The following is a 226,752-nucleotide window of genomic DNA, read 5'->3' on the forward strand; positions in this document are numbered from 1 at the left end:
TCTCACAGGGCCGTGAAAATGATTTCTTTTGAGAAACTATCATTTTCCATCGGGAACAAATCGCCGTAGGGTATACAATAAATACAAGGCTACCTCGAAAGTATGAATGGTTCTAGGGTTAACATCTCGCGAGGTATTTTTCTCACACGAGAAATGACTTTCCTCGTACCTCACAAGACGTGTCTTAGGCAAGGATTCGTTAGTCATCGGTCTGAAAAAGGATGAAAAGTGAAAGAACACTTGCAGATGCAAATACCATACGCTTCTCAACAATTATCTAATTAAAGGGATACAGTCGTCGGAACTGCGCTCAAAGGTCGTATGGGACCCATACAACCAATGGCAACACTGTATCCAAGGCACAATGGTGATTGATGAAAGTTAAAACATGTCCGTCGTAATCAACATATTATAATTTAAATGTTGCAGCTATGATGATGAGGTGCATCTTGATATCGTGCACGTAATACATTGTTTGTATACGTAAACAAGAAACTCGCACAGGCGCAGTCCTGACGACTGTTTCCCTCTAATATCTGCTTAGTTTGCTGAAAATTTCGCTCCGTGCTTATACCATGCTGTTAGATGCAAACTTACTCAGAGAAAATACATGTACACTTTAACCCTTCACAACAACTGAGTTTGATAATCACGTTGTAAATTTGTGCTCTTAGCATCCTCGCGAATGTTACAGGGGAAAATTACAAAATACAAATAATTTGACTCTTTATTTTGAAATACTGCCACTGTTAAGGTGGTAACCCTTTCACGATTTTATAGGCAAATAAAATGGCAGACAATGAATTTTAATCGAATTTGGACATAGCGTACATCGGCAGACGAAGGTGATCAAGCTGATAAAGAACGACAAAACGATTATGATCATCGACAAGAGACTAGATGGGCCAGAAGATCAATTAACAACAATGATTATAGTTTATTCTATCATTAGTTTCTTTCTGAAATGAGTTTGCGAGATCATGATTAACTCAATGGGCAAAACCTCATGCTACAGCGATGAATAATTAATTTTGATATGTAAATAGCTCCCATGATTACTTCAAGGGCTGCATCGATATTCAAGTTTATGATTTGCTTATTCCTTTCAACTTTCAATCCTATGCAGTATCGCTCGATCTCTCTTCCTTTGCACCAATTAACCCCGATACATGAACCATGGGAGCGCCTAGGACTTTGTCATAAGCATATCGTCTGTAGTAGGTAGGGTAGCATTGCCACTCGGAATTGGCGTAGGTAAACTTTAGACCACAGACAAGAAGAAATATGTGTAAAGACAGACCAGAATGTACACGCTACATACCATGCACATGATCTACGCAAGACAAGCAGTATCCCCGAGTGATGGATAACAATATTTGCCGTTCTCAAGTTAAAACCATAGACACCAACCCATCTATTTTGTCCGGTTTTATTGTTACGTCACCAAGGTCAAAACTGTGTTATGTAAAGAATAACTATCTGTGACACATATATAGTGTTGAGGAAGAAGGCGGAAATCTTTGATAGCTCATTTCAGTGGCCTGACAAAAAATTGCACGAAAATAGCTGCAAAAATACACAATTGAAGATTTCATCATAACTTAAAGATATCACACTAAGATCTTGCCTAAGAACATGTCAAGCAAAGCAATTAGAATATTTATAATAGAGAAATTCATTTTTGACCAAAAATAGCAAACGCACCCCCCCCCCGAAAAAAAATGCAGATTTCATCATAATTTCAATATATTTCTATATAACCTTTATAGGAAGCTGTATACCAAATATCAAAGCTATCAGACGAGCAGTTTTTGAGAAACATATTTTTCACCAAAATGGCAAAAATTGCCCCCAAAATACAAAATTGCAGATTCCACCACTATGTCAATACATCATAAATAAGATAACTCCTAGAAACCTGTATACTAAATGTCAAAGATATCAGACGAGCAGTTTTTGAGAAACAAAGTATTTAACCAAAAATTGAAAAAGTTGTCCCCAAAATACAAAATTGTAGGTTTCATCATAATTTGAATATATCACATTTTCATCATCCCTATTAATCTATATACCAAATATCAAAGCTATCAAACAAGCGGTTTGGTGTAATCAATTTCAAAATACAAATTTGCATATTTCTGCACAATTTGGACTACTCTGAAATAGATCATCCCTAGGGACTTACATCCCAAATATCAAAACTATCTGACCTGCAATTTCAAAGAAGAGAATTTTAAAGATTTTTTGACTAAAAATAACAAAAATTTCCTTAAAATACAGATATACGAATTTCACCACAATTTGAACACGCCTGAGGTCACCTCAAGTGAACTGCATATCAAATTTCAAAGCAATCAGACATGCAGATTTCAAGAAAAAGACTGTTTGACCAAATACAGCAAAAATGCCCCAAAATAAAAATATGCCAATTCGACCACAATTTGAACAAACGTATTAAGCCACCCCAAGTGAGCTGCAGATCAAATTTCGAGGCAATCGTACTTGCCGTTTTCAGAGGAGGAGACAACTGTTGACGGACGACGGACGACGACGACGGAAATCAGCGCCTATTTGATAAGCTCGGCTTCGCTGACTGCGGAGCTAAAATTATACTTTCCTGTTCAAGGGAATATTATATTAGTTCATCAAAAAATTACTCGCTAAACCAACATGAACGGGTGACTTTTCACCTGACACATTGTCATGAGTTATAAACAAAACTTGATCTTGAAATAAACATCCATGAAACACGATATAGAGATTAATGTTCAATAAAGTTCGACAGTGCCCACCGCCTGCAACCCTCTGTAGATAAATATCGCCCCTGGTAAGATTTCCGTCGTCGATCTCAAATGAACCTCTTGAGGTAAAACTGTTATACTTCTACAATCTCTTAGTTCCTCTGCATTATATGGATAACTTAGATTTCCGTCTCCAGTCTTTCTGCAAACATTAACAACAACTTTCTAAAAGACATTTGTATTGAAATTTGTATTCAACCATGATCACGCAGTCCATGGGATTTCTCAAATTAACAAAAGATGGGTTTTTTTTACACACTGGCGGAAATGTATCTTCATTTTTCATTCAAAAGATGCTCTATTCCCGCACATTTGCGTAATCTGTAAAATGACAATGTGGTTTTGTCAGTAAGTTTTACTCCAGGAATATCAGTGATCTATTTTAGGTCTCCTCCACAGGGAAGTCAATGATCAATTATTACTAAAATACACCAATGAAGGGGTTCCTGTTGCTTTTGATACAAAATAAATCACTATGGTCTGTTACTTGCCATTTATCACCACATCAGTATTGAAACTGTGAGACATGGCCACACACTGTATCTTAAGCTTATATCAATCTAGACTCTCTCAAAGCGTTCGTCGGCAACTCAATACGGCCCTCTCTTCAACCCTGATATTAAGGTAGCTGTTTCGGAGGTCATCCACTCTGATGTCCCGTTGGCAAAGTATCTAGACTTTTCACTTTTCGCGATTTGCCAACATGTCTAGAACTCCCAAGACAACACCATAAAAAGGCCATAAAATGGAAATAATATTGACATAACAGTGTAAGAGGGTCTGATCATGTATGATGGCCACATGCAAAGTGGACGACATGACGAGTTAGCATTCATTTGTGTGTAAACAACCACTGTATGGATTCCATATAGGAGGTGTCTTTACGATCACCAGCAAAGAAGAAGGGACATCTTGAAAGAAGGAACTATCTAGCAATATGTAACATCCATTTATAATAAATAAACGGTGTTATCTTTGAAGACTTGGAGTCTCTACGCTGTTTCTGTATCCCGACATCCTCTCGCATGGTGATTCCCCGACGGAAGATAATTGTCGATGGTAATATAGCAAGCGCCTCTGAAGTGAAAGACTTAAAGTATTGCTCAAACTTTCCACAGTGAAACTTTCAACGATTCTCTTATGAAATCAAAAATCAAAAATCAGGGGTTACGCTGAAAGGTTTGGAAATAGAGAAAAAAATTACCTAACATTTGCCAACATTTAAAATTCAAAATGGCCGCCATCCCTGTCACGAAAAGTAAAATTTTCGATTTCAAAAATGTAAAACGGTGAAATTTCCTCCGAGAGCTTTAGAATTAGCACCCAAAAGCGGTACACCAGAAAAGTATTGGAAAAATTTGAGAGTCCGAATATCTGTTCCCGAGGCGCATACTACCTAATTAAAGCTAGCCCACTTAAAGATGGCGTTGACGGCAAGCAAGGCAGTGACCTTTGGGTAGGCTTGGCCAGACCTTAAATGGCACATCAGACTGGGTCGAAGACTATGGGCTATGTAGCTATAGCCAGATGCTGTGTAAGAGTCTAATATCGATCGGACAATTTCGGTTAAGCAATAAGACAGAACCCGGACTTTTCGGTATCAAATTCAATGGCAGTAGGAGTGTTTCGTTACAAAAGGCTATCTATCGTCTTCCATGTGTCGTAAACCAAAGAATGACGCTTGAATGGACAAAGCTGATGCAAAACTTCAAGGAGATGTGGATATTTAAATGTATAAATCATGATTTATTTCCGGTGCATAAGGTTTTCACAGCGAAAATGAATAATTATGACCTTCGGGAGCCAGTTAAAAGAGATAGAAAGTTGTATCATTTCCATGGAGGAATGTTGTTTGGCAGTAGATACATGAAGGGGGCAAATATTTAAATAGCTTTTATGCAATGTTGTGCAATTTTGTAGATTAGTGTTGATCAAAAACACAGTCGACGTCCTCTGTCCTATTCTGTATGTATATTTAATGTAAACGAGTCTATTTTGTCTGCAAAGTTTTAACAAAATTAAACACAATTTATTTGTGGTGGGACAGACTTAGCTCGATTGACTTCTATTCTATGGTTTATGAAAAATGCTCAAAACAGGAAACCATGGAAACCAAGGATAATCATCCCTAGACTTGACTCTTCAATTGGCAGACGCGGTTACTTGAGCCGTTGCTGCCAAAGATTTTCTCAAGGAGTTGGTGCGACAGTTTTAGGCAGCAGTGCTGAATGCAACCTCGTTTGCAGGAGGTCCAACTGATGCTTGCTCGACCATTCTCGGGTTCTGGTGCAGACAGACAAAGGCATGCGCATTACAGAGCTTTAGCATGATTTAAGGTATAGAACGCACCTCGGGGACAGACATTCGGACTCTCAAACTTTTACAATTCTCTTCTGATATACCACATGTGGGGATTCATTTTAAAGCTCTTGGTGAAGGAAAACTTTTCACCGGCTTAGTTTTTCGATATTCGAAACAGAGAGTTAACACATAGGCCCTAGATGGCGGCCATTTTGAATTTCTAATATCGGTAAATCTTGGGTTATTTGTTTCTCTATTACCAAAATTTGCACGGTGACCCCCTATTTTTATTCTTGATTTTGAAAGAGAATGATTGAAAGATCCCTTGAGGAAAGTTAGAGCAAAAGTTTAAGTCTTTCACTTTCGAGGTGCATACTACCTTAACGAAGACACTGAAGATACCGAAAATTATTTATGATAAGGGAAAACGGACAGCAAAGTATTCACAAGAAGGGATTACACCTGACAAATCCTGACCTTCATGTGGACAGTCATAAATTAGAGTTTAAATACAAACCCAAATTTACAGATTATCGTTCCTCACTTCCACTCTTTTATAGCCAGTGGACTTGCAATGGGCTAAATTGTGATTTTCTGAATATTAATTTTTAACTTTACCATGCGGCACTTTCAGTGAAAGAATTCTACCAAAGTGTCTGGAAAAAGCCTAGCAACATTTCTTGTACAAGGTAAGCTCTTATAATTACCGGAGCAAAGCAAAAGGCTCAGAGAAGAATAACAAGTGCGGTAGCTACCATACGCAAGCAACAGCGAGAGACGACAGTTACAGTTACAGAAAAGGAAAATATAAACATCTGATGTTTGCGCAGAAAAACATAAACATGTAAGCTTATTGGGCAGTTCTGCGCGAAGATGTTTGACACTACCTTTTTATGACGTATACGGTATGTACGAGTATTCTGTAGTCGTTGTAGAAATGTTATCAGATATTTATTTAGCTCTGCGTGGCAGGGCTGTGTGCGGTATAACGCCGGTAACAAACAGTCCTGCCACGCAGACCTACAGTTTACTGAGCTGTCTTCCTAATGCAAGTTCTTAATTAAATTGAAGCACCAGTGGATTTTGGATATATTAGTCTAAGCCGACTTGAGTTAATCCAAATCTGGCCAGGTCAATGGTAACCATTGAAGAGCACCCTAAGGACAATCATGAGAGAGCATGCATTTTGCAAAGTAGTGAAAAACTGAGCATGGTGACCGAACCCCCCCCCCCCCCAATTTTTTAAGGTACATGACCTAGATGCTACTTATAAAAGTTTTACAAAATTGACAATATACTGGAAGATTGTAATGTTCCATCAAATAAAACTTTCAATTCTTGAAATTGTGGGTGTTGTAAATCCGTGACATTTTGCGATATGACGATATAGGCAGATTTAATGTTTCAAATCGTTTGGCCGTGAAATATCACGGATTGAATCAGGCCCCTTATGGTAAATTTTGTACTAAAAAGTAAATAATTCCTTTTATTCACACATTTTTTCATCAAATTATGAATCTTTAGTGTTCAATTTTTGTTATTGTACGATGAGAATGTGAACATTTCATTCAATGCATGAACTTATATAGTTAAATATAAGTCTTATTGATTTTAAGTGGCTTTCGCGTAAAAACCGCACGTGACTTTTCATCGTCAGTTTTTTTAGAAAACCAAGCATGGTGACCACATCTTTATCTTTAATTTTTAATTGTTCTAATAAACCGGAACTCATGCAAAAATATTCTCTATTCTTTGCAAAATGACAAACACAGGTAGCGATATAGGAATAGAAGTAAACTGTACAAACATGCAAGAAAATGCACTTTTTTGTGTACCAAAGTCACACTATTATTTGTGAACATTGATATACAAATTTTCCCCTGTGTCCAATAAGTTTATATATTTATTGATAACTCCTGGTCTTCCAAATGTTGCTCACCGGCCTGATCTTGTGCATAAGTATAGTTCAATGTTATGTGCAATGATCCACACTTAGATTTCTTTAACTGCATCTGAGTCAGAGCTATCTCTGGCACTGCGCATTGCTAGTGACAGTAACTGAAGTGACGACATACTAAACAATACAATCTGAAAATGAAAAAATAATGGGGAATCGAAATATTTTATGTTGTGATATGTTGTATCGCAAACGAAATATATCGATGCTTTTTCATCTATTTTTAGTTTTTCCGGTTAATCTAGTAGTTTCATAACTGTATCGCTTGCAAATCTTGCTCAAAGTAAAAAGTACTGAAGCTCGTGACGTAATGTCGCAATCACAAGAATCATGGGATTGCAATGGCGGCGACCTGGCGGATGAGATGTGTCCTTCGCGACCTTCAGAGGTCAAAATGAACGAAAAACTACTGAGAGCAGCTCAACAAGGAGATGCTGAAACTGTAACGAACATCTTAGACAGCAGTGTATCTGTTAAAGAATGTTTAACAAGCTTTCATAAAAAGTCCGGAGATACAGCTGCTCATTTAGCTGCAAGACATGGCCATGTCAGTATCTTGACAGTTCTGAACTCTTTCGGCGCTTCTTTTGAAATGGAGAACCTCGACGGCAAACGGGCGCTGCACGAAGCTGCGATTTCAGGACAAGACGATTGCGTAAAGTACCTGCTTTCTGTTAAAGCCAATGTAGATCCATTGAAACGGGCAGATTGGTATGCATTCTATTATAAATCACACATACGATAGCACAGCACTCCACTGTCAACAGCTACAGTGGACAAGCCTTGCGTACGATGGTGTGTGTTCACGGCGCTGTACGGCCTCGCACCACATATAAGGCCTTGAACACACAGCATCGTAAGCAGGGCTACCAGTGGACACCACATTCAAACATCAGTAAAAATATGTGTTGATCGTCCTAAAAACTTGGCCAAAGCAAGTTCTGGGAAAATACAATGAGATGTTATGAAAAGGGGCTCTCGAAAGGCAAGCCAAAAATTAAAAGGTGACTATTGGTTTGTTATTGTTTTTCTCCATGTTTGTTTGCCATCTTTATTACCTGATGTGAGGTAAATCCCCCATCTTCCAAAGTGGTGGGTAGCATACCTGAGCTAAGCATCCACAGCATGGCCAGGATAAACATGATGAGGGAAAGATAGAGAGAGATCGAGACAGCATTTGCAGTCCAAATTCGGACTGCCGTTCTACTGTATTTGCAATGTTTACGTATTTAATTTTCTAAATTGAAGTGCTTATCTCATGTTTTGCTCTTTGCACGCCTACCACACAGGACCCCATTGATGTTGGCATGTACGAAAAGCAACCTGCGTGTCATTCAAGAACTTGTTAACCATGGTGCTGATCTAAGATTACGGAACAAAGATGGATGGAACTGCTTCCATATTGCTGCAAGGTGAGTAGCATTTTCAGAATCTGATATGATGGACCTAGTTATGAACCTTGGACCATGCAAACTGATACCTGTACCATGTACATTCTGTACATAGGGGAGGGGTCAGAGGTCAATCTATTATTAGTGTATCAAACTCACAATGAGAAATAGACATCATCATCAAGTCAACTTCATGATGGATCACGTTTGGATGGAGTCCACACCAAAATGAAGGCATTATATCATAGTACATGGCTCTTTTTACAGTCAACCCCCTCCCCCATGTGAAATCAACTATATCAGCAATGTTTTCATAGCTTCAGTGGTATGTGTGAAAACTGTCAAAGTAACTACATGTATTCACGGGTTACTACTGCAGATCAAGTTGATGTGTGTTTATATAATGTTAAAGGATACAAAATGTTTACTATGAGTGTCTGATTCACATGTACTTGAACAAGACCTAGCCTGAGTTAAAAACAAATGCGCAAAAATGATACTAACGGTGCTGTTTGTATTTTATTTGCACTTACACTTACAGGGAAGGACATACAGACATTTTAAAGTATATACTTGATTGCAATAACGACATCTGGGATACTGTCAGCAAAAATGGAAGAACCCCTCTCCATACTGCTGGTGAGATAACATTTGTCCTCTGTGTACGTAGTTGCCAAATATAGACTGATGGATTTCAAGTCGTGAATAGAATTGTATCCACATGTTTTGGATTGTACATCATAAGAGCTTTCCGAGGTTGGCATTTTATGGAAGTCTGAATATGTCTAATTCAAATCAATTAACATCTTGATTATTGGAAAACTTGAATCTCCATGGTAGGAATGGACCACTGACTCATGTCACTTTCCAGTGTCTTACATTAGCAAAATATGTTCAAAATAATTCTCTTCATGTTTTCAAGTATACAACTTGACATTGATTTATATGTGACATTTTGACTTCACTGAAGTTCATCACCAGCCAGAATAGTGCCCATCATCATCTGAAAGTAGGTAACGGTAATCACTGTGTGATTATCAACTTTTCTGTAACAAAACTTTGACTCACATTTCCTAAACGTACATATATTAAATTCAACATCCCTGCACTCTTGAAATAAGTTTCAATGCGTGAAGACACACCTTTAACCATGGCTTGCTGAGTGAATGTTGACATCATACAATTAGCCTCCTTTTTGTAGACTCATTTTACTGTTGCTACAACTTCATTCAGGTGCGCCGTATTGTGTCATTTGACATGTTTTTCCACATACAGCCCTACATGGTAATTTGGAAGCTGTCAAGCTGTTTCTTCAGCAGTGTACCTACAAGGTTGACAGTGTGGATAGCTGTGGTACAACTCCATTGATGGACGCCATCAGAACCGGTTTTATAGACACCGCTGATGCACTCATAGACATACACAAGGTATGACCAGTTGTGCTTGGTTATGTCATCAACTTGGTGAATTTACTTGCAACATCCATGTGTCAAGTGGCAAGGTTTTATCTTTCATTCATAAATATTCATTGAAAGTTTATTGAAAAATACTATGAACAGATGATCAGGTTTTGATGAAATATCAGTCTCTTCCTTACCTCGTGGTGTAGTTGTTGTGAGCTATACATTTCATAATTTTATTCCCTGTTTAAATTGTCTTATCATGACACTGATTCACTCCACGCCTTTAGCCTGCATTTGACAGTATGTAAGAGTTACTGTACTAGAGGGTGGTATTAAAACACTTAAAGAAACTGGTTCAGGCTAAAGCTTCTCAGAGACAATCCTGTTAAACGTATTCTTTCAATAAACCATCAATCACATCATTCAGTGAGAACTTTAAAGCATTATGTACCGCGAATAGTCGCTGAGGTTCAATAGCTTGTGTGGCTATGAGATGCTATGACATGTAAACCGTCTCCTTCAATACGTGAATGTATTCATACACATCATTTCTTGCAGGACATACATGCACTGGTCAACTTTTCTTCCATGATATACGCTAGTATTTACGTAAGATGGGTGATTTGCTGCTTGTACCCATTCACATCTCATGCCATCTGCATGTCCCCCTCTCATCTTGCCGTGTGTAAGTCCACTGACTCTATAGAAAACATTGGGCCATGCCAAAATCTGATAGGTGAAAGGTTAAGAACTTATGTTGTTCATTTTCTACTAGGCAGATCACATGAAGAGTGATACACTTGGAAGACAAGCTCTTCATCTTGCTGCTCAAGCTGGTTGTGAAGTTTCCATTCACTTCCTGATAGAGAAATGTGGAGCACCAGTGAATTCAGTCACTGCCATTGGTGGATTGTCACCCTTACACTTAGCTGCCAAGGTCAGAGGTCATAACCTTTAAAATCCTCTATGACCCCATGAGTATCAGAGCTGATTTGCATTTGTTCAGTAGCTCTGACGCTTTTTTGGGACAAAAAATTTGTGAAATTAACTCTGTCTTTTCTGCTCATAAATTTGATCTTGCACGTAACCATTTTGTAACTTGTAGTATGGGGCTGTAGCTACCATGACAACCCATTCGGCTTCAGTATCCATGCTAGCATATAATATTGCCAAAGCATGATTCCTTCAAACTTACGATGCCTCAATAACTTATCAGGTTACCAGTGAGGCCAGGAATAGAGATAGTATGACAGGGAAGAGGTGGCAAGGCCAAGATGATAATTTTCAGAAAAAAGTTGTTGTATCTGCTGTAGTTATAGTTTTCAATGGATTTTTCTAGCAAGTCATGAGGAAATACATTTACTGTGCCCAGTCAGAATGAAGTTGTCTTTTCGAACTCAGAACTGACGACATCTCTCATGATTTATGTCATTTCTTACAGGAGGGCCAGTGTGGTGCAATACAGTGTCTTCTAGGTCTTTCGGCAGATATTAATATCACAGACTTTAAAGGCAGAACAGGTATGTTTACCCCCAAAATAGGTGGAATACATGTGCACATGCCACATTTATCAACATACAGAATATTTTTCATTTGCTGGAGTGATAACATAGTGAATTCAGATTCCGATGCATGGAGATTAGATCTTACAAATGCATGACTCAATCCTGAAACACTGGCTTGTTGGTAATATTACTTTGTTTACAGTTAATACAGCCACAAGGGCACAGACCTTTTAGGGTTTCTGTCCGACCAATACCATACTGTAGATTTAGTATAGTGAGCTACATACTGTATATCTATATGTTGTCCAGTTTCTTTGATGTTCACGCCAACTTGACTGCGATGTCAAACTCTACAGATTAGTACAAACTATGAAAGTGTTTCACACATACGTGTAGGTTAAGTTATTTTTTTTATTTTTTTTCTTCAATGAAAGCTTTACACATGGCTGTTGGAGGGCACCATTTGGAATGCGTTCGATGCTTGTTAGCAAATGGAGCCATAGATTTTGAAGATAAAAGTGGTACAAAGGCCAGTCAGCTGACTGAAAAACAGGATATTCGTAGACTGTTTGAAGAAATGGCACAATGATTTGTACTGATTTGATGCTACCTGTGTACGATTCAGCTTAATAACAAACTGTTCCATTGGAAGCCCCAATACTGCAATTTTGTGTTCCATCACCAGTTGTGGGGGTTCTTTGCCTGGAGTTTGAGGATGCATCATTACTGTAAAGGTTGCGGTTGACATTACAGGGCTCGAACTTAAAGGTTGCCCGCTTGCGCGGGGCAAGTAAAACCTGACATCGGGCAAGTGAAAATAAATTGCACTTTCCCGTTCCGGCAAGTGACAGATTTTGATCAAATTTACATGTTTTGGAAATAACAGACTCAAAAAATTTTGTTGAACAATGCTCACTCTTATCGAGTTTCAAGTCACTGAAGCGGGGATTACACTGACAAGCTCACGACTAATCTGCGAGATGTCAACATTCAGCAATTCACAGTGATATCCAGCTGTTGTTTTTATCCTCTCTTGGGAAATGTAACCTCATTAACGTAAAAGTTGCACTTGTCACAACTGACTCCAAAGATACTAGATATGCTTATGTAAATAGAGAGGTTCGGCTACACGTTTTACGTGAACGTGAACGCGTAGAATCCACGTTGGCGTTGGCGTACACGTTCGCGTGCAAAAGTCCGTTTGGCTACGCATTACGCCAACCGTTCTTCTGGCACGCGCAAGAAATGATTCGGCCCGGCTTGGGTCCGCGTAGTCTGTTACAGGGATAGCTCAATGGTTTGCCCGTATGCCGCAAATCGACGAAGAAATTGCACATAAATAACAAAAATACATGAATATCTTTGAGGATGTCACTATCATATATCCAACTAACAACTGCATGAATGATTCACAGTTTTTACCATGTTTTGACACCTAAAGATGAGATAAATTACACGTTTACAAATTACGTGAAAACAGCTGTCTCCACGTAAATACGCGACGCCGGCTCCGTGTACGTGAAGAACGTACGCACAAGTCGATGACATCATCGCAGAAATTCGTGACGTTATGCGTTCACGTTCACGTAAAACGTGTAGCCGAACCTCTCTAATATCTATTTATAGACCTCCCCTTCACCTCTGTGACCCCAACCCTACACTGGAATATTGGTGGATGAGTGGGCAGAGATCACTGAGACCCACACTTATGGATTGTGACAATTGACATGAACATCAATACAAACAAAACAAAAAATGTAAACAGACAAAAAAATTTGGGACAAGCAGGTTTACTCATTGGGCAAGTAAAATTTCTAGATACTTGCTGGTAAGTGGGTAAAAAAGTTAAGTTCGCGGCCCGGCTGTGATGTAAATATTGAAAATATTAACAGACATTATTAGACCCCAGCATCCAGTCTGCAAAGTTGTCTCAAATCTTAGTGAAGAAGTAATGGATTTAGCTTTGCTAAAGAAATGGCAGAGAGTCTAGCAAAACTGATTATAATGCATCATTTGCGAATATGTAGTCATTCACACGAAAAGAGAAAATATTATCAGGCCATATTTATTGCATGTTTTCAAACCCATGTACAGTTTGTGGATGCTTTACATTGCAAAAAAGTATTGTCAATTTTTGTAAAAATGTTTCTTTATCTTGGATTTTATTGAAGCTTTGTCGATACCAGAGAATTTTTTGTGACATCATTTCCCCAGATTATTATTGACAGTGTATCCAATTATCCAACATTGTGGCCCCAGAGCGAGCATAACAATACAAGGATTACTTTTTTGTAAATGAATAAAAGAGACAGCATTTGAAAAAAGAGGAAATTATGGGGTAATACGTTAAACAATAAATCTTGATAATGGTGCACAATATGGCTAAGAATACCTTTCTCAACAATTTGTCAACATTTTTTAGTCCTCTTGGATGCATTTTCTCTCTCAGCAGTCCTGTTCGATTCTCTAAAGTGTGCACTACCACATTGTTTTCAACATGGCTGGCTTCATTGAAGTAGACAAAACAGAACTCAGTATGCTTGAAAATGCTAAAAAACGAAAGGAAGACATTTCCTTAAAAAGTAGTCTGTTTCAAATTTCCAAATGGGATCATGAATGTACAATGTACTGCTCATTTTGTGTGTGTTGTACATGCATATGCAGTGCAGCATGGAATATGTATATATACAGATTCAGGGCCAATCATTCCGGATGACGTTCATTGGCTTAAAACTCAGTTTATATTTTCTTTTCTACAGCTACAAATTCATAAGCATTGCCAAAACTGTTAAAAAATCGAAATAATGTACCCCCTCCCGGTCCATAATGGACTCAAGCAAACTTTACACTCAATACTAATAAAGTTTGCTTTTGGCCATTGTGGGCCTCGGGGGTTACATTATTTGCTCAGTTTAAAAAGATGTAATTTTTTACATTTTACAGGAAATATTTCTTAAGTTAAATCATGTGCCACTTCCTGAAAAGCAACACAGGCAACTTAGTGTCCATCATTGCATTAAAGTTTTCATCGAATAGAAACCTCCAAGAAGTACGACAATGTAGTGATAGTAATAAGCAATTCTGTGTTAGAATATACACCAGCAGTAGTATTGTAGGTGTGTTTATCTCTTTAATCATTCAGTCACTTGGAGTAAGAATCAATAGAGTGAATAAAATGCGTTGTGACAATTACCAGTAAGCCATTTTGGGCAAGAGTTTCTATCGTACCGGTACGTAGAGCATACAATGCCACAAATGTATGGCAAAAAGTATATTACCCTCCAGTCACTGCCACATACTCCATCCATGCATCTGCAGTCCTCTCATAACACAATTGTATAATTTTACTGCAATGTGCAAACTAGTGTTGTGGTTTTCTGTGTCCATATCTGTGTGACAAAATGCACTTCTCTTCGTTTATCTATGATCTGTGTCGTTGATCAGTACACTGAGAAAAGATGAATTTCTGAGAGAAAAACTAGCAATAAATTGTGGCCTTTGTCGTAACCTGCGATGAAAAAGCTGAAAAGATTGAAGGAATTCAATTTTAACTGCCCTTTATGGCAATTAAAACAGGAAAGTCTCACTGGGGTTAACAGTTTTTGTTTCATGACCGCTCACAAGGAAAGACAAATAGCAAAGTGAATGAAAACAAATATTATTTCAAAGTTGACCACAGGGGGCATGGCAACATGCCCACTGCTCCATGCTTTGAAGTTTAATACATATGTAAGCCAAGAAGACATCAGCTGTGACTTGACAGATGAATGGCCGACACATTGAAACTATACTTGTGACAAGGAAACCTGGCTTTCCTACAACAATAAAAAAACTGTGAAGTGAAATTGATGTAGTGGGCAGTTCTAATGCAGAACTTTGAAAAAGTTGATATTTTACACCTAATTGATGGTAATAGCCAGATGAAAAATATTATTTTTATTTGCATGTTTGAAAACCAAAGGTCACTTTTATTTATCATGTATCTCTTGTCCCTCAATGAAAGTAGTAAGTACATACCAAATTGTTTGAATGTGTATGTGTGTATGTACTACTTTGTTTGACAGGGATGTAATTATGACTGCACTATCTTAATTTGTACACAACTAGGGAATTTCACCCTTGTTGCACCACTTTAATTACTGATAAAGATCAGTTAAAGCAAACTTAACTTGCTACAGAAACTGTCAACAGCCATATGACTGTCTACATCATGAGATATCAATGTACACAAACCATCAATTACAACCTTGTCGCCCTACAGTAACTCGATGCAGCCACACTGTGAATATCAGAATAGACTTTCTACCCTCAATGATGTAAAGGGGTCACATAATTTCCTAGTGTCAACATGTTTAAGTTAAACCCAATAAGTATATCTGGAATTATCCATGAAATTAAGAGGAACTTGAAGGATGTATGAAGATGGGTACTTGCACAAAGCATCAATAATGCTCAGGATTTTGCCTTTTTTAATATGAAAATTGTCACCAATTTTGATAAGTTTCCCTCAAAGCAGGTTTCTTTTAAGGTTATGTCAGTGTTTACTCCATGGACAAAGCTATTGATTTAAGCACTCCCCCTTCACTTAAAGCACACCCCCTTGCACCATAGTACGTATTAGACGTTGCAGACCAGATAATTTAACAGGCAACAACCCTCTTCACATCACAGTAGAAGAAGCAATCATTGCCGACTGATACCTTCAGATGCGAGAGTGAAACTTCACATTCATCCACACAACGTCAACGGCATCAGGTAAAGTAGAGATGCTATTCGGATTTCTCGTGTAACTATTTGCTTGTGAAATTTTATTGTGATAGTCTACTCAAAACTCAATCCCCGCAAAACCTTGAACATATGAATTTCTCTGACTCGCTTAACAGCCTGAAGGTTTACATCAGTTTATGAAGCATTGTATTGATACATAGAGAACAATTATCATCATCACCATCAATTAAACTGCAGATTTTTTGTCTGCTGGCATTTCTTTGCTGGTGAGATTTCTCTAATATCCATTCAAGCTTTTACTTGGAATGTAATCTGTCATTGAAAGGAAAAGCAAAAATGCTACTAATTAAGCAATAAAGATACTAATAAAACCATTGGATATAATTGTCTGATAACAAATATGTTTCTATAAGTTTACTTGGTGTTTCAGCAGATTGTAGTACTGGATTGTAACTAGAGATATTATGAGTCTATCTCACTTGAACCTTCCGGGTGACTACTCTCCATTTCATGACCATATATAGAGATGTCTGTGAAGACTGCAGTATTCTGTCATACAACTGATCAGAAGAGATAGGAGATATGTAAAATAATTGGATTGTTTACCACAGAGAGTGTGATCATGGTGAATCTATGAATTACACTCTCAAAATATTTGTCTGATTTTTTCTAGAATGGATGGGAGAACAGAAAATCTAGTTTTGACTTTAATTCTGATGTTTCTTCAAATCACTACTGCACAAGTCACTGATGAAGGCCAGTGTCTAAGTATCTGTGCAGAGTCTTGGCCTGATACAAAGGGTCCTATTGGACCTCCCGGACCACCTGGTGCACCTGGCATTTCTGGACCGGTAGGAAGACAAGGTAATGCTGCCCTCTATCAGGCTTTAATACTTGAACATGGATATACATGTGATGTATTCAAAATTACGTTACTGAAAAGTTGTTACATGCCTCAGATAGTTTTGACATGGTGACCACATAATGCATGTGTAAATATTGAATCTTTTAGTTTCATTGCGAATGACAAGAGCAAGATTTAATCATACAAAACACATTATTCAAATACACCAACAGCATAATTTCCACAGGCCGACATTGTTTATGATGCAGCTGTCAGACTCATTTTATTCTGATGCATAACAGTGAGGTAATGAATTAATTAAATATCCATTTACCCTCTTTTCCGGCGTAAAACAGTAACATAGGCAAATAGTATATTACTGATAGTTTATTCTCTAGTCCTTATTTCCAGTTTGTCATAGCAGCATTCATGTCAAATTGGTATTTAACATCGACACATTCTCTCTATACATTAAATCTGCAATAGTTTTGTTCCTTCCCAACTGTAGTCCAGCGTGCATCATGAAAAAAAAAGTATCTGTTAAATTACCCTATGTTGTTTTATAAATTCTTGAACATAGATCGATCACTACCTCAGAGTAACTAACACTTTGGTCAGCATTTGCTTCCATGTACCATGAAAATCGAGTATGCCAAGCATAATATATATGCAAAGTGTATTGATAAGCATTGTTTCAGTAAGCAATCAAGTCAATGTCAATGAAGGATATTTATTCACCTCAGATTATGCACAAACCCTTTTCAAATGAGAGCAGCGGTAATAAGTTTCCTTTATTCTTCCTTTTGCATGTCGTTGCCACCGAATTTTCTGTTAATTTGCAGTTTATCTTTGTTTTTAAGTATTGTTATCAGAAAAGGCAGGAAGGTATTTGATACTACAAAACTAGTGATTTACATGTTTCCATTTCCAAATTTGTAGGTCAGCCCGGTGTGATTGGTCCAATATGGACTCAAGGCATCAAAGGTGAACCAGGTGAAAAGGGGGTCAAGGGAGATGTTGGAAGCAATGGAGAACAAGGTAAATATTAATTAGGATAGGAGTAACACAATTTTTATGCAAATTCTGTAAAATTTGTCTGTATAGTGAGAACAGTGTGAGCCCATTGGGCCAGATAATCAAAATATTGTTCCTCGCATATTTTCTGCCAAGCTACCAAGGGAATGAACAAAATCAACAAACTTGCAAACCAGCAAAAGGGGTCCTGAATATTTTGATATGTGCTATATAAAGTAGTTCATTATTTTGTCAGTTAAGTAGCTATAGTTAGCTAGTTAGTTAGTTAGATATATAGATAAATAGATAGATAGATAAATAGATAGCTAGATAGATAGCTAGATAGATAGATAAATTGATAGAGAAATAGATAGATAGATAGATAGCTAGCTAGCTAGATAGATAGATAGATAGATAGATAGATAGATAGATAGATAGATAAATAAATATATAGATAAATAGATAGATAAAGAGATAGATAAATAGATAGATAATAGATAGCTAGATAGATAGCTAGATAGATAGATAAATTGATAGAGAAATAGATAGATAGATAGATAGATAGATAGATAGATAGATAGATAGATAGATAGATAGATAGATAGATAAATAGATAGATAGATAGATAGATAGATAGATAGATAAATAGATAGATAAATAGATAGATAGATAGATAGATAGATAGATAGATAGATAGATAGATAGATAGATAAAAGATAGATAGATAGATAGATAGATAGATAGATAGATAAATAGATAGATAGATAGATAGATAAATTGATAGAGAAATAGATAGATAGATAGATAGATAGATAGATAGATAGATAGATAGATAGATAGATAGATAGATAGATAAATAAATAGATAGATAAATAGATAGATAGATAGATAGATAGATAGATAGCTAGATAGATAGATAAATAGATAAATAGATAGCTAGATAGATAGCTAGATAGATAGATAAATATATAGATAAATAGATAGATAAATATATAGCTAGATAAATAGATAGCTAGATAGATAAATAGATAGATAAATAGATAGATAGATAGATAGATAGATAGATAGATAGATAGATAGATAGATAGATAGATAAATAGCTAGATAGTATTACTACTTATTAGGATACATCACACTTGTCTTCGACTGTGACTCATACATGTGCTGACTTGGTCCTTACTCATGACAATATAACCCAACCAAGCAGTGATAATGTGGGATATAACCTTATAATATCATACAAGCTTGCGAATTTTATTTCACGGTGAACAATTCAGTGTCACACGAACTAATTTCTGTATGGCAACATTTTCCAGTGGGTAAATGTCTGCCTTGTCAAACATTGTGTATATTTACATCAAAATCTTGTCAATTAGATTAATCTTGAATGTTACTCTTATATGTATTTTTGTCATTTATCTGCCAAAGTTTCATCATAAGGCTGATATTTATACTTGGTTAATGTGAAGACAATGTTATGAAATCAATACAATATGACTTCTGCACATGACCATACTTGAGTCTTCTTCAACCTTTTTCTATACATCCAATACCCTTTTGTTTGCAACAAAACACTTGAAATTATCAGATCTTTAAATGGTCCAAGCTGACTATGCCTTCAAAATAATGTAAAAGCTCATATTTCAAGTTTCCTTCTCTGAATTTTAAGGTGAGCATGGAGTCAAAGGTCAAGCTGGTCTTCCTGGAAAGGTTGGTCCACAGGGCTCAAAAGGTGACAGTGGTTACAATGGGACTGATGGTGTCAAGGGTGATACTGGAGAACCTGGGGTCAAAGGTCAAAAAGGTGAAGAGGGTGAAGTGCAGCAAGTCAAGGTGGCATTCACCGTATCAAGGAGATCTGGTATCACAGGGACCAGTGCAGAGCAAACAATCACCTACACTGATGTCATAGTAAATGAAGGTGCCAATATCGATGTCAACACAGGTGTGTTTACCTGTGAAGTTCCTGGCATCTATTATTTCTCATTCACGTTCCGTTCATATTCTGGGAAAAGTTTGTACATACGCTTAAAACAAAATGATAGTTACAAGTTTACAGTTTATCAGACTTCCCAATCAGTGCATAACACACACTCTCAGAGTGGTATGTTACACCTGAATCAAGGCGATCAAGTTAAATTGGTGATGCCTGCTGGTAATTATCAGGCTCATTATTGCACCCATTGTAACGTTTTCAATGGCTTTCTTGTCTATCCAGACTAATTCAAGAGCCTAGACTCTCATGTATGTGTTTTCAATGGTCATACAATGTACTGGTGAAAAGTTCAATTTTTAAACTGAATATGTTAAATTTGCATAATAATATATTTCTTCCAATATGGTTTAGTTTGTGGATATTGCATATTGTCAAATTGTAATGAAACTGTCCCTTTATCATTCAATTCTAAAGCTATATTTTAGAGTTTTTTTGTGAGACATTTCTAAAATTTATTCATGTACCAATTCTTGGAAAGTAAAGCCATAAAAAGAATTCTTGCTTGTTATTGTTTCTTTCCAAAATTTTGGTGACAATTTGCATTTTGTTTGTTATCACCTTTTGTCAGTAAGTCAGTCTGCTTTCCAAATATATATTTAGCAGATAACTTTCATGTGTTGAATTGAGTTCTGCTGATAGAAATTCTGCAGGAAGAGGTAGTTTGTATAGAGCGCACAAGCTTACAACTTTAACATGAGGGGATTGGCCGGCACAAACTACACCTGAGAGCGGAAAAATTCCGCATTACCGAATTAACGGCTTATGACTCCCCAGAGAGTGATAAAACCACGGTCCTTGTGGAGGGGACCGTGAATAAACTACCGATCAAATAGAACAAAAGATCACAATGTTTATGAATATGCCATCACCCGTGATATTTGCAGAGCAATCACCGATTGACAGTCAGTTCACACCTCAAGTAAGGTATCTTTTCATATGGAAATGATTTCGAACCTACAGCGTTTGTGCCGGGGAATCTTGGCATGAATTCTTCATTTTCTGCATTGCCAATCTCTGCTACTTGATGCAAAGGCTTTCAAGTAATGCAAACTGATCGGAAACAACTCTTTAATGCAATTAGCATCCGATTTCTCATTGAGTAGAATGTAAACTCAATTCCCAAGAATTACAGAAAATGAGAAATTATAATAACAATTGATTCTGAAGCAAAATATATTGTCAGTAGCAGTACATTTTGTATCTCTAAATTATTCATTTAATCACTTCATTAAAGGGGAAAAGTGGCTCTTTTTGAGCTTTTTTCATGAATTTTGTTTAATACGAGAAATAGTTTGCATTGTTTGACTTCTTAGAAGATGTTATTATACTGGTCCACTGTAAACAACCTCAACTCTGCTTACAGGCAGACATTCAGTGAAACATCTTACGGTCTGCATCAAACAATCAAGCTAGTGTACAACTGTCAACATGGCTGAACATATATATAAAGGGCACAACCTATTAAGATTTCATGACAAAAGCTTGCATGCAGCCCAAACATTATGTGACACTGTATGTTCAACCATGCATGGTGATACTTGTATAAAATTTACAAACCAACAGCTATGGCCTGCAAAGCCCTGATAAATACATCAAGACATGCATTTTCATGTTGTGAAATTTGGAGTCTATGTTCTATATGGTCTTACGTATGATAAAACATACTTTATTAGTAACCAACAACTTTAATGATAATCTTTGTGTGAGTAATTCATTGGATAACACTTCAGAGAAGTCGAGGCACAATCTTGCTATTACCATGTAAACATGTAAATGATAACATCATCAACTTTTTCATCCCGCAAATTCTACATTGATGGCGCAAAACACGTACGCACTCTGTAGATCTGGTTTAAAACCACACAATAAAGTAATTAAACGCTTAATTTGGGCACTTAAAGTTTACTGGTCTTTATGGATGGCAAAACACAGAAAATCATACCTGGTAGGACAGCCTAGGAGGAAACAAGATGTAACAAGTAGCAGAGTGAATGGAACAAACAGCAAAGTGAATAAAAACAAATGATATAAAAACGTAACGTTGAGGGCGGTGTTACGTGCCCTCCGCCACGTACTTTTGACCTATTTTTTGACCAATTCACAAAAAACTTTTGATCTATTTTATGTGTGCTTTCAAGACTCACTTTTTGACTACAAGACAAGAAGAGAAATGTATGATACCTGATGAAAGCTGCACAAAATGATAAGTAAACATGTCTTCACTTTCAACAGAAGAACAAACAAATTAGTGGAAAATTGGTTTAGTGACATGTCATTGCCTTCACATAGTACAAGGTTGATATACCGTAGTACTAACTATCATGGTCCCATAAAATAAGTACCAAATCAGTCGACATTTGATACAAGACGTGCTAATTTATAATCAAACGACTTCCTGTATGTTTCTCAACAAAGTTGCGGATCATTTCTAGGGCTTTTGAACAAGAAAGACTGTCTTTCGTTAAGAAACATTCGACAAAAATTGACCTGAAACGCCACCTAAAGCTAGAAAAACTCAAGGAGGGAGAAATAGATGATCAAAACTTGCACGTTCCAGGGGATATACAGAACAGATTACACAGCTTTAACAAACGAACAGGAAAGTCTGGATATTTGGGGAGAAAGACCTGTATTTTGAACCCATACGTTGAACAAGTAGTGGACATAACACACTCAGTGGCGAGTTCGGATTTATACCATAGGCATTCCTGTACGTTTACAGGCCAATACTCTGGGAAAAGAATTACTTTTTATCGTTTCAATGACCGTGATAATAATTATAATAATAAAACGCTAATGACAATATGGTCTCTAAACCACGTGACCCATAAAACACATTTCTGAAACTTGGAAGTACTAAAGCGAAGATGTACATAGATTGATGAATATTAGAAATGAAATATTCATTGCGAGGTTCACCGCCAATGGCGTGGGCCGTCTACATAAAGTAGAAATTATTAAAATTATCTATTAATCTTTACGGCCCTGATATGGCTTTTGCGGCCCGAGGTCGTACGGCGGAAGGGCCCGAGCGTGCGAGGGCCCGTACGCCGTACGACCAAGGGCCGCAAAAGCCGTATCAGGGCCGTAAAGGTTTTATCATATACCTTATGGAATGATAAATATGTAGTTTACATAATATTCAACATTGTTCAGGGGATAAAAATGCGTGCGATATCAAAAATTCATCGCCATTTGTGTCAGTTTTTCAGAAATACGATGGCCGCTTCCCGCCGCGGATTGACATACATAATGACGTCATTTGTTTACCTGCAGAATTCTAGAACGCGCAAAGCAACATCCGTACTGTACGTACGTGACCAACAGAGATCAAGGCTGAAATCGAGGTGTAAGAAGGACAAAAGCGTGATGTCAGTTTCTTGTAATTAATACTGAACAGGCACGCACTTAGGATACACAGGATTTCACTAGAATTTAGAAATAAAAGCCGATGTCACCTGCGCGGCTCCACTGTCGCCACGCGCAACTACGATCTGAGCGAGCAGACGTTTTCCTAATCTCGCGCTGGTTTTGTGTACGAATGGAACGTTTGCCGATAGCAACGCGCGTACGCGATTGCCCATATTTGGGCACCGGGCCGGGGCGTGATACGTAAAAAAAATGCACGGATCTGAGGGCGCTTTCTCCCGTAGCTTTACACAGGCACGTGAATGTAGGTATATGATAATTTCACTTGAGTTATATTAGCTTCACGTGTTCTGAAGAATTCTAAAAGTTAACAACCTTTCAATATCAAATTTTCGAACAACTTTGATTCATGGTGCTTCATAATGTAAAGCAGTACATCCGTGGTACGCACATGCTATGTTGTGTCACTCTGCACATCTTGTAAATAGTGGAGTGTTTGTCTATATCACAAGAATTGTATATTCCCATACATCAGGCAAACCAAAAAATCATTGAACACAAAATACACAACTCATATAAGCATACCAAAGTATGAGTTATTTCAGAGGTTTTTGACATGCACTGATGACAAGGATCGCCCCAATGACCATAAAAAGTTACTGAAAGACACAGTGTTCAGATGATACGTTTAAGATAATTTGTCGAGGTGTTATAAAGCAGCCTCAAGAACAACTAGTTTCTTGATCTCCTCGCTGGTAGTCAGATATTCAAGCTATTAGATATTATTAGCCAGCTATTAACTGACCGTAGTTAACCAGTGGTGACTTCTGGGAAAGCTTGGCTAGTCAGCTATTCAAGCTATTAGCCGTTTAAACTGGTTGTTATCTGGCTCCCAGCTAACCATTAGTGGTGACTTCTGAGAAGGCCTGACTAAATAACAGCTATTATCTGGCTCCCAGGTAAGCAAGGGGTACGTCTAAGAAGGCCTGCAGTCAACCACTTATAAGGAAAGTTACGAGCGTGACGTTTATTTGGTGTACACATAAGACGTCTTGTAACAGTACTGGATAAATATTGCAGAACCATTGAGGTGAAAACGCTATCTTTCTTACCTCCATGGTAGCAAAAAGAAGGTAGTATCTGGTCCAACAGGGGAATTTTTTTCAATGTACGACAACTTGTAGATTAAACACCACTGACGGGTTTTGCCTTTTCTTTTGTGGTGACCTACATATGCACGTCTGTCTGCGGCCGACGGAAAACCGTTTGTGTGCAAATAATTGAATTAAATAATGATCATGCAAAAGATGAGAATGATTGTAATAAAACTTGTACAGCAGAGAAAGAATGGCAAATTTAATAGGAAAAGAAAATTCCGCAGAAGCAATATGGCATATTCAATCAGGATTGTGAAATGAAAAAAGTGACAAAATTGGAGAATTAAAGGTTTAGAAAAAACTCTCAATGGTGAAAGAAATTTAAGAGACTGTGTTCCAAACGTCAAACCTCGGGAAGAAGAACAAGTTTTGAAACGGTCGTTTGCAAAGGTGATAGTAACATTACATGTAATAAACATCCTCTTTTTGCACGTATTTATTCACAGATCCCAGACAAGTTTGAACGTTTTTACTATTCACAGATTGTGTTGGTTTTTCTTTTTAAAATTTATGATTTTTAAGGATTACATTATTGCTTAATTTAAAAAGTTGTACTTCATACATTTAACAATACACGAAATATTTCTTTAATTTAATTATGTGCCACTTCCCCAAAAGCAACACTATCCATCCTTGCAGTGCATTTTTCAATGATTAGAATTATTGAGACGTTTCCAAAAACTATAGGAATTTAGTGATATTAACAAGCGATTCTATGTAAGAATATACACTAGCAGTGCAGTTTAGGTTCATGTATCTCTCTGTTAGTTCAGTCACTTGGAGTTTGAATCAATAGAAGAAACAAAATGTCTCGCGGCAATGAAGCCATTTCGGGGAGAGGGTTATTTCATACATACCGGTATACGTAGAGCATACTGGCACGTCTATGTGTTCGTGGTTATAGTTTTTGTCGGGTGTTTCACTCACTCGAAGTCTAAATAGCTGAGAGGTACTACGGGGAATCGTAATACCTTCAGTACCTGGAGCGCACATCAAGGTCAAAACATCATAAATTTAAGGTGTTACAATACACTGCCAACAAGTGTATGATAAAAAGCATATTTCCCTCTTGTCACTATCACATACTCCATCCATTCATCTACAGTCCTACAAAGTTGTGCAAGATTACTGCAATGTGTAAACCAGTGTCGTGGTTTTCTGTGTGCATATCTGTTGAACAAAATACACTTCTGTTCCTTTGTCTTCCTTTCCTGTTGCATGTTGGTGCACCACTATAATTCCTGATAAATATCAGTTTAAGTAAACTTACCTTTCTTGAGAAATTATCCACAGCCATGACTAGCTGCATGATGAGATATCCCCGAACATAAATCACGAATTACAATCTTATCACACCACAGCAACTCATGCAGCCACATTGTGAATATCAGAATAAACTTTCTATATTTATATCTTTGTATATGATGTAAGGGGTCAAATATTCCTAGTGTTGACGTATGTTGAATTTTAGCCCAATAAGCGCATCTGGAATTATCCAAAAAATTATGGGGACCTTGAAGGATGTATGAGGATGGTACTTTTGCAGCAAGCATTAATACCAGAGTGAAACTTCAACTTTGTTCACACAACAGCATCAGGTAGGGTAGAGATGCTATTTGGATTTCTCATGCTCAGGATTTTGCCTCTTTTCAACATGAAAATTGTTACCAATTTTGGTCCGTTTCCCTCAAAGCCGGTTTCTTTTAAATGTTATGTCAGTGTTTACTCCACAGAAAAAGCTCTTAATGAATGCACACCCCCTCCATTAATGGTAAATCCTATTGCACCATAGTATAAGACGTTGCAGACCTGATAATTTAACAGGCAACAACCCTCTTCACATCACGGTAGAAGAATCAATGCGTTGCTGACTAATACCAGAGTGAAACTTCAACTTTGTTCACACAACGGCATCAGGTAGGGTAGAGATGCTATTTGGATTTCTCATGCGACTTATTATTTGATTGTGAAATTATATTGCGATGGTCTATGCAAAACTCAAACTCTATGGAAACGCTTGAGTGTATCACAGAACAGCCTTAAAGTTTACATCAGTTCATGAAGTATTGCATTACATGATGATAATAATTGTTCCGTATATAATACATACGGAACAATTATTATCAGTTATTATCAGTTAAATTGCAGAACACTTGTCTGCTGGCATTTCCTTGATATTGACAATTCTCAATTGTCCCTTCAAATTGTTTATATGGAAACTGTCATCGAAAAGGATAACAAAACTCCCTCTAATTAAGTCAGCATTGAATTGGCCTTCATTAACTACTCTCCATTTCATGACCATATATAGAGATGTTTGTGAAGACTGGTGCGATATATAACTTCTGTCATACATCTGATGAGGAGAGATATGAAATATTTTTAAAATGCTTGGATTGTCCACCACAGACAGAAGCATCATGGTTAATCTATGAATTACACTCTCAAAATATCTGTCTGATTTTTTCTAGAATGGATGGGAGAACAGAAAATCTAGTTTTGACTTTAATTCTGTATACACTGCAAGATCCGAGGTGCACTTCGCTACACTTGTTCTCATTTGCATAGAACTTTACACCTCCAAAATTGCACTAGATGTAATTCTGATGTTTCTTCAAATCACTACTGCACAAGTCACTGATGAAGGCCAGTGTCTTAGTATCTGTGCAGAGTCTTGGCCTGATACAAAGGGTCCTATTGGACCTCCCGGACCACCTGGTGCACCTGGCATTTCTGGACCGGTAGGAAGACAAGGTAATACTACACTCTATCAGGCTTTAATACTTAAACATGGATAAACATGTGATGTATTCGAAATTAACTTAAAATTTGTGAGATTGTCTAAGATACTTTTGATATATTATTGACCGTATAATGATAATGTGTGTGTGTACATTATGAATCTTTTTAGTACCAATTGTGAATGATATAAGTTAGGAGATTTAATCATACAAAACACATTATTCAAATACACCAACAGAATAATGTCCATAGGCTGACACTGTTTATGATGCGCCAGCTGTCGGACTCATTTTATTACGATGCATAACATTAATGAGGGTAATAAATTGTCCTCTTTTCCAGCTTAGGACAGCAACAAGGGCAAATATCTTACCAGTATCCATCCCCTTGTCCATATTTCCCGGTTGTCATAGCAGCATTCACATCAAATCAGTATTTTACATCAACACATTCCCTCATATATAAAAGCTGCATTAGTTTTGTCTTTCATATATGGTACACTTTTGTTCTTGACCCCTTTGTAGCCTGGTGTGCGCCATGAAAAACAAAAAGTATCTGTAGGAATACCCTAGCAAACGTCATACAAGTTGTTCTATAGATTCTTGAGGATAGATCGGTAACTTTGTAACTAAAGTTCGGTCAGCATTTGCTTCATAGACCATGAAAATTGAATGTGTAAAACCAGACCAAGCGGCGGATTACCACACGTTTTTGACCAGTTCATAACACATATGGTCGAGTGAGTGCATATATGAAGTGAACTGGTCAAAATTGAGCGGTATATCTGTTGCTGAGCTGGTTTATTGCTTTTATATCATATTAAATATAAAATTGAGATTGTTGAGTGAAATGCCAAAAAGGGGATTTTTCTCTAGCTGAGAGCTCGTGCCTGTTCCAGCCGTGTTATATTACAAATAAAGCACTGTTATTTATCGACCAATGAGATCGCAGTATTTGCGCCATCTATATACTGATAAGATTTGTTTATGCAAAGTGTATGTATAAGTTTTGTTTGAGTATACAATCAAGTTAATATCAATGAAGTATGTCCATTCACCTCAGATTATGCACCAACCCTTTTCAAATCAAATTGTGCATATATGCAGACCGCAGCAAAGTTTCTGTTAATTTGCAGTTCATTTTTGTTTTTAGATACTGTTGTCAGAAAAGGCAGGAAAATATTTCTACATAATTTACACGGATACAATTGCTATTTCCAAATTTGTAGGTCAGCCCGGTGTATTAGGTCCAGTAGGGACTCAAGGAATCAAAGGTGAACCAGGTGAAAAGGGAATCAAGGGAGATGTTGGAGGCAAAGGAGAACAAGGTAAATATTAATTAGGATATGAATAATATACTTTCATGCAAATTCTGTAAAATTTGGCTGTATAGTATGGTACAATGTGGCCCATGGAGCAAGAGAAAAAAATATAGGTCTTTCGATATTTTCTGCAAAACTACAGAGGCGAAGAACAAAATCAACAAACTAGCAAACCAGCACGGGGTACCCTGTATGATTGGATATTTGGCGCTGTATAAATTAGTTAATTCATTAGGTAGTTAGTTCGTTAGTTAATAGTTAGTTAGCTAGTTAGTTAGTTACTTAGATAGATAGATAGATAGATAGATAGATTAGTCTTTGACTCATACATGTGACGCTGCCTGCATCCTTACTCATGACAATATAACCCAACCAAGCAGTGATAACGTGGGATAACCTCATAATATCATACTCGCTGGCGAATTGTACTTCAGGGTGCTCAATGCAGTGTCATTAATTTTATATAGCAAACTGTTGTCCCTTGGGTAATTGCCTGTCATATAACATGTCAAACATTGTACATGTTTACATCAAAATCTTCTCAATAAGATCAATCTTGAAGGTTTTTACTCTTACACAATGTAGGTATGTTTGTCACTTATCTGCCATTTATAAGGCTGATATATTCATTTATACTTGGTATTGTGTGAAGATAATGTGATATGATATCAATGCAATATTACTTCTGTACATAATTATACTAGTGTCTTTATTCAACTGTTTTCTATAAATCCAATACCCTCTTGTTTACAACAAAAAAATTGAAATTATTAAATGTTTAAATCGTCCAAGCTCACTGCCTTCAAAACAGAGTAAAAGCTCATATTTCAAGTTTCCTTCTCTGATATTTAAGGTGAGAGTCAAAGGTCAAGCTGGTCTTCCTGGAAAGGTTGGTCCACAGGGCTCAAAAGGTGACAGTGGTAACAATGGAACGAATGGTGTCAAGGGCGATACTGGAGAACCCGGGGTCAAAGGTCAAAAAGGTGAAGAGGGTGAAGTGCAGCAAGTTAAGGTGGCATTCACTGTAGCAAGGGAAACTGGTATCTCAGACACCAGTACAGAGCAAACAATCACTTATACTGATGTCATAGTAAATGAAGGTGCCAATATCGATGTCAACTCAGGTGTGTTTACTTGTGAAGTCCCTGGCATCTATTATTTCTCATTCACGTTCCGTTCATATTCTGGGAAATACTTGTACATACGCTTAAAACAAAATGATAGTTACAAGTTTACAGTTTATCAGACATCCCAACCAGTGTATAACACAGTGTCTCAGAGTGGTATGTTACACCTGAATCAAGGCGATCAAGTTAAATTGGTGATGCCTGCTGGTACTAGTTATTGGGCTCATTATTGCAACCATTGTAATGTTTTCAATGGCTTTCTTGTCTATCCAGACTAATTCAAGAGCCTAGACTTTCTTGTCTGGGTTTTCAATTGTCATGTACACTTTACTGTTACAGTTTATGGATGGTGCATATCTTCAAATTCTGATGAAAATGTCCTTTTCTCATTCAGCCCTAAAGCTATAGTTTAGAGGGTTTTTTTCTGGATACATTTCTAAAATTTAATAATGTACCACTTCCTGAAAATTAAGGCTATAAGTATAACAAGAATTCTTACTTGTCATGGTTTCTTTCCAAAATTTTGGTGACAATGAGCATTTTGCTTATTATCATTTTTTGCCGGCGAGTCCGACAGTCTGCTTTCCAAATGTATATTTGTTGTATTGAGTTGTGCATATAGAAATGCTTCAGAAAGCTTAAGAGGTAGTTTCTATAAAGTGCACATGTTTACAACTTTAATTTTTCATTTTCTCCATTGCCAATTTCTGCTACTTGACGCAACGGCTTTCAAGCAATGCAAAATGATCGGAAACAACTCTTTAATGCAATGGTATCCAATTTCTCATCGAGTAGAATGTATACTCGTTTTCCAAGAATTACAGAAAATGAGAAATAATAATAACAAATGTTTCTGTAGCAGAAGATACTGAAAGCAGCAGTATATTTGTGTATCTCTAAATTATTCCTTTAATCACTTCATTAAAGGCGAAAAGTGGCTCTTTTTGAGCTTTTTTCATGAATTTTGTTTGATACGAGAAAGTTTGCATTGTTTGACTTCTTAGAACACTTTGTAATACTGGTCCACTGTAAACAACCTCAACTCAGCTTACAAGCACATTCAGTGAAACATTTTATGGTCTGCATCAAAACACTTGGCTAGTGTACAACTGTCACCATGGCTGAACATATATATGAAGAGCACGACGAATTAAGATTTCATTAAAAAATCTTGCATGCAGTCCAAATATTATGTGACACTGTATGTTCGGCCATGCATGGTGACACTTGTACAGAATTTATAAAACAACAGCAATGGCCTTCAAAACCCTTATTAATACATCAAGACATGCATTTCCATATTCTGAAGCTTATGTTCTAAGCGTATGTTCCATATGGTCTTACATATGATAAAACATACTTTCTTATTAACCAATAAATTTAATGATAATCTTTGTGTGAGTGTGAGTAATTCATTGGATAAAACTTCACACAAGTCATAAAAGACACAATCTAGCTGTTACCACATATACGTGTAAATGATGACATCGTCCAGTTTTTCATCCAACAGCTTCTACATGGATGACGCAACAGATAATACGCACTCTGTAGATCTGGTTTAAAACCTTTGTAAAGTGATATTTTTCTGCTGATAATGTTCTTGAAGTGGAAATTAAGTATTTTACAAAGTATTATTTGAAAGGGTGAAACACTCAATTGATTAATTAAGCACTTAATTTAGGCATTCAATGTTTACTGGTCCTAAGGCAAAACACAGGAAAATCACACCTGGTGGGACTGCTCATTAGAAAACTGGATGTACCAAGTAGCAAAGTGAACGGAACGAACAGTAAAGTGAATAAAAACAAATGTTATTGCAAATTAAATGTTGAGGGCGATGTTACGTGCCCTCTACTGCATACTTTTGCCGTTTTAATGTGTGCTTTCAAGACTGTCTCACCTTTTTTTGTATACAAGACGAGAAGAGAGTTGTATGATAACTAATGATAGATGCATGACCAATGCATTGAAATCACACACTATCATAAGTAAACATGTCTTCACTTAAACAGAAGAACAAACAAATTGGTGACAAATTAATTTAGTGACATGTCATTGCCTTTAAAAGATTGTATATTCCCTACATGCGGCAAACCAAAAAAATCATACAACACAACATACGCAACTCATATAGGCATACCAAAGTATGAGTTATTTTAGAGGTTTTTGACATGCACTGATGACAAGCATCGAGCCTCAGGTGACCATAAAAGTTACTGTAAGATCTACACAGTGTTCAGATGATACGTTTAAGGCAATTTGTCGAGGTGTAATAAGCAGCAGCAACAACAACTAGTTTCTTGATCTCCTCGTTGGTAGTCAGATGTTCAAGCTATTAGATATTATTAGCCAGCTATTAGCTGACCGTAGTTAACCAGTGGTGACTTCTGGGCAGGCCTGGCTAGTCAGCTATTCAAGCTATTAGCCGTTTTAACTGATTATTATCTGGCTCCAAGCTAACCATTGGTGGTGACTTCTGAGAAGGCCTGACTAAATAACAGCTATTATCTGGCTCCCAAGTAAGCAACGGACACGTCTAAGAAGGCCTGCAGTCAACTACTTATAAGGAAAGTTACGAGCGTGACGTTTATCGGGTGTACACATAAGACGTCTTGTAGCAGTACTGGATAAATATTGCAGAACCATTGAGGTGAAAACGCTATCTTTTTCTACCTCCCTGGTAGAAAAAAGAAGGTAGTATCTGGTCCAACAGGGGACTTCTTTTCAATGTACGACGACTTGTCGATTAAACACCACTGACGGGTTTTGCCTTTTCTTTTGTGGAGAAGACCTACATATGCTCGTCTGTCTGCGGCCGACGGAAAACCGTTTGTGTGCAAATAATTGAATTAAATAATGATCATGCAAAAGATGAGAATGATTGTAATAAAACTTGTACAGCAGAGAAAGAAGGACAAATTTAATGGGAAATGAAAATTCCGTAGAAGCAATAATGGCATATTCAATGAAGATTGTGAAATGAAAAAACTGACAAAATCGGAGATTTAAAGGTTTACAAAAAACTCTCAATGGTGAAAGAAATGTAAGAGACTGTGTTCCAAACGTCAAACCTCGGGAAGAAGAACAAGTTTTGAAACGGTCGTTCGCAAAGGTGATAATAACATTACATGTAATAAACATCCCTCTTTTTGCACGTATTTATTCACAGATCCCAGACAAGTTTGAACGTTTTTACTATTCACAGATTGTGTTGGTTTTTCTTTTTTAAAAATTATAGGAAACCAAAGGATAACATTATTGGTTAATTTAAAAAGTTGTACTTCATACATTTAACAATACACGAAATATTTCTTTAATTTAATTATGTGCCACTTCCCCAAAAGCAACACTATCCATCCTTGCGGTGCATTTTTCAATGATTAGAATTATTGAGACGTTTCCAAGAACTATAGGAATTTAGTGATATCAACAAGCGATTCTATGTTAGAATATACACTAGCAGTGCAGTTTAAGTTCATGTATCTCTCTGTTAGTTCAGTCACTTGGAGTTTGAATCAATAGAAGAAACAAAATGTCTCGCGGCAATGAAGCCATTTCGGGGAGAGGAGAGGGTTATTTCACAGGGGCTCATAAGCGGTTATTGAAGTCAATATTACAGAGTTTTTCTTTCTTTTTAAATGTTACAAATAAACCACTGCAGCTGAAGAGCACAACATTTGTGTAGCTGTCTTTTGTGTAGCTTGTATTGGCATGTATAGTGCGTCCTCGTATGTTTCCCCCAGCAGCTGCAGGTAAAGACATAGACAACGTTTTATGCAATGTTTAGTTTTGTTCTTGCTATACTGCACTTTCCGAAGTGTGTTGTTATGCAATAAAGTGATTAAAGAAAGTAAATGTGACCTTTAGTTACGTGACCTCTAGCCATGTCTATTTCCTGCCCTGCCCTCGCTATGCTTACTGTAAATTAGTACAGTAAACACAGTGACGTCTGTACGCATGGCCAGTAGGCATGGCCAGAGGAATTGGCTAGAGGGGTCACGGAACTAAAGGTCGTATTTACATATGATCACACACCCCATTGAGGGCACACTATACATGCCAATACCACAGGCTACCCAGACAGTATTAGTAAGCTCATTATTGAGTTTTTCTCACTGTTTTCTCTATCAGTTCCTCTCCTTTTCTTCATCACAGTCCCTCTATGGATATAGGGACTGTGTCTTCATGCTCTGACTGATCGGAGTAAATAAAATAAACGGTTATATAATCTAACCTAGCCTCTTAACCCTTTATTCATTTTACATACATTACAAGGACGTTTATCTCTCATATACACATCTTGTAATGAATTAGTCAACACGACTAATTATGCTAATCCGTGGACTTATCAGGGATTTTACGGGTTGGTCAACATCGAGAAAGATAGGAATGGCTCCTTTTTCATTTACATCTCTATCTTTGCAATGTTGACCAACTCTTGATAAGTCCACGGATTAGCATAATTAGTTGTGTTGACTAATTAATTACAAGATGTGTATATGAGAGATAAACGTCCTTGTAATGGGTGTAAAATGACTAAAGGGTTTATAAGAGGCTACGTTAGATTATATAACCGTTTATTTTATTTACTCTGATCATTCAGAGCATGAAGACAGTCCCTATATCCATAGAGGGACTACGATGAAGAAAAGGAGAGGAACTGATAGAGAAAACTGTGAGAAAAAATTAATAATAAACTTATCCATTCTGTCTGGGTAGCCTGTGCTAATACAAGCTACACAAAAGACAGCTACACAAATGTTGTGCTCTTCAGCTGCAGTGGTCTATTTGTGACATTTAAGAAAGAAAAACTCTGTAAGATTGACTTCAATAACCACTTATGAGCCCCTGTGGCTATTTCATACATACCGGTATACGTAGAGCATACTGGCACGTCTATGTGTTCGTGGTTATAGTTGTTGTCGGGGTATTCACTCACTCGAAGTCTAAATAGCTGAGAGGTACTACGGGGAATCGTAATACCTTCAGTAACTGGAGCGCACACCAAGTAGTCAGTTGTATTCACAATCTCAGATCTTTATTACTAGTGAAGAGCTGCACTTAAGTCCGTACTCAAGTTACAATGACAGTCTGTACAGGATAGTGGAGAAAAGTATCGTCTGGTTTCTCGTTTCTTAAAATCGTTGGCGTTTATACATTTCTGTTCTAAAATTATAACACCGTTATAAAACTTATATTTGCTTTACACGTAACCTAGCTAACTGAGATGTGTTCATTTCACATGAGGTACGTTCATTCCACGTGAGATATATTCATTTCATGTAACATCCCTCGTTTCCATTCCACGTGATGAAGTTATAAAATGCTTGTTGTGGGTAAAAGGTCAAAATATCATAAGTTTAAGGTGTTACAATACACTGCCACAAATGTAAGGTAAAAATCATATTTCCCTCTAGTCATTATCACATACTACATCCATTCATCTACAGTCCTACAAAGTTATGCAATTTTACTGCAATGTGTAAACCAGTGTTGTGGTTTTCTGTATCAATATCTGTTAAACAAATACACTTCTGTTGCTTTGTCTGCTATGTAAGATTTCCTATTGCATGTTGGTGCACCACTATAATTCCTGATAAATATCAGTTTTAGTAAACTTAAATTTCTTGAGAAATTATCAACAGCCATAACTAGCTGCATGATGATATATTCCCGAACATAAATCATGAAATAATTAAATAATAACACATGAGAACGAGGGCAATATCACAATTTATTTCCTGCCCAAGGGATGGTGGTCATGATCGAAATATTGATGATGCCCTCGCCTACGGCTCGGGCATCATCAGTATTCCGATCATGACCACCAGCCCGAGGGCAGGCAAAAAATCGTGATATTGCCCTAGCTCTCATGTGTTATTATTTTTATTACACCGAACAAGCAAACATGCAAAGACACAAAAACACAAAGACTTCTTCGAGTGAAGTTCGCCTTTCTCAGGCTGAGTCCGGACCTAAGCGTAAAATGTTGTCAGTGCCGAGTCTAGGGTTGCCGCTGAAAGTTTGCCGATCTCCTCGATGGCGTATCCGAATTTGTTGCTTGCATAGTCGCTGAACACAGAAATTGCATTCCTTGTTGCCATTTTCGTTCGTTTGCTGTTTACTTGCATCCAAATATCGTCTAATTGTGCCGGTGACAGCTCTGCATGACGTTTCGCAGCCATACTTGCCGACTGAAGTACAAGCGAACGACAATTTGTTCTGCGCAGAAAGGATGCGCAGTAAGTAAAATGACGTCATCCATGTAATATCAAATGCAGAGGGCATCATCACGTTCGCAGAGGGCATCATCACGTTCTTTTACATGTCACGTGAGTCGTGTTTAACCAATGGCAGTGCACGCTGAATGAGTGAGGTGTAATAAAATCTTATCACACCACAGCAACTCATGCAGCCACATTGTGAATATCAGAATCAACTTTCTATATTTATATCTTTGTATATGATGTAAGGGGTCAAATATTCCTAGTGTTGACGTATGTTGAATTTTAGCCCAATAAGCGCATCTGGAATTATCCAAAAAATTATGGGGACCTTGAAGGATGTATGAGGATAGTACTTTTGCAGCAAGCATTGATGCTCAGGATTTTGCCTCTTTTCAACATGAAAATTGTCACCAATTTTGATCCGTTTCCCTCAAGGCAGGTTTCTTTTAAATGTAATGTCAGTGTTTACTCCACAGAAAAAGCTCTTAATAAATGCACACCCCTTCATTTAATGGTAAATCCTATTGCACCATAGTATAGGACGTTGCAGACCTGATAATTTAACAGGCAACAACCCTCTTCACATCATGGTAGAAGAATCAATGCGTTGCTGACTAATACCAGAGTGAAACGTTAACTTTGTTCACACAACGGCATCAGGTAGGGTAGAGATGCTATTTGGATTTCTCATGCGACTTATTATTTGATTGTGAAATTATATTGCGATGGTCTATGCAAAACTCAAACTCTATGGAAACGCTTGAGCGTATCACAGAACAGCCTTAAAGATTACATCTGTTCATGAAGTATTGCATTACATGATGATAATAATTGTTCCGTATATAATACATACGGAACAATTATTATCAGTTATTATCAGTTAAATTGCAGAACACTTGTCTGCTGGCATTTCCTTGATATTGACAATTCTCAATTGTCCCTTCAAATTGTTTATATGGAAACTGTCATCGAAAAGGATAACAAAACTCCCTCTAATTAAGTCAGCATTGAATTGGCCTTCATTAACTACTCTCCATTTCATGACCATATATAGAGATGTTTGTGAAGACTGGTGCGATATATAACTTCTGTCATACATCTGATGAGGAGAGATATGAAATATTTTTAAAATGCTTGGATTGTCCACCACAGACAGAAGCATCATGGTTAATCTATGAATTACACTCTCAAAATATCTGTCTGATTTTTTCTAGAATGGATGGGAGAACAGAAAATCTAGTTTTGACTTTAATTCTGATGTTTCTTCAAATCACTACTGCACAAGTCACTGATGAAGGCCAGTGTCTTAGTATCTGTGCAGAGTCTTGGCCTGATACAAAGGGTCCTATTGGACCTCCCGGACCACCTGGTGCACCTGGCATTTCTGGACCGGTAGGAAGACAAGGTAATACTACACTCTATCAGGCTTTAATACTTAAACATGGATAAACATGTGATGTATTCGAAATTAACTTAAAATTTGTGAGATTGTCTAAGATACTTTTGATATATTATTGACCGTATAATGATAATGTGTGTGTGTACATTATGAATCTTTTTAGTACCAATTGTGAATGATATAAGTTAGGAGATTTAATCATACAAAACACATTATTCAAATACACCAACAGAATAATGTCCATAGGCTGACACTGTTTATGATGCGCCAGCTGTCGTACTCATTTTATTACGATGCATAACATTAATGAGGGTAATAAATTGTCCTCTTTTCCAGCTTAGGACAGCAACAAGGGCAAATATCTTACCAGTATCCATCCCCTTGTCCATATTTCCCGGTTGTCATAGCAGCATTCACATCAAATCAGTATTTTACATCAACACATTCCCTACATATATAAAAGCTGCATTAGTTTTGTCTTTCATATATGGTACACTTTTGTTCTTGACCCCTTTGTAGCCTGGTGTGCGCCATGAAAAACAAAAAGTATCTGTAGGAATACCCTAGCAAACGTTATACAAGTTGTTCTATAGATTCTTGAGGATAGATCGGTAACTTTGTAACTAAAGTTCGGTCAGCATTTGCTTCATAGACCATGAAAATTGAATGTGTAAAACCAGACCAAGCGGCGGATTACCACACGTTTTTGACCAGTTCATAACACATATGGTCGAGTGAGTGCATATATGAAGTGAACTGGTCAAAATTGAGCGGTATATCTGTTGCTGAGCTGGTTTATTGCTTTTATATCATATTAAATATAAAATTGAGATTGTTGAGTGAAATGCCAAAAAGGGGATTTTTCTCTAGCTGAGAGCTCGTGCCTGTTCCAGCCGTGTTATATTACAAATAAAGCACTGTTATTTATCGACCAATAAGAACGCAGTATTTGCGCCATCTATATACTGATAAGATTTGTTTATGCAAAGTGTATGTATAAGTTTTGTTTGAGTATGCAATCAAGTTGATATCAATGAAGTATGTCCATTCACCTCAGATTATGCACCAACCCTTTTCAAATCAAATTGTGCATATATGCAGTCCGTGGCAAAGTTTCTGTTAATTTGCAGTTCATTTTTGTTTTTAGATACTGTTGTCAGAAAAGGCAGGAAAATATTTCTACATAATTTACACGGATATAATTGCTATTTCCAAATTTGTAGGTCAGCCCGGTGTATTAGGTCCAGTAGGGACTCAAGGCATCAAAGGTGAACCAGGTGAAAAGGGAATCAAAGGAGACGTTGGAGGCAAAGGAGAACAAGGTAAAAAATTAGGATATGAATAATATACTTTCATGCAAATTCTGTAAAATTTGGCTGTATAGTATGGTACAATGTGGCCCATGGAGCAAGAGAAAAAAATATAGGTCTTTCGATATTTTCTGCAAAACTACAGAGGCGAAGAACAAAATCAACAAACTAGCAAACCAGCACGGGGTACCCTGTATGATTGGATATTTGGCGCTGTATAAATTAGTTAATTCATTAGGTAGTTAGTTCGTTAGTTAATAGTTAGTTAGCTAGTTAGTTAGTTACTTAGATAGATAGATAGATAGATAGATAGATAGATAGATAGATAGATAGATAGATAGATAGATAGATAGATAGATAGATAGATAGATAGAGAGAGAGATAGATAGATAGATAGATAGATAGATCGATCGATCGATAGATAGATAGATAGATAGATAGATAGATAGATAGATAGATAGATAGATAGATAGATAGATAGATAGATAGATAGATAGATAGATAGATAGAGATGGATGGATAGATGGATAGAGAGATTGATAGAAAAACATACAGACAGACAAACAAACAGACAGACAGACAGACAGACAGATAGATAGATAGATAGATAGATAGATAGATAGATAGATAGATAGATAGATAGATAGATAGATAGATAGATAGATAGATAGATTAGTCTTTGACTCATACATGTGACGCTGCCTGCATCCTTACTCATGACAATATAACCCAACCAAGCAGTGATAACGTGGGATAACCTCATAATATCATACTCGCTGGCGAATTGTACTTCAGGGTGCTCAATGCAGTGTCATTAATTTTTATATAGCAAACTGTTGTCCTTTGGGTAATTGCCTGTCATATAACATGTCAAACATTGTACATGTTTACATCAAAATCTTCTCAATAAGATCAATCTTGAAGGTTTTTACTCTTACACAATGTAGGTATGTTTGTCACTTATCTGCCATTTATAAGGCTGATATATTCATTTATACTTGGTATTGTGTGAAGACAATGTGATATGATATCAATGCAATATTACTTCTGTACATAATTATACTAGTGTCTTTATTCAACTGTTTTCTATAAATCCAATACCCTCTTGTTTACAACAAAAAAATTGAAATTATTAAATGTTTAAATCGTCCAAGCTCACTGCCTTCAAAACAGAGTAAAAGCTCATATTTCAAGTTTCCTTCTCTGATATTTAAGGTGAGAATGGAGTCAAAGGTCAAGCTGGTCTTCCTGGAAAGGTTGGTCCACAGGGCTCAAAAGGTGACAGTGGTAACAATGGAACGAATGGTGTCAAGGGCGATACTGGAGAACCCGGGATCAAAGGTCAAAAAGGTGAAGAGGGTGAAGTGCAGCAAGTGAAGGTGGCATTCACTGTAACAAGGGAATCACGTATCATAGGAACCAGTGCAGAGCAAACAATCACCTACACGGATGTCATAGTAAATCAAGGTGCCAATATCGATGTCAACTCAGGTGTGTTTATCTGTGAAGTCCCTGGCATCTATTATTTCTCATTCACGTTCCGTTCATATTCTGGGAAATACTTGTACATACGATTAAAACAAAATGATAGTTACAAGTTTGCAGTTTATCAGACTTTCCAATCAGTGTATAACACACACTCTCAGAGTGGCATGTTACACCTGAATCAAGGCGATCAAGTTAAATTGGTGATGCCTGCTGGTACTAGTTATCAGGCTCATTATTGTACCCATTGTAACGTTTTCAATGGCTTTCTTGTCTATCCAGACTAATTCAAGAGCCTAGACTTTCGTGTCTGGGTTTTCAATTGTCATGTACACTTTACTGTTACAGTTAGTGGATGGTGCATATCTTCAAATTCTGATGAAAATGTCCTTTTCTCATTCAGCCCTAAAGCTATAGTTTAGAGGGTTTTTTTTCTGGAGACATTTCTAAAATTTAATCATGTACCACTTCCTGAAAAGTAAGGCTATAAGTATAACAAGAATTCTTACTTGTCATGGTTTCTTTCCAAAATTTTGGTGACAATGAGCATTTTGCTTATTATCAGTTTTTGCCGGTGAGTCAGTCTGCTTTCCAAATATATATTTGTTGTATTGAGTTGTGCATATAGAAATGCTTCAGAAAGCTTAAGAGATAGTTTCTATAAAGTGCACAAGTTTACAACTTTAATTTTTCATTTTCTCCATTGCCAATCTCTGCTACTTGATGCAACGGCTCTCAAGCAATGCAAACTGATCGGAAACAACTCTTTAATGCAATGGCATCCAATTTCTCATCGAGTAGAATGTATACTCGTTTTCCAAGAACTACAGAAAATGAGAAATAATAATAACTAATGATTCTGTAGCAGAAGATACTGACAGCAGCAGTATATTTGTGTATCTCTAAATTATTCAGTTAATCACTATACTGAAGGGACATAGTGGCTCTTTTTGAGCTTTTTTCATGAATTTTGTTTGATACGAGAAAGTTTGCATTGTTTGACTTCTTAGAACACTTTGTAATACTGGTCCACTGTAAACAACCTCAACTCAGCTTACAAGCACATTCAGTGAAACATTTTATAGTCTGCATCAAAACACTTGGCTAGTGTACAACTGTCACCATGGCTGAACATATATATGAAGAGCACGACGAATTGAGGTTTCATTTAAAAAGCTTGCATGCAGTCCAAACATTATGTGACACTGTATGTTCAGCCATGCATGACACTTGTATAAAATTTATAAAACAACAGCAATGGCCTGCAAACCCCTGATAAATACATCAAGACATGCATTTTCATATTCTGAAATTGGACTCTATGTTTCATATGGTCTTACGTATGATAAAACATACTTTCTTATTAACCAATAACTTCAATGATAATTTTTGTGTGAGTAATTCATTGGATTAAACTTCACACAACTCATAAAAGATACAATCTAGCTATAACCACATATACATGTAAATGATGACATCATTCAGTTTTTCAGCCCACAGTTGCTATGTGGATGATGCAACTTACACATACTAGTGGCGCGGCATAAGCAAAATTTTCATAATAATTGTGCATTTTATGATAAAAGCATGAAATTTGGTATGAATGTAGATTATCATAATATCAATCAATTTGGATACCGAGCCACCACAGATTAAGCCTCGTTCTGGTGTGGCGGCCATTTTTATATATGGCGACCATCAGTCACTATAAAATCCCCTACTTGCTGCTCTACGGATGATTCTGTGGGGAATAGTGGATGTATGTCCATCATCAGTGCCCATTAAGATTACTATTTGCATATTTTATAAGTATAGAGACTTGTTCTGGTGTAGCGGCCATTTGAAACATAGCAATCTTCAATTACTGTAAAATCCCATAGGTGCTGTTCTACGGATGATTCTGTGGTGAAGAGTGGAGGTATTGTCGTAATAAATGCATATTAAGATTACCATTTGCATTGTTTAATGTTTGATTATTTCATTTTCTATGAAAAGCGAGTTCTCTTAATAAAATTATTGACAATATGGCTGCCACAAGGCCAAAGTGGAAGATTCAAAATTGCCAAATTTAATGGTTTTTTTTACGATGAGCAGCTGTTAGCTGTCCTTTGTAAGTAGACTTTCAGAAGGTACCGTTAAGAGTTTTTTATTTTATTTTTATTTGTAATCGTTGATGCACATGTTTCAACCATTTTTTAGGGTTGTAGCTGTTGTGTGTGCATTACACGTACGGCACACTCACCAGATTTTGCAAACTATTGGCCTAGATCGGCCCACGGGTATGAAGAGTTTGAGTGTAAGAACAGCGTGTCCCATGTTCTGCCAATGGATGGGGGTTCTTGAGTAGAAACGTTGAATATGAGCAATATTTTGACACTCTAATTATCGTTTCTAAACTTTATAATTAGCCATTGACGAGTTTTGCAGGGCGTTCTTGCTCAAAAGGCCTAACATGGAAAATTGTGCGGGGAATTTAACCCAATCCTTCACTCTTGTTCATCTACATTCATACATAGGTCTACATACAAATACATAATAATATTTACTGTAAAACATTTTTTAAGTTTGAACGCTGAAAGCAATAACATTTTTGGGGAAAATCTCTTATATGTCACCATAATTGTCCTCTTAGAGATTTATCATGTAAACTACAATTAGTGGCGCCATTTAGAATTTGACCACGTGGAGAACACGATCATATTTTATGTTATTTTTGGCTATATATATATATTACGTTTTATACATTGACTTTTTATACATTGCTTTTCATAATTCATTTAAGAGACCGATCTTGTATAATTTGATATAAATTTCATGATTTATAAATTAGTTTAAGAGTTATTTCAACGTCACGTCAATGGTCTATTGCACGAATATAGATTCATGCCCATCATGACAGCCCTGCGCCCACACAGAACTTGACGGGGTGGAAACCGTCGATCTCGCCTGAAACGACGTTCTGCACCCCGTCTATTAGTTATGCATAGTTTACCTTTCTTCTTTAAAGGAAGGTACGCTTGGCACCTTTTGGTCGTCTTCGCAAACGAACGGCTGTTCCAATTATGCGGTTTCCACCCGACTAGAATTTACCAACAGCGCCACTGTCGTATGTTAAAAATGTGAAAGAGGCTCCCCACCTTACTTTCCAAAATGTTTAATTTGTGTCGAGTTTGTCTTAGATTCGTTTCGGATATGTGTTCCTACATAGCTCTACTGGTCATATTTTGAAGAGTACCGCAAAATCATAGTATTGCCAACTCTAATGCGTTTTCGTTAAACCTGTCTTCTTGTAGGTCATCTGCTGAGCTCGATTTGTAACATAACATGGCTAATAGGGTACATTGGAAAGTAATTGTATTCTTCTTTCAGATGACATATTGTAATTTGCAATATCTTCCACAGTTTTTATAAAATATGTCCAAAACTTACCCCATACCCAAACTTTACACTTCAAATTACTGGCACTGCTGATCTCAAATTCTACAAATTTGTACCTAGACATATTACAAACGGCAATGCTTTGCATGAAATATGTATTATTTGCTACAGGCATACGTCAAAATATGAAAGACTTTTAACAGCAAAACTATTGGGATGCAATGGCTGTTACAGTCATGTTTAAAGGGTACCTTAAAGTCAAAGTATTGCGAATATTTGTTAAGCGTGTCTCCTTGTAAGTCATCTGCTTAGCTTATATTTTAACATTACATGGTTTATGGGGTAACATTGGAAAGTAATTTTATTCTTCGTCAGATGACAAATTGTAATATGCAATATCTTCCAATGTTTTTATAAATATGACCAAAAATTAGCCATACTCCAAACTTTATTGAAAATTGATGTCACTGCTTATCTCAAATATACAACCCTTTTACCTAGACATATAATAATAGGCACTGCCTTGTATGAAATCTCTTTTATTTACTACCGGGACGCGTCATAAATATGAAATAGACTTTTAACAGAAAACATATTAGAATGCAATAGCTGTTATAGTCATGTTTTGAAGGGTATTGTAAAATCATGATTTTGAGACCGATTTTGAGACTCTTGTTAAACCAATCTTCTGCTGAGCCAAATCTCTGAGGTTTATGTTTCAATCTTGACTAGAGTGTCACTATTTGTATAAGAAGGAATACATCACATTTGATCAGATAATTGGCCACCCAACACTACCTTCCTTAGGTCTTGGGTGTACGTGTCAAGTGGATAACCAAAATATGATTGGCAATAGTCTAGGATTGTCGTTTAAACTTGTTGTCTCAGCCTATGTAAACACCATGGAGAGGAATAAAATATTCGCCGGTTGACGAGCCATGCAAAAGCAAGCACAGGTCCGGGGAATGCCAAACACGGACATCACTGACAAAAGTGCAGGATTGTGTTTAAGCTTTGCTTTCCCTACCTTTCATGTTTGTTAAAATAAAAGAAAATTGAGTAATACAATTTAATGACTATGGTACCGTGTTTTTGCATGTGAATAAAAAATTGTGTACTTTTAAGTTTAGGAGCAGAATACACGATGTATGAAATATGATCATTCCAGCACCGCGCCCACACAAAAATTGACCGGTTTGGGATTATGGCCCATGGACTAGTTTTATTGTTCCCAATGTTTTTCCTCAAATATTAAGTTAGTCTGATGTACTTGGCACTTTTCGGGAAAATTGTACCCGGTTGGTCTGAAGGGCTCTACCAATAATTTTGTATGGCCCGTGTACTTTTGAAGTGTTAAACTTCCTTTTGCCAGTAACAAAGTCTCAGCCACAAACAACATGAAATTCATCAGGAACCTATCATCGCTCAAACTAACAAACACCGAAATAATAGCAGTAGGCAAAGGCCTAAAATTCATTTCGACAGGATTTCAGTAAATATAGTCGTAAAATGAGACTACGCTACATCATGAGACACAAACAATCGCAACAACACCCATTCAAAGAAAAATAAAACTAGACTCCCTGAATAACAGAAAACACAAAACTTGAAGGTTAACTGGAAGCTACTTAACTTGCACTTCTAGAGATATCCTTTCAAACAAGGTACAAAACATTTCTCGTACCCAAAGAATCGATAAACAAGCTTGCAAGCAATAGACACATTACCATAAAACCCAGACACTTTAAGGTCGGGGCATTGTCATTAAAAGATTACAAAATATTACGTACGCGAATACGTAAGGCAATTCACTCAGCTTTATACACAACTATGTAGACAGTGACGACACAGAACAAATAGCAAACTAAGAAAAGAATCTACACTGCGAATGTTGAGAAACCATACGGGTTTCGAAACGCAAGCATCAAAGGGCCACTCAATCAACTTTGAAACACCAGAGGTCCGGTTGCGGCTCGCCATAATCTTTCTGTACACAAACAAAACATTACCGTACACACTAATCCAAACTTCCAAACATATATCCGAAGCGAAACAAACATTTTAGTTACACAAAAAATCGGATAAGAATAACATCCCAATCTTTTTTTCTGTCAAAAGTCTATTTCACATGATAAACATGTCCCTTTAGCAAATAAAACATATATCATACAAAGCAATGCCTTTTTGTATTATGCCGAGGTAAAACATTGGTATAATTTGACATTAGCTATAATTTGCATGGCAAACTTCGGGGTATCGGGTAAGTTTTGGTTCTACTCCATAAAAACATCTATGGTACATATTGCATATTACATATGTCATTTTTAAAGACGAATAAATTTCCATTCTAATGATACCCAAAAAGTCAGGTTATGTTAAAAAAAAGCTTAGCAGATGACTGACATGTAGTAGTACAACAAGACAAATGCACGTAGGTATGCGCAAATAGTGATTTTGCAGTACTCTTCAAAACAAAACCATGAAAGTTATTGCATCCGTTTTATCTGTTAAAATTTTATTTCGTATTCTACAGATCCTAAGACTTCTTTAAAAACAGTTTGATATCCTAGAGGTGCATGTACCCCTCTAGCCCATGGCCTAATATTTCTTGACTGCTGACATAGTGTCGTCCTTTGATAGTATCTAATATTGTACATTTTATGCATATGAATTGTGTTTTTGTCTGTATTTACCCGTTTAACAAGTCAGACGATTAAGAAAAGTTGAAAAAAATTGTAAATTACTCTTCCCATAATTTCTAATTGAAAATATTCAACCCAAAATTACTCAACGCGTTGTGCATTTGACATTTACTAGGTGAGAAATACCTTGTCTGGCGGCCATTTTGAAAAATGGCTGCCATGGCAACGCTTCAACAGATTTTCAGTGGCTCGGTATCTGAATTTGTTCAACTCATAATAAGACACATCTGAGCCAAATTTGGTGCTTTTATCAAAAAATGCACAATGGCTTTGCCATGCCGCACCACTATACGCACTCTGTAGATGTAGTGAAAAACCTTTGTAAAGTGATACTTTTCTGCTGATAGTGTTCTTGAAGTGGAAACTAAGTATTTTACTAAGTATTATTTGAAAGGGTGAAACACGCAATTAATTAATAAAACACTTAATTTAGGCATTCAATATTTACTGGTCTTTATGGCAAAACACAGGAAAATCACACCTGGTGGGACTGCTCATAAGGAAACAAGATGTAAAAAGTTGCTGAGTGAATGGAACAAGCAGCATAGTGAATAAAAAACAAATGCTATTACAAATTGAACGTCGAGGGCGATGTTACGTGCCCTCTACTTTCCTCCAAACCACGTGACCCATAAAAACACACATTTCCCAGACTTGCAAGTACTGCAGCGAAGATGAACATAGATTGAAGAATCCTAGAAATAGATTGGTGAATCGTAGAAATGAAATATTCATTTCCATGTTCACCGCCAATGATGTAGGCCGTCCAATTAAAATAGAAATTATCAACTCATCCATTTTTCACTTGAGTTATATTAGTTTCACCTGTTCTGAAGAATTCTAAAAAGTTAACAACTTTTCAATATCAAATTTTCATTCGTATTGTCTCATAATGTAAAGCAGTACAACCATGGTACGCACATGCTATATTGTGTCACTCTCTACATTTTGTAAATAGTGGAGTATTTGTCTATATCACAAGTTTGTATATTCCCATACATCAGGCAACCCAAAAAATCATAGAACACAAAATACGCAACTCATACAAATATACCAAAGTATGAGTTATTTAAGAGGTTTTTGACATGCACTGATGACAAGGATCGAGCGCCCCAGTGACCATAAAAGTTACTGTATTCAGATGATACGTTTAAGGCAATCTGTCGAGAAGCAGCGCGCTGCCGCAACAACAACTGGTTTGATCTTCTCCTCGGTAGTCACATATTCAAACTATAAGATACTGTTAGCCAGCTATTAACAGACCGTAGTTAACCAGTGGTGACTTCTGAGAAGGCCTGACTAAATAACAGCTATTATCTGGCTCCAAGTTAAGCAAGGGACACGTCTGAGAAGGCCTGCAGTCAACTACTCATATGGAAAGCTACGAGCGTGACGTATATTTTGTGTACACAGACGATGTCTCATAACTGTACTGGATAAATATTGCAGAACCATGGAGGCAGAAAACGCTATGATTTTTATCTCAATGGTAGAAAAAACAAGGTTGTATGAAATCCGACAGGGGAATTATTTTCATTGTGCAACTACTTGTAGATTAAATACTACTGATGGGTTAGTCTTTTCTTTCGTGGAGACCTCCATATTCATGTTTGTCTGCGGCCGACGAAAAACCGTTTGTGTGCAAAAGAATTAAATTATATAACGGTCATGCAAAAATATAAGCATGATTGTATTAAAGCTTTTACAGCGGAGAAAGAATGACAAATTTAATAGGAAATGAAAATTCCTCAGAAGCAATATGGCATTATCAATCAAGATTGTGAAATAAAAAACTGACAAAATAAGAGAATGAAAGTATACAAAAAGACTCTCAATGGTAAAACAAGTGTACAGGAGATTTAAACTTCGGGAAGAAGAACAAGTTTTGAAACGGTCGTTCGCAAAGGTGATCGTAATATTACATGGTAATAAACATCCCTGATTTTACACACATTTGTTCACAGATCCCAGACAAGTTCGAACGTTTTTACTATTCACAGATTGCGTCGGTTTTTCTTTTTAAAAATTATGACTTTAAAGGAAACCAAAGGATTACATTGTTGCTTAATTTAAAAAGTTGTACTTTATACATTTTACAATGCACGAAACATTTCTCAAATTTAATCATGTGCCACTTCCCAAAATGCAACACTATCCATCCTTGCAATAATTTTTTCAATGATTAGAATGATTGAGACTTTTCCAAGAACTATAGGAATTTAGTGATGTTTACTGCAATGTGCAAACTAGTTCTGTGTCCATATCTGTTTAACGAAATACACGTCTCTTCCTTTGTCTGTTATGCAAGACCTCTTGTTGCATGTTGTTGGTACACTGAGAAAAGGCAAATTTCATGGAGGAAAAATTAGCGATTGTAACATGTGTTTTAACCTAAGATTTAAGAACTGAAGAGGCGGAAGGAATTCAGTGATAACTATCCTGAATGACAATTAAAGCACAGTAAAGTCTGGGTTAAGCTTTTTATGTCTCATGACTGTTCACAAGGAAACAAGATGCTACAAGTGGCAAAGTGAATGAAAACAAATGTAATTTCAAAGTTGAACACTGGGGGCATGGCAACATGCCCACTGGTGTATGCATTAAAGTGAATAAGCAAAGAAGACAACTGCTGTGACTTGATAGATGAATGACCAACACATTGATAGTGTATGATGGGGAAACATGGCTTCCCTTCAACAGTAATAAAGCAGTGAATTGAACTTGATGTAGTGGGCAGTTCCATTGATGGTAATATCCAGTTGAAATCATTCATTTGTGTTGCATGTTTGAAAGTCAAAGGTCACTTTCATTTATCATGTATAACTTGTCCTTCGATGCAAGTAGTAAGTACCTACTAAATTGTGATTATGTACAAATTTGTTTGACAGGGATGTAATTGTTATTGTACTGTCTTAATTTGTACACAACTAAACAATTTCATCCTTGCTGCACCACTGTAATCCTTAATCATTTTAAGATAAACTTAACTTTCTTTAGAAACTATCCACAGCCATGACTAGCTGCATGTCGAAATATCACTGAACATAATTTATCAATTACAATCTTTTCACACGATAGTAACTTTTGCAGCCACATTGTGAATATCAGAATTACCTTTCTATATTGATATCTTTCTATATGATGTAAGGGGTCAAATATTCCTAGTGTTGAAGTATGTTGAATTTCAACCCAATAAGCTTATCTGGAATTACCCAAAAAATTAAGAGGAGCTTGAAGGATGTATGAGGATGGTACATTTGCAGCAAGCATTAAAGCTCAGGATTTTGCCCTTTTTTACATACAAATCGTCGCCAATTTTGATCCGTTTCCCTCAAAGGAGTTCCTTTTAAAGGTTATGTAAGTGTTTACTACACAGAAAAAAGGGATTAATTACTGCATACCCCCTTCATTGAATGATATGTCCTTTCTCACTGTAATATTAGACAATGCAGACCTGATAATTTAACAGGCAACAACCCTCTTCACATCACAATAGAAGAATCAATCGTTGCTGACTGATACTGGAGTGAAACTTAAACTCCGTTCATACAACGGCATCAGGTAAGGTAGAGATACTACTCGGATTTCTCGTGTGACTATTTGCTTGTGAAATTTTATTGTGATAGTCTATGCAAAACTCTCAACCTATGGAAATGTTTGAGTGTATTTTTGCACGTAACATTTATTAAATTTCATTGACTCACAGCACAGCCTTAGGGTTTACATCAGTTCATGAAGTATTGCATTAACACATACGGAACAATTATTATCATCGTCAGTTAAATTGCAGAACTCTTGTCTGCTGTCATTTCTTTGATATTGAGATTTCTCGAACATCCCTTCAAATTGTTAATACGGAAATTGTGATTGAAAAGTAAAACAAAAATCCCTCTACTTAAGCTATAAAGATACTAAAAGCATCTTCTTAGACATTGTCGATTCACGTTTATTTGTTAAATATATTTCTAAGTTGGTGCTTCAGCATATTGCAGCAGATTGTTGTACTAGATGGGCTCTTAAAAGATAATAGACATAAAGTTAGCATTTGAACATTCCTTCATTGACTACTCTCCATTTTGTGACCGTATATGGAGATGTTTGTGAAGACTGGTGCGATATATATCTTCTGTCAAACAACTGATGAGGAGAGATAGGAGATATTATTAAAATGCTTGGATTGTCCACAGACAGAAGGATCATGGTGAATCTATGAATTACACTCTCAAATTATTTGTATGATTTTTTCTAGAATGGATGGGAGAACAGAAAATCTAGTTTGCATTTTAATTATGATGTTTATTCAAATCACTACTGCATAAGTCACTGATGAAGGCCAGTGTCTAAGTATCTGTGCAGAGTCGTGGCCTGATACAAAGGGTCCTATTGGACCTCCCGGACCACCTGGTGCACCTGGCATTTCCGGACCGGTAGGAAGACAAGTTAATACTACACTCTATCAGGCTTTAATACTTGGACATGGATATACATGTGATGTATTCAAAATTACGTTAATTAGATGTTCTGAGATGCCTCAGATACTGTTGACATATTAATGTGTGTGTCTGTACATTATGAATCTATTAGTTTCAATTGTGAACGATAAAAACGTTCATTTAATCCTCCTAAACATATTTTTCAAAAAAAGCTAACAGAGTATTTGCCATAGGCTGACACTGTTTATTGCAGCTGTCAGAGTCATTTTATTCTGATGCATAACATAAATGATGTATATAATGAATCAGTTAAATACCTCTTTATTCTCTTTTACAACTTAGAACAGCTACAATGGCAAATAATAATATTGCTGATAGTTCATCCCGTATTCCGGCCTTATTTCCAGTTTGTCATAGCAGCATTCATATCAAATCAGTACTTTACATCAACAAATTCTCTCCACATATTAAAGCTGCGACAGTTTTGTGTTTCATGCGTGGTACAGTTTTGTTCGTCCCCATTGTAGTCTCTAGCATGCACCTTAAAAAACAAAAATATCTGTTGAAAATGTCCCAAGTTGTTTTTAAGATTCTTTAGGATAGATTGGTACCTCGGTAGCATCTGCTTCTATATACCATGAAAATCGAATGTGCCAAGTATGATATTTTTGCATGGTGTATTGATAAGTATTGATTCAGTAAGCAATCAAGTCAATATCAATGAAGGAAATCTATTCACCTCAGATCATACAATACCACAAATGTATCTTAGGAAGCATATTTACCCACAGTCATAAGCACATACTCCTTCAATTCGTCCGTAGTCATCTCATATCGTCAACTTTGCAAGTTTACTGCGATGTGTATATCCGGTGTAGTGGTTTTCTGTGTCCCTGTCTGTTTGACGAAATGCACTTCTCTTCCTTTGTCTATTGTGCAAGACCTCTGTATTGCATGTTGTTGATCAGTACACTGACAAAAGATGAATTTCTGAGCGAAAACGTAGTAGAAAATGTAAGCATGTGTTGTAACCTGCGATTAAAAAGCTGTAAAGACTGAAGGAATTCAATATTAACTGCCCTGTATGGCAATTAAAACAGGGTAAGTCACACCGGGGTTAACCTTTTTTATGTTTCATGACTGCTCACAACCAAACAGGAATGTATAGTAGCAAAGTGAATGAAAACAAACGTCAAAGTTGAAAACTGTGGCATGGCAAAATGTTCGTTGCTATGTGGTTTTGATGTGGAATAGCCAAGAAGACATCTGCCGTAACTTGATAGATGAATGGCCAACACACTAAAACCATACAAATGTGACGAGGAAACATGGCTTCCCCAGAACAACAAAAGCAGTGAAATAATGAACTTGATATAGTGGACAGTTCCACTGCAGAACTGTAAAACATTGGTATTTTACGCCCAGTGATTGTATTGATGGTAATGTCCACATGAAATGTTTTATTTGTATTGCATGATTGAAAATAAAAGGTCATTTTTATATTCCGTATATAACTTGCCCTACGTTGCAAGTAACTAGCTACCAAGTTTGTGTTTACATACTAATTTGAGAGATGTAATTGTAATTTCACAATCTTAATTCGTTCACAACTGAGTAACTTCACCCTTATTTGTTGTTCCACGGCAATTCTGATACATATCAGTTTAATGAATGCTCCTCGAAAGTGAAAGACTCAAACTTTTACTAAAACTTTCCTCGAGGAATCTTTTAAACGTTTTCTTTCAAAAATAAGAATAAAAATGTAGGGTCGCCACACAAATTTTGGAAATAGAGAAACAAATTACCCGAGGTTTACCAATACATGTATTTTACATTCAAAATGGCCGACATCCTTGTGTTTACTCTGTTGAGAAAAAGAAAAGTTTTGATTTTCGAAAAACTCAGATGATGAATTTTTTCTGACATCAAGAAGTGTAAACGAGCATCCACAAGTGGTAGATCTGCAAAGAATTGTAAAAGTTTGATCGTCAGAATATCTATCCCTGATGTTAGGGGTCAATTTATTCCTGGTTTCAACATATGTGAAATTTATACCCAATAAGCATATCTGGAATTATCCAAATAATTCAGAGGAGCTCGAAAGATGTATGAAGGTGGGTATTTGCATCAAGCAGTTAATGCTAAAAATTTTACCTTTCTTTAATATAAAAATTGTCACCAATTTTGATCCATTTCCCTCAGAGCAGGTTTCTTTAAAAGGTTATGTCAGTGTTTTACTCCCCAGAAAACGCCATTTATTACTGCACACCCCCTTCATTAAATGATATATCCTTAGTCGCCGTATTTTAGACATTGCAGACTATGCAACAGGCATTAACCCTATTCACATCACAGTTGAAGAATCAATTGTTGCTGACTGATACCTTTATAAGCTGGGGTTAAAATTCGTCCACACAAAAGCATTAGGTAATGCAGAGATGCTACTGGCAATTCTCAATCGACTTGGCTCTTGAAATCTTATAAACCTTTAAAATGTGTAAAAACTGCAAAAGTGCAATCGTGAAAGAGATAAAACTATGGTACCGTAAAAACAGCAGAAAAAACACTGCATGGGTGTCAGGAAACTAGAACTACAGCGGTATCGGGTTCGACCCTTCATCAGTGAAATGTCATTCACTGACGAAACCCGAACCGTATGTTGTTTTAATCTCCGGATACCCAATGTTTTTTCTGCTATTTTTCCGGTACCATAGTTTTATCTCTTGTGAAATCTAGTTTTGATAATCTATGCAGAATTCTCAATCCCTGCAAAGCTTGAACATATTTTTCTTCCATTCGTCTGCAGTCCTCTTATATCGTTAACTGTGCAAGTTTACTGCAATGTGCAAACCCGGTGTTGTTGTTTTCTGTGTCAATGCCTGTTGGACGAAATGCACTTCTCTTCCTCTGTAATGCAAGACCTCTGTGTTGCATGTTGTTGATCAGTACACTGACAAAAGATGAATTTCTGACAGAAAAAAGTAACAATTAATCGTAGCACGTGTTGTAACCTGCGATTAAAAAGCTGAAAAGACTGAAGGAATTCAATGTTAACTGCCCTGTATGGCAATTAAAACAGGGTAAGTCACACCGGGGTTAACCTTTTTTATGTTTCATGACTGCTCACAACCAAACAGGAATGTATAGTAGCAAAGTGAATGAAAACAAACGTCAAAGTTGAAAACTGTGGCATGGCAAAATGTTCGTTGCTATGTGGTTTTGATGTGGAATAGCCAAGAAGACATCTGCCGTAACTTGATAGATGAATGGCCAACACACTAAAACCATACAAATGTGACGAGGAAACATGGCTTCCCCAGAACAACAAAAGCAGTGAAGTGAACTTGGTATAGTGGACAGTTCCACGGCAGAACTGTTGAACATTGGTATTTTACACCCAGTGATTGTATTGATGGTAATATCCACATGAAATGTTTTATTTGTATTGCATGATTAAAAGTCAAAGGTCATTTTGTATATAACTTGCCTGTGTTGTAAGTAAATACCAAATTTGTGTTAACATACTAATTTGAGAGATGTAATTGTGATTTCACAATCTTACTTCGTATACAACTGAGCACCTGCACCCTTAATTAATGTTCCACTGTAGTCATGATACATATCAGTTTAAGGTATACTCCTCGAAAGTCAAAGACTTAAACTTTTACTAAAACTTTCCTCAAGGAATCTTTTAAACATTTTCTTTCAAAAATCAAAAGTAAAAATTTGGGGTCACCATACAAATTTTGGAAATACAGAAACAAATTGCCCATTTCAAGGTTTACCAATATTTGAAATTCAAAATTGCCGCTATCCCCGTGTTAACTCTATGAAGAAAAAGAAAAGTTCCGCTTTTCGAAAAACTGAGATGGTGAATGTTTTGCTGTAAATGAGCATCCACAAGGACAATTGGTAGATTAGGAAAGACTTGTAAAAGTTTGAGCGTTAGGATATCTGTCCCTGATGTTAGGGGTCAGTATATTCCTAGTTTCGACAATGTTAAATTTATACGTAATGAGCATAATTATCTGGAATTATCCACGAAACAAAGAGAAGCCTGAAGGATGTATGAAGATGGGTATTTGCATCATTCTACCTTAATTACGCAAACTTAACTTTTCAGAAAGTTTTCATAGCCCTGAATGGCTACATGATTAGTTATCAATGTATACAAATCATTAATAACAATCTTATCTCGCGACGGTAACTCATGCATTCACACTGTGAATATTAGAATGGACATTCTACTCTTTATGATGTTAGGGGTCAATATTCCTAGTTTCGACATATGTTAAATTTATACCAAATGAGCATATCTGGAATTGTCCACGAAATAAAGAAGAGCTTGAAGTATGTATGAAGATGGGTATTTGCATCAAGCAGTTAACGTTAAGAATTTTGCCTCTCTTTAACATAAATATCGATCCGTTTCCCTCAGAGCAGGTTTCTTTAAAAGGTTATGTCAGTGTTTTACTTCCCAGGAAAAGCCATTTATTACTACACGCCCCCTTCCTAAAATGATTTATCCTTTCTCACCATAATATTAGATTGCAGACCTGACAATTTAACAGGCAACAACCCTATTCACATAGGGTAGAAGAATCATTTGTAGAAGAATCATTTGTTGCGGACTGATACCTTCATAAGCCAGGGATAAAATTCGTCCACACAACGGCATTAGGTAAGTTAGAGATGCTACTCGCGTGTCTCATGTGACTTGGCTTGTGAAATCTTATAAACCTTGAAAAGGTGTAAAAACTGCACAAGTTAAAGCGTGAAAAGAAATGAAACTACGATACCGAAAAAACAGCAGGAAAAAACGCTCCATGGGTGTCAGGAAATTTGACCCTTCATCAGTGAAGTGTCATTCACTGACGTAACCCGAACCGTCTGTTGTTTTAATCTCCGGATACGCAATGTTTTTTCTCCTATTTTTCCGGTACCATAGTTTTATCTCTTGAGAAATCTAGTTTTGATAGTCTATGCAGAACTCTCAATTCCTGCAAAGCTCGAACATATTTTTTGTTTCATTCGTCTGCAGACCTCTGATATCGTTAACTGTGCAAGTTTACAGCAATGACTCCCCAATGTGCAAGCCCGGTGTTGTGGTTTTCTATGTCCATGTCTGTTTGACGAAATGCACTTCTCTTCCTTTGTCTGCTATGCTGAGAAAAGATGAATTTCTGAGAGAAAAAGTAGTAGAAAAAGTTAGCATGTGTTCTAACCTGCGATTAAAAAGCTGAAATTACTAAAGGAATTCAATGTTAACTACTTTGTATGGCAATCAAAACAGGAAAGTCACACCGAGGTTAACCTTTTTTATGTATCACGACTGCTCACAACCAAACATGAAGGTACAAGTAGCAAAATAAATGAAAATAACGTCAAAGTTGAACACTGGGGCATGGCAAAATGTCCGTTGCTATATGCTCTTGGTGTGAAATAGCCTAGGGGACATGTGCCGTGACTTGATAAATGAATGGCCAACACACTAAAACCATACAAATGTGACGAGAAAACATGGCTTCCCCAGAACAATAAAAACAGTGAAATAATGAACTTGATATAGTGGACAGTTCCACTGCAGAACTGTAAAACATTGGTATTTTACGCCCAGTGATTGTATTGATGGTAATGTCCACATGAAATGTTTTATTTGTATTGCATGATTGAAAGTCAAAGGTCATTTTTATATTCCGTATATAACTTGCCCCACGTTACAAGTAAATACCTGCCAAGTTTGTGTTTACATAGTAATTTGAGCGATGTAATTGTAATTTTACAATCTTCATTTATTCGCAACTGAGTAACTTTACCCATAATTTTTATTCCACTGTAATTCTGATATATGTCAGTTTAAGGTATGCTCCTCGAAAGTGAAAGGCTCAAACTTTTACTCAAACTGTACTCAAGGAATCTTTTAAACATTTTCTTTCAAAAATAAGAACAAAAATCTTGGTTGGCTATACAAATTTTGGAAATAGAGAAACAAATTACCCGAGGTTTACCAATACATATATTTGACATTCAAAATGGCCGCCATCCTTGCGTTTAATCTGTTGAGAAAAAAAAGTTTTGATTCTCGAAAAACTGAGATGGTGAATTTTTTCTGACATCAAGAGGTGTAAGCGAGTATCCACAAGTGGTAGATCTGCAAAGAATTGTAAAAGTTTGATCGTCAGAATATCTGTCCCTGATGTTAGTGGTCAATTTATTCCTGGTTTCAACATATGTGAAATTTATACCCAATAAGCATATCTGGAATTATCCAAAAAATTCAGAGGAGCTCGAAAGATGTATGGAGGTGGGTATTTGCATCAAGCAGTTAATGCTAAAATTTTTGCCTGTCTTTAACATAAAAATTGTCACCAATTTTGATCCGTTTCCCGCAGAGGAGGTTTCTTTAAAAGGTTATATCAGTGTTTTACTCCCCAGAAAACACCATTAATTACTGCATACTCCTTTCATTCAATGATATACCCATTGTCGCCGTATTATTAGACATTGCAGACTATGCAATTCAACAGGCATTAACCCTATTCACATCACAGTAGAAGAATCAATTGTTGCTGACTGATACCTTTATAAGCTGGGGTTAAAATTCGTCCACACAAAAGCATTAGGTAATGCAGAGATGCTACTGGCAATTCTCAATCGACTTGGCCCTTGAAATCTTATAAACCTTTAAAATGTGTAAAAAATGCAAAAGAGCAAGCGTGAAAGAGATAAAACTAAGGTACTGAAAAAAAAACTGCATGAGTGTCAGAAAATAAGTACTACAGTGGTATCGTGTTTGACCCTTCATCAGTGAAGTGTCATTCACTGACGAAACCCGAACCGTCTGTTGTTTTAATCTCCGGATACGCAATGTTTTTTCTCCTATTTTTCCGGTACCATAGTTTTATCTCTTGAGAAATCTAGTTTTGATAGTCTATGCAGAACTCTCAATTCCTGCAAAGCTCGAACATATTTTTTGTTTCATTCGTCTGCAGACCTCTGATATCGTTAACTGTGCAAGTTTACAGCAATGACTCCCCAATGTGCAAGCCCGGTGTTGCGGTTTTCTATGTCCATGTCTATTTGACGAAATGTACTTCTCTTCCTTTGTCTGCTATGCAAAACCTCTGTGTTGCACTTTGTTGATCAGTACACTGAGAAAAGATGAATTTCAGAGACAAAAAGTAGTAGAAAAAGTTAGCATGTGTTCTAACCTGCGATTAAAAAACTGAAAAGACTAAAGGAATTCAATGTTAACTACTTTGTATGGCAATCAAAACAGGAAAGTCACACCGAGGTTAACCTTTTTTATGTATCACGACTGCTCACAACCAAACATGAAGGTACAAGTAGCAAAATGAATAAAAATAACGTCAAAGTTGAACACTGGGGCATGGCAAAATGTCCGTTGCTATGTGCTTTTGATGTGAAATAGCCAAGAAGACATATGCCGTGACTTGATAGATGAATGACAAACACATTGAAACCTTACAAATGTGACGAGGAAACATGGCTTCCCAAGAACAATAAAAGCAGTGAAGTGAACTTGATATAGTTGAAAGTTCCACTGCAGAACTCTAAAACATTGGTATTTTACACCCAGTGATTGTATTGATGGTAATATCCACATGGAATGTTTTACTTGTATTGCCTGATTGAAAATCAAAGGTCATTTTATATTTCGTATATAACTTGTCCTACGTTGCAAGTAAATACCTACCAAATTTATGTTTACATACTAATTTGAGAGATGTCATTTCACAATCTCTATTCATTCACAACTGAGTAACTTTACCCTTAACTGTTGTTCCACGGTAATTCTGATACATATCAGTTTAAGGTATGCTCCTCGAAAGTGAAAGACTTCGACTTTTACTCAAACTTTCCTCAAGGAAACATTTTCTTTCAAAAATCAAGAATGAAAATCTGGGGTCACCATAAATATTTTTAAAATAGAGAAGAAAACTACCCGAGGTTTACCAATATTTGAAATTCAAATTGGCCGCTATCCCTGTGTTAACTCTGTGAACAAAAAGACAAGTTCTGCTTTTCGAAAAAATGAGATGGTGAATGTTTATCTTATTTATCTTATATCAAGAGCTGTAAACGTGCATCCACAAGCACAATTGGTAGATTAGGAAAGACTTGTAAAAGTTTGAGCGCAGAATATCTGTCCATGATGTTAGGGGTCAATATATTCCTAGTTCCGACATATGTTAAATTTCTACGTAATGAGTATATCTGAAATTATCCACGAAATAAAGAGAAGCCTGAAGGATGTATGAAGATGGGTATTTGCATCATTCTACCTTAATTACGCAAACTTAACTTTTTCAGAAACTATTCATAGCCATGACTGGCTACATGATTAGTTATCAATGTATACAAATCATTAATAACAATCTTATCACGCGACAGTAACTCATGCATTCACACTGTGAATATATTATATTAGAATGGACATTCTACTCTTTATGATGTCAATATTCCTAGTTTCGACATATGTTAAATTTATAGCCAATGAGCATATCTGGAATTGTCCACGAAATAAAGAAGAGCTTGAAGTATGTATGAAGATGGGTATTTGCATCAAGCAGTTAACGTTAAGAATTTTGCCTGTATTTAACATAAAAATCGATCCGTTTCCCTCACAGCAGGTTTCTTTAAAAGGTTATGTCAGTGTTTTACTCCCCAGGAAAAGCCATTTTTACTGCACACCCCCTTCTTTGAATGATTTATCCTTTCTCACCATAATATTAGATTGCAGACCTGACAATTTAATAGGCAATTCACATCACAGAAGAAGAATCATTTGTTGCTGACTGATACCTTCATAAGCCAGGGTTAAAATTCGTCCACACAACGACATTAGGTAAGGTAGAGATGCTACTCGCATTTCTCGTGAAATCTTATAAATCTTGAAAATGTGTAAAAACTGCACAAGTGCAAGCGTGAAAAGGAATGAAACTACGGTACCGAAAACACAGCAGGAAAAAAATGCTCCATGGGTTTCAGGAAATTTGACCCTACATCAGTGAAGTGTCATCCACTGACAAAGGGTCAAACCCAAACGCCTGTTGTTTTAATCTGATACACAGTGTTTTTTCTGCTGCTTTTCCGGTACCATAATTTTATCTCTTGTGAAATCTAATTTTGATAGTCTATGCAAAATTCTCAATCCCTGCAAAGCTTGAACACATTTTTGTGCAAATCATTTGTTGCCTTTCGGTGACTCACAGAAAAACCTAAAGGTTTGTATCAGTTTCAATGGAGTATTGCATTAATACATACAATTATTATATTATAAGTTAAATTGCAGAACTCTCATCTGCTGGCATTTCTTTCATATTGATATCCATTCAAAATATTTATATCGAAACTGTCATTGAAAAGGAAAACAAAATTGCCTCTAATTAAGCTATAAAGATACAAAAGAACCATCTTCTGAGACATCGTCAATTCAAGTCTGTCTGCCAAATATATTTCTACGTTGGTGGTTTCGGCAGATTGTAGCAGATTGTTGTACTAAATGGACTCTTAAAAAATTATGATATAACTTAGCATTTGAACCTTCCTACATTGACTACTCTACATTTTATGACCATATATAGAGATGTTTATGAAGACTGGTGCGATACATAGCTTCTGTTTTACAGCTGATAAGGAGAGATAGGAAATATTTTTAAAATGCTTGGATTGTCCACCACAGACAGAATGATCATGGTGAATCACTGAATTACACTCTCAAAATATTTGTATGATTTTTTCCAGAATGGATGGGAGAACAGAAAATCTAGTTTTTATTTTAATTCTGATGTTTCTTCAAATCACTACTGCACAAGTCACTGATGAAGGCCAGTGTCTAAGTATCTGTACAGAGTCTTGGCCTGATACAAAGGGTCCTATTGGACCTCCCGGACCACCTGGTGCACCTGGAATTTCTGGACCGGTAGGAAGACAAGGTAATACTGCCCTCTATCAGACTTTTAATACTTGAACATGGACATGTATGTGATGTATTCAAAATTAGCTTAAAATTTGTGATGACTTTTGACACGTTATTGACAGCATAACGGTAATGTGTGTGCTTACATAATGAATCTTTTAGTTTACATTGCGAAAGATAAAAGCCAGATTTAAACATGCAAAACATATTATTCAAATACGCCAACAGAACATGAATTTCCATAGGCTGACACTGTTTATGATGCAGCTGTTCAACTCATTTTATTCTGTTGCATAACATAAATGATGTATATAATGAATCAGTTAAATATCTCTTTACCACTTTTTTAGCTCAGAACAGCAACAAGGGCAAAAATATTACCAGTAGTTTATCCTCTTGTCCTTATTTCCCGGTTGTCATAGTAGCATTCATATCAAAACAACATTTCACATCGACACAATCTCTCCACACATTAAAGCTGCATCAGTTTTGTGTTTCATGCGTGCACGGTACAGTTTTGTTCTTTATCACATTGTAGTCAAGTATGCGCCATGGAAAAAAAAACAGATCTGTTGAAGTACCCTAGCAAATGGCCAGCATTTGCTTCCATACACCATGGAAATTGAATATACCAAGCATGATATTTGAGCGAAAAAACCATACCTAGCCACGGCATATTACTAGATTTTTACCAGTTCACGACAACATGTATGCATGAGCGATAGCGAGTGCATATGTGGAGTAAACTGGTCAAAGTCAAGAGGTATGCCCACTGCTGAGGTGGTTTATTGCTATTATATCACAATATTAAATTGAAATTCTGGCGTGAATTAAGGGAGTTGTTTGAGACAAATAGGACAAGGTAAATATCAACTACGATATGAGTAATATAATTTTGTTAGCAAATTCTGTACAATTTTGCTGTATAGTATAGTTCATTGTGGGCCTATTGGGCCAGACAAAAAATAACCAACTTCAACTAATCAACAAACTAGCTTATTGATTGATTGATTAATTTATACAGCGCCTAATATCCAAAAATTGAGGATACCCCTTCTGGTTTGCTGGATTCGTTCATCGCCTATGTAGCTTTACAAAAAATATCGGAGGAACAATATATTTTTTGTCTGGCCCGATAGGCCCACAATGTACTATACTATACAGAAAAATTGTACAGAATTTGCTAACAAAATTATATTACTCATATCGTAGTTGATATTTACCTTGTCCTCTTTTGTCTCCAACATCTCCCTTAATTCCCTTTTCACCTACTTCACATTTGGTGCCTTGAGTCCCTACTGCACTAATCACACCGGGCTGACCTACAAATTTGGAAATAGCAATAATATTCTTGTAAATCATTTATGTAGTATAAAATATTTTCTTGCCTTTATCTTACAGCAATATCTAAAATCAAAAGAATAGAGGAAACTTATAACATCTTCTCTGATTTGAAAAGGGTTAGTGCATAATCTGAGGTGAATGAATATCTTTCATTGACATTGATTTCATTGCATACTGAAACATTACACTCATCAATACACTATGTTTACTTATATCATATCATATCATATCATATCATATCATATCATATCATATCATATCAGTATATTGATGGCACAATTACTGCAATCTGATTGGTCGAGATATGAAAATAATAATGCTACATTTGTAATATAGCACGGTTGGAACAGGCGCGAGCTCTCAGCTAAAGAAAATATTCCCTTTTTGGCATTTCACGCCAGGATTTCAATTTAATATTGTGATATAATAGCAATAAACCACCTCAGCAACCTTCTCAGGAAAGTCAAATCGTCTAATGTAAGTCAAAATGTTTTACAAATGTGTACAGGTCCCTCATTGAGAGCGTTTTAACGTATGATATTATTTTGAGATATGGCAATTTGACTGTCAAAAACAGAGGTAAGCTTTCTCTTATTTTGAGGACAGCAGAAAATATTATTGGCTGTCGTCAAAATTCTCTTGTAAACCTTTACCATTTGAAAAGGAAAGAGAACAGCATTGTCAATGATTCTGATCACCCTCTTCGTGGTTACGGATGGACCATTCGATATCCTTGGGGGTGGGAGTCTGGAAGATTTAAGAGGTTGCATTTTTTTCGTACCTGATCTACTGTTCATTTTTTATTTTCACTCTCTGATTACAGGTAACTTTTTTCTCGCAAACCTCATTTGGATACTTTTTCCCCAACAACAAATGTACAGTCCTCTATACTGTGTGCAGAGTAAAATGTTGCACATTCAAACACAATACTTGTAGTACATATATTTACCATTTACCATTTGTCAGTTGGAGCCAATACTTTTACATATATTTACTATTAACATCTTATTAACACGTGGGAAAACAAAACCGCACTTTGGTTCCAAAATACCGGTAGGGAGCCGTCATTATTTACGGCCTGGGGGTCGGAGGAATTTCATCGGAAACTCCAAAGTTTCGAGTAACCTCCTCCCTGCCAACCATGATGAATTTGAGTTACCCCTCTCTAACTCAGAAATTTTGACTGGCCCCCACTTAGAAAATTTAAATACCAATACAGGTATAAACAAAGATACAGCACAAAGTGACAACAATATACAGATATAAAAGCTCACTCTATAACCAGTATCCAACCACATAGTATTGTTTAATTTGGATGTGAATCATGACAGGGTTTTCACTAAGATATCTGTTTGCATGGAAAATTTCGAGAAATTGATGTGTGCAATGCTGCAGTCAGGTGCAATCTGAGAGGTGTTTTTTAATTTGTTGGGTTTTTTTTTCAAAGTAGAACTGTTAAAACAGCCAGAGGGGGAGAGCACGAGAGGGGGATCCCCGCTCGTATTGAAAATTGATGTGTGTAATGGTGCAATCTGAGAGGTATTTCAATTTATTTTGCACTCGGTAAAATTGTCTGAAAATGACATTGAACACTGATATTTTCATTACATTTTTTGCATAATCAGTGTTTGAGTCAAAATATTCAACAACCAAACAATGACAATACATTTTGTAGAAAACAGTTCACAGTTTGCCAGAAATTGAAGACCAAAGAATATGCAGGAATGGAAAATCTATAACGGGCTTCTTGTGTTATTTCTCCAGCTACCAGCTTCTAATGAAAAGCCCGAATACGGTATGGTTGATGTGTGCAATGGTGCAGTCTGGTGCAATCTGGGAGGCGTTTTCAAATGTGTCTTTTACTAGTAAAACGGTTACAACACCCTAAGGGGAGAGCACGAGAGGGGAGTGCACCCCCCTCTCTCGCATCGAAAATTTTGAGAAATTAATATGTGTGTCACGTAGCGTGAGCAGTAGACGTATAAGAGACGGCACGATACACCGAAATATATTCTAAGTCGTAGTACTTTATTCAGCTGAGTAACTCTAGTTACACGGTAAACTTCTATGACCTACACTAGTCGTCAGGGTCACGGTTGAACGTCGTCTCGGGGCGTCGTCGGTAAAGTGCGTAGTAGACACGGTCCACCCAAGGAGGGACCGTGTCCCCAATGTTCTCCTAAAACGGTGTCTGATGTTCTCCCCCTAACACACTGAGATGCAAAGTTTATATTGAGTTTCAGAAACTGCAAAGTCATGGGTCTATAATTAACTAAAAACAATCGGGTCTCAGGATCTGCAAAGTCATGCTCTTGGTTAAGTACAATGTCAAACAGGGGTAAAGGTCGTCCAGGCATTGATGATAACTTCAGGAGTTGAAACAATAAAAGGTCACGAAAACGAACACGGGAGATAACGTGCAGGGTTACTGTCGGTCATTACAGTCAAATTCAAAGGTTAAATTCTAAGCATATATATGGCTACGTCACATGTGCAATGATCCAATCTGAGAGGTGTTTCAATTTATTTCGCACAAACAATTGAGTAGCACCCCCCCCTTCTTCCTCTCTACATTTTGAGTAAACCCCCCTTGAAGTTTCCAATATTTTGAGTGACCCCCTCACATTCCTCCGACCCCCAAAGGCCGTAAATAATGACGGCTCCCTTAAGGCGAATCACTCTAACATACAACCGGTTCTCACGGAGACCCAGATTAAATGACCAGTGTCAAAGCACTATCGATTCACCGATGTCTCGCCACGTTTCTCCATATCATAAAGCCACATTGATCGATTCAACATACCGCATCATTAACAAAGGGAATAACGATGTGTGAAGTTGCCCTCACTTTATATATAGGTTCAAAAAGCCAAAAGTTGCTACATATACTGACCACAATTTTACCCTTGGGATCGAGCTATATGAGGAAAATATTAAAATCTAAATATAGCACTCCCCAAATGTATTTTGCCTAAGAACCATTGTGTATCTGACACCACAGTCTTCAATTTGCGCCCGAAGGGCGCCCTGAAAATGAAAAAATGTGTTCCAGAAAGTAACTTTTGATGGATTTTTTCTTTCATCTTAGTGAGCCACCTTTTTTTCCTAAGCCCCCTCTGGTCGAATTTGTTTTTCGCTGGAAATTTTGTTTTTAAATCTTCCAGACCCCCAGGATATCAAATCGTTCACCCCTTACTTCCAGAAGCTCCCATCAGGGAGATGTGATGTTCGGGTCCCTCCTGCAAAGAGAAACATCTCCAAAAAGTGTTTCTTCCATCAGCAGTTTCAATTTTATACACAAACTCAATGTAGTTGTTTCAAACTTCCAGTCGGTTTTTAGTTGCTTCAGTTTGCAAGTGTTTCAATTTTTGTATCTATGTTGCTATTCTCCGTGTATTTTAAATCTACTGTATAATAGCGTCCCATTTTATAGAATTTGCAATTTGTACTATTTGAATCTGAATTTGATGATCCTAAAGGCAAATTTAAATATGTATTTGTGGACAACAAAGTAACATTTGAATTGAATTGAGTAGGTGGATGGGTGGGTGGGTAGGTAGGTATTACCACTGCATCACACTGGTCTTCGGCTAGTACGTGTGATGCTGCCTGCATTCTTACTCATGGCAGTACGACCCTACCAAACAGAGATAACATGGGATAACCTCATGATATCATACAAGATAGCGAATTGTATTTCAGGGTGATCAATTCAGTGTTACTAATTGCCGTGTGGCAAACTTTGTCCAATGGGTAAATATCTGTCATGTAACATACCAAACATAGTACATATTTACATCATAATCTGCTCAATTAGATTAATCTTGAACATTTTACTCTGTATATAGGTATGTTTGTCATTTATCTGCCCATCATAAGCGCTGATAGCTTCATTTATGCTTGATAAATGTGAAGACAATGTTATGATATCAATAAAATATGACTTCTGCACAGGACCATGCTTGAGTCTTTCTTCAACTGTTTTCTGTACATCCAATACCATTTTGTTTGCAACAAGGAACTTGAAATTGTTAGATGTTTAAATTGTCCTAGCTGACTGCCTTCAAAACAATTTAAAAACTCATATTTCAAGTGTTCTTCTCTGATTTTAAAGGTGAACATGGAGTCAAAGGTCAAGCTGGTCTTCCTGGAAAGGTTGGTCCACAGGGCTCAAAAGGTGACAGTGGTTACAATGGGACTGATGGTGTCAAGGGCGATACTGGAGAACCCGGGGTCAAAGGTCAGAAAGGTGAAGAGGGTGAAGTGCAGCAAGTCAAGGTGGCATTCACTGTAACAAGGAGATCCAGTATCACAGGGACCAGCGCAGAGCAAACAATAACCTACACTGATGTCATAGTAAATGAAGGTGCCAATATCGATGTCAACACAGGTGTGTTTACTTGTGAAGTCCCTGGCATCTATTATTTCTCATTCACATTCCTTTCATATACTGGGAAAACTTTGTACATACACTTAAAACAAAATGATAGTTACAAGTTTTCAGTTTATCAGACTTCCCAATCAGTGCAGAACACACACTCTCAGAGTGGTATGTTACACCTGAATCAAGGCGATCAAGTTAAATTAGTGATGCAAGCTGGTACTAATTATTCGGCTCATTATTGCACCTATTGTAACGTTTTCACTGGATTTCTTGTCTATCCAGACTAATCAAAGAGCCTAGACTCTCGTGTCTGTTTTTAATGGCCATATACACTGTACTAGTCTAGTGAAAAGCCCAATTTTTGGACTGAAAAAGTTAAATCTGCATACATTTTGATAGTGCATATTTTCAAATTCTGAAGAAAATGTCCCTTTATCATTCAATTCTAAAGCTATTGTTTAGAGTTTTTTTCTTGAGACATTTCTAAAATTTAATCATGTACCACTTCCTGAAAAGTAAGGCTATAACAAGAATCTTACTTGTCATTGTTTCTTTCCATAATTTTGGTGACAATGAGCATTTTTTTTCTGATTCTTTTCCGATGAGTCAGTCTGCTGTCCAAAATACACTTGTTATATTGCGTCGTGCTGATAGAAATGCTGCAGGAAGCTTGAGAGGTAGTTTCTATAAAGCGCACAAACTTACAACTTTAATTCTTCATTTTCTCAATTGCCAATCTCTGCTACTGGATGCAATGGCTTTCAAGCAATGCAAACTGATCGGAAACAACTCTTTAATACAATGGCATCCGATTTCTCATTGAGTAGAATGTATACTCGTTTTCCAAGAATTACAGAAAATGAGAAATAATAATAACAAATGATTCTGTAGCAGAAGATACTGACAGCAGCAGTATATTTGTGTATCTCTAAATTAGTCATTTAATCACTTCACTGAAGGAACATAGTGGCTCTTTTTGAGCTTTTTTCATGAATTTTGTTTGATACGAGAAATAGTTTGCATTGTTGACTTCTTAGAACACTTTGTAATACTGGTCCACTGTAAACAACCTCAACTCAGCTTACAAGCACATTCAGTGAAACATTTTATGGTCTGCATCAAAACACTCGGCTAGTGTACAACTGTCACCATGGCTGAACATATATATGAAGAGCACGACGAATTAAGATTTCATTAAAAATGCTTGCATGCAGTACAAACATTATGTGACACTGTATGTTATGCCATGCATGGTGATACTTGTATAAAATTTACAAAACAACAGCAATGGCCTGCAAACCCCTGATAAATACATCAAGACATGCATTTTCATATTCTGAAATTTGGATTCTAAGCTTAGGGCCTATGTTCTGTATGGTCTTACTTTTGATAAAACATACTTTCTTATTAACCAATAAATTTAATGATAATCTTTGTGTGAGTGTGAGTAATTCATTGGATAAAACTTAACACAAGTCATAAAAGACACAATCTAGCTATTACCATATCATACACGTAAATGATGACATCATCCAGTTTTTTATCTCACAGTAGCTATTTGGATGACGCAACAGACACATACACACTCTGTAGATGTGGTTTAAAACCTTTGTCAAGTGATACGTTTCTGCTTATAGTGTTCTTGAAGTGGAAATTAAGTGTTTAACTATGTATTATTTGAAAGGGCGAAACACGCAATTAATAAATTAAACACTTAATTTAGGCATTCAATGTTTACTGGTCTTTATGGCAAAACACACCATATATTATATTGCATATTATATTGCATATTGTATCCATTAATTTAGCAACCACTATACTGTATTCATTTTTACCACTTCTGTACGGCCACAAATAGCTTTTGTTATCTTTGTATTTACGCTTTGAATATGTTTCTTTCATTTGTTTAGTGCCCTGAAGGTGTGGGTTCGAAACGTCGGCTTTAGAAATAAAAGGAGTCAATGTACAATCAGAGACTGAGAGTGACTTGTTTATTTAACAAACTCGATTATGACCTATTCAAGTCCAAGTCTCCAGACCCGCTGGTGTTACTATACCCTGGTTGGACTGATACTGGTATTCCAAGCAAACTCATTATTTATATATATATATATATATATATATATATATATATATATATATAATATATATAATATATATATATATATATATATATATATAAAATTTATGTCCACCTTTTGTTTTACCTATGTCGGCGCCGGGGGGGGGGGTCACCCTGTTTTCGAAATTTGGAATAGGGGGTCACCCTGTTTCAAAATTTGGAATAGGGGGGTCAGCCCCTTTTTGACGTCGGCAAAAAAAATCCACCCCCCCCCCCCCCCCCCCCCCCCCGGGCCGTAGAAACTGACCAGTCCCTAAGCAAGGGACAGGTCTAGGAAGTTCTGCAGTCAACTACTTATATGGAAAGTTATGAGCGAGACGTTTATTTCTTGTTCACAGACGATGTCTCATGAACTGTATTGGATAAATATTGCGGAACCGTGGAGGTAGAAAACGCTATCTTTTTTATCTCCATGGTAGAAAAAAGAAGGTAGTATGTAATCCAAAAGGGGAAATCATAATTTTCAATATGCAACGACTTGTCGATTAAATACCACTGACGGGTTTTGCCTTTTCTTTTGTGGAGACCTTCATATGCACGTCTGTCTGCCGCCAACGGAAAACCGTTTGTATGCAGAAGAATTAAATTAAATAACGGTCATGCAAAATATAAGCATGATTGTAATAAAGCTTGTACAGCAGAGAAAGAATGACAAATTTAATAGGAAATGAAAATTCCGCAGAAGCAATATGGCATTATCAATCAAGATTGTGAAATGAAAAAAAATGACAAATTTGGAGAATGAAACGTTTACAAAAATACTCTCAATTGTGAAAAAAATGTAAGAGACTGTTCCGAACATCAAACTTCGGGAAAAAGAACAAGTTTTGAAACGGTCGTTTGCAAAGGTGATAGTAATATTACACGTAATTAACATTCTTGCTTTTACATATACTTATTCACAGATCCGAGACAAGTTCGAACGTTTTTACTATTCACAGATTGTGTTGGTTTTTCTTTTTAAAAATTATGACTTTAAAGGAAACTAAAGGATTACATTAATGCTTGACTTAAAAAGTTGTACTTTATACATTTTACAGTACACGAAACATTTCTTAAATTTAATCACGTGCCACTTCCCAAAAAGCAACACTATCCATCCTTGCGGTACATTTTTCAATGATCAGAATTATTGAGACTTTACCAAGAACGACTAGAATTTAGTGATAATAACAGGAGATTCTATGTTAGAATATACACTAGCAATGCAGGTAAGGTTTATGTGTCTTTCTATTGGTTCAGTCACTTCGAGCTTGAATCAAAGAAACAATTGTCTTGAGGCAATTAAGCCATTAAGGGTTCTTTCATGCATACCCGTACGTAGAGCATACAATGCCACACTGGTATGGTAAAAAGCATATTTCCCTCCAGTCACTACCACATACTCTATCCATGCATCTGCAGTCCTCTCATAACGCAATTGTGCAAGTTTACTGCAATGTGCAAACCAGTGTTGTGGTTTTCTCTATCTGTTTAACGAAATACACGTCTCTTCCTTTGTCTGTTATGCAAGACCTCTTGTTGCATGTTGTTGGTACACTGAAAAAAGGCAAATTTCATGGAGGAAAAAAATAGCGATTGTAACATGTGTTTTAACCTAAGATTTAAGAACTGAAGAGGCGGAAGGAATTCAGTGATAACTATCCTATATGGCAATTAAAACACAACAAAGTCTTGGTTAAGCTTTATATGTCTCATGACTGCTCACAAAGAAAGAAGATGCTACAAGTAGCAAAGTGAATGAAAAGAAATGTAATTTCAAAGTTGAACACTGGGGGCATGGCAATATGCCCATTGTGTATGCATTAAAGTGAATAAGCAAAGAAGACAACTGCTGTGACTTGATAGATGAATGACCAACACATTGACAGTGTATGATGGGGAAACATGGCTTCCCTTCAACAGTAATAAAGCAGTAAATTGAACTTGATGTAGTGGGCAGTTCCATTGATGGTAATATCCAGTTGAAATCATTCATTTGTGTTGCATGTTTGAAAGTCAAAGGTCACTTTCATTTATCGTGTATAGCTTGTCCTCCGATGCAAGTAAGTAAGTACCTACTAAATTGTGTTTATGTACAAATTTGTTTTGACAGGGATGTAATTGTGATTGTACTGTCTTAATTTGTGCACAACTAAGCAATTTCCCCCTTGCTGCACCACTGTAATCCTTAATCATTCTAAAGTATACTTAACTTTCTTTAGAAACTATCCACAGCCATGACTAGCTGTATGTTGAGATATCACTGAACATAATTTATCAATTACAATCTTTTCACACTATAGTAACTTTTGCAGCCACATTGTGAATATCAGAATAACCTTTCTATATTGATATCTTTCTATATGATGTAAGGGGTCAAATATTCCTAGTGTTGACGTATGTTGAATTTCAACCCAATAAGCTTATCTGGAATTATCCAAAAAATTAAGAGGAGCTTGAAGGATGTATGAGGATGGTACATTCGAAGCAAGCATTAAAGGTCAGGATTTTGCCCTTTTTGACATACAAATAGTCACTAATTTTGATCCGTTTCCCTCAAAGGACTTCCTTTTAAAGGTTATGTCAGTGTTTACTGCACAGAAAAAAACTATTGATTACTGCACACCCCTTCATTGAATGATATGTCCTTTCTCACTGTAATATTAGACATTGCAGACCTGATGATTTAACAGGCAACAACCCTCTTCTTATCACAGTAGAAGAATCAATCGTTGCTGACTGATACCGGAGTGAAACTTAAACTTGGTTCACACAAAGGCATCAGGTAAGGTAGAGATACTATTCGGATTTCTCGTGTGACTATTTGCTTGTGAAATTTTATTGCGATAGTCTATGCAAAACTCTCAACCTATGGAAATGTTTGAGTGTATTTTTGCACGTAACATTTATTAAATTTCATTGACTCACAGCACAGCCTTAGGGTTTACATCAGTTCATGAAGTATTGCATTAACACAAACGGAACAATTATTATCATCATCAGTTAAATTGCAGAACTCTTGTCTGCTGGCATTCCTTTGATATTGAGATTTCTCAAATATCCCTTCAAATTGTTAATATGGAAATTGTGATTGAAAAGGAAAACAAAACTCCCTCTAATTAAGCTATAAAGATACCAATAAAAAACATCTTCTGAGACATTGTCCATTGACGTTTATTTGTTAAATATATTTCTAAGTTGGTGTGTCAGCATATTGCAGCAGATTGTTGTACTAGATGGGCTCTTAAAAGAGAATAGATATAAAGTTAGCATTTGAACATTCCTTCATTGACTACTCTCCATTTTATGACCATATATGGAGATGTTTGTGAAGACTGGTGCGATATATATATCTTCTGTCAAACAACTGATGAGGAGAGATAGGAGATATTATTTTAATGCTTGGATTGTCCACCACAGACAGAAGGATCATGGTGAATCTATGACACTCTCCAATTACTTGTATTATTTTTTTCTAGAATGGATGGGAGAACAGTAAATCTAGTTTTTATTTTAATTCTGATGTTTCTTCAAATCACTACTGCACAAGTCACTGATGAAGGCCAGTGTCTGAGTATCTGTGCAGAGTCTTGGCCTGATACAAAGGGTCCTATTGGACCTCCCGGACCACCTGGTGCACCTGGCATTTCTGGACCGGTAGGAAGACAAGGTAATACTGCCCTCTATCGGGCTCTAATACTTGGACATGGATATACATGTAATGTACTCAAAATTACGTTAATTAGAAGTTGTGAGATGCCTCAGATACAGTTGCCATATTAATGTGTGTGTCTGTACATAATGAATCTATTAGTTTCAATTGTAAACGATAAAAGCGTTTATTTAATCCTGCAAAACATATTATTCAAAAAGCCAACAGAATAATTGCCATAGGCTGACACTGTTTATTGCAGCTGTCAGACCCATTTTATCCTGTTGCATAACATAAATGATGTATATAATGCATCAGTTAAATATCTCTTTATCCTCTTTTCCAGCTTAGAACAGCAACAAGGGCAAATAATTATATTGGTGATAGTTCATCCCCTATTCTGGCCTTATTTCCAGTTTGTCATAGCAGCATTCATATATCAAATCAGTATTTTACATCGACATATTCTCTCAACACACTAAAGCTGTGACAGTTTTGTGTTTCATGCATGGTACAGTTTTGTTCGTCCCAATTGTAGTCTCTAGCATGCACCATGAAAAACAAAAATATCTGTTGAAAATGCCCCAAGTTGTTTTTAAGATCCTTGAGGATAGCTTGGTACCTGGGTAGCATTTGCTTCTACATACCATGACAATCGAACGTGCCAAGTATGATATTTCTGCACAGTGAATTGATATGTATTGATTCAGTATACAATCAAGTCAATATCAATGAAGGATATCTATTAACCTCAGATTATGTACAAACCCTTTTCATATCAGAGTAGAGGTAGTACGTCTCTTATTCCTCCCTGTGCATATAGTAGCCACCAAAGTTTCTGTAAATTTGCAGTTTATTATTGTTTTTGAGTATTGTTATCAGAAATGGCAGGAAGATATTTGATACTACAAAAGTAAGTGATTTACATGTTCCATTTCCAAATTTGTAGGTCAGCCTGGTGTGATTGGTCCAGTTGGGACTCAAGGCACCAAAGGTGAACGAGGTGAAAACGGAATCAAGGGAGATGTTGGAGGCAAAGGAGAACAAGGTAAATATTAATTAGGATGGGAGAAATACAATTTTATGCAAATTCTGTGAAATTTGGCCGTATGGTACAGTACAGTGTGAGCCCATTGGGCCAGAAAATAATATTGTTCATTGCATATTTTCTGCAAATTAGCTACAGAGGCGATGAACAAAATCAACAAACTAACAAAGCAGCAAGGGGCATTCTGCATATTTGGATATTAGGTAGTTAGTTAATAGTTAGTTACTTAGTTAGCTAGCTAGTTAGTTAGATAGATAGATAGATAGATAGATAGATAGATAGATAGATAGATAGATGGGTACATTGAGTGATAGATTGATTTGATTGATAGATACCATAGATAGATAGATACCATAGATAGATAGATCAATCGATCGATCGATAGACAGTATTACTACTCAATAGCATGCATTTTTGCGCTCTGTCTTCGACTGTGTCTCATACGTGTGATGATGTCTGCATCCTTACTCATGGCAATACGGCAATCAAGCAGTTGTAACGTGGGATATCCTCATAATATCATACAAGCTTGCGAATTGTACTTCACATTGATCAATTCAGTGTCATTGATTTTTTATATAGCAAACTTTTGTCCCAGTGGGTAATTGCCTGTCATGTAACATGTCAAACATGTGCATATTTACATCAAATCTTCTCAATTAGATTAATCTTGAACATTTTTACTCTCGTGGGTTTGTTTGTCATTTTCTTTGCCCATTGATAAGTTTCATTATAAGGCTGATATCTTCATTTATAATCAGTTAATGTGAAGACAATTTTATAATATAAAACAATATCACTACAATCTGCACGCGACTGTACAAGTGTCTTTCTTCCACTGTTTTCTATAAATCCAGTACCCTTTTGTTTGCAACAAAAGACTTTAAATTATTAGATGTCCAAACTGACTGCCTACAAAACAAAGTAACACCTCATATTTCAACTTTCGTTCTCTGACATTTAAGGTGAGTATGGAGTCAAAGGTCAAGCTGGTCTTCCTGGAAAGGTTGGTCCACAGGGGTCAAAAGGTGAGAGTGGTAACAATGGAACCGATGGTGTCAAGGGCGATACTGGAGAACCTGGGGTCAAAGGTCAAAAAGGTGAAGAGGGTGAAGTGCAGCAAGTCAAGGTGGCATTCACTGTATCAAGGGGATCTGGTATCACAGGAACCAGTGCAGAGCAAACAATCACCTACACTGATGTCATAGTAAATGAAGGTGCCAATATTGATGTCAACACAGGTGTGTTTACTTGTGAAGTTCCTGGCATCTATTATTTCTCATTCACGTTCAAATCATATTTTGAGAAATACTTGTACATACGATTAAAACAAAATGATAGTTACAAGTTTGCAGTTTTTCAGACTTCCCAACCAATGTATAACACACACTCTCAGAGTGGTATGTTACACCTGAATCAAGGCGATCAAGTTAAATTGGTGATGCCAGCTGGTACTCATTGTCAGGCTCATTATTGCACCCATTGTAACGTTTTCAATGGCTTTCTTGTCTATCCAGACTAATTCAAGAGCCTAGACTTTCGTGTCTGGGTTTTCAATTGTCATGTACACTTTACTGTTACAGTTTATGGATGGTGCATATTTTAAAATTCCGATGAAAATGTCCCTTTATCATTCAGTTCTAAAGCTATAGTTTAGATTTTTTTCTGGAGACATTTCTAAAATTTAATCGTGTACCACTTCCTGAAAAGTAAGGCTATGACAAGAATTCTCACTTGTCACTGTTTCTTTCCATAATTTTGGTGACAATGAGCATTTTGTTTGTTATCACTTTTTTTTCCAGTGAGTCAGTCTGCTTTCCAAACATATATTTAGCTGATAACTTTCATGTATTTTATAGAGTTCTGCTTACTGAATGCTGCAGGAAGAGGTAGTTTGTATAAAGCACATCGATTTGTGACTTTAATACTTCATTTCCTCCATTGTCAATCTCTGCTACACAGAAACAGAAAAAAAAACTTTATCCAAAGACTTTCAAGCAATGCTTGCTGATCAGAAACAACACTTGAATGAATGCCATGATCGACATCAAATTTTTCATTGAATATAATGTAGACTCTTTGCCCAAGAATACTATTAGTGCAAGATGCTAGGTATAATGATATTCAAATATGCAGATAGACTTGGTTCAAGTCTGTGATTTGTGAATGTTTGAGTGGAGTGAACGCAATGATTTGTATTTTGCTCTCATCTGAAACGCGCGCGTGAGTGGACGCGATGAGTAGGGTGAACGCGATGAGTGGAGTGAACGCTATACAGCGGAGTAACTCACTACTGCGCAGACTCAAACGTGATGCATTCAATCGCTGGGAAAACCTGGCGTGAGCTGCCAAATTCCGGATAGGTTTGTACGAAATAGGAGAGACACAAGAGAAACTATTATAAATGATTTTATTTTTTTAAAATTCACCGACTTGAACCAATTCAAATATGCAGATTACATTAATGAGCATTGTTTCGGTATTAAAATTCTATGCTAATGACCCTTAATCAAAGTGGAATATTCATGTACCTCGGGATCTTGCATTGTATACAAGAATAACAGAAAATGATTAATAATAACAAATAATACTGCGTAGAAGATACTGACAGCAGCAGTGTATGCGTGTATCTCAAATTCTTTATTTAATCACTTTATAAAAGGACCACTGTACGTTGTGTAAACAATATATTCAAACACCTAGTTTACCTGTTTCCTCTCATGAAAACAGTTCACACACGTCACGTGTCAGACGAGGCAGGTATAGATTTTGTTTAATCTGTCAAACGGTTGGACATAAATTGGCAATTTTTACCATGATAACAACTCATTGTGTATAATAAGGGACGTATTGTGCCATCATTATCATTGCAATAGCAACTGTACTGCCCAATCTGAAAAAACAGTGCTCTGTCTAAAAACTGGCAATTTTTGCATATGACACAGAGGATGTTCTTCTCAATCCCAGCATTCTTCGTGTATGTCCCCATTCATATGCACTATTTTTCTCACTTTTTCTATTTTTAGGCTAAATTTTCTTTTGCAGGCATTTCTTAATTTTTACAGCAGGCATTTAATTTCTTAAATTGTACACAATTTTACTGAACATAACATGCAAATTCACCAGTCATTCTTTCTATTAGTGCAAGATGAGGGGTATAATGATATTCAAATATGCAGATTACACTAATGAGCATTGTTTCGGTATTAAAATTCTATGCTAATGACCCTTAATCAATGTGGAATATTCATGTACCTCGGGATCTGCATTGTAGTCATTCTTTGCCTTACATTCATTTAGCGCAGTGCTTTCTTGAAGTATTTCTGAAAATGAGTAATAATATTGAACACGTAGCAGAGGATCTATCTGGCAGTAGCATTTGATGTTAATGTATTTCTATCCTCAAATAATTGATACATTAGGGTATATAAAATGCCTCACCAAAGTATGAGCAGTGCCAAGAATGTGTTATGAACACCTCATCAACACTTACCCTTGCAACACAACAATGCACTTTCAAAGGCCACTACATTGGTATGTTTACTACAATGCCAAAACCAGTCTGTATTTAAACACTTTGGAGATTGCTTTCAAAAAAACACAAAACTTGGGAGCTACACAGAGACTCAAGTCTCTTTCGCTGAAACGGGAACTACTAAGTTGCATTCTTTCACATGATTTCCTTTTGTCCATTTGAAGAGATTATTGCACTATCACCATTTCAGGAGAAATGCGTCGTTATATCTTAAGTCTGTTTTTGGTTCAGGGAATTAGGATTCCATTTCACTTTAGTATTCAACAGTGAATTGGTTTTCAATAGACGGTTAATAAGGATCCTGAAATTTTATTTGCATGTGTGATCAAATGGCCAACAATGCAGCATGTTATAGAAATAATTTATTGATCATCGGAATAATTGTAGAATTTACAAAATGGTCTTGGTTTTACATCGCATACTCATCACTTTTTTCTTTGAAGTTATGACGTTTCAATCAAAGACACTTTGGTTCATCCCTGAAAATCTGCAAACTTTGTAGAAAAAACTAAAAACATGACCAGAAAATGGTTAAATACTGAAAGATTATCTCAACCACAATTATTGCATACACAAGCAAATGACATATTCATTGATATCAAATATGTCTTCTTTGGCTTTCAAACTTTCAATCATCACTGGGAAAAACCGCTGATATTGATGATGTAAAAAAAATAAAATGTTTAACGTCTACATGTTCTTTACATTCAAATAAACTGTGCCATAAATATGCAAACTTTCAATAGCGATACATGTCTGATGCCATTCAAAAGATTTTAAAGTTCCTGATGATGAACTCTAGTTTGTATTTGCTCTGTCTGAAATCCATGACAATTGGTTCGGTCAAAGTCTGTTTAAGAAAGAACTACATCACCGACAGACAACAGCAAACTAAGGATTTTGCGAGTATTTTATGAAAACTCTGTACATTCTTGATCCATTAAATGTCACATTTAGCTTGGTACTTCCCCAAATCATCATTTCCATCCCAAAGATTTCTGGTTTAAACAGCAAATATGACATTTACGAAACTCTATCAATCATCTCATTCCCTGAATTTCTCACGAAATTTGAAATTCACTCAAAATTACACAAATATACGACAGCAATGGCCTAATAATAAATACTCTATAATACAACTACATCACCGAGCATTGCACTGTTGGAGAAACTGACAGTTTTTCAACGGAATATGCTGAACAAATTGTGAAAATGACTGACAAGAAATGGCATGATGAAGTTTCTTTAACAACCCATCTGGTCACATCCAGGATATGGTAGATTTCTCGGCTGGGTGTTTCTCTGCGTTTTCCTGGCGCACCATTGGTTTCATGAGATGTGCGAGTCTTCTTGTTTTCCATAATGCAAGGCCTCTGCCTTGGCTCTGAGGCTGATGAATTCATGCTGAATGGCGTCCGTGATTGTCTTTCTTATTTCAACCTGTGGAATGAGAACCAACTATAATGAACAGGCTACTGCCACGGACAAAAGACTTTGAAGTACATCTGTGCAAGCCGTACAACTTAATTTATAACATGGTGTATCGCAATCAGTTGTGAAGGTGTAGCTATGGAAAACATGAGGTGACAAAATGATAGGAAAAGATTGGTACCATGACTTTTTAATCTTGTTTGTTCAAAGCCGGTAACATGTGACAACTGCTAGATGAAATTTAGTTTATAGTAACTCCAATAACCATGTGACCTGTGTTAAAGGCCCTTTTGGCGATCCCTGGGATCGCCTTTGTTCTTGTCTGTAAGAGGATTATGGAGGTGTGATAGCCTTTTGTTTTCCATCGAAATTGTAATCTAGTATTAAGTAAATTTTCTGATGAGACAATATGGTGCCAACACAGGCCTTTAACAACTTCCTCATAGAATCAGTGTGGTTTGACGTGTCATCCATTCAATATCAATGATTATTTTTCATATTTCTGGGAGCCTCTCAAGCTGAAAATTGTCCATTCATACACGATTTAACAGAGCTGGAGCAGATGAAATGACTGAAAATTATGAATCCACTGGAATGCAACTAAAAAGGGCAAGTTTCTCCTCCAATATGTTCGGAGACTTGTAGTTTTCTGTTTCAATAAACCACATTTATTCAGTTGTGCATATTCATTCTGTTAGGAGCCATGGATACTTAAAACACGTGCACGGTAAACGCAACTTCAGTGATAGGGGGTATGGCTGTATTTCAATTACCGTGTGCAAAAATCAAACTATATGTTTTCATATCATAACATCTCGCTACACGTTTTTATGTATCGTAAAATATTGCTATACTGTTTGGCGTGTACCAGGCCAGTACGGCAGCCCCTGCTACACCAGAATTCTTTTGACATACATTTGGTTCAGTGCATGAGTAAAATCATCTTGGATACACAGTTTCATCTTGTTTCATGCTATTGGTTGCATCATTGTTGAGTTGGCGCTGAACTAGCAGGGTGGGGCGGGGGCAGGGGTTACGTTAGCGTATGAGTGATTTCATAGCGACAGTATTACCGATTGTTGGTTATACTGAAACAGAATGAGGCTTGGTTGGATTTTCGCACTTCCAAACTTTCATTTAGGGGAGGGGGTTGAGGCCAAACTCAATTAGTTGCGTTTACTACGCATGTGTTTTAATTATCCACGGCCCCTTAGTACATGGAGTGCATTCAGATAAGTACCACAAAGTCAGCGGGATAGACAGACAAGTCTCATGTACAATATTTGTGATGAGCTTAGGTATCACAGCACCATTTTAGACTAACCAACTCATCCAGTAATTGCACTAGACCAGCATGGGACAACTCTGTCTGATAGATAGATGTACAGTCGATTGCACTTGATCTCCAATGTAGCTGTTTGAGTAACAACAGCTGAAAGTTGCAACACCACGCACTTTGCTGCACCGCACCGAACATTATAGAACAAGGTAAAAGTCCAAACACCTGAACATAGTTTTGATGATCATTTATTTTATGAACATGAGTAAAGTATTGCTTTAGCTGAGAACACAATCTTCAGACAGCCACACTGTATATCAAGTGCAATCAATTATAAGATCAATTTTCTGTCTAGACAGACTCACCCAAAACTGATTTACCATTATCAATAAATGAGTCGGTGACTTTGAAATGTGTTGTGATACCAAGCCAATGCTAAATTCTGTACATGCAACATGTCTGTCTCACACGCTGAGCTGTGGTACTAATCTGAAATGCACTGTATACTCACTGGCACTCTGTTTTCCAGTCTGAGCTGTCTCAGTAATTCCTGAAAATGTAACGGCTTGCCGACGAGGATGGTTACTTTCCTTCCAAGCTGAGGAATGTACGGTTCCCTGTTCGGCAACACCTCATCCATACCAACATGCCAGAATGGGATCACTAATGGATCGATTCTGCACTCGGCAATTATCCTGCCGACACCTGTGATCAGAAAATTTATCTGCAATGACCATTCATTCATGACAGATTGTGGGGAAAGGAGACATCATACGGCATCGCCTATTCTAAGGTTCGGACAGCATTTTTGCTCCAGACTTTTGGAAAAATGTAGCTCAAAAGATACAAAGTAATGTTTGCACTTGAGATTGCTGATGAAAATATTGTGCAGTTATTTTGAGAGATACTGGGCGATATTCTGTGCTTTCCAGCTCCAGTGCTAGCAGCTAAATCACCGTGCAGTTGTATGTGAGAAACAACTGATTGGGAGATGTACACATAGCTTAGGAGAGTAAGACAAATATCTTAAACACAATTATCAGAATATCTCAGTCAGTGCTTTTTTTTGAAACTGAATCCTCAGACTTGGACCTTTCTCTCAGGTCTTCTCACTTGTGTCTTATCAACAAGCCCAAAGCAGGTGTCTCGTAGATCTTGTTTATTTTAGTGAGTCAGTTAGTTAGTTAGATAGAAAGGTGTCCATTCAACAGTAGCACCCTACCGAAGCCTTTTACAAATAAAACACAGAAATAAATTGTGAATAATTATAAAGATGACGTCCTCTGAAAGCTTGCTAAAAACAAAGAAACTCACTGCTATTTGAAGATATGAACTTACCCCACTTCAATCTCATCACTTCATGGGTCATGTTTACTTTTCCTGAAAGAAATGCGGAAACGCCATTCCACCTTTGGTTATTCCGAATAACGCCATTTCTCTTTTACACACAGAGCCAAGCAATTACAGAAAAGCAAACAAAAAGGACTTACAAACAAGAGGTTACAAAGGTTACATGGCCATCAAAAGAGTAACACAGCTGAGCCCATTGGCATCTGGACATATTGTCTAAATTGAGGTGTTCAGTGCCAACGCTGTCAGGTGTAATTATCAGCTGAGCAGTAATTCCCGGTCAATCACAGAGAAATCAACTCTGCCAAAGTTGAAACATTGCCGTGCAGGAGGTCAGATGTAGTCAAAACAACTACACCTGAAAGCAAGTGATATGTCTTGGACAGTTAACAGGCATTGCATGGTGTTGTTTTCACTACATCTGACCTCCTGCTAGACAATGCTTAAACTTTCATAGGGTTAATTTCTTTGTAAGTAACTGACAAATATTACTGCTTAGCTGATAGTTACGCCTGACAGTGTTGGCAACACCTCAGTTTAGACAATATGTTTAGTTTGTCTATTGCCAATGGGTCGACGCAAACCACTGTAAGGAAGTGTGTACCTCAGAAATGAAAGACTTAAATTTTTGCTCAAACTTTGCTCAGTGAAACATTCAACCATTCTCTTACCATATCAAATATTATCAGGGGTCACCATGCAAAATGTGATACGAGAGAAACAAACTACTCAAAATTTATCAAAATTTTTGAAATGCAAATACCTGCCATCCCCAAGTCAACTCTATGGATAATAATAGAATTTTTGATTTAAATATTGAAAAATGGCAAAAAACAGCTTAAATATAAGCCCCAAAAAGTAGACCAGAAAAGAATTCTACAAATTCGAAAAATATCTGTCCTAGAGGCGCAGTCTACCTTAACACAGTTACTTCTGAATCTATCTCAAAATGTTCATCATCAAAATGTAAATGACATACCTTCTGGGAAGACATGGACCCATCCTCCGCTGTTTGCATAGTCAATGCAGTAATCGATCCCTCTCTGATAGACTCCATCACCTGTGTTGAAGGGGTGGATGGGGGAGGGGAAGAGGATATAAAAAGGACAGTCTCAGACAAATACTAACTCCTGGCAGTTCAATACAACAGCACCCCTACCTTGTTAATCCCTATGTGGACCTATAGTTAGACTTAACTGGCACACTCTGTGAGGTTGCGACAAACAAACTGTGCACATTTCCATACCTCATTTTTTACTTCACCAAACAATTTTTATGTCCATGATACAAAAATTTATGTCGTTGTAGTACAATTTTTCCCACTATTAGACACAACAGATGCACGCTTTGGCAAATCAGAATGGAAATTCAACAATCTCTGGGATACCTATTTGTTGAATTGTATCAGTAAATTTTGCTATTCGACTGGTGCAACATGAGGAATTATTTGTAGCAAGGTTGTACAAACCGCTTGATTTTCTCACGCAGAACAACTCAATGCAAAATGGAGCTGCCCACCATTGAAGAGAAAAGACAACTGGTATACATGTGGTAATTCTGCTCACCTCTGACAACTGGAACGCATTTTCCAAGACTGAAGAATATCGTGTGTGCTTTCTTTGTAAATACAATGTCATGGGCAGAAGGGGTCCTGTGGATGAAAAATAACAATAAACAATGATTGATAAAGAATAAAATTCGTCACTTCATTGCATCACCATACTGAGCAACACCAACATATGCCAAAGGCAGAAATCTGTGTCTCTGAAAATATCTTTTCAAGTTAAGCGACAGCAAAGAGAAGAAATATGTGAAAACAAAATTATTTCTTAAATAAGTAGGCATGCATGTTGAAATATTGTTATCTAAATTGTGCAGAGAATTTACCTACAAAATAGAAAGATAGCACAGGATGCGCCCTATAGTGTTCTACAGTGACTATTTGATGATGTAGCAGGCAACACTATCATCACTTTACTGAAACCGACCCAGAACTATTTTCAATGTGTTGAAAACTTCAAGATTAAGAATGATCAGTTTTCACACAATTTTTCACGGAAGATAGCAACTGCACAATGTCATCTGCCATTACTGATGGGTGGGAATCCGTGTGAAATAGTTACGAGAGAAAAATGATAAACCGCATAACACTGATTCAAATATATTTACACAGAAAAACCGTCAACTCACATTCTTATCCGTGTTCTGTTGAGAATAGTTCTCCACTTGAGACAACCTGGAAGAAAGAACAAAACATAAAAGGTCTATGATTTGCGATAATCTGTCTAGATATTCTTTGGTAACATCATAATTCTTTTTATTTATATTCCATACATGACATTTACATTCCATACATGACAAACTTTTCACTGCTTGTATTATGTGGCCTGTTACCCAATAGTAAAGTCAATCTGTTACAGTACGGTCATTTCAAAACTGCTGTCCATTATTGTACAGTATTTTCAGGTCATTTCAGGACACCACAGTCCCTTATTGTACAGTATTTTCAGATCATTTCAGGACACCACAGTCCCTTATTGTACAGTATTTTCAGGTCATTTCAGGACACCACAGTCAAATCTACAGCTAGAATTCAGTTTATTACTGTACTGCACAATAGTGGGACAGTACAGTTTGTTCATTACACTTGGGGATTGTTTAGCTGATCTGTGAAAGCAAGTCATTTTTGGACTGCACTGTCTGTTACAGTATTTAATATATTCAGGTCAGGACAGAACAGCGAGTCTGATGCGGGACAAAATTTGTTATCCAGTCCATCAGAGAACAGCCGCATCTGTCAGATTACCAGACCACTGTTTCTCTTACCCCACAACATAGGATCATCAAGACACGATACATGATTAGAAACTGTAATCAAAGGCTGTTCCTTTGGTCTCTTGGCAACGGCATTTTCAAGAATCTCAATATTGTGTCCGTGAAAGTTGTTCAGCCAGTCTGAAATCAGAGAGAGCAAAACAGCTTCAAAAGACTTATTTGACAAATTTTTTAGTAAAAAAGGCAGCCTATGAACATATATATTGAATAAAAATATCTCCGATTAACAATATCATCATGCACTGAAAAAGCCCATACACTGTTCAACATATAATTCATTATATTTCTGGTGGAAATGTGAAAACGGGAAAAATTCACCTGTAACTGTAAGAAACACCACTGCTATGGCATTACAAATTAATAAAAGTGTGGTCTTCACTTACCATTTGAAAGTTTTAACATGATGGTGAACTGTATAAAGTAAAAGTAAGTAATTTTTTGTTTGCATCCCCACACATATATTTAAACAGAAGACGAGCGTACGGTACCTGAACAGGACTTTCAACAGTGCTAATTTTGTAAATGTATTTGAAACGCCTGCATGCTTGCAGAATGTTACATTGTAGTGTGAATTTAATGGAGATGAAAGACAACTTTCTGTTTTGATTTTTGAATAAACACTTATATTACATGCCACGGATACAATCAAATCTGTAAAATTTGTGTGTATAACATTTTCTTTGTGTGGTTTTGACTGCCTACTTGTCAAAATTTTTGGGCAGATGCAAAAGGTAGAATTTCAGTAAATTCTCTGGCCTCCTGGAAAATAGATTTAATTATTCAATACACATTCTGCTTTTCATGTGGATAGTCATAATATAATGTGGGATTAGTTACATTTAGCGATCTATTGTACATTATATGTTTATCTCTTACTGATCCATCAAGTACAAATAATTGTTATTTCACATTTTCTCTGGGTGTCTCACATATTGCACAGACCATGAATTCAGTACCACTCTCTCAATGTGATTTTGTACCGCTATTTTAATTACCTGAATCCTATTACAAAATCATAAGGCAATTAAAACATACACCATGTCTCTTGCTGTTTGATTGTTTTTAATGGTTGATCTGTCCATGGATGTATCTATTTTTTACATCCATGATCTGTCTTTGTTTTGTATTTTTCTCCATTATTGTTCATATGAAAAGAAATAAGCCTAACATGAACAATACAGTCGGCTGCGCGCCGTAATGAACTTGGAAAGAATGGGAAAATGATCGTGCACATATTCCTGCTACTCAGCCCACAGTATCATACAGAGGAGTCCCGTTGCTTGGTTTCCTACACACTAGCTGCCTCCCAGTCCCTATACTAGCCTGGTAGGTACGCCATATCTGTGGAGTTTGTTTGTACCAGACACTGGGCAGGGATTAGGCATTTTGGCCTGTGACAGAAGTCTTGGATTGGATAATAAAATTCATGCACAATTTATCTATTTGCAAACCAGTAAAAATAACAATTACAAAACTGTGACAATTGGCAAAATGTCAGCAACTATATTATTCTGTGGCATACATGTATCACTTGCTTCCCTAGATCCCTGAGAAAGGAGAGTTTAAATTTAATGTGCACTGTCACGATTGTGCATGCATCAAAATTCATGAAAAATTTAATTTATGTGTTTCCAGGACATGTCTTGTCTGGAGGTCGAAGTTTTGGGGCTTACAAAATCTCGATTAAACCGCTTCATATCTGAATATATTATTTCATTTCTTTCTCCTCCTGGACATAGAAGTACACATATACACGTGCGGTTGCTGAACACTGCAATCATTTGGCAGTATCAAAGAGTACAAGCCAAGCGAGCGCCTGTGTATACTCATGTCAGTGAGCATCATTTTGACGGCTGCACATTTGCTACTCAATGATGACATGACACAGCAATATTTACTTACTCAGTCCAACTTGGGATAACGTGCCGACCAGACCGTTGGTAAGCCATCCACCAAAATTGAATAGTTTACTTGGCCCTTTCGGGAAAACCCACTGTCCTTTCTCGAGTGGCATCTCAAACCATAGACCCTAACCAACATGAGTATTCGTACTACCTTATCACCGGCTATAATACTTGATGATCATGTCCACTTGTGGAGGGACCGTGTCATGTCCAAGGGAAATCAAGTTTAATTCCGCTGAGTTGCGGATGACACTTGATATTTTGAGTTGTCTTCCGTGATCTTGACGCTTGGAACTTGGCCTGTCTGTCATCCGAACCAGTAACTTGTAGTTATGTGCACACACGCGACAACAACTGTGTTGTACGCTGTGGTTTGTTGCTCTCACCCTGTATGAATCACCTTCAGCGCTAGCGGTCAGGATAGGGTCATCATCTGGACCGGCCCGGACGCAGGGAGATCGTACATGCCCTCTATGTCAGTCTCACAAAATACTTTCGTTTTCTGTAATACTGCGCCATCTACTCAGCCATCGATCTTTGCAAAGTTGATTCACACACAGCGAACACTCCTGGGGGTGGGGGGGGGGGGCGAGGGAGACTCCCATAGAAAGTGTATGGTCAACTATGGCTGCACACGCCGCTTGGAAATATGGAGAGTACCCCAGGGGATGAAGCACCTCGATAAAATTTTTTTTGCAAGGTTCATTCGTAAACGCAATGGATTACAGAAAGTCAATCACAATGCTCAATACTTGGTTTATGGGGTGATGGGGTGGCATAAACTTAAGGTGACGCACAACCACAACCAACTTACTTCCTTCATTTTAGTTGAAAGCCCCTCCTCCTGAAAACATTTTTAAAATAATGACGGCACCTTTATGTCTTTTATTAACACACACAGCTCCCGGACTCTGCACAAGTCCTCCTAAGAAAATATTGAAACAGCGCCTTTAAAACTCGCGATGAATAAGTTAAAGCATAACTTTTCGAAGTGCGACATTAAGTTTAAGGATATGTAGACCGGGAGGTGTTCCAGTCCAAATAAGATTGTCTCTTTGGCCAAAAAAAAAAATTGATTTGTTTCTGGTCATTGACATGTGGCAAAATTATGCGGCAATGTGATTTTTTTTTAATTTTTTAAATTTTTGGTGGAATTTAACACATTTTCCCCTCTTTTCCATAGGGGCAAATGAAAAACGGGGAAAAAAGAGTTGACGCACACACTTTGAAGTGACGCAAGTGGTGACCAGAGAGAAATTTTTTTTGGTCTTTCCTCTCACAGGTCCTTGTTGGCCATTTGGTCTTTCATAATACGAGGCCTCTCAAAGGCCCTTGTTGGCTGTATGGTCTGTCATCATCTACTGACCTGATGTTTGCCTTGAGATTAAGTAAGTCAGACTATTGAGAGCACATCAGCATAGGTGGAGCAAACAAGGGGATGTGAGAGAATCTACTATGTTCCAAGTGTCCAATGTTGACATCTACAAGCTGCAAAAACTTTGCCAAAACTAAAAAGATGGCACAAGCCGTTGGCTATCTATAGCTCTGGAAAACCCACACAGACACCTTCATTACACTTGTCCACTCACACTGTGTTAATGCCACATACAAAGTAAAGCACAAAACTTCAGAATTTACAATTTTAAATCTAAAATATTGCATTTTATTTTTTTAATTTTTTTTTGTAGACAAATACACCAAATACATTACTACTCATGTATTTTTTGAAAAGCAAAGCTTAGCATATGAATAATGTTAGACTAGAAATACCATGTGCAATACTTGGTTTTTTATTTTGCATGTAACTACATTACAGCATGCTGCTGTGGTGACGACACTAAAAAAGTTAATTTTTACAAGGTAGGGTCATCTTTTTACCACTACTCTATTACTAATTTACATTGCACTTTATATGAGAGGTTTGGTCTGGTACACTTTTTTCTTTTCTTTCATGGAGACTGAATTTAACACATAGTAGTTTTCTTAAAAGACATCTGCTCGCTACAACGGCACAAAGGAGTCAAAATATCAGAAAGTGAAATTGTGCAGAGATTTGTGACATGCTGCAGAAAATGCTTTTTTTTTAAAAAGACTGCCAAAGTTTGTACACTTTGGAGTCTGCCTAACTACCTGATTGGCTGAACTCTGATTGACAGCTGTCTCTCAAAATGATTGACAATACCACTTTTTGTTTTTTGCAGAATGAAAACATAAATAAAAACAACAAAAGAGAATAAATAGTGATATATTTTCAATGGTTTGTTAAAAACAGTACGAGCACAGATCAGGTTGCGTTACAGCTGAGAGTAGGGAATTCTGCACGATATTGAAAACTTCATCAAGTGACAACAGCAAAAGGAGAAATCAACATATAAAAAAGTTTGTATATTTCATATAGAAGCTGTTACCATGATTACGGTTATTTCTACAGTTATCAGTTACCATGGTAATACGGTTCAGTACTGATTACACTAATTGATTGGTTATTCGTCTTGATTTGAAATCTTGTTTTTTTGGGGATCAGGCTAGAAAGTAAACTTAAACCATCATGGATAGACAGACCGATGATTTCCTATATTTTACATTTTCTTTTGTCAAGTGCAGTTATTTTCTTCTCAAACAACGATGACACCATACTATCATCAAATATCTTGAAATCGGGCAGTAACTCATCTGACATCAGTCAACTGCATTTTCATTTTACATCCTTCTAAGTGCTCATGAACCCCCACCCCCACCCCCAATTCCCCCTTCAAAGCAAGTGGTTGTTTCTCTGTATTGATAAAAACTAACTAGCAGTAAGAATCTTGTTTATTCTCAGGCAACGGTGATACAGCGAGATCACCCAACATGTTGTGAATGACCCAATTTTATGTCTCAGCGTGGATTAACATCCAATTTGGACTTTAAAAGGATGATAAGCCTGAGAATTCAAGGCTCCTTAGGTAACACTATTATATTTGCCCATCATAATTTATATCTATTGTTGCTCATGTTATCAGGGAAAATACGATTTTTCCTTAAAAGTTTGAATTTCAGAGGAAACTGGCAATTTTAGCATGATTTGTATTGAAAATGAAAAAGCACTAAATGATTTTTCTTCGTAGAGACCATACTTCCAGACTTTTCCGTCACCATTTCTATGCTGTCTTTCTCTTTTGGCTTCAGACTACGTAGGATCTGAACCGTGGGATTTGTAATTCGCATATAAACTGAGAAAACAGTGTGCAGAAATTTTTTTTTTCAAAAATTTGAAAGGAATTTAAAAAAAACGAGAAAAATACACTGACACATGCCTAACTGTAACCATTCTTATTCCCACTTTCCTGAATTTTGCATTTTTACATTCTAAGTGATTTCAGCTAGGATAGCAGGAAACTCTGCTTCATTTTTTCAGTTACAATATTTTGAGAGGTACCGGATAGCGACTGCGATTGCTTGTAACTCAAAAACAAAAAAATATTCTGTAAATGTTGAGGATAAATGAGAACTTTCTGAGAACACTTTTTTTGTACATATGGTAAGTAAGCTGGCAAAAAGGAGTGTTACATTGATGGTCCTTCAAAGCACACTGTCTGTGAGTTACCTATACTTGATACTTGTTCATCACGGAATTAATGTATTTTGAAGGAATTTGAAACTCCTTGATTGGAAAGGCAGCCTTTACTGAAGGAATCAGTGTATGATAAGCACTTGTTCTTGCATACACTAGTTCACCTGCAATGAATTGTCACCTTGACAAGTACACATAATTTATCGCAATTGGAGAAGTCTTTCACTAATCATTTTTGGTCCCTTCAGAAACCAACAAATACTCCCATTCATGTCATTTATTAAGCTTTTCACGCCTATTTCCCAATGCAGTGGTCCAACTATCCCACAGAAAGCAACAGGTCTATACCAAAATTCTGCGGTGAAAGGGGAAAGCCCATCAAAAGAATTTCCTTTTTAATGTTTTGACAGTACTTTCAAAACTTGAGAGACATCATTGCTACTCACTGCAGATTTTCCACAAGACTTTGTATCATATTAAAAGTCCTTTTAGCTGTATAGTGTTGCATTTTACTCACAAAAAAAACAATACCAACCAATCGTCGGAGAAGTGTTCTGATTTCCCCGTCATCAAGCCAAGCTATAGTGTCTTTGAAAATGTCACTATTTCAATCCTAGGGGATGGATTTGGTCGATGAGATTCAAATTCTTACACACATATTTCCAGTGGCCATATTTGAGTTGCAACTCAAAAATCATTTACTTGTTAAAATCCAAGATGTACAAACATCACCAATGTTTGAAAGCAATCTGCAGACACACTTCGGTAAGCATTTTTAAATAAGCTGCATTAGATTTCAAACCATCTGACCAAGAAATGCACAGAGATACAGCTAATGGGGCTGTAAAAGCCTGGGATACATTTATGAAAAGAGAAGTTTGAACATTTTACCATACAGCTGATCATTTGCCCTTGCAAAATGTCAAGTAGTGCGTAATGAAAGAATTTCAAATGCTTGATTCTTGTCTCCATCCTCATTCAAAGAAGACACAATTGTCTCCATCTCAAAGTATCCATGGAATGAGAAGTGGGAAATAATCCGGCTGGTACGGTTGTAGGACAAGGCTTGGAATCTATGGAAGCTTTACATAAAGGTGTATGAATGAGCTGGGGGAAAAAACAATCAGAATCTGACGACACAAAGCAATGGTAAGTTACTTATGACCCAAATGATGGTTGGTAAAGTGAATGCGTGCATGCACGTGTTGGTTTCGCTTATACTTTGCTGAGAATGAATAATAAAAGTATTTTAAGCTTGCAAATCATGAGACATATCCAGTCTGTGAGGTCAAATCACAAACTGAATACTTCGTACTGCTTGACTATGAACAAGCCTGTCATGATTTCTATGCTTTCCAAACGACTCGCATTGTAGTGCGTTGAAAAAAATTACACAGAAATTCTACAAATAAATACAATTAATTTTTTGAAGGAAATCTGGTTTATGTACACGAATCAGCAGGGTTTTTTGTACGTCAGAAGTAACATGCCATTTTCTTATTTGTAAAGTGTACGGAATAGTGAGCAACGCTGAATGCGTGTTTGGACTTTTGAATATTTCCCCTTGAGCTTCATTTTCCTGATTCGTATATTTTCTCACTCTTTTTCATGATTCCCACTGAATTTTTGACAATGCAACCTTCAAAACAAACTCTTGTTGACAATCTGAAATGAGAACAGTATGCTCGTCTTCAAACAAGATATGTCAAGGTAAACTCATGGAATCCAAATTATGTATCATAGTGACTTTTCAGATGTCAAAGTTCACAAATGTCAAAGTTCAATCTCTAAAGGTCAGGTCACTGATATTGTGATCTGGGTTTGTAGGTTCTCACAGGGAATTCATGATGAATTAATAGGAAATATCATTACAAAGTAAAAAATATGATAGCACGGCAGTTTCTTGGACAGGGAGTTTTCCATTGCACACATCATTCAGTCTTTCCTTCAGAGCAGGGAGGAAACTACCACTGTTCACTGAGGGGTTACTCCAGAATTTCTGTTTGTAAGCAAAGCATCTTCACTTCCATGCAAGAAATTAATGGTATATTCACTCTAACATAAGCAAGCCTGTCTTGTCAAAACCGATATGTAACATTAAAATTCAGTCAAAAAGAAAAATCAGTCTGCATGAGTAAATTTTAAGCTTTGTTTTTCGACAGGAAATGGTACTTAATTTGGCCTCGGAATGAACCAGCTAAAGTTTCATGTTGGAATAAATACAGCTCCAGCAGTTTAGAATGTATTAATCTGAAGTGATCTGCAAAATAATGGCGTTTCTTTTCAGGACAAGTGCAAATCTGGACAGAAAGGATTTAGCTTGTTAATACAGGAGCAATACTTATTTGAATGACACCTCTTCAAACGATGATGAACCCTTCCACATGACCTTTGCACTTTGACCTGATCTTTCTCATGATTCCACTTTTTCTGTTCGAGACAACCATTTGATGATTTAGAAAAAAATCTTCATTTTGGAGATATGGAGGCAACTTCATGCATTTCTGCATTATGTACTGACAAAGGTACGTAACTTAAAAAATCTCATTTTGACCAGTTTACATATAAGGGCAGGCATCACTCTCCTTGGATCCACATCAATACAGGGTCTTCCTTGTAAAAGTTCTGCTATGGACTAAAAAAAAATTACAAGGACTTTTTTTGAACTAGTGTAATGGATTGTTATTGGGTCTTGCAATGGTGACAGTATGGAGTCTTCTTGATCAGACGCTGTCTCTCTCCATGTTCCATTCAGAGTGTCCTTATATCCAATATCCTAATTTCTTACGTGGCAAGGTTTGATGTGATGCCCAGAGTTGTGCATTCCATTGGCGACCACTGAGGTTAAAACAGCATGCTTTGTCTTCTTCCACGACCTGAGACTGTAAAAAGACGGCGGAAAATCAAATTAATGTACATTTTCTTCCCTTCACACCTGCATGTTCCGAAATTTCTTTGTCAGAGCAGGACTGATAATGTTACATGATCAATATGGTGACAATTCACCTCAAAACCCTGAACATCGAACCACAGCGATGTTACACAAAGACAAGTCAGAGATTGATGACGCTGATAAAAATGAAGCTTTTTCTCATGGAGAATGAAAATGAGGCACACATCCTCCGAGATAAAAAAGTTACTCATCTCTTAAAATATGCATACATGTAGTGTTTGAATTTACAGTGGATTTAGGATTCATTTCTCATTCCACTGTTCTGGCAGTGAGGAATTTTATTTTTCTCTCCCCTGAAGTCTACAGAAAGGCTGGCCATCATTCTCAATTTTACACTTTTTGTTGTTGTTACCTAACAACTGACAAAGCAACCGCAGCCTTTGTCCGAGTGATTGCAGCATTTCCTTTGTCGCAAAGTTCTTTGGATAAAGTGGAATACAAGTTTGGGGTACGGGAAAATGTCATGTATGCATGGGATCTAACTGTCTGAAACACACTCAAACCAGTGAGGGCGCTCTAAGATGGTTTGCACCACTATCAGCTTGCCATATTGCAGTGACTTCAATACTACATTTTTGTATATATAATGGTTTGGTAAAACGTGTTTGACCTAAGATTTCAAACAATAAAGCAGATCGAGCTGATATCAAAATTGAAACATTCACAAGTCTTTGTTTATTCTAAATCACCTATGCTGGTGGTGGTGAGCCGAGTCAAAGCATCGTCACGGCAGGGAGTGTGAGGTTAATGGTGGGGCAGCCATGTTCTGACCTTTTGATAACCTGACATGACCTGACATGACCTGAAACGACATGACATACCTGAGTGTGGGAAGGACGATGACCTGTAACCCGGATCTTTGTTTAGCTGTATTTCATTGACATCGAAGATTGACTGAACTGTATTCGGAAAGCACAGAAGGAGAGAGAGGTAGAGAAAATCAGAAAACATCAGCTCTGAAATAATCAAATTCGCTCCTTACAAATCTGCTATGTAATTCAGCCAAGATGGAGTATATTGTGTCATCTGATTTTCATCAAAGAAAGGCAACACAAGGGAGCACAATGACTTGCAGTACATCGTTAGTGTAAGTATGAATGAATGACACAGACACCAAATATGCTTTCAGACTAGACTTGAGGATAAAAATTGGCAGATATACGGTAAATATGCGACAAAGCTGCTACACTCTTGGTAATGAGAGATACTATTTGAAAATGTTGTAATTTTATACCAGAAATCAAAACAAATACGCTAGACAAAATACAACAAGATGTCAGATATTAACTCAATCCTGCAGATTCTGTTTTGATTTAATTAAGTTGGAACTTGTGTGCCCTCTTAACTTTTGATCTCTTTTGAGTAAATTATGGAATTTCTTGAATTTTGTAAACATCAACTTTAAACCAGTACATGTACTGTAATATGTAAAATTTCCTTGCATCGAAAGAGAAATTTCTTAAGTCAGTAATGAACAAATTTAATTATACATAGAGGGCGCACTGTTCTGAATATTACCACAATCTATGTAACGGAGAGTTTCTGAACTCATACACGTGGTGTATGATGATCAGTAGATCCTAGTGAGAGACTCAAACTTGACTGTGAAACATAACATCAGTACAATGACTCACCATCAGAGAGCTCATGTACTTTGTTTCCTAGGCACTTGAAAAAAGGATGCTTCATGGCGTCTTGTGCAGCAATACGTTTCTTTCCTTCAAACTGTGGTGCAGATGAAAACAACACAGAGGGAAGGGAAGGTAAATGATGATAAATATAAAGAAGATACATGAAATGTGAATAAAATCAATCTTTGTCTATGCTCTAAAGTGAGTAGACATATTAACGGCTCAGACTACAAGCTGCTAAGCTGCAATAACATCCATGCATGCAGCACTGACAAAATCCGTCCACATTTCCAAATTTTCCAAATTTTATTTTACAGGACTTTAACCCTTTACCTGCCAGACAGTATCACTTCCCCACCTGCCAAGTCAGTAAAAAGTGGTATTGAGCCAAAACCATATGTATTTTCAACCATTTGGCTTGGTACGTTATAGCAGCTTTAGTCTGTAAAAATTATGTTTACAGTATCTCTGTCTTCAGGGACCTTCAAATCTTCAAGTCTTTGTTAAAATGCACCATATGGGACATGTTTTACTTTTACTAGTTTTAATGAACTTGACCTGATGGCGAAATATGTACTTGGCAGGTAAAGGGTTGAAGGAGCAAATGGGCCCTGCAAGTGACTTTGAGGCAGGTGCTGGGAAAGAGAGGTGTTAGCTTTGCACAGACACCGCACACAGCTGTTACACTATTTACCTGTAGGAGGCTACTCAGTAAATCGATACCATCTGCATCTATCCTAGGTGAGTGATTTATAAGCGGTTCTGGTTGATAGTGCGGGAAATTGTATGATTGAAACTCTTCATGGAGACTTATTCCTGGCCAAGTCTCTTCCGAAGGTGTTCCCAGAACTTTCCAAATCAAGTGAAGTTCATCTTCTACCGTTGAGCCTGGAAACAGGGGTCTTCCAGCAGCCGTTTCGTAAAATATACAACCGACACCCCTGGGGGAAGAGAGAAGTGTTCAAGAATAAAATTTGTGATAAATCAATATTATTTTGTTCGATCCATTCATCCTACTTAGATCTGCATTTTTTTTTATCCATCATACACTAAAAGTCTGCTTCTAGGCATTACCCAGTGATATGATAAAGAAGAAAGTGCCTCTCAGTCTGACTGAGTACAACCATGAATGGGTGCATGGGTATAAAAAGGCTCTTGTTCCAGGTTCAAGGTCGCCAAGAAGTGTGGAAGGTCAGGACTTACCACATGTCTATATGTGTGGAGTACTCAGTGGATCCTAGTAAAACATCTGGTGGCCTGTACCAAAGCGTCACCACCTCATTTGAGTATGTCTTAGTCGGAACCGACTTGGCCCTGGCAAGACCTGCAAATCACAGCAAAGTGTGTCAGTGACAAATATCATTTATAAACGTGTAAGCAAATATTTTTACAGCTACGTCTATCTGAGTGACCTTATTTCACATTTACCCCTGATAGGAGGACAAAAAGTACAAAGAACCTAGATTTGCTGTACCACACACTTATACAATTAAATAACTTATTTGGAAACCTACTTTGCAAAGACTTTGCAATCTCTTGAAAGCATTGCTGATTACAGTCATTGCACAAAGGCCTACCGATTTTTTTGCCCGACTCTGTCGGATGTGCTTTCATGTCATTATCTGAGATTATGGAGAGAGAGGAACGGCACTATGGCTGCAAAGAGACATAATGATGTCTTTCGTGTTTATGTGGACTTGACATGTAATACGTAATAGCAGCGTAAGAGCCTGAAGAAAATCAACACATTTCCTGGTTTTCAGTGAAAGATGTGGTGCAATAATGGATGGATGGATAGATAGATAGATGGATGGATCCCTATATTTTGTCCCTGCCTTTGTTGAAATTCTTAATTTTTTTTGGAGTGAGAAATGCAAATAATGTATGTCTTCTCCTGTGCAGGGTGATATGGAGTGACATGGTAGTCAAATGATTGAAGTATTTGATTCTTAATGCATCAGAACATCTGTTATCATTGGAGAGTACAAGGGTCTATAAATTCTTGGATTTCATTAGGTGGGGACATCATTTTAATAAATTAATTTAACCAAAAGTGGTATTTCTGACATGTATGGACCTCGCATCATAACAGTAAAATATCTGTTATATACTAAAGACAGATTCACAGTATGTGTTAAAAAGGAAAATTGACGGGATGGGTGGTGTTGCCATGGCAACACTAAAGGACATTACAAGTACATCAACAAATGGCTGGTAATCAATAGCAATGCTTTTTAGCTTTATTAATTTCACAACAAAATGAAATTTATGAGTTTGTAGAGGGTACTGGGTAGCCTCAGATCAGAGATAAAATTTTATAGTTTGATTGGGCAGGGATAAGTGTATGCTAGGTTTAATATACTTTAAAAGATGACAGCAAGCCAGCAAACAATAGCAAAGATATCACTGGACTGACAGTCACTTTTAGTTTTGTTTAACCATTTGAGTGGTGTAATATTTCCTATCAAAATTTTAGTGCAACATTTTATCAATTTTTAGTAATTTTTCTGTATTTTTTTTGATAATTTACACCATCTTGATATCACATTTCATTGACTAGTTTTTGATCAAAAATTTGGAAAAAAACCTGTCTGGATCTGCAAAAAAGATTGTCTGGGTTATATTTCATACAAGGAATAAAAAATTGACTTTGGAATTCAAAAGGTTAAACTTTGGAATTTTGAACGGTTGTCCATTCACGAGTCACTGAAGGAGTGATTTGTTCCATTATTATTATGCTGTTTCCCTTTTTTTGAACTTGAAAATCGTGTAAGGAAATTTTGTGTTTAAACAAATATCCTTGCAGTGTGAGATCTTCACAAACCCAACAAAACAGAGAAACCAAGGCGATATCAGAAACAACAACTATACAGGTCGACTTCAAGCAATGTGAAACTGTCAAACTTTTGGCATTTGGACTCAGTATAGCCATTGCAGAACTGAAGTAGCAGTAATGGCATTGATTGCGATTTCAGGTTTTACTAAACACAGCGGCACACACGCGACATTGGACAACACTGCTTGAAATTCGGACAGATATTGATGTTGCTGCAGCTTGCAGTCTGAGCCATAAATTCATGTGACTTTTAGTAGCCATTTTAACTTGCTGGTTTTATGTTCGTTGTTTATGCAGAAAATGCAGACAAATATTTATTTATGCATATTAATGAGAGAAAAAAATGACGCCATTTGCGATCAGCGCTATTACGCTAATTAAGAATTCCTTTAAAATGATAGAGTGATGAAATCCAAGAGCATTTTTCTCCCTTAATTTGTCATTGCAATATTTTGTTCTTTTGTAAGGAGGGTGGACGCTGGAATGGTAGAAGTATACAGAAATGATGAGCACTCTTGGTTAGCTACGAGAAATATTTCAGTACTTTTATTACTGTAGGAACTGATGGATGGCCGATACACTACACCATGAAAGACGTCATGCCACTGTTTAAGACAAGGCTGTATCCACTTGGGGAAGATGTTATTAATAGTCAGCTGGGCATTTCTGATGTCAGCACTCAGAAAGTGACATCAGCCTGTACTACTACCAGTGCTTTCCATACTAAAGCATGTTTTACTCTCTCAATTAACCTTCTCCATTTCTTGAACCATTCTGACCCCTGACCTTTCTCACACTGTCTGGTCTCGCCTATCTACAATAAGAGCAATTTTCAAACTGATTTTTATTCGGGCACATTTTGCAGATACCATGACATCATTAAAGGAGGGCGATTTCCTGTCATTATAAGCGACGGCATACCTTGGTAACTGCTCTCTGCTCTCTGCAGAAAAAGTTGTACTAAATCATGCAGGACAGTCCATACATGTATATGTACTTCGCGATAAACTTCAAATTGTACTTTTCCTCACTTGATCATAAATATCGTAGTCACTCAAAAGATAAAGGTGTTCTTCATCCCTCCAAATGCTGAACCAGTTTAGGGCAGACCTTTATTAATGTTATTGGTACTTTAGTGCGGAACAGTATTCCACAAGATATCAAAAATATTTCCATGAAATACACATTTAAATAAGAATCGAAAAATTTATCTGTTAGACTTGCAGTTTTGCCATTTTTGACCTTAACTTTCAGCCGTAGTTCTCATTGTAATATGTATCACACTTTTCTTGGTGTGTTCATGTTCTTTGGTTTCTTATTATGAGTGATCTCTCTGCAAATTTGGCAATATCTGTGTCCTCTTGCCTACTGCATCAATTTTTTTGGAATTTCAATTTTTTATACAGACTGTTGATCAATGTAATTCCTGAGTACTATTTTTATGGCAACTATTTTTCAGTCTTTTCCTCACGTTTACAATTTGTTATAGATGAGTGTTTTCTTTACCATTATTTGCATTCAGTTGACATGTACACAAGAATAAATAAACATTGTTACTATTATTGTTAATATTATTATGATATCTAAGCGCTGAATGAGGCTCTGTGTCCTACTTACCAAAATCAGCTAATTTTAATTCTCCTTTCTCATTGATGAGGAGATTCTGTGGTTTCAAGTCCCTGTGAAGAACACGTCTTTTATGACAATATGCCAAGCCTCTTAGTAACTGGAACAAAAATATCTGAAATAGAAAAAAAATACATATGGAAAAGTCCTTTTGTCTGAAATTTGCTGAATGAGGTCATTCAATCAGTGATCTGTCATACAATAACAATCTAATTATATCAAAACATAACATTAGAGAACAAATAACACGACTAGACTAACAGTTTGTCCTATCTTTCACATTTTTTCTAGGTTGTATCCTATCTGTAGGAACCTGTCTGGGATATTTTTCCAAAAGCCTTTACACATTATACATACACATATATGTATGAGTGTAGAGTGTGTGTATATGTTTAAGGTAGAACGTGCTTTGGGGACAGACATTCGGACTCTCAAACTTTTACAATCCTTTTCTGATATCCCACTTGTGGACATTTACTTTAAAGCTCTTGGTGTAAGAAAACTTTTCACCGGATTAGTTTTTCGAAATTCGAAAATCTTACTTTTTTCTCCATAGGGTTAACACAGGAATGGCGGCCATTTTGTATTATAAATATCTGTAAATCTTGGGTTATTTGTTTCTCTTGTAGCAAAATTTGCACGGTCCCCAATTTTTATTCTTGATTTTGAAAGAGAATCTTTGAAAGATTCCTAAAGAAAAGTTTGAGCAAAAGTTTACGTCTTTCACTTTCAAGGCACATACTACCTTAATAACGACGAAGTGTCAATCATCACAGTTTTTGCAGTGACCCTTGGCAGATACGCCAAGATCTACTTTGGACTATCAGAGAACATGTTCAAACTGACAAGACTTGCTACACCAATTACAATTACTCAGACAAATACAAGAAATGTGTATGCAGACTAGAACTTAAAACATGCATCTAGGGCTTTAAAAGTAAAACTAACATCATCAACTAAATAAAAATGCCCCCACATCGCCACAGGAACAAATTCTTTGGATATAAACTTCACGTATCAACCCACATAATGAAGGAATCACCCATCTCATCACCTGTGTGACTAATTATATACACTGACAAAAGGTTAAAAAATACCGTCAGTTATCCGAAGATCACCTCACAGAATTGTACCCCATGAAACATACACAGGCAAAAGCCATGACAGACATAGGTCAAATATGTCTAAAGGAAAATGGTTGTACGCCATAAAACACTTCAGCTCACATTAAAGTAAGAAATTTGCTAAACTGATTAATATCAAATATCTTTTTCGCCACAAGGGGTCGTTTATTACTACAGATTAGCTTGTTCTCAAAACCATGAGGGAAATCTGCTGCAAGCTGGACTAATAACAGGAAAGAGTGACGCCAGAGGGCAGTCTGACATTTCCAATCAAGGTCTGTACATCACTGATTAGTCACATGTGGCCTGATCAGTTCCACAGCAATTTTCTCAGTTGACTTCACCCTTCTCACTCAAAACATAACGTCCTTGCTTTGAGGGACATTTCTCGCCCTTTTTCTTTCTTGCATGGGTTTTATTTCTGCCACAGCAGAGGTATAATATTCCCTTACACTGAACTACAATACATTGGAATTTGGATGCGCTAATGATGGAAATGGGAGAGAGCTTGTATCACAGATTCATTAGACATCGCCGGTAACTGGTACAACCAAATTAAGGTTTCTGTGTAATGCGTAGGATTATTCAACAAATTTGACTTTAACAACTCAATCTTCTTTTCCCAGACTCGGGGCATTTCCAATCACTTAAAACTATTACAGCAGAGGTTGACTTCAGGCAATGAATGCCAAGTAGCAGGTATTGGTATTATCTGAGCATAATTGCTACTTTATCCTGCGACAAATTCCTTGAGAATGTTCATGGTTGATTGTACTCCTTGACGTACTGGCATTTCAAAATTACTGCGCAATGCGGGTCGTCGACTTGCTTACGATGTAATCAGTGCACTGGATGCTGTTGGCAATGACTGATTCAACCATCGTTTGGGATTCAGATTCTGCTTGGAAATCTTGTTAAAACTGAATATTTACATTATTTATCCAAAACTGGTTTTAAATCCAATTGTATTTTCAGTCTTACTGAATTGAACAATAACAGTAAATTCGTTGCAGATTTTATGTATATGATGCTAATCACAACTAATGAGAAGTTTATATAGTACCATTGTAAATGAACACTGGTCAACACAACTGCAAAATATTTTTAAATTCCTTATTGTTTGCTTTATGCTTGCTCACACTACATTCATGTAATTTGCTGTTAGCTCAAACTGAAATTACCAAATTTTAGGGCAACATGAAGAGTCATGGCTGAAAATTTGATAAAAAGCTATTGCAAAACACCTATGGCACTTTGTTTTAAAAGGTAAAATAGCCGAAACTTTTGATATTATTGAATTAATTTTGTTCCATACAACAGATACGCATTCGTATTCTTCTTCCCACTGCACTTGAAATGCAAAGTACGAGTATTGCTAACAAAACGCAATGCATACAATATGCAATGTTTTTGTTGACAAATGAATTCTAGTCCGGACCAAAATTAAGCTGCCAACAACAACACTGAACATTATACACATACAGGCTTGTGTTGACAGTTTGCATACTACACATTTGAATAGCCATGTATGAGTAGAACTAGGAACTGTTTTTCACAACCAGAACAAAAATACTGGAAGATTCATCACAACTTAATGGATAATGGAGCCTTAAACTCTTCTTGATTTCATCATTAAAAAAATTATGGTAATTAGTCCGTGTCAAACATAACGACAATATCCCACAACATGTAAAATTAGTTATCAGAACTTTTAAAATATCAGGAATTCAAAGCGGCTATCGAACTAAGCCTTGGCTTCCTGTTGAAAACTTACACACATAGCGAAAAATGTCATTTATTGGAAAACAAGAATGTGACCACCAAATACATTGTTAAAGAGACAAGACATGGAAAAGTATGAACACAACAGGAAAAGTGTGGATTTTCTGATTTTCTGTTGTCATAAACACTGGGATGGACTGTTCCTGATGACAGAACTTTGTGGAAATGAAATGGTTATCAAACTCTTTTCTGCTTATCTACTTGCTTTTATACATTTATCTGGCAAGTCTGATCATCAGTGGCAGATTTTGGAAGCTTGCCAATTGACTGTCATTTCCCTTCAAAGGGGGGCAAGTTTAGAAGGAGGAGGGTTTGACATACATACCATGACATTGTTCATACTCATTATGTTTCCACAGTCATCCATGTATTGCTTCAAGTCTTTCTCCTGTAAGAAGAGAATGCCGGAATTAACTTTCAGAAATGCTGACACCGTTGTCAGTGACATGCTAATGTCAATATCTGGTTTCATACAGTGTGAGAAGAGTCTGGGTGTCCTTAGGTGAACTCTATCTATTTGGGGTATTGGCACAGACCTTGCTCTCAGATATGACTTACCAAAGACACTTAATTGCAATTGGTGCCAATATAATGGGCCAGGGGGCAATTGTCGGAGAGCAGATAGTTTCAGCAGAATGCAACAGTATCATGCTTGACAGAATACGGTTTCCAGACTTAAATTTCATATGACAAAATGATACATCTGTATCTGTTATTGGACCTCAAATCATACTCTCCATCCCACAACTAACGAACTGACATGAAAAATTCAAGACCTAATTTATTCACAGAACAAGCGACCTAGCGGCCGATATAGCTCCGCTGTGTTTATGTAGAGAATAACTATTTTTGACACATGTTGATGAAGAAGGTGGAAATCTTTGATAGCTCAATGCAGTGGCCAGAAAAAAGTGGCTAAAATAGCTGCAAAAATACACAATAGAACATTTCATTGTACTTTGAATATATCACATTGGATCATCCCAAAGAACATGTCAACCAAAGCTATCTGATGAGTAGTTTTTTGGAGAATAAAATTTTCTGACCAAAAATGGCAACAATTGCCCAAAAAATAAAATTTGCAGATTTCATCATAATTTCAAAAGATCAAATTTAGTTCATCTATAGAAACCTGTATACCAAATTTGAAAGCTGTTGAACAGTACTTTTGAGAAACACATTTTTTAACCAAAAATGGAAAAAATTGACCCAAAAATTCAAAATTGCAGATTTCATCATAATTTCAATAAATATTATTTAGTTCATCTATAGAAACCTCTATACCAAATTTCAAAGCTATCACATGAGTAGTTTTGGAAATACACATTTTTTGACCAAAATTGGCAAAAATTGCCCAAAAATACAAATTACAGATTTCATCAGAAATTCAATAAATATTACTAAGCTCATCTGTAGAAACCTGTATACCAAATTTCAAAGCCATCAGACCAGTACTTTTTGAGAAAGACATTTTTTGACCAAAAATGGCAAAAATTGCCCCAAAATTACAAAATTGCAGATTTCATCATAATTTCAATAGATATCATTAAGGTGATCTGTAGGAACCTGTATACCAAATTTCAAAGCTATCAGATGAGTAGTTTTGGAAATACACATTTTTTGACCAAAAGTGGCAAAAATGCCCCAAAAATACAAAATTGCAGATTTCATCATAATTTCAATAAATATCATTTAGTTCATCTGTAGGAACCTGTATACCAAGTTTCAAAGCTATCAGATGAGTACTTTTGGAAATACACATTTTTTGACCAAAAATGGCAAAAATTGCCCCAAAAATACAAAATTACAGATTTCATCACAAATTTAATATATATTACTTAGTTCATCTATAGAAACCTGTATGCCAAATTTCAAAACTATCAGACCAGTACTTTTTGAGAAATACATTTTTTGACCAAAAATCACAAAAATTGCCTTAAAAATGCAAATTTGCATATTTCTGCACAATTTGAACAAATCTGAAATAGATCATCCCTAGGGACATATGTACCAAATATCAAAGCTATCTGACCGGTAGTTTTGAAGGAGAAGATTTTTAAAGGTTTTTTTACCAAAATGAAAAAAAATTGCCTTAAAAATACAAATATGCAAATTTCACCACAATTTGAACAAATCTGTCTGAAGTCACCCTAAGTAAACTGCATATCAAATTTCAAAGCAATCAGACAATCAATTTCAAAGCAATCAGACAAGAAGTTTCAGAGAAGACGATTTTTTTACCAAAAACACCAAAAAATGCCCCAAAAAACAAATATGCAAATTTCACCACGATTTGAACAAACTTAAGTGAGGTCACCCCAAGTGAGCTGCATATAAAATTTCAAAGCAATTGGACTTGCGGTTTCAGAGGAGAAGGCAATTGTTGACGGACGACGACGACGACGACGACGACGGACGACGACGGACGACGACGGAAAATCAACCTATTTGATAAGCTCCGCGTCGCTGACAGCGGAGCTAAAAAAGTTAATCTCCCATCTGCTATATTATAACCTATGATAAATTCAAGTAAATATTTTTTTTCAAATGAACTGTAGAAGTACAATCTGTCCAGTAATTAATCATGACCGCGCTTGAGGAAATGTTCATACTAGGTAGTGGTGACACAAACACCACGTGCATCAGATTGCATGTGATGAAAGAGGAACAAGATTTGGCAATCCATGAAGTCTCTGCCAGCACCGAATTGGATGTTTGCATGATCTGAAGAAAAAGGCAACGATCCTGTGCCCCCATTTCATCCAAAACTGATGTCTGTTCCATGAAACCAAATTTTGAAAGCTACTATTTTGACCATAAATGATGAAATTGGTGCACAAAAATTGCATAATATTATGCCATCTCATCTTCATTTGTGCTAACTCAAGGTCATCGCTAGGATTTTAAGAAGTAAACTTTAAAGCTCTCAGAAAGGCTGCTTCAGAGTAGATTTTGTAAAACCAATGAGAAAATACCAATACCTAAATTTGCAATGAATGGACAAATTTGAGACAGGAAATCCCTGAGTATATGTGTATAAAACATCCAAGCAATTTCACCGGTAGTTCTTGAGTTTTTGATTTTTGAGCAGTTTTGCATCTTTAACATTACCATACATTGTATAATTATGTTGACTAATTTGAACATTGGATTAATTCCATCCTCAACTAGTGTTCAGTAATCCATTTTTCACCAAATACTGCAGTAATATATGGAACGGTTCATAAGTTTTTTCAATGGGCAGACATGCATACATGTATAGAAACGTACATATCTACAGACATTTGCTGATTGATCGTATATCTCCCTATGCAGTACACACTCATGAAAAATGGGAACTAAGATTATAATATCCAGCACTCTAATCTGGCCATCTGATTTCCTGGAGCCCGGGTTAATATTGCTGACAAGAAGACCTGGCCAGCATTTGGAAGTTTGCACAAAGTTCGAAATTCCAGCTTGCGAGCTCAACACGCCATGATGTCGGACAGGCTTACAGCTTGATGTTTATTTTGATTGTGCAGCTCAATGAACTTACCAATGAAGAACTTGCATGTGCAGCAACAGTGACCAAACAACAACTAGTTTTAAATGTCTTGTTGAGTGTTTTTAAAATAAAATTAAAGTTCTATGATTGTAATCAATGCGTTAAGTTAACTTAAAGGGACAAAATGAGGCCATTTTTCATGAATTTTGTTTGATACAAGATACTGATATCGTTTGACATGTTGGAAGATACTGAATGAATGGGTGAACTTGCATATATTTGACCCCGGTTTTAGACACAATAAATGAAACCAATGCAAGAACCAATAAATGGTCATGACCATTTATTCGTTCTCGCAATGGTTCATAATCGTGTCTAAAACTGGGGTCAAACATACACATGTTCACCCATTCATTCAGTATCTTCCAACATGTCAAACGATATTAGTATCTCGTATCAAACAAAATTCATGAAAAATGGCCGACTTTGTCCCTTTAATACATGGAAAGAATAGCGTTGATCGTGATTTCAGGTTTATTACTAAATATAGCAGCACAAGCGCGACATCAGACAACGCTGCCTAAAATTCAGACAAATTCTGTTGTTGCATGCACGGCTATTGTTGCCAGTTGTAGTCTGAGGCATAAATTCATACGAATTCATGTGACTTTCGTAGCCATAGTAACACTAGAAGGTTTTATTTTCATCAATTATGCGGAAAATGTGGAAAAATTTTTATTTATGCATATAAATGAGAGGAAAAATGATGTCATTTGTGATCAGCTGCGCACAAGGGTGCTTGGCTTGTTCAGACATGTTCTTGAAGAGTTTGTAGTGAGGCTACTGAGCCGCCAGGACTAATACCCATCGTCACAACTTCGTATCACGTGAGCTAAAAATGAAGTTTTTTCCAGTGCCCACTTACCAAGTACTCAAAGACCAGTGTCAGGGATTTCTCTGTGTGGACAATGTCATGCAGAGTTACAATGTTGGCGTGCTTCAGCTCTTTAAGTAGTGACACTGAAAAGAAAACAGAGGAACAGAACTTGTCACGTTCAGCCATTTCAACTGCATTGTCACATCTGTCACATTGAACATTGAATTAATGTCACTGCTGAACAGAACTGTCACAAATCAAATGCATGTCATACATCTCATTGCAGAAAACTGACGTGTACATCCCACTTAGCGGAATGGTCGTCTTATTGTTAACTGAATTGTGACACTCACAAGATGACTGTGATACTCATAACTGAAACTGCAACACAGATATGTGCGACTATTCATTAACCCTTTTCCTGCCAGACAGTAATAACTGTATCACTTCCCCATCAGCCAAGTCAGTAAAAAGCGGTATTGAACCAAAACATGACATATTTTCACCCACTTGGCTTGGTATGTTATAGCATCTTTTGTCCCAAAAAAATCAAGTTTACAGTATTATGTTTTCAACAGCCTTCAAATGTACAGTATTATGTTAAATACATCATATGGAATACGTTGTGTTTCATTAATTTAACCATCTTGACCTGGTGGTGAAATATGGACTTGGCAGGAAAAGGGTTAAATGAATTTTCAATTGTCAATTGTCACTATTCACAGCAACTTAGGGGGTCTATTTCTACTCTTCAATTACAACGGTAACATTCGGCCACCCAACTGGATAACGGCATCTGAGACGCTGCACATCAGCCCCAAAAAAGCATTGTACCGGTAAAACTTTGAGAATCCAGATATCTACCCATGAGACATAGTCTACCTTAAAGGTATACTGTCACCTGTTCCAATTTTGCCACAGTTACCAGGGAAAAGAGAAAATCTAACCAATCACAGATTTTAAGCGGTGGCCGCTTTTTAAAAACAGCGCCCTCACATGGGCATTTTGAATGCCAAGGAACCATATATGGGCATATTTAGATTACAGGTGACTGTTTACCTTAATAAGGTAACCGGTAACCAACTTACACGAGGCAAGTCACCGTTCTTTAATAGGGTACATGCCCACATTGGTTTACTTGCCAGCATGCAACATTCACTGATCTTTCACTTCACTAATATGGGTAATAATTCATGTATTTCATCAAGATTCATCAATATTTCATCCTTCTCACCTTCTCGTATTGCCGTACAGGGGGCGCCCTCTTCATGCTCCAACCTGATTTCCTTCAATGCTACAAGGTTATCTGTCAGCTTGCTCTTCCCTTTGAAGACTGTTGCATATGTCCCTTCCCCTAGCTTGTCTAATTTAGTGTATGTTTCAAGCTTCCCAAACCCTATTTCAGACTGAGAGAGAGAGAGAGAGAGAGAGAGAGAGAGAGAGAGAGAGAGAGAGAGAGAGAGAGAGAATGGGCGAGAGAGGGGAGAAAAAGAAAGAATGGTTCATTAACATATATTGGTCTGTTTTCACGTTCATCTGAAAGAATACGCTCAAATCTATTCCCTACAACTGGTCATTCATTCCACTGGCCCACTTCTTTCTACAGCGCAACAACAGACAGGTAAAAAACTGAGGGCGTAACAAGAGTGTCAACTGACTAATAAATACATGTAGTCCTGATTTATAAACATCCTGTCCTTGGGATAAGTTAAGAAATCTTCATTGTTTATAAAGGAACAACGTCCTCAAAGGGACTAATTATCCACCTACAGTGATTCCATCAATGGTTGCAAGGCTGTACAAGCAGGAATATGCTCGACATTTTTCTGAAAGTTTAGCTATACCTGTCAACACTATGTACAAATACTCAGTACTTATTCACTCCTCTGTCGTCATTAACCCTTTGAGTGCCAAATTCGATTTTTGTCACCCTTATAGAATATAACACCAACAATTTTTTTCAGATCTACACAATTGTTTTTCAGATTTTTCCCAAAGTTTAGCTCCAAAACTGAAGCCGATGAAAAGTTATGTCCATTTGGTGCAAAACTATAAAAAAATAACAGAAAAATTCATAAAAATTGGTAAAATTTTGCCCTGATATTTAGGGGGGAAAAATTACAGTGCTCAAAGGGTTAATATTTTATGATGAAATCAAAATGTGAAGTCACTATAATATTTATACATGGTACAACCATAGTATACAATCAGCAAGTGCTGAAACAACATTCCAAATGTATTTCAAGATCATGTCAAAAACTTGTCGATTGAGGTTCATCAATCCTCCTGTCATAGTATTTCCGAATATTCTAGTACATAGTGGATATTTGTCCATCAGACTGAAATTCCTGGCAGCTGGCTGACACTGAACACCATGGATGTTGAACATTAGCACAGCAACCAGGGAAAATAGGTCAAAGGTGAGCACCACCAATACCATGGTGTTATTTCCTTTGAACCTCACAGATGTAGAAATTTGGCCTTGACAAACTAAAGATGTAAAAGTGTTCTGACATATCTCAGAAATATCTGTGGGATTACTCACTGGGTTTGTAGGAATGTAAGACATCATAAATATGTATGTCTGGTAAGCCTTTGCCAATGTGATTACAATGATATTGATCTTCGCTGCAGTTTTATTTAAATATCGTATAACCATTCTGACAATTATTTGTCCTGAAATTGAGCTTTGTAAGTATTGCTGTAATCTTTTGACTGAACCGACAAAAATTATAAATTTTAGCTAAACGTACATGCCCTATCGTCAAATGTTTGCCTTTAGTACAAGCACAAAACTCAAGAGACAAACGGCAGTTTTGGGAAAACAAGAATTGTGACAAAACACTTCTAACCTGCTCTTATGATGCTAATTTGTCAATTTATCAATATTAGTAGCAACAAACTGTCTTTGTCTTCGCTGTTTTAGTTTTCATACTGCAGTGAGAGTCGGAATAGTGAAATATATCTGTGAAACTTACAACTAGTACCTATCTATCTGTACCTCCCTGGGAGGCTTGATCTGTCTTTCTTATCGCTAGCCTTCCTGCCTGCTCTCAAGTTAAAACCCTACGAGTGCTGTAATTTTTCCCGCCAAAATTATAGTGCAACATTTTACAAAATTTTATGAATTTTCCTGTAATTTTTGTGATAATTTTGGACCAAATGGACAGCACATTTCATTGACTATAGTTCCTTATCAAAGATTTGGCAAAAATCGGGGAATATTTTATTAATGTGACAAAAAGTGACTTTAAAGGGTTTATTATTATCTAAATGCAGCAAAAAATCACTTTACTCACCAGTGACGCTCTCCTAAGCCTTCTACTCATTGGCTGGTCAAATGGTGGGCTACAACTATTATTATACTGCTGTAAGAAACTCTCTGGAAGACGTATATCAGCGGGCAAGGAAAGCCTCTTGTTTATGTCCTGTAAATAGAGCAACGTTATTCATTAGATAAGCACAATGTCTGAAGAGACTGCCTTGATCTGGTGGCCCAATCGCTACATTCATGTGAAAGCTTATGGTGGATTCTGGGTACCCACAAGACGATGATGACTGATAAAAGGCACAAGGATTTTACATACGCATCTTGTGTACTTGTATTGATGACAGGCAGTGACAAAAGCTTCGCCAGACGCTCTGAATCATCTATACGTTAACAATTGGGACTCATCTGGTACTTTTGCACCGTAACCCCTGAGAGATGAGCCAGTTATTGCAACAGATGTCCGCCATAACACCCTCTTCAAAAACGGTGCACATGACATTCTCAACTGCAACAGTTGCCCTATAAAATGACTGCAGAACTTACCGTCCTTTGGAAGGCATCATTAGCGAAAAAGAGTTATGAGTTCAGTGACTAGGAATGACGTATGGCATACGATGCAAAGAATTCATGAGAATTTGCTGAGTGTATTATAGCTCTGCCTTGGGCACAAGTTCTCTATATGCTGATGTGATTTTCTGCACTGAACTGTGGCTCGTTGTGATCCAAGGCATGCCCACAAAGCTCACAAATGCTGCCTTACCACTCGATATTGAGGCACATATCTGATCAATTTGCAGCTCAGTTTAAACACGGTTCACATGTCAGTCGACAGCTGCAACAACATGTGACTACAACATAAAATATTTCATTTCCTGGCGGAAAAATGATTTCGTCCATGACAGGAGGGACTGAAGGTGAAACGTGAATATTGTTTCCTTGTAATTTGAAATACGTTTTAGTGCAAACTGAGAAGGTTGAAAGATTCAACAAAAATAGGTATTAGGATTTCCTGAAAAGTCTTCCTGTCATTGAACCAAGAAAGGCCGACCAGCTTTTCTTTCTTTCTTTCACTGATAACTTATTAGATGTAATATATTCAGAAATGACAAACTGACAATAAATTCTAAGTTCTCATGTAACATCGTAAATTTTTTGTTAACATAATACCCCAGACTAGATTATCGATATCTTTAGTAGCTGTGGTAAAATGATTGCTGAAAGTGTACGTCTGTCATCTTAGACCATGAAAATTAATATTATTCAACGACAAGAAACAACATTCATTGTTATTACATAATGTAAGTTGCTGATTTTGAGAATTTGGAAATAAATGCATTCTCTGCGATGTTGTCTTGGAGTGAACCACAACAAATTACTACACTATTTACTTCTATTTTGTTGAACTAAATGATTACACACAAAACAAAATACATTGCTGACATCACTGGAACTAACCTTTGACCTGACCTGACCTGACCTGACTTAAAAACTGACTGCGGCAATAGATGTAGGGTACCCTTCAAATCATTTATCTTTCCAGACTGTAGTATGGCGCTATAGTTAGATAGATTTATTGAAAGCATTGCTTATCAATATCCTGCTGTACGGTAGAATACACAAATACTGCGGCACACAATTTTTGACCAAAACAGAAGACAGCTGATGAACTGTTGAAATTTTTACACATGAACAGAGGACATAAAAGCTACAGATGTGTAAGAACTGAGCGACCTAAGTGAGTTGGCCAAATTACCAGTTTAACCCTTTTCCTGCCAAACAAGTTCATATTTCACATCAGGTCAAGTTGGTTAAAAGTAGTTAAGCAAAACATGTCCCATATGGTGCATTTTAACAAAGACTTGAAGATTTGAAGGTCCGTGAAGACAGAGATACTGTAAACATGATTTTTACTGACTAAAGCTGCTACAACATACTAAGCCGAGTGAGTGAAAATACATGGTTTTGGCTCAATACTGCTTTTTGCTGACTTTGCAGATGGGGACGTGATACTGTCTAGCAGCTTAAGGTTTAATAACTAATTCTTTTTCACTGGCAAAAACAAAAACATATTTCTTTGTGTGGAATTTGTTGAAAATCTCATTTGACTGAGTGACATTTCAAAAAATATGACAAATTAAAGGTCAAAACAGCCATCAATAACTTTTGAAATTCTCACATTTCGAAAATTAACATATTTAACCCTTTTCCTGCCAGACAGTATCACTCCGCCATCAGCCAAGTCAGTAAAAAGCGGTATTGAGCCAAAACATGACGTATTTTCACCCACTTGGCTTGGTCTGTTATAGCATCTTTAGTCCAAAAAAATCAAGTTAACAGCATTTATGTTTTCAACAGCCTTCAAATGTTCAATATTATGTTAAAATACACCATATGGAATACGTTGTGTTTCACTAATTGTAACCATCTTGACCTGATGGTGAAATATGGACTTGGCAGGAAAAGGGTTAAAGTGTTAATAGGCATTGGACAGCTGATATATCAAACTGCAAAATGTAGAACACCTGGAAGGTAGTTCAATTTGCAAATTCATCGAAAATCGAGTGCATTTTTCAACTACATTCAATCTGGTATTTGTGAACTGTCACCCCATAGGAGGAAAAGCGTTCACGATATTAGGGGGAAACGGAGTATGATTATCAACACTGGTCAATATTCTTCCTCTTTCTGTTTTCAATTAACTGCAAAACACAGGAAACACAAAGTCCATGATACAATGTCATCGTCCAAAGACACACATTTCATCACTTGTTAACAGGCTGCCCTGAACCAAACGGCAATATTGGGTTCTTTCTCTGATTAATATCCGATTGTTTCTGCAGGACATCCTTGTACATGTACATGTATTAATGTCCTGATATGAAGGAACCCAATCCAACGTTTCCTCATATAAGTCCCCCATTTAATTTGGCTTCATCATTGACTCAACCTTTGAAAATATCAGCAAAATTACACTGTATTACTGCAGGAGCATATTCTGTCAAGCTTTGAACATCATTTCTTCGATAGAATGTAAATGCTAGTATTTCTGCAAAGGGGCAATTTTGTTTCTCAATCAAAATTGCAAATCACTAAATATTGTACAGATTGTACTGTCTTTCTGCATGACATGCATGAAGAAGAAACCAAAGAAAAAGCGTTGTACTGTATGTACTTGAGAAAACATGGAGGTGATGCCCCATAAAAAACCCCAGGTCCTGTTAACACATCATTGCATAGGTATAAGAAAGATTGCGGTGCCATCAATGTCTCTTAGAGGAAGATGCCATTAATGAGTTTTGAGATGTGAAAGCTTTGAATAAAACTGTGTACACAATGTCGTTTCACAAGTAATAAACAAGGGGGAAAAATGTCTGGTTCTCTTAAAGCCAAGATGATCACAGAAAAGATGCTGATTCTTTGTGTTGAGAAATTACCAAGAATAAAACATGGTCTATGACGGTTTTCTGATTTGTGAAGTGTGGACACGAGGTGTTAGAAGGAGTGCTAGCTCTCAAAATTGTTGTAAGCCCACTAACAGCCCTGTTTTAACCCTTTGAGCACCAAAGTCAATTTTTGTTGCCTATTTTTTTTATCAAAATATACACCAGTCGATTTTTTTCTAATTTTTGCTAAAATTTTGATAAAAATCTGAAGCCAATAAAATGTGATGTTCATTTGGTCTAAAATTTTCAAAAAATTGCATAACACTATAATTTTGGTGGGAAAAATTGCAGTGCTCAAGGGTTAACTGGCTCCTGATATACGTTTGGCATGGAAAAGTTGAAGACACACAAAATCACACAACTACCTCACTGAGTCGCCTCTGCAACCGTCTATTCCTATGTCGAATTTTCACAGGTGAATAAACCTCGTCCGAAGTCCCCGATGCTTGGTCGCTTTCTCCATCGGAGCCTATCCTGGGGTTTTCATGGACTATACCTGCAACACAAACACAAACATGGAGTTTGTATCTCACTGAGGAAATGTATCACAGAGGACAATGGGACTGGACTATGCAAATGACCACATCGGGAACAAGATGTTGAAAATGTATTTGCATAAACTGTTAATCATATACAGAGTATAATTAAATATTAAACTTCCAAGTACATCTATGTGATACATCACAGGAAAGACATTATGATATGACAGTGTTATATAATTTATCACTGTTTTGACAAAAACATGCATTTATGTATTAATAACCCTAGCATACGATTCTCTGTTGAACACATGTACATCTTCAATGAACATATCTGTGACATAGATAATTTTTCTCTGCGGTTCAGCTGTACTTACGTGATTTCTCCATCTGTTTACAATGATAATTTGATAATGGTGACTACAAGAGGATGAGGCATACAATTTATGGACAAAGTGAGTAAACAGGTTGAGTTGACAGAGTTTGCTGGCACAGGCAAATAAATTTATTTTGTGATGTCAGAATCTATGTTTTTGAAAGCTACAACATATCTTGATTAATTAACCCAAAATTTCATAAATTTTGCAACATAAGGCTTTTTTATTTTTTCTAAACCATATTTCTGTATCAATGCCCAACACATTTCCATTTCTAGGTATCAATTTTTAAAATTTTTTATTTGATTTCTTTTTCCTTTGCAGAAAATTCACACTAAGCAACGCACTTTTCAAATTTTATTCTGTCATCATTGCATAGAGTGTACTTTGTATTATTTATATATATTGTGTAATACCGGTATAATCACCTCACTAAAAGGCCGAAAAAATGGCAAAACCCAGTGTCTTTCTGCACCTTGTTAAGTACAGTTGAAACAACAAAGACACAAAAAATTTGTTGTGATTTACTCTGCGTGACCAGAAATCATAATAACTTTCTTTTCCACATTTTAGTAGTTGAACCACAAGAACTGATAACCGTTACACCACGCTTTCTCTATCTACTCATATCATTATGATGTATGGTGATCAGACACCTTCAGGTAAAGTGCCAATGAACTTCAGTGAATGATAAGTGGTGCTTATGCTATGTTATACTATGTTATATTATATTGGATAAGGTGACAGTGTAATATTACTACGAAAATAACTTTTTACATTTTAATTTCCCCATCCAATATTTTTCATTGAAAATACCAGTTGCAGTTGATCAACAAAGATCACTGTTAAGGTAGAACGCACCTCGGGGACAGACATTCGGACTCTCAATTTTTTACAATTCTCTTTGACATACCACATGTGGGGGTTCATTTTAAAGCTCTTGGTAAAAGAAAACTTTTCATCGACTTAGTTTTTCGAAATTCGAAAATTTTTATTTTTCTCCATAGAGTTAACACAGGGATGGCGGCCATTTTGAATTTCTAATATCGGTAAATCTTGGGTAATTTGTTTCTCTAGTACCAAAATTTGCACGGTGACCCCCTATTTTTATTCTTGATTTTGAAAGAGAATGATTGAAAGATTCCTTGAGGAAAGTTAGAGCAAAAGTTTAAGTCTTTCACTTTCGAGGTGCATACTACCTTAAAGGGCCAGTAATGCTAACTTCTGATGATTGTTTTCATTATTTCTATTTTGTATGTCAATTGCATGTTTTTATTCTACACTCAAAAGAATCTTGAAACAAACACTATTTTAGAATTTAGCTTATCAACATAGCGTCTATACATGTAAAATGCAATTGTTATTGTTTACATTTGAGTTCCAGGCCAGACCAGAATTCACTTGTCAACAATAACAATGCAGTTAAACTGGTTGAGCTGACAAGCTGAATACTGTATATCTCAACATACTTTGGGGAGACGAACAAGACATTATGGTTGACATTAAAAACAAAATAGTGAAAAAAATCATCAAAATTTAAGCATTACTGGTCATGATGAAAGATTTTCTATCCATTCATGCTGTACGAAAATCTTTCGATTTGTAAAATGTCTCTGTACAGATGTAGACAAAATTTAGGCTTGTCTTCCCGATGAAAGATGTACCGTACAATTTATCAGATAGGTTCATTCAATGACATGTTGCTAATACAATCAACTGACCAGTAGACAAGACTGGCATTTGCAACGAGTTAGTGTTCTATATGATAGCGATGCATTAGTATACACTCAACATTCACCATTAAATGAAAAAAACACCTAGCATCGCCAAAATTAACGACTGAGTAAACAGAAAAAGAATACGTTAACACATATGCAATATTTAAAACGACACAACTACTGATGTCATAATAATATTGATGTAATGGAATACTCGTGCAAAACTAAAATTAAAAGGAAATCAAAGTGATCTGTAAGAAATATTAAATAATGTTCTAGTCTACTCCCATCACACAAATATGGCCACACCTGAGGAAAAGTAACAGAATTAATAAGCATGATGCTACGACCGATGTCTGCTTGAATTGACTTGTAAATTTACAGCACAATCAGGTGTCTTTTTTTGAAGGCTGAAAAAATGTGATTTTCTCACTCAAAGTGTCTTGTGGTATTGCTTTCTGTGACCACCTTTGGTATTAAGATGCAATTTGCTGTGTCTGCACGTCACTTGTATGAAAACGAGTAAAATATTTGCTCTGTTGCAGGTTTGTTGTGAAATCAGGGCTAGACACTGCATAAAAGTGACGATGCTCAATTGCACACTCTCTTTATATACTGATCATTGTTTTTTCTCTCACTAATTGTGCTGTAAAGATACATCTGCCGGAAATGACATCCCACTGCATGCATATATGACACCACGCAAGCCACACTCCATGGTCCTTCCCCGTGAAAATCTCCATCTACACCCTAGCATGAAACAATGCAATCCATACCTAGTGTTATTTCACGTTCACCGTCAATTCTAGAATTTTCTTCAATGAACTCTGCAGGGGGAGGCAAAACACATCTAAATGAATCAGTTTTGTCTTCAGAGCTGTAAGATCCCAACATTGACTCTCTAGGATACTAATGCAAATGCTGTGAACGTCAACCAATATGCAATCTTGCCTATGATGACTACAGTGAACAGAGGGTGAGCAAATCGGATAATTAAAAAGGATTAAAAAAGACCTTTTTTTTCATGCCAGTTCATTTACCACTCAGATTCCATTGGTCAAATAGACCATATAACAATTGGCAGTGTAATCAGTTCAGGAACTTATTAAATATGGTAAATTTTTCAGCTAAAATGAGGCTATGACCTCTGCCATGACCTTGAGATAGACTGTTGCTAAGCAACGATCAATAATCAATATGACGTCCATTTATTAAACAGCCTTTCCAGTAAATCTGATTTTCTGTTGACTTACCGGTATATCACAAAATTGTTTTATCTACAGTTCCCCCCCCATTTTTGTTCTCTGAAATTGACAGAAGTGGGCGTCCTATGCATATTCAGTGTTTTTAATGTATTCAGTGACCAAAAATGTGCCAATATTAGAGTCTGTTGATCAGCCTTGTTTTAAAAAAAAAACCTTACTACATCTGGTAAATAAACATTTATCACATGGATATATTTACTATATTTTTTGAATCAGAAGTCAAGTTCCCAAATTGCTGATAAAAGATGTACTTACTGAATGGGGTATTTGTCTAAGGAAATTGGCACTGTGAAACAAAGTATAAGATTTTTTCTCAAACTTTCCTCAGGAAAACTTCAAACCAGTCTCTTTTACAATCAAGAATAATATGCAGGGATCACTAATAAATATTGAAATTAGAGAAACAAATTTACCAAACTTTACTGATTTTTAAAAATTAAAATTGGCCATTGTACTCGGTGTTAACTCTATGGGGGAACAAAAACAAGGTGATAAAAACCTCCATTTTTCGACAAGCTACGAAACAAGTCAGCCCAAAACATGGAGGAAAAGCATTGTTATGTATTAATCTGAGTATATGAAAAAGGTATCCCCAATGTGTATTTTACTATGGATACAAGACCACTTCACAGTTGGTGTACCTTCGAAACCAGTCCTGTCAACCAACAAGTGCAAACTAGATTTGCTCACCCTCTGAGTCAAGAGTAGGGTATGAATATATTATAGTAGAAATGTGACGTTGATGATGTTACCATGGGAACTACTACTCTGCAAGTGACCTGATTCAGGGACTTGAAACATCACTTACAAATCGAAAAATATTATGACCATGTGTTCACGGTTATGATATGGTTCATGGTAATGACATATACACATGTAAGTACTGATATAGGAGAACCCCTTTTTAGCATCACCAGATGGAATGTTTAGTTACAAAATTAGTGTCAATATGATGGTATTGTAACATGTATAAGCAAGCTTTGCCTTGATTTTGTTTTAGATTCTATCTAAAGGAAATTCCTTTGTGTTATAAACTCATAACTTTTGATGACAGTTTCATAATTTTGTTCCAGAAACTATCAAATGGCCAGTAGCTGTAACATCTCATGATTTGTTTTTTGACTATTCCTGTTTTTAATGTCAACTACAGTTTCAATTTGGTCTGGACTAGAAGTCAGATTTAAACAATAACAGTACATTTTACATGTACATGAATAAATGCTGTGTTGGAAAGATAAATACTGAGTGTTTCAACAAGCTTTTGGCAAAGCACAGGAACTTGGAAGAAACAAAACCCTATACAAAACTAAAATAGTAGAAAAATCATTAAACCTTTTCTAGAGAAGTACATATTTCACCATCAGGTCAAGTTGATTAAAACTAGTAAAGTAAAACATGTCCCATATGATGCATTTTAACAATGACTTGAAGATTTGAAGGTCCCTGAAGACAGAGATACTGCAAACATGATTTTTTCAGACTAGAGCTGCTATAACATACTGTTCCAAGCCAAGTGGGTGAAAATACATAATGGTTTTGGCTCAATACTGCTTTTTACTGACTTGGATGGGGAAGTGATACTGTCTGGCAGGTAAAGGGTTATAAAATTACAGTTACTGGCCCTTTAGAGTATGTTTTCTTTTTCCTCTCTGAAGTTTGTTCAGATTTTGGGGCAGAACAAGAAACTGTATTGTACAACAAAGCTCATATACACTGAAAAACACATCATAAGTAAAAGTTGACAAAAATTTACATGAAATTCAGAAATGGTTGTGACAAGCAGAGCAATTCATGAAATTGTATATGACACATTTAACACTTTTCACTTAATACGAACGAATATTATAAATTTATGAATTGGTACAAAAAATTAAATGTAAGCATGAAAACATTAATCAAACTGTCAAAACAGAAAGCGACTCCTATCAATACACAGAAAATGAATGAAATATGTAAGGAGTTAGTCGTGTCAAAAAAACAAATTACGCAGATGAAAGAATACTGAGAGATGCCTAAAGCTATCTAAAAATCATGAAATACTTTGTTACGACAGACTACGCCTCAAAGACAGATACAGACTTTTAAATTTTCACAATATTTTGATGGAATACCAACGCTTGTCCAGATTCATCTGGAAGCTTATGGAGTAAAAGAACTTTTCATTGTGTTGTTTTTTGTGAAATCAAAAATTAAATTATTTCTTCCCATATGGTTAACATGGCAATAGCAGCCATTTTTGAATTTCAAATATCTGGGTGAATGCCAAGTTCATTTGTTTCTTCATACCAAAATTTGCACCATGACCCTTGATTTCAAATGATTAACGGCTTGAAGTTTCTCTAAATATGAAAATTTACGCCAAGTTTATATCTGTCAGTTTCGAGACACACACTGCCTTTAAAAGTGAGCTTTGAAACATGCAGGGACTTTTCCCTGATGAATGTGAAGAATGTGATAAACGATGGTCATTTAACTCACGATGACATGCTGAAAAAAAAAAGACAAGTTTGATGTCATAGGTTAATTATTTTCAGTAAAACTTGGCACCATCCACAGCCAGAGAGTTACCTGAAGGATTTTATGACACCGTCCTACTTTGCATGTTCTTGCAGGCTAATAACCTGCGTTGACCCGATACTCCAATTCACATACATGTATTATGTAAATGCAGCGATGTCACTTGGCCTTATAAGTAATCTTGTGGCTCAGAGCAATGCTCCAATCCTGAATTGAGAACGCAATTTCTCGGCCAGTGCAGTTCCAAGTAAAGATCTTGTCTTTCCCTGCATGCAGTTGTATTTTGAATTTTTAAATTGCTGAATCGTAAGTGTGTTGTGTCACTGTTGTTTGAATTTCTTTACAGAATTGCCAGTAAATTCTATGATTAAAATTGTCACTAAAATTAGCAGTGTACTACTGCCATCCAAACGTTTCATGTACCATTATGGTACTCACTACACTAGCCCTTTATAGTTTAGATGCCTTACTGATTAACAAGTCATGTCAACACAATTTTTGTATGTCATGTAATTTCATCAATTCATACCTTTGCTTGGCAATAAACCAACCGCTTAATTAAGGATCTGGTGTTAAAACTTGAAGTCCACATATAAGACACTATACCTACATACAGTACCATATAGTACATGTACGAAACCTACCAAATTTATATATAATTACAATTGCCTCTCTACAAATTAAACATTCTCTTCTCATATCCTCTCCACAAAACAAATATTTTAAACATGGTAAGACGCGAAACAAGTTATTTCAAGAGTTTAGTTGAATTCAATATTTATGGTTCCATTGATAATTTGATCAGAAAAAAGCACCACTGCATTTACAAAGCACCACTGGACTAATGAATAAGCCAGCCAGTCGCCTTGGGATTTTTGCTCACTCGGGACCATCTCTCTTAATGAACTAACTCCATTTGTCTATTCACAACCAAACCAAATCTAATTACATGCACATCAAAATGTAATTCATTTGAGCAAATAGCTTCCTAGAAATTTAACAGACATCTCTTTGTAGCAGATGGAGGCCTTTAAAAGTGATGGAAAAAACAAGTTGACACATCAAAAATGTTTCCCGGCAGTAAGACATTATGTCAGATAGGTTTCCTGATTATGCTGGTCTTCTGATTGATGGAGATGGCAGTGATATAATTCTACCGATACTTAGATACGATGCTTGTTGAAAATAACCAGAGTGTTGTCGTTGACAAGTCACTATCACTTTCAACACTTGACATCTACCTGATCAACTGCTATGCATGGACAAACATTATACAGAAGGCACTTCAACATTCTTGCAAAAATTTTCCGCTAGCCTATCACTCTGCAGCCTTTACTGCTGCTGTTGTGTATAAAGCAGAGCAGAGTAGAAGTTAACGCGTTTGCTGCGGAACTGTAGGTATTCATTTCCTAAAGAAATAATTTCAGCACAAAAATTTAAATTTCAATTTAAATTCTTGAAGCTTTTGATCAAACACTCATAATCTGAAAGAGTAATTTCCAAAACAAAATTTTCTTTAGAATTGTGTCAAACATGAACAGAGTTTAGGAAAACACCTATACAACATTGATACTCATTAGTCCTACAGCTAATGGAGAATCCTTGTGTAAAGCCCTGCCATACAACCTTGGTACATAGGGCTAGCATCATGACCACACATATTAATCCTTCAGGACAGAAAAACTTCACAACAAGTTGTCAGTCAGATTTTAAATACAACATTTTCAAACCATATTTCAGCTATCGATTTTTATGAGACTGGCTGACTAGGCAAAATGAAATCTGGTTTGCGTCACTGTCACAAATGTTATAATTCACACAATGGATTTCCATGTACAGAACTACTGTATAGAGTTCTCGGCTCGCAGGGACTAACATATACTTACTGAAAGCGATTTTAAAAAGTAATTGTTCCGTTTACAAAATTCCAAAGAAATAAATCAAAGGTATACAACATGGTAAAATGTCTTGAGAAAAAAGAAATATTGATTCAGTATGATTTTCTCTATATTTGCAATGACATGTATTTGGGGATTTCAAATCACAAGATCAATAATTTTCATTTTCTTTCAGGTGGAAATATTTTGTCATCTTCTCCAGCACAATACCAAGGTGACTACCTTTACATTTTGTCAGAAAAGTAAGAAATTTCGGGGTTTTTTTACCATATACAATTTGGCATTTCAGATTTCAAAGAAACTATTGGCAATTATAGTATGATTATGCATTACCATCAGCACAACATGATGATCAGATATCCTACAATTGTTCTCATTGCCTCTTTCATCACTAATTCACACATACAGAAAAAGAACAAGAAGAACTCCAGTCTAGGTTGCTATTCTGAAAAGGATTCGAACAGCATAGATCCCTTTTGAAATGTGTTTTTCCGAACATTTTTTGCATATTTTTTGTACAAGATGCTACAATGGAAAGTGGAGTGATTTCACTAATTACGCAGCTATTCAGCAGATGATGTTAAGAGTCCAAAATTATAGTATTCCTCGTCTGAATGTCATTTAATGATGTTGTTGATAAAATATCAAAGGAAACGTGAATAGGCAGCGCTTCTTTTGTGCAGCCATATAACGGCACAGAAAAGTCCAAATAGAGATGTTTGTGAATATCATGATCTACGTGCAGCGACAGACAGATTTGGCTGGTACGTAGGCAGTTCTGTGCCAGTTAGCTATGGGTGGTCATCAGCAATAGAATCTTAGCTGGAGGCAGATGATGACACAGAAAACAGATTTATAAAAAAATGTTCTGCGTCAAAACGCACTAGGGAACTCACTCAAATATAGAAACATCTTCCAAAAACAGGCAATCTCTCGTCAAATGATACAAAAATATTTCGTCTCCGATTATAACTTTGTGTCTGATTGATGTAACCATGGTGTTGATGACATTTTACTATTTATTTATCAAAATAATGGGTTTGTTGATATCCGCATTGTTTTCATAGGACACGGCACACATGCTGCAATGCTGAACTTCGGACACCATAGCTGAGAGACTGTAGAATGCTAGGTCAGACTATGCTGCGGTACGGTTCAATATTATCTTTGGAAGGTACATCTTTCTTTTTTTTTAACATGAAAGACACCTATGAACCAAACAATCATATTGAAAAGGGGCATTGGGCCAAGTCATGTTGCAATTTGAAATGGTAAAAGTGAACACGTACTTTAGTTGTCTGACACTAACTGTTTCTAGAATATTGACAGATGAGATCCAAGGCAGGGAGTTACATTGTACCTCAACACTTCAATCTAATATTACGGAAAGAGAAAACAATCGTCAATGTAACCGCTATTATATTATAGAGATATCTCCACACCCTACCCCCCAATTCAGCTATTCAGTCCAGCAATACATATAGACAGAGGCCATGCACCATCCATTCATGCTTCTATCCATACCGATCGATGCCTTACCAACTCGATCTGGTCAAAGACAATATAAATAGGATTCCACCTTTCGGAACATAATTGTAACTGTTAAAGTAGAGTTTGTCAGAAACACCCCTGGCTGTAGTTAGATCCAACGGAGTTGGAATATGCAATTCACCTTTTCTTTCTAAATGTCAAGACGCTCATTAGCGCACTGTCAGGTGTTGGCTTTTCGTGACTGTCGTCTAACAAGTCTACCTGGCCTTGGTATTTACAGGGGGCAGTATTGCATGCTATCATTTGTCACAAGGTTTTTGAAAACCACAACACCCAGCGGATATATCAGGCCTTGCAATTAATGTGCAATGTCAGACACGGTACTGTACTTGAGGAAACGTGAAAAACGCTTGTCAACAGGTGTCCATGTCCACTGGACTAGCTGAAAGTACATTGATACCCATCGTAGGCAGATTCAGTAAAAGTCCTGATTTGAAGCGCTTTCAACCAGAATCTTTCTTCTTTCTGTGTGTTCGAACTACGATTGGTTTGTTATCACACTGTCCATGATACCATAAATGTACATTGTCATTTTGGTAATTGCCCAAAACAATAGCTGTTTAAATCTAGGATTTGCCAGTATCAAAGTCATGTGCCATTTTTTCAAAATCATGTAAATACATAAGGAAACATTTTCGGGCAGTTTGAGTCTCAATGAAGACATGCGAAACTCTGGTTACCCATGTGGAAAGCCTTTCACAGGTGAGATCTAGCTCACATGTGGTTTTTACTGCATTTGATGACTTTCACAAATCAACAAGGATACACAGGTATTGAATGAAGAGATTTGACATCAAAACAGCAAACAAGGTCTTGAAATCTGATTGGTTGATTAGAATTATTTACAGCAACTTAAGGAGTCTGAAACGCAGGCTATCGGGCAGCTGATTGGCTGTTTGAAATTGATTGAATGATAATAATATTCAGCCAACCAATCAGCTTCAAACTTTGTTCATCAAAATATTCCAAGGAAATTTCAAAGGCAATTTATCACTGGTAAAAATCCCACCATGATAATTCAGAGAATACTCACATATGTCTCTATGAATAACTGATATTCCTGAAATACCTTTTATATCATTCATACATGTAAGAGAAGGGATGGGGTTCAGCTGACTTGAAACACTCTGAAGTTCAAATCTGAAAGATGCGTTGTTACAGGATACAGATGTTCAGCTATTCCATGTGTTGGAACTGCCTATCCCAGTGTGGTTCTGTTGGTACCGGCATGTTGGGACTGAACAGTCAAGCCTTAAAGGTAGAGGACTCAATCCCTGGGATCGAGTTTGCTTTACTCTACAAGAGGATCATGGAGGTGTCATAGCCTTTTGTTTTCCATTGAAATTGAAATCTAGTAAGTAAATTTCCTGGCAAGACAATATGACGCCTGACCCATGCCTTTAAGTCTACATCCTCATCACTTTAAAACTGTTTTCATGCTTCATATTTGAGTCTGACCTAGCATCAGATCAGCCGTTATCTGCGGTACTGGTTTTGTGGGCATAAAGGTTTGCTTTTATAGTTTTATTAGAATATGAGATTTCACATAAAACACTACTGAAATGGATCTATCTTTGAAACCAAAGCACATCAGAATTGTTGTGAACTAAAATCAAACTTTAATTGAAGCAAAACCACCACACTGACACAATGTATGTACACAACACATGTATTAACCACATCAAGAACCGAGACTACATGTATATAGAACAGTTCATTCAGCCAATAGCGTGTCCTACATAAATGTAAGTCATGTCAATTGAACAGTCAGTTTCCTATCTCAGAATCACTCTGGGGGGTTGTGACCTGCCAAAGTAACTGTTATATGGATTTGATTTCTACTGAAGTTTACTTTGGTTACTCTGAGGTAAAATGCGTGTCTTATTAAAGTCTGACAAACCAATCTATATACTAAGGGATGGCTCATAGATCTTGGCTTGGAGAGGGTTGTGAAAAATGATCAAATAATTGTAGAGTAAAAATTCCTAAAAGTGTTTTCTGAAGCCATATTGATTTGGAAAAATATAACAGCTACGGTAATCTAGAAAGTGTGTAAATTTAGGAATAAAATAGTATGTATGCTGGGAAAACCTAAAAGCAATAACTTGCTGAATTTTGGAAAGTGAAAAAAAATTGCATATCTGAATACTGACGACCCACACATGTATATGTACCTCCCAAGATCTACAGTGGGTTTCAATTCGTTGCCGCAACTGTGTGTGTGAGAGATTTTTAACTGAGAAGACCTCTTCTAACTGTCAGCTGTAATTGTTACTCAGAACAGCTACATTGACGATAAAGTGCAATCACCTGTTCAGCTATTGGTCCAGATAGAGTTGCCTCATGCTGGTTTACTGTAACTAATCAACCAGTCGGTGAATTTGAACTGTGTGGTGATACCCAAGCTAATCATTTATAATGTACATGCATTACAATATGTCTGTCTCACACAGAGTTGTGGCACCGAATTGAAACCCACTGTAATGAATTAACACAGTCTCTTCAATGAAAGAAAGAACATACAAAGGATCACCTGCATCGAATTTCCCCCATTGAATATTTCTGCTTACAGACATTCTCACAACATTTAAAATAAAAATTTTATTGTACATGTAAGTACAATAAAAAAGAATCATAAATGGGAACATTAAAACTTTTGCAGGTACATACTGGGTTGGTTAACAGCGTGATGAGAAATAATCACATGGGTCTTCGGGCACCAAAGTCAATTTTGTCCACCTTCATAAAATATATCGGGGTCATTTTTTCCCAGATTTTTGCCAAAATTTTGATAAAAATCCGTGGCCAATAACATATGATGTCCATTTCATCCAAAATTATCAGGAAAAACAGAAAATTTCATAAGAATGAGTAAATTTTGCACTTAAATTTTGGTGGGAAAAATTACAACATTCAAAGGGTTAATGAATAATTTTCAAAAGAAAATTCCGTTGCAAATCATAGGTATCATCAGAGTCCCTCCACAACAGGACTGTGGTATCACTAGTGCTAACCAAATAGAGAATTTTCTTCGATGGGACCATAGCTCTAGCTTTTGATCATTTTTCCATGTTTTTGTTTTCTAAATTGTGTATTTTTTTTAATCATCTTTCTAATTTTATATCAAAATACAGTGTACAAAATAATAGCCTTGCCAACACACCATGTACAATGTACAATTTTAGCCGTTGACAAGTGAATTCTATGCTAGACTGAAATTAAATTGTTAAGGTAGTATGCACCTTGAAAGTGAAAGACCTTAACTTTTGCTCAAACTTTCCTTTACGAATCTTTCAACCATTCTCTTTCAAAATCAAATATAAAAATCAGGGGTCATTTTGGTACTAGAGAAACAAATAACCCAAGATTTACCGATATTTGAAATTCAAAATGGCCGCCATCCCTGTGTTTATAAATGTAAGGAAAAAATTTGAATTTCAAGAAACTAAGCCCATGAAAAGTTTTCTCACACCAAGAGCTTTAAAATGAACAGCCACAAGTGGTATATCAGAAAAGCATTGTAAAAGTTTGAGGGTCTGAATATCTGTCCCTGGGGTGCGTTCTACCTTAAAGACAACACTGCACGTCACACATATACAGTAACAGTCTGAGTTGACAAGTTGAACATTTGGCAACTGTGGAAGAAGAGCAAGAAAACACAGTGCACAAAGACGTAAAAAATACTTGAAATACATCAACTTTTACAGGTTGTGGAGCTTTGATACGCAAGACTGTGTGATCTTGCAAGGCTAGGGAGTTTGGCTGGAAATTATTTTGTCACACAGGAAAACCATACAACTGTGAACATATACATAGTTGAAGACAGCAATAAGTCATTTTTTGCTCACGTGTTGACACACGTGGGCATATGTCGCAGCGATGTCTGTCTGTGTGTCTGTCTGTGTGTCTGTCTGTCCGTCTGTCTGTCTGTGTACTCAATATCTCAAAAACGCCTCATCAGATCAGAATCAAATCTGGTACATAGATTCAGTTTGCAAATGGCAAGAACTGATTAGTTTTTGGTGGGTGTGGCTTGCTTACTTTTTGCTCATTTGCATAATTAATGATTTTAGAAAAACTGATATATATTGACAACGACAGCACACAATTTGATGAGATTCGCTACAAATGTTGATCACACAAAGATATATCAGCTTTGAAAGATATTAAGGGGTGACGTAAAAGATAATTACTAATTTGCATGTTTAATGAAATTTCCTAATTAGGAGTATATATCTGAATATACTGGATCAAAATTGACGAAACTTGGTATGCATATTGAAGATACTATGATTTAACCTTATTGAAAGTCATTAAGCATTTTTACTTCATGCAAATCCTAATTTGCATATTTAATGAATTTTTGAAATTAAGGATATCTATTTGAAGTTGCATGACCAAAATTGATGAAACTTGCCATGTACATTAAAGATACTATGATAGAACATTATTAAATGTCATTCAGCATTTTTACATCAGCCAATTCCTAATTTGCATATTTTATGAACTTTCCTAATTAGGGGTATTTATTTAAATTAACAAGACCAAAGTTGATGAAACTGGCTATGTACATTAAAGATACTATGATAGAACATTATTGAAAATCATTAAGCATTTGAACTTTAGCCAATTCCTTATTTGCATATTTAATGAACTTCCATAATGAGGGATATTTATCTGTATTGACTGAACAAAAGTTGACAAAACTTGCTATGTACATTAAAGATGCTACGATACGACATTATTGAAAGTCATTAAGCATTTTTACTTCATCCAGCTCCTAATTTGCATATTTCATGAATTTTTGAAATTAGGGATATATATTTGAATTTACATGACCAAAATTGATGAAACTTGCTATGTACATTAAAGATACTATTATGTAAGCTAACATTATTGAAAGGCATTAAGCATTTTTGCTTCAGCCATTTCCTAATGTGTGTATTTAATTAACGTTCCTAATTAGGGATATATTCTTGGATTTATTTGATCAAAGTTGGCATAACATGCTACTATATGACATTGATGATTATACCAGGTTATACCAATATTGGAAGTCATTTCGCACTTAAGTTTTCATGTCAGCTAATTAATAGTTTGCATATCTAATGAGCTTTCAAAGTTTGGAATATATAGTTTGAAGGACTTGACCAAAGGCAATTACACTTGCTATATAAGTGGTGATACAATAATAGCACTCAAAGAAATTAATTATTTTTATTTCAGTTAATTACATATTTTAATACTTAATGACCTATAGAGTTAATCTGTGGTGAATATTGTTTATTATGTTGATCATAATACTTTCAATGAAGTTGCAAACATGTGGCACATGTTCAAATTTATACATAACTGCAATATATAATGAAACACGTGAGCATTTACAGTTCATATCTGGTACATCAAACTATGCGGGTACCATACAGAACTTGAAGCTCAACTTGTTTCACAGGGACCTGGGTTGGCTACAAACGTAAACATAAAAAGAAACCAGTTTAATATTCAAGTCCTATAAGATCTCAGGATAAGAATTAATTAAGATATTAGGGTATGTTCCTACCATCAATATTGATTTAAGCATTATATACGTTTCCCTACCTTGTAAAACAAGTCATCGTTGATGACACAGTCCCCACTTGTTAATGGGTGCTTTGATTACAGGTCCTCAGAGAGGATAGAGTCCTCTTCATTAGGTCTGTGATAAAAATACTTTTGAATAAATTCGCTTGATACATGTCTGAGTTGTAGTTCAGGACATGAAAAAATCGTAATAAAATGGCCACATGGTGGCCATAATGGATCGAATCACAAAACAAATCAATGTGCATATGTATGACATACGGTAGGTCAATGTCCTTGTACCAACTTTGATTAAAATTGGTTGAAATATGCCTGAGTTATGGCTTTGTACATGAAAAAATCATAACAAAATGGCCGCACAGCAGCCATATTGGATCGTATCACAAAACAAATTAATATGCATATGTATGACATTGGTCAATCTCCTTGTACCAACTTTAAATAAATTTGCTTGATACATGTCTGAGTTATGGTTCTGGACATGAAAAAACGTAATAAATGGCCACACGGCGGCCATATTGGATCGTATCACAAACAAGTCACTGTGCATGTGTATGACATAGGTTGATGTCCTTGTACCAACTTTGAATAAAATTGGTTGAGATATGCCTGAGTTATGGCTCTGTACATGAAAAAATCGTAACAAAATGGCCGCATGGCGGCCATATTGGATCGTATCACAAAAAAAATTGATGTGCATAGCTATGACATTGGTCAATGTCCTTGTACCAACTTTGAATAAAATCTGTAGAAACATGCCTGAGTTATGGCTCTGTACATGAAAAAATCGTAATAAAATGGCCGCCTGGCGGCCATATTGGATCGTATCACAAAACAAATTGATGTGCATATGTATGACATAGGTCAATGTCCTTGTACCAAGTTTGAATATAATCGGTTGAGATATGCCTGAGTTATGGCTCTGTACGTGAAAAAATCGTGACAAAATGGCCGCACGGCGGCCATATTGGATCGTATCACAAAAAGAATTGACGTGCATATCTATGACATTGGTCAATGTCCTTGTACCAACTTTGAATAAAATCAGTTGAAACATGCCTGAATTATGGCTCTGTACATGAAAAAATCGTAATAAAATGGCCGCCTGGCAGCCATATTGGATCGTATCACAAAACAAATCGACGTGCATCTGTATGACATATGAAGTAATCCTTGTACCAAGTTTGAATGAAATCGCTTCGGGCATCTCTGAGATATCTGCGTGAACGGACGGACGCACGCACGGACGGACGCACGCACGCACGCACAGACGCACGCACGCACACACGCACGGACACGACCAAACCTATAAGTCCCCCCGGACGGTGTCCGTGGGGACTAATTAACCAAGGTACATTTTTTTCATTATTGTTTCTAAATTTTTATGTTATTGAACTAAAAAAAACAAGTCAAAAGTGAAAAGTCAAAAGGGTTTTATTGCTTGACTCTGTTTGGATATCATTGAAAAAGCTGCTTTGTACTTTGTCATGACCTAGCTCATTCACATTCATGAAATGACACAGCAAATTCCGGATTCCTGAACATAAGCAAGGCGATTTGCTGTTGCCATGAAATCAACATAGCTCTCAGTCATGGTTGCCATTACCGTATATTAGCGCACAGCTATCGAAACTTGAGAGGTCTAAGATAGCAAAGTGGGAAATGACAGCTCTTTCTGAATGCCAAGAGATGGAGTGCACATCTAGTGTTGTATCTTGGAAACCCAAGACTGCAGTGTACTCACTGGTGGAGTACTACGCACAATCGACCATTGCTAGTCATGAGTACTCCAGATTACCACAGTCATCTTAAACGCATACGTCTACATATTTTATCACTATATGCAGTTGCAACTTATGACGTGCACGCCTACATACTAATGAACCAAAAACACAAAATAGGAATGCATACAGCTTTTCAATCAAAGGATTTGATCCGTAAAATGCCTGCCTACAGAACTAGTCAAAACATACATCTGGGATATGACTATTACACGAGGCACACCATACATGAATGATATTACTATTATACACAGCACACTACATTGTATATATCAGTGATAGGACTGTTATACACACTCCACCATACATCAGTGATATGACTATTATATGCAGAGCACCATACATCATTATATTACCATGCACTGCCTGTCGCATTTTGATTGGTCGAGCTGAACCACGTGACTGACCACAAATACACAGTAATGGTCTGTTTATATGCCCGTGAATATGAATAATAAGATTAACAACTCAAAGTATCGTAACTTTACACCTCAAACGTATATCATAATCAATCACGAAATAAAATGGAGCACTTGTAGGTCAAGTTGAGATATTTTTTTCTGAAAACATCTCCGGATTTGCCAATTTTTTACAGCGCGCGTGACAGTGCGTCGCGTAATGCTCAGTTTCTAGGGCCCAGTTGTCGTTCGCTCCTGAAATTTTCGGATATTTTGACGGTTTTCTGTGTTCGTGATAATATAAGGAAATAACAGACTCAGCGCCTGACCATTAACGTTTATTTGTGGGCGCGGGCTCGAGGAAAGCCAAATTAACGGGCTCGGCAAGCCTCGCCCGTTAATTTTTGGCTTTCCTCTCGCCCTTGCCCACAAATAAACGTTAATGGTCAGCGCGTCGTCCGTTATTTCTATAGTGATATGACTATTATATGCAGCACACCATACATCAGTGATATGACTATTACATGTATATAAAGCACACCATACATCAGTGATATGACTATTATATAAAGCATATCATACATCAGTGATATGACTATTATATAAAGAACACCATACATCAGTGATATGACTATTATACGCAGCACACCATACATCAGTGATATGACTATTATACGCAGCACACCATACATCAGTGATATGACTATTATATACAGCACACCATACATCAGTGATATGACTATTATATAAAGCACACCATACATCAGTGATATGACTATTATACGCAGCACACCATACATCAGTGATATGACTATTATACAAACACACCATACATCAGTGATATGACTATTATACGCAGCACACCATACATCAGTGATATGACTATTATACGCAGCACATCATACATCAGTGATATGACTATTATACGCAGCACACCATACATCAGTGATATGACTATTATATAAAGCACACCATACATCAGTGATATGACTATTATATAAAGCATACCATACATCAGTGATATGTCTATTATATGCACCACACCATACATCAGTGATATGACTATTAGGCAAAAAAATAAATTGTGCTTTTCCGATAACATGGTTTTCAAATAAATATTTTTAAATATGCATTTTTCAGGGGTTCAGGGCAATCAAACACTGGTTACAACATTTCCAGAAAAACGTATCACATATATATAAAAGGAATAAAACCATAAAAGACATCCTCATTCAAGAAAAAAATACCGTCAATGACGATGTACCTTCTCTAATGTGTGGCCAGGTCAGGTAATTGGTTGTTGGCATGGAGTTATTGGTAAATAGTTGATGATGTAGGGGCATGAGGTGGGACATGGACCCAAAGAAACCAAAAGATGATTAAATACATCAATCAAAAAAAATTCTAAGCTACAGTATAAACTGCCTAAAGATAGTTCAATGTGGAAAAAAGTTAAACAATTCAGAAATAAGAATTAACAGTCCAAAATAGTAATGACGCACTTCCCTACTGACCTGAGTGCATGTGAAATACACAACCTGGCATCTGTACATTAAATGTATACCAAGTGATCATTTCCAGTCACTTTTAACTGTTTTTAATGGATTTTCCAAAGAGTCCTGTGGAAATGATGAAAAACGCTTATCTGGTCTTGTGTTTGTATAACCTCATGGCTGATAATTGTCATAGTATTGAAAAAATTGAAAGTGAAGAAATTACAGTTTTTATATACAATGCAAGATCCGAGGTACATGAATATTCCACATTGATTAAGGGTCATTAGCATAGAATTTGAATACCGAAACAATGCTCATTAGTGTATCTGCATATTTGAATATCATTATACCTCGCATCTGTGCACTAATAGAGTTTTTAATAGGCATATTTTCCTTGAAATACATGACCGTGTAAGAATATATGCTAAAAGTGTTAAGAGTAAATTTCTTTCAAAAAATAATTTAATTTGTGACCAAAGGATTTTTATTCTTTGAGTTTACAAATTCAAACATTGCAATTTGTTCAATCATCTTGTGCAGTGCAAAATTTATAAAATGACTGAAAAACAAAAAAAATTGGCAGAATTACAGTCTTGTGATGTAAAATTATGGGTTGACATCACGATAACTGTTAATCTGTTTGAAGTACTAATATACTATAATTTAAAAAAGAAAAATTCATGCAGAAACGGTAAAATATATTGTCAGCAATGTAGTGTAATTTTGACTTGACATCAAAATATGCCTTTGCTGGATACCAAATATATAGGGCGAAATATCAGCCATGTTCAGCAAAATCCACACAACAGCATTGATCCTTTTCTAATTTGATTTGATTTGCTTATGTTATCCTTGTATGACAGTCAGTACAATATGGAACTTGAACACAACACAGTGAATAAGTATGCTGTAAATGAAATGGTGTGGCTGCATCCACATGCAGCAATAGGAGTGCCTTTGTCTCTCCCCCTCATTTCCAACCTGTCCCATCCCTGAAAAAATAGTTTGGTCTTATATTTATAATGTTAATAATTTCTGTATTTGTTAAAATGTGCGCATCTCAAAAACTTTTGATCATAAACATTTTCATTGTTTTTTATAGCTGACCAATCAGTTAACCTGTTTATTTTGAATATTTGCGCATTTTTCCTCAGTATTTGACATTTTCTGAATACCTTCTTATTCAGTTTGTCATTTTCTAAAAGTTTAAATGCTCCATTGTGTGGTCAAGCTTTCCACAAGCATCAAATGTGGTACTTCATATAGGAGGGTCTGCCTCTAGAGGGCGGGCATCATGAACACTCCTGTGTTTGTTGGTTAATTCCTCCACGTAAACTTCTGATTGTACTGTAAACATTGAACATGGCCGACGTCCGATTTTCCTGTCTAAAACTTTCACTCATTTTCGTTCATATGACTCTGAAACTCCAGGAAACGATTGGGAAGAAAGGGTTATCTTGAAATATTGAGGTACTCGCCGATATTTTGCAAAATTAAATGAGAAAAAATGCAAGGAAAATGCCGACAGGCTTACACAATGACAGTTTTCAGACTCGGAGGCATATGATCATCTCTGCAGATTATGCAACAGGCCCAGATCACGTGAGGCCATGAGGGGATATCCACGCAACTCAGTACCAAACACTAGCGCTCACAGAGTGAGCAAACACAAAGTGAGTACCCCTAACGTCAGCTCAGTAGTCTGTAATAGATTGTAGTCAACTAAGAAACTTGGAGAAAGGCTTAACACTGTGGCTATGCCGCTAAGTCCCTTTTGATTTTTGTCACAGCTTAAAATCGTTCTCCCACACCTCAACCTGAGCCACGAACACCCCCACCAGTTTATGATATGACCCATCACAATGGCATGACGTCAACGGATCTTGACAGACGGAAGTCTTGACAGACGGAAGTTCTTGACAGCAGCATATTGGTTTTCAACTCTAATACCTTCTCTGTCTATAAATAGACACGAGAAGGTAAAAATCAATGCCAGGTAATGAATGCATGATTTTATGGGTTTTTCTTTTTTGTTTTTACTTGTGCGTTTACGTAGCTTTAAAGAGGTTTACGGTCGGCAGGTAAAAAATAGGGTAGGTTGGGTTATTGGAACAGCACAATTTGTTTTTCTCGGCCTTATACACAGCACAGTACCTCTAATATCTAATTAACAGCCTTGCTTTCAAACATTGCTCTACCGGTACATGCCACTTGAAAATACTGCGGGTGTGAGCAAACAAAAAAACATGTGAATAATTTTTCTTATAAAATTTAATACTTAATACAATTATTATCTTCATCATCATCATCATCACATCATCATCATCATCATCATCACCATGTCTTCTGCACTACTTAATACTCAGCCTCATATTGGCATACAAAAACATGGGCAATGAACTTGAATAAACTTTGCTACATTTGAGCTTTGGATTCCAGTCCTATTACATCTTTGAACACCCAATGTCGCCAGATGTACAGAAAGTCTCTGGCAATGAACATGAAACCTAAACAGGATGTGTACTGTGAGGTGTTCTTTTTCCCTTGACACCAGATGATCTCTTGGTTGACATTCTCCATGGGAAAGCACACTATATGCCAGTCATGTATTTTTCCACAACATGCAGATTTCTTCCTGGAGTGGAAAAAAATCCATCGAAGAAATTTTGTTGCCAAGCATGCTTGCCTTGGAATTTTTTTTCAAAAGTTTTAGGTTTAGCCAAGTTACAAGCCTACAGGTCTAATGCCAACGACACCAAATTCGGTCAATAGCACATTATGATAACTTGTATTTGGACCATGGGCATAACTGTTAAAGATATGCAGATTACTACACCCTTTCAAGTTGGGCAATGCTTATTTTGTGGCTCTGGAATATTAGAAGGTCAGAGAGAGATTTTTTTTTCTTTCTGAATTCAGCTGGGTTTGTACAAATGGTAATAGTGTCTCCAGAGCCTCATTAGCAAATATCCATCCAGTAGCTAACAGACCCTAAATGTCATTAAATTTCACGGCTATGAACCATTTTCAGTAACCTTGGGCTCTCTCTCTTGCACACCTGAACATCTACATGTAGAAGCAGGGTCATACATAGATGCTATTTCGTAGATGTTAGGTGTAAAGGGCATGGTGTTGTTCTGCTGGCAACATGCATACGCTTGAGAAACTACAATTTTAAACAGGATAAACTGTGTGAATTATCATTTGACGGTATGGTTCAGTAACTCAGGATTTCTAATGCTTGCATTTGAAAAAATCTGCACAGCTGGATAAAATATGAGACTCTTGAATTTCAATATTCTTAAGGAATAGAATGAAGAAAACATACTTCTTTTCAGAAAATTTTTATCAAATTTGTACAGCTGTTGTCCCTTTAACCCTTTCACCACCATGGTTTGGTCCAAACCCATTGTTATAAACAGTGACTGGTGACTGTGGACCTGTACACAGGGAATGGGGGTGAACAGGCCAAGAAATACATGTACACAGTACATGTATTTTTGCAATGGACACTTCAGGTTTGGAAACAAGTAGATGCACGATATTGGTTTCCTCAAATCTATATATCTCTATATTTTCACCCACTAAGATTACCTGCTGGTATCATATACTCACAAAATAAAAATACCGTCAAGGACACTATGTGCTCACATTCGGTTGAATTGGTCCATCCGAGAAATATTTAAACCAGGAAAAACAAGAATGACAAAAGCAAATAAGTCTCCAACTTAGGTACTGGAGGTCATCTTTAGGAACATGCATATCAACTTCTATAGCAATGGGAGCAAATGTCAACAACAAAAAACAGAGAAGGCTTGATAAAAAGAAAAGGTGGGAGTGGGCAAAAAATGCACAAGGGATCTGGTAAAAAAGTAATGCTACATCATCAATCTTCTAGACCCTACCCCCTCCTGAATATCAAATGTTCCACCCCTTGGTATTACATAAGACCAAATGACAGGAATACATTTACAACCTTGGAGATTTTTAATTAATGCCATGAGTGTTATCATTCTAATGTAAACAGCACTTAAGGTAGTTAAAGATAGTGAAATGCCTTCCACTGTGGCGGTGATTACAACATCTGGAATTATCCTGGATCCAATTTCTCATCAGTTCTTGTATGTCTTACATAGAAAAGTTGCAAAAATTGGTCCAAAATGAAAAAAATCACCTCAGCTTTGTTTTCTGGATCAAATTTTCCTACAAATTGATACCAAATATGACAAAATTATGTTCACAGCCTTCAAAATTGTCTCACAACATATCCTGGGTTGGTGTAGGTCATTTAAGGTCACAAACTGAGAAAAGTACCTAAAATATACAATTTTGGGTTTCCCAACACTTTGAGCAGAAAATTTATCTAATAACATCTTTCGGGACTTTATACCAAATTACAAAGCTATCAAACAAGGGACTTTATACCAAAATTACAAAGCTATCAAACAAGTAATTTTGAGATAAAGTTTTCTTGACCAAAATGACAATATTGTCTTAAAATACAAATTTTTATATTCAGGACAATTTCCACATATCTAACTATTGTCATCTCTGTACGTCTGTGTACCAAATATGAAAGCTGTCTGTCCAGGGGTTTTAAAAAGGAAATACTGTTTAAGATTTTTTGACCAAAAATGACAAAATTGCTAAAAATAGTAATTTTCCCAATTTTGTCATAATTTCAACAAATTAGAAGAGTAACACCCTTGTAAAGAGACAACCCAAATTTCAGAGCGATTGGTTGGCGGTTTCAGAGAAGAAGAATTTTTACTGAAAATGAGAAAAATCACCAAAAATTCAGCAAAAGTACAAATTAAGGATATCTTCACAATATTCATAAAACTGTATAAGGTTAACCTAAGGTACTTGCACACAAATTTTTAAAGCAATCAAAAAAGCGGTTCTTGAGTTATTAATTCTTAACCATTTTCACATTTTGTAAGCTCATTTGCATAATTTTGGCAATGCAGACTTCATTTGAACAAAATCCCATCTATAGCCCAGGATGCATCCACACACCAAATACCAAGCTGAAACGTGCAGCGGTTTGCGTGTTTTTGATGTTGACGGACATACTGTACGTACATACATACATACATACACACATACATACAGACGCCATCGACTTCAGCCTATACGATAAACTCACATTGGTATAACCAAATGTGAGCTAAAAATCATTTAGCAAATGAGCCAGACTACTAACATCCCTTTTGTAAACCTAAAACTCTATCTGAAAACAAATGGAGTGCAACTCCACTTTACTCTTCCATGTGATCTCCATGGCAACAGAACTATCACCATGGTAGCCAGAAATTGCCATCATTGCGCACTCTATTCAGGTCACTGTATAAGACAGTTCGAATATATTTGTGATGAGACAGTTTAATAGGGCAAAATTAAAAAGATATATGTCACCGCTGGCTCTGTACATTGCTAGCGTGATTCCATTTAACGGAGGAAAGCAAGTTTGCACTGAGGGAGTGTAAACTGATTAAGGTGAGTGAGTTGGGACTTGAAATGGCACGATCATGATACAGAGAGAGAACACTGCACATTATGGATCTGCAACTCCAGGCAAGGAGACATTAAACAAACTTTCACTTGCCTAAAGGACATAGAGTTCACTAGCTGCCTCATCAGCCCTGCACACAAATTCCTCATGGTTTGATGAATCTACATGTATTTCATTTACAACAGCCATGCTTGGCTTTTTTTTTTCCCCTCATAAATTCTGCCAAATCCCCACCCAAATCACCGGTGCATTTATTAAAGTAATCCTACGCTTTTGTGATTAATTGCAAGTTGTGGAGGAAAGATTAACCTCATGAGTATGCCATGTTACTGTATTTAATATGTCAAAGAATTAGCTATTTGTTTTTCGTTCTTGCAACTCTCCAAGCAACATTTGAATTTTCAAAGTCATTATTGTACATTTGCATTTTCCTACTTCTCTATTAAAGCGTTCACTATTCCTGTAAATAAATTGAAGGAAATTTTATTCAGTAAGAAGTGATGTACACACCTGCTGATTACCATAGCCTCACTATCGAAGAACAAAAATATCAAGACAGCATTTTCGCACAGAGGTTGGTATCTCAATTTTTCTTGCTATTTACATTTTGTGATCGATATATTGTCTTCCATAAAAAGAAAGCCCCTACTCTACAACTACTCTCCCTAGTATGTTGAGTTGCTCGCACCCTATCTAGAGCACATTGCCCTTTCAACATTAATTGATTTAATGTTCAACTGATCCTCTTAGATCATTCACATTGTCAGCCTGCTACAGCTCACTGGACTGTTTTCTCCACCGTATACAAAACATCTGTTGTATAGATCGAAAAAAAGGATAGACACTGCTCTTCAGGTACACTCCACTCTTTTAGGTAAACTATTTCTGTAACATACACATTGCAGCTACAGCGGGCATGCTCGACAGTAGACTCTCACAGCGTGTGAACTGGTTTTACTATAACCTGGCTCGGTTGAGGTGACATAGCCTGGTTTTGCTATATTCTACCAGTAGGGGGCTGTAGAAGGGGTGTTAAGATTTGAGAACCGAAAACGACAGTGCCCTCCACGTTCAGATTGTAGCATACATGCTGCATTGAAAGTACTAACACATGTTACAAGCAGCACTTAAAACAACACTGACTGTAGATGTGCCTTCTCCTCTCTCCATTAAATTTCTTCATTTCACAAAATCTACATGCTATTGACAAATGGGAATCAGATTTTGGCTGGCTGGAAGTCAACATTTTATGTCATTCCCCAGTTCCCTAAAGCTTCAGTGACAGCTTTCTAAAACAGGCAAAACATTTCGTCCCCTTGCAATTTATGTTTGATTAAAACTGGGGCAATGTCATGAGGTACAGCAATTTTATTCTTTTATATTGTCTCTATAGTCCTGTAAAAGTACGCATATCTCTCATATACAACAAGTACAGACAGTCTATAAATGCTATACTCTTCCATGACATCTTCCATAAAGGTCTGGCTATGTACCGCACGTGTGAGTTCGAACCCGATTGAAACCACGTTATTCAGACCAGTTTGGACTCTCCTGGGTGTATCTAGCTAAAAATTCCCTTTTGTATTATTGCACTGTCACTGACAAAAATGCACTAAAGAGATTGCCCCTACCAGAATTGGTCTCTTTCTAACCAGAAAGACTCCTGTCTGATGATTAATGTACACAGAAACATGCTTCCGCAAGCTCACATCAGAACTGCGTACCTTATACAATGTACATAGAACAGTACATGTAAGTGTCACTCACACTCTCATCAAGCAACACATTATGCAGTGAAAATCACAAGGAAGTATACTTTGACAGATTTCATAAATTCATTTTAGCAACATCTGAGGAAGTCCTCTGTGTGTACCTGAAAATTTATGGGAGCATTCAGTCGAAGTAAATTATTTTTACAATGTCACTTTGAATTTTTTACATTTAAATTCCACACCACATGTTATTATCACCTCTGGCTGTGTCAGAGAGAATCGACTGCTACTAGTATTTCAGTGGCCACTGGGATTACTGGTATGGGGCAGAGTGAACGGAAGAACACACCATGCAGAGACACATCTATTTTGAACAGCAATATCACAGACAGTAATGCTATATCTATGGTGGTCTCGCCCAAGGGAAGACTGACTGGCTCTCAATGAAAATAAACTGGTGTTCTGAACTTTCCCATGATGCAATTAGGATTATTGGGTTTCCTTTTCTTTTATCTTGATGGACCTTGAGGCTTCAGCTGTGTTGAAGACCACACAGTGCTCAGTCACAACAATTATGTTTCACTAGACTCCCAGTAATGGGAACACCATTTGATTTCTGGGGAGGGGCTGGAGGATCTTGTTGGGAAAAAAATTGTCAGCTGGTGAAGAAGAAAATAAAATTGATCCAGTAATATCTTAATGCCCAGTAATGACAAAAAATACAAAAAAATTGCTACAACAGTGGTGGGAAAAAAAGAAATTGATACCATACCCATTTCCTCCAATCACCCCCCCCCCCCACCAAATCATATGGTTCTCCCCTAATGCTAACTTTTCATTCATGATTTTTCATGAATCTTGTGTTGTATTCCAACTGCCAGATTACATTTGAATTCTAGTCCTGCCCGGAATTCACTTGTCAACAATAACAACACCGTTTTCACACGTACAGGCTGAGTTGACAAGCTGAACACTGTGTACATCAACATGCTTTGGGGACTAGAGGTAGAAATTATGGTTGACATTGAAAACAAATATAGTGAAAAGAATCATCAAAAGTTAGCATTAATGGCACTTTAATGATGTGTATTTATTACCAACATGTATATGACCTTACAACGATTCTCACTGGGATTTTACTTCTCAGTGACCAAAAAAAATGAATGAATTTATCAAATACCTATTATTGATGAGTACATGCAATACATCATTCGTTTTTAGAGTTGAAATTCAGTGGTCAAAACTTTGCTTTTAATACATGAAAATCGGTGGGTACACGCAATGACTTGTGATCGATAATGTTACTATCAATACACAAGATGGAATATCATCAACTTGACTTGGCAGTCTTAGTTATTTGAGATCTCATATGTAATTTTGGTGATTTTGGACAGATCCAAGTTGACTGAAGAGTGTACATCCAGTCTTGTACCAGTGAACCACTATACTGTCTGTTTATTCTCCGTGGATGCTTCAGTGAACATTCCCATGATGCCTTTCATCATCTACACACATGAACATGACATTTCAATTTACTAATTTTAGTGCAGCCTTCATCCCGCAATATCGTATCCGGTCAAGAAATTCACTACCTGTGTAAATTATTTTCACGCTGAATGTTCCTGCAATTACAAAACTCGACCTCGAATAAAAAAATTCAGTCCACTACGATTACCATTTTTCAAACATCCCAGTACTGTTGACACAGACAGACTGAAAAACAAACACACAGATGGTTACACAAACATGACGGAATAAGAGCTCTCTTCCTCCAAAAAGGAATTTCAGAGCAATAACACTTCTCAGTTGAAAACGCTTCACGGCTATAAGATGGAAAGTAGGCTGAAAGAGTCTGTCTCTGGGGCATCAACAACACAGCTGTAAAAATTATCTCTATTTAATAAAGAAAGAGATCAAGCAAGATCAGCTAATATTTCGTGGCTCAAATTTCTGTCGGTGTTATTGGAAAATGAGGGATAACCGGAATTACTGTAATTGCATGTTTTGCTCCGAGACAAATTCCCTTGAAGTAATCTTTAAAACTTTCTTTCTGTACGTAAACAATTTAAATTCTTGTCTTAAGATTTACTTCAGATAGGAAGGTTCAACCACTGAGCCTAGATCTAGCATAGGCTATGTGAGTGTTCGCAATATTTTCACGTCTGGAAAATTGCTGCACTTTGGTATATACACAACACTGTGCTGAAATGACTGTTTCCCTTCAACAGTTACATATTAAAGAAAGCTACAATGAAATGCAAAATACCAACATGTACATGTAGTTGACATCTGAATAAGGCAAAAAGTAACCTTATCAATATTCATACAGTAAACCTTGAATCATTCCTAGGCAATGTTTTTTTTTTGAAATGACACCCCTAGAGTTCTTTTGGGACTTTTCTATAGCACATCTCAGTTTTTTAAATAATGTGCAAATGTAGACAAATTGACTTCTTTCGCTGTGGTGGCCATACACGTTGATAAGCAATCAATTTTGAAAACAAATCAGGCTGAGAAATGAAATTTGCTGTCTAACAGAAAGACAAACACCTTTGATTGTTTAGGATTTTTCAACTGAATAGCCCAAAATTTAAATTTCCAATCTGATGCTTCCTAGGGTAATGTGTAAACTATTATTTGGCAACGAGTATTATGGTGCGTCCAAGCTACATGTAGGTGATAAACTTTTGCACTTTTGTGGACCTTGATTGTGTATGTCTCACATCAATAGGTCTGGTCATGCCTACTGATCATAATTCATGTGACCTTTGCCCCTAAAAGCCCAATCTGGGTCTGAGAAATGGACACAAACAACTGCCATAATATCAAGGTAGAAGGTAAAACTTTTGCATGTAAAAATACCCAGAGAGTGTGACTTTTTAGGTCAGCAAATATTATCCATCAATAATGACTCGTTATCTATCAATTTGCATATTTAAATAATTTTCATATACATGTACCTTGCTTGCATGGATAAATATACATAGCAAATTGAGCCATAGATAAATTGCTAACTTTCAAACTGAACATCAGATATACTTGCTCCGTTGACTCTCTTTCATGGGACAATCAGATTGTCAGTCTCTAGTTAAATCTGAAATGTCACTGAAATTTGACACTGATGTTTCCCCTCACAACTAATCCCTAGAGCTCAGCCTTGCAAAAAAATTCATGACATGCAATAATTATTGCACAAGATGTTAGAGCACATCCAAAGGAATCCGGGATGGCAATTGCAAAATTTGTGGGGAAAATGGCCTACAGCAATTTGAAATGAAAATAGATTAATAAGAGACTCTCTCTGCAGTCCTATAGTTATAATTTGTAATTAAAATAACGATATAACCTTTTTTTATGTTGAACTAGATAAAATTGACAAGACTTTACATATTCCAATGCAAACTAAGATATTACATAATCATAAATGTATCTGTAATAATTTATGATGATATACGTGAATTATTTACTAAACCTTTGAAGAATGATATTTGCAAGTACTACCAATTATAATAGCGTAAAAACTTTTATGTTGCAAGATCAAGGACATTTTAACTTTGAAATAGTGAGAAAAAAATTCAGCTTAAAGATTTGATAATAGATTGTAATTGCTATGGAATGCATTACCATAAAGTAGGAAATGAATACGACAGCAGATGTGATCAAATCTTTTGGATGATGAGATGCTAAAATTAACTGTCAAACATGATCACGTGCAGGTACAGTACTATGAAATTACAGATATGTACACTTCTCTTATTCTCAAATTACATGTACTCATGTAATTATCATGTGAGTGGGGAATTCTATGATTCTTGCAGCTTTCTATCTGTACTCTGTCACGACGAAATCTACAAATGCACTTTTATTCTGTAGAATTAAGAGTAAAAGATGCTGAATGTTGATAAAAGAATGCTGAGACAAAAGATGACCTGATGTGTAAATCCAATCCATATCCTTACGAAACGTTTATACATTTTAGAAATCCTGCCTCTATGGAAATATTAAGCCACATTGTACGATTGCTAAGCCATACATATTTCCATTTATACAAGATACCTTACATGCACACACACACACACACACACACACATAATATATATATATAGATATATATATATATATATATATATATATATATATATATATATATATATATAATATACCGTATATATATACTATATATATATATATTTAAACATAGGGCCAAAGTCCCTGAAGCTACTATAGACATGGATACAAAATTAAGTATTTCCTCACTTTGGTCTGAGACATACTTCCACGTCTCACCATGGCTATAACAACCAATTTGTTAATTTCTCACTAACAACCTTACCCCATACAGACAGAAAACCATTAAAGCACAAACAAGACAAGAGGGATGATGTGTGCAGCCACTTTCAACTTGAAATTACAAATTGTTTCAGTAACAGGCGGACGGGGTCATGACCTTTTGGAATGCTGACGAGATGGCCCGATCGGCACAAAGCGACCAGATTTTTTTCGAAAATTCCAACTTGTAGATCGCATTTTTTTCCTGAAAATTTTGCTATCCCCAAACTTAGGCTTAAAATATCTTTACAACAATAACCTTAAACATGTATGATTTGGTAGAGTTTCTTTAAAAAATCACCGAAACTCAACCAAGAATCGACTTTTCCTACAAATCGTACGTATTTGGCGCAAATTTGAGGCGATTACCTCAGGAATTTCTCTTTGTAAAGGATGTTGATCAATTGTACTGAACCCATTCTATTATCATATGCCGACAAAAACAAAGTTTACATGTGGTTTACAAGTTGGAATATGCCGATAAATAATATACGCGATTTTGGCGCGATAATGTCATTATAAAAATCACGTGACACCTTTTATGCAAATTTAAGTAACATGAACTGAAAGAACTATAAAAACTACGTATGTGTATCAAATTTCATCAAAATATGACCAGTAGTTTTTGAGAAATGAAATTCAGCTCGAAATTCGGTCTGGACCCCCGCTGGACCCCTGCCTTAACTCACTTGCGTGTCAAAAAAAGTTGAACTTTCCGATAATTCCACACTAAAATTATTTTGGCTTTGATGATTTTCTAATTAATTCAATTATTTAAAATCATATTAATATTTTTTTTCTGGGTGAATTGATAGGGTTTATACAGTACAAGAATTACATACAATGTAAGTCAAATTTTGACCAAAAATGACAAAAAAATTCCTTAAAAATACACATTTGCATATTTCATCACAATTTGAACAAATCTAGTTGGGTTATCCCTAGGGACCTGTAGACCAAATAACAAAGCTGTCTGACTAGCACTTATGAAGAAGAAGATTTTTTACCAAAAACACTTTTTTTGGCATAAATTTGCCTATTTTCAACAATATCAAAAATTAAAAAAACTAGTTTTCTCAAAATCATATTTTTCATCTACGCAACAAATATCAAATCAGTAAGTACTGCGGTTCTCAAGATATTTGAGTGGACGGACGCCTCACAAACGGACATACATACATACATACATACACATACAGACTGACGACGGACGCGGACGGATACCCATCCCAATAGCTTCTATAGACTATAGTCTATAGTAGCTAAACATACACACACACACACACACACACCAGTATATGACCAAAATATTATTTCTTCTACGGATGTTAAGATATCACATAAGAAATGAATGGCTTTATATGCTGCATGACTCCTTTCAAGACATTTCCTGCAAATCACAAAATTTTTCTGCGAGATGTAGGTAACAGGAAAACAAAATTGTGAAACCTCTAGAGTAACCCTCTGGCTGTGAATGGTGCTAGTTTGTGCAAATGGAGTGAGTGTGGTCCTATATGTACCTGGATTGCAGTCTGTCTGACAGTGAAAATAACCATTAATGTCAAGTTCAGTGGGATGATCATTGGATGGCTACTTACCTCCATCTTTAGTACCATTCTCTTCGATGTTTAAATGTTCGGTAAGCTCTGAAAGAGAGTCTTCTGCCGCCCGTCCGCTACGGAAGGTCCACGACAGTCGTCGCTTTAGTTTTTTCATTTTTGATGCGACAGTCTCTTTTCTGAATCAAATGTTTAACTTACAGGAACAGAGTATCGTAACACTGTAGAGCTGACCAAATTTCTTCCTCTTGAAGTCTGATGAAGAGAAATTTATCTTGTCCAAGCAACTCCAAGAAAATAAGACAGCAGTTGAATATGCTCAAGCAGAAGCTGCAACATCTGCTGTGTTCAGGTTTCACTTCGCAGACTCTACCACACTGAATGGAAAACCTGAAAGATACAGACAGTACAAAACAATCAGCGGATGGTCCCTAATATGTATCAGTTCTTTGCATGGATGTGTGGGAGGATTGTGATGCGGCCACTCATCTGAGTTTCACACCAAGAAAGCGCAGCGCACCACTTCATTGCAAGAAAATGTCACCAGCACTACCAATACGTGCTAAAAGTATTGGATTTCATCGAAGTATTGATGCAGCTGTGGCGAACACCTTTTTTTTTCGCAAAGTAACCAAACAGAAAGTAATATCCTTAAAAGACGTTTCTGAACCTAAGTAAAACAAGTTTTGCTGGTATTCTTCTCACCAATGCACATCCACCTATTCATCTCAAATGGTAAAACTCCACTCTATGAGGCTGAGGCAGAATTCGAACCACATATGTATGCTTCACTTTTTGGATGTTAAAAGTGCAAAGCGCTCTGTATGTTCTGACTGAAAGAGGAGTTTTAGACGTTTCTTAGAGTTTCATTGCCATGGATTCTCTGATGTTTTGAGTGATGAGGTCAATGGCTTACCTAAAGAGGTACGGCTATCAGTGCATAAATATGCACTATATTGCACAATCCAAGGCATACATGTACAGTACACTGATAACGACTCATAATTTCCCGATTTGCATTCCGAAACAATACTCTGTGCTCTGCAATACACTTTGCTTTAAATGAATAGTAATCTGTTGCACTTTGATATTTAGACAATGGATGTCTTTTGAACTTTGATAATTAGAGGATAGATATTTTTTGAACTTTCAAGGTCAAAAATACTACTTCCCCAACCATGTACATGCAAATGTGCACGAGTATACAATTGTGTTAATTTAATGATGATATATTAACACACAATGCACGTTTTGGCCGACTTTCACCAAGATGTACATGTCGCTTTTGACCTTTAACCTTGTACTGACTGTATAAGAGCAGACATGAATGCTGGGAGATAACTGCGTTGAATTTAATGCAAACGGAAATCAATGGCCTTAGCAATTGTGACAGTGTATGCTTTCTGGATAAAAAATGATGAAGTAGCTCATGATCACCATAGTTACAATGTACCTAGCATCACAAGGGCTGTGTGTACATGTACCTCTCATGTATGTGTGTTGGTGACTCTCATGGAAGTAACTGGGGAGGGAGACTACCAATGCAATAATACTGATCAAATATGACACCACCATTGCGTTCCAGAATAACATGTAGACAATGTTGCACAGAACTTGACATGCACATGGACAGTACTTCAGTAGTATCAAATAGCATTCTAGTGTGATCTACAGACAAGCACACTCCAGGCTGTAAAATTGATCAAATCAGAACTGTTCAATATAGCTTTTTATGAGCAAAACTCACATATTACATAGGGACAAAGTGACAGTACGGTAGACACTGTACATGTACCCGTATTATACCAGTATTCTTCCATTGTGAGAAGTTCCATGAGAACTTCTCAAAGAAACCACAAATTTGTGGTCATTTGCAGAAAATGGAATTAGCTCTGAAAGTACATGTGAGAAAACAAAATGTGGAATATACATGTACATATAGAGCTCTGCCCACAAGTCTATTGAATGTGTTCCAACAAGACCCTAGAGAAAAATGGGACAGGCAACTGCGATAGAGAATAAAGGGTCTATGGGATTAGCAGCGTGCAATCCTACTTGATATAATTAAGAGGTGTTAATGGGTCGGGGACGGAATGAAGCTGGACCCGATCGACTGCACAACGTCCAGTTCATAGACACGTGCATGCGGGTATATGGTAATAACGTTTTCGGATTACAAGTTATTTCGGATTACCCGCAAGTCCATTTTTAGAAAGAAACGTGTTACAACTATTTTGAGAAGAATTCGTCAAAATGGTTTTAAAGTACTTTTTACATATTGGTAGCGAGATTTGATGCAACTAGAAGTCTGTAGGGAGTCAATATGTTGCTGTAAAGTGACAAAGTTTCGAATAGAAATCCGAAACACATATCACTGCAGTTCCAGACTTGACAGCAGTTGACATCACAGAGTTGTTTACATTCCGCAATCGTCCGTGTATCTCCGAATTTTCCCTCGTTTTTGCAGTTTTTTAACCGTCGGAATATTCTCTGTGCGAGGAGTGCTCCATGATTCGGCAAAGTATGTATGTTAACTACTGAAATGTTGTTGTTTGAAAACTGTGAACGGCCAAATTTGCGAGGACAGCGTTCAGCTTTGTGTAAATGCATGTCTACCTTACCGCTTCTGACTCCACAACCGTTGTAGAGTCCCGATTTATCGCAAAGTTTCGCCTGACAGCGAAAGTCAGTGTTAAAAATGTATTTTCTAGTACTTTGCAGGTGTAGACATGTGTAGCATATCCGAACTTTGGTGTTTCTTTAGGCTAAAACAGTACCAAAATGTTAGAGGTCGTGTATTTGAGCTCCGATGGAGTAGTCATTTTTTGTAAACCCTGATTTTCGTCAAATTTTGCATGACAGATGAAATAAAGGTCAGATTTTTGTTTCGTAGGATTGGGGAAGTGTAGACCTGTCTTACTTGTAAATGTTTGTTGTTATCGGAGATTTTTATGGTCGGTTATGTAAATTTACATTGTCGATACCTGGCAAGAGTTTTCTGTAGCATCTAAGGCTAAATGTACACTGTTTTTATCGTCTGGTGTTTTCTCGTTGGTTTCAGCTAGAATCCCAAATGTGATCTTCATCGTAACAGAACACTCACCATGACTGGTATCAAAAAAACCCTCAAATTCTCTGTGTCATTACCATGCAAGAGCAAAGTGTACATATTCAGAACGTCAGTTTGATCGTTAATGAGATTCAGTGTTAAGTACGAAGTATTGTTGTCGGGGACCGCTTGGCAAACAAATTTAATATATTCCAAGATAGATCGCACAAGGAAACCACAGCAGTTGCCTGTCCCGCTTTCTCTCGAGGGTCTATGGTTCCAAGCATTGAAAAAACTGTCAAAACCCAAAAGGCCTTAGAGAATGTTGGTTGGCCACAAGTTACAATGAAGACATTCTGTTCGACCTGATGGGTTGCAAGTTTTGTGGTAAATTCCAGCTGAGTGTCCCATGAAAAGACATCATTAATTTCTTCCTCCAAAGGCACATACAAAATATGGTACACGTATATCAGCTGCAGATTAGTTCTCATCAGGATCAGGTAAACCATATGCAAATCAATAAGCAGGAAAAACTTGAACGTAAAAAACCCAAATTATACAGTGACATCATTTCTCATGATTTTGGGTGAAGGAAATGTTATGGACTGCACACTTGCCAGCATTCTGTGTGAAGCTTTGCACAGCTTGCAGTGGTGGGAGGGGAGAGCAGTGTTACGCTGGGAACAAACAAATCTATTGGCAGAACTAGAAGTACGCATATCATCACACATACCGGTACATTAGAATCACACACATAAATTCTATTTGCCAATTTGAAAGTCCAAACTACATGTGTTCACATCTACTCTTAAAATACTCCACTGGACTTGAGAGAAAGATACTCTAAATGTGTATTAATCATATACAGAATGAGGATATGTTTCGTACTAGTCTACATGTAGGAATATCAATCTTTTCAAACTCAAAACCATGCCCAGTTTTGAGCTGAAAACAAGGGCTAGACCCTAGACTAGTTTGAAATAGATATGTCAATCTATTACACTCATTATATCTACAGTTGATTTGATAGTGTGGAGGTTATCCATAGTTGATCTCCATGGGTCAACTCAATGAAAACCAAACGATGTCAATTGTCGCGGAAAGTACAAAACATGATTTACATCCACAGTGACTGGCAGTGTAAAGGTTTTACAAACAATAAAATGACTTGTTTGTTGATGCTGGCCACTAAACTTTTATAGGCAGGAGAATCTTTCACATCTCTACACTGAGGGATGATCTCAAATTGTAGTTCAGAAGCTCTCTGTACAGCAGTTGACTGCCCCATAACTTGTAAGTTTTGGGGGGTCTGAAACTGCAGAGAGTTCCTAGACTACGGTACTCAAATTGAAGCACAATTTCCACACAAAAGTTGTTTCCAATACTGGTATATTAAAGACGCAATAATTATTCAGCGCTATTCTTACTGACGAACTGCAATTACTGGTAAATAACATTAAAGATTGTTTCGTTTTGCTCGCAAGTCAGGGAATTTAAAGCCAAACGACACAGTCTACAACATTAAAATTAGTGAAATTAATTCCCCATGAAAATAAATGATTCTATAGCACTAGCAATTGTTGAATTGAGGTACTTGATAGTAATCATCCTATGAAGTTCGATTTACCTGTATGTGATTGGCAAAACTTTACAATATTGCATTTTTACTTTCCTTCAATTTCTGTTTTTTTCTGAGCACGGGCAGAGTACAATTGTATTCAGATGAGTGGTACAATAACTGTGCATAGAGTTTATACAAGAGTGCTCATTCTGAAAGGCCTTGGTTTTTGCTGATTTACTTTTAGTCCACAACTATTTTCCTAAATCAAAATCGAACTTTCAGACAGTGCCTTAGATAATTCATAGAGAGAATATGTAAATAAGTGTTATGATTTTGATATCTTTGCCTGGCTTTTTGAAACAGACATACTCCTCACATGACGAATAAACAGCCCTTCCTCCACAGGCGCTCCTTAGCTGGTTAGTCTGCTCAAGTAGATCGATTTTCGGATCGATCTATTGATCCCATAGTCGATATCCCGCCACTGCAAACCTAAATACTCACAAGGTGTGCAACACAATCACTCACAAAACACACCACCCGATTTGTCAACTGGCCGTGCGCATCGCACAAAACATTCAGAACTACACTCCCATATACCTAGTTGGATCACAAATTTAACCATCTCCTCGAAAATCACGCCGATGAACGTGTTACTCGCATCATCTTGAAGAAATCGGCCGTGTTTTGAGACCAAGCGCAGTGAAATGTGGCCTGCAGAACGATTCTACCATATGATGTAATTTATTCCACTACTGATTGGCTAATCAACGGCCAAAACAAAGGTCATGGCAAGACGTCACTGGTGTAGTATAGTTGAACCAATCAGCAGTGGAAAAAATGACATCATATGGTAGAATCGTTCTGCAGGCCGCATTTTACCGCGCTTGGTCTCAAAACACGGCCGATTTCTTCAAGATGACGCGAGTAACACATTTATCGGCGTGATTTTTGAGGAGATTGGTTAATTTGTGATAGAACTAGGTATATGGGAGTGTAGTTCTGAATGTTTTGTGCGAGCGCACGGCCAGTTGACAAATTGAGTGGTGTGTTTTTTTGAGTGATTGTGTTGCACACCTTGTGATTATTTAGGTTGCAGTGGCGGGCATATCGACTACGGGATCAATAGATCGATCCGAAATCGATCTACTTAGCAGACTACTCAGCTAAGGAGCGCCTGTGCCTTCCTCCACCAAATTGGAACATACATTCGGCTTGTGAGAATATAATAACAAATGCTAATGAGCATTTTATCCCTGACTACCTAGCCGTGCATTTATTAAAATGCTGCCATATCATTATTCAAAAGAATAGGACATTACCATATTTGAGTAAAATAAATGTCGCCAGGAACACTGTATTGTGAAGAGTATTAATATCATATCAAGTGTCGCTGGAAACACATGCTACACAAACTGTGCATGTTTTATGAACACCAATAGTATGCAGTCGTCCAATTGTCCAAAAATATTTCAAAGTACCTTAGTTAAGAAATATTGTATTCCATTTAAAATGACCAGTAAAATGCAGAACTCGCACATTATGAATTTAGTTAACATGAGATATCAAGGGAACTTTACATTTTAAGTTTCATGAAAAAAGTTACAAATCATGATGGAGCACTGACTATTGCTGATTCATCAAATTCTGAAACCGAACAAACTATTTTTACCACATTTAGTTTGAGTTAACATCAGCGACGTGTCGATGTCATTCTGGAATGACACCTCAAAATAGAAAGTTTCAACTTTTCCTCAAACCTTCCCCATGAAAACTCTAAATCATTCTCGCTGTAAAAATTTTGGAAATAGAGAATCAAATACAGTATGCTAAAATTTACACATACTTTGAAACACAAATTGGCCACTAAACCTGTCTTTCCACAGTGGAGGGACTGTGGTTAACTGTACAGGGAAAAACTTAGGTTTTTAATTTTCACAAAAGGCAAGACAGAGAACACATCATTTACACCAAGGGCATCAACATAAGTCCAAACAAGCAGCAGACTAGGAAAGTATAGTAAAAATTAAAAGATGCATTTCTTCCCATGTTCAATAGTTCTTAGCGCTTTGACAGTTATAATTTTCCCCACCAAAATTTTTGTGTGACACTTAATGAATATCTACATAATTGTTTTGACCAAATAACCATAGCTTTTCATTTGCTGCAGTTTTTGATCAAAATTTTGTGAAAAATCTGAAAAAAAATTGTCTTGAACTGAAAAAATTATGTGTGTTATATTTTAAGTGGCAAAAATTAACTTTGGCACTCAAAGGTTATGATATCCAATAGACTGGAAATTAAATGTATTTCTTATGACTATGCATGTACATGCATGTATTTGGTGCCTGAGTGACCTTTACAACATTTGTTTTTTTAATATCTATACATCAATGTTATTGTTTTCCTTGAATATCTTTCAATGATTGGTGAATATGAAACGCACCAGTGATTACAGAGAATTGGCTGTTTATCAGCGTATTATCCAAATAATGGACTAAATATGATATGTGAATGGAAGTGTATGTTTGAATATTAGGTCAGATTGTATAAAAGAAATAATTAAATTGACACTACCATGGTGTATATATACCCACTGAAGTACCTATATCTTAACATGTACGTGTTCGTGTCTCTTGGACAAGCCCATATTTTCTGTAATGAAACGACAACAATAATATCCGACCCAGGTCTCCTGTGAAGTGAGACATTCTGACCACTGGTAACAATGATATTGTTTGACAAAGCTTGTGCTTCCAGAGCAATGAATAAGAGTAACACAATGCGGTCTGGTCTCCGACGGTTTGTGTGCGACACTAGGGGGAAAAAACACAGACATGTCATTGTGTTCGGAATTTACAAGCTTCCTAAAAGTTCTCTGTAGTGTCTATCTTTGTGTGACCGTTCGATGACAGTACAGAAGTCTCTTTCGCCAGACAAAGAAGGCAATTAAAATTCAACTTTGCGATTTACATTATCACTAGATTACAAGTTGTTCTTCTCAAAACTACATAACTGTGAAAAGTTCATGGCTGTAATTGAGGACATCTGGCACTTCTACCAGTATAAACGACTGCTTTCAACTCTACTAGAATTTTACAATTTACAATACGTTGCACAGGTAATTGTTGATTCACACTGGCACAGCTGGATTATATTATAGCCCTTGGAAAGATATTTGGGATATGGAGCTTGAACCGAGTGAAGTTTCATCTGAGAGATGCAACAATCACCAACACCACAGAAGAAAGTTTAGAATTACATTAATTTCCAATCCACACAATTCACATTCACAACAATCTGCTTTCATAGTCTACTACATCACTTGAAAAGACGTAACAGAATTTCTTTTTCAAGGAAGCCTGTTATATTTGACAGATTTAATATCATAAACACTGAACAGAAAGCTCAGAGTTGACCATTTAGCAACTGTACATGATAGTCCTACATACCTGAGACATATTGTACACGCATGTAATCAGTATTTGTGCAAAGAATTGTGTTTATTCAAGTTCTCGCCATATGCGCAGTTGTATCTAAATATACAGCAACAAGGTCGAAGACAGACACATACTGGTCTATGATACATGCATTATAGGGTATTTGAATAATATCTTGAAGGCTGTGTATATGGATCTATAAATACTGCTGACAGCTACTGTAGTTCACATGCACATGTATGTGTACATACAATATGACGGTCTAACAAGAACTGATTATAAGTTTGTTCACATTCCTGTAATTGTCTGTCAACATTACTGTCTCTTTCTTTGTTTACAAGTGCAATGTGTGTGTGTATGTGTGTCAGCATGTTCATATACTTCCTTGTCACCTGTGTCAGCATTGTTTATGTCTGTCTGTGGAGGTCAACTCAGTCAGAGTAATCAACATTTATCTGTCGACATACATACTTCTCTCCATGTGCATGTACATGCCTCTCTCTTCGCCTGTCAATCATGTATACAACTACTGAACTACATCTACATGGCATGGACCATTGGCACGGGTGGTCAGATGTTTGTCTGGGACACTGCTGGCCGGTACAAATACCGCACAGATACTAGACTAGTTAGATATATAATTTCCGTAATTTTGCGTTGAAAAATCAAATTTTATTTTCTCACTCAAAATGATAAACCTTCAAAGAAACACCTATACAGTGATAAAATGTGGAACGATATAAAATGTACATATAGGTATATGTGTACTTACAAGCACAAATACAATTGGCACGTCTACTTTTTTCAAGCCTGTGATGCTTGACTGGAATATTTCTTTAATCTTTTCTTATGATTTAAAACTTGTGCTGGTTCATTTTGATTAATTTTCACTTTATTTGTTTGTCTTGATGTAAGATTTAAATGTTTTTATGTTGATTCAGCAAAACTCATCAACGCTAACTCGCCCATTTACATCCTACCGGTTTATTTGTTTGTAAATATATATTCATTCCTTCATTCATTTATTGATTCAATCCTTAATCAAGGTGAAGGACACTTCTGAAGTTCATTGTGACACATTCCCAAGAAGTAGTGTGCTGAATTTTGATAAAAACTTCCATCCCCAAAGTACTGTGCTGAGTATAATTTTCCTGTTCTTGAATGCAGTGTGCAGTACTTTCCTGTAGTATTCCTGACAGTGACACCCAATACCTACATGTATAATATCCCGTGCCCTGAGCAATTTACACAACTACTGATTGAATTCAGTAAATTCGTTACCAGACAGGAAGACAGAGTGCGTTGGTACATTTAACATAGCTGTATGGCAGGCTGAATACATTGCATGGTACCCACCAGGCAATGGGTCTGTCTGCCTTCATGCTAAGGTTCTGACACTACACAACACTATACTCCTATTCAATGTGGTCATCCTACTGCGAAATCAACAAAGGAATACAAACTGTACCCGGCTGGCTCACGTCACACACCACACCAACGTTACAATGCTCCAGAAAATGTCATCCGCATGCCTGCACATCCACAGTTCATTACATAATGTACACACCTGGGTTGTCAAGTCGTGCTCTATTTTGAACTCAGGCAGTAGTCAAACATCTCAATGTTCTATTGCTTTTGTGATAGTGAGGATTTTATCACTGCGGGTTTAAACTACCCCTTCTTTGTATTATCACAATACGTTATTGGCCAAGTACTGTACTCGTGCATTGTAAACAAGCTTGCCTCCATCTTCAAGTTCAGGCATTCACCCTACCATGTCGCTGTCGTTGACTTGCACTGCAAACAGATATTATATGATGGAAAATGAGACCTTGAACTTCATATATTTTTACAAAGTACAGTTGTATCTATATTTACTTATTTCAAGGTAGGTAGAGATGCACTATTCAACCCTCTCAAATTAAATTTCAATCTTTCAAATATATACATTTGGATATACATGTAAAAGACTACGGTAGCCACAATTACAGCCCAAGGTGACTACACTCAGTGTGACAGTTTTCGGACGACCTCAGTTTTCGGACATTTAGTGACATGCTGTTAGTTACACTCACTTCGCTCCGTATCGATAGCGTTTTACAGGTCATGTGACCTCATATTAAGTCAGGTGACACTGTTGTCCCGTTTTCGATAGTTTTTTTGGTAGAAGCTATTGAGTTCGCTACGAGCGGCGGTCACAAATTGTCGTCTGACACCGCGTCAGTGATACTGTCAACATACTGCCGTCAGGTCAAAGTAACTGAAATTTTGACTAAAGTCCTGATTTAGCATTGAATTTTGAATGTTGGGGAGAATAATGATTTTGAAAATATTCTTTCCATTGTTCGCTACGATTGCATGTAGTTTTAACGAAAACTGCGCAGTTGTTTCGAGAAAAAAAGTACATTTAATGAACGTAAGAAGTGTACAAGTTTTCGGACAGACAATATTTAGCATAATTGTGTAAACGTAGTGACTTACCGCGTAAAAACTTGACAGGTAAATAATTCCATACGATGAAATATACTCGCTATTTTTATTAAATAATGCCTGTGCGATTCTAATACAAACAAAATATGCAATGGAAACAATTATAAGTAATACTCACTGAACAAACTTAGCGAAGTTAGCCACACCGTACGATACAAGGTGCCGAAAGCAACACACACAGAGGCAGCCCGTCCGATATCTAAGCGCTATACACGTCGAAATATAGTTGAGTCGTCCATGGATTAAACATAACTAATTATCATGAAATATTCTTATATACAGTTTTTAAACACATCGAAATTAAAAATTGGTGGTTTGAAGTTTCAAATTATCAATACTTAGCTCCTAATCACATTCCAGACACGACGTCCGATTTCTGGGATTGCAGTCCGATTACTACGCCATTGACATGGGGTCAAAACTTTGGCAACTTTGACCCCGAAATACCACTCCCGTCGTGTCAACTGAGTTTGAGGATAACCACAATAAAGTTTCGAAAGGTATGGTAATAAGATTTCGTATTGCTGGTCATTTACGAAACGACTTTGGGCGAAATTTACTACCCTGTCCGAAAACTGTCACACTGAGTGTATACTTGCCTCAAACAGTGTTTTAAACTTTTGCTTAACTTTCCTCAGCGAAACTTTAGACTTACTCTTACATTAAAGTCAAAAGCAAAAATCTTTGGTCAAGATGTCAAGCTTGGGATTAGAAAAACACATATATAAAACCCACTGATTACATAATTTAATGGCTACTATAATCTGTACTTAAAGGGACATTAGCTGTAACTGTTGACTAATTTTTCACTACTCTGTTTCAATGTATCAACTACAGAATTTTACTATAATCCGATCATCATGACCAATGCTCGGTGTCTTGCTAGCCAACACGGCCTGTATATGTGAAATGACCATTGTTATTGTTGATAAATTCTATTCCGGACCTGAATAACAAAATTTAAACAATAACAATGCAGATTATACTCATATAAGGTATATTTATGAGCTAAATATTAGGAATTTCTCCATGGTTCAGGGATTCACACCAGAAACTGCAGATGATACACAGAAACAAACAAAATAAAAAAATGACCAAAGTTACAGCTAATGGATCTTTAATATTATGATGAATCAGACAAAAACATCAAATTTTCAATTTTCACAGTGATGGAAACAAAACCATGAAAAGTTCATTTACTCAACAGGTTTCAAAAGATTCCTCGCAAGTAGAAGACCAGTAAAATAGTCATACATGTACACAATTTCATAGGGGTAAGAAAATCTGTCCCAGAGGTGGCATCCTACAAGTACCTTGAGAATGCAAATGTATTCAACATTTACACACATCTATGATTTTGAATCATGGCAAAGATAACAAATTGCAAAATAACATACGTTGTGAATAGCACAGATGGACCTACATGGATGAACCATTCTGACACCACCCCACATCCAGGAAATGAAAACACAGTACATTGACAGCAAATTGGTGTTTTGTTCCAGCTGACCTGTCTCATTTGCATGTCTGGGTTTCAACCCAAGGGTGAAGGAACAAAACAGGAAAACCAAAACCCCTGCCAGCATTACTCTCACATATAGAAATGCTTCAAAGTATAATCTTATTGTGAATATTACAATATTCCATCGCAGAACACACACTGCAATTTCTTATGGGAAAATGTTCTTTTCCTATCAGATAGATATCATGCAAATAGTCAACTAAGAAGCAAATATCAAATAACCACAACCAAGTTAAGGTCATGTCAATATGATAAAGCTAACTATTGCTCACTGCATCTGCATTGTTACTGTACATGTATGAATACCTGTAGTTACATCTATCAAACAGTCTAGAAATATTGATCCCTAAACATCTATGATCTTCCATTACAAAAGACATTTGTCTGGTAAATGAATAATTTTGTGAATGTCATAAAAAATGTGTAGAGAGTATCCCTCATTCTGTTGCACTTAAAATATGAAGCCATGACTTGTGACTGACTGTACAGCATACCACACCTTGTTACTTCATAGGGAAAACCCCCTGGCTTTAATATACATTATATATTTACGATATTGGATTAATTGTAGGCAGTACTGTACGTATCAACTATTGACGGTATTATGCTTTGATCATAGTTTTTTCCTTCATTTCTGATATTTCATAAATTTTTCAGACGTCAATCTTGTGTGATAGGCATTGTGTACAAAAGCGCACTGACTGGTCAACCAGCACGACACTGGAGAGAAGATCCAAATCAGTCCAGGTCATTTCACAAAATTGGCGACGCTATACATGTACCATAATATTTTCCCCTATCATTAGCCAATCAACGGCCTGCACGCCATCAGTAAAAATTGTATTTCCTGGTAGCCTCCACATGCGTCCTTGGTTACGTACGCCATACTGTGTCGAACTCTCGCGCCGTAGTCTGTCATAATGTTGAACAGTTGTGTGTCTACTCTGTCAAAACACATTTTCAAAATCGCGTACCATTTTTAGTTTGGCGTAGACAACCAAATCCCATATACTGCTGTGATTCCTGGACTCTGGCCTGAAGTCCTACAAAATATAAATTGCGTACCTACACAGATCGTTCAGAAAACTCCATGTGTATTGGAGATGGCAGCGATCACAAATTCTACCGTATGTCGAACAGTTGTGTGGCCACTCTGTCAACACATTTTCAAAATCGCCTACCATTTTTAGTCTGCATAGGACAACTACAAAACAGGTATCATTTTAAAGCTCTGACATCGCTCTTCCTTCTTGCAAAACGCCATGCACATACCTACACAAATAACCTTTATAACAGCATTTCTCATAGAAATGACGAACATCTACAAAATGATTCTTGGTACTTGAGCGAAATCGATAAACTGGGGGTAGAAATGAATCGTAAATATTTCGAACATTTCTTCACTCAGCGGACTCGTTTTTGGACATGACCTTCTGCAGAACACGTGGATTATGTTGACAGTCGAAATTTGTCGAAATTCACAAGACAGAGGCTTAATAAGCAGCCCAAAACTGCCGATCACAGTTGGTGGGTAATTTGAGACCTAGCGTGACCTGTACTTTATTAATGATGTAATCTGGTCGATGATTGGCTAAAAGCCGGAATGCATTATCATAATGAGTCGCCACTTTTGGAAATGACCCGGACTGCACATGGCTGAGAGTTCATTGTATCGTCATGTTGATGCACGTCTGTAGCCTGCCATAGAAGGGCCATTGATGTTGCCAGTTGGTTGGTTTCAGTAGTAAGACACTCATTAGATATGACAGGTTGTAATTTTTGTTATTATTTGACATCCACATACTGAATTAATAATAATCTGCACTTCTATGATTTTCATTGGCATTATTTCAAAACAGAACGTGCTACTGTGATGGCATCATTCAGCCTTGTAGTTATGAAATTTCTGCTAAATTATGACAATGCTGGCCATCTGACAATACTCACGTGGTGTACATTATCTTGAAATCTCAAATCACGAATCGTGCATTTCTGTAAAATTTCCGAAAATTGAACACATGAACTGTAATTGCCCCTGAGCCCTTGGTAATGCATTGATACATATATACATATACCGTAGGTAACATACAGTTGACAATACATAATTTGTACACGGGATATTTATTCACACAGAGCAATGGCTTCAAACAAAACGGCAGCTATACTTTTCACAAAACCTTTCACATATATTTTTAGCGACTGAAAACAGTCTATTTTGATCAACATGATGCCAGCTAATTCACATGTTTGGCTATCAGTCTGTGCATGCAGGGAGATCAAAATACAAAACACAGAATGGCATGAAAAACTTCTCCACATAATAATACGAGGCAATTTTTTACACAGACAGTCTTGTCATCCAGTATTTTATGTAACTTTATCATGGTGGTAAACTGATATGTGTAAATGTGCCAAGGGTCCTGTAATTTACTGAGATCTGTGGCATTCCAAAGAAATCCAGCCTAGAGACAAAATAATTCACTGGTTAAGCTCCTCTATCCGTTTCCATGTACTGCAATTTCACTATGGATTAGAAATGTTCTTGTCGGTTCAATGGCTAGATGGTCCTCAAATGCACTGATAATACCATCTATGATAATGATTTTTTCGCAGAATTTCACGATTTCTGTTGAATGTTTTGACAAGGAAGCAGAAATGAGCCTTTACATATTGCAATTTAATTTGTACTGATAAAATTATCTATACTGCTTGACAGATATTCCTAAGAGAAATTCTGAGAAACAGGGACTGCAATATTGTATTTATCTGCTCCCAGCTGGGAATTGCTACAGTATCCATGGAAATCATCCAAATGCATATTTCTTGCACATTATATTTGTAACACTTTGGTAGAGTTCTACAAAAAAACTCTGACCTCCAACTTTAAAATAAAAAAAATTTCAAGATTTTTTACGGTACAGTAAGTCTTCTGGTAGCCATACTACATACATTAGTACATCACATCATGCTGTTAAATGCGTAATGCCGTGCAGGGGGATTATTTCAATATAATTGTCTGCTAGAAAAATGACTGATGTGAATAAAGGTTTCACTTCAGCCAATAAAGTATAAAAATTGTTAAACAGTGTTATGTAGGTCATTTCCCCCACACTCATCATGACCTGAGTTCAATTAGTCTAGAACATTCTCAAGGTCACTGCCCTTGATGACCTCACAACCTTGAATTCAATTAGTCATGTTTGGAATGTTCTGGAAAGTTGATTAGTTGTGTAAGGGAGATAATTTTAGAACAGTAATTAGCATGTCAATAAAAGTTCTAGATTGTTCTTATATGCCTTTATAAAAGGGACGTGCACAGCTTCCAGTCAGACTTTTGGGATCGTGTCTCTTGTGTGTTACTAAACTCCAGCAGTAGTCATTCTCAAGACTTTTCAAGACCTTCACTGCTCAACGCTGGATTTATACTGTGGACTTTGTGCAGCTTCAAGCCTGCAAGGACTGTTCATTCATCCGACTGACTGTTACAACTCTGAGACTGGAGCTTTGCCGTCCCAGCTGAGATAAGTAGTCTGTACACTTTTAAAGCTTGTACTCTATCCCTGACTTAGCAATTAGTTTTATTTTGTAATAAATTTTGTTTTAAACGTTAACTGCTGAGTTCACCCTTTTGTTCGTTTTCTCTGCACGTAACAAATTGGGGGCTTGTCCGGGATACGAACATTTTGAGCCGTTTGACAACATTTTGCCAGCCTTTTTAAAACTACTGTATACTGTGAACTCAGCGAAATTTAATCATGGCGGAATTTAAACCAGAGGAAATGGATGACCTTGATCAGGACACATTTGATTCCCTCAGAAAAGACGACCTCATAACACTGGCCAATTTCCTTAAAGTAGAAGTCAAAAGATCTATGCGCAAGAGGGAAATACAGTACCGTATTGCCAAACATCTAGTTGATTTAGGCCAATTTGAGGAATCCACCCTGAAAGATTATGAGCCCGAGTCTACCTCTGAACTCAGAAAATTAGAATTAGAAATGCAGACAAATTTGGAGATCAAGAAACTAGAATTACAAATAGAAAAAGAAAAAATACAAATGCAGTTAGAAATGGAAGAAAGACAGAGAGAGAAAGATAGGCAGGAAAGATTAGAAATGAAACGTTTAGAGCTTGGACAGTCAGGAAAATCCTTCCCTTCACACGGTTTGACATCACTAAGCATTTCAGGTTAGTTCCCCCTTTCCAAGAAAAGGATGTTGATAAATATTTCCTTCATTTTGAGAAAATTGCTCAGAGTCTGGATTGGCCTAAGGAGTCCTGGTCTATGCTTTTGCAGAGTGCTTTGGTGGGTAAAGCCAGAGAAATTTACATTCATTGTCAGTAGAGCAGGCTTCAGATTATGATTCTGTGAAGGAATTAATTCTCAAGGGCTATGAGTTGGTGCCTGAAGCTTACCGTCAGAAATTTAGGGATTGTGAGAAGGTGAAGGATCAAACTTATGTTGAATTTGCTCGAACAAAAGAACAACTGTTTGATCGTTGGTGTTCTTCTGAAAAGGTCAGTCAGAATTATGACAAATTACGACAACTTGTTTTGATTGAGGAATTTAAAAGGTGCATCCGGAGTGACATCAAGACGTTTATCAATGAACAAAAGGCAGATACATTGGAGGTTGCTGCACGTTTGGCCGATGATTATTCATTGACTCACAAATCTTCATTTCTCAGCAAACCATCCCAGTCCTTTTCATACAGAAACAATGCAGGTAAATTTAACTCCTCCTTTTCATCCAAGAATTTCTCAAAGGAGAGTAGGAAATCAAATGACAACAGTTCACAGAGTTCAAGTAACACTCCCACATCATCAGATCCCAAGTCTCAATCTCCTTCTGACAAACAGTTCGGTACACTTTCTTGTAATTATTGTAAGAAAGACGGCCATTTAATGTCAGAGTGTTTCAAATTGAAAAGAAAACGTGAAGGTCAAAGTGGTCAAAGTGGATCTAAGCCCACCGGCTTTATTTCTTCATCAACTCAATTAGAGTCTAATAATGTGTGCAACACATTTTCTGAGGTTAAACCCCTCTTATCCCAATTAATGAGGTCAAGGTCAATTCTTCTCAAGATAGCATTATGGGTATTTTCGAACCATTTATTCATAATGGTTTTATATCACTTTCTAGTGATTTCTCTTCCGCTACCCCTGTCAAAATTTTAAGAGATACCGGGCTTCCCAGTCTCTTTTGTTGGCAGATACCCTGCCGTTTTCTGAAAAGTCATTTTCAGGTTCTAAAGTTCTTATTAAGGGGGTAGATTGTAATGACTACATTCCTGTTCCTCTCCATAATGTCTATTTGTCTTCGGACTTTGTTTCTGGACCTGTGGCTTTAGGTATTAGGCCTTTTTTGCCTTTTGAAGGGATTCACCTTCTTCTTGGAAACGACCTTGCTGGGGACAAGGTCATTACTAATCCACTTGTGACTGATAATCCTAGTTTAGATCAGGATCCAGAGCCAATTGAACAAGAGATACCCGATTTATTTCCTTCATGTGCTATTACTCGAGCCATGTCAAAGAAAACTTCCGAGAATCAAAATACTCTCAAAATAATGTCACAGATGTTGACTTAAATGACACCTTTCTCAGTCAGGTGTTTGACACGGATCATTCCGTTATCCCTCGTGGATTTGAAACTTCCAGTAAAACTTCTGCTGACCAAAGTCAGACATTTTCTAGATCAAATCTCATTGCAGAACAACACAAAGACCCAGATATTTTGTCTTTGTTTGACAGGGTAGATGATGAAGGTAAAACTTCAGATAGCTCTGTTTCCTATTATACAAAATCTGGTATTCTCATGCGTAAATGGAGACCTCCAGATGTTTTGGTTGATGACGATTGGGCTATAAAACATCAAATTGTGGGTTCCAAGCCCTACCGTGCTGAAATATTGCGCCTGGCCCATGAAACCCCCTGGGCTGGTCACTTAGGAGTCAGGAAAACTTATCATAAAATTCTCAGTCACTTTTATTGGCCTAATCTCAGGCAGGATGTAGCACATTTCTGTAAAACTTGTCACACATGTCAAATGGTAGGAAAGCCAAATCAGACCATTCCAAAGGCCCCTTTACAGCCAATTCCTGCATTTCAAGAACCATTAGTAGGATACTAATAGACTGTGTTGGGCCCCTACCAAAAACAAGATCAGGAAATGAGTACATGCTGACAATAATGTGTACATCAACTCGGTTCCCCGAAGCCATACCACTGAGAAATATAAAGACAAAGACTATAGTGAGAGCTTTAGTCAAATTTTTCACTTTATTTGGCCTCCCTAAATGTGTCCAGTCCGATCAAGGCTCCAACTTTATGTCTGGTATTTTTCAACAAGTAATGGATCAGCTAGGCATTAAACAGTATAGGTCATCCGCCTATCATCCAGAAAGTCAGGGTGCTCTTGAGCGATTTCATCAAACTTTGAAAAACATGATTAGGACCTACTGTTTTGACACAGAGAAGCAGTGGGATGAAGGAATTCATTTTCTGCTCTTTGCTGTTAGAGAGTCAATTCAAGAGTCTCTTGGTTTTCAGCCCATTTGAGCTTGTATTTGGACATACAGTCCGTGGCCCACTTAAGCTCGTTAAAGAGAAATTCCTATCAGACGATGATGATTGTCTGAATATTTTGCAATATGTGTCAGATTTTCGTACGAAACTCTCTAAAGCATGTGAATTAGCCAGAGAAAATCTTGAGTCATCTCAGCAGTCAATGAAAACAAATATGATAAAAGCACCTCAAAACGGAAGTTTGAACCAGGTCAAAAGTTCTTGTTCTACTTCCAATTCCTGGCAAACCACTCCATGCTCGTTACTTTGGGCCATATCTAATTGATAAGAAATTGAGTGATTTAAATTACATCATAATAACACCTGACAGGCGAAAACAAAAACAGCTATGTCACATAAATATGCTTAAGCCATATTTGGATAGGGATAATCCTACTAAAACAAAGCCTGTCAGTACAGTCAGTTCTGGCCATTATGAAGATAGTGATACTGAAACTGACTTGAGTGAAAATACTCTAAACTCAAAGCTGGGCTCGGTCAAGCTTCAGAACTCAGAAATCCTGGAGAAGCTGGAGTCTACAAAGTTGGCACACCTCCAGCCAGAACAACAACAACAGGTGAAAGAACTGCTCCATGAATATAAACACCTGTTTCAAGATGTTCCCACGAGGACAAACGTCATCTATCACGACGTTGATGTTGGGGACAGTAAGCCTGTAAAACAACATCCATACAGACTGAATCCAACAAAAGCGAAATATCTCCAGGAAGAAGTCAAATACCTGCTGGACAATGACTTTATTGAACCCAGTAAAAGTAACTGGAGTTCGCCGTGCATACTTGTTCCCAAATCAGATCACAGTTATCGTATGTGCACGGACTTTAGGAAGGTCAACACTTTAACAAAGACAGACACTTTCCCAATCCCGAGGATTGATGACTGCATCGACCGAGTGGGAAAAGCCAAGTACGTGACGAAATTTGACCTACTGAAGGGATTTTGGCAAGTCCCTCTGACGGATCGTGCTCGTGAAATATCCGCCTTTGTTACACCAGACGGATTGTTCCAGTACAAGGTGATGCCATTCGGAATGAAGAACTCTCCGGCAACGTTCCAACGGATGATCAACGACGTCATATCGGGCTAGACGGATGTGCAGCTTACGTTGACGACGTCGTCCTGTATAGTGACACCTGGGAGGAACACATCAAGCTCATGCGGAAGTTCTTTGAGAGACTGAGCTAAAGCAATGTTGACTGTCAACCTTGCCAAATCTGAGTTTGGTTGGGCAAGGGTATTACTTACCTCGGACATACTGTAGGACAGGGTGAGGTAAAACCTGTTGATGCCAAAATCAGTGCCATTTCAAGTTTTCCCATACCAAACTGCAAACGACAACTGATGCGCTTTCTCGGTATGGCTGGTTACTACAGAAAATTCTGTCCAATTTCTCCACAATTACTGAGCCTTTGACTAACTTACTTAAAAAGAAAGTAAAGTTTGTTTGGTCAGAGCAATGCCAACAGGCATTTGATACACTTAAAGCCATACTGCAAAGTGCCCCAGTGTTGTCTGCACCAGATTTCACTTTGCCATTCAAATTAGCTGTGGATGCTAGTGATACGGCTGCTGGTGCTGTTTTATTGCAAGAGGATAGTCATGGTGTAGATCATCCTGTTTGCTATTTTTCACGCAAATTTAACAAATCCAGAGAAACTACTCTACAATTGAAAAAGAGTGTTTATCTTTGATATTAGCTTTACAGCATTTTGAAGTTTATGTTACTTCTTCAAATCAGCCAATAGTGGTTTATATTGATCACAACCCTCTTGTTTTTTCTGCAGAAATTAAAGGCAAAAATCAGAGATTGCTAAGATGGAGTTTAATGTTACAGGAGTTTAATCTTGACATTAGACATATCAAAGGCAGAGACAATTTAATTGCAGACTGTCTCTCTCGTATTTAGAGTTTATTGTTGTTCACTTTCAAGAAATTTTACTTTAGAGTAAAACAAAATTTGAGTACTTAAATCCTTTTCAAGATTACATTTGTAAAAGAAAGATTTTTCATTGAAAAATTTTCTTTTTTGAAGAGGGGGTGTGTTATGTAGGTCATTTCCCCCACACTCATCATGACCTGAGTTCAATTAGTCTAGAACATTCTCAAGGTCACTGCCCTTGATGACCTCACAACCTTGGATTCAATTAGTCATGTTTGGAATGTTCTGGAAAGTTGATTAGTTGTGTAAGGGAGATAATTTTAGAACAGTAATTAGCATGTCAATAAAAGTTCTAGATTGTTCTTATATGCCTTTATAAAAGGGACGTGCTCAGCTTCCAGTCAGACTTTTGGGATCGTGTCTCTTGTGTGTTACTAAACTCCAGCAGTAGTCATTCTCAAGACTTTTCAAGACCTTCACTGCCAACGCTGGATTTATACTGTGGACTTTGTGCAGCTTCAAGCCTGCAAGGACTGTTCATTCATCCAACTGACTGTTACAACTCTGAGACTGGAGCTTTGCCGTCCCAGCTGAGATAAGTAGTCTGTACACTTTTAAAGCTTGTACTCTATCCCTGACTTAGCAATTAGTTTTATTTTCGTAATAAATTCTGTTTAAACGTTAACTGCTGAGTTCACCTTTTGTTCGTTTTCTCTGCACGTAACAACATTCACACGTGGGTTTGAAATATTCACTGACTCACACGCATCTCGTACACATTATTGTCAAGTATTTGTGACGGGGTAATGTTCGTGCTGTGCATTTTCCACTGGTGAGTTGTAGGGGGGTTTATGACATTCTCGTTCTTGGAAGATGTTGATGTCAATGAATGCCTGAGGCATACAATGGAATACTGATGGTATTGGATTTTTAAATGGCATTTTCTTCTGAGAACACAGTCTGAGCGCATATTTTGACGATGAACATTTACGTAATGGGACATTTGCTCTATTTGCAAGTTAAACCACGGTGACTTAAATAGCAGTCTCCTTTTGTTTGGCAAATATGTGTACATCTGAAAAGCATACAATTGTGGATACATGTTAGTGTATCCGACATTGAAATGGATTTATCTACGTCTATTGCATTAAAATCATGGGTAATTTTTTATCGCAAAATTGAACATTGTCAGCACTTGAAACGAGCTACATGTAGGTCATTTTGAATTACACACAGATTGGGATACATGTACATTATACCGTACTATACGTGTTTCCACAGACTGTCTCCACAGATTATAGATTGCAGAAGTACATGTATGTGATATGAATTACAGTTTGGGTAATGCACATATGTATGTCTGCATTTAGTTACACTGATATAACAGGGAATGCAAGGGTACGGTTTGCGCATGTGCTTAAAATCAGGGGAAGGGTCACATGATCGAAATTTCCATGAGCAGCAGCACCTCAAGTTTTCATTGCATGTGTTTATAATTGGAGGAAATTTTCGCATTATTTCAAGCACGGTCCCTCCACTCCTTTTGTGGAGTTTAGCATTATTTCAAGGCAAGAATTCAAGGCAGCATTATTTGCCAGGAAATCAGACAATGGGAGTCTGACAACAGGAAAGACATGCCATGCTGCTACAGCGTACATTTTTTCATGTGCAATTGTGAAATATATCAGGTGAATTTCAAGATTTTCATTGATTATCTAGTCTCCTTCTGGCCTGAGTCATGTGATACACTAGATATGTACATGTATGGTACACCAGCTACAAACTGTTCATGAGGAATTTGCAATGATACTTAAAGCCGCACTCAAAGTTCCTCTGAAGTGAATAGTCATCTCACGTGGAGTATTTTAATTTTAGCAGAAAGGCAGCACATAGAGGAATGACATCCCCATTCCAGAAGGAACAGAATGCTTGAAATAACATTTGCAATTTATCCTACTGGCAGAACAGCTTTCAAGACTTTCTTCTTTAGCTGTGTAACAAGTCAATATCTGTTGCCTGCCTTTCGTGAATTGCGAGAGTTACTCATGATTCTTAGATTTGAGAGAGTTGGCTATTGAATACCCTGCGCTTTCAATTCAAAACACATCTCTTATTTGATTAAGTTCAAAGCTTTTTTTGGGGAGAGAGCTTTCATCTGTGTAGGAGGATTCATGCAATAAGCAGCATTATCACATCACGCTTTTGGCAGGGATCACTGATATCAGTCGTTTAATTTCAAACCCGTAAACAGCGCCTTGTACTCAATAAAACCCTTATTTATGTGCCTGTCAACATTCTAATTACACCGTATTTGACTTCTTGTTATGAGATTTTTAAACTTCTTGTGCCATTTTATGAGATTTTTAAACCACTCAATTTAATTAAACTTCAATAAACACTGCCTTCTTTATGGTAAATGATACTCTTTACATGAAAAAATATATTTTGGAAAGTTTGGGGCTCCTATTTCAAAATGAATCCCACTACGGTAAACGGTAAATAACGCTATCTTACACGTACCATGTTTTTCACATAAAACTTCATTTAGCAGTTTTGCTGATTCAAGAGTTTCTGTTTAAATTAGAAATGAGCCTGGAAAATAACGGCCACTTAGCTACAACATCCAGGATAGTAAAGTTTTACTGTCAGTGTATAAAATTTAACAAGAAGTCATAAATTTACACAGAACAAATAACAGTCATATGTAACAACAAAGTGGTGGGTACTGCTGTTAAAGTTTATTTTTGTGGCTTTATAGATGTGTTCCACTTTCTCATCCAAATTACATGCATTTTGAATAAAAATCTCACGGTAGCATATATACAATATGAGGTCAATGACATCAGGTGGAAAGTGCAGTTGACCCCACGACATTAGCCACTTTCAATGCTGAAGAGTGAAAACAACCCAAAGACTCTTGGAATTCTAAAGTTGCAACAGTTTGCTGATGAATAATGCTACCGTGGAAAAAGCCATAAATAATGATAAGACAAGGTCAAGTTCACCAAGTTGAAACACAACATTATCAATGCCATCTCAGAACTGAAACAATATCACCTGACGTACAAAGCCTACCAGTATTAATATAGGGACAAAGTCTGCCATTTTTCATGAATTTTGTTTGATACAAGATACTTCTTTTATTGTTTGACATGTTGAAAGATACTGAATGAATGGGTGACCATGCATATATTCGACCCTGGTTTTAGACAAATGAAATGAAACCATCACGAAAATGAATTAATGGTCATGACCATTAACTCATTTTCGCAATGATTTCATTTATCATGTCTAAGTAGTATCTTGTGTCATTATCAAACAAAATTCATGAAAAATGGTCGACTTTGTCCCTTTAATGAGTGCTCTGAACAACTTGAGGCAGAATGTGCCTTGGGCACATATATTCAAACTCTCCAACCTGTACATTACTTTTATAGTCTACCACTCAAAGTAAATGAAATCTTCTTGGGTTTACTTTGGTGTGATAATCGAAAATTTATTTTTTTTCAAATAAAGTTAACACCAGGATGGAAGCCATTTTGAATTTCAAATATCGGTAAATTTACAGTAATTTATTTTTCTGGTTCTAAAATTAACATGGTGACCCATAATTATTTATTCCTGATTTTGAAAGAGGATAGTTGACAGTTCCTTGACAAAAGTTTGAGCAAAAGTCTTTCTCTTTCAAAACATATACCGGTACTACCTTAATTAGCACCTCAACTGCCCAAATATCAATGAAAAGACTATCGTTGTATATCAAATATTCTTTGACCTTTTCCAAACCTGCATTGTAATACTGAGGTCACGACAAAGACGAAGTGTCATAAATCAGAAAATCTGACCTTTAACTTCCAAAAATTTAAATAAGAACAATGCACTAGAGGACAACTGAATACCATCTTTCAACCAGGATGTTTTATAACCTTGATCAATGACCTTGACTAATTCATCTTCAACTTGGCTTGCCCTCAACATTTGTCGTTATACACATTGTACACTACATGTATTTTCTGTCACTTGTACTGCCCTACCACAATCTTGTATCCCATAATATATTTTGAATATTTTCTATGTTATCTTCTCTCACTTGTGTGCTGTTTTAAGGTACTTTGCATGATCTAAGGAACATGAACATTTTCCATCGGTAAAATCTCATTCTCCAGAGGAATATGCATGTTAAAACAGTGCACTTTGCATAAATTAAATTGTGAATGGAATTCCTCCGACACAGAACAGACCTTCACTGCTCATCACACCAGTTGCATTTGCCATGCTCTGTACAGGGACGCCGGCATCTGGCTACACAAAAGTCATAACGTGTATTCCCGTGACAGTATCTGAACTAGAAAAATTGCACATACTCAAGTTACATTTAGAGAATGTTTCTCTAAAAGTACCAAAAATGATCCACTGACAAAAGTTTTTTAAAATTTCATTTTTGCTTTTTTACAGTTCATAACATTAACATCCACGTACCCACATGAAAACAGCAAAGCATGAACATTTCCATGACAGTGGTAATTCTGTCAAGATGTTGTAATTCCTGTGTTAAGGACTGAACAGAGAATACATATGATTCAACAGATATGTGCACATAAAATGTTCATATGTTCCTACATGTACAGATATGCCTGCAAATTTTCTCCAGTGCATTTTCTAGATTTATTTGTTTCTCGAGTGAGTGCAAAGAGCTGATATGACAGTTCCAGATAGACACATGCAAGAATGTGAAACAAACCCTTTATCATTATTGGCCTTACTGTATTTGATATTTCAGTTCCATGAAATACATCTTTGATTAACAATGCACTGCATTAATGAGAAAATCCCACATATATCAAAGATGCATCAGGACTTCAAAATCCTTCACAATCCAGCAAATTTCAATAGTCTACCCTGCAGCTCTAACACAAGTGAATTTGGTATAGGTGACAAATATTAACATAGCCATTCTCCTACGAGCAATTTCATCTGGTAAATTAACAATACAACGATGAATTTGATACTTCACATGTTAGCTTTTCACATGTTGTGAAGCTCCATTAGCCTAACTTTTGATGTGTTTTCTATTTATTTTTGTTCTGTCAGTAAAAAGTAATTTCCTGTTTGACCCCTATAATTATGTTAAACTGCCCGGTGTTAAATTCATGTTAGATTGTCTAAAACTTGTCAACACAGCCAGTATGTATAATCATCACTAATGTCTGAGTATTATTGTTATAACTGAATGTGAGAGTCCAGACTCCCTGGAGAACTCATTTTTCAGCATAACACTGCATGTTGCAGACACTGCAGTTAGTTGGTACAGGCTAATACTTACAGTAACCAATGTCCTACCAGGGACTATCATTTCCGAATCACAGAGTCAATGAAAAGCAGTCTTGAGCCAACACCTGTACAAGTATTTTCACCTATTACAGTATCTTCTGTTTTAATGGGCCTTCACATGTTCAGGTCTTGGTGAACATGCAACATATGGGTCATGTTATGCCGCCACGGGTTTAACCAACTTGACCTTATGTTGGTGACCTGTGAACTTTGGAGGATGGATTTGCTCAAAGCTTGCTTTACTAACTGTGACTGAACAAAACTAGTGAATGTTCTCAAATGCTACAATGACATGTATTCTGCCCTCAAACTTTTATGATCATCAGATCAGTTCTGCATCTCGAACACATATTCAGATGCACATGTACACACATCTCTAAAAAGTATTTCAAGTCCGTCCATAAATTTGTTCATCTTTGTGTCTGCATACCGGTTGCTAATTTTGTTCTGCATTGTAGAGGCAATTCATACACCAGACATCATAACAATTTTTGTGAGGTAAAACCTTAAAGTTGTAGAAGATGCCAACTCACAGCAAATTATCTCTGTGATGTTTATTGTTATGGCAATGTATATGAATTCTTTTGTGAAAGATTTGACAAATTTTTGTTGTCTAACTTGTAACACAATGGTATGGAGATGCATTACATGTAAGTCATTCTGAAACACACTCTCTCTCTCTCTCTCTCTCTCTCTCTCTCTCTCTCTCTCTCAATAATTATTACATAAATACTGTCTATCGCATCAATTGGAATATTTTGGCAAGAGGGTTTTTTCATTTCACGGAAACCTTATCACCTCATTTACAAGAATTTGAAAATTGCTGACGTCATTGTAGTGTGATGCAGTGTTTTTGCTAAGGTTTGGGAATATCGGTAAATTATTTGGGAACCCCGGTGACATTGATGCTGTCCCCTAATCTGATTGCATTGATATACCAAGGGGAACCCCGGTAAAATGACTGGGAAACCCCGGTAATTATCAGGGTAGTGGCCTTAACAAAAACACTGGCGATGGTAAGTATGGCATACAATGCAGGTACACAAGTTACACTAAGGTCACATGTCTAGGTGGTACCGTCAATAGTACTACAAGCTTTCTCTATTAATTATAGCAATTTGGTTTTTATTGTTCCAAACTGCTGGAAATCTGAGAAGATTCAATCTACACAACAGAAATTCTCATATCATGACAATTAGAGACATTACTTATGATTTCTGTGGTTATGAAACTGATTTTGAAATGATTCATAGCAATGTCTAGGTGACACAAGATATTTTCCAAGTTACTCAGACAATTCACTCAAACTATTTGTGGATTCATGATTAGAGATAAGTACATGCATCGCTGCATTTTGACCCTGTACTGTGGGAGAATATTACTGCTTTGAAAATCCAAAGCAGTGCCCTGAACTCTGCACCATGTGAGTACAAAAGGTGGAAAGGTTTGCCAAGATGAGAAAAACATCAGATGCACACACTTCATTGGTTATTTATTTTACAGGTGTGCTGCATGCTGTCAGTGACATGGTACCACAAATCATCCACTGCATGGTCTTATCACGATACTACTACACAGGGTTAAAATTTACGGTGGAAAAACAAATCTCTAATAAAAACTGTGACGTATTTGGGTTTTCCTGCTGTTTCAGGGTGATTGAAAACAATATTGACCTGACCCTTTTAGTGAAGTTATAATTATTAAAGCTTGATTCAAAGGGTCAATATCAGAGCCATAAAACTTGAATTTTCAACCAAGGCTTCGTAAACTTTGTCCTTGGTGTTGATTTCTATATGGATGAGAAAAGTAAAACCATGGCAAAAATGTATTTGACAGTTCTCATTAAAAAATTATCGCAAATCATCCATAGAAATACCTTCCATGATTTTTTATTCAGGAGGTATGACACCCATGTCACCAAAAGAAGTGATGATGAATTCCTTGCCAATCACAGCGAGTGAAGAGTTTTGAATATTTCATGACATGGTTTTATTTCCAGCCAACTCTTAACTTCTGAATAGTGACCTCAGATGGCTTGTGGGTCACCTGAAAGTCATTCACCACTTGATATATGGCTGACAAATGATCTCATCAAGGCCATTCAGTTCTACTTCACTTTATGGCATTCTCAACCACAGCGTTGTTCACCCTGTAACACCTGCATGCTGCAGTACATGTTGAAAAAAAGACCTACTTCCATATGGAACAGGGAGAGAAACACTTGTATCTACAATTGCAAACATTGTCTTGTGAGTGCCTGTGAGCCAAAGAACAATACAGACAGTCATTTCCTGGTTGCAATTATGTGCATGACTATGAATTCTTGGACTTTGGCCAGGAATATGAAAATGCTTCCTGAATGAGATCATTAGTATAATATTATCACAGTTCCTCCACAAAGGAGTCACTGTGATATGGTTTCATGGAAAAGGTAAAAAGTTTTAGGGAGTTATGCTGAACGCAGAAGATTTGCCTTTCACAAAGACCGCTGCGGCACTACATACACGTTATGTCTGAACTGGAGATATCCACCATATTTGATTCCTGCCTTCTAATTTCAATAGAAAATTGAACAAATATGAACAAAATGTTTTCATGTATGCTTTCCACACTTTACTTGTTCTAGCTATTTTCCTGTGGTGTGTGCAGTCTGAATATGACATGCTCTTGGCAAGTATGTCTGCATTGCACTCAAACAACTTCCTGTACATCTGCTCATCTGATAGGGCTTACTGATAGCACTGTACAGAATCTTAATAAGTCTTGAAGACATTCACAATACAGGTACCTTGCTTCTTGTGAGAAGCAAGCAATCTCTTCTGCATTTACATGGACAAGTTGCTGTCTGTGATGAGCTACCACTTTAAGTATTCATTCCGTTTCCCAGCGATTAAGCTATGCTCAAAAGAACATGAACCCTCTTCACTGCTTTTAGCCACATTTAGCCACAAGATGCAACACAGAGAGGAAGACACCGCTCCCTTCCATGTACATACTCTATACATTCATTATGGAGATGAAATACACCTCAGCCTTGTATGTAGAGAAACTCACCAATCCTCGAGACATAGAGTATTCGCTAAAAGCATCCATTCACATACATGTATCCCTCTAGCAAATTTCATACAGCAGTAAGTGTTGTGTTTTTTGCAGTGTTAATAAGAACACACCTGTTCTGAGCTATTACCGGTAGGCTTTTTGTTAGTTACCTTGTCTTGACCCTATACGTCGCTTACGGTCTCCGTGCCTCAGACCCAGGTCGGAGGCACAGAGGCCGTAAGCGACATGTAGGGTCTAGGCAATTAGTTACCACAACACTACCAATTCTGACGGCGGAATATGGTAAAACTGCTTAATCATAGTTGACATATTACCTCCTTTTTCTAGTGAGAAATTTGAGATAAAAAATTGCATACATGTATATCCGAAGTGTAAACTGCCAAATTTTTAAATTTTATTCTAATTTCAGCATAACTTGTACATTTCCCGAGTTTCACATTATTTTTCTGTCCATGGAAAGCATTTAAACATCTACATTGTTCAGTTTGCCGAGGAATATGTGATATAATTTTGTGCACAATAAGGGAAGCTGCTTGACATATCCCCAGTCCATCAATGGTTTGCCGAAGCACACCTTGTCATACTTTTACAAAATGACGGCGAACAAGAGCATTTAGGCTGCGAGCCGGCATCTAACAAAAACAGTATATGGTAATACAGTAGGACATTGGAATCTTTAAAGCGACCATGAATTGTGTAACAGTTTGGTTTATCAATTCAACCGCAGTGAAGATAATGCCATCAAAAGGTAACAAGAATGTCAAACTCACACTTGACTGGAGGAGGGCAAAGAGAGCCCAACAGGACGACCTTCTAAACAAATGGATGCTTGAACTAATAACAAGTTCACAGGTGTGCGGTTTGCCAGATCAGGTTTCCTGTGAGAAAAGTGCATTACAGTTACACAATTAGGGTACTTGGAATAGAAAGAGAAGGCCCCAGATAGACCTGAAGACATTCTTTGACAAACACATTTAATTAACGTAATAGCAGTGTGTACAAACAAAGCAGATCTCTAGCAGACTTGTGTGTACATGGGAGTCTGTACAAGTAAATTTGGCCTGTGCATCCATGGATGTTGTTGAAAAAAGATAAGAAGCATCCTGGAGCAGGCAACTTTTTTTTTTCAGGAAGCCAGCAGGGTGAAAGTTCTGCACACCAGCGACATACATCACTGATCAGGTGCCATGGCTACAGATTTCTAAGAATGCCTAAACTTCAACGATGCCAGCTGAACGGGAAAAAACTGAGCGAGTTCTCTGCAGAGTGGCTGAGTCGGAAAAGTAATCAGGCGTATTGTTTTTTCCAGATGGATGGACCTGTTGCCATGACAACCACCCAGCAAGATGCATCCGACTTGGGCTCGGAGCCTGAGGCCATCAAATCTTTGTGGAATCATGAACAATCTGGTCATTGGAAAAACAAGGGTAGGATTGGAATGAGTCAAACTGGATAATGAGATGGTTCTAAGAGATTTTTAGTAGAAAGATCTCAGGTACCGAGACGGTAATTCAAAATCACAGTCAGTGAAGTGTGCAAACACCCTTAGACAGCATCGACTCACCCCATCACCCTCTATATAAATATTCAAGACAGTGCAGCACAAAAAGTGCAGGTTAAATATTCTCACAAAAGACATTCTCCTCTCCTTTTCTTTCCTGACAGGCCAGTTTTAGGAGCTCAATTCTTCACTGAAACTCTGACAAAAAATGGAGATCAGTGCGCGTGATCCAGTTAATTTTCTGATCTGCATCCATGAAGAGTGACACTCGGCAACATTGTTGTACAAAAGAAGTCAAACAAAGTCATCAATGTCATGAAATTCTCTGTGTAAATCTCTGCAGGAAGTTGACCACAGCATCGATGCACTGATGTCTGTAGAGATGAGAATTTTCAAACTGGCTGTGATTTCCATACCTCACAATGTAATGTAACAGTACACCGGTACATATTAATTTCTAGCTCTGCATGGGAAACACATGATTCAAAACTTGTGGTTTGAAGACTTTCAACAGGAATTCATTCAATCCATACAGAATTCTACATACCATATCATCCTCACCCTACATGTATGATACCTGTACAAATGGTACAAATGATGGTGAATTAATAGATATGACTGACAGATCAATGAATGCTGACTCATGTACATCTATGTAGGACCAATATTGATTATAAAACACTCTACACCGTTTTTTCTCTACCTACAGTTGAAGCTTCATTTCTTGTAAAATGTAACACTTAGTGAAGAAGTCTGAACTCTGCAGAAATATTTATGTTTACAACAAAGAAAGCGATGGTACCAACCTTCCTAGTTGATGTAGTCTCCAATCATCAGGGTCAGAGGTCACACATAACTGGTTCACGCCTAGTACATGTAGTACCAGTAGTGTACAAAATGATCCCCTTAAAGGTAGAAACAACTTACTGACTTCACAAAGAGCAATGTACAAGATTGAGAAAAAGTTGAAATACAAGAATTTCTTTCGATGAGGAGAATTTTTTTTCAAATCTCACCTATAGGTACATAGTTGACACAGAAACTTCTGAAAATGATAAATTTTATTAAGACAAGCTGTTTTGAGTCTATAGGATTTCTGGAACTTTCTGTGCATTAGCCTTATCACAGCTGGAAATCCTGTGTGTATAGAGGGCATACTATTAAACTATTGAGAGCTATGATGAGTACAGCCAGCCAATCTCTGGCAGGGCTGAGTATTGCTCCAACATGAGTGATGAAGGAATGACCCTTGGGGGAGCCCAGGAATGACTCACATTATGATCCAGTGCACCAATGTGTCATAGAATCATGGGTGTGGTGCTGTGTATATGCTCCGATACAGTCACATTCACATATATCATTTTAATATTACAAGCCAGTATGAGCAATGAGCAAGATGAGCTGGAAGGCACGTTCTGCTAAAAAAGTTGCATGTGTATCCAACTTGCAGCTATCTCCATCTACTGGCTGAGTGAACTAGTTGTGCATCCACATGAATAAGTTCCCCGTACTGAAATATTACCGAATCGGGAAACCTTACAAGTGACCCTACCAGTAAGTCTTAGAGACTGGGGGGAAATGTGACAACCTCTGCGTAGAGATAACAAGCAATACACCGAGTAAATAGGCTGAGATACAATACTCTGCATGTACTGTACCATGTCCTTACACTCATCACATTTATACTGGCCTTGGCTTTTCAACAACATGCCCACAGGGCATATTATATCAGCTGCTACAGGCCTTCCAATTTTAACACTCAGAATGTGCATGGTACAAAATGTTGACAATGTCTGTATGTGTCCCCTATGCAACTATGGAATTTGTCTATGGTTGTCTGAGTGTAAACACTGAAAATCTAAAAGTAAAATATGATATTGACTCGTTGACATCAGCTGTAGGGTAAACTGGAGTGATATCAGACAGGTATTAACCAGCATGGATATATCTATAGGTGAGCGGACGAGTAGGAGGCGGTTTACTGAATTTAACGGTACAGTTTGCCAGTAAAACTCCGAGGCCCGCAGGGCCGAGGAGTTTTATGGCAATCTGTACCGTTAAATTCCGTAAACCGCCGACTACGAGTTTGCTTACCGTGTTATACCACGAATTTGCCGAGTTTTAGAGCCTTGTTTGCACGCCGAAAGTTTTTATTTGTAATTTTAGTGCAGTGCACGTTGAAACTTTGGCAGGAAAATATTGACGCGTTTTGACACCTTGTTGAACGAAGGTATAAAAAAACAACCCATGATTGGATAAAACAAAGTTGACATGTGTTGCTATTGTAGTGCGATGACGTGGTTGAGCACCTGGTTTTATTTGAATTGTATGAATTTGCTTGATTGGTTGGTTGAATGAAGTGAAAAGGTGTTTGCAAATTGACGTTAGAGTCACGCTTTGCTCATTTGGGTCGAAAACTTTGAGCAGCATACACGCAAATGCCGAGTCGCTCTACGTAGTTCGATATGGCGGATGAAGTAAAGTACAAAGGAAAGCTGTATCCGGTGCACTTCAACTATCAAAGCCAAAGATGGAAAAGAAAAGTTCCCTGTCACGCCAATGCTAACGGCCTACACAGCCACGTCATAGAAAGGCGCAACAGAAACTGCAAGTACAAACAAACAATATGCCTAGATCCACAATGACTGTGGTACTGCGCGTGTGTTTCCTATAGCTAGATTTAACTTTACCAAAGGCGACTGAAATCTCCACATTCAGTGTTTGACAACTGACTTTGAAGTCTTAAATTTCAGATTCGAATGATCATGATAACAATAACCCTAACACAGAAGTGATATTTGCAATCAATACCGTTATTTCACGGTGACCTGTAATTGATTTTGAGATGTACAGTCGTGCAAAATTAATTCAGTCCGGTGATTCTTTTAAAGTGTCTTCACTCTGTACTTGATGGTGAAATAAATTCCTTCTGGTTAATGTCTCGCATTTGTTTTTTTTTTACTCGTCGCCATGTGATTTTCTTTTGTTTAAAAAGTGTCCATTTTACAAGTTCTTTTGTTTAAAAGTGTCCGATTTACTAGTAAATCGGAGTTTTTAACAAAAGAACTGTCCAATTTACTAGTAAATCGGACACTTTTAAACAAAAGAACTTGTAAATCGGACACTTTTTAAACAAAAGAAAGCCAGGTGGTACATATAAAATATTCGGTTATGGAAATTAGACAGCATGGTTAGACCAATGGGCACGAGGCGGAGAGTGGTATAACTCTAAATAGTGATGAAAGCCCATCTTACACTGATGGCAAATTTCACAGATTTTCTAAGCTCTTCAAACCGAACCATTGTGATAAGATGATGACACTCAGGTGCAGCCCACAAATGTGCTCAAAACACTACATGTACATGTATAACACACATGCATGTCACACCTGCTGCATATAATTCACATTTGCATCTTTATGCATATGTAGATGACATTTTAAATGTTTACTTAAACCTCCTGTTAAAACTCCAACTCTCTATTAACTACTACTGGTAACAATAGGTTCGGGCCAAACCTGGTTGGTGAAACCGAAAGTGAACAACTTGTTGCTCACTAATTTCTGTCGATCATCCTCATAAACTGACACATTCACCAAAGTTTCCTGTTTGCTGAATTTGCTAATGTTGAATTAAATTCTTTATAAATTCAGTTTTACAACATAATTGAAATTGCTAAAATTTATCTAGGTGGCAATGGATTTTTGTAAAAAACCCAAAACCCCAAATTCTAGTCTAATTATTAGACATAAACTTATCAGGCATTTTGTAAAAAGCATTTTTATTAGAAATCTGATAGATGGAGTAAATGAAGGCTTTGCAACAGAGATACATGTATTCTGTTGGACTCAGGTCAAAAAAATAAATAGTGCTGTTCTGATAACATTGTTTTCAAAAATAGGGTACACTGTAGGTAGGTACACCCTGTAGGTAGGCAGGCATTTTTTTTCCAAAATATTTTTATTTTTTAAATATGCATTTTTCACGGGTTCAAGGTGATCAAACACTGGCCACAGCATTTTCAGAATAACGTATCATAGCATGTAAAGGAATAACGACATAAAAGACATCCGCGTTCAAGCAAAAATCAAACGCGAGGTAATGAACATGTGATTTTGCGGGTTTTTTCTTTCATTTTTACTTTCACGTTTACGTACATGTACACGTAGCTCTAAAAAGTCTAGGGTCAGCGGGTAAAAAATAGCGTAAGTCAGTTATGGGAACAGCACAATTTTTTTGGCCTCATCATTATACATACAGAGATATGATTGCTGATACATGTATTTATGTCATGTTTCTGTGTCACACTTTGAATGATATCTGGAACACAATTAATTTACAAACACTGGGTCTCATCATGCATATCAAGGTTTCAGTGTAACAGTTAAACTGTCACAAACACAATTTTTTGCTCTGTTTCCGAAATGATTTACTCTTGAAGGTAATTGCATGTTTCAGGTGTACAGTATGTACGAGATGCACCAGTGCGGAAGATGCCGTACACTGTAAGTAGCTGTTAGGACAGTAACAGGAGCCTTTTGACAACGTTGTACAGCAGTCTTGTCAGTCTCATGTTAAAATGTCCGTTTCTCAGCCTAGTACCCCTAGCATTGTAGCAAAAACCAGCTTGTCAACACAGTCTGTGTATGTGTGGTCAACATACACAGGCTTCTGGCAGATACTGTCAATATAAGTGACAGCCTTGGCTGGCTATCTACAAGCCAAGGTGACAAGCTCTGTATCGAGTCTTTCATAACACTTTGGAGTAGACCACAAAACTGTACCTTCTACATGGAGCAAAAAGAACTATACCTGCATTACACGACAATATACAGTCAAAAGTTATTTTCATATCGTCCATGGAACAGAATGATAGGTACTGTAAGAATGCCACTTGATAACATTGCATGTAAGTACAAAAACAACAGAGAAATAAAAATTTTTAAATATTTCAGCTTCGACAAAAATTTGAAAAGTCTCTAGCCAGTAGCCATAAACTAAATAACAACAACATTTGAATTCACTTAAGGGACAGTCAATTTCATTGGTACATTGATTAGTCTCGATTCACAATTCCTTAACTGAAGGGCATGGTTGCTATCCCATCAGAGGAACAAAATAAGACCAGGTTGATGAATATTTTGTGAGGCTGTGGGCAATTTCTGGCCGCACCAATTAAGCAAAACTATCAACTGAATAAACACATAGATAAGAATCACCGAAAAGATTTTAGGTTCAAAAACAATCTCGTTTCAAAATATAATGGCATTTTCAATCAAATGACTACAACAAGACCCTGGGAAAGAATGGTGTACAAAATACGGCAATACATGTTGAAATTATGGATAATGTAAAGACACTCTTCTCTACATGTACTGTTTTAGAAACTCGTCAAGATTTCAAGGAATATAGGTAAGTGTTACTAGAAAAAAAATCATTCTACAATTTTAACTTAACCAATTTGAAAAATTTCAGCCCAATTAAAAATATTGCGGGTAGATATTTGACCTTTTATTTTCAGTTTTGTATATCTATTTTACTATACATGTACATCTATAAAGCCCCGTTATTGATATCCAGCTTTTAGGAAACCTCTTCCAAATGTTAATATACACTATAGTATACAAAATTATTGCTATTATTACTACTATTATTATTTTGATTGTTATTATTATCATCATTTGTTCAAAGTACATACCTCCAAGACAAAAATAGCTAATACACTGTATTAAGTCAGACATGTTCAAACATGCAAATATAACTTGATATTCAAAAGTCACATTCTATTTCCACGACTGCCAAGTATAATGGGCAAACATAAGTTGATTATTTACACAGCGATGAATGTTATGCAACAACTGTCTGATTTAAATTTGATTCTCACTGTAGCTTTCTTTCTGTCTGACATTTGCAAACCATGTACAATCTCGCTCTCATTGCATTGTTAATGAATTATACTCTGTCCAGATACCATTTGCGATAAATTACTCTGCACTGATACCATAATACAATAAAGTTTGACTTACTGATTGAGATCAATGATACCAGTTTGTAAATTTTCTTTAACCAATACAGAATTTATAAAATATGAATGACACTTTCATGTACATGCAGTATACCCTGCTATATGGAAAATTTTATATGGGATAATTGGGAAGTTCAGGTGAACTCTGAATTTGATGGAAAACTGATACAATAGACATACATCCTCTGAACCGGTGCCCCTACCCTAGTGATTCTATCAGGTTAAACTGTGGCAATGTCGGAATTTACTGATCTTTGCCACGGTTGGTTGGTCCGGTTACGTGACCTCAGTATTCAAGATATGATATATGAATCTATACCACAACAATGCTGAACAGTACAATGGCTTGAAATGAAAGCTGAATGAAACCTGAGACATGCTGTACCAGAACTGATATAATGATTCTGACAAAATGTCATCAACGTTGTGCCCCATTTTTGTTGCATGGTCTTGAAAAAACAAGTTTAGGGAATAATTTCAAATTTGTCTTAATATTAATCAACCCTATGTCTAGATGATAAAATCAGAAGCTGGTTTGCATGTAATATATAAACTGGATATGTGAAAATAACATGTCAGTCACTAAAAGAAAATATATGGTATCTTAGATATAATGAAGATTTACATGAAAGTGTATTCATTTATTTCTGGCTCATCAAGTTGTTTGGTGTTTCTTTCCATACATGGATATTAGTAATATACTAAGTTTAGAATGGATCGCATTCAGGAAGCTGTTCCTGTTTCATTTCAGACGGTGAAATGTACACCATCTTTTATCACTTAGCACTTGGCTGCTCTCTAGCTGAGGCAAATTAGAACCATTGAGCAGTTCCATGGGATTCAACAGGGAGGTAGAATGCCCTTTGTTTATGCCTAGTCTGATCACTGGACTTCCGTTCTTGATCTCTTGACAGGATTGGGTGTCAGCACCTAAGCGAACACATGTGCATTTTCCGCTGGAGTTTCCGGTCTCGAGATATGTTTTCATTGATGGCAAAATCAATAAAACGACTGGTTGTGGCACTTTCCACATCAATATGAAGTAGACATGAGTAGCATATATGACTCCCATCTCTTTCATATTCACTTATCTATTACATTTCCCAGGGAACTCATGCAGGTGACAATTCCATCCCCCCCCCCCAATCCTCTTCACAGGCTGAAAGATTGAAAACTATCTGAGAAATCTATTTTAAGATGACAGGATCAATAATGCAATATAATATTTCACCTAGAACAAACAGGTATATAGTAAAAGGACCAGTCCTGTCAGACTGTATTTTGCATAAGTTATTAAGAAATACATTATGAGCTATTTGTTGAAGCTTTGATCATCATTCACATGGTTCCTGAATCTAACCCTTTCACCACAATGGTTTTGCCCTAACTTATTGTTGTTAATAGTTATTGTGGCCCTGCTTACAGGCAATTGGGGTGAACAGGTTAACAGTCCTCTGAGGATATGTTCATCACCTGGGTAGATTCTGTCAGCTTGTGAAACATCTCCAACAAATTTTATATGGTATCAGTAACCGTACATGATCTATCAGAATATTTGACCGACAAAATTGGATTTATGACTAAAAAATGGAACAAAATATCTGATGAGATAGTTCCCCTGGCTTATCTGTTATTGACATTGTGAAAATGTTGACAAACCAAACATTATTAGACAGTGGGTCAGCATATGTCATATACTTCTACAATAGCATGCACAACACTATGCAATGAGTAACAAAAACTCTCTGTAAAGACTAAATGACATTGCTGTTAATACTGAGAAAATTGTTTTTCCATTCGCGCACATGTCATGTTTCATCTTTACAAGCGTGCACTGTGTAATGGATCCGATGGAAATATTCCCAGACAGACACAATCAAATGGAACGCCAATCAAATGACAGTTCAATGTTGTTGGATATAAAACATAATGAGATCTAATTGGGCTCGATTACAACCCGTGATTGCCAGCGACAAGATGTATTCAAAATGACTATACGAGGAACCCACAGCACTACACTATATATGTCTCACAGCATGCAGGTACCGCCATGATCCAGTGACAGGCACCAGACGATTGACTCGCTCGCATTTCATGGAGGCCTCACGATAAATTATTCACAGGAAGACAGGGCAAAAGCAAGCATTACAACCGGCGTCGGAATGCTCGACCCGACTGTGTGAAGGCTTTGAAAAGTTCTAGTTCATGCCAAGGTGAGAATTCGACCCTCGACGTCTATCTTGGTTTTTAAAAGGCCCTAGACTTCAACAATGGGCTTTTTATGTTGTGTCGCAGCTGATCGTTGATCGAGTGTCGTATTTATGCTGCATGAGTAATGGAACATTTCAGACGATTTGTCCTGCATTGTGTCGTATTTTGCTAATTAACAATAACAACGCGAATCACAGAAAAGTAAGACTGAGTGGGAGAGATAAAGAAGAGGCGGTCTTACCAGATGCAATATGATTTCTCTGCTGTCCGCTCTCTATGATAACTTCGTCTGGTGTGCCACACATCTACTTGTTTGAAGACGGGGAATTGGTTCCCGACTCTCCGCCGGTGTTCGACACATCAGCGTAAATATTTAGCGATGGAAATTCCAAGCTACCGTTTGTACATATGCACCATATAATACAACCTTTCACAACATGCCCGTTACATTATCTGAGCAAATCTTACATTACGAAAGAAACTGTCACAAATTTTCTGTACACATTAGCCGCAGATTTACCTTCCATTTTGGGTTGATGCGATATCCCAGGATTCAATGCCGGTGAGGTCATTTGGGGGTACCTGTGAACCCCTTAAGTCACTAAATCGAAATATCTTCAATTTATTAAACTTAATTACCATGATTACAACGATATCCCCAGTACTGTCGGACGGCGTTAATGAAAGACGACGACGAAAATTTCAAGGATTGAAAATTGAATAAGTCGTGTCTTGCCTGACAATATCCCAATAAACGAACAATGTTTCTGGATTTGAATACATATTCTTCCAATGACGTTAAGGGGTACATGTTAATATAGGTGGCGCTCTGCTTCATTCCCATTCATTGATGTCCGGTGGATTATGCCACCAGCTGAGCGGATGCACCGGTATATTCGAGATTCATATTCTGCCAGCGGTTTATACGTATTTTCGTCAATCGACACGTCTGTGTGGTTACCCATACAAAGTAAACCCTATATCACAAGTAAATAAATACTTGTAGACTGACCTTACGAAGCTGCGTGTGTATTTTCGCTGTATCCGAAGTAAGCTGTCGAAGTCGCCAACAATCTGTGGTACCGTACAACATATGACATTTTGGTAAACTTAAGCTTCAGAATGCTTCAACCCAAAGCCATATTTGCAATATTACTTGTGTTCTTGGATGTTGTGTCAACGTTGTCTTTCTTGAGCTGATCGTGAGGTAAGAATGCACCCGCGCAAACCCTCAATACTGTATTCATGAATACAAAATACTATCATGACCTTGACCATAGCCATGGTCACTCCACTCGAGTGACCATAGCTATGGTCATATTTACTATGAATTTCCTTCGATTTGACGATTGTGCTAGAAGCATTTCCAAACGCATTAACAATGTTGCTTATTAAGTAAAGGATCTAATAAATCCTACCTTAATCGTCCATATGTTAGGTGTTTACTTGTAACATGGAGGAAATAGACCATTTGTATTTCCTCCATGCTTGTAACCACTACCACCATAGCTGCAATAATTTTAGCCCATAGACGCTTGGCCATGTGTCAGCATCTCCTGTCATTTTTGCTGTGTACCGCCAGGTAAAAATCCGCAATGGCCAAATGATGGCAGATGCATTCTTGAGTATGTGTACAACACCATGTACACACATGTGCTAAGCCTTTGGGTCTGCATCTTCTCAGAGAAACACCATCAGTTATCCTGGTGAAGTTGCATGATATCACGGTTACTTTACCCCAATGACAGAGCAAATGGGGGTAGAGTAACCGTGATGATATTTAAAATGATGTCATACTGTATGTAGTAGGAAAACTGTGATGAGGTCGAGGTGACCACAACCGGCGACAAGAGGATGTGACTTACTAGGTCGAAATGGACAGGGGTTGTAGTGACCTGCTCCTACATGCAACCTGTTATGAATTGAACGGTCCTGAACCGGAATGATAGCTGCGCCTGTACATTTGTGACCATTTGAAAAAGATGTGTAGTATGACCAATGTAAATCCTGAACATATTTTGCTGAATGAGCAGAGATCTCTGAAAATCACACTTATATAATAAGTATCCGGTGATTAATATTCTTGAGCTACACTTTGTTTTCCAGAGATTTTCCGGGCAGTGGAAACATAGTGACATTTTCCCAGTTTCTGTTCATTGCCGTGGAAGGCTTCATCAACTACTTTCAGTTTGGAAGGACAAAACCTGCTATTCCTGTCAGGTGAGTTGTGACTAAAAAGAGTGAAGCCCTTATCATTTCAATGGCCTTTCTGTAATTTCAGGTGTCTCCAGTGCATCTTCTACATAGTTTTGAGGTTGATAACCATGACGTTATCTTTTTCAAAGAATTCTTTCATTGGAAACACAGTTGAAAGTCTACGCTTTCCCACTTAACAATCATGTGAATATGTGGTCGAAAATCAAGAAATAACTTTGAAAACTTGTCAAGTAATCCACTGTGCTTGCTGAGTCAGTCAGTCATGTGAACTTTGTTATGTAGTTAAGTAATTTGCTCTATCATCTGAGAACAATATTTCTTTGAGATGAATTTACCCAGAAACATGCGAAATACATATACATTAGCAGTAAAGAAATTCATGTTGTGAAAATTCAGGAAGATAAAGACACTCATCAGTGAGATGATAATGTATACTTACATCGCTGTACAATGAGATTTTTCCAATGTTTTTACATATCTATTTAACATTTTCTTTTTTTACTCTCAATTTGCTTTTTGTACCCAGGAAATATGCTACGATGGTGTTTTATTTCTTCCTCGTCAGCGTTGTCAACAACTATGCACTGAACTTCAACATAGCGTTACCTTTGCATATGATCTTCAGAGCTGTAAGTTCCTCAACTCAAGCTATCGTTCTGGCATTAACAATAACAGTTTATTTAAGCAATAAAGCACACCCAGCAATGGTATACCACAAGATTTTGACCAGTTCACGACATATATGCACGAGCGAAAGTGAGTGCATATTATATGAAGTGTACTGGCCAAAATCGAGTGGTATACCGTCGCTGGGTGTGATTTATTGCTATTATATCATAACAGTATATTGAAATTCTGACGTGGAACATCAAAAAGTGATTTTTGCTCAAGCTCAGAGCTCACGTGTATGCCAGCTGTGGTATATCACCAATATACCACCGTTCTTTTCACATCTTGACCAATCAGATCGCTGTATTTGCACCATCAATATACTGGTATGATATAATATTCGATATTGTATTCACCAAAAAGTAAAAAGCAAAAAGATGCATCCCATGGGGCTTTTTTCACAATCAGTTTCATTTGTCGTACATTTACTATAACAAACCAGGGCCCTGTGTGTGTCAAAATAAATCTCAATTTTATTCCTTGGTGTACAACATTTCAGCAGATTTAAATATTTTGGCGTACAGTGCGTGGAATTTGTGTTCTGTTGTGCCAAAAAATTTCGTCAGTATCAGAAAAATGTAATTTAACAATATTTAGGTGAAAGTTCCCTGTTTGACTACAGAAGAGTGGCCTGTGTTGACCAATTTTGCAAATCAAGGTAATCCTAGGGGGTCTAGTTGCTGGCGAGGCATTAAAAGGCTCCCTAAGAAAACCCTGTTTTCATAATGAAGATTGGGCGCAATGTTCTTCAGGTGCACCAAATCCTTGATTTCTATCAAAGTGAGCAATGAAACGTTTCTAAGGAAGTTTTTACTTTGTAGAAATACAAAAATATTATCCAGGGTGAGTTTTTCTGGCCTTTCTTATTCTTAAGGTAGCGGTAAAGGCTAGAGCGTCAGTTATAAACTTCAATAAAACTATTGAAACATGAAAGAAGTCAACATTCTCTGTGGAATAAAAAAAACTAGACATTTGGGGTCATAAGCATTGCAGAGTTATAGCCCATTGAAACTTCTGAAAAACTGACCAATAAGAGGAAGTTGGGGAGTCCTTAGTGTATTAACTATGGTAGAGGTCCCCTAGCTTTTAAAAAATGTTTGAAAAGGAAAGTCATTTTTTACTGTTTTTTAGGAAAGTTTGACAAGGCAGTGCTTGCATTCAGAATGCGTGACTGCTATTATAAATGCATTTTTAGATTCTTTGAGTGTCAAAGAGGTGTCAAAAGTGAGATTAACCAAAAAGACTGCTCTTTGACTTCAAAAGAGGGGTGCAAATATGGCTTGTTTTCAACAATTTTGACAGAATAACAGTTTTCCTACATAATTTTATACCAATTAAATCCAACCTTTGAAATGAGATATGGACATGGAATTTTTACAGCCTATTAACAAGGTTACAGATAAGATTTGTACGGCACAATTTTCCTGTATTTGAAGTACTTTTTGAAAAATCACATTTTGAAATTTGAAAGAATTTTTAATAATTTTTTGATATGTAAACCCATGTAAAATCATAAAAACAAATTTTATTTACAAATCCTGCCGTACAAATCTTACAATTAATAGTGTCAACATATTTATAACTAATTTGGTAATATTAATTTATTATTAAATTCAAAGATGTAAAAAAATATGAAAAATTAAATTTTAATATTGATTGGTGTCATATTTCAAAATCATGGCTACAAATATACAATTTTTTATATTCTTTGGAGAAAGTATTAACTAAGGGAGTTATCCTGAAAATTTGAACTAAATATCTTGATTCTAACACTTGAAACTTGACATTAACTCTGAGAAAAGAATTAGTGCAAAAATAGCCTTTACCGCTACCTCAAAACTAGATCTGTAAAGTCACTTTACCAACTGCTTTCAACATACAACACTCCCTCCTTTTCTTTCTAAGGGTTCTCTCATTGCTAACATGGTTTTAGGAATCCTGATGTTGAACAAAAGGCAAGTGGAATTCTGCATTTTCAATATTTTGAATATGTGTGCTCAAAATCTCTCTTAAGTTCCTTTCAAAATTGGGAATTTATTTGAGTTATAGTTTTTAATAAATTGTTGATTTAGTGTGTAATTTAAAAAAAAATATTACAGCTACTGTTTAACTTTTTCCAAATGTACAAAAAAGTATCAAAAGAAATTAATGATGAGTGGACCATAAGTCTAGAAACTGTCAGAGAGAAGCACTTTCATAATCAGGAACTTTTCTTTTTCTGTTATTTAGGTTTTTGTGAAGTCTTAGCAAAAGAATGAATTGATATTGCCGTTCAATTCTGTACTTTTATACTGATTTACAGAAACTGCCAATCAGGAAGAACATGCGAGCATGTGGAACAAACATACTTCAACAGTTTAAAAATGAATGCCAGTATACATGTAACTCATTGATCCAAAAGTTGTGATGAATGCGCAAGTGACTGGTACATACCATTAAAAATGGCCAATAACATTGTAAAGAAGCCATCTATATGGTGAACAGTGTAACACATACAAAATAAATTGCAGAAGATAATAAACTATACAGTGGAGTCATAAACTCAATATTTTATTTTTTTTTCCTTTACAGTTACAAATTTTCCAAGTATCTAGCTGTTTTGATGATTACTTTTGGCATCAGTATAGCTACAATAGCATCAGCAAACCAAGTTGTAAGTAAACTTTAACCGTGCTGTGTAAGCTAGATTTGCTGGAGTTTGTGTCCTCTATCAGATTGCATACATCAGTTTTCAAAAGTGAAAGCAGTGTTCCACACAGGGATGTTTAGGGCTGGGCTACTCCTCTTTTATTTATAAATTTATTCATATGTTAATAATCACATGAAAGATCAAATTTTCATGACAAAAGAATATGCTTATTATGTTGTGTTATGAAAATTTTTCTGCCCCACTGATTTTCCAAGCTGAACACTGAACACTGAATGGTATATAGGATCTTTTCTTCTGATGTAAATAAGTGACACATTTCAGAGACTTGAAAGTGACCAACTGTCCATGGCCTCTAGCCTGTTATCAATTAAACTTGTCTATATGCCCAGAATAAATGACGTTTACACTGAGAGCCTGCATGGACCAATGCCATATTTTATGAAAAGAGCCAGCCAAACGGTATCATTCATCCATATTTGGGGTTTAAGAATTTGAAAATCAGTCAGATTAGTCTAATAACAATAAGTATGAAGCAATGGATTGATCATAGTGACCACATTCATTGTTATTACCCCTTGTCCTGCCCAGTTCATATGTCACCATCAAGTCAAGTTGGTTAAGATATCCCTTATGTTGCAATTTAACAAAGACTTGAACATTTGAAGGCCGCTGAAAATGTAGTCACAGTAAACATGATTCTTACTGACTAAACCTATTATTACATACCATGCCAATACATGAAAATATGTGCAGGTACTTTTGCTCAATATTTCTTTTTTCAAACTCGGCAGATTGGGTAGTGATAGGCCTGATAAGATCAGGGTTGATGATATTTCACGGAGTTATAGCTGAGATTGGGAAACCAAGGTAAATGATGGAGGGATTACACAGTCCCGTATCATGACCTTGTTGATGCACTTCAGGAAGCATCTATGAAATTTATCAGCCAAAGTCAATGTTTCAGGCAATCAAATATTTCAAACTTGTCATGCATAACACTTGTGATGTTTTCTTTAAGGGAAAAGAAAAAGATCCAGAGATGTCGACGGGAGATTCACTGTACGATTTCATGATGTGGCTTATAGGTAAATAAAATGATTTACTCTAACTGTTTTAGAATTGTCTCAGAACATTAAGAACAGTAATATAGCTCTGGATTTCAGAACACTTACTAATATCGCACTAGATATTTTATCGAAAGTTAGCATTTTGTTGTGTCTTGGATAATTTTGTCACAATGTTTTGTCAAAGGTTTGACAGTTGAGTATCCAGGAGTGCTTCAGACATGACTGGAGTGTTCAGAAAGATAGAATAAACTACCTGTTACATCAAGCCGTCATCTCAGATGAAATTGTCTCTTGTGAATGTAAAATTTTTTTGTGCTTTATTTCAGGAATTTCCATGTTGGTATTTGCATTGTTTATGTCAGCATTGATGGGCATTTATCAAGAAAAACTCTATGGAGAATTTGGGAAACAGCCAAAGGAAGCCTTATTCTATAATGTAAGTTTGATATATCAAGGGGGCTTGTTTTTCGGTTTATGAGGAATTAGTGTGCCAATGCAAGCCATCAGACACACTTATACATAACACTTCAGCCAGCCTGGAAAACGAAAGTGATGACGTTGCACAAAGTTAGTGTGTACCAGGTTAAGTTTGGACTATTTTGTCACTGGTCAACATTGTGGTACAAGTGAAAACAAGTTGTGTTAGGAAGCTTAAAACTGTCACCTATCAAGTGTTATATTTCTATGGTAATATTACTGGAGAACGTCAAACTGCCCATGCAGTTAATCTGCTTTGAATGTTATTTAATGCAGTGAAAAAGTATGTTGATTTAGATTTTCTTTCAAGGGCAAAAGTAACAAATAGATTGATTTTATAAGTATGTGATTTATAGGAATATTCGCTATCGATAATGAGATATATTCACACACTTAGAAAATTCTTGTCATTGCTCTTTGTGTAAAGTAATATGTCATGCTTCAAGGTCCGTTCGTCACAAATTTTACAAAATTTGATACTATGGCTGAACTCCTGAATTACAAGGGGTTGCAAGAAAAACTCACGACTTTACTCAAAGTTCTCTTCAGAGTACGTGTATTTTATGAGTATCTTTTCCAAATTTGTCATCTCGTCTCTATATTTTCCCTGCCATCTCGTTCATCTCCGTAATCTGTTTTGAATCAGAGCATAAACACATGTCTTGTGAGACAAAGTACTGACTCCTAATATGCTTATCAATAGCAGATTTCTAGTTGTTTTTTGGCAGTTATGGTGTAGATCTTCAATTTGAGGTTCAACATTCACTGTCAGGGCAAAAATTTTTTCACAAGTTGATTCTAAGACCCTTCAAGATTGAATGAGTGTATCTGAAACAACAGGGTTTATTTTTGGAAGAATTGAGGTGAAATTTCTAGGAGATGTCATACAGACCAAGAGCTCTGCAAGAAATATCTGAACAATTTTGTCTCATTCTAGGTATGATGTCTGTACCCTTTCAATGCCTTTGTTTGGGCAAAAGCCCTGTAGTTACCAATGATAATTGTGGAGCCTTTTACCAGCAATTGAGATTGAACACTTCAAAGCTATCACACTATCTCTGTCAATGTTGGTCAGATTATATTTCATCAATGCCCCATTTGTACGTTTTTGTAAATGTATTATCTTTTAATCACCATGAAAAATTGTTGTGTCACTTGTACAGGCTGTCTTTAAGATCCACTGTATGAGGGCGCTCCCACCACTTGCTTCCTGCTTTTCTGCCATCCAGTTGTAAAGTGAGGGAGTGGTTTGTTATGATGGATCTTCCAGATTACTCAAAGGTTACCTCAAAATATGATCTTCCATCATGTAGATGCATTGTCTATCATGTGTACACTTCAGACATACACAAACATCAATTTTTTCCCCCAAGGTCAGATCTTGGTGAATTGTTTTGCAACCCTTGCGGAGCTTATCCAACAGGTGGTTGTCTGTCACCATCTGTTGTCCAGCATCTGTCATCCAGCTTCTGTCAACTTTTTGCATTCCAAGCTTCTTCTCTGAAACCACTTGTCCAGTTGGTTTGAAATTTGGTATGCAAGTTGCTATGGGTGACTTTCGTCAGGTTTTTCAAATCATGCAATAATTTGCATACTTGTATTTTTGTGGCAATTTTTCATGGTTTTGGTAAAAAAAATCATCTACTGTGAAACTGCTCATTAGATTGCTTTGAAGCTTCATATGAAGGTCTGCTTTGTACAAATTGTGCAAAAATCTTTAAAACTGTATTTTTCAGGCAATTTTTACTGTTTTGAGTCAAAATGATTCCAAAAATCATCAAAGTTCTTAGAATCTCCCAGTCTTTGATTGATTTTGTATATAGATTTGTAGGGATAACCGGATTCAAATTTGTTGAAATTATGATAAAATCGGCATACTTATAATATTCAGGAATATTTACTGGTTTTGGTCAGGGAAACGTTTGTCTGGACTGTTGAGCTGTGGTTAAATGTTAATGTTCAGTCAGGCGAAGTGCGTCAGCAGTCACACTGATGTAGCTAATGATCATAGTTTGGACTATCCCATCAAAAAAAAATAATCTACAGCATATTCAGATATTCAAATATGTCCCATGTTCATCAATATTCCCTTAATTGACAAACAAACCACACCTATTATCTTAGTTATCTTAAAATATCACAGCTGAGTTATATCAACTACTAGGTTGCTTGTTAATGCTTTCACCCAAGATTAGCAAGGAGACTCCATTGAAATGACAGGGGAAACCAGGAACACTCGCCTGCTAAGTTTCCCTGACAGACACTGTGAACAACAGTGTTGATGCACACACACACAGAGAACTTGTTCATAGTTGTGAAAATTTTAAACACAATTGTAAAGTGATGATTTTTCTTCTTTCATATTGTAACCACAGCATGCCCTACCGCTTCCAGGATTCATATTCCTCAGTAAAGATATCTACAATCATGTTATAATGTTCTCACAAACAGGTATGTTTTGAACCTTGTCTCAACATTTTTTCATTCAAACATAGTGTCAAAAGTTAGATTAAAGCATCATTCTTCCCAGAAGATTAAACAGAACTTCCCCAATAAAAGCCAGGTTATCGTAAATCAATGCAAATGTAAAAGAGCCACGCTACTGATGATACGTGCCATATTTGGTCCCAGACTCCCATAATTTTGCCATGCTTCAGGCGTTCATTGTCATTTAATCTTGTATATGATGTCTGTGAATATATAGCGATTAAACTTGAGTTGAAAATAACTGGAAACTGTTCGGTTTTGTCAGAGAACACGTATGTTTCAACACATGTTCCCTACGCGACCATTTAACCCCGCTTTGCATATGTCACAAAAGTGCTCATCAAGATTATTCACATTTATTGTAGATCAAAGTGATGCTCTGAGAATTCAAAAACTCCCACCCAGTGTATGCAAATTGCTGCATCATCAGTAATCCCCCTATCGTTGTGCACCCATGGTCCTGTAACTTCCTGTTTACAGAACATAAGAAATTGCTTTCAACCAACAAAACTGCAAAACTGTTGCATTCAGCTGAATTTTCTATGCTTGAGTCTTCATTTTGTTTTCCTTCAATGAAAATTCTCAACAGCAGGTCAAAAGACTTTCTCCTCAAAACGCCATCTACAGTGAAAGTGATTGGATAATCTACAAAAGATGGGAAGAGAATGTGTATTGTTATTGTCTAGAAATCTTTGAAGTATTATAATTGAGGAGTTAATCTGTCTACCTTGATATCATGTGTTTTTTAGGTGTTGAACCTAACCCACAGGTTTCATGACTTAAAAGTGTGAGAAAGGGTTTCTGATGTCTGATTTGCAAAATGTTTGCAAATGTTTCACTTTCAATACACAATTTGAAAGTCTTCAGCTTCTGTACATACACTGTAGCTGTCCATTGTGCTCGATCGAAAGAGTCAACTCTAGGTCCACTTTGTTCTTGTTATTGGGAAGTATCGTATAAAATTAACACAGGTATAGAAAAGCTTTGATTTTGTGTTTACTCTGTAATACTGCACTCTGTATGGACTACTCCAGTCCAATAGCATTTTGAGAAAATGAGCAAATCACTATAAGATATGTTCAAGATACTGAACTTACGTGGAATGATCATCAAAAATAAGCTATGTACAAGATACTGAACTTATGGGGGAATGATAATCAAAAAATAAACAAGTGTAACCCACGCATTCTTGTGGCAGTTTATAGATATTTTGGAAAGGGGGAAACAATTTGTCGTGAAAAAAGTAAAAGGTGTCATTGCAAAAAGCAAAAATGTGTGTAAATTAAACAACAACTTGAATTATGATATCAAAAGTATGAAATCGCAGTCTTGGAGATTACCTATATTTCAATCTGATTTATATCAACAACAGACATTGGTAGTCAGGCAAGTCATCTGTGTATATATGTACACAGAACTGCATACAGGGGTTACAGTGATATCAATCTGAAGACAAAGTTACCTTCCATTTTCATACTTATTACATAGTTTATGTAATGAATTAGGAAATGTTGATTGTTTGTTTGAGGAGAAAGCAATTTCTTTATAAATATTTTTGAATGGTTTTGCAGTGTACTTGTGTTGAATAGTTTGAATGGAAAACAGGAAACTGGTCGTAAGTCTCGTTACAAAGCGCTTAAGTTCGGCAACAAGAGGAGTCATGAATATCATAAAGGTCTTTACAGATAATAATAAAGATCACAGTCCTGTGATTACCCATAATTAAATCTAAAATGTGTATCAATAAACATCAGTAATCAGACAAGCCTTATGTACTTGTGGAAATATACAAAGGTGTTTAACGATATCGAAGGCGTAGAATGTGCCTCGTCTTTATTCTTATTACATGGTTTTAATAACTTCCAAAATGTTGATTGTTCTTTCAAGGAGATAGCTATAATAACACTATAGAATAAATTTAACAAAATGTAGTTTCACCTCTCTTCTAATGCAGAGAACAGTTTTATCAATTTTTGTCTTCATGATTTTGAGAAAAGCACTTTTTGTTAGACATCTGATAATAAGACTCAAGTTTAATAAAGTGTCACAAGTGCCATTTTGTTACGATTTTTTCGTGTTTTTGAACCATAACTCAGCTATCTCCGTACAGATTTCGTTCAAACTTGGCACACAGACATTGTATTGTAGTGTGCACGTGCATGTCAATTAATGGTGCGATGCAATCCAAGCGGGGACTGTGTCATCAGCGATGACTTGTTTTAAAGTTGACATTGTTAATCTAATATACATTTTTTAATGACTTTTTCACTTACAGAATTGTTGTTTGGAGTTCCAAAGATGTGGGTTTATCTCCTTGGTAACTGCATTACTCAGTATCCTTTTACAATGAAAGACACTAAAGTTGACTTTCCAATCTGATGTGTGACACAAGATATACAACTACACACACATGGTATAGGCCAATAAGTAGATTGCTTTCTCACTTTCTTATTGCTTTCTCACTTTCTTCTGGAATTCTTGTGAAATGTTCAAAATGTGGCACACACACACACGCACTCTCTCTCTCTCATACATACACACACACACACACACACACACACATACACAAATACATCTGTTTATACACGCTGTTTATAATTATTTATCATATTATATTTTCAACTTTACCTGGATAATGCTTTGCTTTTTGAATTAAGGTGAGTTCAGTTACATTGCTAATCTTTCAGGTATTCTTGCAGTTATAGGTATATTCAGAATTCGATCCTGTGCCTTCTACCATGTAGTAAAATTGCTGTACCAAAGAATCCATGAGTATGTAATAGGATCTATCATAAATTTTCTGTCTCTCAAGTTATATAGTAATTTATAACCATACTGGAAAGCTCAGCTTTCAAGGTAGTACAGGAGGTTGACAACACCCTGTATTCATATAGATGAAAACAAGATAACATCCTTGAAGAGTTTAATCTCATGCAAAATAATTTGACCTTCAACTGACCTTAGAGATCGCATTTAGTAGATGATGAATGACCAGGCCTGTTATGGGGTTTCATTCTCTATCATGAATGTCACTGTCATGGATTGTATCTCAAATACTGAGTAACATTTAAGGTATTGTGTCCTTGGAACAGATATTTGTGTGGACTCATTCTGAAGCCCTTTAAGTAAATGAAGTTTATGCAATCTTGAAATTTAATTTTTTCCCATAGAATTGACACAGAGTATAGCAGCTGATAATAAGTATTTAGTAAATGTTTGGTAATTTGTTTCTCAAATCTCAACTTAAAATTGTGACCCTGAGTTTTATTCTTGATTATAAAAGAGAATGATTTAAAGTTTACTTTAGAAAAGTTTGAGCAAAAGTCTAAAACTTTTTCTTTCAAGGTATACATTTCATTAAATTATCATTAAATGTCCGTCCAGCTGACTCTTCAAAGAAAGTGAAAGATAAAAGATTACATACACACCCCAACCCTGTATATTGACAAGTTTTGATTCGATCACAGCAAAATTTTCTCATCAGATAGTCATCCGACTGTACAATTGCATATAACAAACCCCCCTACCTGTTCAGGAAGCGATTTGATAAAAACAGGAAAGACTTTTTTCAGCCATTTTCATGCTATTCAGCCCGTAGTATGTTTGGAAGGTTGAACTGCTATGCTGTTGATTGACAAATGGGATGAGATGTTGGATAAATAGATCTAAGCTAGGGACTGTCATTTGGATTCAGTCTGCTTATTCACAATTTACAATGTGGGAACTCGGGAGTTGGTTAGCTTCTTCGAGAAATTTTGGAATTATTGTAGTCCTGATTCATGTAAAGGCAGGTGAATACTAATCAGAGCATTCATATTTTCAATTTTACAGGCAATCTCATGCCAAAGGTTAAGTATCTTCAAAGTTCACAGTGCATTCTCCTATTGCCATATAAAAGTTGGATTCTGTATATTTCACAAAAGAGACGGTTGTCCGGTATTCGTGTCAGACCCTTTGAATTTGAGGTATGCTTCAGCAGCTTTGCAATACAATTGTGTAATACCGTAAACTGCTGACTTGGTAATGTACGTAATCAGGTCAAACTAATGTTCAAAAAGTGTGGAGCATATGGACAACACTGTAGAATACTGGGCTCAGGCTAATCTATAATAGCATTCAACATTATCCTAGGGGTTATGTTAGTATTTATTCACCATTAAAAGGCACCCTTAGCAAAGCACTGATTTCTATGATGAGTGGGATGTGGCCCAGTGTTCTCAATTGTGCCGGTGTACATAGGAGGAAAAAGAAGTCTTATCTTTAACCTCAGGATTGGATAATTTATGCATAACCTCCATAAAAGCCAGGCCCTAAAACTGTGTTAACGCGGCTCACCTCTTCAGTCGGGACGGGTTTATGGTTTTGAAGCCATGCGTTGTGCGTACAGAGGTCAGGGTCTGTAGACATGTGAATAAGTGGCTCATCCATAATGTTGGCTTGTTCATTCTGAATGGCAGGAATAGGTCATGTGGCCTGTGATATGCTGTAAGCAGCTGCAGGAAAGAAGAGAAACCCTCTTTTCCTTGTACAAAAGTTACAAAATAATTCTAAGTACTTAGTATACATGTAGGTTTATTTATTTATGTTGTGCATTGCCGATATGGCCTCTATAGACTGTAGTTTTCACTTTCACATTCAAGGAAAGAAAGTGCTCCTCCTGCAGACTCTATCATGTACTGATACAAATGTTTATACACTTGCAGTTGTTGCAGTTGTTCATGAACGGAAAAAGTTAATGCAAATGTGCATGTTCCTTAACACTTGCCTCAGATATGTCTGCATCAATGGTGTCTTCATCTTGACAACAGAGTGTCCATCTCTCATCGTCACCTTGGTGATAACTCTCAGGAAGTTTGTTAGTTTGTTGTTTTCTATCCTCTACTTTCAGAACCCCTTCACAACATACCACTGGATTGGAACTTTACTGGTCTTTACAGGAACTTTCGTTTTCATCGACATTGTCAACATCATTCGGGAAATATTCTTTGCTCCAAAAACAAAGGCACAGTAAAACTATGTACTGGCAATCATTAAAAAATTCACATTTTTAAGTTTGTTTTTAATGCAGTGAGACAATAATTCTTATGAAATCTACAAACGATACTGTTATCAAAAGTACCCACATGTGTATGTTGTTACATTTTGACTTTTTATATGATTATTACCTCATACGACATAAATTTTTATATATATTTTGTGCACAGAAAAAGAAACAAAATATTGTGTCTTACAAACAAGATGTATGTAATTTTGTGAGTGACAATTAAGTTTGTATCCCAGCATCTTATAATACATGTATGTGCAGACGTGGTAGTTGATAAGGGAAGGTACTTTCTTAAGCCATATCAGAATATAAGGTTTAATGCCCTCTCTCATATTTACAAGTTTGTACAAGATTAAACTGCTTTCCAAGCAATTCATAGATGACTACACATACTGTGTATATGGAAACATTGGTGCTTTTTAGATCTTTCTAGAGTTTAAGTTTCATGACAGTTCCTCTGTAGTTTCCATATATGTCAGTTGTGATTGAATGGAAGCACAGAGCCACTGGTGCTTTTGAAACTAATAAGTGAAGTTTCTCTGAAAGGTACTTCAAATGTCACCATAGCAACATGCTCTGCAATCCAATGATTAAATTTAAAACTACTTTGTCTTAGAATCATAGGACATTGTCTAATATCAATCACAAACATAAAAAGGATAAATTTTGTTTTCAATGTTATCAATAATTTTTTTTTATTTTTAGCTCTCAGTTGCCATATTTAAATCTGGCAAAAGAAGCTGTGGGGTAATAGGTATCTGGTGTCTATCGTCTGTCTGTATGTCATTCTGTCTTTCCACTCAGTTTTCTCAGAAACGATTGCATTTATCAGCTTGAAATTTAGTGTGTTTGTGAAATTTGGGCCAAGAATTGAATTTCTAAGATCTTAATGTCATGGCTCTAAAATATCCACACAAGCTCAATAAATACAAAGATAAAAAGATATTTTAAGAGCCAAAACTACAAAATTTACATCTTTGAAATTTTGCAAATAGTAGTCCTACTGGGTTGGAGATCTAAGTTTCATCAAGCTGATCGTTTGACTAATATGTAAAAATGAGCAAAATACATATAAATTCAGGTAAAATAATCTTTTTATTTAAAACTGCTCATGCTAGGACTTGAAATTTTGTTCAATGCTTCTTATTTAGATGCAGATTTGGATTTGTTCAAAGCTAATCGCTCACATAAATTATAGGTATACATTATCCTGAAAAAATGTAAAAAATCCTAATCTCAGAAAGTATTCCAGTCTGTAACTTGAGCATTTTCTAAATGTTTTCCTAACAGCATTTATATACACTTTGTGTTCAAACCAGAGTTGGTAGAACTGATGTGCAAATCAGCAGTATGTGAAAAATTGTTAAAAGTCACTAACTCAAATACTACAGTGGCCCTAGGGCTGTTAAATTGGGAGGGTGTATTTCTATTTTGATGCACTTGTAAGCGTTTGCCTGCTAAGTTGATGAAATGACTATTGTGAAAATCAGAGAAGTAAATCTTCAAAAAAGGTCAAAAAAATTCTTCATGCAAAAAGTTCCATTTCTATGACTTTGAAAGCTGATAGAGATATCCTCAGTGGCATTTAAACTTATGCTTGTTCAAATCGAAGTCGGATAAATGACCAATTCTGAAATTTTTTATTTCAAAACAATGTTAAAAGTATACTGTCACCTGTTCCAATTTTGCCACAGTTACCATGGAAAGAGAAAATCTAACCAATCACAGATTTTAAGCGGGTGGCCGCTTTTTAAAAACAGCACCCTCTCATGGGCATTTTGAATACCAACGAATGCCCCTTTGACCATATATGGGCATATTTAGATTACAGGTGACTGTATACCTTTAAAACTGAGTAAAAATTGCAATTCATAAACTACTTTGCATAGGAATTTGAAATGTAGTAGAATAGTCCTATTTTACTGCAAATTCAAGATGATTGAAATCAAATTGACAGCCAAAATTCTAAATTCACACAGCATTCACGCTGTGATTAGAGTACCTGCTGAAGATGCTTGTTATCGACAAGTTGGAACAAAGTAGAACTGATATGCAAATGAGCAAAGTAGATGGTCAAACAGTACAACATCATAAAGTAGTTAACAGCACTTAAAATTTGCACCATAAGAATGTCTTCTAATCACAAAGCTTTTCACAAGTAGTAAAAAGTGGAAATTTATAGAAGGTCTCCATAATATTTCTTGTGTGTTCACACATCGTCAACTGGAAGCACACTGCCATCAATGACTGTATTTTCAATTATTTGAAAGTGACAAAGCATTATTCAATGGGGTTTTAAGAATCTGTTACATATATGTAGTTGTGTCACAGGTCATACCTTCAACTTTTTTACATCCCCACAATTTTTTTAAAGTGCCACCGCCTAGATAAATACAGTGGTAGGTATAATTAGAGTGGTGAAGATATTTACTTCATTTTACTGATAGAAAATTAGAAAGTTAAATCCTAACAAATTTTTCCTGCTATGTATACAGCTGCACTGTCGCACAACTCAGGAAACATGGAAGCAAACTGTTAAGACTTTTTAAGTTTTATATCTGGTAGCGATATAATATATTTTAAAAACCAGATCATTTATATTCCAAGATGTAATTTCTCTGTATGTCTATAAACTGTAAGAAATGCTGGATACTGCTGGATTAAAGGTGTATATATGGATTCTGTGATGTTAGGCAGAAATACCTCATTTTGAAATGTGTTGTTGTTGCAAAACTTAAAAAATACTGAAATTATGGAGTCGGATAATCTACAGTGAATCACTAAAAACCGGGATTTATGTCCAGGTACATCGTACAGCGGAGGTATTTTCCTCAACAATACGTGTCTCGGACAATACTAAAGCATACAATGGACACAAATCCCAATATTTTGCAAATAACATTGTTAGACACCTTTTCTAGATTGATTTTAATGGAATAGTCAAAAGTATAGAGTTTTTAGAATGTCCTGTCATACACTGTGTCACCCAATTGGGAACAGACTGGAAACGCATTCACTATGTCCAATAACCAAACAGAACTAGAATTCAGCCTACACAGTACAGCAAAAGTGCTAAAAATCAGTTCAGAACCATAATTTGGCACATAAACTCACTGGATTTGGACTGATACTATTCACTGCTTGACTTATTAATTTTTAGATGTGTAATTCTTTATAAAGCATTGTGAAATATTGTCTAGTTTTCTTCGTCTTCAGAAACTTATGAGGTCAAAGGTCAAATAGCATCCAATGATATTCAAAGTTATTGTACTTGCGTCAATGTTATTTGACTCTCTGTCCTCTATACCAAAACTTACTTTTATGATGAAATTACATTGGTCACAGACGCAGATGTGTAATAATGTTTGTTACAGGGATTCTGATAGCCATGATTTCACATCTCCTCTATGGCTTGAGGGATTGACCATTACATCTTGGGAAGGGGGTTGGTCAAAACAGAAAAAATCTGCAGGATAAAAATTCATGAATAATTTGGCACCTGTGCTGATTTTGAAAAAACACTATCCTTATAAAAAAAGGCCAAAAAAATATGTGTATTTGGTGAAATAATTGTAGTGCCTGTCAAAGTTTAAGAAAATTGTGTCAAACTTTGGAACGTAAAGAAAAAAATTGTGTGTCAGAATCCTGACTTACTACCCCCTTCCCAAGATAAAATGGTCCATCCCTTACCAAATGGTGCATATTGAACGATAGAAAATACTAGTAGTACATGTATAGTGTCAATGAGAGAAGGCAATCATGTCTCTTTGTAACAGTTATTTTCACAACAATTCAAAAACAACTGGGAAAAAAATGGAAAATATAGTTGTAAATTTTAAAGAAAGATAAAAACAAAAGATATGTAGTTAAAAGTTGGTAGTGGCTGCCCAATTATTGTTAGGCAGTCAGTTTTTAGGGGAGAAATAATCAAAAACGTGTTTTCAAAGTGTGCTCATCTGACCAACTAAACACTCGGCCATAAACCTGATACCTATTTATGTGAAGAATGCGGATATAAACATAAGTTGCAATTTGAAGCCCCATTAGGTTTCAAAAGTATTGTTGAACAGACAGGGTCGTAATTACTCTTTATCATCTCAAATGAATTGTACTGTACTCAACCCTTTCATCACCCCCAAGTTTTGGTACACCCCACCCTTTGAATTACAGGATGAGTTCAACCAGTGCACTGGAAAACAGGTAGTGAAAGGGTTGCACGCCAGGCATTCCTCGTGTATCACATTCTTGTCACTTCTGAATAAACTGAAATTGTGAAAACTGTATTACTTCTTTGTTTTTCATAAGACAAAACCGGCAACATTCAAGAAGTGGTTTTTACGGTACATTGCAGTGAGTGCTGCCATTACTGGTTACTGTGCTTTTATAGTCTATGTCAGGTATGACATCATCAGTTTTTGTTGCAATACTTCTTGAATATTGTCACAAAACAGTTAAATATGTTACTTCCATAAGAAGTGTCTCCATGGGCTTAGTTTGTTTTGTTTTTTTCGCTGTTGAATAATTATACCTTTTAAACTGTGCATAATATGATACTAATTATCCAGTTGATCAACGTTAAGTAATAACATCTCTAATTTTATGTGCGTTTTTCAAACAATCATTAGACAATCATCAAATATTGCGATCCCTTTACTCAACAGATGTCAAATTATGCCCAACTGTGTGCATAACATGGAGATTCCTAAATTCTCTAAAATTATGTGCATATCTCCAGTATCATGAATGTAAGCCGATCTTAAAGACTACAGAACTTCACTTTCAGCAGTCTAACACACATATACCAATAAAAACTACCTCAAAAGAGGGATAGAACTGCAACAAGAGAAGAAATTGATATAATCAAATACTAATTGACCAGAAGGAGATCTAAACACTTGTTTTGAGCAGAGGATTTTTTGTTTTATCTCCCACTAGTCGGTTAGTATTTTAATATACACATATACTACTATGTGGATCCGTGACCACACTTTTTCAAAACGTTGTCAATTCCATAAAAGGGACTGATGACAGCAACACACTATGCTATCTGCACAAATTTGAATGTTGATGTAAATGAATAAAGCAAAGCTGCAAGAAAGTTCAGTTTGTGGGAAATGAAGTACAGATTTTTGTTTCAAACAATGTCAAATTTCCTATCCCTAATCAAGAGACTTAAAGATGTGTCTTTCAATGATAAGTGTTCACCACAAGCAAAGAGAAGAGGCAGATAGAGAAAGGGCTTTACATAAAATGCTTAGCAGTCACTGTGTCCTTTCATTATTGAAGGCTAAGAAATTCTTTCAAAATACTGAAGTTTATCATTCTTTTCTTTCAAGAGTCAAATCACAATCCCATTTTGGCCAATGATTTTAGTATTCGGCACCAAAGTACCTCATGGTTGACAAATGTTGCAACTATGGAATTTCTAATCAATCTACTTTGATTATGTATCACAGAAAATCCAGAAATGGTGAATACTGAGCTCTTGCAACCAGATCTCAATCTCAATAAATCTCAATAAATAATGCAACCATCGCGAAAATGAATTCATTTTCACGATGGTTTCATGTATCGTGCCCAAAACCAAAGTCGAATATATGCATGGTCACCAATTCACTCAGTATCTTTCAACATGTCAAACAAAGTAAGTAGCATCTCTATCAAACAAAATGCATGAAAAATGGCCGACTTTGTCCCTTTAACTTCATGTCAAGAACAAAATGAAAATTGCAGAGTTAGGCTTAAAAAGGAAGGGGTTTGTTTTCAGCTCAGCTACATCAGCATTTTTTTGACATCAGCTTAGAAAGTATCAAAGTGCAAACATGCCAGTGTACTGCCCACAGCACAAAGGAGTACATGTGTGCACTACACAGCTTGGAAAAGTGAATTTTCAATGTCAATGTCATTCTGTTGACAGTCAGAATTATCATTTAATTATATAAATTCATGGCAGAAGTTTGATCATGTGAACATAAAAATTCTAAAATAAATTACACATAGCTGCATCATGTTTGTGAGAGAATTTGAACAAGAAACAAGCATGTATTTTGGGGGTCTGGTAACCATTTTGCAGTTTCTGAAACACCTGTGTTAAAATTCAATGCTGAAGCATTAATTGGCCAAGGCTGCAATAATCCACTCTCCGTCCACACCCCCAACCCCCCAGCTTGATATGCTCAGCATTGTTTCGTCTCTTACAACTGACGGGAACATTATCCCATCAGTTATCTAGTCCCTGTTCAATTTATTAAAATTGCATTTAGTGTGAAACTGTGCCAATGTGAAAAACTGAATATTGTTCATACGCCCAGGTTAATACAACATTAAGTATACAGGGGGATCAATTTTCATTAGACTGCTGACAAAACTCAAATTCTCATGTTTACACATGAATATTTTTAAAGTTACTTTTATCTTAAAGTTCGGGGATTTTTTGGTCTTTTGTTTTTGTTTTTTTGTTTTGTTTTGTTTTTCATATGCCTCTGACATGTGGTACACAAGTACCTGTCCAAAAAATCTCACACACGACTGTCAAAATATTGTAGTTTCACAAGAGTTACTTTTCATTTGGAGCTATTCCTGAAAATGTAGGACTAGCGACCAATGATGAACATAGAAATTATGCCGATTTCTTAATTCAAGCTACAAAAGTATAGCTATAAACAGAATTTGATAATTTTCTGAGTATCGGTGACGTCACAGGAGCTGAAGAGCCCGACCCCACAGGTTAGCACAGTACATACAGTACCAATGCTGTAGACTCGTCACCGTCAAGTGACTGTGCTCGGCATGATGGGTATGATATGACGTCACTGGTCTCGTGACCTATCATATGCATTACGCCATCTTGAAACCTCCCTTCGTGGATTTGTTAGATCTCACGACGAACCATTGATTTGAGCTGTTTCTACCCTCTAAACTGAATTTGTAGGTAAAGGTAGGTGTGATTTAAATTTAACAATCACTAGTTATAATTGTGGAAGCACTCGAAAAATCCCTAGTCCTTTAACAACGATAAATGCCTTACAAAAGAGGGTCTCCTATATACATAAAAATCATTTGCTTGACGTGTGACGCCCGGTAGGAATATGCGCAAGGTTTCTCAAATGAATGACAAGAAAAATGTTCTATATCTCGGTGATATCAACGAATCTTGTGAATAAGTAATTACACTTTGGACGGATAACTATGAAGTAAATCAAATTATTGTTGGCTTGGTAAAGTCGTCCGTGCCAGAATTTTCCCGGTCATTTCAGTGACTGGTCACTTTCAACGTGAACGTCATTGCGTATTCAGTACAGGTCAATTTGATGGAGTCTTAAACCGAACCGTATGAAAGTCATTGCAAGAGAGTACACAGTAACTTTCGTCCATTTAAAAACCATTCAGTGACACGATGCAAAGTCTTCAGAGTAGCGCATCCTGGGCAACGTTTCACCGCATATACACGCCTGTATGTGAATGACCCGGAAGTGTGAATGAGCTGTGTGTCCACAGCTGACGCAGTCGCTCGAAGAAATTTTGTAGAGTTTTTCTGTCTGAACAAACTGTACAGCTGAAGGCGATTCTCTTTTTTTGCAGTAAAGGCACTACTGTTGAAATTGGTGTATTATTTACGGGTTTGACCGCGAGCTCACTGTTATCAATTTGATGGCTCAATGTCACCCCTCAGTCTCCCCCGCCCGAGTTCACAGTATTGTTCTGCTCTGAGTGAAGGACAGAACAATTGAGTATTACAGTTAAATGCATATTTCCGTGATGCAACCATGTGATTTACATGTTCAAATAGAAATCTGTGTGTGCAAAACAGGGTTTAGGAGATCTACATAGAATCCTTCATAAGTTCATATGCATGACTCACATATTCATGACCCATATGTTGCTCACTGGTGAATCCATGTTTAATATGCTGCCCTGTTCATATTCCCTGTACTGTGTACACTTTCTAAAAGCCATCATGTGATTAACCTTTGGTCCCACAGAAGTAGCAGGGATGTCGTCAAGAAAGAAGGTGTTGCTGAAAGTTATTATACTTGGGGACAGTGGGTAAGTATGGCACTTTTGTCTGGCTGATACTTGTCTTGAGCAAAACTGGCTAACAAAATCTCAAGATGGTAAGTCAGTACTACTAGCCAATTAGGCTTGCTTCTGAGAGGCTGATGCTGTGCATACAATGTTGTGACTGCAACTCAAAACGGCACTACCGTTAGTTTGTTTATTATAGCAACAAATAAATGATGATGATGCATCTGAATGCAAGAACAAATATTGTTAAGTACAAAACTGTATTGCAGGGAAACAGGTTTTTGCAAAAGCATGAAGATGTTCCTTGGCACTGTTATCAAGAATGTCAATGATAACAGGGCTCTGTTGTCAGTGTTAATAAGTGCACTTTTCAAAAATCTATGTGTCAATATTTTATTGGTTTTGGCTAAACTGGCAAATAGAGCACCAAAAAATTCATAATTGCACAAACTGCAAGTACTTAGAATGAATGTGGTCAAGAAAAATAAAAGGTTGGAAAGACTTATGAGGAGATATATTGAGAGATGTTATCATGTTTTGCTTCATTCAGAGCTGTTCAGTCTTTAGTATGTTATTGTTTTACAGCTGTAATACCGTTTAACTTGGAGCACAGGACTAATAGGATAGGCCAATTTAACCGTGCACAGTGCAAACTCTTAGTCCCATAACAGTTTACAGCCACAGAGATGTAGAATCCTAACCGTGCCATACAGATGATCTAAGATTGCATTTCATGATGTGTACTGCGTGATTGCAGTTAATTTAGCAAAATCATGTCTAACTTTTTATGTTTAAAAGTGTTTATCAGAATATGCATGACTTTGTAATTTATTCCTTGAGTCTCAGAGTTAGACACTCATGAACTACTGTTTTTTTCTATCAGAAATAGCTGTAGAGCAGAAAAGAACTATAAACATTCATTGTTTTGTGTGGTAGAAATTTGAGGTATATAGTTTTCAGATTCATTATTTTGTGTGTATTAGATCCATAACAAAACAGGATGAAAAAAACAAGTTTCCATGTGAAAATTAAATTGCATTGAAGTGCAAAGAAGGATATGGGATAAATGGATTGTTGTGTTTGTTTACCAAACTTATATTCTCAAGTATTTGCTTACCAGTAAAGTAACAAAACGTACAAATGATTATGATATGCAAAAATGATGTTTCTAAAAGATGCCAATTTGAAATGTTGGGTGGGCATATCACAGTTATAAAACCCCTTGTGCTATCGCAGTTTGTTGTCAGTGCTGCTGTCAGTTACAGCAAAACTGTCAACAGCATAGACAATAGTTTCTTGCCACTGAATTTTAACCATTATGAAATGGTATGCACGAACAAGGGAATTTCCTTGAAACTTCTTAAAGCATGTTACATACTAGCAGTTGACTGAACTCTAAATCTAGACATGAATAATTTATCTTATAGTTGTAAATAATGACATACAGATAGATACATAAACAGATAGATACTTGAACACTTGTCTGTTGGCATGGCAACATGATTAAATATATGGTTGTTGGCATGGCAGTCAACTCTGATGAAGAAAACTCATTAAAATGGCAGGTGATAAAGCTTGTCACCTTTATTTCCCATTTTAACTGTGCATAAAACAGTTGGTTTGGTTTTACCAAAGTGGAAAATGACTTGGAGCCTTCAAGGAAGGAAAACTTTTGCACACCATGATTAAATTTTCCCAGTCAAATGATGTCTAACAGAGAGTAGAAAAATGGTCTGTAAATTATAGAGAAAGGATAGATGCTGAACCTTTGAAAGAATATGAACAAGATTCAGGTTATCATATTAAATACATTAGTTTCACATCCTCTGTAAGGTCTTAGTATGTTTACCTGACACTGTGACAGTGTAAACTCTGGGTAAAACTTCATCCAGGAAATGTTAATATTTTGTCATTTGAAAGAAAAAGAGATACTCGATAAATAATGATGTTTTTACGAATTTTTGGAGAGAACAGGTATCAATGTTTTTCACTGCTTTTGAAAGAAAAGGAAATATAACACAGGAAATTGTAAACTTTGATGAAATGAGTGAAGCGTCTCAGAGGTGCGGCTCTCATAGTGTGTTATGAAAATTCATATGTTCTTTGTTAACCTCTCAACCCATGTAATTTGGCATTACTTATAATTGGACTGGCTAGTTTGAAGTAAAGAAACTCATTTTCTGCAACTAGTGCAATATTGAGTCTCTTAACCTTTGTGTGAAGTGAGGGAATAGATTGAGTTTCTGAAAGTAGAGGGCTATTTTGACTGTGTGCCATGTTAGGTGAACTTTGATAAGGAAGTGTACACACTTCCTTTGAAACTTCCACAGAAGAATTCACTTAAACCAGATTCGAGGGAAGAAAACTTGTCATGGGATGATGCCACCTTGCTTTTGCAATCATGTTGGCAAAAAATAAAAAAAATAAAGATATATTTAATTCATGCATATCGATGCCATCATTTCGATTGACTGTTTTCAACTTTGGTAAACGCTGATGTAAACTAGCCACACAGACAGCTGTCAGAAGAAAATGTTCATCGGATTTTATAAGCCCCTTACGTTACGGAATATGCCACAGTCACTTTGATTTCTGTTTCGTTTCTACTGATAAAACAAGGAAGAACAGCCAGTTGTCACAAACTGATTTCCAGGGACTGGGCCAAGTTTGGTATATTCAGAGAAAAAAGTGACAATCATAGGCGCAAATCTTGCAATGAAAATACTCACAAACACTGTTACTTGCTTGTTCGCAACACCTTGGTTTGGATCTCAATCGTTGTAAGATTTACGCGAAAACAGCTGCTAATACAGACAAATGCTAAAAGCAAAGGCTTGAATGATGCTAACGATAAGAGTTCCTGTGAACATAACATGAAACAAACTCACTGTGAACATAACATGAAACAAACTCACTGTGAACATAACATGAAACTCACTCCATGAGAGGAGAGATATTGTAGTAAGTTGTAATGTCCTGTGTACAAAGATTGCTGGTTGTGATTTTTCATCTAGCAAAGATGCAAAAAGAAATTTTGATTATTTATTCTGGAACTTTCCTCTTCCCTTAAACATAGTACTGTAAAAGTATTAATTATTCACTGGGATTTAATTTCACTAATACACAAAATCTTCTACATTAAAATGTCACAGGGAAAATGTTAAATAACAACAGAATCTATTGTTTTACCGGCAAAAAAACTGTGAACTTAAATCCCTATGAAATGTCTCAAACATCAAAATAGTGAAACTAAATCTCCATGAAAATAAGGCATCATGATTTACTGGTGTGATATGCCTTTGTCATGTGCTGTAACTGAACTGTTCAATCTAGTTTGAATGAGTATAAAATGTAGACAATGCATACTTGAAGACTGAACGCATGAGAATTTGCCTATGGGTAACTTACACACTTTTAATTTTGTCATGTGATCTACCTTTCAGAGTGGGCAAGACATCACTCATGAACCAGTATGTAAACAAGAAATTTAGTAATCAATATAAGGCTACAATTGGGGCTGATTTCCTCACGAAAGAAGTCATGGTAGATGACAGGCTGGTTACTATGCAGGTAAGTCCGTTCACCTCCGTATTGAACAGCTGATTACTCATGTGACTTGTTTGTACAGTACTGATATAACTTTGTCAAAGTCATCGGCCTGTGCAAAGAAATATCAATACTGCGGTGTGTGCCTGGCAATGTTGATTCAGAATTTTTGGAATAAAAACAAGGTTGAAGGTGTTATGATAAGTGCGAAATTATTCTGTCTTCAATTTGATGTGATTTGAAAAAAGTGGTTGATCAAGGAGAGCTTGTGTTGACAGAGCCCAGTATTAGATGTGCTGCAAGTTGCTCATACAGCAACATAAATGGAGAGAGAAACTAGCTTTCAAAAGTGGTTGATATAGCTCTGTTACGTAACCATTGCAGACTGCTGGAATTTTGTTAACATGTTTGATGATAATGATATTTTTGGTATGTACAGTTGTGAATTCATTTAAAAGCCAATTTTGACAGCTTGGCCACGATGTGAGACAGTTTGAAGTCAAGGGTTACCGTCCCCTATGGTCCAAAGTCTGAAATGACATAGCATAGGGGCATTGCTGTAACAAAGCTATTTCAATCAGCTGACTGACCTTGGCTACAGTTCAAAGGTCTTTCAACCATTCTCTTATTGTATGACAGTATGTACCTGCTTTAAAGGGGAAACAATGTCAAAAATTGAACATAGAGTAAGTTACCCATAAAGTATTCCCCATTCCTCTGTTACTGTTTCGATGCCTTTGTGACTGTCACTAAAATTGATCAAAATTATGTAAAATGACTAAAAAAATTTGACCTTGTAAGGGATTGTCTCAAGTTGTAGCATAAGTTCAAGAAACAAAATTCCGTCATTTACATCAAAACCCCCTCCCTAAATGACAGTTCAAAAATGTGAAATGTTAATGTCTAACTGAGAGTACAGTGTAGCATTTTGCTATACCTACTGAAGAATGTTTCAAGTCTTGTTGAAATTTCTTGTAGTTTGCGTGATATGTGTAATATACAGCAGATTATTGGAATGTTTCTGAGGCTGTCTAGGAAAGGTTCACATTCCATGAGAGAGTGCGTCAGATAAGTTGACATTCAAATTTCTTCCCAGGAAAATAACATTGTGTACTGTCATGGATTTCAGATATGGGACACAGCCGGACAGGAGAGGTTTCAGAGTCTGGGAGTTGCTTTTTACCGAGGAGCCGACTGCTGCGTACTTGTATTTGACGTTACAATGCCCAACACATTCAAGTCCCTGGATAGTTGGAGGGATGAGTTCTTAATACAAGCCAGTCCTCGTGATCCAGAAAATTTCCCATTCGTCGTCCTTGGCAACAAAATAGATCTTGAAAACAGAGCGGTGAGTATTTGAATTTGCTACTGATGAGAGTCTGTAACACATAACAAAAGTCCTCCAGTGGAAACAGTCAATCTTCAAGTGATTCCAATAGTGTCTTGTACATCTATTATTTGAGCGACTAGATTCACCCCTATGACCCATGTGCCTATGTGGGTCCACCAACCCTATGAAAACAGCAGAGATGAATCAAAGTCTGGTACTGACAAGGTGGATCCTGCAACCCCATATACACTGTGTATGGGTCCAGCCACTCTTTTGATAACAAATTCTTGTTTGGAAAAGTTGACCACAAGTCCTACTTACAGAATATTGAGTATGTTCATAATTTGAGTGTAGAGCACACACATCCAGTCTGTGTTCTGTCTCTCATAAATATCACAAATGAATTTGCAATACTTCTTATGGTTATGGCCAGTTCTCAGATCACTGTCGTCAAGCAGTTTGGTTGTGACGATTTAGTTCTGTATCTGTGAGTAGAAAATGGTACGCAATTGGAAAATTTGTGTTCCCATCTGGCACACAGTTTTGCTCAGGAAATCCAGCCCAGAATTTGTCAATGAAATGCGTTGACTCTGTTGCTGATCTGTCCTTTATTCATCATCAACAATTTGACATTGATTCTGTGTTTTTGTGTTCCAGTGTTAATTCTCAATAATGAGTCCTTGATTATATCATCCGTGTCAGTGACTGTATGTTGATTAAAAGAGCTGATTTTTCTTTTCAGCAATATCAAATCTCATCTGCTGTGTTGTGATACAGAATTATTGATTCTTTGCAATCACATTTAACTGGTCGTGACTAGTCGTTTAATATTTATCAAAATGTGTATCATTTCAGGTCTCAACCAAGCGGGCCCAGGCGTGGTGTCACAGCAAAAATGACATTCCGTATTTTGAGACGAGTGCAAAAGAGAGCATCAATGTCGAGCAGGCCTTCCAAACTATTGCAAAGAACGCGCTGATGCAAGAAACAGATTCTGATTTGTACCAGGAATTCCCAGATCAAATCAAACTCAATCCAGACCAGAAACCCAAATCAGACTCATGCGGGTGTTAAAAATTACCTTCGAAGGTCCATTTCTATGTGTACTCAGAATTTGCAGAATGTAAGCTGGATTCTTCAGGGAAAAGTTTGATGGGTTTTGCTGGTCTTGTAATAAGACTAACCATTTCTAGAGATGTTGGGCAAAAAAAAAACATCTGTAACCCTGGAGGTGTTGTGTAGCATGTACAATTTTGTTTTCTTTGAACTATCCGGCAAAAGACAGGATTTTAGTTTAAAAAAGTCAATGCTTTGATAAAGAGACACAAAGGAAATGAACTAGTTTGTAGTTCTTATTTCTGTTGACATGGCCGTTCATTGTACCTCAGCTTTGATTTAGTATTGATCATAACCCCATTGCGCTTGGGAGAACGCGTCTGCAAAACAGGGTCCAAAATCCAAACAGTGGGGGAAAAAAATAACAAGCATGCACTGGAGAGATACATTCAGTGTGCGTTCTAACTTCAAATCCATCAATGTAAAGTTTGAAAAATATATTGATATTACTCGAGAGGATTTGCACTGCATTAACCGCAATACATTGATATCACCCATATTCAGTAAGTGCCAATAGGTGAAACCTAGAAGCCATGTAAGCAGAAATAATGTCTGTCATCTTCAAACGATTCCTCTCAGATGTCTGTCAGGAGCGTGTTGAGAAAAAAAATGTAATCACAAACCCATGTTGTAACAACAACATGATTACTGAGATAATTAAAAAAAAAAGAGCAGAAATATAATTTGCATGATGGGTTGGGAGATTCAGCCTGTAGAAAGCTTGTTATCCTAGAATATCAAATCTCGTTTCAAAATCATGGAACAAAAGGAATGTGCATATGTAAACTGTCAGCAAGGGTGTAAAACCCTTCAGCTGATATGAGTGGAACTTGAAAAGAAGTTATTTGTTTTTTCTTATTTTTTGTTTTCTACCTGTCACTAACAGCAAGAAAAGTATGCTCATCATATATCAAACACCTCTGATATTGTAATTTTATAAAAAGAAAAATTTGTGACCAAGTTAATTTCACTTGCTCCATTATAAAATGTAAATGCACTGCTTTGCTGCTTAATATACATTCGTTACATATGAAATGTACAAGTTCTGCCAGATGCTTTATTGATATCATATACTGAGAAGTGGCAATTTTTTTTTTCCTAGTTTGTTACATTTAAAAGCTGTGTACCGGTAATCATTGTGCTTTTTGAGTGCAGATATTACAATGCAGTGGCACTTTCCTGTGATATACTGTGTCCATGTTCACTAATGTAGCCGACAGATTTAGAAAATGTAACCCCCCCCCCCTAAAAAAAAAAATGTGATCTTTTTAGAAAGGATTTGGAACTTGTATTTACTTCCATTTATCTTGTTAATTACTTCTCCCGTTATTTTTTATCCACTGAGGTTGGTCTGTTTTTCTCGGTACTGTATCATTTATTTTTCAGATTTGCATCTGGTTAGCATGAGTATTTAGTTAAATTGTAAAACTTGTTTTCCTCCTGTGATAATGCATATCATTTCATCTGTAAAAGTGTCACTGTTACCAGCTCATACTTCATTGATCCTATTGTAGATTTTTTGACTGGATATGAAATATTTTGCCACAGGTCCGCTTCAGTTTTCTTCCTCGACCGAATCTGACCCGACCTGACCCAGACCCCACCCCTTGTGATGATTTCAGCGTATAAGTCATGGTGGTCAGGGCGTGAGTCATTACAAGGATGATGCTCAGATCACTTGGGATCAAAGGTCATTTCACATCCCATAATACTGAGCAGAGATTATACAGCCACCTATGCCTATGTAATCTTCATTACCCTAAATGTATGTCAAAATAAATCAATCTAAATTAAAAAAAAACAAGTGTTGGAATTCTTACATTCTATATGCAGCTGTTTTGAAAGATTTTCATCCTTTGAATAATGGAAATTTCTTTCACCACAATGTATTACGTGAATGCTTGAAAAAAGACTCTATACCGGTAGCTGTTCACAGGATGTTTTTGATACAGCAGTTATAGTACATGGTAGTACTTTATTCAGTAATCAGACAATACAAATTGACAGTTGCACTCACGTAGCTGTTAAAAAAAGAAGAGAATATCAAGGTATGTGAGTTTAACAAGACATTGTGAGGTTACAGGACAGACATTGCATCACCCACATTCTACAGGACTCCCTGAGTGAAAGTCGCTCGTTGTCCACAAACTGACGGTGCCACTCTGTCGCAGAGGGTGTGCGACACTTCATGTGGTTAGAAAATGTGACCAGTTCATAGACTATGTACAAGTCATGCAGCTTTTGGAACAGCGTGTGCATATTGACTTGTCATTATGTTTTACCATACCTGTTTCCCTGAGAGGGAGATAGTGCTTGCATTAAGGATAGTGTGAATCTTGTCCAGGCAACTGTTGTCAAAACTATTACCTGTTTGGGTAACAGTTGTAAAGTTTATAACCTGTAAGCAGCTTTTTGCCTGTATCGGTGCCAAAAGGACATACCATGTGACTATATATTTAGTCTATAGAAGCTATTTAGATGAGTATCCGTCCGGTGTCGCTCATTATGTATGTATGTTGGTTTGTGAGGATGTCCATCCACTGAAATACGTTGAGAACTGCAGTACTTAAAGATTTAGTGTTCGGTGTGTAGATGCATGACATGATTATGGCAAACACTCGTTTTGTGTTTTGATGATTTTGTTGAGAACATGCAAATTTGGTCAAAATTATTCTTCCCAATTGCTGGTGAGACAGCTTTGATATTTGGTAAGCAGGCCCCTGGGGATGACCTAGGTCAGATTTGTTCAAACTGTGATGAAATATGCGAGTTTGTATTTTTAAGGCAATTTTTGTCATTTTTGGTCGAAAAATTTTGAAAATGTGTCAAAACTGCTTGTCAGACAGCTTTGATATTCGGTATACTGGTTCACAGAGATGACCTTACTAAGATATGTCCAAATTGTGATAAAATATGTTGATTTTAAATTTTACAGAAGGGACGACCTAGGCCAAAAAATTTGTTCAAACTAGGGGAAACCTATAATTCTGTGTCTTTGGAGTGGATTTTTTAGGCTGCGACCTGATATGATCTATATCAACTAAAATGATGCGTTAGAAGACAGTTTTGAAAACCGTGAACATAATATTTGGTATCAGCTCCTGGCAAAATTTGATCAAAAAAAGAAAGCTGAGGTTATTTTAGACATAGCAGCCCAACTTAGGCAAATATTTCATAGAGGAAACCCAAACATTGATAAAGGATTTAGTCTCGACATGGAGCTACTACTACTAGAGGTCGAGGAACAGATAATTGAGGAAGGGAGCTTTTGTATCTGCAAAGGCGCGAAGACTGAGTTGATGATAGCTTGCGATTACAAAAAAAATGCCATACATCGTAGAGCATGCAGCACACGGTCCCTCGACCGTGAGCAGCATTAACAATGCTGCTCACGGTCGAGGGACCGTGTGCCCGCCAACTTTTTCCCAAATCCAGTTCTTGGTTCTTGCCGTGTTTTATCATGTTGTACTGGCATTAATGATAAGGTTAAATAAGAAAGCATAGCTTTTAACTGCTACGTCCATGACTTCAATGAATGGTCGCGATATAAAAACAACACGTACGATGTATTGAAACAAAGCGTCGCGGCGTCGCTGGCGTCGCGTCGCGTCATTAAACACCCGGGAAACGCTACAAGTTTAACCCACGCTCACGGCAGTGCTGCAGTCCGCTGCACCATACTCACACAGGCGCTCCTTAGCTGGGTCGTCTGCTAAGTAGATCGATTTTCGGATCGATTTATCGATCCCGTAGTCGATATGCCCGCCACTGTTTAGGTTGCAGTGACGGGCATATCGACTACGGGATCGATAAATCGATCCGAAAATCGATCTACTTAGCAGACGACCCAGCTAAGGAGCGCCTGTGCTTCCCTGGCACTGGCGTTCACCTTTGTTGAGCTGTGAGCGGACGAGAAATACCGCCCTCAAGTGGCAAAAGATTACTGAGATCTCGTCCGGACATTTCAATACTTCAATCATCCTACTGCCCTTTTGGTCGTCGAACTGTGACTGCAAGACACCTGATGGATGTATTTATCTGTGCAGATTATTATTAGAAAGGGTGAGTATTTAGAAAGAGTGGTGGCAAGGGAGGGGTATGCTTTATTTCATATGTGGGATTGTATTAGAAACTTTTTAAAAGTATCGTTTATTGACTATACTTGTAAACAAGCAAACAAAAAACCTTTCTCCATTGACAAACATGAACGCAAATACAACTCTTTATTTGTCTTTTGTTGTATCTGGAAATAACCATACGTAACAAGTAAACAAACACGAATAAACAAACAAACAAACAAACAAGGAGCCAGTCTGAGAGTACCCTGTGGTCGGACGGCAAAACTATAGTTCTGTCGTCCGACTCACAACGCAGACAACACCTCGAGCTACTGTACTATACTGCAGCTATCTCACATCCATGCTATGCTTTGTTCTATTTTCTCGCCATTATACGTTTTCGCCGAAGCTAATAACAGTGTGGGACAGCTCTATTACATCCCTAGTTCGTGATGACGCCAGAGATTCATCATTAATATGCAAAAATAGATATTTGTCCGGAAATTTCGAGTTTTCGAAATTAATTGTACAGGAATCATGAAAATGGTACTCATGTACCAACGACGTCTCCGGTGAAACTATAAACATTATATGCCAAAGAATACGACCATAAGCAGCGATAATGAATGTACAGGTGTACAAAGATCGGCACCAGCAAAATATATGCATCGTGGCAAACCTACGATGGCGATGAGCTCTATACGACTGATTAAGCGTGTCACGCCATTACCTATGAATATTTTCTCCTTGCACAGGTTGTAGGTAGTAATCCATGTCAAGGGAAAGTTTAAAGAAAGGAGATAAAGAAAGGCACGATTTTGTTCTTTTAACATTTTACTTCGGAAGCGAAAGTGAACACTTCGCAAACGCCCTCAAGCTACGATTTGAAAATCTCGCCTACAAGTTTCCAGTCTACCCACTCCTCACCAGGATTTCACCCGGCTATCCCGCCCCGTCTTTTTTTCCCATTCAATACTCGGACAAAAATCGAATCAAACTCCATTCCTAGCAGCTTGCTTTTTTGTTCAAGTTGTATGCTGAGCATAGAAAGAGATAACCGCCTACCCTTTCCCCGCCCGCATGCAAAGAAACTGCGAGTTAAGAACCCCTTTTCCATGTGCACGAACACTTTTCTTTGCTGCCACCCCCCCCCCCCATTTAGAAGTGGACACGTGTCACTTTTGACAATTTACTTCTGCTGTCTTGAGCTGACAGCAGACGTAGAAAGTCTCTCGGGCAAACACCTATGTTGAGGGACCGTTGAGTAAAGAATTACAAGTTTTTTATGCCCCTATCCTTATCCTACCTATACAAAGCGGAATAGCCCTCCTTGGAAGTGAGCAACTTAACTCATTGCAGTTTGAACCATTCAAATAAAAACATCCATTGGAAAAGTAGATTTTCACACCATCATTAAATAATCAATAAATACTTCATTCTTTTGAAATTCCAATGATATGGTTCTTGTCTTCTATAAAGTGCTATGGTGAAAAATATGAATTACAAACTTCATAGGGGCATTGTCTCTGTTTCTCATCGCTATGTATAATCATGTCAAGAAAAAATGAATGTATCCTTAGAACGAATTATGAAATGTGTTAATGTTAATATGGAAGTTATGGCCAGTACCATATTAATCTCCCTGTACGGTCCGCTATAGTCTATTGGTGAGAACAATGTTCAGCTCATTAGCATAGTTCTTGTAATTATCGGAAATTATATCACCGTTTTCTTTATCTCGCCATTATGGCGACCATCTTCCATGATGTTTCAGGATGCCATCATCATCATCGTCGTCGTCGTTCATCGACATCGCCATCACCATTTTAATCTCAACCAAATTCCTGGACAGGATACCGACGCGTATATATGCTATTTATTACTACAGCTGCAGTGGCTGGTATTGAAAGTGGATCAATTGGAAGGTGACTTTTGAGCATGTCAGTCATTCGTTCGTTTTTTTCAAGTTATACGTTCTATCCGGTAAAATACACACCAAAGAAACTCAATTAGGCCCAAGTCAACCTCGAGAGATTCAATATGACTAGTACCTAAAAGTCCTTGCCTATATCACAGAGTAACATGGACAGAGTCGCAACGCTTGCATGCCTTTTGTTCCATGGTCGTCTCGGTAGACTATTGGCTTTTCATATTAAAATGAGCTCCAAAGGTGTTTAACTTTTTGGAGGCTTTGTTTGTGGTTGATAATTACACGAGATTATGCGAAAAATGCGACGAGATGGCATCGTACTGCCAGTCGCGTAGCAACCAAAGTTACTTTGTGAGCTCTCAGGCCAGAAACACTGCTTCACGCCAATCAAAACATAACACGCCAGCAGTTTCATAAACATATCCTTCCTTGACGCACGTGTAAAAGAGGGTATGACTGACCGTAAACCATTGAGTAAAACCAGACAGTATCGATAAAAGACTTTCAAATTTGGTTCAAACACACTCATTATATATTCATAAAAATATGAGAGGAATTTTTAAAACGGTAAAACTCATTTTCCTGAAGCTCAAAACACTCCCGTTTTCGCCAGCACGTCAATTCTGCTCAGCACCACACGACAACAACAAAACAAACTTTGCCGAACATACTTTCGCTTAACAATTGGCGTAAATCCGAAAATTACTGAAGGATTCATGGTCGGCACTCTTCGGAAAAGAGAGGCGAGAGCAACCTGAGGCGAGGCGAACATGGATGGGTTACGTAACCGCTTCACGCCTTAAACAATACCCGTTGCGACTCTGTCCATGTTTCTCTATGCCTATATTCAACATATCAACACCTATTCAGACTGTCGTGTTCAACATCCATCAAAAGACTACTTGTTCGGTTTGTAAGCCTGTCATTTAAACGGAGGGGGCCTCGTCGGAAATGTGCTCAAAGGGCGTGCGGGACCCATACGACCGATGTAAACACTGTATCCAAGGTAAGTGGGCGATTGGTGAAATTCAAAACACTTTTGTCATAACGTATGTCGTAAAATTTAAATGTTGCCGCTACGTTGACGTGATACATCTAGATGTAATCCATGACTATCATACTCCGTGGATCAATCATGACTTATATGCGAATACGAGCAAACACAGGCAAATGTAATGAAAATTCCAACTTTCTGCTCTTCAAACGGAGTCGAAATCACATAAGGACTCGATAAATATGCGTGCTACCACTGGATTTTTATACATATGTGTATGTATGTAGATTTCAGAACTATATATATATATATATATATATATATATATATATATATATATATATATATATATATATATATATATATATATATACCGCGTAAAATGTGCTTTTTTATTTTGCCATACTTTTGGAGATGTATTCTAATCCAACAAAAACAGTGAAACTGTCTTTACGAGCTACATTAGAGGGACAGCAGACTCCAAAATCTTGTAACCAGGCGTTTATACAAGTGTAGAAGCTGCTAAAAAAGTATTTTAAACTTGCATTATCAATTGTCGACAAACAAACGCTTTGACTGAAAGTGAAAGCAGTACTAGTTTGCAACTGCCGCGCAACTACGCCTTGCAAAGTCACAACATCTCGTCCACAATAGTATCCTTCCGCTCTCCCCATTACAACCCTCATCACAAAAGTTCTCCCCTGCTCTCTCCGCTTCATAATTTCCCTCTTACCCTCCGAATGCTTTCCTTTAAACACACTTGACGTCGCCTACGAGGCCGGGGTAAATAATCGTGTCAAAAACACGTTTATGTCTGTCATCACGGGCGCCGTACACACCGACTGGCTAGACAGCTCTCGAAGAGTAATACATTATCTTCTGCAAGCCCGCGTAGGCTCATCCAAGTTGCCCGAAGATTCCTTTTATTTTCCCGTTATGGAATACAAACTGCCCGCCTGATGGAGACTCCCTGTAAACACCTTTTTTCAACGATGAGTCTCGAAAATTGGCTACAACTTGTTAGACTCACCACGGGATACATTGATGTAATCTACCAGAACCTCATCTTAGAGTCAAATTCCAATAGTTATATCAAACCAAATATCAAATAATAATATGATCGTATTATTTGGGAAAAGCAATACAACATTTTACGAAGATGATGGGCTTTGAAGACGAAGAATGCTATTTTTAGGAGAGCTTGCGTCACAAAACCACTACAACGATCCCTATTGAAATTACCTTGAAATAAATCAAGTCAAGTTGCGTTCAAATAGCGAGCACTGACCATTGAGAAGGCTTGACCTGTTTTTTTCTCTGTAAGATGTGGAGGCCGAACTGCATGCATCTTTCCACTGGCGTCATCGGCATCAAAACAGTTAAACTATTATGTCAGCATCTCTATGCCCACATCGGAAATTGGAAAAAATTTGAATCTCATTTTTTCATGGCATTATCGATCGTTTTGTAAATACCTATGCGGAGCCAGGTATGATGCATGGTAGACCAGCTTGAAGCAGCACAGCTATACAAGGACTTGTGGTTTTGAGTCCCATGTTGGTTGCCTAGGCAACCAGATAAGACTGTTTGCTTATTAGTATGGCTTAGTACCGCTCCTAAGCTATTATTGAAAATTTGCATGATGCAGTAGAGAGGCACTCAGGCAAGTGCAATAAACAAAAATTGATATTTTATAAAGAGGAAAAATCTCGTTGTTGGTGATATAATTTTGCTGGCGGCAATATCCGCTTGCTTTTCCTTCATCGATGAGTACGATAATAGGCTGGTCGTTCGGCTTTCTCGTCCATTTATCTGCTTGATTACCATTCCCGTGTTATCTGTCTCCGTAAATTATAATTCCTGGAATGATGGCCGACAGCCCTTCGCTAAACCAAATCATTCAACTGGCCTTTTCTGTGGTTCAAACCGGTTTAAACCGGTACCAGCTCTCGTTGGTCGGTCTACACCATCATTTTGCTTGGAACGGCATCTCTGTAGTGGTATTACACAATTCCGGAACGTTATGATATTGCAAAACTTTCATGTGTCATTTCTATGAAAGCATTCTGCTCGAAGTTTTACTGATAAATTGACCAAAACTGTCATTAGTACAACGGATAATCACGAATCGAAAAAAAAATTAAAAATTGTCACTTTTAAATTATATGTAATATCTATCGAGGTCGAATGGACTGTTACAAAAGAGCAAGGACATTTTTTACTTGACAACATAGCAAGGCTGCAGGAATGTTCTTTCTATTTCTGAGCGAAAAGATGTTGAGTTGATAAATAATATCTTCAGAAAATTACTATCGCCGTTCAGATTCACGTCATCTCCATGATGCACGGGAAGAAAAGTCAATCCAATAACTGCATACTTCTTACGCTGTTCACAGCAAAGCTAACATCTCTTACTTGATGGAGTGTTATCGTTTTTAAGAGTTTAGAAAGTTACCGTCAAGTCATACCACGAATTACCTGGCAGCGTGGAGCAAACTTACTCGTCGACTGAAAACGAGGCCAACGTCGACAACCATAAAACACCTGACCTTATTATTATTACTACTCATGTACGCGTCGTCACAGCTCATTATTATAACATGGCATTTGCCAGACGACAGGAGTCCATCACGCACACTTTCACAAGGTGCTGCATCCTCGGGCCTGTTGACATAGGGATATTCGCCTCCATACAAGATTAGGCCAGACGGTTATGTATCACCCCGGGACAGACGCATTAGCATTCTCATTATAATCAAATATTTTTTTTACATCGCAACACTTCACGATCTAGCAGCATCAAACAGCATTTCGGAGGAGAGGCATTTTACCTGTGTTGTGTGCACCGAATGTGGGTATCACTGACCGTTGATCACGCGTCGCCATGGTTGCCTGCCGCCCGGCCGCTTCCAGAATAATAGTTTTTGTTTCCATGGTTGTATTGCTCGAAAATACTCGTCGCTTTTCTAATGGGGCAGCTATTAAACCAGCTAATCAACTGACTCAAGGTAAGTAAACACTTATTCTTCGAGCAATACCGTTTATTGCGAACACAGTCCTGTTTTATTTAATCACTAGCTATGATAAAACCGCTGAAAATTTCTGTTTCCTTCCTATAATAAGAATGACAAACTCATCTTTTGCCCTAAAGAAAGGGGAAAAGTAAAATTTCTCTCTTATCGTGAAGACATACAGGCAGTACTTACACACTTTATCGTCAAAGTAAAAAAAGTGTCTCCATTCCGTATCATCTTTTAACCCTTCTAGCGCTATAATTTTTTCCCACCAAAATTTGCGTGCAACATTTTACCAATTTTTTAATGAATGTTCCATAATTTATTGATAATTTTGGACAAAATGGACATCACATTTCATTGGCTGCAGTTCTTTCTCAAAATTTTTGCAAAAAACTGAGAAATATTGACTATGGTTTATTTCATAAAGGGGACAAAAATAGACTTTGGCACTCAAAGGGTTAATAGCTCAGTTACAGCTTTGATCAAATGATACCACCTGATCCATACCCTTCCTCAGTGGTAGAGCCATCGACACCGCTATAATATAATGATCTTATACAAAAAAGTCTTAAAAGTATGAATGTTGTTTGTTTGGAGGTTTGCAGAAGAACTAGCAGGACTAACGGAATATACAAATTTATCTCGAGGGATTGTCCCAAACATATATTATCGAATTTAAAAGTCAATTTGAGATCTACTCTTCATACACGATAGATACACTTTTATGTACAGCTGTTAGGTAATTAGGAAGGGCAAATACACTTTTTGTATCGGTATCGTCGATTTTGAAAACAAGCATATAAACTCTACCGTGTTTCTCCTGTTGTTGAAATACAAATCGATATCAGTGAATGAAATACATTTATAAGACACGTGCACTCTTGCCTACATTGATCCGCAACATCTGAGCACCGTATACCTATGTGTACCTAACATCCAGATGTGCACCTGCTTGCTGGTATTCCATTGCTTTCACAACAACCAATCACCCATGATTTCGATCAATGACACATTCATACCGGTATGAAAAACCAATCTAGAGTCAGTGAAATACCTCGAAAAATACATTTTTTAAACACGTGTTTTGATATACACACGACCAGTTTGTTTCTGTGGTTCTTTAGCATTGCACCCGAAGTTTTTTGTACGTACATCTACCAAAGGAGCCGGGTCCATTTTTGACAATTTCATCTCACGTGCGTGTTTTATTAAACCTGACTGATAGGCACCACTCTCGTTTCACTTTCGACAGTGTTACATTTAAAAAGGATGAGTTCACAGCTCTGTCCCGACATCGACAGAACTCTACCGCCATGCAGGACGTGGAAAGTCGTCCAATTATACTCTCGTGATAATCTTTCAGAAGGTTTGGTATTTCAGAAAATGTCATCTTCTGCACGAAAGGGACAGAATTGCTGAGCCGTGAACGGCAATGCATTTGCCCTTCATCATGTGTTCCAGTCACTTATCAATGGTGACATGCCTCCCTCTAATACGGTGTAGAACGTGGTTTTGGCGACGTAATTGGCAAAGCTCTCTTCCTATTCCTCCATTTATCGTCATTTGGTATAAAGCCTTCCTCTAATTTGGTTCAGTTCGGGGTATCCATTTATCGATGGAAAAGAGCGAGATTTTTTTTTTTGGGGGGGGGGGGTTTGAGGGTGGGCGAGATCAACTTAAGTCTTCAAGATATAAGTTAATCAAACTCACGCCAGGTCAATGGCACCTGTTGAAGAGCACACAAAATGACAATCATGAGAGATTACGCAAATTGTGAATTCCTGGCTACATTTTGCCAAATTTTGAAAAACTGATCGCAATGACCAACCTAAAAATATATTTTTCAAAAGTACAAGACATATATGACTTAATGCTGCTCAAAATCTGGAAGGTTAAGATATTCCATATTTAATCTCTGAAATTTTGGGTGTAACAATGGCAAATTTGGTAAAAAAGAAATAATTCCATTTAGCTGTATTAATTTTTATAATTTTGACAGTTTTTTGTTCAGATTATACAACTGCGTTCTTGCTCTACTCCCTACAGCGTGTTGAACTGTCCAGTATTCAGCTTGCCAACACTGCCTGTGTATATGTGTACCGTGCATTTGTATCATTGACAATTAAATGACTTTCAGTCTGGACTCCAATTCAATTATCACCCAATACATATTTATGTATACAGGCTTTGTCGACAAACTGAATATGTTGTGTTTCAGCATGCCGTAGGAAGACAGCAAGAAACTGTGTTTGATATATTGCATAGAAATATTGAAAAAATTATCAACAGTTGCAGCTTTTGCCTCGTTACTAGGCCCACATGTTTGTTTTTATTTTCACGAAAAATCACACATGTTTAGATTTTTCTGAGATAACATTCATGAAACGTAACAAAATTGTTCTAGATTTAGATTAATTATTACTAATATTAGAACAATTGCATGACATTAAAATGTTATTCATTTTCCATTGAATGACAACCAAACCTTGGAATTGGAAAATGTAAAAAGTAATAGGGAACCAACAACTTTTCAGGTCCTCCTATAGGTAGAGCAAAACTTTCAAGTCCCCTCCTCTACTACCCTCAACTTTTTAGAATTCCCCTGAATTCCTTCAGCCCCTCACTGTTTTCTGTGAACGCAGCCTAATTGCTGACCACCGAATAAATATGACATTGTACGTAAGCAGCTTCGATTATAGCCCCTTCAGTTTTTGTTCAGCCGTCGATGGCCAGGTTACTGCCGAATCTCTTGAGGTGCACCGGTATATGCATTCGGCTCGTTCACTTTATCAACAAACCTCCGTGGGCACTTTTTAGTTTAAGGTGCAATGCGTCTCGGGGACTGATTTTCGGACTTGGATTTTTCAAACGCATTTCTGATCTACCACAAGTTTGGCTCATTTTGAAGCTCTTGGAGTACAGAAAATTTTCATGGTCTTATCTTTTTGAAACTCTTCCCGAAGGATAGCGGCCATTTTAGGTAAACATTGGGTAATTTGTTTCACTGGTACCAAAATTTGAACGGTGACCCCTGATTTTTATTCGGGATTTTGAAAGAGAATGGTTAAAAGTTTCCGTGTGAAAAAGTTTTAGCGGAAGATTAAGTCTTTCACTTCTGAGGCGTATACTACCTTAACATACATACATACATACATACATACATACATACATACATACATACATACATACATACATACATAGAGACAGAGACAGATAGATAGATAGATAGATAGATAGATAGATAGATAGATAGATAGATAGATAGATAGATAGATAGATAGATAGATAGATAGATAGATAGAAAGACTGAGGTAAAAGTTACACATATTTTTTTAATTCAATGAAAACTGCAGCAATAATTGGTGACAGCATTGCACGGGCAACTGAATTCTATATTAATTTATGGGCAACTAAATTGATCATATTAATCTTCCAATCTAACTTAAAAAACTGATAAGATTGACAAAAAACGATAAAAAAAACCTCAAAGTGGAGCACGTCTGTACCAATTGATAGGGATTTGTTCTTGCTAGACGATTCCCACTGTGTGGGCATCATGGTCATCGTTAACGTCGCTTAGCATATTTGCTTGAAGACGGATGATATTGAATTAGACTCCCGTTTTTGGTTCCCACTTTGTGCGCGTACACACCAACCTTCAGTAAGTAAATTAATATGAAATAGGGTTAGATCGTTGAAATAATGCAAAAAAGCTCATGGACGTTATATTCGTTATACGCAATAAAAAAGCCTAAACAATTAATTCAGAGTTCAGAACTAGAAAATTTAGCGTACTTTATCCAATATCCGTCAGAGTGTGAAATTTCCACCGTTGTGTGCGTGATATGGTGCTCACTGGAAATTGCTCAGCTTACGTAAGATTTGTATTTACCGCGTGTACCTAAATTTCAATTGTCACTTTCTCTGCATACAGAACTGCCGATTATCTGCTTCAATACTGCTCCCTTCTCAAATATCACAGGGTGCCCTTGTTGATTTCCTAGCTGCATCTCTCCTGAACGATGACAAATTTTAAGTATACTCTACCCAGTGCAACCCTTCTTGCACAACGCCCCGACCCCCCTTACACGTAGGAGTACAAGGGGTACAGTAACACACGACATGGACGAGAGATTGTTATCAGTGCACTAGGATTGAAAGCTTCTCTACTCACAGAATGTCACTAGCTGCGAAAGTGCAACCAACAATGTGTGACAGTACATCAGTGTTGAAACTGTTTCCGTTTCAGGGTCATTATGAAGATGACATCTTGGTGAAAGATGTTTTTATATTTTGCATTGGGTGAAAAGTTGGATGCCCCCTTTATGGTACTCTGGAATTTTCAAGGCAACTTGCATACTTGGATTTTTTCGTGTCCCAGTTTTCTCTTCAGCCCCTTCTGCCGTTAATAATGCTCGTTCCCTAAATATCAGAAATCGACACCTATCAACACACATTGGGGAAGGCGTTCGAACTTTGACTGCACTTACGGTGCACGTAACGGCTTTCACACATCCCTGGTACATGACTTGTGTCAACGTCATTGTGTTTGGACAATAATATGATTTTATCTGTGAAGATGACGCATCCGGCCTTGACTGACGTGTGCCCACTAAAGCAGAACAAGAGGCATAATATGATATGCTGATGCACCCACACCTTAACGGTATACTGTAACCTGTTCGAATTTTGCCACAGTTACCATGGAAAGAGTTAAAATCTAACCAATCACAGATTTTAAGCGGGTGGCCGCTTTTTCAAAACAGCGCCCTCACATGGGCATTTTGAATACCAAGGAACGCCCCTTTGACCATATGTGGGCATATTTAGATTACAGGTGACTGTATACCTCTAAACGATGACCCAGAAGCTAACTGTCATGAAAGGATTACTCGATCAGATGGCGACGATGCTTGGAACACAGTCCCTCTGTGCTTGGATTGACAAAGTATTCTTGATGATGCACTTCGAAGCTTGAAAACACTTGTGAACATTTTTTATTCTGCCCTTGAGACCAAACACGGATAAACGTGTCAATCTTTTAAAAACCCGTACTCTTTCCACGTCAAAGTGACGCCGAAATCATCAGAGGGACACTCTTTTCTGTGTCTCTAAAAATAGTATATCGAACAATGTAAATAAGTCAAAACGAAATGTTTCGATTCACTTCATTCAATCTGTTTTGACTCTCCAGTTACCTTTAGCGGATTTCTGATACTGACGTCATAAAAGAGAGTGATAAAATTATGTTCTAAAATGTGTAGGTAAAACGCTGACAGCTCGCGGTATGATGCTTGGCAAAATAATTACA

At 36.8% G+C, this 226,752-nt stretch overlaps 9 protein-coding genes and 1 long non-coding RNA gene across 16 annotated transcripts in view; 8 read left to right on the forward strand and 2 right to left on the reverse strand.

Annotated features, from left to right (window-relative positions):
* The first annotated feature begins 7,388 nt into the window (after nucleotides 1-7,388).
* On the forward strand, nucleotides 7,389-14,557 carry LOC139135488 (ankyrin repeat domain-containing protein 16-like). Of its 2 annotated transcripts, none has more exons than XM_070702887.1 (8): nucleotides 7,389-7,770; nucleotides 8,349-8,471; nucleotides 8,992-9,089; nucleotides 9,726-9,877; nucleotides 10,629-10,797; nucleotides 11,295-11,373; nucleotides 11,793-12,465; nucleotides 12,985-14,557. In XM_070702887.1, exons 1-6 carry the CDS (start codon nucleotides 7,424-7,426, stop codon nucleotides 11,345-11,347), a joined length of 942 nt encoding a protein of 313 aa, XP_070558988.1. In that variant the 5' UTR covers nucleotides 7,389-7,423; the 3' UTR covers nucleotides 11,348-11,373; nucleotides 11,793-12,465; nucleotides 12,985-14,557. The 2 variants fall into 2 exon arrangements, with proteins under 2 accessions (XP_070558988.1, XP_070558987.1); XM_070702886.1 differs by having other exon boundaries at nucleotides 10,629-10,790.
* Nucleotides 14,558-15,349: 792 nt separating this feature from the next.
* LOC139135490 (uncharacterized) lies at nucleotides 15,350-17,970 on the forward strand. The gene is made up of 3 exons (XR_011553004.1): nucleotides 15,350-16,113; nucleotides 16,760-16,950; nucleotides 17,870-17,970. It is a non-coding gene; the product is annotated as an uncharacterized lncRNA (long non-coding RNA).
* A 1,273-nt stretch (nucleotides 17,971-19,243) lies between these two features.
* Nucleotides 19,244-66,573, forward strand: LOC139134446 (complement C1q tumor necrosis factor-related protein 2-like). Its single transcript, XM_070701307.1, has 5 exons — nucleotides 19,244-19,259; nucleotides 19,614-19,889; nucleotides 27,035-27,220; nucleotides 28,437-28,535; nucleotides 65,992-66,573. Exons 1-5 carry the CDS (start codon nucleotides 19,244-19,246, stop codon nucleotides 66,546-66,548), a joined length of 1,134 nt encoding a protein of 377 aa, XP_070557408.1. The 3' UTR covers nucleotides 66,549-66,573.
* On the forward strand, nucleotides 36,426-41,798 carry LOC139135491 (complement C1q tumor necrosis factor-related protein 2-like). Its single transcript, XM_070702888.1, has 4 exons — nucleotides 36,426-36,543; nucleotides 37,098-37,288; nucleotides 38,506-38,604; nucleotides 39,808-41,798. The coding sequence occupies exons 2-4, from the start codon at nucleotides 37,099-37,101 to the stop codon at nucleotides 40,362-40,364; spliced, it is 846 nt and encodes a 281-aa protein (XP_070558989.1). The 5' UTR covers nucleotides 36,426-36,543; nucleotide 37,098; the 3' UTR covers nucleotides 40,365-41,798.
* A 4,488-nt stretch (nucleotides 66,574-71,061) lies between the features above and the next one.
* Nucleotides 71,062-74,987, forward strand: LOC139135492 (complement C1q tumor necrosis factor-related protein 2-like). Its single transcript, XM_070702889.1, has 4 exons — nucleotides 71,062-71,150; nucleotides 71,845-72,035; nucleotides 72,967-73,065; nucleotides 74,031-74,987. The coding sequence occupies exons 2-4, from the start codon at nucleotides 71,846-71,848 to the stop codon at nucleotides 74,585-74,587; spliced, it is 846 nt and encodes a 281-aa protein (XP_070558990.1). The 5' UTR covers nucleotides 71,062-71,150; nucleotide 71,845; the 3' UTR covers nucleotides 74,588-74,987.
* Nucleotides 74,988-76,076: 1,089 nt separating this feature from the next.
* Nucleotides 76,077-85,577, reverse strand: LOC139135493 (tafazzin-like). 2 transcript variants are annotated; one of them, XM_070702890.1, is made up of 8 exons: nucleotides 85,398-85,577; nucleotides 83,487-83,615; nucleotides 82,851-82,896; nucleotides 82,226-82,311; nucleotides 81,640-81,720; nucleotides 80,649-80,690; nucleotides 79,822-80,015; nucleotides 76,948-78,040 (listed from the first exon to the last, which is right to left on the reverse strand). In XM_070702890.1, the coding sequence occupies exons 1-8, from the start codon at nucleotides 85,507-85,509 to the stop codon at nucleotides 77,930-77,932; spliced, it is 801 nt and encodes a 266-aa protein (XP_070558991.1). In that variant the 5' UTR covers nucleotides 85,510-85,577; the 3' UTR covers nucleotides 76,948-77,929. The 2 variants fall into 2 exon arrangements, with proteins under 2 accessions (XP_070558992.1, XP_070558991.1); XM_070702891.1 differs by lacking the exon at nucleotides 83,487-83,615 and having other exon boundaries at nucleotides 76,077-78,040.
* Nucleotides 85,578-87,032: 1,455 nt separating this feature from the next.
* Nucleotides 87,033-183,374, reverse strand: LOC139135494 (cyclin-dependent kinase 17-like). Of its 5 annotated transcripts, none has more exons than XM_070702893.1 (14): nucleotides 183,056-183,371; nucleotides 144,197-144,547; nucleotides 115,333-115,383; nucleotides 112,348-112,478; nucleotides 108,568-108,696; nucleotides 106,503-106,674; nucleotides 105,317-105,411; nucleotides 101,230-101,292; nucleotides 97,990-98,113; nucleotides 94,740-94,860; nucleotides 94,231-94,477; nucleotides 93,540-93,630; nucleotides 92,727-92,804; nucleotides 87,033-91,834 (listed from the first exon to the last, which is right to left on the reverse strand). In XM_070702893.1, exons 2-14 carry the CDS (start codon nucleotides 144,312-144,314, stop codon nucleotides 91,797-91,799), a joined length of 1,458 nt encoding a protein of 485 aa, XP_070558994.1. In that variant the 5' UTR covers nucleotides 144,315-144,547; nucleotides 183,056-183,371; the 3' UTR covers nucleotides 87,033-91,796. The 5 variants fall into 5 exon arrangements, with proteins under 5 accessions (XP_070558994.1, XP_070558993.1, XP_070558997.1 ...); XM_070702892.1 differs by having other exon boundaries at nucleotides 112,345-112,478; nucleotides 183,056-183,362; XM_070702896.1 differs by lacking the exon at nucleotides 115,333-115,383 and adding an exon at nucleotides 173,848-173,955 and having other exon boundaries at nucleotides 183,056-183,357.
* A 501-nt stretch (nucleotides 183,375-183,875) lies between these two features.
* Nucleotides 183,876-201,708, forward strand: LOC139135496 (UDP-xylose and UDP-N-acetylglucosamine transporter-like). The gene is given in 11 exon segments (XM_070702897.1): nucleotides 183,876-183,976; nucleotides 183,979-184,021; nucleotides 184,921-185,034; nucleotides 185,558-185,660; nucleotides 187,606-187,655; nucleotides 188,272-188,353; nucleotides 189,369-189,435; nucleotides 189,744-189,853; nucleotides 192,270-192,345; nucleotides 194,657-194,714; nucleotides 197,152-201,708. Coding segments are annotated over 11 exon segments (984 nt in total). The 5' UTR covers nucleotides 183,876-183,936; the 3' UTR covers nucleotides 197,393-201,708.
* Nucleotides 201,709-204,228: 2,520 nt separating this feature from the next.
* LOC139135497 (ras-related protein Rab-7a) lies at nucleotides 204,229-213,246 on the forward strand. The gene is made up of 5 exons (XM_070702899.1): nucleotides 204,229-204,362; nucleotides 205,408-205,471; nucleotides 208,894-209,020; nucleotides 210,126-210,344; nucleotides 211,182-213,246. The coding sequence occupies exons 2-5, from the start codon at nucleotides 205,419-205,421 to the stop codon at nucleotides 211,398-211,400; spliced, it is 618 nt and encodes a 205-aa protein (XP_070559000.1). The 5' UTR covers nucleotides 204,229-204,362; nucleotides 205,408-205,418; the 3' UTR covers nucleotides 211,401-213,246.
* Nucleotides 213,247-221,186: 7,940 nt separating this feature from the next.
* LOC139135500 (uncharacterized) overlaps nucleotides 221,187-226,752 on the forward strand; it is a 53,500-nt gene continuing 47,934 nt past the window's right edge. Inside the window, exon 1 of the mRNA XM_070702904.1 lies at nucleotides 221,187-221,432. Coding sequence (XP_070559005.1) covers nucleotides 221,309-221,432 — 124 coding nt within the window. The 5' untranslated portion in view covers nucleotides 221,187-221,308. The remainder of the gene's footprint in view (nucleotides 221,433-226,752) is intronic.

The sequence above is a fragment of the Ptychodera flava genome, chromosome 6, assembly GCF_041260155.1.
Source record: "Ptychodera flava strain L36383 chromosome 6, AS_Pfla_20210202, whole genome shotgun sequence".
Lineage (NCBI taxonomy): Eukaryota > Metazoa > Hemichordata > Enteropneusta > Ptychoderidae > Ptychodera > Ptychodera flava.

What these genes read in the sequence shown, in the direction of transcription:
- LOC139135492 (XM_070702889.1), top strand. Translation starts at nt 71,846, where the DNA reads ATGGATGGGAGAACAGTAAATCTAGTTTTTATTTTAATTCTGATGTTT. An exon ending in TGGACCGGTAGGAAGACAAG is followed by an intron (nt 72,036 to 72,966) that starts GTAATACTGCCC and finishes CCAAATTTGTAG; the next exon opens with GTCAGCCTGGTGTGATTGGT. An exon ending in TGGAGGCAAAGGAGAACAAG is followed by an intron (nt 73,066 to 74,030) that starts GTAAATATTAAT and finishes CTGACATTTAAG; the next exon opens with GTGAGTATGGAGTCAAAGGT.
- LOC139135494 (XM_070702892.1), bottom strand. Translation starts at nt 144,314, where the DNA reads ATGAAAAAACTAAAGCGACGACTGTCGTGGACCTTCCGTAGCGGACGG. An exon ending in AGAGGCGACTCAGTGAGGTA is followed by an intron (nt 108,697 to 112,344) that starts GTTGTGTGATTT and finishes CTCTATTTACAG; the next exon opens with GACATAAACAAGAGGCTTTC. An exon ending in TCCACACATATAGACATGTG is followed by an intron (nt 94,478 to 94,739) that starts GTAAGTCCTGAC and finishes CTCTTCCCCCAG; the next exon opens with GGGTGTCGGTTGTATATTTT.
- LOC139135497 (XM_070702899.1), top strand. Translation starts at nt 205,419, where the DNA reads ATGTCGTCAAGAAAGAAGGTGTTGCTGAAAGTTATTATACTTGGGGAC. An exon ending in ATTATACTTGGGGACAGTGG is followed by an intron (nt 205,472 to 208,893) that starts GTAAGTATGGCA and finishes TCTACCTTTCAG; the next exon opens with AGTGGGCAAGACATCACTCA. An exon ending in TAGATCTTGAAAACAGAGCG is followed by an intron (nt 210,345 to 211,181) that starts GTGAGTATTTGA and finishes GTATCATTTCAG; the next exon opens with GTCTCAACCAAGCGGGCCCA.
- LOC139135488 (XM_070702886.1), top strand. Translation starts at nt 7,424, where the DNA reads ATGTGTCCTTCGCGACCTTCAGAGGTCAAAATGAACGAAAAACTACTG. An exon ending in TGCTTCCATATTGCTGCAAG is followed by an intron (nt 8,472 to 8,991) that starts GTGAGTAGCATT and finishes TTACACTTACAG; the next exon opens with GGAAGGACATACAGACATTT. An exon ending in CCTTACACTTAGCTGCCAAG is followed by an intron (nt 10,791 to 11,294) that starts GTCAGAGGTCAT and finishes CATTTCTTACAG; the next exon opens with GAGGGCCAGTGTGGTGCAAT.
- LOC139134446 (XM_070701307.1), top strand. An exon ending in CAATATCGATGTCAACACAG is followed by an intron (nt 19,890 to 27,034) that starts GTGTGTTTACCT and finishes TCATTTGCATAG; the next exon opens with AACTTTACACCTCCAAAATT. An exon ending in TGGAGGCAAAGGAGAACAAG is followed by an intron (nt 28,536 to 65,991) that starts GTAAATATTAAT and finishes CTGATTTTAAAG; the next exon opens with GTGAACATGGAGTCAAAGGT.
- LOC139135491 (XM_070702888.1), top strand. Translation starts at nt 37,099, where the DNA reads ATGGATGGGAGAACAGAAAATCTAGTTTTGACTTTAATTCTGATGTTT. An exon ending in TGGACCGGTAGGAAGACAAG is followed by an intron (nt 37,289 to 38,505) that starts GTAATACTACAC and finishes CCAAATTTGTAG; the next exon opens with GTCAGCCCGGTGTATTAGGT. An exon ending in TGGAGGCAAAGGAGAACAAG is followed by an intron (nt 38,605 to 39,807) that starts GTAAAAAATTAG and finishes CTGATATTTAAG; the next exon opens with GTGAGAATGGAGTCAAAGGT.
- LOC139135493 (XM_070702890.1), bottom strand. Translation starts at nt 85,509, where the DNA reads ATGCCACTCGAGAAAGGACAGTGGGTTTTCCCGAAAGGGCCAAGTAAA. An exon ending in ATGCGTTCCAGTTGTCAGAG is followed by an intron (nt 81,721 to 82,225) that starts GTGAGCAGAATT and finishes CCTTCAACACAG; the next exon opens with GTGATGGAGTCTATCAGAGA. An exon ending in GACTGGAAAACAGAGTGCCA is followed by an intron (nt 78,041 to 79,821) that starts GTGAGTATACAG and finishes CTCATTCCACAG; the next exon opens with GTTGAAATAAGAAAGACAAT.